General features: G+C 38.8%; 21 protein-coding genes, 1 long non-coding RNA gene, 1 other non-coding gene and 2 pseudogenes across 48 annotated transcripts; 12 read left to right on the plus strand and 13 right to left on the minus strand.

The window, feature by feature from the left end:
* The first annotated feature begins 1,954 nt into the window (after positions 1–1,954).
* On the plus strand, positions 1,955–9,219 carry LOC103710467 (uncharacterized). 2 transcript variants are annotated; one of them, XM_008796185.5, is made up of 5 exons: positions 1,955–2,448; positions 3,789–3,877; positions 4,296–6,320; positions 7,895–8,078; positions 8,179–9,219. In XM_008796185.5, the coding sequence occupies exons 1-5, from the start codon at positions 2,334–2,336 to the stop codon at positions 8,805–8,807; spliced, it is 3,042 nt and encodes a 1,013-aa protein (XP_008794407.4). In that variant the 5' UTR covers positions 1,955–2,333; the 3' UTR covers positions 8,808–9,219. The 2 variants fall into 2 exon arrangements, with proteins under 2 accessions (XP_008794407.4, XP_088558453.2); XM_088702327.2 differs by having other exon boundaries at positions 2,013–2,448; positions 3,789–4,095.
* Positions 9,220–13,502: 4,283 nt separating this feature from the next.
* Positions 13,503–15,158, plus strand: LOC103711236 (protein SODIUM POTASSIUM ROOT DEFECTIVE 2-like). The gene is made up of 3 exons (XM_008797308.4): positions 13,503–14,196; positions 14,296–14,371; positions 14,562–15,158. The coding sequence occupies exons 1-3, from the start codon at positions 13,753–13,755 to the stop codon at positions 14,705–14,707; spliced, it is 666 nt and encodes a 221-aa protein (XP_008795530.4). The 5' UTR covers positions 13,503–13,752; the 3' UTR covers positions 14,708–15,158.
* Positions 15,159–18,188: 3,030 nt separating this feature from the next.
* On the plus strand, positions 18,189–18,262 carry TRNAR-UCG (transfer RNA arginine (anticodon UCG)). The gene has a single exon. It is a non-coding gene; the product is annotated as a tRNA-Arg (tRNA).
* A 1,246-nt stretch (positions 18,263–19,508) lies between these two features.
* LOC103710460 (large ribosomal subunit protein uL29) lies at positions 19,509–22,223 on the minus strand. Of its 2 annotated transcripts, XM_088702328.2 has the most exons (4): positions 22,065–22,223; positions 21,690–21,982; positions 19,958–20,126; positions 19,509–19,807 (listed from the first exon to the last, which is right to left on the minus strand). In XM_088702328.2, exons 1-3 carry the CDS (start codon positions 22,066–22,068, stop codon positions 19,974–19,976), a joined length of 450 nt encoding a protein of 149 aa, XP_088558454.2. In that variant the 5' UTR covers positions 22,069–22,223; the 3' UTR covers positions 19,509–19,807; positions 19,958–19,973. The 2 variants fall into 2 exon arrangements, with proteins under 2 accessions (XP_088558454.2, XP_008794396.3); XM_008796174.6 differs by lacking the exon at positions 19,958–20,126 and having other exon boundaries at positions 22,065–22,222.
* A 2,329-nt stretch (positions 22,224–24,552) lies between these two features.
* Positions 24,553–29,153, minus strand: LOC103710452 (putative pectate lyase 4). Its single transcript, XM_039124226.2, has 5 exons — positions 28,576–29,153; positions 27,073–27,424; positions 26,008–26,218; positions 25,832–25,900; positions 24,553–24,982 (listed from the first exon to the last, which is right to left on the minus strand). Exons 1-5 carry the CDS (start codon positions 29,108–29,110, stop codon positions 24,758–24,760), a joined length of 1,392 nt encoding a protein of 463 aa, XP_038980154.2. The 5' UTR covers positions 29,111–29,153; the 3' UTR covers positions 24,553–24,757.
* A 2,043-nt stretch (positions 29,154–31,196) lies between these two features.
* On the plus strand, positions 31,197–36,311 carry LOC103710442 (ankyrin repeat-containing protein ITN1-like). The gene is made up of 4 exons (XM_039125143.2): positions 31,197–31,430; positions 31,519–32,139; positions 33,510–33,919; positions 35,294–36,311. The coding sequence occupies exons 1-4, from the start codon at positions 31,415–31,417 to the stop codon at positions 36,128–36,130; spliced, it is 1,884 nt and encodes a 627-aa protein (XP_038981071.2). The 5' UTR covers positions 31,197–31,414; the 3' UTR covers positions 36,131–36,311.
* A 2,856-nt stretch (positions 36,312–39,167) lies between these two features.
* LOC148702606 (ankyrin repeat-containing protein At5g02620-like) lies at positions 39,168–45,794 on the plus strand. 4 transcript variants are annotated; one of them, XM_088702331.1, is made up of 5 exons: positions 39,293–39,446; positions 39,829–40,407; positions 41,002–41,084; positions 41,161–41,570; positions 44,379–45,794. In XM_088702331.1, exons 3-5 carry the CDS (start codon positions 41,060–41,062, stop codon positions 45,243–45,245), a joined length of 1,302 nt encoding a protein of 433 aa, XP_088558457.1. In that variant the 5' UTR covers positions 39,293–39,446; positions 39,829–40,407; positions 41,002–41,059; the 3' UTR covers positions 45,246–45,794. The 4 variants fall into 4 exon arrangements, with proteins under 4 accessions (XP_088558456.1, XP_088558457.1, XP_088558458.1 ...); XM_088702332.1 differs by having other exon boundaries at positions 39,428–39,720; XM_088702330.2 differs by lacking the exon at positions 41,002–41,084 and having other exon boundaries at positions 39,168–39,446.
* A 1,386-nt stretch (positions 45,795–47,180) lies between these two features.
* Positions 47,181–55,274, plus strand: LOC103710424 (E3 UFM1-protein ligase 1 homolog; annotated as a pseudogene). Its single transcript, XR_604626.5, has 6 exons — positions 47,181–47,453; positions 47,993–48,302; positions 50,255–50,322; positions 50,494–50,561; positions 54,561–54,641; positions 54,728–55,274. The product of XR_604626.5 is annotated as an E3 UFM1-protein ligase 1 homolog (transcript).
* A 4,462-nt stretch (positions 55,275–59,736) lies between these two features.
* Positions 59,737–61,001, minus strand: LOC103711225 (putative membrane-associated kinase regulator 4 pseudogene; annotated as a pseudogene).
* A 1,332-nt stretch (positions 61,002–62,333) lies between these two features.
* On the minus strand, positions 62,334–86,688 carry LOC103710411 (structural maintenance of chromosomes protein). Of its 2 annotated transcripts, none has more exons than XM_008796109.6 (18): positions 86,236–86,688; positions 84,867–85,082; positions 80,757–80,852; positions 79,208–79,260; positions 76,582–76,678; positions 75,203–75,276; positions 74,146–74,266; positions 71,800–71,910; positions 70,509–70,585; positions 67,030–67,096; positions 66,883–66,948; positions 65,924–66,031; positions 65,646–65,776; positions 65,358–65,424; positions 65,150–65,217; positions 64,961–65,054; positions 63,082–63,152; positions 62,334–62,930 (listed from the first exon to the last, which is right to left on the minus strand). In XM_008796109.6, the coding sequence occupies exons 1-18, from the start codon at positions 86,383–86,385 to the stop codon at positions 62,519–62,521; spliced, it is 2,079 nt and encodes a 692-aa protein (XP_008794331.3). In that variant the 5' UTR covers positions 86,386–86,688; the 3' UTR covers positions 62,334–62,518. The 2 variants fall into 2 exon arrangements, with proteins under 2 accessions (XP_008794331.3, XP_026661982.3); XM_026806181.4 differs by having other exon boundaries at positions 79,208–79,285; positions 86,236–86,671.
* A 7,632-nt stretch (positions 86,689–94,320) lies between these two features.
* On the plus strand, positions 94,321–97,898 carry LOC103710403 (putative receptor-like protein kinase At5g59700). Its single transcript, XM_039124229.3, has 2 exons — positions 94,321–94,660; positions 95,136–97,898. The coding sequence occupies exon 2, from the start codon at positions 95,178–95,180 to the stop codon at positions 97,659–97,661; it is 2,484 nt and encodes an 827-aa protein (XP_038980157.3). The 5' UTR covers positions 94,321–94,660; positions 95,136–95,177; the 3' UTR covers positions 97,662–97,898.
* Positions 97,899–98,707: 809 nt separating this feature from the next.
* On the minus strand, positions 98,708–112,582 carry LOC103710395 (calcium-transporting ATPase 4, endoplasmic reticulum-type-like). Of its 2 annotated transcripts, XM_039124227.3 has the most exons (9): positions 112,458–112,582; positions 110,686–112,092; positions 110,133–110,202; positions 109,908–110,029; positions 106,790–107,068; positions 106,292–106,669; positions 104,423–104,532; positions 100,670–100,898; positions 98,708–99,597 (listed from the first exon to the last, which is right to left on the minus strand). In XM_039124227.3, exons 2-9 carry the CDS (start codon positions 112,090–112,092, stop codon positions 99,019–99,021), a joined length of 3,174 nt encoding a protein of 1,057 aa, XP_038980155.3. In that variant the 5' UTR covers positions 112,458–112,582; the 3' UTR covers positions 98,708–99,018. The 2 variants fall into 2 exon arrangements, with proteins under 2 accessions (XP_038980155.3, XP_008794312.4); XM_008796090.6 differs by lacking the exon at positions 112,458–112,582 and having other exon boundaries at positions 110,686–112,230.
* Positions 112,583–118,976: 6,394 nt separating this feature from the next.
* On the minus strand, positions 118,977–119,758 carry LOC120110327 (uncharacterized). The gene has a single exon (XM_039125144.2). It carries the CDS (start codon positions 119,756–119,758, stop codon positions 119,231–119,233), a length of 528 nt encoding a protein of 175 aa, XP_038981072.1. The 3' UTR covers positions 118,977–119,230.
* On the minus strand, positions 118,977–131,631 carry SIEL (ARM repeat superfamily protein). 4 transcript variants are annotated; one of them, XM_039124231.3, is made up of 10 exons: positions 130,744–131,631; positions 130,534–130,614; positions 128,571–128,801; positions 128,195–128,386; positions 126,789–126,929; positions 125,544–125,633; positions 123,995–124,482; positions 122,520–123,881; positions 121,760–122,430; positions 118,977–121,580 (listed from the first exon to the last, which is right to left on the minus strand). In XM_039124231.3, exons 1-8 carry the CDS (start codon positions 131,452–131,454, stop codon positions 122,969–122,971), a joined length of 2,847 nt encoding a protein of 948 aa, XP_038980159.3. In that variant the 5' UTR covers positions 131,455–131,631; the 3' UTR covers positions 118,977–121,580; positions 121,760–122,430; positions 122,520–122,968. The 4 variants fall into 4 exon arrangements, with proteins under 4 accessions (XP_038980159.3, XP_008793951.6, XP_089780797.1 ...); XM_039124230.3 differs by having other exon boundaries at positions 121,131–121,210; positions 121,379–121,580; positions 121,760–123,881; XM_008795729.6 differs by having other exon boundaries at positions 121,760–123,881.
* A 4,455-nt stretch (positions 131,632–136,086) lies between these two features.
* LOC103710093 (ABC transporter G family member 6-like) lies at positions 136,087–138,857 on the plus strand. The gene has a single exon (XM_039124233.2). The coding sequence runs from the start codon at positions 136,323–136,325 to the stop codon at positions 138,579–138,581; it is 2,259 nt and encodes a 752-aa protein (XP_038980161.2). The 5' UTR covers positions 136,087–136,322; the 3' UTR covers positions 138,582–138,857.
* A 3,225-nt stretch (positions 138,858–142,082) lies between these two features.
* On the plus strand, positions 142,083–145,112 carry LOC103710101 (uncharacterized). Its single transcript, XM_008795719.6, has one exon. The coding sequence runs from the start codon at positions 142,208–142,210 to the stop codon at positions 142,859–142,861; it is 654 nt and encodes a 217-aa protein (XP_008793941.3). The 5' UTR covers positions 142,083–142,207; the 3' UTR covers positions 142,862–145,112.
* A 356-nt stretch (positions 145,113–145,468) lies between these two features.
* Positions 145,469–154,118, minus strand: LOC103710077 (uncharacterized). Of its 7 annotated transcripts, none has more exons than XM_008795694.6 (4): positions 153,801–154,058; positions 150,597–150,787; positions 147,765–150,493; positions 145,469–147,672 (listed from the first exon to the last, which is right to left on the minus strand). In XM_008795694.6, exons 2-4 carry the CDS (start codon positions 150,618–150,620, stop codon positions 146,367–146,369), a joined length of 4,059 nt encoding a protein of 1,352 aa, XP_008793916.4. In that variant the 5' UTR covers positions 150,621–150,787; positions 153,801–154,058; the 3' UTR covers positions 145,469–146,366. The 7 variants fall into 7 exon arrangements, with proteins under 7 accessions (XP_008793916.4, XP_026661835.4, XP_026661841.4 ...); XM_026806034.4 differs by having other exon boundaries at positions 145,469–147,663; positions 153,801–154,039; XM_026806040.4 differs by having other exon boundaries at positions 147,765–150,447; positions 153,801–154,028.
* A 6,857-nt stretch (positions 154,119–160,975) lies between these two features.
* Positions 160,976–161,631, minus strand: LOC103710075 (histone H4-like). Its single transcript, XM_008795672.5, has one exon. The coding sequence runs from the start codon at positions 161,515–161,517 to the stop codon at positions 161,206–161,208; it is 312 nt and encodes a 103-aa protein (XP_008793894.1). The 5' UTR covers positions 161,518–161,631; the 3' UTR covers positions 160,976–161,205.
* A 1,381-nt stretch (positions 161,632–163,012) lies between these two features.
* Positions 163,013–180,206, plus strand: LOC103710048 (SET domain-containing protein). Of its 7 annotated transcripts, XR_015967731.1 has the most exons (16): positions 163,013–163,296; positions 164,548–164,654; positions 164,818–164,881; positions 164,976–165,086; positions 165,243–165,302; positions 167,496–167,603; positions 168,438–168,507; positions 168,767–168,807; positions 168,897–168,977; positions 170,618–170,653; positions 173,108–173,191; positions 175,689–175,822; positions 177,500–177,588; positions 177,688–177,836; positions 178,728–178,843; positions 179,929–180,165. XR_015967731.1 is itself a non-coding variant. In XM_008795645.5 (15 exons), exons 1-15 carry the CDS (start codon positions 163,162–163,164, stop codon positions 180,052–180,054), a joined length of 1,395 nt encoding a protein of 464 aa, XP_008793867.3. In that variant the 5' UTR covers positions 163,013–163,161; the 3' UTR covers positions 180,055–180,206. The 7 variants fall into 7 exon arrangements, 5 of the variants coding, with proteins under 5 accessions (XP_008793867.3, XP_088558463.1, XP_088558465.1 ...); XR_015967732.1 differs by lacking the exon at positions 178,728–178,843 and having other exon boundaries at positions 175,689–175,826; positions 179,929–180,206; XM_008795645.5 differs by lacking the exon at positions 178,728–178,843 and having other exon boundaries at positions 179,929–180,206.
* Positions 180,207–185,320: 5,114 nt separating this feature from the next.
* On the plus strand, positions 185,321–189,773 carry LOC103710035 (uncharacterized). Of its 2 annotated transcripts, none has more exons than XM_008795625.6 (3): positions 185,321–185,475; positions 188,556–188,812; positions 189,337–189,773. In XM_008795625.6, exons 1-3 carry the CDS (start codon positions 185,396–185,398, stop codon positions 189,576–189,578), a joined length of 579 nt encoding a protein of 192 aa, XP_008793847.3. In that variant the 5' UTR covers positions 185,321–185,395; the 3' UTR covers positions 189,579–189,773. The 2 variants fall into 2 exon arrangements, with proteins under 2 accessions (XP_008793847.3, XP_008793839.3); XM_008795617.6 differs by having other exon boundaries at positions 188,596–188,812.
* Positions 189,774–191,019: 1,246 nt separating this feature from the next.
* On the minus strand, positions 191,020–195,164 carry LOC103710021 (uncharacterized). The gene is made up of 4 exons (XM_008795595.6): positions 194,957–195,164; positions 193,572–193,747; positions 191,715–191,904; positions 191,020–191,402 (listed from the first exon to the last, which is right to left on the minus strand). Exons 1-4 carry the CDS (start codon positions 195,027–195,029, stop codon positions 191,176–191,178), a joined length of 666 nt encoding a protein of 221 aa, XP_008793817.3. The 5' UTR covers positions 195,030–195,164; the 3' UTR covers positions 191,020–191,175.
* A 1,041-nt stretch (positions 195,165–196,205) lies between these two features.
* Positions 196,206–200,629, minus strand: ALS3 (aluminum sensitive 3). The gene is made up of 3 exons (XM_008795558.6): positions 200,289–200,629; positions 197,663–197,908; positions 196,206–196,862 (listed from the first exon to the last, which is right to left on the minus strand). Exons 1-3 carry the CDS (start codon positions 200,550–200,552, stop codon positions 196,548–196,550), a joined length of 825 nt encoding a protein of 274 aa, XP_008793780.1. The 5' UTR covers positions 200,553–200,629; the 3' UTR covers positions 196,206–196,547.
* A 72-nt stretch (positions 200,630–200,701) lies between these two features.
* Positions 200,702–202,239, minus strand: LOC148702607 (uncharacterized). Of its 2 annotated transcripts, none has more exons than XM_089924674.1 (2): positions 202,080–202,239; positions 200,702–201,415 (listed from the first exon to the last, which is right to left on the minus strand). In XM_089924674.1, the coding sequence occupies exons 1-2, from the start codon at positions 202,237–202,239 to the stop codon at positions 201,378–201,380; spliced, it is 198 nt and encodes a 65-aa protein (XP_089780800.1). In that variant the 3' UTR covers positions 200,702–201,377. The 2 variants fall into 2 exon arrangements, with proteins under 2 accessions (XP_089780800.1, XP_088558467.2); XM_088702341.2 differs by lacking the exon at positions 200,702–201,415 and adding an exon at positions 201,417–201,609.
* A 3,085-nt stretch (positions 202,240–205,324) lies between these two features.
* On the plus strand, positions 205,325–206,814 carry LOC103710010 (uncharacterized). Its single transcript, XR_015967733.2, has 2 exons — positions 205,325–205,465; positions 206,123–206,814. It is a non-coding gene; the product is annotated as an uncharacterized LOC103710010 (long non-coding RNA).
* A 3,695-nt stretch (positions 206,815–210,509) lies between these two features.
* Positions 210,510–212,619, minus strand: LOC103711150 (WUSCHEL-related homeobox 3A-like). Its single transcript, XM_088702076.2, has 2 exons — positions 212,094–212,619; positions 210,510–211,073 (listed from the first exon to the last, which is right to left on the minus strand). The coding sequence occupies exons 1-2, from the start codon at positions 212,448–212,450 to the stop codon at positions 210,822–210,824; spliced, it is 609 nt and encodes a 202-aa protein (XP_088558202.1). The 5' UTR covers positions 212,451–212,619; the 3' UTR covers positions 210,510–210,821.
* Positions 212,620–219,210: the final 6,591 nt, after the last annotated feature.

The following is a 219,210-nucleotide window of genomic DNA, read 5'->3' on the forward strand; positions in this document are numbered from 1 at the left end:
TAAATAAATAATAAACAACAAATAAGAAAATCATGCCAAAAATAAATTTATTTATAATATTTGTCAGAGTAGAAAAATTACAAAATACAAAAAAAATAGAAAAATAGAAAAAATATATGCTATTATTTTCATAATATATATATATGTACTATGATTTAATGTGTTACATTATTTCTCCTCTATCATGCATTATATGCTTTGATGCCATTTCTCTTTTTTATTCCCTGAAAAAGGCTCATCTAGTGATTAAACCGGGATTTCACTGCTAAGCTTATGACCACCTATCAATTGATGGTTACAAATTCATGATCATCAGATGATTTTTGAGCCTCATAGCCACTGCAGCAAATTGATGGCTTTCAACAGTGAAAATTAAATGCAGTGGAACATGGAGGAGGTCTCCAAGCTAGTTTCCAGCACTATACACATATTTTTTTTGGCTAAGGCGGACGCCTCACAGTACACGAGTACGGACACACCTAACAAAGTCTGAAAACAAAAAAATTTTGCAGAGAGCCCTGAGCAGCTCTCCATCCTGCATTTATAGAGTGCCTTCTAAATGACTAACCGCATAAGAGGTCCTCCAATCTGCAGCTCTATTGACCTTTCTATAAATATGTTTCGTTAAGAAGGTCTCTCTTTTCTGCCTATGACCCAAATATCTCGGAGTAGAAAATGGTCCCATCCTGATATTTTTGGACCCTTCTGAGTCCATCTTATAATAATAGCCGAGTCCCCAGTTTCCAGCCATATTGTGTATGGGAACAGAACTCTCCCTCGCCTTATTGACTTTGTTTGGCTCTGCGAAGGCCGCCAACAAGAAGTTGATACAATTACCTCCGTATAAGGTGGTGGAGACAATATAATACGTGGCCCGTGATTCTTGTTGCTTTGAAAATTTTAGTTGCAGTTACGGAGGAATTCTCTGTTCTTGCCTCTGTCCTTTTCTGGAACTACGGGGTCAGGTTCGGTTCATGTCGGAATATATATGTAGATGGCTTGGTATTGTTTTTTATTTATCATATAATTAAGTCAATGTTTGGTGACACTATAATTAATTAGCAATATGTACATAAGTAATAGCAATAGAAGTGACAAATGAAGCACCCATTTAGAATGTTTCTGCCGTACCAAAACTAATAATGTTTTTTTCAAGTGATATTTTAACTAGCTCTTCTCTTTTCTCACCGAGCTATTTTATCTCGACATCTCTATCACCTTCCAAATCACAAAGAGGTAGAGCGAGTGCCTTTCAGTTAGGAGTATGCAAAAAATCAGCCAAATCACAAACCTAACTCAAACTGATCTCTTTGATCGATTTATATTCTTTTTTTCTAAATTTGATTTAATTTCAATTTGAAAAAGTTTTGAACCGAAAAAAATTAGGATCAATTTTGAGTGTAGTTTTCAAAAAACCGATTCAAGTCATTTCAATCTGATTATTTTAATTTTTTAATTTGTTATATATTTTATATATAAAAAATATCTACTAAGCTGGAGAAGCTAGCTTCCAAGTTATACCAAAAAAAAAAAATGGAAATCGGCTCAAGGTTATTACTGCTCACCGTTTTGGGAGGTGAGGAAAAGAAAGACGCACACAAAAAAAAGAGCACAGTTGACATCGCCTCGTCCGTGAGTTCCATCCTTTGTCTTCTTCTACTTCTCGATGCCTACTTTTTTTACCCCAAATTACCAGAACACCCTCGCCACCAACGCCGAATTCAACCCAGGCCCCAGCTCTTCCCTCCTCGCACGCGACTCGCGTGAACCCCGTACCATTCGTCCGTATCTCCATTCTCTGTGCAGACACCCCGTTGAGGCAAAACGGACGGCAGATCCGTCGTCCGCATAGGCATTTTCGTACACGTGCGTGCAGGATAGGATGGCACTCACGGATGGATCGAGATGCCGCGCTTCGCGCCCTGGCTTGTGTCGGAAGACTCGGGAGAGGGCCGGGCGTTTAAAATTTCAAATTATTAATTATTAAAACGGTAACAAAAGGAAGCGGAAGAGATCGCGTTTGCAGTTTTGCTCCCCGGCTCCTGCTACTGCTACGGATCACTGTTTCTTCCTTCCTCATTTAATGCTTTCTTGTTCTCTCGAAGCCCCAAAAATTTTTCCCTCCCTCCTTCGCCTCTCTCTCTCTCTCTCTCTCTCTCTCTCTCTACATATCGATTATCAAGATCGGATCGTTTCCGGTAGCCGGAGCTCGGAGCTCGGAGCTCGGTCTCCAGGGTTTCCAGGCGCCGATCTCGACGCTGTCTCTCGTTCCTCAGCTGAGGCGTTCGTTTTCTTGAGCGACTCCGGGAAGATCTTTTCCTTGGACGGGAGGAATGTATCGGAGCAGCAGATCGCGAGGCAGGGAGAAGCCCCAACGGGCCGGTGGCGCGGCAGGGGCCAGGGCGATCGCCGCCTCCGATCGCCATCCGGTCTCCGGTGACCGCGGAGGTCCATGCTTTCTTCCGCTTTTACGATTCTAGCTGTTGTTGTTGCCGGTTCTTTTTTTAAAAAAAAAAATTAATTTAAAGAAGCTGTCGGTGAGGGATTCGTGTGTAGAATTCTAGGGTTCCGTGATGAGATTTTTTTAAAATGTTCTTTATTTTGAGTAATTTCGTGAAATTTCTTGTATCGTCTTTTTCCTTAAACAAAAAAAAAAAGAAAAAAAGAAAAATTGGATAGTGTTAAATTTGCGATCTTGCAGTTGTATCGTGAGACTTGGTATTTCGCTGATTGAGTTAAATATCTTGACTCTCTTAAGTTGTGAGGTGGTTTCTGGCCAGATCTGTCCAAATGGTTCTTTTCTAATACATAGGCTGGGAGGATTGTATTACTTTTCTTCATCCGAGGCAAATTAAAGAAATAACAAGTTATAAATAATGAAGGTGCATGGCTAGCTTTAGGATGCTCCATGTGACTGTTATTGTAATTGCCATAATAGCTTGGCAATTTTGCTCTTACCGTCATTCTGTTATACAAAGCGAAATTATATTGATTGCGTCCTGTGGAGTTTGCCAGTGTGGCCTGTCCTTCTAATAGCTTTAATTATGATATTAACAGTGGGGATTGATGTCTGTCCAAATATATAGTATCAGCGCTGATGGTGTGCAGTTGTAGAACTCGAATTCATCCAAAATATTAGGTGGGAAAACGAATAATATGAAGCTGACAAGGCTGCTCTTGTTCATCATGTGAACAAGTATGATTTTTGAAGGAACTATAGGGATTCTTTTATGATCACAGATGCAGACAAATTATGACAGTCAAAGTTAAAAAGCAAAATGGGCTTGTTCTTTTGTCAAAGAATTTTATGCATAGTGGTTACTTATTCAACCATTTTTATGCACACTGTTGCTGGTTGTTTAGATTGCTTATTTGTTTTGCAGATCTTGACCTAATTAATAACACTTTAAATGTCTATGGTTTTCTGAACCTTAACTTCATCTCACTGACCTGTCTGGAATATGAAGAATAAAAGTTTCTAATTGTATATCAAGGGGCAAAATGCTTATATATTTTCTTCTACCAAAATCCAACTAGAGATAGCTTTGCATCGAGGAAGATTGCTCGCTCTTTCATATTTCTCCATCCATTTGAATTTTCAATTAGTGGTTCTTGACTTCTATATTTGCGTGGATAAAAATTTCATACATTGAATGTTCTTATTATGCTAGTTTTGCACAGTGCTGTTGTCTGTGAATGACAACACTGACATATGCTGGTACCTATATTTTCTTGTGAAGAAGTGCTGCTGTTTGATGAATCCTAATAGTGAGAAGGTCTTGTTTCAGGAAAATTTCAATTTAAAAAACAAACAAGTGCCTCAAAGTTAGCATTGGATTCCTCCTGTCGCAGTGGCTCTTCAATAGAAGAAAATTCTGTAAGTGCTTTCCCCACCTTAAGCTTTTCTGACATAGATACCTGACGCAAGGAAGCATCAAGCAAGTCAGTGGTAACAAAACTTTAAGGATTTTTGATAATTTATGATATGCAGAATGATAAAACTTTCAAGTGTCAGGAGAGTGAGTTGATTAGGTGTTTGCTTGATGACATGACAGAGCATGAGTGACATCCATGGAATCAATTATCATTACAAAAGTAATGTGCTGCTCCTATATAATCTGTAACCGGCATCATGATATGTAATTGATGTTTACTATCAAATGTATCTTTTTTCAATCACTTCCCTTTACTGATTGCAAGACAAAATGCTGTGATTTTTTTCTCCAGATTTTCAACGAATGCCCTTGTATGCAACTTAGTTACTAGCACTGATTTATTTACATGTTTTCATCTAGGTTGCCCTTGAATTCAGGCGAAGTTCTTGCAACAAAGACAACAGCACACCTATGAAAATGCTACTAGATGAAGAGATGTCAAAAGAGATAGAGACTAGACATCCATCACCAAGCGTGATTGCAAGATTGATGGGTCTTGATACGCTGCCTCCTCCTCAGATAGTCCACAAACAAAAGAAGAATATGGATGGTTGTTTCCGGACAGCATCATCTGTGGGGTTTCAAGAGAAGTGTGCATGCTCTGAGGACCATTCATGCAGGAATCGCACAGATGAGCACCAAGAATTCAAAGATGTTTTTGAAGTCATGGAGACATCAAAGGTTAAGAGGCACAAGAACCAGCCAGTTCCAAAGCGGATGGTAAGCTCTAATAGAAGTGATGCTGACTTGGACTTGATAAGGCAGAAATTCATGGATGCAAAGCGTCTCTCAACTGATGAAGTGCTTCAGAACTCCAAAGAATTTAACGATGCATTGGAAGTCCTAGACTCGAATAAGGATCTTTTCCTAGAATTTCTTCAAGGACCTGATTCTTTATTTACGAAGCATCTCCATGATCTGAATTGTGCACTGCCTTCTTCTCATGCAAGCCACATCACAATTTTAAGATCTTGTAAAGGTTCTAAATATGAAAGCGGTGAAGTATGCTCTAAATCAGAGAGAAATTCTGACCGGTTCACTTGTATGCAGAAGGAATCCAACAATTCTTTTAGGAAACCTGCGACTAGCCTTATTAGTTGCTCTTCCAAAGATCACAATGATTCACTTCCAAATAAGTTGTCAAAGTCATGTAATGCAGGCAAAACTGAAGCTGGTGATCATCCCACTCGGATTGTTGTTTTGAAACCAAGCCTTGAGAAGGTCCAAAGCATGGCAGAAGTTGTTCCACTAACCCATCAGAATTTTCGGCTGGGTTACAGAAGGCGCAGGGAATATCCATTATCTTGTATTCAGGAGTCATATATGGAAGGAAGATATCAGCAGAGGTTGTCTGATAATGTGGAAATTTTGGGGCATAAAGCAAAGGGCTCAAGAGAAATTGCTAGAGAGGTTACAAAAAATAAGAAGCACAATGTAAGTTGCATTGACAAAAAAGTGTGTGCACCGGGACTGAACATGTATACCGGGAGTGAAAGCTCACATATTTTGTCAGGCATGTCCAAGACCAGCAACTCTGAGTCATTTTACCGAACTTGCGACCACTTCGATGTCTGGAGTAACAATTTCAGCCCCTCATCATCATATTCAACTGAATCATCGGTGAGCAGGGAGGCTAGAAAGCGCCTGTCAGAAAGATGGAAAATGACCCACCAGTTTCAGGAGGTGGGACTTGTTGCTAGAGGTTCAAGCACATTGGGTGAAATGCTTGCTTTGTCTGACAGAGAAAGCACTCTGGATTCATTAGTTGTTCAGAAAGTTCCAGATGAAAGGTTGGCCAGAGATGAGATACTTGGGATGTTGGATTGTCCATTGGGTATTAGCAGTAAAGATGGCTGGAAGGATGGGAGTTCTAGAAACTTAACAAGGTCCAAGTCTCTTCCAGCTTCATCCACTGTTTATGGAAGTCCAAAATTAAGCAACAGAAAGCGAGTTTGTAGAAACAACAATTGTTATATGCTGAAGGATGTACTTAATATGGGCCCTGATGATTCTTCAGATGGTAACTTTTGCAGACCGAGGTCATTAAGCAGGAGCTCTAAGAATCGCAGTAACAAGCCTCAGTTTGATTCTCACGGAGAGGAAAATATGCTGCCTGAACAAGAGATTCATGTGAATTCAGAAGAAATAAGGAATAGTATTCATGTAAGACATCTTGATGAAGAGAAGCCCGTACGACCTGCACACCATGATGATGCTGTTTCTGACAGAAATTATCCGACTGAGAGTTCCATGCTTCTTGGGTGTAGAGATGTAATGCAGATTTCAACAGCTCAAGAAGAGCAGGTGCAGCAACGAATAGCATCTACTGTGCTAGAAAATAATGAAGAATTTTCTGCTCATAGTCAGGATGATATAGTCATAGAGGTATGCTTCTTGCATGAACTGGGACCCTTGAATAGCACTTTCCCTTAGGGTAACAGATGAAAAGAGACATAATCAATTAATATGATTTCGTCTCCTTTCATCTTTCTTTTTTCCTAATTGAATTGTATGCCTCATAGTTGGTTGAATTGCATGCATGTCTGGATTAAAATAAGTGATTTGTATTATCTCGCATAGTTTAATTATGTCTAGTTACCCAGCCATCACTTGATATACATAGATTAGTATAAGTTGACTTCTGTTGCCACATCCAGCATGATGTGTTTTGTCTATGTTTTCAGTCTGGTTGAAGTCACAGAACTCTTGCTTTAGTCCTTCTTAAAGTTTAATTTTCTAATATACAACCCTTTTCTTCCTAATGGTTTCTTGCAGCATCAATTATGATGCCTCTTGCGAGTTCTTCTTTTCTAATGGCTTTTCGATCACTTTTCATAATGAAAATCATGAGTTTCATATCCATTTTTTCTCATCTTACTAGAGATGCATGTTGAACTAATTATTGGTATCCTTCCATCCATCAAAGAATGTTGTTTGGTGTATTAAATTGTACATCTTTCAAGTTATAAAACCTGGTCTTTACCATATCTAGGTTCATACTAAAACTTATCAACAAAATGTACGAGTAATTATTTCCTTTGCGTATCATGTAGTTTCCTTGACTCAGCTGTGGTAGATCTGTACAATGCTTGCAACAAGCTTCTATACACAATAATGGGTTTCTTAATGTTTCAGATGCTTAAGTTTGGTACATCAGAATATTTGTGATTTAAAAGAAAGGGACGTCATTTATCTTCTTCCCTGCAATCTGCATCATTTTTGTTGCTTGCTTAAGTTTTGTCACATCTGAAGAGCACCTTTTGTGTTGTTAAATGTCAAATGTATGTCTTTATACTTCTTGGATTCTCTTGTCAACTTGCTCTAAAGGTATGTATCTCACATCGATATGGTGATTTTCCTTGATGTTGTGGATTCTTGATTACAACAGAAAGGAAAAACCCTTATAGCTAGACCTACATGACTTATACATGAATTTTTGTTAGTACAAGCTTGTCTTATCATGGAATGGAATATTAAATTTATATCACTTGTGTCACAAACAAGAACTGCATGCATGTATATGTCTGACTATAACCATGCTCGTGACCATGTGGACAATTTTGGGCCTAAATAACAGCAAACGTGTTAATCAGTTTTCCATCAACACCAATACCAATATCTGTTGATCTGTACTGCCATTCTGTCACAAAACTTTGTATCTGTATTTGATCTTTAGTCATACCTGTTTATTCTTTCTTTCTGTCTTCTTTTCCAACCCTTGTTCCCTTAGAATTGCTGAGTTATCACTTTTAGGTTCTGTAGTTACAATATTATTGTGATACTCCATTGCCTATTTTATTAATTCTATGTATCCATTTAGCTTTTTATGACAAAGTACTACCTAACTCTTAAAACTAGAATTTGAAAAAGTTATTGCAGTTTGTAATTGTGTTTTTATTTTATTTGATTTTATTACTTAGCCATTTTCTCTTCTTGAGGAACAAATTTTGTGCCTTCAGGGAACATCAACTGACCATCCTCAAGTGGATTCCCTACCCTCTAAGTATGGTGCAATGGAATCAGGGCCACCTGTTAGCTCTAAGGAGTGTGAACAGCCAAGTCCAATCTCTGTTCTAGAGCCTCCATCTGAAGAAGAGACTTCTAGTTCAGGATGCTTTGAGAGAGTCAGTGCAGATCTTAAAGGCAAGTGTAAAATGTAAAATTATTCATTTTCTTACCCTTCTTACAAATATCCCAATCTGCACATTTGTGACTCCATTAAAACATGACATAATTGTTTCAGAGCTTCGAATGCAACTTCGACTTCTTAAGCTGGAGTCAGCAAACACCTATGCAGAGGAACCAGAGGTTCTTATGAGCGATGAGGATACTGCTGCATGCTGTAACTCTCCACTACCAAAAGGATCAATACTTCAAGCATTTAGGGATGATGATGACAGAGACTTCTCGTACCTGCTTGACATGCTTATTGAATCTGTTGTTCATGGAGTTAATCAGGGCAGACTCTCTGATGCATTCTACTCGCCGGATTTTCCTGTAGGTCCAGGTGTTTTTGACAAACTTGAAAAGAAGTACAATGCACTGGCATTGTGGTCGAGATCAGAAAGGAAGCTGTTGTTTGATTTTATAAATTCCATTCTAGTGGATCTGGTTGCCCCATGCATGGATCTGCACCCATGGCTCGTCTCAAATAGGTGTAAGCCCATGTGGGACCGTGAGGTTCTTGTTGAAAGGGTGTGGCGTATGGTGGCCAGAAAACGAAAAGAGATAGCCAGCAATCAGGAGGAGCTTGTCGCGGAACCAAGGTGGTTGGATACAGAAGAAAATGTTGATACAATTGGAAGAGAGTTAGAGAAGATGTTAACTGAAGACCTCCTGGATGAACTGGTTTCTGACTTCATCTTGGGGTAGGACTGCTAAAGCTGTGTTGTTAGAAGTTTTAGATGGCAAGGGAATGGAATCAATGATTTGGTCACCACCCATATAAAATTGAGATGGCTTGACATTCCTTGAAGATTGGAACAAAGACTGGGTTCAGCATATACCTATGTCAGATGTCCTCCATTATACAAGATTTGCAAGGTTGTCACAAACTCTGTGGCATCTCTATCAGTCCATTTGATGAATTCAAACTCTATCCATCATTGGAGGCCGATCTATCTGTCTAGAAGGCTGGTGCAAATCATTACACTAATCATCAAGTGTTGTTTCGCTATTGTAATAGACAACTCATGGGTGAGGTATCATTCCTCCTCCAAATCAGGTTGCCTCTGAGCTTATGTCTATACTTGATTTCCATAATATTGAAAGCTAATTTCTGGTACAGAGTTTTTATCTCATAATAAACTCTTAAATTAAGCGATCCCAACTTATTAAACATACCACTTGTTTTCCAAGCTGCTTCTGTGGACGATGCAACCTCTCAATGATTTAAAACAAAGATTTATGTACGATTGGCTGCCTTATGGAGGGCCCAATCCGTTGATCAATTGTTTCAATTCTATTCTATTAACTGGTCGTATATAGGATATTAGGATGATTTCAGATCGGACTCGAAGGTTTCTGGTATCTTAAATGAACAGGGACATTAAGATTTCTATTTTGCACTTGTCTAATCTTGGACGATAATTCTCTATGCTGCATGGCTGGATGTGGAAGAGAAGGAAAGTGGCAGGCAGTTCTAAAAGCACTTGTGCAAAGGTTTATAATGAACCGATGGGTATCGTTGTCGGTCTATAATTTAGGTAAGGAAAAGGTCACCAGATTGCTAGATTCCATTGCTTGGTGAACTGGAATTTTGTTTTCAAGGTGAAGGCTGGAGAAAGGCCGTCCTTTCAGCATATTATTTGATATGAAAATTGAGTCCTCCTGTGAAATGAAAATTTGACAATGTTCCGTGGATTTGGAAGGCTATCAGTAAAAATCTCGCTCCATTTTAGAACTGCTTTAGATTTAAGCTGGGAAGTGGGAAGCTCTTTCATTTCTAGGAGGACTCTTGGGCTGGCCATGTCCCTCTGGCTCCTCCCGTACCACAATTACATTCTAGTCCCCCAAAACAACATTTTGTGGCATGACTCTGAAGATCAAGGAAATTGGCTTGGCAATTTCATATTCTTGGACCCCTGAAGCAACAGGAGGATGAGGAATACAGGGAGCTTCAGTCTTCGGTCTGCTCGCCATGCATCAAGAGCTCAACCAACCATAGCTCTCTATAATTCTTCATGTATTGCTCGTACAGAAAGAAATCTTTTTCTATTTAAAAGATATTTTTTTAATTATTTACATATTTTACACAATTATTCTGGTCACATCTTATCCTCTTTATTTTTTATATTTCTATATACAATGATGGAGATGGAGTTCTTAGAATCAACAGAATTCTGAACAACTCAACCAATTGCTTTCACAGATAAACTTTGCTGGAAGCTCCCTAAAAACCACGAATTCTCGGTTTAGTCTCTCTCTCTCTCTCTAATTTGGTCGTTTTCTCTAATAATAGAGAATACAAGGGAGGGGAACTGGATTTAAACTTTTACCATGGAACCCTTGTTGCGAACTATATCCTGTACACGTGTGATCATGAGACTTTGACGAGATAAATGAACAGAACCTATCCACCCAGTAGCGGAAGGTGTTTGGGAGTTATTTGCAGGTAAACGGGGATAAATTCCATTTGTCCCCTTCCAAACGATGCCGTAGAAGTGAGAACTCCTACTGTGCTAATTGTATTTGCAAGAGAAGCAACCAACAAGGGTGTCATGGAAGGGCCGGTCAAACTTGGTCATGAACCAAAAAATTTGGCTTGAAAAATCCGGGTTCAGCAATGCAGACCCTGGCGTTGGGGGATGAGGCCTAATTGCCAATATTTCGAAGATTGAACCAGAAAGTTGATGGTCCGGATTATTCCACAAACTGGAACTACAACCAGTGATTGAACCATCGAGTTCAACAAACTACAATAGTTATAGAGAGAGTATTTAAGAGTTCATACGGGCATGTATTTATGCAGATTTTAAATATTTGTATAGAACTAAGAAATTTAAATAATATCTTTCCACAAGATTTTTTTTAGATAAGAACATTTCTATAGTAAAACCCACTTATCTTGTAAGTGTACGTCATAGGCAATGGTCAGATCCTATCCAACAAGATATCAACAGATGGAAACAAAGAAATATAAAAAATATAAAGTTGCCATGATTCCCATCCCTAAAATAGCTTTCCAGGACCCGTCTGCATTCCAAATTGGGTGGTCAACATAATTTCCGGCCCACCTTTAAATAGGCCGTGGCCTAAGTTTTAGCCTAATGGAATTATTAATTTCTTATGGTGGGAGGAGTGCATTGAATTCTCTGATATTCTTTACACCGAAAGCATTTTGGGATTAGCTAATGTTAAACTATGAAATGGTAATAGCAATTAATCCTCATCCAAAACTCACTTTTTGATTAATGAAACTGCAAACCGCTGCTTAGCTACTCTCGAACGCAGTAATTTCAATGTCTGTTTGGTTTTGCAAAAATGAACAGGAAATGACTTCTAGGTACCTTCTGAAAGCGATATTTTCAAAAAGCCCCCTCTCCGAAGGTAAGCACTTCCACTATTTGGTTTGCTAGGAAAGTAATGGTTACCGGGGCGATTTTCATGACTTTAGTTATTCAGTTTACTCCGAGATATGGCAATTTACTCCGCCCTATCCGATATCTAACCCAATTTGATCCGAATGGGATGGATTTTATCCGACCTATGATAGATCCGAAGCGGATTCTTGCCTTGAGATAAGTATAGGATGCGTAAGGATAATAGCTTACCTGAACCATATCCGATTTGTCGCCTTCCCAACTTCCAGCTAGTATTTTGGGTGTTGGCTAGTCTGAAATATTCACCCATGTAGTGGATGATGAAATTGCCCTGAATCAGGGTATATCATCTCCCTTTTATTAATGATATAAATATAATATATAAGTTATAGAGTTTAAATATTGTTATTATATTATTAGCTACATTCATAATATTTTAATAATATTATGTATTTTTTATATTTTAATTATGGATATTAATCTCGATATGTACACCATCCCCATATGACCATATGTTCAATAAATTAATAATCATTATATATTATTTGTTTTGGAACATTTAAACATTTTTACTTAACTTATCTGAATTTATAAAGAATATGTGTATCATATACCGATGATTTTTAAATGAATTTGTGAAAAACATGTGCTGCATATACATCTAGATGATAAACCGGACATTAGTACAAATGTAGGATCATAATATGTGTATCTAGATATCTTCCTCGTCACCCCATCAGACTTTAGATCTTAGAGGGAGAATTATGGATTATCTGATAGGATATATTTAGTGGAGGTTGTAAGAAAATATAAAATATATAAATAAATCTACCTCATCCTATTAGCCTAAGTTTTTAGGACAAATGGTGAGTTTAACAGAGGTAACTTGCAAAGAGTCCGTAAAGAAATCTGATAAGCTTTATGCATAAAATCTTCATTATTATTAGTTATTACTATTATTATTGCTAAATAGATTTTTTTGATAAGTTTTTTTTTTTTTTATATCAGAGCAAGCTTGGAAATAGAAACCGGCGGAAACTTGGATCATAACTTTCGAGCTTTGCACCTGGAATCACGCGAAACCATGGAAGCATCATCCGAACAATTTAATCGCTAAAAGTTGATGGAAAAATATACAAGATTATCCAACTACTCATATCTTATTTTTATTTAGTCGTCACCAGCCGCTCGGCCGTTTCCACCCTCATATATTTTATATAACCATTGTTATAAAAGACTCGGATAACTAAAAATAATTTTAGATCTGCAGCATAAAGAGTTTAACACTGACGAATACAAATAGACCGCTTTGCAGAATACCAGCAGCTATAAGACATATTTCTTTGTTAAAATATGTCATCATGAACTTTATATGTCATCAGACTTTCATATTTTAGGTATTAAGTTTGCTATTAGTCATACAGCGGCTGCAACATAGTTTATAAATGAAATAACTGTAAGATTGAAACGCGGCCTTCTTAACATCGATCTGTTTTCATCACAAATAATAATAATAATAAGTTACATCAATATATAGCTAGATTATGGTTACAATTTTGTCATTTTATTTTCAAGGTAATGGCCGTCAACCTCGACCAATATAGAAAACTATATATGGAGAGCCAAATATGTAACATGGCGATGAATATAGAAAGATGATCTTCGAGAATGGCATAAGCCGTGTTGCATATATTGTGCATTCTTTTTTGCCTTTCTCAATTTGGGTTAAGGCTATCTACTTTGGAATGCAAGATATATATATAGAAGCCTTCTCTTCTTAAGCAAGGTTTGGGTTGCATCTTTTGATCTTTTTTTTTATACTATTGTAATCTTTTCATTCATCATCTGCATGAAATTCCAAGCACAATCCACTGTTTTACATTTTAAAGGCATTATTACTTTTTGGATCTATTCGCCTTCGCATTATAGTTGCTTTATTCTCACCGAGTAGTATGAATTTCCATTTTTCACTTTTTTTTTTTTTTTGTTCAAAAGCAAGTACAATTAGCCAAATCAAGTGAAAGTAAGCAGGACAATGGGTATGGAATACAAGCTAAGCTTGTCCAGATGATCTTCCCGGAATGCCAGACAATATAAGAGATGATCCAATTGGCTGCATTGTTCATCTTTCGATACACATACGCCATCTGAAAGAAAGAAAAGCAGCAGACCAAAGTTGGCTTCGGTCGCTCGCTTTAAAAGTCTATGATCACTCTCCGCTTTGAGACCTGCCGACCACCAAGACAGCAGATCCTAGTTATTCTTCTCCCCAAAAGATGGCTCCTTCGCTCTTCAGAGACATCAAAAGAGTGAGCTTCTCCTGCTCATCTCCTGCTTCAGCAGCAGTATGTACGAGCATACATCCACGATCCATCGATCTGCCTACGTCTGGAGAGGGTGCCGATCACCGAACTCCCCATCCGAGAGACTCCCAGAGAGCAGCAAAGTCCCAGTCCCCCTCCAAGACTAAATCCCACAGCCAAAAGAGTAGTAGGAAAAGCTCACAGAAGCTTGCTGATTTAATCAGCCCTGCAAACTCTTCTCGCTACCTACTCAACTCCTCTCCATATGCATCGAATGACTCTGCCTTCTTCGACATCTTCCCTGATTCTGAGCCTGTTCCTGCTCTGCTTCCGGCTGAGTCGTCGAAGTTTCGATCTAAAACAAGAGATGAACTTGCTGTTCCAAGACCATCTTCTTCTCCTAGAACACATGACCAGGTTTCCGAATCAAATCTCTCTCTCTCTCTCTCACTCACTCACTCACGCACGCACTCCTCCTTCCTTGGGATGGATGACTGAGTTGGGCTGTCTTCTTAGGTTGTGGTTTTGAGAGTGTCTCTGCACTGCAAGGGTTGTGAAGGGAAGGTGAGGAAGCATATCTCCAAGATGGAAGGTTGGTTTTGCAGTGCTGTTACTTGATTGCTTATGCCTTCGATTTGCAAACAATTTTTGCACCTGTTAACATGCATGGCTTAATTCTGTGGACCACCTGAACAAGGTGATATATTAATTTCATCTTATACTGCATGTCACTGCTACTGAGAGATTACTCTCTTGCGTTATACCTGTGTTTTATCGAGCAGGAGTGACATCCTTCAGCATAGACTTGGCAGCGAAGAAGGTGACGGTGGTTGGAGATGTCACGCCTTTGGGTGTGCTCAACAGCATCTCCAAAGTAAAGAACGCTCGGCTGTGGCCATCACCGCCGCGGTCCTCGGCATCCTTCTGATTAGGAATCACTCCACCGATCGAGGCACTTTAAATTATCAAGCCGATGACGAACTTATATTAACTTTAGCCCCTATCGCCTTCTCTCTATTCAGAATTAATTGGAGCTCATGTATGAAGTTGATCTTAAGCTGTGCAATGCAGTCTTTTGGTTAATTAGTGCACTTCTTTTGGGTGAAGACCGAGCGTTAACTACCTTTTTTTTTTTTTTGAGAATTCTTTTTGGTAGAACAAACCACTAATATGGAATTAGATCACCTTCTATTTCGCTCCCTACTTCCATCTGAACCAGAATAGTATATAGGACTTTCAACATTTGACAGCAGGGAGCTATACTGAACTGCACTATACCAAAGGGAGAGCAATTTCTTATCCATTTTATCATAGCCGGGATTAAGGGCCGCGTGGATGCTTTGATATGATATACCAGGACAGCATGCGAGAGCAACTAGCCTCCAAGAGGACAAGCAGGTAGCGGAATACTTGCTTTTCCTATGGCTCTGCTATTCTTGTGTTGCATGTCCTATAGAACCCCAAATTAAAAAGCCTATTTCTGGTTTTTGATTCTTAATTTATGAAAACATGAAAATGAGACTGGAAGTTCATCTGGTTACTGTTTTGATTTTCATTTCTTTTCTTTTTTTTTTCAAAATTTCTAAAGAAAAAAAAAGGGTAAAAGCTCTCGAGAATAACTTTTACTTTTTCACCATCGTAACCACCACTACCGTTTCTATTGTCGTTGTTGCCATCACCCCTGATGGTCCCTACCACCATCTCCCTGCCGGCTGCTGCCCGGCCACTCACCTCTACTACTTATCGACCAGCCACCATTACCATCATTATTGTCGCAACCAAGTGACTACCAAACAAGTTTCAGATTTTGATTTTCATAAAAAAAATAAGTTTGATATTCATAAAAATTGAATATCAGAAGTGACACCGGATGGACCCTTTGGATTTGATGCTCTAATTTGCTATCCTCTAATAGAATATGGGTTAATCAAGACGGTAGAAAGCCTTATATCCAATCTATATGGGATCCAAACACCACAAGTTAGGTATTAAATTAGAATTATGTAACAGTAAGATGGATGATAGCGCGGACGAGATTCATCCTATCGATTCTCATTTATCAAACAAAGGTGGCAGTAGTTGTATGATTATTCTTCCACACCACCAGCAACCACTTATTGGATTTGCATAGCTACATGGGCAAATCTGGATGAAAGACATACAAACAGCAGGTACCAAGAGATCCAAGCGTCCCTGGTAGCTGATCCGAGAACATCTCAGAATGCTTTTTGAGGAACCCTCTGCTGTTCGAAAGCAGGCATGCAACCACTGATCGAAACAGGTGTGGACCAGATTTTGGTTGCTTTTAATCAGGCACGAGGTGCCCTCTGCATGCGCTCTGGGCTTGTGCTTCCTCACAACCCAACATCACTTCCCACAGGTGAAGTTTTACCAATGAGTGCTTCATGATGAGAGGGACAAGCTTATATAGGAAGAACTTGGTCAAATGCCCCACTTTCATTAACAAAATGACAGATAAGGATTAGAAAATTATGACATTTGCTCATGATAATAGCTAGCTGATCAAAGAACAGAATATGATTCATTGGCTTCCTTACAATCCAAAGAAAATTCCCATTTATGCAGCAAATTGATAAGAGCTCAGTTCTCTTTCCCCACCATGTTTAGTGTCGAATGTTTTTTTTTTATTTTTTTTTGAGCTATGGTTAACCATGAATCTTTAACATTGGCTCCCTCCCTCTTGGAAAAAGAGAGCGTGCATGGTCCCCCTCGACCACCAGTCTAAGAAGCTGATCACTTGATCAGAGCAACTGTTTGAATGAGTTGAAATAGTTTGAACCCATATCCTTTTTCTTTTTTTTTCCTTCGTTTTGTTTGCTGAGTTCTGCAGACAAAAGAACTGCCTCTGTACATCCTTCAAGAGAAGTTGGACCAAAGTTTTTTGTTTTTTCGATAGAAAGTTGGACCAAAGTGACATGCAAATTTATGGAGATTCGAAATGATAGCAAGACCAACAGGGGTCAGAGAAAGGAGAGGTTAGGAAATCTTTTCCTAAGAGACAAAGCAACAAAAAAGACGTACAAGAGACACATCGCACGAGATACAGGGTCCCTACAGGTAAAATTTATCAGCAGAAGGAAACAATATTATTGGAGCAGCCCAAGAAATCTACGAGGAAACAGGTCTTGGCTAAAGAGTGCGAGGCAGAGACAGTGGCCCCTCAAAGTGAACTGCCTCCAAGGGACATGCACCTTCTCCCTTGTGTCCTGTGCTCCCTGGACAGAAATTCTCGGACCTGAACAAAAGTGCCGTTGATCTTCTCAATGGCGTGGGAGGTCGTATCTATTCTATATGTACCGATTTTAAATTCTCTCACCATATTTTGCCCTTCCCCATCAAAGTATCCAACTTTTTCCGAAGAGAAAAAACAGAAAAAGAGAAGAAAGTGACAAATGAACTAACCATTCTTTAAAACGGTGTGTGTGTGTCTAGTGACAAATGAACTAACCATTCTTTAAAACTATGAAGAACGACTCAAATTTCTCATGCAAGCTTCACTTAATGCCTCAAAAAAGTACTGATGATCATTTTTTTTCTCTTTTTTACCAAAGGAACATGAGCACAGGGCCTAGATCATGGGGGGGCCGGCTTGGGATTAAACAGAAACTAGGTAAGAACTGGTCTTTATGATTCTGTATGTATGTCAGATCCTCTGGATGCTATCATTGAACTTGCAAACCTGGAGTTCGATCCAAAGGCGACACAATTGGCCTCCCCACCTAATGAAGGAACTTTCTCTTAAGAAATGTACGATTTTGAGTAGCTGCATCTACCTACGTCCACCACCAAATTGAAGAGACCCAGGATCGGTAACCAAAGACCCAACTTTTACGTCGAACAGTTATGGTCATTGTTGCGACCTACGTACTTGTACGGGGTCATATCAGCAGCATATATATGATGTATTTGCATTCAGTGCAAATCCAGATGTAATCTGTATATCTGAAATGCTATGATTTGATCTAGAAGCAGATCATACAATGGTTGAAGTGAGGCATTCTACATGATCTACTTTATATGTAATGCGACCACGTTTCATGAGTAGTGTAATTCTATATGATCTACTTTAGTACTTGCTAGAGTTTGCTAGAATTCTATATGATCTACTTTAGAGATGACATGCATCGATGCATTATAGCTACTTGCTATTGTTGACGGCTATAAGAGTGTTTGTTTTTTGGTGGGAAAAACAGCTTAGAAATATTGGTTGAAAATAGCAACTTAGAAGTATTGGTTGTTCCGCGAGGAGATCATACGACGGATCCATGGATGGGGATCTCTCGGGGATTGCCGTGTTGTTTTGCATCGGTTGTTCACGCTCCGGAACGAGGAGAACAATGTAACAAAAGTATCTCATGTTCTCAAATCTTAGGAAACGTTTCACAAGTGACCGCATAGCGCAGTGGATTAGCGCGTCTGACTTCGGATCAGAAGGTCGTGGGTTCGACTCCCACTGTGGTCGGCGTTTTTACATATTTTTATTTTTACTGAATATTTTTTTTTTATCTTTATTAGTTTCTCAGGTTTCTGCTTTTCCACTTGCAAAATCGTGGAAGCTTTACTTTTTTATTTTCTTTTTATTTTTGCGTTTTTCTTTAATTTCATTTTTTCGAGTTTTTTAAATATGTATTAATTTTATTCCCTTTCTTCCCTGGTGTCAACTCCCAATATATACGTTTGCTGAAACAAAATATATTTTTGTCATATTTTTTTCTCTAATTTCAACTTTTCATTCTCGAAAGTTTATATTCTGTTTTAGTTTTTCATTGTCAAAGAATTGCAGTTTTTCTTTTCTTGAGTTTTCTATTTGAACAGAAATCATGAACTAGAAACTTTATTTTTTTATTCCTGTTTCTTTGAGTTTTCCGTTTCCAAAAAACGTACTTTTTTTTATCTTCCTTTTTTACGTGTTTTTACTTGCTAAAAAATAAAAAAAATATTTTTTATTCTGTTTTTGAGTTTTCCATTTTCCACAGAAATTGTATAATAAAGAATAGAAGCATTTATTCCGTCGGTATCTCGCATCCTCACCGGCAAGACAAGAAGGGAGTTGTGTTTACTTCTAAAATAGTAAAATCATAGCTCGCCAACGTCATTGGAACAATCACTTCACCCAAAGCTACACTCATCTTGCATCTTGCTGGAATCCGAAACTGACATGACCTTCAACAATCTAAACATCGATGGTTCCATCTGCCCAATTATTTTAAATTCGATCAATCTGCACTAAAAAAATCATTTTGATAGGTTTTTTTGCATCGAATCGACGCTGCAACATTCTAGCAGCCCTTCACCTCTGTTTTTTTTTCTTTTGATGAAGCAGGCCTTCATTGCTCGATTCTTTAAAGGATAGAAATCAGAGATGCTAGCAGGATCTTACAGTACAAACATAAACATCTAAGACCACCTTAATGGAAGTTCAAAGCCATCAAACCATTATGATACGTCAACAATATGTATCGAACTGGAAGCAATTTGTTGGTGCTTCGTGCTATAGAAATGCAAGACCACCAACGAGGAAACAGATAGGTCAAAAATATGCATCGAACTGGAAGCAATCTGGTCGTTAAGTGCTATAAGAAGTTGAAGGAAGAAAGGAGAGAAAAGTTCGCATCACCAGTTGAGCACTATCTTGAACATCAGGAAGCAAAGCTAATCCAGTCGAATTGGGGTCAGCTATACTGTCCAAGCTGTTTTGCTACTGTAACTGATGAGTAATATATGACCACGTAAATGGTGCAAGAATTAATATGATAATGTCTAAACTGCTAGTGTTGCAGAGCATTTAAGAGTCAAAAAAATAATCCATGTCATTGCATTGGATATTTGGATAAGACAGACACACCATTCAGCAAGCCGAACATCATCATTAAAAACATAGAAAGCACTCATAAGAACACTAAAAAAAAGCAGTCCTGTCCATATTCCTACTCTAAGCCTTGATTGCATACTTTCTCATTGGAAAATACATCTCCTTCTTCTTTTGTCGTTCCGTCTTCAATGATGCCTGTTCAGTAAAAATGATAATTTACAAACTTCTCAGCTAAAATAAAATTAATGGGTAAGTTTTAAAGATCATCACATGTGAATTACCCACAAAACTAAATTGAAATTATGTTAAAAACATTGCAGTTGATAGCAAATCCTAGAACCGTACCTCCAAAGAGCTTTCACTAGAGAACATCATGGTTCATGGGTTTCCATTCAATTACTAGACTTTGATAATCAGGATATAGGCAAGTTAATTTAGCTTTCAATCCCAGCAAACTAAAAGTCGCTGTATGCATATTTAGTGGAAAGCAGCTTTGCATAAATGCGCACGCACACTGTGAAATTCAGCTCAAAGTTAAAAGCTTTGCCAAAACCTCCCACAGCATTCAATATGAAAAACATGCTTCTGTTTTTCGGCAACATCCATCCATCTATTCACATATTCAAGGGGGGATTATTGGAAATGAAATGGTTATAATTATATATAGTGGGTACATATCATACTATGCATGTGATTACCTTAGTTATAAATATAATACTAGCTGCTAGAGCCAAGAAGCATGGAGTAGTTCCTTTCAAAATTTGCAACTTGCTGTCAAATGAGATATACACATCAGAAAATAATTCCAGAAATGTCACTTGTTCCAGTTTAAAGATTTGCAAAGTCTATGATCTTGCAAACTAAGTTAAATAAACTCACCAATATGCTTCTTAATTTTTTATGCTCATCCCTGGCCTAATAGTAGGTGACAAAGCTATAGCCTATGTCACATGAGACATTAATTAAAAAAAAACCTACTCATGGCAGAAGTTTGCTAGGACAGGATTTGAAATTAGCATGATGTTGACAGACCGAAAACATGCTGTCCGTCCATTTCTTCTTAGCAAGTCACATAACACTTGTCGAGTACTGCTTACAAGAACAAGTTCCTTACAGCAGTTGTTCGTGATACATTAATAAATCAGACAAGCATAACAAGACATGCTTCAAAGTTCATACTCACACAATACTGTACAGTACTTGAACCTGACATTACCATATGTAAACCTTGGAAAAGTTCAAACCATGAGGAAGATCCCCATGCCCAACATGGTAGAAGGCAGCAATATCCATGGAAAGCAATTATAGAGAAGAAATAATGAACCATTATTCCAGAATTTGCAGCCCAATACATTTCCACAATGTAATATGGCCAAACCCGCCACCTCATTTGCCAAAGCCAGATGGTTGTTCTTCCTTTTCCCCTACTATTGGTGTATGCTACAAATTGTACATGATGGCCCCACACCAAGAGGCCATCCTCCTTTTTCCCTGAGAATTTCCAACACTAAGACGCTACCTTCTTTCTTCTTTGACAGTTGATGCCTTGATGGCTACAATTATCGATTTTAGAGAAGCATTTTTAAGGAGCTTGAAATGGAAAGACTAAAATTAGATAGATGATAGATGATATCATGCCTCCTTTTCCTTCCAATTCTTCAAGATAAAACTATAACTAAGTCTTGGTGATGTTGCAAACAACTTGTAAATGATTGCTTGTAAGCACCCTCCATAGAGATGAGATAGACAGCCTCACATGAAGAGGCTCAAGATAAGAATTTTGACACGAAGAGACTTGATTATATATAAAGAGCAAATCTTTTGTCTTTCCTAATCTATGAAAGGGACTCGGATCAAGAAAGAGGAAAAGATGCAACATAAGATCATACTGCTATCTCACGTAACTTCTTTCACCTTAAATTATTTTAGGGGTTTCCTAATAGCCCACCCTCGAAAATTAGATGAATTCATCATTGATGGAGCGACGACGTTATGATTATAGCACTATATCGCAAGGAATTTCGGATACAAATATATGCGGATATTGGCCTAAAAGGAGGGGAAAGAAGAGGAGGACCTGGTGCTTGGTGAGGCGGCGGCGGATAGCGCGGGTCTTCTTGGGGCGGAGGTCGAGGGGGATGTATTTCTTGTTCTTGTAGGCCTCCCTGAGCGCGGTCTTCTGCTTCTGCGAGATGACGGTGAGCACCCGAGCGATGGACAGCCGGACCACCTTGATCTTCGACAGCTTGTTGGGGGCGCCGCCGGTGACCTTCGCCACCCGGAGCAGCGACAGCTCCGCCTTCAGATCCTTCAGCTGGCTCAGCAGCTCCACCTTCGACTTCCCCCGTAACTCGTGCACCTTGATCCGAGCTGCCACCAACAATACGATATAATTAATTAAAAAAGAGAAATGCCCAAAACGAGATCGAGATCGACATGGGCGGCTTCTTACCCATTCTCCTCGACCTCGCCCTCGCCGCCTCTGCGACTTCGTCTGAGAGAGAGAAAAAGAGATGACCAACGCACTTCTCTGCTTGTACTAAAAGTCTAAAAACCCTAGCGCCCCTTGGGAACCCTAATTGTTTGTTTTGGTGGGCTTGGGCCCTAGTGGGCTTTTCGACTGGAATTAGTGCGACGCATGCTGGACCTTTTCGAGATTCGTGCTGCAGGGATGATGTCTTATTACAGGTGTATCGAGAGAGATCGTGCATTCTCGCGAATCTCAATGAATATCGCACGACGAGTTCTCTCGCAAGCAACTCCCCCATTCCGGATCTCCACGGTGGGCCCAAGCCACACCCTCCTAAGATGTAAGCGAGTTCAGCCTACGAGGCGGCTGCAGGATCTAAGACTAGCCGTAACCGCCTCGAGTGGTTGTCGCCGAAGACCCTTGAAACGCTCCAGGCCTGTTTGAAATAACCTACATGCTTGCGCTGAATTTTCTATAAATTTATATAAACTTTTATTTTTTTTAATGCATGCCACCGTTAGCCGATTTTTATAGAAAATTCAGTCCAATACTACTAAATTTGCCGAACAGACCCTAAATTGTAAAACATGGGGGTTTACCGTGACTAACCCCAAAATAAATAAAAACTCAAGAGGCTGCTACAGCTGTTCTTGCACAAGTTTTTTTTTTTTTTTTTTGAAAGATTGTCTATTTGCATTCTCGCATCAACTTGGTGCCACTCAGGCTTCTTCCTACTGACGCTTAGGCGATGGGCTAGCGCCCCTCAAACTTGACAGGTGGCTGTTGGCGTGACGTATACTGCCTATCAGATCCGGCTGGTCAGAAATATCTGAACTTTTGGTAAGAGCAAACCTTCACCAAGATTTATGGTCGAGCGGACCTGAGTATAGACAGCAGAGATTATCCATGCAACTCCATCGGATGGCTCCTTGATAGCTTAGGGCACATGAGACTCTACTTTTGCTTATGGAGCGCCTAGGATGGCAATTTTTTACTTAGGAGCCCCTACTCCCGAGCTTCCTCAAGGTCAATTTTAATGAATGTGCGTTAGAGGATGGTAGGAGGGGAGGCGCTAGCTTCATTATGAGAGGCCTCGATTCTAGAATGATTGTTGCTGGTGGTAATCAAATCTTTGACATCTCAGTATCGGAGGCTGAGCTGAGGGCTACATGGGCCAGAGCAGTCATGCTTGAGGATGACTCGGCCACAGTTATTGGCTAGATCTAAGGAGGCATTGGCAGTAAGTGTGGCTGTCACCTCCTGCTCTGAGATATCCGAGCCATGGTTAGCAGTGGCGTGGCGTTCCAAGCCAAGCATGTATACAGAAAGGTCAACAGGACCACGGACTGAGTGGCTTCATATGTGGCCAATCACTCCGGAGATTCACTGTGGGTTAGAAAAAAAAAGGAGAAAAAAAAAGGAGCTGCCTCGAGCACTTAAAGAAAACAAAAGGAAAATAGACAATCTGGGATATCTAGCGTGTCACAGGCTGTCACAGCCGCGTGGTAAAGGGTGAGTCACTGCAGTGCTCAATAAGTAAATCTCTAGAATAGATTAAGATATAATAGGATTTGTTTGGATATTTGTATAAGATTGGACCGAAAATTCTTTAGAAACCAAACCTATTAGCCCATCCGACTGGCATTTTCTAAAATTCTATCCAAATCCACCTTTGAACTGCAGAAAGAAAAGAAAAAAAATCTATAAAAACTATACTTAAATGGACATTTCAATTAGAAGTGGCAAAATATGATCCGACCCACCAACCCGATCCGTGTTCGACCCGCCATAAATAGGTTTGGATTTGGCCTAAACAAGTTCGGATTGTAAACAGGTCGACCCATTTAACCTGTTTATTAATTGGGTCGGATACGGATTTTAGATGTCTGACCCGTTTAAACCATTTAACCCGTTTAACTGTTGGGCAGGTTAAACAGGTCTAAACAGGTTAAACGGATTAAACAGGTTAAATAGGTCTAAACGGGTTAAACAGGTCTAAATAGGTCGGGTTGGGCAGGTTAAACAGGTTGGGTTGAGCAGGTTAAACAGATCTAAACAGGTTAAACGGGTCAGGTTGGGCAAACAGGTTAAACAGGTCGGGTTGGGTAAACAGATTACCTGTTTATTAAACAGGTTAAACGGGTCGGGTCGGGTTACCTGTTTAATAAACAGATCAGGTTCAGATTGTAATTTCTGACCTGTTTAATAAACAGGTCGGATTCAGGTTTATGATTTTCTGACCCGACCTGCATGTGATCTGACCCGTTTATGACCCGACCTGACCCGATTGCTACCCCTAATTTCAATCCACGAATTTTATAAAATTTTCAGCTCAATCCTATAGAAATAGCAAAATAGACCTGGACAAGATGACATAAAAATACAGATGCTACAAGGTGAAATTCAAAAGTAAAAAAAAATTAAAAGGAACGGTAGTTTAAGGAGATGCATGAATTTAAAAGCTAACAGATTCAACAAAGTTAAAAGGATGGCTTACCAAAGATCACATTCGGCCACATAGGCACAATTTAATATTCGACAAACAAACAAATAAACACAAGCTGAACGAATAAATAAACTAAACTAAAGGGCTTCTACTCGTATACATGATAACACATGGAGCCGTATATCTATGATAGCTGTTTTAGACGCAGGTACCTCACACAGACACAGTACTAACACCCTGGTGACCTTGGTATGGCCTGCCATCCTGTACACAACTGGAGAACCTCTTTCAGAGCCGGTGATGCAGGTTCCATTGTCCAAGCTGGGTAATGCTCATGGGCCCTGAAAACACATTCCACACCAGCACCTTGTAATAAACAAGGCTGGGCGCCATTCAGAAATAGGTCACCTTCAGACCTTATCCATCCTGATGATATCTCTTCTCTATCTGCTGCCTGCACCAACAACAACCAGAATCCACATTCGAAAGCCTAATTTCATGATTTTTACTGTACTAGATTTCTTAGGAACTTTTCTTTTCTTGTGATTTATAAGTAGGCAGCTCCCGACCGGTTCATAAGTCTGTCACAGCTTAAAAATATAACTGGGACGATTCATGCATTAGCACAATATGCAAGCATCTCAAATTACGGTGATCCACACATCATGAAACGGTATACTTCTGGTGTTTTTCAAATGAGATGACAGACAAATGAATGCATGCCAAGCTCAATAAATGTCGTTTAAGAGATGCAATCCTGAAAGGTTCCGCCAAACAATTAAGAGAATATGTAGCATCTGTCAGGTAAATTTGAACAATAACTCCCCGAACAATAATCTTTTCCTCTTAACCCAGTCAATATAGGAAAAAGACCAAAGGACTTCCTTTATAAAGATTTATATACAGAATCAGATAAGCAACCCAAGATATCCCACCAACTCATTCCTACCTGTCTGAACATCAGGAACAGATATTGCATAGCTAGACTAGTCATTGATCTCAACCCTACAAGGTTTTACAGGAGCTCTAACCCATGGGAGTCCTAAGACTAGACAATGTGAGCATGCGACCTTGGAGCTAAAAGTTAGATCCTTGGTACCAAGGTTTTAATAAAAATAAGCATCCATACTTATTTTAGTGACCCACTTCTGGCTTCAATCTAACATCATCCCTCCTGGTCTCATCTAACTCACAAAATACAAATTTAAATAAAACATCTTGTGATATTGGTTGGTTTAGACCGTTTCAAATGAAGAAACATTGCAAAAAACATGTTCTAACTCTATTTAAACAGAAAATATACCTTCTCAGGCATGTATTTAAAAACCACCTTCTTCTGTCCTGCTTCATATATATTGCATTGAGAGACAATCTGGAACAGAAACGCAAGCAAAGACAATATATCAGATCTATAAAAGAAAATCAGAATTTCAGAAATTTGTATAAACAAGAAACTTCATATTTTAGACTCAGAAGGACCTGTGCTTCAACACCGGCGCAAACAGCATATATGCCCCAATTTCTTATATAGTTGTTGTAAAGGTGAACTTTGCCAAATCTAACTCGAGGATGCCGCTGTCTTGTCCCATCAAAAAAACAATGATGAATTGTCACCCGTATACATCTATCAGTGATGTGGCTACTATCTGCTCCAATAAGCATTGTCTTATCATGCATCGAGAAGTGGCATCTGCTTGAAGAATAATATACAGATCATGAATGCAGGAACCTTGACCCTACATTATGGTAGACTGAAGGAATACCTTATCACAAATACTAACAGTATCCAACATGATCTTTTGAATGCTGCTGCAAATAACATGAAAGAGCAGCTAGAAAAAAAAATAAAAGTAACGAGCAAAATAAGTTTCATTCAGAGTAGCATATTATGAACGGTAGGTAGCTATTTCTCTCTATGCCCTCTCAAGAGTATTCATGTGGAGTCCCTTTGTCACCAAATCTGCATTATTTTCCCTATAACTAACAAGCACAGTAATTCTTGTTTCTAAGCAGTTTTGTAATGTTATGCTTCCAATTGATGCACCTGTCCTTTTTGTTGCCCCTCCAACCTCATATTCCAAATAATTTAGAAGATCGAGCATGATAACAATCCAAAAATAAAGAATCTTTATCAAGGTAAAGAACAGCTCAGCATGATATTTCTTCTGCATGCCTTGCTTAGGCGAAACATACTTTGAGTAATAAATACAAGCAAGGCAGATGCCTGTCACCCATCTCATCAAGAACCATCATATTTTAGAAAAAGATGGGTACAAAGTGGCATCAAGTTTAGCCTATTCATTAAGTGTGAAGATCACTTTATCCAAGTAATGATAACTAAAGCTGATTTGTGATTCTCACTATACTATGGATACAAAAATGAAAAAAATTATACCAAAAGAATGCAAAGAGATGAGATCAAGGTAAAGTAATCATATAAGTTAATAGTGAACTAATCTATGCAAGTTGAACTACAGAGGTACATAACATAATATAAAGGCTGGTGCAGATTCCTGCAGTAAGATCTGAGTTGCATCTCCTTACCTTGACACTGTAATATCAGTACTTTCACGGGTGATATCAATTAGTCCATCATCATAATCACGCAGACTGCAACGGTCTATCCAGATATGTCTTGATTTGGGCTTTATCTGAATACCATCAACATCATGTCCTCGACCACCTTCAAACTCCAGATTGCATATTATCACATGTTCACACTCTTTCAGTTGTAAGCCTTTGCCTGCTAACTTAACCCTCTGTCCTCGACCATCAATTGTCTTATAGGATGATACCCTCAAGTACGATGAAAGTTGGATGATTCCTGAAACTTCGAAAACAATCCACAAGGGTTCTTTTCTACGGCATGCATCACGAAGCGAACCATATCCATCATCTATAGAAATAGAAATGGAGGGCATTTAGCATGGGATGATAAACTGAGGACAGCCAAAGCAGAAGAAAACAAATATGTATAAAAGATAAGCCATGGGTGATGTATCTATTCTAGAAAATAATATTATGATATAACTGATTTGTTATAACCGAGACGCATGTCCGCATGCAGTTTAGTGTAACTGAGCAACCCAGAGGTTAGAACAGCTATTATTTTTTAATGCAACGTCTATCTACCATGAGGTTTCTATACTAAGAAGGTAAACAGATAGGATAAATTCTTAGGCACACAAACATTCCAAGCACAAGATCAAAAGAATTTCAGCATTGGCCCGAGAATCAAAAGCATGAGAAAGGTCATAGACTCAGGAATTTATCAATTAAATGCTACAAGACTGAAAGCAGGATAAGATGGTTCTAGATGTGAGCGATACAGATGACCACATGTCATGATCTGGTAAATACTTGAGTAGATTAAGAGGTCAAGTCCCAGCTATTGATCATTAACAGAATTAAGGCAACTACCAAACTTAACACACCATGTTGTTACAAACAAACTCAAGCCACAAAGTACACTCAGCAAAATTACAAGCTTTAATGAAATTTGTATCTCAGAAGTCCCGAACCATGGGGATTTATAATCTTATTCTGCAAAGGACCCTAAGGTCTGGCCATCTGCCATGATTCGTAACAAAGACCCATACTAAATGAGACTACCTTGCGCCACATTCTGAGAAGGCTTGCAAACAAGAAGCCTTTTCTTGGAATCACACTCTGGAAGCTAATAAATGAAAAGAGCATTTCAAGAAGGTATCTTTGTGCCGAAGAAAAGAATCACGATGAAGTCTCAGGCCTCAACGCTTCTCCCACCGCTCAAGTTTATGCTCAATTCGATATTTGAAAACGTTGTGATTATGAATGATGGTGTCTAAATATTGATACAATATTTAGGCTCAATATTTTCTTTATCGCAAATCCACGATTTTCTTGTTAGAATGTTACCCAGCTAAGTAAACAAATCAAAACACAATAAAAACTTAATCTAGACTCAAATTGAAATCGAGAATAAAAGGAGAGATAGAAAATGCCTCATTGATAGCATTAGAGATCCGAGAGTCCTAACCCTACCCCTAATTATAGAAGAAGCCATACCAGCCAAGGATGTGACGTGAAAGACGGGTCCATTGAGGCCTCCGATGGCGTGGTGGCCGAAGCCCTCGGCCTGCCCGGCGAGCGCTCGCAGGCTCCCGTCGACGTGGGCGTACGGCAGAGCCGCCATCGTCTCCCTTTTCGCCGAGGTCCCGCTGCCGCTGCCGTCGTTGGAGGGGACCGCCGCCAGGTCGGGAGCTGGGGGGAGGGAAGAAGGAGGGGGACGAGGTGGAGGGAAATTTGGCAGCGGGAGACTCGTAACGGGTCCAACTGCCGGGGAAGAAGCGGGAGAGCCGTGACGACGATGTTCGCGACGTCTCAACGAGCACCGGCCTCCCATTCGACGAAAAAACCAAGCGTCGGCCAACTCCGACCCCGAGAGATCCGGCAACGGAAGTAGCGGCGGAAACTTCGATCTTAGCGGGGCTTGGGTAACCCGAAAGTGTGGTCCGACGAGAATTGACCGTGTCTCCAAGACCCAGGATTTTAGTTGGGTCGGCAACAACAAGCCGCTGCTGGGAATGAGAATTGCAGGCATATCAATGGGTTTCTAGGTAGTTGGTAGAGAAAGGAATCAGGTCAGATCATATGGATAAAATATAAGATATATAAAAAAATCTATCAATCAAAATTTTATTTATTTATTAAATAAAATCAAAAATTTAAATTTAATTATTTTATTTATTATTGTTCAAAATTTGACTTGATAGGTGAATGTGTTGATCTGCTCGGTTGCGCTGGAGGAGCATAGTATAGTGTTGGATATGTTCTGCAACCACAGAAGATGATCGGGAGCCGTTAAAACGTGTTCGACTAGAGATGTTCTGATGTTTAAGTCAGACAAATTTTGAAAGAAAACAAAAGAGATAAAAGTACACGAAAATGGTGTTCGAATTTTTTTCCATATCTAGAAATATTATACTTATAGAGAAGAGGATACGAATCTGCACAAATAGAATGGTACGATTTCTTTTTAGGTACGCTGTAATTAAATGTTTTTTTTATTTGCTCGTTCGTCACAATATTTCTTTTCGAACGTATAAAAGCCACGCCAAGGCGTAATCGATCACGATAGTTATTTGAAAATTTGATAGGTCGTTGATTTTGCTGGACACATTATTGTTTTGTTGGCACACTAAGCTACGGGGAATCGGAGCCATATTATTATTAAATATGTGGCTTAATATGACTTGAATCAAATTAATAGGCATTGCGGGCCCCACACGTCAGGTGGGTTGGTTTAAATTAAATTAAATTCCTCTCTTGCAACAAAGAGTGTGACTAACATCAAGAAAGCCTCAGGCTTGCTAATATAATGGAACCCATGAACAGCCTTCCCTAAATAGTACATTTATACTATGGCTAAATGGAATTATTCTGCAAGTGACTTTGATACCGTGATGCCAATATGGCATGCTTGAAGCCTTCTGAAAAAGAGAGACACAACACCAGTCCTTTTGTTTCTGGTTGATGTGCTAACCCCTATAAAAGTTTCTTAGAGGCAAAAATCAGGAGTGATTGCCACAATATGTGACATAGTAATGAAAAACTAGGAAGCGATCAGAAGTGATTTTAATCGAAACACACGGCCATCGTTTTTTTATTTAAGGTAGTCCAAGAACAAACAAGTGGGGTACTTCTATAACAATGAAGCATTTTTTAAGCAAAACTTCATTTGCTATTTTTTTTTTAGTACAACAATACCTCATGTCAGCCTGGCATGAGCACTATCTCCAGCAGCAAGAGAAATAAGATGACATAAAGGAAGGAGGCAGAACTAATATAACTAGAAGATTTTAAAGGTATCACAAACTTGATAGAAGAAATTGGGGGTCACTAAAGCCCGAGTGTTATCATGAATCACGAGCATGGCCAAGTTCCATCCATAGATGTATGTCATGTTGCGCAAGTACAAGAAACACAAAGTAATGGTCATTATTTAACATACTCACATTTTACATGACTTAAATCGTGTATTTATATTAACTGAGTTTTTATAAGTAAATAGAATAATAAATTTTTACTCGATAACACTAACTTGGGAAATAATTTCATTACTTATTCATTGCTCCTTGCTATTTATTCTCAAACAATCCACTATAGTTTGAGGTGGGCAATGACGCAGTAATCAAACTTTGTTCCAAAAGAAGAAGAAGAAAAAAGATTATGAATGGTATAACTGATGTGGTATAACTGTAGTTTGAGTCCACTTTGAGGCAGGCTGACATCATAAACACAAAGAAAAGGCAATTTCACCATTGATGGAGAACTAGAAGTGCAAGCATTGCCCCTTAGAATCATAAATTTATCACTTAATCAATTACAAAAAAAATTGAAGGCAGGGTAAAATAGATATGAATGCAAGCAATATAAATGAAAATATGTAACGTTCTTCTCAATACTTAAGGAGCTCGCAGTCCAAAAAAAACGCAGGCTACCACCGTCCCAAAGAAGACGGTCATCGACCCGGTAAAATTGTGTCCAAGAATCCGGAAATATGGACCCAAAACTAAGACCCGACGTATTCGAAACCAATGCCGAGCTAGGTTCCATCCGGGTTGAAAACGAAGTCCAGTGGAGTCGACTCCAAGTCAAACTGGACCCGGACCTGACACGATCCACTTGCAGCCACGCGAAAGCACATTGCAAGTAGTTTGTCGTCTCATGCGAATTTCCCACGGGAGAACCGGAGACGAAAGATTTTTTGTTGGTGTGGGTTTTCCCCTCGCTTCCTTCTCTCTTCTTCTCTTTGGCCATGTCCTACTTGCTCTCGAAGAACCGTGGCTTCGATGCCCTAGCGAGGGAGATTTGCGTCTAGGGTTTCATCCGGTCGGGAAGGAGGATGGCGATGGAGAACGGTAGCCCCTCTCCCCACTATTTATAGGGGTAAATTTCCGAATTTTCGATCCAATTTTGATGGTTTTTTTTGCTTTGATTTCGATGGAGGAGGAGAGAGGGATCCGGAGATCGGACCGGCGAACACCAGCCCTGGCCGGAGCCCCAGCTCGCCGCTCCCGCCGTCGTCGCCGCGGGCGGCGTGCTCCCCGGCTTTGGTCTTCTCCAACTCCGAGAAGGGGATGGACCAGGGGTCGCCGCCGTCGCCCTTGGCGTCGCCCGCTGCCCCGGTTCTCGTGCTTTCCAATTCCGGGAAGCGGATGGAGCCGGCGTCGCCGTCTCTGGTGCTCTCAAACTCGGGGAAAAAGATGGAACAGGCCGGGAAAAAGAAGTATGTGAAGCAGGTGACCGGGCGCCACAACGACACCGAGCTCCACTTGGCAGCACAGCGAGGGGACCTGGCGGCCGTGAGGCAGATCCTCAGCCAGATCGATGAGCTGATGATAGGGACGGCCGTCGGGGCGGAATTCGATGTGGGGGTGGCGGAGATGCGCTCGGCGGTGGTAAATGATATCAACGACGTGGACGAGACGGCTTTGTTTATAGCTGCGGTGAAGGGGTTTCTTGATGTGGTCATCGAGCTGCTTAAGTACACTGATCGGGAGAGTCTTGTGAGGAAGAACAGGTCAGGTTATGATGCTCTTCATATCGCTGTAAGAGAAGGGCACCTAGGTGAGTGGAGCTTAGAGTTTCTTTGATTCCATTTCTTATTTATTATGCTGGTCTGAAGCTATGGCTTATAAGTTTCACAAGTCACAATGAATCACATCTATAAGGAGACACTTGAGAGTTGCGATACCAAGTTGAGATTTTTGCCATACGACCTATGTTTCAACCTGGGTACCCGACCTTAGGAGGAAGAAACTGAAATTAAGTAGGATTTGAGACTGATTAGAAACACTAGAAAGATGTTAATCTATCTCTTAATCAGTATGTTAGAGTTATCTTAAAATTTCGAAATTGAGTGTCTACCTGCATCTCTTTGTACTTATTTATAACATTTTCGGATCTATCCCTCTTTCTCCACTGGATGTGGAGCTTGGACGTACTTGATCTATCATATTAATAAGAAATTTAACTTGCATGCTTTTTTACCTTTCCATCGCAAATGAATTTACTGTCACTTGCTTGGTCTTAAAATCTAAGAATAGGTTCATGTTGAAATTGAATTGTGAATTTTGGTTTAGAAGTTGAAAGATGGGAGGGTTTTGTACTTCTGTTAGTGAAAGCTGCAGGCAACCACTAATTACTTTTATCAATAAGTTTTTGTTAAGAATTTTTATAATCTACTTGATGTATGATTTTGTGACAATTTATACCTTTATGCAGTCATCTCGAGTTATGTGTCTGTTGATGATATTCATGAGAATAAAAGACATCTAGTGGTTTATATGTAAGTGGCAGGCGGTATGTATGATCTTATAAGACATCTAGTGGTTTTATAATCTACAAATTTTTGGTTTTGCCTTTAGCTGATCTTATAAATCAACTTTAAGTTAAACCTGGCTCAGACCAGGTAACCTTCTTCCATTTCTCTCCTCCATGAACGATTTCACTCTATTTATTATTGGTCCCAAGTGGTCTGAAATTCTGAATGGTTGCTGTCAGATTGTTAAAAGGTTAGGAAACTCCGTGTCAAGAACTCTTATGTTTCTCATGTTCTTTTGTTTAATCCTGTGCTTCCAGTACTGTGGACCAAATATTATGCTGAATGTGTTAGCTGACAAGTCTTCAACTCTAAACCTGGATGTTATCCACCTGAAGATTTTATTTATGTGTTAGTTGTTGCCATTGATGGTGTAGGCATAAATGCAGAAATTAAATGCATGTAGGAATTCATGCTTTTGGTGATTGACTAAGTTTAGAAAAAAAATTAAATGCTCTGCTTATTTGTAATTGTTAAATTATTGTTTAAGCAGCCTCCCTTCCCTCTTCTCTCCTCTATTTTTTGTTCTTTTTTAAGGTCCACCCTCCATCCCCATATCTATCCTCTATTTCTTTGTCTTTGCATAGCACATCTCTTGCTAACTAGTTATCTGCAGCTATTGTCCAGGTACTTTTGGACCATGACCCAACCCTTTGCAGAACATTTGGCCCTTCAAATGCAACTCCCCTTATATCTGCGGCAACAAGAGGTCATACTGAAATAGTGAATCTGTTGCTAGCACATGATGCTAGCTTAATTGAGCTGTCAAAAACCAATGGGAAAAATGCCCTGCACTTTGCTGCCCGGCAAGGGCATGTTGAAATTGTAAAAGCATTGCTAGAAAAGGATCCACAGCTTGCCAGAAGGACTGATAGGAAGGGGCAAACTGCTTTGCAGATGGCAGTGAAGGGAACAAGTACCGCAGTTGTCCAAGCCCTTGTAGATGCTGATCCAGCTATCGTGATGCTACCAGATAGAGCTGGGAACACAGCATTGCATGTTGCTACAAGAAAGAAGAGGGCAGAGGTGCTGCTTTATGATGCTTTTGTGGTCATGTTGCTCTAACTTTAAATGCATATTCCGAGATTAGCTGCATTCAAGTTTCCTACATGTTGATGCTTAGACATTAACAACGTCTCTATATTTTCTCCGTCTGCATTTTGTTTTAAGTGTTGACATCTTTAAAATAGGCTGAAACTGGAGACTTCGGAGTATGTTTTATACTTTTTGTGAGTTATTTTGCAGACTGGTGAACATTACTTAGTTTGAAACATAGGATAACGCTCTGTTGTCAAATTAGATGCAATGATTGATTAATTGGATGATGGAGCAGTTTCGTTTTGACAGCATTTCTCCCTTTTCTTTCCCCATTTTTTATAAATAAAGATCTTTTAATCAAATAAGTCCAGAGTTTTCCTGTTTTGATATTCATTAATTTCTATAAAGCATTTCAGTTTCTTCCTATATCTGCTAGTTGTATAACTAAGAATACACCAGACCAAGCAGATGGTAGTGAATTTCTCTTGGCCCACTCATGCCATTTGGTGAGTGTCTATGATCTGTCTTGTATAATCTACTTCCGGGCATCATGATTAGAGCTATCAATTATATCATCTCATTTTGAGGCTTCAGTCCTTTATAGATTAAGTTGTTTTAACATGGTGGAAGTAGATTCAGAATGGATCACCCATCTTATGATAATAATGAAAAAGAAATCAAGGGCCAAGAAATTTATTTATTTATTTATTTTAATCCCTTTCATTATCTTTAGGAAGGGCTGTGAATATGATCATTATGGGCAAGTTACTTTGGTTCTCATCTGCTTTATTCTCATCACTGTTTGCTTATATTTGTTGCTACTTGGAACAAATGCGCATATGTTTTTGCAAATTTACTTGGTCATGGAACGGACAACACTTACAATCTTGAAATTCTGCTATGCTGCTCATATGTTGAATTGGAATTTTGTGGTCGGTTACCTTGAAATTATGTGAAATTTAGCCCGTAATCCTGAATTGTTTCCACCCCTGGCAGCATAAGATTTGCTGGAAAATGCAATTCTTTAAGAAATTTTCTCTAAATATGTTCACTGGTGAAATTGACCCTCTTGGTTATGCAAATTTTTGGTTTATTAACATTTTGTAGTTTAATCTACTGTAAACCAATAACTTAATCATGCTGAAGATTATTATCTATTATGTTAGTGCAATTCCTGAGTCCATATATGTGTGAAACCAAGGGATATTGAATATTATCCGCTTTATATTTTTTCATTTTGCTATAACCTAAGAATATAGGTGCACTACTATCTTGCATGATGAGATCAATAGTATCAAGCAATAAGGAATTTGCGTTTCTTGTTCTGCTCCGAAATTTAGATTCATACGTCTATTCTTGCAGATAGTTGATGTTCTGTTACTTCTCCCTGACACCCATGTAAATGCCCTGACGAGAGACCACAAAACAGCTTTTGACATAGCGGAAGGCCTACCTCTCTCTGAAGAGTCTGCTGAAATCAAGGAGCGCTTATCTCGCTATGGTGCTGTCAGGGCCAACGATTTAAATCAGCCTCGAGATGAGCTGCGGAAGACTGTAACTGAGATCAAGAAAGATGTTCACACACAGCTAGAGCAGACCAGAAAAACCAGCAAGAACGTCCATGGGATTGCCAAGGAGCTCATGAAACTCCATAGGGCAGGCATTAACAATGCGACCAACTCCGTGACGGTGGTCGCCGTGCTCTTTGCCACGGTGGCATTTGCTGCCATCTTCACAGTGCCTGGTGGAACTGGAGACGAAGATGGAGTGGCAATAGTTGTCGACGATCCATCGTTCAAAGTATTTTTCATTTTCAATGCTATTGCCCTTTTCACATCCTTGGCTGTGGTGGTGGTGCAGATAACGCTTGTTAGGGGAGAAACAAAAGCAGAGAGACGGGTCGTGGGGGTGATTAACAAGTTGATGTGGCTGGCCTCTGTGTGCACTACTGTTGCATTCATCGCCTCCTCATACATTGTGCTGGGTCGGCATGTCCGGTGGGCGGCTATCCTGGTTACACTAATTGGTGGGGTGATAATGGCTGGAGTTCTGGGGACCATGACTTACTACGTAGTGAAGTCGAAGCGCACCCGATCTATCAGGAGAAGAGAGAAATCATCAAGGAGGAGTGGCTCAAACTCATGGCATCATAATTCTGATTTTTCTGGATCTGAGGTTGATCGAATTTATGCTATTTGAAGGGAAGGTTTGTGATCCTCATCTGTCCTAGGCCTTGCTATTTGGATGCCATATGTCTCTGCAGCTCCTCCATATGTGTATATTATACAACCAGTGGGTGGCCATCCTTTTATCAGAAAAATCATGATATTTATTGTATCTAATTACATTAAAATGATATCTATCACAATCTATTAAGACAGCTATTGTTATCGGGCTTTAGAATTAAGTTGATGGATGTTTATAGGTTCATCTTACTATGAGATGGGATCTATTGGTGGTTTCAGCTGAGGTTGCAGGTCTGTGCCGGATGGGAAGCAATTGTTTGCCATGCTTGTACTTGACAGGGAGATCCGGTCGACTCTCTTGTTGGGATTAACACCACCTGGGCGATTTACGATCTTGCTTGCCTATCTGTTTACGTTCTTGATGTACCTGACATGATATGATCCTATTCCGACGATTTCTATGCGGAACCAATCATTGTGAGACGTGAAAATCGTTAAGATAGAGCTTGATGGATGGTAGGTTCGGTTGTACAGTGGTTTTCAAAATGAAAGCAGATAGAAATTTCATTCTAATTGTTCCACACCACATTCCCTTATCATTTATCAATAGATCATTTCTTTGCAGCTTGCTGCATTCATCAGTAGGGACACAGATGATCTTTTTCTGTTCTTAAATTTGATTTTGCCAAATAATAATTCAATTCTTATTTTTTAAATTTACGTTGCTAGAAACACATCAAGCCCCCAGGGAATTGGGCTATTGTGGAAACATCACAAGAGGATTCTTGTATTACAAAGAAGCTGTAGTATGGGAGGCGTTCCCAATGCTTTTGTCTTCCCTGGAGGCCATTCAGAGGTAATGAACTGATGTCCAACCATTCAAGACAATGCCTACATTATACCCTTAAGATTGACTGCCGCAGACTAGGTCTTCATGCAGAGCCTTCTACGTAACTGTATGATCATCTTGGGGTGGATCGGAGTTGTATCTTTCGTGCAAAAAGAAGGATCCATCTTTCTTCATGCGACTCCATTGTTGAATCATTTACTAGTCACTTTGAGATCGGTGCATATGGATGAATGACAAAGTTCAGAGTGTTTTTGAGGATCTGTGAGGTGGGTGGTCCGATGGTGGGTTCACACGAAGGAAAGGAATCCTGTCATTTTCATATCAATACTTTAATCTCTGAACTTTAGGTAGGTTGAGTTGCAAAATCTTGCCCTGTACTTAATCTGGTGGTGCTTCGAATATCATATATTTATGCAAGAGTGTTTTGTAAATGCAACTCAAGCACGAGAAAACTCTGGAGTTAATCTTTGATAATATCATCACAAGTTTTCACCAACTACCATAAATTAATCTTTGGATCCAACGATCTTTCTTCACTCATCTAATTCGCATTTTCTACTTTTTTTTTATTGCTGTAAAGCCTTTTCCACTATTTTAGACTTCATTAGGTTACGTGCTCGACCATAATATTGTATCAATGGGGACCATTTTCTTGAATTCGAGTTGCACTCAATCTTAAAATGTGTTGTTACAGTTAAATTGAAACTGTAGCTGCATCAAAATCTCACTCCCAAAAGTGAAGATGATCAATCAATATCCCTTCTATATTCTTTACATCCTGATATTTTTGCTTTTAGGTTTCTTCAGTGTAAGCTTAAAGAAAACTTTAACAAAGCATATCTTATATTGCATCTGGCACTGTTTGAGTTTGACCTTCTTTTGGTCCTCTCCGGTAATGAATGGCTGAGTAATTGGATTCCTTTTGCCGTCTATATCTTCCTCTTTCTTTGGCATGATTTTCGTTCGAAGCGTTTGGTTTCTTTTGTCAACAACCCTACCAAAAAAGTCGTAGCCTCGAGCACGCTTCCACTAGCAATTCCGCTGCGTGTGAACGCAGCTGCTTGGGAGTTGGAATTGGCATCAAGAGCGGAAAAATATTCAAGTAAACTTCAAATCCATAGTTTTCTTTCTACATTGATGTGATCTGAGATGAAACGAAACCACTAACATCCAAATGGATAACGGTCAACGCTCCTGCATCTACACGGTTGACAAGTCAACACCATCTCTGGGCTTTCCAGAAGGTTGCAAACTTACAATGTACTCGTCAGCACGCCGCACGCAGATTTCTTAATGCATGAAAATATAACGGTAAGACTCTATTTTTGTGCTTCAGTAATCTAACACGGGATTCTCGCGGAAGCGTTTATTGCCGCTAACTCGTTAAGATCTAATCCATTTGAGCGCGTGAGGCGCACTATGTCGATCGTATTGTCGTATTGTTAACCTTTGGAGGTTTAATGACAATAATATAATATCCAGTATAATGTCATTATTAAAAACAATTGTGAGATCTTAACATCAAATTAGTTTTTGCCATAAACCTTTTTTTTCTCTTAAGAATATGGCTTGGATAAGTTATATATATATATATATATATATATATATATATATAATAGATGGTTCATACAATATGAATACATCTAAAAAAAATTAAAATACAACATATTCTAGCGTGCACAATATATATCTCTCTCCAACCCAAAAAATATCTTCGAAGCGGTTGGCTATATATGAGCCTGGAAGATCACCGCGTCAGAAACCATGGCTCAAATGTTATAGATTAGATGATGACTCTCGCCTATACCACCAATAATTTGCTGGATCTAGTTAATAATCATAGCTGAATTTCTCTCAAGCAGTGCTTTACTAATCTGCAACATGCGGTCGGAATAACCTAAACAGGCTTTGCTGTCGGCATCTCAGCCTCCGGACTGAGGTGTCGAACGGATAAGATATTCACCTTGCTCGATTTGAATGGATAAGCGCGACACGCGAAAAATAGAACTCGGCTCCCTTCAGGCCGTGTTCTCGCGGGGCCCACCGGCCTTCCCTCGTCAACGGTCAATGGCCTTCTCCGATTGGGTCGTTTTCGCTCTCGTCAAATCCGGTAATTCTCATGCAAAAAAAAAAAAAAAAAAAAACTAACCACTACCTCGCCATTCGATTATCTTAATCGGTATGTTTATTTAAAAAGACAATGATTTGCTGCTCCTTAATGCTTTTCCTTCTTCTAATCCGACGCCAAAATCACCTGCTTTATGGACTTAATCAAAGACGTTTATTATATCTGTTATTTAATTGATAAAATAAGCAGATGGCTGTGTCCCTGTTTTCTAAGGATTTAAATGGTTCCTCTGCTCCTCATTTGATCGAAGGCCTCCCCCCTTGGAGAGGATGGCTGGTTCCCTCGTCTCAGGGCTTCCTAAATGAAATGGAGGCAGGGGCTCATTTCCAAACGGCAGGGGAACCAGTGTAGGTATGTGCTTTCTCTTCTTCCCCATGTGAGCCTTAATGATCTTCTCTCTTTCTTCTTCTTTGTTCTCTTATTAATCTTTCCTCCATTTATTATCTTGCTTTAGATTCTCTCCAAAAGTTACGCACCCAAACCCACGTGTTGATCCAATCCAAAAATGTTTTTTTTTTTCTCCATGTCGTTTTGTTCTTTTTTTTTTTTGTTAAACAACAAAAGATCGGAGCTGGAGGGAGGTGTGGAGTTTGTGGGTAGATTATGGGGAAAGTGTTGAGGCCATGTGGGTGATCATCTTGTTATGTTATCAACTGAAGGCCACAACAGCCAATTGTTAATTCTGCCCAAAATGGGGCTCATTTGTTAATCTTCCTGCTGCTTTTGGATGCAGGGTTGGATGATGTGGAAATCCGATTTCCGGGAGGGATTTTTCGGTAGATTCATATGATTCATCTGGTCATTTTGAGTTTTGAGGTTTCCGATCATGGCGACCCGGATAGTGTCTTCCAGCGATCGTCTCTAGTTTTGGGTTTTTGCTCCAAAAAGGAGATTTTAGCTTAGGAGGTGGTTCCATACATAAAAAGCTGAAGGATGGAATCGCCCGGTAAGGCGGGATTGCCTGGAAAGATGGAAATCATGGAATCGCCGGTCCGGCAGCAGAGCTTCCGCCGGAAGAAGATGACGAAGCAGCTCACCGGGAAACGGGACGACACTCCACTGCATTCAGCTGCAAGGGCAGGGAATTTAGCTGTGGTGAAGGAGATCATTTCAGGAGCCGATGAGCAGGAGTTGGCGGAGTTGCTGACCAAGCAGAATCAGGCAGGGGAAACTGCTCTCTTTGTTGCTGCCGAGTATGGGTTTGTCGATGTGGTGAATGAAATGATCAAGTACCATGATGTTCTCACAGCTGGAATAAAGGCTAAGAATGGTTATGATGCTCTGCATGTAGCCGCCAAGCAAGGGGATGTAGGTATTAGCTCTGTCTCAAAAATGTTTCTTTCGAACTTAAATGCCATTGATCGGTATGGCAAAGTTCTACATATTCTGTTCAGTTGTTAATTTTTCAGAAATCTAAGTGCAATACCATTTTCCTAATTTTTCCTAAAAGTTTACTATGCAAAAACATCAATGACCTGGATGCAGGAGATTGCGGTTTATGTCAGATTCTTTCCCCTGATTATCTTGATCTGCATAAAATATTATCTGAATAGTTCATTTCTTTTCTTTTGGGTTTATAGAATGATCATCTCAAATCTGAACATTATTTCTCTGTGGTCTGCTCTTGGTTTACTCATTGGTTTCTGTTTCTAATTCTTTGCCTTCTATTATTGATCATTCATCTGCACTTTACAGTGACCATCTTACCAAAGTTGTGTGTACATGTCCTAGGATTAAACAAATAATGTATTTTTGAGAAAAAATAATAAAAAATTTTAAGATTAGTAAAGAATGGATGGTCAAAAAAGAGGTTAGCATGAGAAACCGGTTTCACCGGTAGATGTTTAATGTGTTGATATGTTGGTGTCGCTTTCTTAATTTTGAGCTGTTAAATTACATGTTGCAGATGTTATGAATTTACTGCATGGTCACATCCACGGGTACAGCCAGTGAAGTTGGAGAATATGGCATATGTGATATCAATTAAATGTTACCATCTATCTCTTCATTAAATAGAGCTTTTGTTTTATCACCATTCGGCTAACTAAGCAATTACATTGGCTAGATGTCATGAAGGAGCTTTTGATGGCTCTTCCAGAACTCTCCATGACTGTGGACTTATCAAACACCACGGCATTACACACTGCTGCAACACAAGGCCATATCGAGGTGGTGAATCTCCTATTGGAAGCTGATGGGAGTCTGGCACTAATTGCAAGGAGCAATGGTAAAACTGCTCTACATTCTGCTGCAAGGAATGGGCACTTGGAAGTTGTGAAAGCTCTTGTAAACAGAGAGTCCGGAATTGCAACCAGAATTGATAAGAAAGGACAGACTGCACTTCACATGGCAGTCAAGGGAACAAGCTTAGACCTAGTTGAGGAGCTTCTCAAGTGTGAACCCACTCTGGTCAACCTGGTGGACTCAAAGGGCAACACAGCCCTTCATATAGCAGCTAGGAAGGGTCGTATTCAGGTGAATTGCTCTTGACACATTTATCGTTTCTTGTGAAGTCATATTTTCTCTATCTTTTACTTTCTTTTGGTGATCTATGGGGTCAATTCTTCATCAATATGCACAATTGTCAATATATTCATCACCTGAATCTTGAAATACTTAAGAATGTTGATGGCTTCCGTATGAGTTTTATGAACACTTGCCAAGTCATCTGTTTCTTAATCCCAATGCCAAGCCATGAGCTGTTATTTCTGGAGGAAACTGCAGATAAATCTAAATCTACTAATTATCAACTTTGCTCCTCTGCCTATATCTATTATGTCCTTTGCCATATTTGCAAGTAATTGGAGATAGGCCATAGTATCCTTCATTTTGTTTTGCTCATCTCTCATATATATTGAAAGGAGATGTTGTCAACTGTAACTGAGTTACAGTAATATATTCGTTTAAAAGACAAGGCTCACTAGAGCATATCAAAATGCTCATCTCGAATCATGATGTACCAAGAATAGAATTAACACTACCAGAATAAATGGACTAATATTATTGGAGCAGCAGCAAATGTCTAAGGGATACTAAATAGGAACCTTTCCAGGAATATGGCATGATTTTGCAAAATTAAATGATTACAAGAGCTTGTCTCCATTCCCAAACAAAAGTTATAATTTGATCTGTAATTGAAAAGGAACAGGTCAAACAGCGTTGAAATCCTTTGAAGAAGAGAGCTCCCTAGGCTGGATGTTTACATTTATTCCTTGATTAGCATTAGTCAGTCTTCTTTAGGATGAGATTTTGGAGGTTATTGTGGGATTCCATACCAGGGTAGAAAGTGCAAACTTGTAAATAACATAAAAACTGCAATCATTGTGAAGTAGGTGAAGTATATTAAACCAGAGACTTGGGCGAATTAGCCTTCCTCTCATATTTGTAGAATTAATTCATGTGTTTGAGATTTTCTTGATTCAGGAAGTGGATAAATTCATCATATGTATGCAGCTCGGCTTGAGAAACATGTATGGTGATTTGTTTTTTGTTTGTGAGTGCATTGAGTAAGGAGAGTACTCAGTGTTGATTTTGAGTATGATTTTCGGACTTTTGATAAAGGTGGGTGGTATTTCCTGATCAAAACATCCTGACTATCCAACTTTGCCGTTAGTAACCTGACGGATTGAAAGCTTTATTGGGTCAATATTTTGATTCTTGTGAAGTTTCCTTGGGACTTTTTAGCTCAGAAGGAAGTGTTTCTTAAAGAAGACCATTCTTCATTTCTCTAATCTGGAGTACTGATATTTTGATCGAAATTGTTTATCTAACCTGCAGGATGGCAGTGTGATATGTCCTATAATTGAACTAGTAGGGCAGGCAAATTTGCCACCATTTTGCCAAACAAATAAAAAGAAAAAAGAAGAAAGGGTAGATCGGGAAACTTTAAAGTTGATTTCTAGATGCCAACTCTTGTGTTGTGCAACTAAAATGAAAAGCATACTGCTTAAAATGTGGTTTGCTTTGGCATGTTTTGAACTGATGTCTGGTCTAGGAATCATTTTTTTCATGGGAGAAGACAGTGATGAGGCGAGAGAGGTGCTGGACACAATGGGTTCTTTCAATTCTTTTGGTTAGGAAAATGAACCTAATTCTTGGCAGACCTCTCTGTGCACATAATTAAAGAACTGCAGTCAGCAACCCTACTTTCTAATGTCTTATAAGAGTCAAAGATATTCATGTCATGTTATAATCATATCTGAATGAGAACATAATCTGCCTGTGGGGAATATAAAGGAAGTAGCAGCAGAGCTGATAATTCTAAGTTTCTGCTTAGAGACAACATCCATCTCGGAATCACTCACAATTTTGGTATATTTATGGGGAATGCATTATGGAATTTCCCTTGCAGTCTTTGCATCATCAGTTTGCAGCACATGAAATTGTTAGCATTTTGGTTGCTGACATATAATCAGTTACATCAAAGGTGAGGATTGAATCTTGGGACGAAGGGTGTTCAGAGTATTTTGGGGTTTAAATAGAATTTTCTGATTCTGGGTTGTGATGGGAAATAACTACCACAGTAATGAAGGCCTGATTGGTACTGCAGTGAAAATGCTTTTCCAATACGAAAGTAGAGTTATGGACCTGATCAAAGACCATGTAACCTCTCTCTCTCTCTCTCTCTCAGAGGAAAAAAAGAAATGAGAAAAAAAGAATCATTTGGTCCAGGGTTCCCATGAATAATCATATTTATAGATTAAACCTTCAATTTTCTCATGCAAGCTTCTTGCGAAAGTAAGAACTGAGATTAGGAATGATGGGTAGTGGTTGCCTGTTGCTCATTACTTTCATTATAAAGTTAAGAAACCTACTTCCTGAATACAGCTACGATAGTGAGATAACACATTCGCTAGTATTAGAAACAAAATGACAAAGAACATTTATTCAGAATCAGAAGATTTTATACATTCTTGCCTCTACAACTATAGTTTATTAAATAAGTATTAGAGCCTTGAGGCTGATTAGATAAGTCATAATGGCTATCACTACATTACATAGGGCATGAGCATGTTGTTTCTGCCTTTCTGGCATGCTGCATCAGCCTATGATGAAAAAGGTGGTCAGGCTATCGTGTTTGTAAGCCTCCTTAATATCGAATCTGCTACTGTATTTTCTTTTTGATTCTTGTGTTATTTTATGTCCTCTTTGTATTTCATTTTTTATGTTCTGAATTGCCCTGACTTGCATGGTTTTGTTGTAAATATTTTTCATCCAGGAAAGTACTCGATTTCACCCACTTTATAGAATATATACTCACTTATTAGAAAATCTTTTGTGTAGATTGTAAAGAGGCTTCTTGAGCTCAAGGAAATCGATATCCAAGCTATCAATAAATCAGGAGAGTCAGCACTTGACACTGCTGAGAAGATGGGAAATTCAGATGTTGCCTGCATATTAGTCGCACATGGTGTCCAAAGTGCAAGGACCATCGGACCCCCAAATCCTGCCCGTGAACTAAAGCAACAAGTAAGTGACATAAAACATGAGGTCCACTCGCAGCTTGAACACACCCGCCAGACCAGGAGACGTGTGCAGGGGATTGCAAAGAGGCTGAACAAGCTACATGCAGAGGGCCTAAACAATGCAATCAATTCCAACACTATTGTCGCTGTCCTCATTGCCACTGTAGCATTTGCAGCCATCTTCACAGTTCCCGGCCAGTCTGTAGATCCTGAAAACCTTGCCCCTGGGCTCACTTTAGGGGAAGCCAACATCTCACACCAAACACCTTTCATAATCTTTTTCGTCTTCGACTCCGTGGCCCTCTTCATATCTTTAGCTGTCGTGGTGGTACAAACTTCTATAGTGGTTATAGAGAGCAAAGCAAAGAAACAAATGATGGCAATCATCAACAAGCTAATGTGGCTCGCCTGTGTGCTTATTAGTGCTGCATTCCTTGCACTTTCTTTCATTGTAGTGGGAAACCATGAGAAGTGGTTGGCTATTGGAGTGACAATTATAGGCTCTACCATATTAGCCACAACATTGGGCACCATGCTCTACTGGGTGATTGCCCATCGCATTGAATCTAAGAAGCTGAGAAACATCAGACGGTCATCACTTAGTAGGTCGCGGTCATTTTCTGTCTCTGGCATGTCAGATGGGGAATTGCTCAACAATGAGTACAAGAAAATGTATGCAATTTGAGAGCGAGAAGATCAGGGTTTTTTTTCAACCCTGCAATGGCTGTCTGGTGGATCTCTTATACCACAATGTATATCAACCATGTAATTGTTATAAGTTCCTCCCCTGGCAGCAGTGCTTGCTTGGTCTGGAAGTACAAGTCTGGGAAAGAATGTTAAACGAGTTGACATGTTGTTGGGAGTGCACAGGTGAGGAAGTAACCTATATATGCGGGGCTGAGTTGGTGGACATGATGAGAATTGAGAAGTCCTTTGTAGACCTACATAATATTACAACTACTTAGCTCTCTCTTTTGATGCTTGGATAAGGCCAAAATTTTCTGACATTGATTGCATGCCACCATACTGATTTTGTCTAACCATAAGTTGGTGGATTCTGTTTCAAATACTTGTCGAAGTATATCCTCTGGAAGAAGCGGAAATCATGATAAACCATGTAGATCATCAAATGGAGTTGCTTATAGAAGGGGGTGGGGCAACTTCAACTTTTTCTTCTTTCTTTTTTGTGTATCTGCAGGAAGATGTTAATAAAAAGTAAGTATAACTTTGCAAACTTAATCTTTTATTGCTATCTCCTAGTGTTACATAATTTCCTCACAACCAGTATGTGGTCTACTGAAGTAGTCTCTCTTAGATGATGCTTGTTTATATAAAATTGTACCAATAAGGTGCGATGCATGCAGAGAGCATATTGGATGGCTTGGACATCAAAATAACCATTTTCTGTAGAACTTATGTTAGATATAAATGCATTTTTCAGTTGCTCTCTCTTTCTCTCTCTCTCTCTGTGTGTGAGGGAAGTAAAAGGGCCAGGCCACAATAGGTACCTTCATTAAAGATACCTATTTACATTGATACCATTGTGAAGGAAGGGAAGATTGAATATTTAATAGGAGTTTTTCTTAATTTTATAAAATAATAAAGGATACAAGTATAGATGAAAGTCTCTTTACACATTGCATAGCTTACTGTGGGATTTGATAGCCATTTGCCAAACAGGCCCTTATAACATACAACGAACCTACCATACCTAGGAATATCTTGTGATTCACATCACTTGGCTCCTCCTCCGATACCTCCCTTACATGAGCATGCATACCCTTACAGTGTGAAACAAGCCTCTCACATGGCTCCTTGTGTAATGTTGCCCTTATATGAGCAAGTATGTAAGGCAAGCATTGCTGCCAAGATTCTATTGCTACCATGATGCATTGTCCCTCTGTAGTTTTTTTCAAGATAATATTTGGCATAATCCCGCGAAAGCAAAAAATCAAAGCTATCAAATTTGCGCCTGACCTTTTGCGACCCAACCTCATAGTTATACTTCTATGGATCACGTGGCAGATATGCAACAATATGAAAAAAGAAAAAAAGTTGTGTTTCATAGAAGAAAACTCTTTTTATGTAGGCTAGACTTGGCATGTGCAATATATATACCTAGAATTAAAGATAGGAGTTCTTATTCTTTCCATTTCAGGTTGAATTGAAAACAGATCGATTTGGCTCTACAACATATATAGATGGCGCATTCGATGATATAAGGGACTAGAGGTTCAGGATCTATCAATAGTCACATTCTACTTAGCAACATTTTTTTGCTTAATAATTAGAGATTTTATCTTTGAGTTTTGGATGGTACGTGTCCAAATATTATGGCTTGGATAATTATAGTATGGGTAGATATCTCCCTCCACGAAAAAATACAACAAAGGTAGATGGCCAAGATTTTTATTGATGTCGGCACCTTATATGCCGACTCTTCTTAAAAGCCTACGCGACTGTATGGGGATTAACTCTTCTAAGAGCGGTAGGTGTAAAGTAGCATACGTTAAATTTGGACTAACATCAGCAACTCAATCACCGACATTAGTTCAAACTTTCGGGCAAGGTTTTCCGTAATAATGGCAGAGGTCCCTCCACACGGCCCCCGGGTTGTCGTCTTCGTATCCAGAAGAACGTAAACCCTCGTGTTTTCCATCCTCTCTCTTTCTTCTCTCTCTTGTTGGCCTTTTTGTGGGATCCGGTCGACCCAGGATGGACACGGAGCTGCTGGAACTCGCAGCGGCAGTTCGAGTTCCGGCAGCAGGCCAAGTCCAGCGTCCGCCTCTCCAACCGGAATGTCGTTCGAACTGGTCCGCAAGTTCCAGGGGCTCCAGAGAATCGATTTCGACCTCCTCCACCCTATCTCTCCGGGAAGGAGCATATCATCCCTGTAAACCCTTCTCTTTCGCTGGAGTTTCCTTTTCTCAATTCCAAATCTCAGATTTTAAGGGTTTCTACGCCAACATTTTTGCCGGACAACTCGATTTCGATATATCACGCGAAAGAATTCTTGTTTTCTGAGAACCTTGTCCTATTTTTGGGTCCAATTAGGAAAAAAACGAATCTTGACAGTTTTGAAAGCGTAAACCCTCGTTCTGTTGTGCTGTCATATAACTCAACTTGAAGTCGTTATGCGAATGATTTCTTTCTTTCTTTCTTTTTTTTTTTTTTTTTTTTTTGCTTAATCTTGTTTACTTTTGGGAACGATTAGGAAAAGGAGCAAATCTTGATAGGTTTCAACTTTTATGGCTTCCCTCCCACTGTGATATTACCAGATATCCCATTCGATTCAAATCACGCGGAAGATATCTTTTTCCCGATAATGTTTTTCCCCCTTTTGGGGCCGATTAGAACAAAAAAAACGATTTCTTGATAGCTTTCAGGGCTTGATCCTGCCACTATGATTGATAAGTTGGCGTTTTGTAGCAGGATCAGTTGAGGCTGGAGATGGAGACGGAGATCAAGAAGTCTCGTCGTCTGTCTCTAATTGATCTCTCTGACATTATTGGAGTTGATATGTACCATGTGGAGGGGTAGGCCCCAGAGATAGTCTCAGATGATTTGGGGCTAATGTTGATTAATGAGGAGATAATTTCATAGTGTTATTGGGATTCTGTGGTGGAAAATAAATGAGAAGTTGCAGGAGTGTAGTCAGATCCCCTTGGTTGAGTTTGCAGCCCAGTTGCATATTGGCTCGGAGTTGGTGGTGTCTGTTCTGGAGTCCCATCTCGGAACACTTGTAAGTAAACTTTATAATTTTGCCTAATATTATTTTTCTCATTTTTTGCTCGATAGTATTTTATTATGCTAATGTTTTTTCTATGCACGATCATATTTAAGCATGAAAAACAATACTATGTTCCACCAGCAATCTCATATTAAATAGGAGAAGGTTTCATCAATCGCATGGTTTGAGTTAACAGATATATACCTTCTGTAGACATTGTCTGTTGTACCGCCCCATACCATTTGGTACGGGGCATACCGTACCATACCGAAAGAAAACTGGTACGAAACATATCTTCAAGTTGATACAAGCCTCCTATACCGAGGTGCGTACTAGTCCGTACCGAGGTATATCAAGATAAAAATTGAGAAAAATAGTTATAGAGCTATTTTGGTATAGGAGTGTACTGTACTGTACCATACCGAACCGATAAGGTACCGATACGGTATCCGATACTGATATTGCGGATCTTATTTCTGCACTTTTTTAAAAAAATAAAGATGAGAAAACCCCAAAAAAATGTTACAGTAAAGTTTGTTGGAGCTGCAATACAATTTTATTTATTGTTTGTTAGATGTTATGATAATATTAATGTATATATTTTGTAAGTGTAATACAAATTGAAATTGATTTATTGACAAGACAATTTTGAAAAATGTGATGATCTGGGACAAAATAGCGGAAGTTCGAAACTGAAATTTAGGCAAGAAGAGGGGTTGGGCGCCTTTTGCTAGTAATTCTGTAAGATGCTTATAAATATGATAAGTTGTCCTTTCTGGACTATTATTTTTTTGATAAAAGATTGAATTAAGATTGCAAAAGAAGAGAAAAAAGGGACATGAAAGCTAATCTGTTTATTGTTTAAAACTTACAAAAGAACAATTGGTTGGACGCCGTGTTGCTATCAAGATTAACATGAGCAAGCCATCAGCTCCGGCTTGGACAATGAGATTGGATTGTCCAATATGATACTCCATGAAATGAAGGAAAGAGGCCATGCACATTTGACCATTGCATAAATATCTATCTTCAAGATACCTTCAACTTTCTTCAGCTATGTAAAAAACTTGATCTGATTTTCATTTTTTCTGGTCAAATGATTTAAGCACAAAAAATTCATTTACATGATGATCTCAAGCTTATGCATAAGGAAAGAAACAAATGAACCAAAATGATGGAGTTCCTTGTAATGCTCTTTGTTCTCGAGCACACTAACTACCTTTGGATTCTCGAAATCACTCGTTCAATTGAATCATTAGAGGAATTCCCGGATGTTTAGAGAGATATACATTGAGAGAAGAGAAATTTCAGATAAAATGTGCAATGAAACATAATGTACACCACGGCGACAACCCAGGGGCTGAGTTTTATATAAGCTTTCTTGACAGGGGCTTGGGCCATTGGCCTGGCCCAGCTCCAATTCTTTGGAGCCTTGTGGTTTTGAAGTGGAGAGGAAGAGAGAAGAAGGAGAAGAAATGGTGGTGGTTTATGTGAAAGGCAGAGGAGCAGCAGCATGAGTGCCTTTATGTGCCTGTGCCAGTCGATCATTGATAGGATTGCTGAATCCATCTTCAACATCGCCGCTCTCCTCCTGCCTAGCGAGACACTGCGCCCTCATGGGGATGATACTTTCAGAGATGTACATCCTCCTCTTCCTTTTCTCTTCATTTCTTCTCCTTTCTTCAAATTACAGCTGAAGAAGAATTTTCAAGGCTGTGATATAGGTTCTTCCCCTCTCATCCAATCTAGAATTGGTGGTAACTACCTTAAATTTTGAAACTATTATCTCCCAATGTTTTGTTGGCCTAGACTGAATTAAGGTTCCTCACACCTCAATTGCCTCAACCAGTGTGGTAGTGTCTATGAGCAACTGGAAAAGAACGCTTGTATATGTTTTCTGGAGTAAAATTGCTCTAAAGTTTCATGCTTTTTGACATTCAGCAGATGACTTTTTTCTGTTTCAGAAAGTTATATAGAGATCGTGCTTGCTCTACAGAGATCCTTATCAAAAGTTGAGGCTTATGCTTCTAAGGTTAGATATTGTTCCACTTTAAAACAACTTTTTCTTTTTCTTCTTTCAAGCTTCAGTGAATATTTATTGTTTACGGGTAAACCAGTTTTTATGCAAGTGAAAAAAAATGGAAGGTTTGGGATAAACAAAATTTGCAAAGTACTCATTGAAAGCATTTGTAATTTGTTCCAGGACCAGGTTCAGTACAAACATTCTTGTCAACTCATGCCCTCAGAGTGCATATTACAAGCATCGAAAAGGTAGTGAAGTGTTCTCAATTGATAAGTTTGCCTGATTTAAATCTGACACAAATCTTTTCTGGCACTTCTTCTGTATATACTACTTACAATGCTGACCAAGTGCTGTGCATTATTTTGAGCTATTCATGGGGCATCTATAATAAAAGCATTATCCATTTTCTTATTTTTTGTGTTGGTTAAAATGAAATTTCATCAAGGGATTCTTGATTAAGTTCAATGGCGGTAACACCTAATTATAAATGGTCAGGTTTTACCAATTAGAAACTTTGTACTCCTTACTTTGATAGTACTCAGGCTGTACCTTCCAAGTTTTACTAATTTTGGTCATTAAAGTTATGATAATTTTTCAAATTTGTAAAAATTTGCACTAGATGGTAGCAAAAAGATCAAGGAAGACACCAAAGAGGAAAAGAAACACACCTTTTATCAGGTAGTTTTAGCATGAAAGGAATTGTATAAGGTCCTAGAGCATTTGTTACTGGTATAAAATACCACTCGTTATAGACTAGTCTGCAAAACACGAATATTTATTATTGAAAGATGGCAACTTGTCCTGCTGCTTGAGATCTCGTAAACCTGTTTCACTGTAAGCCTTCACTGTTATTCCTGTTTTCACCTTAGCCTTTGAAAGTTTTAACATAAATCACTTTCGGTAGTTAAACTTCCACTAATGCATATGTTGGCAAGCTCCCAGCCTACAGTAAGCTATCGGATACCTTGTACTTTGCAAATCCCAAAGGGCCATGAAGAAATTCAATCGTTTTGAAGTCACCTTCAGTAATAATTTCCAATTACTCATATCTTGGCAAGCTCTCAGCCTATGGTAAGCTGTCCAAATACCTCAAACATTTCATACCCCAATAATTCCTATAGAAGTCGGTCACTTTGGAAGTAACACAAGGGAATTGACTGCAGATCTTTGCCAGCCCTCAGTTACTGATGGAAGAATCAGTAAGATTTTTTAAAAAATAGATATTTTTGGAGAGTTGGAAAGTGAAGGGTGTATTGTAATGATGGTAGGTGCTTTCTTTTCTAGGCCTCAAATAAGGATAAAATAAGCTACTTGAGGGATGTTATAATTCATAGTTTAGTAAGATAATTTTCTTCCTTTTACACTATTTTTAATATTTTAAACTAGTAAATGCATAACTTCTACGATTGATAACATTATGAGAAGAGATCCTCTTAAATCCTGTGTCTGTGCGAGAACTGTGACCGGACGAACAAACTCTAGCACTCATGATGCATGTTTGCTGAACTTAATGGTCTCTAGAGGAGGGAAAGAGGGGTAGCATGACATCACAATGATTACTAAAAAAGGGAATATTGATTTTTTATGAAGTATTTTAGAAATTATTTTCTATATAACAATAAGAAGTTTGGCGAGCTCAGCACGTTTGATTTTATAACATGGTATTTATACAACCTACTAAACGACTCATTCATAGGGTTCAAAGCAGGAGCAGTTACGAGAACTTGGAGACCAAGAAATAATCTAGATATTGTGATGCTATAACCTATCCACCCTTTACCTAATCCATTCGCCGTGCTCCCCATTATTGTATTCTTTGTGAAGGATTGGTCCATAGTCTAACAAATTTTTATTTGAAAGAGCCTCATCTCACAGTTTAAAAGATGTCATGCCAACATTGCTACCAAAAAAACCTTCAACTTCACCACTATTCTTGCATTTATGCATTAAATAGTTTCAGATGCTATTCCTATGTAGTCACTTCAACTGGGCTAACTAAACCTAAGCATGCAGTAAGGATAGGCAATGAAGATATAAGCTAGCTAGATGTCTCAGATCAAAAGTGAATTATCCTTCTCAAGAAACATAATACAGATCTGCTTCTCAGGGGTCAATTTCTACTTAGGGCTTTTTATGAGTATATGTCACATTCCCATGTTTACCTTCCTTAATAAGGCCACTAGTCATGAGGTAGAACCATCAAAACCTCTAACAGGTAATTTTTACATATATGCACTACTAGTGCTACCACCGCCTTCTACCACACTTTTACAATTTTATCAAAGTTTACTTATTATTAAACACAAACTTCAAACCACCATAAGATGATTTACACTCTTTTGAGAAGCATCGCTAAAGACAAAGGTATCATATAAAAGTTAAAATTGGCATTCAACTATCACAAAATCTTAACATTAGAACCCATGAATTAATCCATGGCACTTTATATTTTAGATCATACATTCCACAGGATTCCCTAGGTGGAGCATAAGAAAGCTCAGAGATGAAGCAAATGGGACACATTCCTTACTTTACACACCCACTTGTTGGGATTAGTGGGGTTTACAACTGATTCATGATTGCTTAAGCAAATGGTGAATTTTAGGACTTCGCATTTTTCATTTTCAAACGACCAGAGCATCTGCCTAGATTGAGGAGAAAGACTTGGAGACAGCCCAAAATGAAGCTTTGACTGCGAGTTTGTCGTGACTTTATCCTTAAAAACAGTCTTGCTATTAGAAGGCTGGGCCCTTTGCCCTCAAATATCTTTGTTCTAATGAGCTTGCTAGCCCTGGCCACAATGGTGGACCTCAAGTTTTTTGGAGATTCAATGCCAGAGCAATTATTACAACCATCAATTTCAACATTGCTGGTTAATTAAATGTTTCCTTGCTTCACTGAGATCATATACCCTAGAAATCATCTAGGACTTCCTGCAAACATTTTGCTAGAAGTGACTTGGATCAGCTAAAATCTTCTATCATCTTAGTCTGGCTATAGGTGGTTTCTGCTGAGATACTGATCGCGGATTTAAGTAGAAGTCCTCATCACATTTTCCTATATTTCTGCCCTTGAGTAGAGGACCTAGAGGTTTTACATCTTATTCAATAAATCTGCACCGATTTCACATTCTTTTGGAGGTTACACACCTTAAATAACACCTAACTTATATGATAAACTTCCTTGATCATGCCATATTTCTCATTTTCTTATGCCATGAAAGAGACTTGTTAGCCAAGGACACTTTTGGTAATGTGATCATGGAGAAGAAAACGAGGTGTAAGTGGATTGGGAACAATTCTCAGCTTATCATTCATAGAGGACAGTTGCCCTGTATGATGAGGTACAAGTGGATTAAGCTATGCCTCATGGATAGAGACCCCAGTAGCTGAACCATAAATTTGACTTTTATTTTGACCAACTCTGGAACTTTGAGAATTTACTGGTAATCTCCCAATTTTTTTGAAAGATTTTGTACCTTAGTAGCAGGAATCTTCTATGTAAGGTGGTGCAACCATTTCTAAATCTTCTCGGAAACTCATCCTTGCACCCACTTTTTTTTTTTTTTTTTGCATTTTTTGTGGGACCTACTTCCACATACTTGCACCCAACAGGCTTCCAATTACTATGTTTTGAACATTAATAACTATTATCAGAGTCGATAAGATAGAATTGTATGAAATTTTAGTTGTAACTAAACAATGAATGGGCCAATTCAAAGGTCAGTAGAGTATGGGCCAGTTCAAAACCAAGTGTTCCAGACCTCAGCCAATTGTAACTGTAACCAAATTTAAATCCTCCTCCTCCTCCTCCTCTCTCTCTCTCTCTCTCTCTCTCTTCTCTCTCTCTCGCTCTCTTTGGGTGTGCATGCATATGGAGTGCGCGTGCACATGCATGTGTAGAGGACTTAAAGCATTTCAAAGTTTCTAGTTTCTTTGCCATCGCTTTGCCTTAGAATTTATAAGAAATTAAAAACTGACTTCTCGTTTGGACTAAGATTTCCTTTTCTGTGCATTGCTTCATAATTTTAAGGATGCATCTGTTTTCACAAATTTTATCTCCTTTACCTGTACTCATTTATCATTCTATATAACCTTAAGTTTCCTGTCTTATAGACTAACTACTAATTGTTTCTGTGATGTGCTTTTAATGTTATATTTTTGTTTGCACTACTGATGTATTGCCTGGTAATATTATACAGATATCCATTATTTTTTCTAATTCTCAGGCTATCGTCTATTTTCTAGATAGCAAGCTTCGTGATGGTATGCAACTGTGATGGGCTGGAAAAGAACTTGTTAGGGGAAAAAGGTTATCTGATTGCACAGGTGAAGACAACGATAGATGTACTTTGTAAAATCAAAATCATATATTGCCAGGAAATTCATTGCATGAGTCGGTCTTTTGATGGCAGATTATCATCAAATTGAAGTCAGCTTCCTCGGGGCTGTAAGCTCTCTCTCACATTACTGAAAGATATACAACTGGTGTTTCATCAGTTTTGTACATTTTTTGTTGCTTGTGGCTATTCCTGTAAGGTTTTGGGTTCTTCAAGTGTTTTTGGTACATCTCCATTATGCTGTCACAAGGCCTGCAGTCCCACACTTTCTGAATTATTCTTCTTTCAGAATTGCTGTTCACCTGACAGGTAAAAAGTTCAGAGGAATTTAGAAACCGGAACAGTAGCATTATTAGTGAACAAGGAAAAGGTATCCTATGAACAGTTATCTCAAAGAATCTTTGGCACGTGACTTTTCAGTTCAAGCACATGCATTGTAACCCTGATCTTATAATATTCTTTTTCTGATGTATTATGAGCTTTATGATTTAGCAAAGATATACTGGCAGATTCTAAAGCAAGTGAATTCTAGTTAGAGGATATTTTAGCCCCCACAAGTGCCTTCCAAGACATCATCTGTAATGATTATTGTTTAGATCAATGATATTTTTGTCTTATACTATTTCTTGCACAATTATCAATCTTCTAAAATTATTAGAAAATATATCAAACATCAGATTTCACATTGCCATCTTGATGTAGGTCATCACCATGTTCCTTGCAGCTTATAAAGAAATTTTCTTTTTTAAAACAAGTCGATGAATGGTCCAATTTTTGCTGAAGCCACTTCAATAGCTATAAAGACGAAGGCAAAGACATTAACTTCTGCTTCTCTGCACACACCTTAACAGAGAAGCTCGCGACAAGATGGTCCATTTGATCTCTTGTTATACTCATCAAAGTGATAGGTTATAGGCAACAGCTTTATGTACAGTTGCTGGCGCTGATAAATATAGTGCAGTTTAAATGCATGGAGCATATTGAAATTTCTTTCACATGTTGCTGAGTATGACCCCATCTTGGTTGCAGCTTTTATCTGCAAACTAATCGAGTAATACTTGAAAAGATTAGATTAGTGGTATACAGGAAAGGTTTCAAGGCTACGTGCTTTTCTTGTGTTCTTTTCCTGCCATGTGAATGCCACTTGTTCTAAGGAGCATAAATTGCAAAAAAGTTAAGACAAGTTGCTTAATTGAGAATATTTCCAACTGAAAAGTATCTGCAAGGAAAAAAGAAAAAGCCACCATGTATTTCTTGGTGTCATGTATGTGCTCTGTTTGCTGCTAACTCCAGCCATCATTATGAAAGAGGTCTTCAACACAGCTTTTTTTTTCCTTTACTGAAACAGGCATATCATACAACGCGGTCTTCAACATAGCTTCGTGAACTTATAATTATAACGGAAGCAGCAAAAAAACTGTTTAGGAGTAATTTGTTATTAGCTCTTGAGACAAGAAAATCTAATATGAATTTATTGCAGATAATCTTTAGAAATATATTACGTTCCCAACAATTTCACTATTCAGATGCATTTTAGAGTGAAGGATTAAAATATTGAAAAAAATCATGTACTTGTGCTCTTGGTGATATAAACTATTCAATTTAGTATTTGTGGACAAGTTCGATGACAGAGAACTTATTATTTTATTTTTCCAGAACAGGTTTCGAGATATGTGTGTATCTAAGTGATTAAGCTTGTTAATTTATCATCCATGACTTAATGTCATTCAGGTCAAGAGTGAAGAATATGAGTGCATCTATAATCAAGCATCCTGTAGAACTTGAGATGTTAAGAAGCACCACTTATGATTACCTTAAGTAAAAAGGTATTATTTTAAGTACATTACAGCAGAATGATTTTTGTTATGTCAAATTTAATTTCCTACTTGCAAAATAAAACTAAACCATTTTATTCAAATAGCAGTTGATAAAAGGTTTTTAGATACTTAAAGATCATGAAATGCCTTTAAATATAGAGTTTATGTATTCTAATAGCATAGGTGCAGAGCTCTTAATCACTTAATCATGGAGCAGTGTGTCATGTCAAGCATGGAATCTGGTACATAAAGAACTATCGTATGAAGATTTTCTTATGAAGGTTCTGCCGTTCAACATCAATAACATAATGACTTGATGCGTCAAATATCTTGGTGAAGAAATAAGATATTAAATCATAGCAAATTGTAATCATGTGTCCAAAGTTAGATGTACTTTCAGAAGTCCATGCATCTTCTTATTTTCTTTGAGAACTTAAACAATGCATGACAAATGACATCATGCAGCCAAGTGCACCAAATATATGACTGAAGAATCTCATCTCCTTGCCCTATAGAGCCCAGAGAAAGTTAGGTGGAGAAAGGTGTCCCTGTTTCATGCTTATCAGCGCTTAAAGCGCCGAACATAATTAGTGGGGTTAGTTATGCTGCTTCCTTTAGCTTGAATCTTGCTAGACCTTTTGCTGACATGCCTACTCAGTTCAAGATTTATTTATCTGCAGCTGAAGACTTCCAGTCCTTTGTTTTATAATCACGGAAACATTTTGTCATGGAATTGGTATATGCAGTTATGCTTATTTAATGCAGAGTGTCGAGCAGCTCAAAGTTTGTTTCTCTGATGAGATCATCATTAAGGTGCCCACTGTGAAAATTTACAGATAGCTTCAGACTATGGTGTTTGTGAGTTATCTTGTTACAGATAGCTTCAGACTATGGTGGTAATGAGTTATAATATTTAGAGATCTCCCCCAGCCCTCTTTTTTTAACCCTCTTTCTCTTGTTGATTACTGGTTTCCTTTTTCCTTCCATTTTCCCGTGAAAATTTACCAGTTTATGCAAACCGAAATTCCAGGCATCACAAAGAGGATTCTTCATAGCAGGGATGCAGTCCAAAGTTTTTTAGTTAAATCCGACAGCTGATAAGCATGACTAATATGTCGTGACAGACTCATCCTATAGCAGATTTAGCTGCAGTGTCTCTTTGTTTGACGACTCGACAAAATCTTCCTTCAGGACACGTTTGTTGGTGGAACAAGGGGGTGGTCTGTCGCATTCATTCGAATGTTGTCTAAGTTCATTGTTTAATGGTCTTTTTGGATGTAGCCAGACAATTGAAAAGATGCATCCGTGTAGGGTGGTTGTCCCAAGAAACTAATCCCATACTGAAGCTTGTAATCAGCTGATTTGATATTCTTGCCAGTACCACTTTCCAAAAATTTTGTTCTTAAGCATCCAAAGAATCTCTTGATTAAGGAAACCAAACCTGTGAAGGAAGCAAGTCAAAAAAAATTCGTCGGAGTACATGTAGCATGATTCACAGATTTGTAAGTTGGATATATCTTTAGGAAAAATATAGTTTTTTTCACTCAAATGTACTCACTATTAACGAAGTGTACAAACTCTGCCATGTTTTAATAAATTATCGCAATGCACAACAAAAGCATCTGGCACTGGGAAGTACATGCGATGCTTTGATTTAATGTGCAAACAACTGACACTAGAAGACATGCAAGATTGCATGATTCTTGTTGGTGATAATTTACCTAAAGAGAGTTTTGAGCATAATCGATTTTTATCATTTAAGCACCCAATATCACCCCATCTTTATGCAAGTAGGGAACTGAGAACTATCACTGCCGTTGTGAAGAGCAATGCTGCTGCCTTTTCACTATAAAGCAATGTTATGTGGAAAGGTAGCACTTCATCTAGGGTCACATCTGATTTGGGAGGCCATAATCTGGTGTCTATAAACTGTTCTCAGTAGCTACGCCTGAATGCTTTTCGCCATAAGCCCTTGTATTTTTAACTGTGATCACCAGGACCCCCAAGTGTTATTTTATTGTGCACTTGCGGCATTTGATCTAGGCGATTAGAAGACACACTGAATCTCCTCGACAGGGCTGAGGCTTCGGAACTTGAACCTGGGGAAGTAGCATCTGTCCTTAAGCGTACAAACCGAAGGATTAATAAAAAACTATGGCTCCTGCTGGTGCTCAGACCTGTACCAGTTGACGAGCAAATTTGTTTAAATTGCTTCGACTGCCGCTATTCTAATCTAGAATGCTATTGCACTGGCTAACTTGGAAATGAAAATAATGCATAACATGGGTGGTTGTGTGAGAACTGTATAGGCATGTATTTAGTCTCATATTAGTTATTCGCTGGATAGATCTTGGATATTTATACATAATTAAGGAGCCCAAATAATACCTTTCGATGAGCTATTTTGGATGAGGTTGAGTTGTGACAAATAGTATTAGAACGGATCCAGCCTATAACCTATGTGGACTAGGAGACACTGCAGTACAGGTTTATTGGGGCTGGGTACGGATTGATCGTAGTGTTTGTGATTAGATTTGAATGAATTTGAATCCTTAGTCTGACGAGGACGTCAGGACTTCAACGAAAAGAGTATGTGAGGACAGTATGTGCATGTATTTAGTTCCATATTGGTTATTTGTTGGGTAGATATTGGGTACTTATACAGAATTAAGAAGTTCAAATAATACCTTCCGGCTAGCCATTTTGGATGAGGTCCTGAGTTGTGATAAGCTGGAAGTTAGAATATTATCAAGTTTGCTTCGGCAATTTTGAGTTGTTACATGTATAATTCTTTTGCAGCTGGTTCCAGTGGAACGCTCTCTACATTGAGGCTCACAAAGCTATTTGAGTTGGTGGAAGCGCCATGGAAATTGTTGTCCGGTCCCAAGGGCAGGACATGGTCACTTTGTATAAAATCTATGAACGTTCGACAAAGTTACATTGAAAGTGCAAATATGATTCCAAGTACTGAACAGAAGTATTTCCTACCATAGCCAATGAGCGTCGGACAAATGAAAGAGAGAAAGATGTAGCATGATCTGAGAAACAGTTTGTTGTTTGCGCTGCTTATGATGGACTAGATTTCAGGTTAGAAACAAACGTAGTCGAAGGTACAACCTTAGAACAAACATGGAAGCTTTGATTGCTAAACAAACGGGGCCGAGCCTCAATTCCGCGAGTGAAGTTTGGATTTGAATGAAGCTTTTCATCTTGAGATGCACGATTAAGCCTAGAATCCGTGGCCATTTCCAGCGGAAGTGAAGCACAACCAAATCCTCAAAAGCTAGCAAAATCAGATTCTCAGAAAGTAGGAAAAGAAGAACTCCCAAAAATCACATACATTAAGTACTGATCTTATCCTCATCATCCCCGGAAAGGCCAAGTCTCTCTCGAGTCTCACAAGCTGCAGCAATCCTAGGAGCAGACATCACTTGCACTCTTTCTCGCGCATGCTAGCTGCTGGGACTTCCTGCAGTAGGCTATTGCTCCTTGGATCGAGCTCTCCACCTCCGAATTAACGCTGCTGCTCCTCTTCAGAATCTGTGGCTGCAGGTGGTATCCATTTGAACTTGCATTCGAAAAGGAGGAAGAGCATGATGAAGATGCAGATGAAGATTTGGCTGTCGAATTCCATTTAATGATACCAGAAAAAGACTTCCTATGACTCCACTCTTCTTCATTTTGCTTCCCGCCATCAATGCTCCTCATGAGAGTAGCAGCACCCTTGTCTCCCACTAGGTAGCATCTCTCCCTCTGAATTTGGCCGAATGGTTTCTTTTTCCCTGCCTTCGCGTAGCCATTTGAGCACTCCTTGGACTCATCCGAGCAGTCTGATTTGGCGAAGAAAGACTTGAGGTAAGCTCGCGATGCCTTCAGCTTGAGACCCAGAGATGACTGCCCGATCAACTTGAGCCTCTTGGACCAAGACTTCTTTGGATTCGATTGAACGAGCCCGATAGAGCATTCGGACAAGCTGCCCTCTGAATTGAGCTCTCCGCTAACATGGCAAGAAGTGGCAGGAGAGATGCTGCAGCATTTCTCAGACGGAGTGCTTGCGGCAGTGCATGGAGTTGTGGCCATCTTCTCTTCAAAGGCATCTGGAGGCTTTCCATGGGGTGGGGAGGTGGAGCTCTGGAGGAGCTTCCGAACCATTTGGAGGCGAGGCGGGAGATGTAGAGGGAGGAGCTTTCCTTTGTAGAAGAGCTCATCGGCAGGGAAGGTGGTGCTCTCTCTATCTCTTGGGTTGGCAGACATTTGGAATTCAAATTCTTTAGAATGTGGAGGAGAGGAAATGGTGTAGCACAAGAAGGTGGCGGAGCCGGTATCCATGTCTATGTAGTCTTCTTCTACTAAGTGGTCGCAGGGGGGAAGGCTCTTTGCCATTCCAGTGTTGTGATGGCCAAACTAACAATTGCAGCGTCTCGGTTCGGTGCTATCTCCTCCCTCTTCTCCCATCAATGTTATCAGCGCTTGCTTGATGGTGGGAAAGAAGTGGGAGGAGGAGGGCATCCTTTAGTAGGAATAGAGCCAAATAAGAAAGAATTATGGAAGGGCTGTCATCCAAGATAACAAATGCAGGGAATTTTAAAGGGGAGCCATCCATCTTATCGGTCCCCCCACCCTTTTTCATATGACCCATATTTCGTCCTTCTATAAACTTGTGTCCCTTAACCTTCCACTAAATGTTGTGTTCCGAGTTAAACATGTTCATTTAGTAATGGTACTTCAATTGGCATCGTTTTCTGATTGTTCCGTAGTTTGAGCCTCAGATTTTGAACTAGGGAACAACGAGAGTCAAGCACGTACTGTGAGCATGTCAAGTATGAGGAATTGAAAGAGTTTTATGCGATACAATGAAGTAAAGAAAAACTGATTGAGATGGTAATATTACCACGGCTAAGTAAAAAAAAAAAAGGCTAACTCGATGGTTGAAGACAAAATGGGAACGGAACTTGAAAAAGATCGCAGTAACATACCTCGTGTGGCCCCTGATAGAATGAATGGACCAGCAAAGCAAATGGTAAATAATTGGCAACAGGTTACTCAGGTTACTTTGGCTAGAGCTAATTTTTTTACCCCATTTTTTTTATTAAAAAAATTCTCCACCCTCCAGGTTTCTGAGGACATGTTTGGCAAAATCTTGTCGGATTCCAAGTGATACGGAGCACATGGTGCAAGAGGGTCGCGGCTTGATCCAGGTGAGATTAATAAAAAAAAAAAAAAGAAGAAGAAAACGACCTTGGGGACTCAAAAAAACTTCTCGAGATATTTCTTTACATATGCACCCCCCCTCTTCCACTCTCTCCCCTCCTTCGCATCCCTGTCTCCAAGCCATCCTGCTGGATCCGACAAGATCTATAAGAATTCTCCTAAGAAGGCATTTAAATTTGAAGAACAGAAACCCCTATACAGCCTAAGTCCATCATATTCACGACATCTTATCTTCAATGAACCTCATAGTTCCTGAATCCTTTTCCACTTGGAAAAATTTCTGCTAAAGTAAATTTTCTATTTAAAATCTCCTTCAAGGTCTACTAACAAAACATCCAAAGCCCTCCGCAAAGACTACCCACCCAACCCCTCCTCATCAATGGCTCATACACTGGGTTCCCCTCTCTCAACACGTTCCTAAATCTGGTGGACTATGATTGTATTCCACACGAGATACAGTTTGGATCAGTATTCCACACAACTAGAGACAACTGGATTTTGGCATCACCACCTGGGATCATCGCCTCTAGGCCAGAAATCCTTCAATGAAACTCAACAGTAATTTGACACCCATTATTTACATACGCACCTACTAAAGGTATGGTCAGCAGAATGCTTACAAAAAAAATGCGAGTATAGAGTGCAACTGCGAATGGTGAAAAAACACAGTTGCAGTATCTAGATTATCCAGATAGATACAGATTGTGTTGAAAAAAGAATATATACCCGAAAGGTAAATTTACAATTCATGTTTCCCAGAGCATACTACATAACAATTCACTGTCGTATATAGAGTGGCTCCTCCATGGCTGTTATTTCAGAGAATACAAATTCAAGTCTATTTTTTGGATTCTGAAATACCTGACCTGAGTTCCTGTTCAAGCTCATCAAACTCCCAGCCACCAATCTCATCAGTTGAATAGTCTTTGCTGACTTTTCCAAATTCTAGCTCCAGTTTTGCCAGTTCTGATTCTGGATCCATGCGTTCAGCTGCTGCTTGCGGTGACTTGGGAGATTCAACCCCTTTGGATTTAGAATTAGAGGTTGATTTGGGAGACTCAACCCCTTTGGATTTAGGTGAATTAGATTGTGTAGTATCATCAGATGGACCTTTTTGTGATCTCTCTTCAGATGGTGTCAACGTTTCTTTAGGAGTCTCAATCTCTAGTATTGGCCTCTCAATGGATTCAAATTCTGCTCTCATTTTCTCAACAAAATCAAATAATTCTTTGGCCTCAGGATCATCTTTCCTGCATACACAATGACCATGATTTCCACAATGTTCAGGAAAAAGAATGAACTTATGACAACAGGTATGAGCCACATGTAATGCTAAGATTCCTAAGAATAATGCCATGGTCGTAACAAAGGAGGGAAAGCTTAGATGTTGGAAAGCAATACCTCGATGTGTTCCCTTGTTCAGCATAAAGCAGCTCCTTCATGTGATCAACCACACTGAAGGCCGCTATAATCTGAGAAAATAAGCCATGAGAATGGCAATATTCAACATCAACAAAAACAAACTAGTTGTCAGCAACTTCATCAAGATCCTTAAAATAGCCAAAGAAATGGTACAAACACAACCATTTCTAAGTTTCTATACTTAACATACACTTTGATCAAAATTTTACATGGCAGACAATCTACATGTAAAGTCTAAATCTTGAAAGCTTATCAAAATCTTTGGGTACTGCACCTGCTTCAAAAATCTAGCCCTCGCAACTGCCTCCATGCTTAAAAACCAGTGTTATGAGAATAAAACCAGTCCAGCCAATTAGATTGGAAAACCCCTGAACTGGACTTCTGGTGGGTCTGATTCCCCTAGAAGAACCAACATGTAATTGGAGCGACTAAACCCAAGTGACTCAGCAGGTTTTTATCTAGTTCTTCAACTGCACAAGAAAGACATTTCTGCCCTTGATTGCAGACCTTGTTAAGCTCAAAACTTTTGGACAATTTAATAAATTGATGGAATAATATTAAAAAAAAAAAAAAAAAAACTAGAAGTTAATCCTATTACCTTGACCCCTCATCCTTCTCTCTAGCATTCTATAGTTCCATTCATCTGCTCTCAGGCTCTGACAACGACGACTACCAGTTCTGATGGCCACAAGATAGGGGCTCCAAGCACCCCCCGTCTTCACCAGCCAAATTTCTGCTCCCCATGCTCCAATAGTATCCCCATCCTCTCTCTCCCCTTCCCTCCCCCTTTGTGGCCTTACAGTCATAGCACGATTCCCGCATAAGCACCCTTTCACCCTCTCCCATGCCTAGCCATAGCAAATCCCCCAACCACCCCCCACCCCCCCCAAAACACACAAACAGACGGAGAGAGAGAGAAGCATCCCTTCGCATCCTTTCACCCTCTCTACATCTATTATCTATATGGTCTTTGATGATTTTCCTTTATTTAATATGAATATTTTTTTCCATTATTTCGTAAGATTGATGGATGACCAGTTACACAAATGACTACTCATTGTTTTGTAACTATTTCTGTCTTGTGTGTTGTGCTATGCATATATCAATCTCTTTCACACAATTTGTGTGACACCAATCATCCTTATTTACTAGTTTTTGTAATTTGCGATATTTAAAGATATGAATGGCAAATGTGTTATGCACAACTTTTAATATTTCAAATTTTAAAATGTTACCAACTAGTATTTTTTTCATACAATATCAACTCTGTCTGCAATCATTTTGGTAATACACACATAAACACACTCCAACTGGTTGTTGACTAGGTGATCAGACCAGCGACCCAGTCCCTTGGCCAGGTGGATGTCCGGTTCTATTAACTGTGAGTAAAACTGCCATCCTATTCCACACACGTCTTCAATCAAGCATCTCTAAACCATTCCATATTCCATTGAGAGAAACCATAGTTTGCAGCTATCACATTTTTTTCTGTCAATCTCTCTCTCATGATCATTTGGCTAGTAATTAATTTATTTTCAAAAGATAGAAGAGATGGACAGAAAGGAAGAAATGCTGATGGACATCTCACACCCATATCCAATTGACACAATTAACCAAGTTTGACTCAATAATCAGGTCTAGAAAACTGCAGAAGGCCTAATGTGAAGCTACACAGCCTGCTACATAATATTATATTAGTATGACTACATTTTGACAACAAAAATAAAGCTTTGGCACTACAATTGCCTGTAGTCAAGCACAAATTTCAGCATGAAATGTTTTAGGTACAAATTTCATACGCATTCAACAACCATTGTTTTATATTTTCTAACATATGAAAGCAGATATAGATGCATACCTTTGTCTCAACTTCCAAATATTCCTCTTCCAGAAATTTCCGTGGGTTAGATTCTTTAGATATGTCGCTATCTATGCTCTCAGTCATCTCCGGACTTGCAAAAATATATGAAAGAAGCACTTAAGCAATGGAGAAGTTAAAAAATTTACTTCAAAAAAATCCTAAATGACAAATAGATAAGCGTACTACCTTTCGTTGAATCTTTTCAGATTATCCACAAATGTCCTAATACGATTTATAGAAGGCCTCAGTTCTTCCTATGTCAGAAAAAAGAGTACAGCCAACAAAAATAATAATGACAAAAAGAGAATAGATCAGCAGTGACGTGAAGGGATGACCTTCCATGCATATATGTATATTTGAAAAATTCAAGGTAAACAAGTGGCAAGAGAAATACCTTGCATGCAGAAAGGTGATACTTGATCAACTTCAAAAAACAGTTTCCATATTTCTCCAACTCATCACTTTAGGAAAGATTCATGAAAAGATATATCAATTTTTGAAGATTCACCAGCAATCAAGCATGAAACTAAATAAAAATCTGGATCATGATAATCCTCTCTCTTTCCATGGTACAAAGCACTTTAATGAGTTTTGCCCAGAAAGAAAGAAAAAAAAAAAACAGAAAGCATTCAAAATGGTTGAACAGGTAAATAGTTATGGGCCTATAAACAGAACTACATACTTGGTCTGCTTCTCCTTCAGTTCAGCATAAAAGGACTGGAGCCGCCAGGTATCCTCCAAGAAATTGATCCATGTATGGACAATATCAGATTCCACTTTGCACGAAGCAACAGATCTTGAAAGCTCATCCTCCTGTAATTTATAGAACTATTAAGGGACCGGCAAATCTCAGATCTATTTGAAGATTCCTCAGATCTTTAAAATGATATGATTCAACATTATTCTTCCCAGATATTTCTATGCTGAGAAAAGAACTGAGATCAGAGAGGGGTCTGAAACCTTGGCTTTCAAATGTACAACAATCTGATTGCTTGCTTCATCAAACTGGTCTCTCTCCTCCCTGGTCTTGTTAAGGCGTGCGACAGCAGCCGACAAAGAAATATTAACCTGCATTGCATAATTCAGTTTAAACCACAAAACAATAGATGAAATTTCTGATATACATCAGTAGAATTATAAACTGCATTCAGATCTAGCTCCATAAAAATTAATTTGAGTAATTAGACTTGACTATTAAAGTTGCAAGACCATAAGTATATAAATATCAAAGTTGCTCCTTGTGTTCTTACTATACACATTCATAATTGCACACAGTCTCCCTCAAGATAAGAACGTTGGTGTTACATGTTGCTTTTCCGATCCTTCTTAAAAAATAAACGAGACCCACATGAGAATATTGAAGAACTAGAAGGTGATCATACAATAGGGAAAAAAATGATCCAATTTTTGACCCATATTAACCAATAAGCCACATATATAATTAAAATATAACCTGAAATTGTAGGAGAGATGATTCCATAATATACATCAAAGAATAAGAGGAAGCGTTGCATATTATCAGACAATAAGCAAATCTAAAATTGCAAAGGAGAAGGAAGTTTGTAGTGCTGTCACTTTGAATGCCTCATATTTAATCTCCTACTTGGTATAATTTGTATTAGTAAGATCAAAGCATGAACACTGCCCAGGATTTCTCACCTTTAACAATATATGGCGCAAAACAATTATGATTGATCTAGTAACCTACATATGCAGTATTGCGTCGGTTGCAAGCTTGCAACTAAAGCACATCCAAAAGGTAAAATAAAAATCTAAGAAGAACCTCAGGATTAAAATCTTTCAAAAAGTGAGAACATGATCTTTTTCCATCAGTTTTTTCTTTTTTTTTTTTTTGTGTGTGTGTTTGGGTTCGGGGGGGGGGGGGGGGGGGGGGGGGGTGCGGTGTTGGGGTTCAATACTTTCTTCAATGCAGCCTCTAGCTCATCTCTTTGCTTCTCCAGACCAGCAATCTCAGTGACCAATTCCTGATTTCAATGACAAAAGTTATTAATGATACTAGCAGATTCACATGTAACAAAGTCTTGACTATCCTGCCACCGATTTACCTTCTCCATCTCACTAACTTCATTGGCTTTGGCCACACGAAAGTTGAGAGCCTCCTCTTTCTGATGCCTGCTTTAAATATAGATGAAAGCATTAGTGAATTCGTAATTTGTTTACATAGGAAGGTATGGCAATTACAGAATTTTCAAAGAGCAACAATGATTGGTAAAATTCAAGAGTTTTTGGAAACAAATAGGTCAGAGAAGGTGAGCATAACATATTTGAAATGCCTATGATACACAAAGCATCTCCTTGATGAACAATTAGAAATTTTTACTGAAACAGCCATACAAATGCTAGATCATTGACATCTGTTTATCTCCCATGTCAATTACCCCTGCCCCCATATACATGGTGGTGACTGACATGGTGAAGTACAGGTAGAATATCATACAATGTCTGCATGTGACCATTTCAGGTATAATAAGAATAAGAAGGATGCTATGCTGACCAGAATGGATTGATAGCCTGTGATATGTAAGGTATCGTGGCATATATGCATGCTTAGTGTCAGCGCTGCTGCACATGGCAAGACAGAGTCAGCACAGACCAGCAGTCCCATCCTTGATAATCATCTTGATTTCTCAGCCCATACATTTTTGAAAGATATTTCTTTTAAGTACTTGGGCATTTGGTTACAATAAGTTATGGGGTAGCTTACCACCTAGAAGGGGGAAAAATTATTTCATTTGAAATATGCAACAGGAGGAAATAACAAACAAGCATTTTAATCTTATGGCTGGGTGCTAAGATTAATAACTAATTTAATTTTGCACCTGTTCTCCAGTATGCAATATACAATGCAATACATGGTAGTTTGATAAAGAATCATTCTGATCACGTGTGCATAGTATGGTGAATGAAAGATAAAATGCTCCCATCAATTTGCTTGGTCTAGCTGCAAGAAGTTCACCACAAGAGAGAAGAAAATAACTTCAACATTGTTAAATATTTAGGCCACTCCATATCTGCTTTGTTTGTCATTATCTCTGGAAAGTTGCGACCTTGGAATGCACTCAGCATGTCTCATTTATGACAGATAGGTTATAGGTGTCTTAGAGTGAAGATGACTGCCGGAGAACAGATGATACTTCACTGCCTAGAGTTCAAGCAGGCACTAGGTTCGCCTCTCAACCAAGAATGTAATTTTGGCTCAAGTGCAAGAAGGAGCTCTCTCTCACTGATAATGTGCTTGGTTTGCATGAATTAAGAATAGCAGATTACTTTCCCCTTCACTGGGATATGACATAGGATTTCAAGAGAGTCAGTTTTCAGCATTTGTTGGTTATCAGTCCCTTCCGACACATAATGAGCGACACAAAAAAAAAAAGATTGAATACCTACAAATTATGAGAAGAAAGAAACAGACTATCGTTTAGGAGGAAATGTACCTTTTTAAATTTTCGGAAAAAAAGTTGCAAAATAATGGTGATAAGGCATAAAAAATTCAAGGTATAAACACTTCAGAGAAAAAAAAAAGGCCAAGGGTGAATGAGCACCCAATAACTTGGTGCTGTTGCTAGTAACTACATATCTTTGTTGGATATGGATCCAATTTTGGATTTAAACTTCGATGACAAAATCATATTGGGTCATACGCGAATCCTATTAGATCTTAATACCTCGTAATCATTTAGTGTAATTCGTGTTGTATAACTTAATAACAGAAAACTTCTAGTTAGAGTGCTGAACCCACTTCAGAATCTCTATGAAAACTCAGTCCCTGCACCCACTTCCTAAGCATTTACTTACACCTTTTTTTGAGAGAGAGATCTGCTTCCACTTCAGGTAACTAAGATCTATACACATGATTTCGTTAATATTTCCTTTTGGGGGTTCCTTATTTCAAGTAAAACTCTAAAGAAAACATATTCTGAAAAATACATGATCAAAGGATAAAAATCAAACAGATATGAAAGGACATGCAAGAGGTACAAGAAATGCATACAACAAAAAAAAAACAATAAAAACAAAGCGAACAGGAAAACAAAGTCTGCTAGGCTATTCCAACAAAAAAATAACTGAGGAATAACATGAGTCATCCATGACAATATGATTCTTCTCATCAATTTAGCAATCCCGTTCTGTAAACCATCCATATGAAAAGTTTTTTTATAACTTCTTTGTTTCTCACCACAACTTCCAGCAGGCTGCAGCTAACAATAACCATCAATATTATCTATATCAGCTTGGTCTAGTTTACAGATCTCCCGAGAACAGCCCTTTAGTGGGAACTGCTGCCTTCTCTCTCATACACCAATTTCTCTTTTGTTGTTAGTACTTCCTGATGAAACTGTCAATTATAGGTGGGTTTTATCAAATTACAGCTTTCACTTGAGAACTAGCTTGCATCAAGATCGGTGGAACCCGTATCAGTTGCTAGTACCATGTCGTACCGATTTGTGGCCTACCAACAAAGGGGAGCCACAGAGGGAAGGGGAGAGAGAAGGAAAGAGAGGAAGAGAGAGAGAGAGAGAGAGAGGAAGGAAGAAAGGGAGAGGGAGAAGGGGTGAGGGGGAGAGAGAGGGAGAGAGAGAGGAGGGCTTTCGAACATCCTCTCCCTTTTTTTTTCCAGAACGAAACAGGGGCAGAGCCACTGTTATGCAGTGGCCAGAGGTGAGGGGACTCGAAAGCCCTCTCTCCCTCGCTCGGCTTCTCTCTCTTCCTCTCCCCCTATCGCTGATTTCTTGAACTGAGGGGTGGACTAAGTCCGCCTCCTGTATAGCTCTGTATACTACGAACCGAGAGGTTCGGGTCGGTACTGCCTTCCTTAGCTTGCATCAATGACAAATACTACCAAAGATGAGTCTCGCTGCTTATTTGTTATCACCACACAATGGAGACCAAAATCATAGGTTCCTGAACACAAATTTCCATCTTGCAGAGCAGCAGACCATTTCCTCTTCTGGATAGATTCCTGTGACAGAACTTACTGGATTTGGCATGTTAATAGCCTTAGAAGTGCAGGATAAATCTCGCATATCCGATCTCATGCCACTCAGCAAAGCAATGTTATTTGATGATTGCCCACACAACCCCCCATCATTCACCATATGTAGTTGCTGATTGGAACATCTCAGTACATCCTTCAGATAATGAAACCATGATACTTAAGAAAATCCATTTAGCAAGGCTTTTGTTCCCCAATTATAGTTGCATCCTTGACTACACAGAAATGTCATATGAAGTTCCAAGCCATGTACTTTCTCTCGGTACAACTATTTCTGAAATATTATCTGAGATTCATTAGTTAAGACTACATCATATGTGTAATATCAAAGTTCAAAATGGAATTTTGACCTTGACTGAATCCTCAACATACTCTCCCATGCATGAGAAAGTAAATTTATCATATTAATGTTATCCATGAAGTATCCATCAAGAAATAATGGTACAGATAACATCCAAGAGAATGCAAGCTTATAATTCAATTAATAGATCACAAAAGGATAATGAAAAGAATAAAAGAACTACTTACGACCTTTGATCTAGTATTCGTTTTTCTGCCTTGGAGCAAGAGTTGGCAAGTGATTCTTCTAGAACCTTCAACTTATCAACCTGTCATTTGTTTACACAGATAATATTGGAAAAGGAAATTAGAAAGTGTATCTCGCTAATTGGAATATGCGATTAAAGAATACAGATCTAATCTTTGCGATGATAATACGATCTAGTCTTTGTGATGATTGATTTAAGAACAAAATATTATGACTAATTCGCATGAAATAAACAAAAGAAGATTCATAAAATCAAAAAAAAATGTAGGAAGAGTTTTCAAGAAGAAAGTTTTTACATGTGAAAGTCAAAGATAAATTGCACCCAAAAAAAAAAGATAAATTGCAAGAGAAAGGAGAATGTGCATCCTCAAACATAAAGAAAGTTTCCAACACTTATCGTGCAGCTGAATATGTTACGCATCTATCACAAGAACAGTTACTACAAAATAAATGATCATTTATTATGATATGACAGTCATCTTCAGCATCAATGTACCTAATGACAGTTACAGCATTTTATAGCAACTGCCACTTGAACATTTAATATTTTAAATTTCAAAGTACCAGGGCTTTTAGGCTCCCGGACATGGTAGGGCACACATAAATGAATATCTTGCTTACGTCATGGAAAACTCATAAAAGTATATATTTGTTCATTTTATTGCAAGAAAATGTCCCTTTGTCATGTTTTTTTGGAGGTTGATGCTCTGAACACATGCACTCATTCCAAGTACCCCTGGAATGCCGCTTTCAGTCCAAGGCACAAATATGAAATATCTAGATGATCAAAGGTTAAATAAAGCCCAAACAGCATTGTAAGAATCGTTTGCATGGAACTAAAAGAGGCAGAATACAAAGGTGCCAAAATTTTAACTAAAATCCTAGTTTCCGAAGAAACCTATGTTGCCAATTTTTATTTTAAAAGGTGGTGAAAGAAATGGAGAATTAGCCTTCCCACCCTTAGAATATACAGGTGGAAGGACCCTGTAGAAAGGATCACAATACATAATTATGCAAGGTAAAGCTAGTGAAATCAGGAGAATTTTGGGACATAACTATCACTGTGATATAAGGTTCTTGAAAAGTGTTTTTTTCCCCTGTTTGACAGATTCCATACACCATTATTGCATACATCTAGGTTGCCAAACTGAAAGACAAAAGCACATTATACTACATGGCCTAAATATTGAAAAATAGCATCAACACAAAAAGTACATAGTTTTCCATAATTCAATTTTCAATGATCAAACATGAAAACAGAAACCATGAGCATGCCTTTTGAGAATGAATTTCTAGTGAGTCCCCACTGTTTATGGATTTCTTCTTTAGTAAGAGCGCTTCCAGTCTAAAGCATAGGCGAACTTCTGCCAGTGCTGCTTTTAGAGCCTACAAAATCAAATCAGAAACTTGAACATGAATGGTTCATAAAAAATCCAAGCAATTTATTGGCAACAGTCAAGATAAAGTAAGAAGGTAATGGATTAACACAGCAATAAATATAGGACACAAAAAGGCATGGTTAATTTGAATTAATTTGATGTTTTAAACAATCAAGAGTGGAATCACACCTCTAGTAGAAACATTATTTACAACTTAAACTCTCAATAGAATTAAGCAAATGTTTGCCACTGACTAAGCCCCAAGTCCAGCAAAGCTTGCTTCAAATATCTGAGACCAGCTTTGCTAATCCTAGTAAGTCATTTGTCCCAATAAAAGTAATATCCTGATCCTGATAATATTCCTAAACTAAATGACTGAAACAAGTTAAAAGGCAGCTATTATGCTCTTTCAAGCCCATTTCACCGATGTTTGGCCATGTCCTTGCGAACTTGCTATACAGGCGCCTCAACATCATCAACTAAGAATACTAATCTTATTGGCATCCACTTCCTTTGCAAGTTGAGTAACCCATACCATAAAACATTCTTATCACTTGGGTTGATTATTATTATCAAAGTGAATATTCCTTATTGTTGCAATAGCCCGCATTACAACTTACATAATTTCTTCAACAGCAAATCTTAACAGTGTTAATTTGTGCTTCATTGATAAACAATTTAATTTAGCAACCAATCCATAAAAGTATCGGGCAAAAAGAACCTGTAAACATCATGACAAAATATATATCTAGATAAAGAAATTGATACTGCAGAATCAGTCATCAAATAAGCGAACAAATAATTTATTGGCAGACAATACCACAGTGGGTATCATGAAAACATGGCATACGATTATTCATTTGCCACTATGAGAAACTTGAAACTTCCGTGGAAGCTTCTCATGGAAGTCTAAACTGCACATAATTACTATACTCTGGAACATTATGGCAGAGTTGCATAAGCAAACTCATTAAGACTGATAACAAAAGTAGCGATCAGAAGTTTGCAAATCGTGCATGATTGGAAAGGCCGATGGGTGTGACCAAACAGAAGTGGCAGGGTGTTAAGAAAAATGAAATTTGGACTCATGGGTGCTCATAAAGTGCAGAGGGAATGATGTAAGCATGTCACATGATTTTTCATCATTTACTAGTCCCTCAAGAAATGTACTATGTGGGATCATCTTAATATTTTATATTTAAAACCGATCCATATAGCATGACTTGAGAACTTTTAATAAAATTAAAAAATGAAAGCATGGTGGATGCAAAAGGGAGGTGTGGACATCTATCTAAATAAATCTGAGTTATTATACAATTGTATTTCAAATAAATTTATATAAATTCATGCATGAATAAAACATAGTAATGATGCTTTTAATTCTCCCATCCATTTCATAAATAGGAGGTAGACTAGATATCAGAAAAAAAAACATGCAAAAATATATGATGTTTAATTATGTTATAAGCATTATAACTGAAAAGCAAATAACCTACATCCTAAAAGGACATGACCATTACAAAAATGGTAGTTCAAGAAAAAATAAATTCATTTCCTGTTCCATAATTTTTCATGCTGATTTGCAAGCATTCCATCAACGTTCCAAACCACTAAAAACAAAGTTGGCGGAACCGGTACCAGGACCTATATCGGTTGCCTGGCGGTATGTGTGGTGCAATATTATGCCATGCCGACTCGTGGCGTACCAACAAAAGGGAGCCAGAGAGGGAAGGTGACAAAAGGGAGTTGAAGAGGGAAGGAGAGAGAGAGAAGGAAAGAGAGGGGGCGAGAGAGAGAGAGAGGATAGAGGGAGGGAGGAAGGGAGAGGGCTTTCGAACCCCCTCTCCTCTAGCCGCTGCATAACAGAGGCAGAGCCCTTGTTTTGTCTCCTTCAGCCACTGTGTAACAGGAGCAAAGGCCCCGTTTCGAAACGAAATAGGAGCTTTGGCCCCCCTTTTTTTGAAATTTTTTTAAGTGAAGTCAGCAATGATTGAAGGGCTCCGCCCCTGTTATGCAGCAGCCAGAGGAGAGGGGGTCGAAAGCCTTCTCTCCCTCTCTCAGCCTCTCTCCCCCCTCCTCACTGTTTTCTCGAACTAAGAGGCGAAACTATGTCGGTCCACCCCGGTAGGCTCGATACAACCCAAACCAAGTGATCCAGGACAATACCGCCTTCCTTGACTAGAAATTCCTCTTCAGCCAAAAAAATAAAATAGAAAGAGAGAACTTTTTACATTAGGCATACCTCCACAGTAGGAAGAGGAGTCTTTTCAGATGATGCGCTATCATGATCCTCAACTGACAGGGCCTGCAATGCTTCCGCTTTGTCTATCCTTTTCCGTAGCATTGAGACTTCAGCATCTAGTCTGCAATCAAAAATATGTGGCTCAGTCAATCTATCCTATCAAGACAACAAAGTTTCCAGACTTTCTAATCTAGAAAAAAATGATGAAAAGAAATGCACATAATATAGTGATAACAGCTAGAATCATGTAATTTGTGCAATGGATCATATATACTCTTACAATCATTTCTTTTCCCCGCCCCTAGTTCTTGATATATTCCCATATTATGAAAAGCAACTATTTTGCATCTAGTTTGATATACTGGCAAGGAAATTTGAAGAAAATATAACAGACAAAAACTAGTGAGAAAAATCATATAATCAATACAAAATCTTCAAAATAGTATGGATTATCAATACCTTTCCAGCTATACATTATCCATGATTAAATCATACTTTGCTTATGTCACAAGATCACCTCAAAAGGTATAACTATATCAAAATCTAAAAGATCAACACATTCTCCAATAATTTTCACCACTGAGTAGTCATGCTTAACAATGAACAATATCCAAATGTATAATAATGCGACATCACAAACTCAAAGAATAGCATGTAAATAACAACATATATATATATATATATATATATATATATATATATATATATATATATATATATATATATATATATATATCAACTCTATTAGTCGGATTTCCGAACATCAACCTCATAGTGATTTTCTTCAGCAAATGTACAGAAAACTGGAAAGAAAGATAAAAAGATGAAATACAGCCTCTACAAGTTAAGGTAACAACCAATGACTGCAATTCTGGACAAAAGTACAAACTAGGGCATTATCAGACTAAAGCACCAGGCGTCTAACCATAGATCCTGTTCTTACGGATCTTGGATTTTTGCTTCCTTCACACCACAGAAATGAAACAAGTGGATGGCCACCTTCTTTTGCTCAGAGAAAAAACATAAAGGAACCATAAAACAAAGTTTATTTGATGACCTTGATTGCTCAGCATTTACTTTAAGTCCTGAAATAGCACCTTGAGCAAACTGAAGCAACTCTTCTCGTTTTACCTGAAACAATAATCACATCACAAGAAACATACATTTATACCACTATGGAGATGCTTACAAAATTGTCCACTTTAAAGCAATGTATCATCTTGTACAATATCTCTAGAAGCAAACACAAAAGAAAATCGATATTTGTCAAATCATCCCTGTGAAGATGAAGACATCATAACTAAAGGTCACTAAAACCAATAGCATTAAATGAAGGACTAAACGTAAAACCATCACTGCGAAACAAGTCAAGTTCTCACGTGAGACTAAGCAGCTATTTGACAATCATACTTGCTTGTACAGACACTAAAAGACAAAGGATCATGGTTTAGCTGTAACTCATAATGGTACAGACGCTAAAAGACAAAGTAAGAGGATTTGGAATGATGCAAAACCTCTCGAACAAATATTAACTATATTTATTTCAAGATGTCAGCAGAAGGTACTTTTGTATTAGTACCACAAACTAGCAACTATGGTTTCATATGATAATTGATGCATGAAGAGGATTTTAAATGACGCAAAATCTATACATACATACATGCATGCATACATATGTACGTACCTAGGAATGTACATAAATGTACCTAGGTACCAAGTGTGTACATACATATGTACTACCTACATAGTTGCATACAAGGTACATACATACATAGGTATTAGGGATATAGTACCTACGTACATAGGTATTAGGTCTGTAGTATACACGTGTATAGGTGTGTGTGTGTGTGTGTGTGTGTGTATATATGCCTACATACATATGTACATAGGTACATACATACACAAATACATGCACAAGTACATCCATACATATATACCTACACATGTACGTACATACATGGTACCTATATACGTACGTAAAAAATACCCATATACGTACATTTGTACATACATACACGCATATATACATACATGAAAGATAAAAAGGAAATAATTGGGTAAGAGATAAACCAATACTTCATCTTGGTAACTTGAGAATGCTTTTATTAGGTATGTAGTATACACATACATAGGTATGTAGGTATTAGGTACGCAAGATGCATGTATATAGGTATATAGGTAAATATATATACACACACACACACACACACACACACACACCTACATACATATGTACGTAGGCACATATGTATACACATACATACACAGGTACATACATACATATATACCTACATGTGTACGCAAGGTACCTACATATGTACGAAAATACATACCCACATACGTACATAACTACATGTATACATACATTTGTACGTACATAAACACATATATACATACATGAAAGATAAAAAGGAAATAATTGGGTAAGAGATATACCAATACTTCATCTTGGTAACTTGAGAATGCTTTTGCTAGATCCTGTATACTACTCATAATTGCATTATGGACTTCCTTCCCTCCTGTAAAACAGAGTCTGCAAGTAATCAACCGAAAAAACTTAGATACAAAATCATCAAACCAACATAACAGACATAAAAGAAAATGCAGTGTCTGCAGTTTTGGACAACTTTTGGCTAACAGTTGGAGTATTTAGGGATCCTCCAAACCACAGAATGGTTAAGTCACCCGCCAAACCTCAGTGAAGTAATAAACTTCAGAAGGTAGCCTCTAAGTTTCACTTAACTTCTGTAATAAAATGATTAAAAAATGACTATGCTGGTACAACTACATTATTTTCAGAAATAGCAGAGGCTACATATTAGCATCAATCTTCATCTGAAGATGTGAGGAAAATTCGAAAATAAGATACAAACATTATGGAATAAACTAATTAAAACAACGTAGATAGAGCACATATCATAAAGAAAATTTTAGTCCTGTCATTTTCACATTCAGAAAATGAGAAAAGGATACAACACCGAATGGCAAAGACAAAAAATAAAACTAACAAATAGACACTACCTCCCAAGATCCATACATAATTAGGATTGGAAATGACTCAGCCTGACTCAATGTCTATCAAGCCTAGCAGGCTTCGGGTCCAGTTCTGGACCTGAGCCTAAGAGGTTCAGGTCGAGTTTGGGCTTGGGTACAAAGCCCAAATAAAAAATAGACCTGGTTCAAGCTAGGCCCGAAGTCCAACTTAGGGCCCAACCTGACCTAGCCCATCTCCTAACCCCTATCAATCTCCCCATCTCTCTCTTCCCTTGGCCTCTCTCTCGATCTCTCTCCCCTCTTCCTTGTGCTCTCTCTCTCTCTCTCTCTCCCTCTCGCCTCCCTCCTCCCCCCTCTCTCATTTGCACGAACCTAGTGGGAAAGAGGCTAGAGGACAGAAGACGCAGGAGGAGGCAATGGAGGCCACTTCATTTTTCTTTGATAAAGGGCGTTAGTGCTTGGGATTTGGGCTGGGCCAAGCCTTTCAACCGATAGATCTCAACCAGGTCGATCTCACCGGGTTGGGCTCATGTGCTTCAGGCGAGGTCAGCTTAAGGCTAGAGCCTAGAAAACTTTTTCGATCCCTGACATGGCCCAAAGCTCAATTTTTTTTCTGTGCAGGCCTAGGCAGCATGAGAACTAGACCTAGCTTGACCCAGTTCTAACCTATACATAATGCACAATAGAGTAATCTGAACCATATGAGACAACAAATATTATGAATTGTCATTTTGTTCATTACCAAAGGAAATAATGCATAGAAGGACAAGTGATGAAGTTCCTACTACATACATCATAAATCGGTAAAAATAATTATTATACTGTAAAACAGCCTCGTGAATGGATTCATAGGTTCAAAACATGGAAACGGTCTCTCTACATACAGCAGTAAGGCTGCGTACATCTAACACTCCCTAGACCCTGTATAAAACAGCTTGTTTTTCTTCTTTCCATATTTTCAAGGGAAGGGGGAAGGGATAGATAACTTGTACATATATTAGAAAGAAATAAGTTACCATAGTTTAAGAGAGGAGAAAGAAAACCTTATTTATAGCCATTGGTCTCAAACAAGACTAACAGGGATGCGAAATATTTTAGTAGATGTGAATATAAAATGCTTCTAAAGTTTTAAGAGTAGAAGAAAACAACTATAAAACAAGGTCATTCAAACAAAGAAGACAGGAAAAGAAAGGGTCAAGTTCCATGAATACTTTATATTACGAATCCAGATCTCAAGAGTGTTTGTGGTGCAGCCAAAGTGACATCAATTGTAAGCATGACTCCACCTAATTCTTGCTATTCAAAGTCATAAATTTAGCTTTGCACATTGGAGCTTCAGAGATAGGCTTCTCGAATTACACTATAAGTGATGGCTATAGCGCATGATAGCTTGAAGAGGACCAGAGGTTATTTAAATTCACAATTCCAAGTGTTCACTTCTCAGTATGCAATCAAAACCCTGAACTCCAATTGCCACATATATATTATATATAGGAATCAATTGTTATATTAAGTTCTTTTTATCTGCATTTTCTATATCATGTTCAAAATATAAATAATAAACAGATTTCTCATTCTAACAGCATCATTTTAACAATGTGTAGTCAGCGAATCTACTTGTGCATAAATCGACACACCATTATCATGACATTGTTAACCAACACAACATTCGGACCATATCGGTTGCCAAAAAATATTAATCTAACTTATATAGAATAGAAATAATAAGTAAGGTCTGCAATCTCAATACTGGGTATGGTACCGGCACATTACTGATTCGGTATAGTATGTATCAGTACAATATGGAATGCCCTCCAACCAAGATAGCTCTCGAGCCATTTTTCTCACTTTTTACAACAGTTGGGCGGTACAGATTGGTGCGCACCTCAATTCGCCTCGGTATAGGCCGGCATAAGGCTCGCCCGAATAGTGTTTTAGTACTGATTCTAATCTGGTACGGTATGGTACACCTCAAATCAGGCAATTTAAGGCGGTACGACAAACACTGAGTATAAGCATAATGTTAATCATAGCATATTAAGAAAACTAATACAGTAGGTAGACTCACCCAAAAATTTCCAAGAGCAAAGAAACTTCTTCCTCATTCGGAGCTTCCAGAATCTGAGTCATAGAAAAGAGAGTTAACCTGCGGTTAACTTCCATGATCAGAAAGAACAATCCCCAACATAAAATGCAATCAGAAAAAATGTGAAACTTAGATCAGAGCAACTAAAGGTCGTCGCTTCAGAATATACTGAAAAACATTATTTCCACTAAGCAGACAATTGATTATGATAAGCCACTAGCATGACTTAGTCCATATGATCAAGGTAAATGGAGCATTTGAAGTTTGAAAATGCCATGGCCAAAAAGACAGCTTTAGGTTATAAAGTAAATGATGCAAGTAGCTCAATTATGTGATAAATAGATGATTGAAGAAAAAATGAGTGCAAGAAATGGATCTGACAAAGATAAAGCAAGACTTATCAGGACTTGTCCATTTTACCATGCTCAACTCGAAAAACCATCTACTATTTTAATTACTGAATCTCCAAATAACCCTAAACCTCCAGGTGCAATTGCTACTGCAGGTGTCCTGTCCACATTGACCAGACTAGAATTTAATAAGGAGAATTCCCAAATTATCATCTTAAAGTTTCCTAGTGTTTTTTTTTTAAAAAAAAAATCTTAATACTCGGTCTCAGGCTACTTCATCAGAGACAGAAGAATTATATGTCCAAATTTAATCAGTTTAGAAGATTAAATTGGATCGATTCTGTTTTTTTAGTTGGGGACTATGAAAATCTAGAAAATCCTACACTCACAACAAATGTACCCAATCTTGGCACTTGTGCCCAACTGCCTTTCCTCCTCTCATCTTTAATCCTGATCTCTAGAGAACCCTTTCTTTTATGTAGGATTACAACATTGAAATAGTTGATGGGAACTAAAGCATGCACCCGACCATCCTGAGCACAGCAGAACACCTTAAGCTATGGCAATACCTCTCTCATCACACACAAAAATGATAAGGACTTTACGGTAGATTTCAACTCTCTTGACGGAGAAAAATCCAGCTATGACAGATTGGTTGACAGGAACCACTTTCTTCTAACCAACCGACTTGGTGATGTTCTGCCACTCATTTTAACAGAAGGTCCGCATGTAATTTTGAATGCCCATGCGTTGCCCAGATTGAGCTCCAGTTTTCATGCATCCATTTGTCAGCTAGATTGATAGGAAAGAACAACTACAAAAAAAAATCAAGTAAACTCCAATTCCACCATATCAATACAAATGTTGAATTCTAAAGATCATATCTTTTGTCCCACTCATGAAGAAAGTAATTTAAAAGATCGCATATGTTGTCTAACTTGAAAGATAACGTACAGTGGTCATAAGATAAGAAGTAAAATGATGCACCCAAAAGTCCATACTACAAACAACTAACAGATATACAGTCAATCTATGAGTTTTCTCATAAGCGTACATAGCTATCTGAAACATCCCTTTTAATTGATTTTGGAGACAGAAAAAATATGCATCCCATAAACCTATTTTTTACATTCGACTAAGAATTAAACTCAACATAAAAAAGAAAATGTGGAAAAACTCACCATGGACAATGTGATGCCTTCAAGAGCTTGACTATGAAGAAACACGTCACGGAAATTCATGGGCTCGCCCCACATATCAGAATCAAAAAACAAAATCTGTTCATAACAAAACAAAGCAACAGGCAAGCAACTTTGAAACATCAAAATAGTTATCCTAAACCAACAAATGCTAAGAGCAACAACTTTCATTCAACATTCAGTAAACTTTTCATATTAGATCAAATCTAATAAAAAATGTTAATTTAATCTATCAATATTAGGAGAGGAGACAGAAAAGAAGACACATAGTTTATGAAGGTTGTATTCATGCTTCACTATATTATTTCTACATATAAACTTACAGTACGTTATTGATATAATGCATAACTCTAGACATTTTTTTCAACAGATATAAATTATCCACATTAAGAAACAAGAGAATTAGGGAAGTGAATGCATCATTGACAAAAGGATCTTACAGATCACATCAAGTTTGTGTGTCAAGCTGGACAATAACACATTACATGCACAAGGCACGAATTGCAAAATACATGAAGAAAGGGAACAGGAGGATATTGTAAACTCCAAAAAAATAAGGGAGGAGGAAAATGAAAATAACAAATTATATACATTAATAATGAAAAGATGAAAATTGCATTCCAGATAAATATGTTCCAATTAGTGTCTAAAGTATTGAAATAGCCAAGGTCAAATCAATGTCGAAAACTTCTGGTGAAAGTATTGAAACTTAAGAGAAGAAAATGAGCTTTGCTGAATTCACAGCTCCAACCAGCAAAGTGTCAAATACTACATTTTAAGAACCACTGTTTTCTTCAGATCCAAGATGAAACACCAGAAATGTATGCACATGTAGGAAAAAAATTTTTAGAAAGTTTAACAAAAAATAAAAATGATGCAGTTTGAAATAAAGTTCAAAGGAGAGGTTTCTAGTTATTCACTTATGCATTGTGTAATTGTTGAACAAGAATAAGATGCAGTACATAATAATTATTGCTACTAATTTTATCCAATATCAACTGTGCATGCATAGTTACCAGTTAAGGACGCAGGCACAGAAGTTAACCTTTCTGCATGAGGTCAAACACATACCATGATGCAGAAGGAAAAAAGATGTTCTTGCATACAAATAATCCAACTTCATTACATTTTTCAGCCAAGTATTTGTCATATGTTAGCATCATGTCAGTTAAATCATCCAGCCTAAATGCAATATCTAAATATAATTACAAGGGGCCCATATGGTATTGCTCCTGTTTTATCTTTTTGTTCTTAAAAACCAAGAAGAAAAGTGAATTAGACTAAACAACATGTATGATGAAGCCTTTTTTGTTTGTTCAAATTGTTTGTAAAATCTCGAGTGCTTTTGGAGGAAAAGGCTAATGGCTCCCCCTCCCACCCACCCACCCCCCCCCCCCAAAAAAAGTGAAAACAAAAAAGAGGGAAGTTTTGCCAAATGCTGCCTTCAAAATCAATCTCCATGTGATATTTCAGTAATTTCCAAAGAAACAAAAATGAAAAAAACCAAAATGATATGCCAAACAAGCCCTAAGGTGGCGTTTGGTGACCCAAATGAGATCTCCAAGGTGATCTTAGATCACTGGTGATCTTTGTCCTAGGGCAATCTCATCCCAATAATCTAAGATCACCACGTTTGGTATGCTATGTTCCAGTAAATAAAAATTTTAAGTAACATATATGGCATTCCATGGGAATATAAGATTACTAACCATATAATACCAATACTATCCCTGATATATTCCACAAAAATATATTTATTAATCATATCAAATATATTATAATAAAATATTAATATATTCCATAAAAATATATTTATTAGTCCTATAAATTATTAATCCTATAAAGATATATTAATAATTATTATAGAATTAATATTTTTATTTGTACTTATAATATATTATTTTTTAATACTAATATTTATTGTGGTTAGAAAAGAAGGCAAATAGAAGTAATATATTAAATAATTTTATTATATAAATGTAAATTACAATAATATATTTATACTATAATTTAAAATTAACATTGAATAATAATATGACAATAATAAATATATATATCATGAATATAATATATAATATTAATATAATATCATATCATATATAATATTGATATAATATATTAATAGTATATTTATATACCAATTTTTTTATTAGATCAAGGAGTATTTTTGTCCTCAAATTTCAGCCCAAGATCACTGCTCTGGGGTAATCTTGGATTTCCGACCTCAAGGATGGGTATCCCATCACTAGTTGAGCGGTGATTTAAGGAGTGGGGGTGATTTGAGATCACTGCCATGTAGGATCTTTATGGTGCAATGAAACATGTTGATCTCATCACCTTCACCCACATCATCCTTAATCTTGGGATGATCACCCCATACCAAATGCCCCTAAGAGGAGGAACCTCCAATATGCATTACTTCCCAACACCCAAATGGATGATGTTCTTGAAATAACCCTCAGCAATGAGGTTAAGATGCAGTATTGAATCATGACTAAAAAGCAATGCCCCTCATTTGAGACACGGGCCTTTGTTTCATATAGCTTTCCTCCTTACAGCTAGAAAATACTAGCCAAACATCCTAACTGGCATTTGCAAGCACCATTCCATGATTGCAAGGGCCCCACAAAGTCAACATCAAAATTAAGATTTGCCCCATCATTTAAGATTGAATCCAACTGCACCAAAAGATATTCTTCCATCAAAATTTTCAAAAAATGGTGATTTCAACTATCCACAGCATGCAAAGAAAATTTACCATATTAGTCAGCAATCACATTCTTCACCAAGCACGTTAAGAGAGTGAATCCAACTACATCATCTCACCTCATCTTATCACATTGAATACATGTTCAAACTTGCCCATCCTACACCTAGCATTCTAATGGCCAAGCTAACAACAATTATAAATAACGATATGCTTAGTTGAATCTAACCTAAATCCTGCTCCCATATTGATAACATTGGCTTATGGATCAACCTATGGCCAATCAAAACTTGAAACTTTTTATATCTCTCACATCTTGACATTGTCATGATATGGGATAGTTTTGATTTCCCACCAAGACAACTTCTGGAAAGAGAGGGTTGTGCCCTTGTTATTAGAAGGCTAAAAAAAGGTAGAGAAATATTAAATTGAATTCAACTACTTCCCTTATTTTCTTTTAATTTTCTTATTAATTAATTCTTCAGTCTTTCAACAAATTATAACTTACCACTATTTATCAGCTAAATTGCATGGCATGACATTGCTGTGCATCACAAACAAGATACATTGAATGTCAGGCTCAGTAGATTCACTTGCCACTACCAAGATTTAGGCAGTCATGTTTTCCCTTCAAGAAAGGTCAGTTTGTCTTGAATTCTAGATTGTCAATAGCATCATTGCAATTTGAAGAAATATGAATACAATATCGTGGAAAATGATCACATCAAAACTGAAAATAACAAATGAAAAATATGAGTGATACATATGAAAACACAAAGGAAATCCTTTTTAGTTTGCCTTTTTCCTTTTTTTCCAATATATTTACCATATTTCATTGGTTTTATTTTTGTGGGTGATCCACACAAGTTACCTGGTCTAAGGAAATTTAGACCAATGTTTTCATGAATACATCCTAGGGAAATCATATGGTGAGCATGTTTGGATATGTTCTTTGAACTTTCTTTAACATTATAAGCACTCTCAACATATTGCATCTATTACACCATATAGTGACATTTTACAGATATATAAAAGACTACTTGTTTTACCACAAACATTATTAGTCATTCTAACAACTGAGACAAATGGAATATCTAGTTTGACATTCATCTAGTGCAAATTAGATAATTTAACTATACAGCTAACTACAGTCATAAATTTTCATCATCAGGTTCGGTCTTACCAGAAATAGTGATGCATTCACAGAAAATTTCTTGCTTTTTTGACAGCGAGCAAGTAAGTTAAAAATCAACAGATATAAAGTCTAGCAAGCAAACCTTCTTTAAGAACAGTCAAACCAATAAAACAAGAGGTTACCTTATTTATTTGACATGATAGAAAATCAGAACATGAAATGCCAACCAAAAAGCAATTGATATACTCACCGAAGAAGCATTTCTAGGAGACAAATTGGGCTCGTCGGATGATGTAGGCTGCTCAGGAGTCTTATCATCCACTGAACCTCCAGATAATCTCTCAATTTCTTTGAGTGCGACCAACCATCTCCTTAATAGCTGGACTCTCTCTTCTCCTCTGCAAGTTACCGCAACTTCTTCCAATCTTTTCACAGTATGCTTGAAGCTTTTGTAATTCCGCATTCCCTTAAAAAAATATGAAAGTTACATGAGCCAATACACATGGGTTCTGAAAATCTAAAACATGATAAGAGTGTAATATGAAATTGACATTTTGATATCTTCCCTATATTTGCCTATTCTTGTGAATGGCTTGGGAGAAATGATTGTCTTTCATATAATTCCAGTACAGAACTCTGGTACAGAAGACACGGCACTGAACACTTTATTAACACTTTTTAAGGCAAATGGACATGAAACTTAGGATGTCAAAGCAGCATGCTTGCCATTGCATACGTGCCTTTTTTATATGTTTGTTTAAAGATGGAGTTAAGTGACAGATTCTGGCATTTGAAAGCTTGACATAGACTTCTGCTAATAAAAGCATAAACAATACACTTGGAGCCTAGCTTAAACTAATGAAAAGGCTGACCGATTTTCACAGGTTATTTGGTATGTTTACATAGATTCTGAAATCTAAAACTCCTGCCAAGTGAGGGGGAAAAAACTTACAAGAAGTGGAAGAAAACTATGGCTCTAAGCAGCAACAAGAAAGTGCATCCAAGAACTCTCTAGTAGGACCAAACTTCCAAAGATTATTGGTATATTTCCAAAGCTTATTTTCTGGTAAAGCATGTGATCTAATCTATGCATGCAGGCTACCCGTCAAAGCCCACTCAGCAATCATAAAACAAGGTTTTTTGAAGCAAAACTTAAGCCTTAAAGAACAGAATAATTCATCTAGGCCCCACAACTGCTCTGAAGTCTCGAATCTAACTCCGGCTCCTGGCACCATCTTCTTGTCACTCTTAGCCTCTTAAGTCCTAACATTCCTTTATATCAAGAATATTCCTTCTATCTTGATTACTTACAAGACCCAAATTTTCTAAACCAAAGTGGAGATTTGTTGCAAAAGGACAGGAAAAGTCCATCCAAGAACAAAGATTAAACCACAAGCCAGAACCGTGGCTAAGACAGAAAGAATAAAGAAGATTTAACAGGATCGTTTGTTTTTTCCCCTTTGTGCACCCTGATTGCCAGTTCTTCGGCGCTCACGCAATTCATCGTTTCAAGAACCATCAAATTCCCCTTTTTTTTCCATCGTCAGAATCAAGAATCATTGAATTCTTGGTCCACTCGGGAATAAAATAGGAGAAGAAGGAGTTGGAAAGGAGATTACCATGCGGTCTTGGATAATCTTGGCGCCGCCGACGACAGCCTGGCCGGCGTGGTGGACGACGGTGTCGGCATAGTTCTTGACGGTGCGGGTGAGGTTGTTCTTTCCGCCGACCTCGACGGCTTTGTTGACAGCCGATCTCAGCCACGACATTGACGAGCAGAATCCGTAACCTAGGGTTCAGATAAAGACGAAGAAGAGGAGGAGAGCAGGGAAAGGTGAGGAAAAGAGACCGAGAGAGGGGAATAGAAGAGAAGGGATTGCGTGGGGGTGGGGGGATTGGGGGAGACGAGGGAGAAGGAGTCAGCGGGCCCGCATGGCGGTGAGGGAGGGAGACCCGCCGTGGAATCCGGGAGTCTAGATATAACCAGTGGGTGCCGCTGGAGAGATGGACATTGCACCGGCAGTCCAGGCCAGGCTCTTGCGGCCCGCTTACGCTGCTCCGCGGGTTAACATAATCGCCTATTCAATCCTGGATCGATTATCATGTGATGATGATGCTCCCCTCCCGCGCACCGGCCCACCACCCTGATAGGAAGCCACAATGGATAATGGGCCTTGTGGGCCCAGGCCTAAGCTCTTTCTTATCTGACAAATTAGAAGGTCCAAAAAATTTTATACATGAGCCCGATCCAAATGAAATGACCCGTTGGATCAAAAATTATAGCGGTATACCTGATCCGACCCGATCCGATCTTCTATTAGGTTGTGTCTAGGTTTAAAATTAGAATCTGAACAAGACGGAATCACTCATGACTCAATCCGACCCATTTGCGCTTCTAAATAAAAGCATTGATGTCATATCCTGCATCCTCCTACTTGCTCAGATGTAACAACATGTCAATATGTACCCCAGGTTCCTAGATAGGTTGAGGGACACAATGCCACCAAATTTTTCCTTTCTAAATAATCTATTTTTAGTTGCATCTCATAACTGCGTAGCTCTATGTATCAACACTTCATTCACCTGAGGGATCCGCTAGAAAACTAATGAGCACCAAATTTGCAATTATCAGCTAGTCATGAGGCCGTCATAGACAAAGGCCAAAAGTCCTTATTATGTCATTATAAAAAGAATAACCATGGAAAAAAGTAATACTATCTAAAACTATATTATATATACGACAGAGAAGTTTGTTGCTAATTTATACACATCAATGCAATGCCGAGGCATATGAATGCAGTGTTGCTTCCTAGTAGAATCGTCACCACATTTCTAGCACTTTTATGCTTGCAAAAGTGTAGTATAATAATCTTTTCAGACTTCCAAGCTTGCAGCACCACATCGATCTCTTTTTTAGTGTAATCATGGGGCTTAAAAATCAAACACCAGCAACTGCTAACCCTGATAAATGAATCACTCTATGGACGCTGACCAAAACCCTGCCAAAGAATCAACTTGCCTCCTACATTAATGGCAGTTTTAGATTGCAATCTTCTAAGCACTTGCATAGAGTTGATCTGCCGGATTACAGAGCAAACCAGTGCACCGAATGCTGGCTTGCGTTCGCCCAAGAGCAGGATCCATGGCACGCGGGAGAAACTTATATTCCACTATCCGGGGCTGCAATCCAGCATGCACCATGCCTCCATTCCTCTACCAATCCTCGTTGTTTCTGCAGCCAAAGCTTCTTGTAGTTTAAAATGCAAGCAGTTTTTATATAATTTTCAGGACATTGAGATGTCCACCAACCTTCTTCCGCTGCTGCTACAGCCGCAATACAACTAATACCAAGCATCAATAGTCTTTCTTAAAAGCAAAAACCCTAATATTCTGCAAGCATCAGGTAGGGTCGGTGATCATCACCCACTGTTGAGAGACATCCGGCCATGTTGTGTGATGGGATGGTTATCCAGGCGAAACATATGTTCAAGGAGGCGAATGGGGCTGCGGACTGGGTGGCTTCCTTTGTCGCCAACCAAGAGATCACCTATGGGTGGGAGAGGCGGAGGTGCTCAGTGCTCTCCGTGATATACTACTTTTTGACTTTCTTGGCTGTATCCGTACACGTTGTGTATGATACTTTCATTTCAGCATTAAAAAAAAAAAGCTAATACAGAATATTTGAGTTGGCACATGATCCTTGTCCACCATGTTGTTTTTAGTTTGCTGCGCAACTTTTGTCGAAACCTTCTAATAGCCATTCGAGTGATTGAAATTCTGAAGATGGTAACCCCACTCCATCTCAAACTGAAGCTAGAAGATTACATCATATCAGAACTAATATAAATGCCATACTAGTGAAAGACTAAACTCAAAGAAAATATATGTAGCCCAGCCTTACTGGGCCGGCCTGTTGGCGCGGCCCTGTGCAACCCAAAGGCTTATTTTAAATCAAAAATAGAACAGAGCTCTGGTAGAACTCGGTGAAGGAAGAAGAGTCCTCCTCCACCACGAATTCCATTGAAGGCTAGGATAAGCCTAGCCTCCACTTCTATATAAGCCCCTCCCCACATTAATTTATAATGCTTTTAGCCACAGATAGCTGGGTGAACATTGAGTGTGTGGCAGAGAACAGCGACAAAGATAGCAAGGGGATAGATTGGAAAACTGATGAAGCTTACATCAAATCAGGTCAAAACAAACCAGTCACCCATAATGGGCTTGCAGTATCTGAGCAGAGATGGGCACTCTTCGTTCTTTCAGAAACCAGAAAGAATTGCTACTTGCTTTCCTCACCTAGACAGGTGAAGTATTTCATCAGGGCTGGGATTTATTATGGCAACTAGGGTGGTGCAGGAAAGCCCATGGGCTTAACTCGAATGATGCCTCTTGAAGCTCTATAATAGAATGACCCAGGCGGCGAGGCCCATGCTCAGGCCCAGTATCGAACTCATGGAATCGGAGGTTAACTTCCTTCCCACAAAGTTCCCCATGCAGTAATATTACGTTGTAACTCACAATCTCACGACTATTAAAGCACATGCATGCACACAGCAATTATTATCATGTTCTCGAGCTGAGCTTCCGATATTCTACTTGCATAAACAAAGGGTTGTGATCAAGATTAAAGCTATTGGAGTTCAAAAACATAACAAAGTTCTCAGACGAATACAGGAAAGCAAGCAGGCAGGTGACTCACATAGTTACAGGCCTCTCATTTTAATTTTTCTTCCCGTAAACCACCCTAATTGTCTAATAATCCAAGATATAATTTAAATTTTCTCATTTTTAATTTTCTCGAGTTGCTAATGTTCCTAACTTTTTTAAATCCAATTAACAAAGTTCCTAAGATAGGTACAACATTTATTGTATTATTTGATCCACCATGCTTCCACCTCAGGATGTGCAGGCTGTGCGATAGAACCAAATGTGAGATTTGTTATAGAGGGCTCACACTCTTTTTGATGACCAATAAATCCAATTCCAATGATGGTCTAACTAACCTGAGCTCAAGTGGATATAATCTACTCATCACCATTTCAACATAAAATCAAGGGAAGATAGATGCAGCCGAAACTGATTAACAATAGGTCAGTGGTCACCATGTGCTCTTAAGATACTTCGCATTTAAAACTTGAGAGGTGTATCCTAGTGTTTGCTATGAAGATCTTTTTCATCGTTTACATAAATTAATTAGTCGAGCACTGACTATGATGATTGAAGAAAACAAAAAAATTATAAATCACTATCGATGCGTAGAAAAGTATGGAAATGAGAAAAGGTCAATATAACGTGCCTATGTAGCCGGCTTGAAACAGCTCGTCGCTACTATGGATAAAATCAAATTAATTTTGTGGGAAGGTGATGACCCACAAATGGCCATGGAGTAGGCTACAGAAGTGCGAACTTGTCGTCTCACTCTAGAACAACTTGAAAGTGGAGGACGTTGAGCCTCCTTTTATCCCTAGTGTTTGCTATGAAGATCATTTTCATCATTTACATGAATTAATTAGTCAAGCACCGACTATGATAATTGAAGAAAACAAAAAATTATAAGTCAATATCGACGCGTATAAACGCATGGAAATGAGAAAAGGTCAATGCAACACACCCATGTAGCCAGCTTGAAGCAGCTCGTCGCTACCATTAATAAAATCAAATTAATTTTGTGGGAAGACGATGACCCACAAATGGCCATGGAGTAGGTTGCAAGAGTGCAAACCTGTTGTCTTGCTCTAGAACAACTTGAGGACATTGAGCCCCCTTTTATCCTTAGTATTTGCTATGAAGATCATTTTCATCATTTACATGAATTAATTAGTCAAGCACCGACTATGATGATCGAAGAAAACAAAAAAAATTATAAATCACTATCGGCGCGTAGAAGAGCATGAAAATGAGAAAAGGTCAATGCAACGTGCCTATGTAGCCAGCTTGAAGCAGCTTGTTGCTACCATGAATAAAATCAAATCAATTTTGTGGGAAGACGATGACCCACAAATGGCTATGGAGGTAAGGAATGGGTCAAGACGCTGGCCAAACTAACTGGAGAAAAGATAGTGGGTAGCAAAAATCCATCAACTCAAGTTTAATCTATTTATTAAATAGGTCAAAAATTCAGACCTAAACCCGTCCATTTTATTAAATATATAACCTAATCCAATTTATAATGAGTTAAATCAAATTAAATAAGCTAAACAGTTAAGCATCGCCATCAGGTACATGGTTGGAACTGAAAACGCATGTAGGTTCGCGGTTCACGTTTTAGTTTTTCATGTATTATTGTTGACAACCATTATTAATACGAAAAGAAAGGCGCATGACAATTAATTTGCAGGTGAAGTAGTAGCAAGGATCTGGATCAATGCTGGGCTGCAAGAAATAGGGGTCTTCTAACCCAAAAGTTTTTGCTATATATCAACGCAGTTCGGTTTCACCCTTTGAACTTTAGAATCAGTCCCAGCCAGGCCTGAGCTGCTTACCTATTGAGTGGGACCAAGCAAAATAACAACCCAAGCCCAAGACCTGATGCAATCCCATTTATTGAACCCTTAGCTGTGACAAAACATCTTTATTGGAATCGAGCAAGAAGTTCATCCATATCACAACCCATGGGACAAGTAACTTCTTGTGCTGGTTAAAGAATGCGAAGGTAGGATTCGAACTCAGAACCTCTGCTCTAATACTAAGTTAAAATCATTACTTATTCCAAAAGTTTAAATTGATAGAATGAAATAGATTTATTTATTTATATATATATCTAAATTTTTTTAGCCAAACCGGTCATGTTCTTCTGGGATTCCCCACCCTCTGATCCTTGACTTTCTAGAGCAGCAGTCACATTGGTGCCCTGCCCACCACCACCCCATGCAGCGCTTCTTTGGATTCTTTTCTCTATACGCCGAGAGCCACCAGCAATTTCCCCACCATTTAAGCCGGCTACTGTGTAGTCTTATACGAGTCTCTCTCTCTCTCTCTCTCTCTTGGCTCTCATAGATAAGTTTTCTTTTCTTTTCTTTTCTTTTTTTTGGCTTTTTTCCTCTATATCTTCAAAGAATCTCTGGTCAAGTTTCATTTAAGCAAGAGTTGGGTGAGAAGTAGACATCAAGGATACGCAACCGCGTTAGGTTCGGTGTTGCTTTCTTCCATGCCATTATCATGTTTAGCCAACTGTAGAACACAACACAACTGTTAGGTCTAGCTGGCCTTTGTCTCATGCCATACTTCATAACCAAACCTTTCACATTCTCTTCTCTATGTTGCAGGCAACGTAGTGCCAGTTTATGCTACTTGCATGATATTATGCTAAAATATATGGGATACAGGAATAGAAGGAGAGAGTGTGGTCAAAGAGAAAATAAAGAAAGCGCTTTTGTTTAGTTGGAGTTTTTAACCGAAGAAGACAAGAAAGTGGTATTTTCGTAGGTATAAGATTTCCATATATTATGAAAAAAACTATAAGAAACATAGAAAAGCTGTTTTTCACCGATGGAAAATTGATTTTTTTTCCGAAAACTACTCTTTATTAAGAATATAATAGATATTTTATATATATATATTTTAAAAAAAATAAATGTTCAACCAAATATAAGCTGTTTTAAAATATACCACCTTTTCATAGTCAACTAAATATATTAAAACTATTTTTTTATATCATATTTATATTTTCAGAAATCAGATTCTTAAAAAAAAATATTTTGTTGAGATTTTTTTTTTCCAACATACCTAACAAGTCCACTGGGTTTGGGGTTCAGTGCACATATGAGGTAATCATGTTTTAAACAATGGGCACTTGGTATAAGTAATCAGGTTTATAGGTACTGTCATAATCCAATCATGCATGATCTTAAGTTAAAATATATGGTGTTGGTGTCCGGTTCACACCTTTTTATGGTTCTAGGACTGAAGTAATTACGTTTCTAACAATGGGCACTTGCGACCAGTAATCAGGGTGCCCATTCGACCAATTATTTATTTGCAGGGGGAAGAGGGTCGTGTTCCACGTTCCTTCACTTTTTCTCGGCTTATTGATTTGTTTTTTTCTTGAAATAGGTAGCTCCTTTCAACCTTTTCCACATAATTTACTCTTCTAATGATGTGAGAGCGTTGAGCAGCATTACGGCTAAATTTATATCCCAAAACTTGATTGAAAAATCAAAAACATATCCATGGTTTTTTTTTTTTTTTTGGTACAACAGCGACTTACATCCGATGAATGTGAATGCAGCCAACAAAATCAGAAAAAAGAAGATCATATAGTAGAATAGGAACCGACACGTGATCCACCCAAATGAAGCCCCTAGAGTGATAGGCCGCGTAGGAGGCTACTTAATCAGCAGCACTGTTCGCCTCTTTGTAAATATGTGATGTCCTCAAAAGAGCATCCTCGTCTAAAAGCCTGAGAATATTGTAAAGAAGCGGACTAGAGCTAGCTCCCCGTTTCTGACTCCGGATCCAATCGATGACTGTAGCCGAGTCTTCCTCAAGAAGAACGCGATTCGCCCCCACCATATGTCTCACACAGATGATCCCTTCCCAAGCAGCTCAAAGCTCAGCACATACCACAGATATATCAAAGATTTGCCGACCCCCAATCGTTACTAGTCTGGCAATATGGTCTCGGATGACAAATTCGGCGCCTCCGATGCTTCCTCCTTCGCCAATATTCTCAAGGGACGATAACGTGATAGAGCGGATGACCTCTGCCGCATAAAAAAAATATATCCATGGAAGGTAAATCGCAAAATTGTGTATTTAATATTAGAATATTCTTTCTTAACACAAGTTTTGCAAACCCTTTCTAAAACAAAGTCTAATGCAAGACACACTAATTGCAAAAAAAAAAAAACCCTTTTTTGATGATTTTTTTTTTGAAGAAAAAGGAGGAGGAAAAGAAAAAATCATACCTTCGGTAGCTGCACGTATATCGTGGGAAGTTACAGAACCTCTACGCTACGGAGTTCATGCATCTACTTATATAATTAATAAAAGGCTAAGCACCACCTGGATCCACAAGAAAATAGTTGATTTTTAATATATTGATCAACCTACTATCAATGAGTCTGGGTCCTCTTCAGTTTCCTTTTTTTTTTATTTTATTTGTAGACACTTCATTTAATGATTAAAGTGAAGAGATCTAATCTCAAATCTTCAATCAAAGTATTGTGGAGTGATTGGTAATTGGACAAGTTAAGATAAATATTATTTACAATCCTACTAGATCATCAACCAATCAACAAAACATGAATAATATGGGATGCAAATCCGACTTCTTCGGTTCGGAGCACAAATTAAGATGATCCAAACTTAATATTAATAGTATATCAATGTTAAATTTTATTCATTGTTAATATCCATGAAATGTTTTAACTATTAAAAATAAAAAAAATATATTATTTTATCTAATAATTCGACCAATGTTCTGCTAAATTATCAGTTAAAATATTAGATAAAATAAATTTTAAAAAATAATATATATTTTTCAGACTATTATGTACGAGTATAAATTATCTATATTTTTTTATAAAAAATTATAATTTACTCAAAGGTACATGTATCTGACGGACGGCCAAGATGAAGCGATGGAAAGCAACGGACTGATGTGATGTCTCTCCTGAATGCCAAACCACCTACGATATTTAGCCCAAGAGACGAATCTTAGTTAATATTTTCGTTCTTATATTCTATTCCTAAATCTTGGCGCCGGTGGTGTTCTTTTTAAGACATGGGCTGGCGCTGCCCATCCTTAATTTAGCTGTCCTTTTCCCCAGTTTCTTCTTTAGTTTTTTTCCTTTAACTTCACCATTTGTAGCGGTTTCAGTTCATTGACTCTGCTCTCTCTCTCTCTTCTCCATTATTTTGCTCTTTCTCCCTCCTAATCTCTGGAAGCCATAGTTGAGGACCCGTCGAGTCGATCAAAGCGCGCTGGCTTCTGTCGGAGCTTGGGGAGGACTGGATTGGATGTGGAGGAGGGGAATCGATCCTTCGCTGGCCTTTGATCCCTTGCTGCCGACGTTGTAAAACGCTTGGGACGGAGGCGCAAAGGTGCCATCTTCTCCCCTCTTTCTCTCCGTTTGAATCCTTCCCGTGATGCTGCTGGGTTTCAATAGTTGCAGTTGATTGTCTGTTTTGAGTTGGTAAAGGAAAGTTGGTTGCTTGGTATATCCACTTGCTTTTTTGGCTGCGAAAGCTAGAAATTTCCTGTTTAGGTTCTTTGGTTGGTCTTTTTCTTTTCTTATTCTCGTAGAGAGCATTCCAAGATCGGATTTTTTTTTCAGAGCAGGGTTCATCTCATGGTGATTTTGGTCTTCTTTGGGGTGTGGGGGAGATGTGTGGGGGGGGCTTTTTCTGACTCGGAATTTATGAGGGAGAATTAGGGTTTCCTGGTTCCAAGTTCGGAAATCGCACTCTATTTATCTTGTTTTGGGTTATCACGATTTTGTTATCAGAGGGCTTTCCTTGCTCTCGATCCTTCAAAATCGTAGCTTGATTCCTCTTGCATCTCTGTCTCTTGGTTTAGTGTAGTGCTTCAAAAATTCTTCAAGAATCTGTGGCTCGTGACATGATGGGCATTGGGAAACTTGGATTGGGTTTCTGTATCCTTGCGACCATAGCTCTTCAGTGTGTCTGTGGTTCGTTCACCCCTGCAGACAACTACCTGATTGACTGTGGGTCTTCAAATAGCACGACCATCGACAACAGAACTTTTGTCGCCGATGCGTCCGCTTCTTCTACCCTCACAGCCCCAAATAGCATCTTAGCCAGCACCTCATCGAGCTCGGTATCGGCTCTCTACCGAACTGCACGGATCTTTACCCAGCCCTCCTCATACTCATTCTCGATCCAGAAGCATGGCTGGCACTTCATCCGCCTCCATTTCTTCCCATTTGTGTACAAAAGCTACAACCTTGTGACTTCAAAGTTCACAGTCTCAACCCAGGATGTTGTTCTCCTCCAGAATTTCCAGCCACAGGGGAATTCTTCTCCTGAGTTGAAGGAATATTTGGTCAACATGAATGAGGACACCCTCTACCTGTCCTTCATACCAGTGGGAAACTTATCCTTTGCCTTCATAAATGCTATAGAAGTTGTTTCGGCTCCTTCTGACCTACTTAATGGTTCAGCCAGCACCATTAATCCTTCCGGGGAATACCAAGGTTTGCTAGGGCAGGCATTGGAGACAGTTTACAGGATCAACATGGGTGGCCCAAGGGTTACTCCGGATGGCGATACTCTGTGGAGAACCTGGGTTAACGATAGCAGCTTTATAGTTAACAAGAGTGTCGCTGAATCTGTTTCCTTCTCTGGATCACTTAATTATCAGCCAGGACTAGCCACTCAAGAGACTGCCCCCAATATCGTCTATAGCACAGCGACCAGATTGGTGGCATCAAATACTTCTACTGCACTTGTTAACGTAACTTGGCAGTTCAACGTAGACGCAGATTCTAGCTACTTTATCCGGCTTCATTTCTGCGATATAGTTAGCAAGGCACTTGTAGATCTCTACTTTAATGTTTATATCGGTAACTGGCTTGTGCTTGGTAATTTTGATCTCACTAGTAAGACAACAAGTCTGGCTGCACCTTATTATGTCGATTTTGTATTGGCGGCTAGTGATGCATCCAGTAAGCTGCATGTTAGTATTGGCCCTTCAACACTATCCGATGCTTTGGCTGATGGCATTCTAAATGGGCTTGAGATTATGAAGATGAGGAACTCCAATGGTTCTGCCATTGTTGTTGCACCACCTGGCTCGAAGAAAAACCTTGGTGTAATATTGGGTTCGGTCGTTGGAGCAATTGCTGTGGTGATTGTTGCTTGTGTATTTTTTATGGTGTGTCGGAGAAGGAAAATCGCAAGGAAGCACCACTCAAAGACTTGGATGCCTTTCTCAGTCAACGGACTGACTTCACAGAGTACAGGGAGTAGAACTTCCAATGGCACTGCTGCTACATCTGGGCAAAATGTGAGCCTTGGTTACCGGTTTTCCTTTATTGTTCTGCAAGAGGCAACAAACAACTTTGATGAGAATTGGGTAATTGGAGTAGGAGGTTTCGGGAAGGTCTACAAGGGAGTGCTAAAAGATGAGACCAAGGTCGCCGTCAAGAGGGGCAATCCGAAATCCCAACAAGGCCTCAATGAGTTCCGCACTGAAATTGAGTTGCTATCACGGCTGCGCCACCGTCATCTGGTTTCTCTTATTGGGTACTGTGATGAGCGGAATGAGATGATTCTTGTTTATGAGTACATGGAGAAAGGGACTCTTAAGAGCCATCTCTATGGTTCCGACCTTCCTAGTCTTAGTTGGAAACAGAGGCTGGAAATATGTATCGGATCAGCCAGAGGGCTTCACTACCTTCACACTGCTTTTGCCAAGGCTATAATCCACCGTGACGTTAAATCTGCAAATATTCTACTTGACGAGAATCTCATGGCTAAGGTTGCAGATTTTGGGCTCTCAAAGACTGGACCAGACCTGGACCAGACCCATGTTAGTACTGCAGTGAAAGGGAGTTTTGGTTATCTTGATCCGGAGTATTTCCGAAGGCAACAGCTGACAGAGAAATCAGATGTGTATTCATTTGGAGTGGTTCTGCTTGAAGTGCTTTGTGCAAGACCAGTCATTGATCCCACCCTTCCAAGGGAGATGGTGAACTTAGCAGAATGGGCAATGAAGTGGCAGATGGGAGGAGAGTTGGAGCAGATTGTTGATCCTCGGATTGCAGCAACAATTAGACCTGATTCTCTGAGGAAGTTCGGCGAGACAGTCGAGAAATGCCTGGCAGATTATGGCGTGGAGAGGCCCACAATGGGAGATGTGCTGTGGAATTTGGAGTATGTGCTGCAACTCCAAGAGGCAGAGTCAGGGACCTCTGAGGTTAATAGCATCAACCGGATTGCTGGACTTTCTTCACAGGTTCAAAACATCAGGAACCTCGAGAGTGCAACTGTTGGGGGAGTTGGTACCTCAAGTTCCAATGATCTTTCTGATGTCTCTGGGAGTAAAGTTTTCTCTCAGTTGATCCATGCTGAAGGGAGGTAAGTTGGTTATTATTTTCTGAAATACAGCTTGTAGTGGAGACTTCTAAAAAGTTATTAGTCTGTTTCAAATGTGACCACTTAGTCCTTTATACAGAGTTTTATGTTGGACGCTTGAGTTTTTTTAGGGGATTTCCAGTTTATTCTTTTTATGTGTGTTTGCTCGCATACTCGCGTACAAACAGTCTGACCATGTAATTACAGTGTAGGTTTGTAATAATACCTTCCATTTGATTGTTCATCATCATCATCATCAGTGGAAATCCTGTTTATATGTGTGCGCCTGCCTGCCTGCCTGCGCGTGCGCGCGTGTGCTTGTTTATTTTGGAGGACCAATACAGAGTCTGAACCTTCTACAATGAGGAAGTAATGGCATGAATCTCTTAGCATAGCCATCTATTAGAGGACCTACAATGGTTGTTTGCTTACAATTTGTGTATGTGGTGGTGCTTTCGTGAACATGATGTTGATAGAAATGAACCCTGAAACTTCTTATAGACCTGCAAGCTGAAGCCTGACAGCATGCTGCATAAACTCCAAGTTCAAATGTCTAAGATAAGGTAAGAGTGCTCTGCCAACCACATGATTCTGACTTCCCACTACGTTGATTGTGTGGAAGCCACAACAGACCTGATTTGTTTGTATCGGCACTGCATCAATCCGAACTTTTCGTTGCATTTGCCAACCGTGTTTCCTTTGCATGGTTCAACTTGTTCAGCGAAGTAGGGGGTAGAAGTAGAACAGATACAAATCATGGCAAAAGATGATAGGCTGATGGTGGATTTGTCGTGACCAACCTATGTAGATGAGCAAAAAAGAAGTGCATCATATATTTTGCATATGACTTGTGGGAACTCGGCAGTAATAGGGTCGAGAAATAACGCATGACTTGTGGGAACTCGGCAGTAATAGGGTCGAGATAAACAGCACGAAATACACACAAGTCAAACCAAGCACCGCGAATTGGCCTTACTTGTGTCGCCATGCTGCAGAGTCAATAAGGTCTGCAGTACATTTGGCTGCAGATAGCATCATTGACTATTCAACCTATAACTTGAAGTAGAATGTACATTCCATTGCAGCGAATGTGATCTACAAAATAAGCTGCTGATAAAATTCAGCATCCTTTTAAAAATATGAAAGGTGTTCAAAAATTAAGCTAGTCTCTCCAGATTCCATGCTTATCCAATACCCCCTTGATTTTCCAGTATTCTCCTAGTCAACCCTTCTCAAACAATCCCCCTCAAGGAAGAAAAGAATTGAGGGTTCAGAACTTTAGTGTTGCCATGCTAATAATAATGCACCATTGCGGAACAGTATCTCCCATGGGAAACTTCCAGTTCCCAACTCTGCTTTAGCAACTACTCATCTTTGTGCTTCTTGGATCGTCTTTTGGCACCAGAAGAGCTTGTGCACCGGCCAACAAACTTGAGAACCTCATCAATAAGGATTACCGGGAAAGCAACCGCTAGCACCAAAAGCCATTCATTAAAACTGAGAGGCACAATTCCAAACACTTGAGCAAGGAAGGGTACATATAGAATCAAGAAGTGCAGCCCGAACGAGACGGACATGGCCAAAAGGAGCCACGGATTGACCCAAGGAGGCATGCTCAGAAGGCTCCCATCTTCAGAGAGAGCATTCAGTGAATTGAACATCTCGATAGCCACCAGGACAGAAAGAGAGAGGGTCATTGCCTTCACTTTACCAGACCCGAAATAGTCACAGGAGTCAGTGTCAAAGGTAAAACGCTGTGCTCCGGCAGTAAATGGGGCGACCTTGAAACCCACCCACGAGGAGCACTGGCCCCAGTTGGAGAGCTGAGAATACGTGACAAGAGTATGCCCATCACCACTCAAGTCAATTCCCATGAATGAACCATGTGTATACCATATGATAAAAATGCCAACAGTTGCAATCCCCACATAAAGCCCAATGACCTGCAATGTGGAGTGAAAAAGAGTCATTTCACAAGTTCATAAATATTTCTCTCAAGGCAAAAGAATTTCCAGTGAAAGGTCCACTAGCAAAAAATGCATGAAATATTGTCCCTTCAGAAGACCTAAAGCATTCAGATGATCATTTATGGGTGGGAGAGGCGGAGTTGTCTAATGCTCTCCGTGATGTACTGTTTTTTGACTTTTTTTAGCTGTATCCATACACGCTATGTGTGATAGTTCCGTTTTAGCAGCAGCAACAAAAAAAAAAAAAAGAGACCTAAAGCTCGGTAATTAATTGGCAAATTAGCATGCATATTAGAAAAGACAAAATAAAACCATATAGCTATACAGAATACTCTATCGACACGTGCATGGAGGTGGCACATACACATGCCATGCACCCAACTTGTCACTGAATTGTATGTATCCCGCCAAAGGATTGATCTGGAACCCACACAGTTAGCACAGGATATAATGTGCATGGCACATGTAGGTGCTCTTCATCCACAAACACATGTATATCCAGCATGCCCCTGGATATATTTTTGCACCAACTATGATAATGACTAGTTCTGATGGCTGGGTTTTCTTATGAGTTTGCAAAACAAGCATCATACGTATCGTTTCCATGGAGTATATACATGTCTTGAACCACACACACAAAAAAAAACATCAATCAAGATAGTGCAGGCCATCATAAATCTACCAAAGTCAGTTACCTAAATATTTAACCCTGCACTTACAAGAAAGCTAATTCGCTTACTAGAATAAGATAAAAACTACAGAAAGTTTCAGAGATGGATGTACGCATATACAAGGCAAATATGGCAGCTAGTATGCACATTGCTCAAGATGAATATATAATTGTCAGTTAAATGCATGAGTCTGTAGAGCAGACAGATTAATCAGCTTGTGCAGAGAAGCAGAAAGAGAATAATTTACCTTTTCAATATTTTAATTATAAGTATTACATGGAGTGCATCAAACGCCATATGAGATAGGTGCATGTAAATTTGGAGGAACGTACAGAACAGTCACTGGTCCCAAAGGAAACAGAGAGAAGATGGTTTACCATATATCGGAATAGAATCCATGCAGTGATCAATGAGTCATCACTCCTTCGAGGGGGTTTCTTCATAATATCTTTATCTGGTGGATTAAATCCCAAAGCTGTTGCAGGCGGGCCATCTGTGACAAGATTGACCCATAAAAGCTGAACTGGAATAAGCCCTTCAGGAATACCTAAAGCTGCTGTTAGAAAAATAGAAGCAACTTCACCGATGTTTGAGGAGATCATGTATCTGCACAAGAGGCAAAAAAAGAAAATTAGGCACTAAAACCATCAAAAAAATCTCCAATTCATAGATTAACTGAAAAAAAAGCATATCTTTCAAAAACTATGCATAAAATCAGATACTGTGGGAAGTCCAACAACAGAAACAAAATAGTAAATAGATAGGCAATGCTGTAAACTGGACTACAGCCTGATGGTTGCAAAATCCATTTCTGACCCACCAGTGGCCCTGCCAAGGCTGACCAAAATCCCCAGATACTCAAGCCACATTCTCTAAACCAGCTTGCAAATGGAAGGAAAAGGAGAATGGTGAAACAAGAGAAGGGATAGGTGGCAGGATGGCAGTGGTAGACCTCGAGCAGTGAAATGATGGTTCCAGCAGTTGCCGGGACATTAAAGATGAGAGAGGAAAGGGAAAGGAGGTTTTTAGATTGTAACAGCGATGGATCAGCCCAATGGCAACAGTATGGCACTGGTGGGCCTGAACTCAAAGAATGGGTTCCAATGGTGGCCGAGACAGTGGAGATAAGGAGAGGAGAAGAAGATGGGTAGGGTTCGTGAAAAGGCTGAAAAGAGGAGATGGGAGGGAACAGAAAGAGGAGATGCAGGAGGGAGAGAGAGGGAGGGAGGGAAAAATGGCAGACACACAAAGGAGAGGGGAGAAAACATTCAAGGGGGGGAAGATGGGGGAGGAGGTGAGGCAGGTCATGATGGATTGGAGGATTAGGGTAAGGTCTAGGTTCTTTCTTTCTTTCCTTATTTTCATGATGGAATGTTGTCATTTCAAGTAATTACTCTAAAAAAATGTAACTGATAACAATACTTTTTCCCCATATTTTCATGATGGAATGTTGACATTTCAAGTAATTGCACTAAAAAATTGTGACTGATAGCAGCACTTTCTTTCCTTATTTTCATGATGGAATGTTGTCATTTCAAGTAATTGCTCTTAAAAAAATGAAACTGATAATAACACATTTTAGTAAAACCAAACTTAAAAAATGGTATTTGTGATGAAGAGTGCCAATATCATGACACAATGGTCAGATAATGTCAATATGAACCTGACACAACCTGCTAGTGGTCAAGCCTGACCGTTTTGTACCTGAATGGTGGACCCAATGAGTCAAGTTAGATGAGGCAAGTCCTGTCGAGTCAGGTCAAGTAGATAGCTTTGGGTTAGAGGGAAAAAACATACTAGCAGAAGGGCCTAACATATAATCTAGGAGGCCTATAGTCAAGTAGAGCAACTTGCCTTGGTCATACAGTTTAAGTTTATGCAACTAGACAGCAAGCATCCAAGGCACCCCTCAACATGCAAAGAGTTTATACAATGATCCAATTGTAGAAGACAGAATACCAGTGATGATACATGGAACAATGATTATTAAAATCCAATCAATCTATTAAAAAAAAGATGAAGAAAAATACAATCAACAATATAAGCAACTTGTAATAGATCATTTCAATATTTCCTAGACATTCTAAACTGCGTTTTGCCCACATGTAACCTCTCTCCACATGATCATGAATCAACTTAATATTCATTTACTAGAACATAAAAAATTGAAAATCCCATTTTGTTTCAAATAATACACTTTTTCCTATAATGACTGCCTGTCATATAGATCTCAATCAGTACTCTTAAAGAATAAGGGAAATAGCAAATCCAATAACCTCATAAAAAAAATTCTATGTAAAAAATAAAGAATTTATATCCTCCAAATTATTTCTTAAAAAACATAATGAGTTCTTAAGACTTTTATCAAATTATGCTATAATGGATTTACTGCTGGTAACTGAAAAATCATTCCTTAATAGTTTTATCGTCTGTTTTCTAGATATAGCTCATAAAGTAAGGCACATATTACAAACTGCTAAGCTTCTCATGTTCTCAAAATTTGAACGTCCTGGTAGCTTTTATTATTCAAATCAAGATATTTTCTTGACTTTCTCACTTCCAACCGCTTCTGTTGGAGTCTACTAGTTTCCAGAAAGTGCTAACTAGAATTGTGCCAATTATGTCTATCACTCAGACCCCTAGATCCTGATTCCACCCGGACATGACCCCAATCTAGGGCAGTAGATCTTGAGTTGGACATGGGTCCAAAGTTAGACCCATAGAAAGTTTGAGGTCTGGGTCTGTGTCTAGTAAAAACATAATCAATCCAACCCAAGCCTGAAGATTTACTTAGATATTGATTCTTAAACCTTTAGGCTTTTCATAAAATGTATTAATAAAATTAGTTTTTCCTTCCAGGCTTCCATCACCATCACTTGGCCTCTCGTGTTGCCTTCCACCAAAGGTTTCATTATCATCTCTTCTTTTTTGATCATTGTCTCTAGCTTCCAACATATGGATCCATTGGGTACCTGCCCGCAGACAAGACAGGTCTTATAGTTCCATAACACACCCGAGCCCAAACCAGACTTTATTGAGTAATGGGTGGAGTATGAATGAAAATTTAGACCTGATCCCTCTAAGGCCCAGGTCCAGGTTGGATGGTTCCTGGACCTAATCCTTAAGTCCATGCCACTAGTAAAAAGAAAAAAAGACCTATAGTATAATACCTTCACTAAAATTGAAACTTGGGGCATAGTTTCTAATTTCAATGATGTGTATCAGCTAACTTTGCTGATTCATGATTATCAGAAATTTGGGAGAAATAAAGTTCAGTAAGCTATTGAATGACTCTGTTTATTCAATAATATTTCTACCCAAAAATCATGAGAATCAAAATATATCCAATAACAAATAAGGTACCAACCTCACATATAAGCCATGTGACAGTAACTGCAAAGGTCATCATCGGATCAATATTGAACACAAAATTTGAGAAGGCTCCACAAAAGAATTAAGCAATTCGAAACCAGCTGATATCAACCCTCATGCATATGGTAACATTATGGCCAAGAAAAGTTTGGGCAAGACAAGAGGCCTACTGTACAACTCAGAAGGACAAGTCATTGGTAGGAAAGCCAACCTTGCAGGTGACACACAGTTTAAGCTCACAGTAAGGAGCCCACCCAAATTGACCTAGCCTTGAAAGGGGCTACAGTTAAAGCAACCTCCTTTGCTAATGGCAACATGAGACATTTTTATGGGTATCTATGTGTTCAACCAAATAAGGATCTCCAACCTACAATAAAACTACACCGAGGTACATGTCTTCTTCTTATTATTACATGCGTTTGTTTACATCAAATCTACATATTCCTCACTATTGATTGTGTAATTTATTAATATAGAAACATTTAATATGGTGTACAGTTGACTCTCACTGTTTGCACTCCCAAGATCCATATTAAGATACCAATTTATGGCCATATATCCGTTGGAAGATATGCCAACATCTGATTTATTTACATCATTAGCATTATATAGTCCACACATAAAATGGCATCATTGAATTTCTGTCCAAAGCCATTTGAGACATTTTGGTTAAGAATGATCTTTCTAAAGATCAGATTGATAATTAATAAAATATGGGACTAGCCTAGGTATAACAAAATTGATGAGAACAAGAAAACCTTATAAAAGCCTTCATGTTGTTGTAAATCGATCTTCCTTCACCAACTGCAGCAACTATTGTATTGAAATTATCATCTGCTAACACCATGTCTGAAGCTTCCTTAGCAACCTGGAATAAATAGATGACCAATAAAGGATAATTAAAAAAAAAACTGAAGCAGAAAGTGAATAAGACAACTGGAAGAAAAATAGATGACCATTAACGGATACTAAAAATAACTGTAGCAAAGAAACAATAAGGCAGCTGGAAGAAAACCTTTTTCTTGATTGAGAAAAGGCTCCTTTTATTATTATCAGTAAAAACATGGACCTGGAAAAGGTCTCCAAATGGCACGCACAAAAAAGAAATGTAAACCAAAACTATCGTCCAACAAGCAATCCAACTGTCATGTCAAGCTTATATTCCAACAAAAGCAGTATATCTGATAGCGCAGCAGACTTCAAAAATGAGTCATTGTGCTACTTTCCAGCCAGTTATCTGCCATCTTATGGTCACAGGCACAGAGCAAACATTGCTGTCATAAGCACATCCCTAATCTCATAAAGACAGGCAGTCCCTGTCAACCGTGCCCCGGCCTCCCCCCCCCCCCAAAGAGAAAAAGAAAAAAAAACAAACTTCTACACAACAATCTACTAGTGCCAACTTCCATGATAATCTATTTAATATCATTAAAAAAAACAGTTTCAGAGTACTGGAAGTTTCCTTCTTGACTTTGTCCATCAACTTTTATACCGAAATACGCTACTTCAATATTAAGATGCATTTCATATGTAAAATCGAAGGAAAGAAAGAAAAAAACTTTAAAAAAAATCACTTATCCTCTATCTCTACTCTTATATTTTGGGGAAAAAATAGACTGGATTCTCTGACTGTAATTAGGTGGTCTACTCTTGTTCCTTTTATTAATAGAAACCGGATATTTATCATTGCATTTCATTTTTTAATTTACTTTTCTTTTTATATTAATTTTATGTATTCAATTTGTGCATTCATTTTTTTAATTTTCATAAATATAACATATTGATCTTTATTTATTTTTTATTGTTTTCCTTAAGCATGCATTGCACATTTCTGGTTGCTAGTCTCGTATAAAAGATCTGGATTCTTGAGAGTCTAATGCACAACTTCAAAAGAATCTAAACAAAGTAACCGCACAACCTGACCTCTATCAGTGACAACGGGTTCCCTATCAAGCTGATATGAGAATTAGCAAAATAGTTAAGATGCCCCACAATAGGTGACTAGAGTCTAAAATTTTAGGAGTAAAAACTTTAATTATGGTGCTACAGATGACCCTCTCACAAATAACAAGCAGAATCTTTGGAGAAAATTGTCTCCATCAAGAACTAAACGACAATTTCTTTCCTTTATGTTCTTCATTTTCTACTTTCACATGACAATGTTCCAAAATAAACTCATGTACCTTTCCTCCCAAATGGCCAGCACCAATGCAAGGGATAACTGAAGCAGTTTCCCATGATGCCATCTGGACCCTATGCCAGCTCCAACAATTTTACACAATTGCAAACCCAGAAACCGAGAGACAAGAAGGTGTTTACATGAAAAAAAATTACTTTAAAAAACTCAAAAATAATAGCATTCTCACTCAAGAAAATGCTTAAAGAATTGAAAATTTATTGCACCAAAAAGATGATAGTGTATGATAAGAGTTATGGGATGTAGTTCTTGCATTAAAGTATCCTTTAAGTCTAGACATCAGTTTTTAAGAAATTTCCTTTTCTAGAATCTCATGGAAATTATATTTAACATTCTGCTGCATATAGCCAAGAGGACTATAAGGTGTTCCACGAAAAAAGAAAGGATGGTTAAAGAGAAAAAGAAAAAGAAGATAGCAAATGCTATGTACCTCAGTTCCAGCAATGCCCATTGCAATACCAATGTCAGCCAATTTCAATGCAGGGGCATCATTCACCCCATCACCCGTCATCGCGACCACCTCACCGTCTTCTTTCAGCAATCTGACAATCTCTTGTTTATGCTTTGGTTCAGCCCTAGAGAAGAGAAGACTACAACTTTGCCTTAGAAGAACTTTTTTGTCAGCAAGGGACATAAATTCTTTCCCTGTGAGACTTTTCAAACTTATGTCTTCGGCAGGTCCAAAGACGCCTATTTCACGGCAAATTGTTTCTGCTGTTTCTTTGTTATCTCCTGTTATCACCATGACTCGAATGCCAGCTTCTCTACAGTCCTCAATTGCTTTGTGAACCTCTTGTCGTGGAGGATCCTACAATAATGCAAATAAGACAGGAGACATGTCCGTCAATGACAAACAGATTTCAGAAGAGGATATAAGCAAAAAAGGTGCAGTGTTATCAAGTTATAAAATGAGCATGGATTGCCCTACCCTCAGCCCAACCAGGCCAACAAAAATGAGATCACTTTCAATTGAAGAGTAGTTAGATGGATCAAGTAGAAGCTTGTGAGCTGGATGGTCTTCACCATCGTAGCTTGAGAATTCTGATAGATCATCCTTGTATGCAAAACCCAAACAGCGCAAAGCATCGGTTGACATTTCATGAAGAGCTTTCAAAATGAGACCTTTTGAACTTTCATCCAACAGCACAACTGAACCATCAAGCAACTGAATGTAAGAGCTCCTCTCCAGCAGATTTTCCACAGCTCCCTGCAAAATGCAGCTTTAATTCCAGAAGCTCGTTTTCTAGTTACAACAAAATGACTTCAGAAAACATTGAAAACATGACAAAACATAATGAAGATGTCAAAACATTTAATAGTTGTGAAATGCAAAGGTAAACAAGCACAAAAATGAATAAAACTGATTAGCTAAACCCACCATAGTTGATAAAAACTACTGCTGAGGAGACTAAAGGAACTAGCAAAAAGGCCCCACTAAGGATGCTAGATCACTTTGTCTTAAAAGGAGAGGGGGGGATCATTAACACATTACATTGTCAGCAAAGGGCACTTTGAGATAAACATCATCGAATCATTCGTTAGAGAAACATGTTTCTCAAATTGCATCTGCATCTAAATTCTACAAGCTGATGCAAAATATCCAAAGTAATAACCTATTCATCATTTACACATTATAAGATTGTCAGTTCTACATAGACAAGTGTGTATAGTACTTAAAATACTTGATAAATTTTCAAACCATACAGTCACGGTCTACGGTGCCGGTACCGGCACCATACCGATTGCCCAACAGCACGAGTCGGTACGGGCTCGCGTCGTGCCATGCTGGGCCTGTACTGACACAGCAGAGAAGGCAGGGGAGAGCGAATGGGAGAGAGCGAATGGGAGAGAGGAAAAGAGAGAGAGAAGGGGGAGAAAGAAAGGGAAAGAGAAGGAGGCCGTGGAGGGTGGCGGAGGTCGGCGCCCAGAGGCCGACGCCCGGGCAGGAGGCGGAGGCCACGGCTGGATCTCTGTTTCGAACAAGTCAGCAAATCGTTTGCGAACTTCACTTAAATATCGCAAAATTTATATATATATATATATATATATAAATTAAGTGAAGTCGGCAATGGGTTTGCCGACTTCAACTTAAAACCTGCAAAAATAAAGGGGCCCCTCCCGGACCTCTATTTCAAACGAAACAGGAGACCGGAGGTGGAGCCCCGCCTCTGCTCTTCCCAGCTTTCGCCTCCTCCGCGCGGAGGCTCCCCGGCCTCTGCCGGCCTGCCCCGGGTCGACCTCTCTTCCTTCCTCTCCATCTCCCTCCCTCCTGCTCTCTCTCTCTCTCTCTCTCTCTCTCTTTTCCTCTTTTTTCTTCTCCTTCTCCCTCTCCGGCAACGGCGTCTCGGTTTAGTTGCCGGAACCGTCCCGGTGAGCCGCCGGTATAGCTCGGGACGCCCCGAACCGGACGATTCAGGACGGTTCCACCGACCATGCATACAACCCTAAGGTATACTTGACACAACCATAGAATTTAAAAGGCCCTCACTCTCTCTCACACACACACATGACGAGGGTGTCTTTGATGATTATCCAGGTTCTTAACTTAGGCAAGCACCGCTCAAATTGAAAAGATAATCACATCTTTCTCTACCAAGGCAATAGGAGAGAGACAAATTAATCCTAAATTTTAAAAATAAAAATTCAAAGTTAGGATTTAAGTATTTTCAGACAACAATCCTTCCCTACTTCAATGTCCACATCTTTCTATCATGTCTCAACCCACATCTGAAAACCATCTCCCTCCCTCCCTCCCTCCTTTTCCCTCCCTTCCTCCCTCTCCCCTTAGAGTATTTTTTTGCTCCCCTCATGTGCATTGCACATGCCTTTTCCTTGTCCACTAACAAGTAATTTGTAGCCATTAGATACCTCATAGCTCACTTAGTTACTTAGGCAAGGTGAGAAAACACCTGAATGCCTCAAACTAGTCTCCAGATGAGGAGGATTTACTAAGGCAATGCCTAAGCAAGCACCTGGGACAAAGCAAGAGTCATTCAAGTGAGCACCTCTCGAATGTTCAGCACTATTTTTCCTATCCCTTTTCTGGTTGGTTTTTTCAGAGGTTTGCAAGCTCTATTTTGAGGGTTATTTGGTCCATGAAGCCCTCATAGACAAAGGGCTACTCTAGGACGCTGAAAGATCTACTTTCTGTGTTGTATTTTTCAGAAACATCAAATATGTTTTGCTTAGCATTATTTTGCTCTCATGTTGGAACTTTGAAGCTAATTCAAATTGTCCGATGCTTTTTTCTTGACTTTTGTCTGAAACATGACACAGAATGTTGTCTTCATTTGATGTTTTGGAAGATGCAGAACATTATATCTAATGTTAAAGATAATTATGATTGAGGAATTTGAAACTTGAATAATTAATCATAAGATGTTTGAATTATTTTGGATACAAATAGTATTTACTTCTAACATCATAAATTAGTGCCTTGCTTTTCTTTAGGCAATAACCCTTTTGGTGTCTACCACCTCTGCGATATAGGGAGGGATCTTGTCACCTTAAGGGCACCCTTTTCTTTTGATAACCTTGCAAAAGGATGATGATTTTATAATATATTAGGCATCGCATTTCAGCTGTTATTTGAGAATCAATTTCTCTGTTTATGCAGTAATGAATTTGATCAAAAATTCAGGTCCTGTATTGAACTGATATCAGATCTGACTTGAACGCTCCTTTAAGTATAAACTCTAAACTCTGTTTCGACTAACCTTAAATTAAGCAAACCTTGTCATCTAAAACCCGAACCTTGGACCGCTTATATCGCTATAAAATCCATTCTTTTCCCTTTTCTAGTTATACGAGCAAACCAGAAAATCTAGTCTTCCAACCCCTTCCCCGCAATAAGAAAAAGGTGAAAAAGTAAAGCCCCTCTCTCAAGATCATTATATGAGAACTCCATACGGCCATTTTACACAACCTAACTAGAAATAACAAGAATCCATAGTAATAAAAGCTTTAAAAGATTTTCTCCATGCAAAGAAAGAGAAAATTTATTATGAAACCATTTTGATAAGTAAATGAAGGAGAAGATAGTGTACCTTAACGAGTAAGGAATTGCTTCCTGATTTAGATTTCACAATGACACTCATTGATTTTCGACTGCGATCAAACTCGAGAGTTGCAATCCTTTGTGCAACTCCATTCCACCATCGACAGCATCCTAAAATTTTAAGCAATAAGCAAAGCATTTCATATAATTTTTCATGCAACTGTACAATACTTGACGAAAAATATCAGGTATGACTATATGGAATTTAACGTACTTAATATCTCAGTGGACTCTAGAGATGAAGAGTCACACCCTCCAGGAAGTCCCATTTTCTCAACCAGAACCTGATGGGATATGTAGATGAAGAACACTTATTAGTCTACAAGATCAACTGCATTTGGTAATGTCAAATCTGCATAGAAACTGTGAAATTATAGTTCCAACAGACAGTTTAGAATATACGAGTGTCAACCATTGGAATTCAGAGAATGAAAATGGGGCACAATTTTTTTGAAAAAAAAAATCATAAAGCTTGCTATGTCACATGAGTTCATTTACAGAAGCATGGAAAATCTTATAAGATTGTTTAGTATCCATTCCACAACCGTTCTCAGATCTAATTTTCTTTTATGATGAACTCACAAAAGAAGCATCAGCCATATTTATATCTAATTAAGAGTCAACCAACATAATCTCATGCTACAGGATCATTCTGCTATAGAGTGTAGATAATGAACTGTCTTAAAAGAATCTCTTTGAATGCTCTTAAAAGGAAATTAATAAGGAAAAAAATATACAGTGAAGAAAATAATTTTGTGGATTCTTACCTTCAAAGCTGCCTCCGTTGGCATTCCACTGGCAACAAACTGATGCCCCAAGTGTGCAATACTCGCATCATTGCAAACAGCAGCAGCTTTTGCAATCATTTGAAGATTTGCATCCATTTTACCTGTTGGCCAGTCATGGATCTTCCCATCATGAGGATCATATGTAGTACCATCCACTTTAAAGCTCCGAATAGTATGTGTCAACCGCCCCATGGCCACAAGCCTTACCGCTGACATCTGATTGGTCGTCAGTGTACCAGTCTTATCAGAACAGATGACAGTGGTGCATCCCAAAGTCTCGACACTCGGCAGCTTCCGGACCAGTGCATTCTTCTGCGCCATCTTCCGAGTGCCTAGTGCCAGGCATGTAGTAATCACTGCTGGCAAGCCCTCAGGAATTGCAGCAACAGCCAAAGCCACAGCAATCTCAAAGTAATATGTGCACTTCTCAAACGAGAACTTGAAATTCCTTGGCCAGCCATCAACATACTCCCAAGTAAAGAAGTACTTGACATTGATGAGCCAAACTAAAACACAAATTACACCAATTATCGCTGTGAGGACCTCACCAAATTCATTCAATTTCTTCTTCAATGGTGTATCGTCGTCACTCTGGGAAGCTTCGTGGATCTGTGAATGTATCTTACCTATTTCTGTGTTCATGCCAGTCTGGGTTACCAAGCACACACAGCTCCCATTCACAACAGTGGTGCCTGCAAAGACCATGCACTCTTTCCCTTGGATATCTGTGTCCTCAGAATCAACACAGTGATTGGTTTTATTCACGGCAGCACTCTCTCCTGTCAGAGATCCTTGCTCTACCCTAAGAGTGGAGCTTATAAGATACAGAATCCTCATATCGGCCGGGACCTTATCCCCGACCCTGAGCTCCACGATATCTCCCGGAACAAGCTCTTTTGCAGGCAAATTGGTGTTCAACTCCCCGTTCCTCCAAACCATAGCATGTTCTGACTGGATTTCTTTCAGTGCCTCGAGGGCCTTCTCGGCATTATTCTCTTGCCAAACCCCAACGATGGCATTCACAATAAGTATAAGAAAGATGACCAGCGGTTCCACGAAGGCAGTGATTTCCAACTCACCCCCCTCCTCCCCATCATACCAAGCGAGGACGAACGAGACCACGGCGGCCACGAGGAGGATCCGGACAAGGGTGTCATTGAATTGTTCAAGAACCAGCTGCCAGATCGAGGGCCCGGAGTGCTTCTCGAGTTCGTTCCAGCCATGGATCTCGCGGCGCTTCAAGACCTCATCGGATCGGAGGCCCTCGCCGGCCGAGACCCCGAATTCGGCCTCGCACTCCTCAATGCTTCTGGCCCAGGCCGGGAAGGCCGAGGTCGGGCGCTCCATTCCGCCCTTCCTCCCAATATCCTGCCCTCCTTTTCCCATCTAGACGGCAACCGACCAGACACCGACAAAAACTAGACGCTTAAAAAACAAAAAAAAAAAACAATCTTTCCTACAAAAACTCGAATCTACAAACTTCAGCATCAAGATCTCATGCCCGATTGTTATAAAACAAGCCCTAGCAATGTAAGAAAATATAAAATATATAAATAAATCTATCTCATCCTATTTGCTTAAGCTTTTAGGACAGGTGGTGATTTTACCAAGCAACCGCTTCGCCCACCGTAAAAGATCGAAACTCCCATCTATCCGACCCCAATAACGAAGCAAATATTCAAAAAAAAAAAAAAAAAGCCTGAAAGATCTACGAAGAAGGAAAGAGAAAGAACGTGTTAGGGTTTGGTTACCCGATTGGATTGGAAGATGAATTCTTTTCTTCGTTGTTCTTCTCCTCCTTGTCGTCTGATCGCCACTTCCTGGGAAAAAACGAAAACAGAGAAAGAAACGAAGAGGCCAAACGCGCTCGGTTTTATTGGGCGGTGCGCGTGTTTGCGAGTGTCCCTCGAAACCACGTTTCCCGTATATCGGTTTCCACGCAAATAATATAATCCCCAAGCTTGGATGCGCCGCCCGGCCAGATTCCATGGAGTCAACGACCAGAACCATAAGCATTTATGGCGGCGCCTCCTGTCTCCTTTACAATAATACCTATTTTAACTCTTCTAAATTAATCATTTCTTATTATAAGCTAAATAAAATCTGAAATTAATTTGTAATACAAATAAATATAAATAAATAATTCTATATTCCATATAAGTATAGAACTTACCTCCATGGAGCATATTTATTACTTATTCTTTAATATATTTTAGTTGATGCTTCAAATATCTATTAAAATGAAATATGTGAAATAAAAATAGATAAAAACGTATAAAATTCATCTTTATATATACGATGTTATATAATTTTAAATTGCATGCGCAATGCTACTATCTTGATGCAATTTTATCCCATGCTCGACTTAAAACTTGAAACTTTTAGATTCATATCTTAATTTTTACAATTCAAGGTGACATATTAAAGAACCAATAATGATGATTCTCAAATAAATCTCTAATACGAAACCTCACCTTATTTAGAAACTGGAACGACCCAAATTAACATGTAACTGATCCAAAATGAAAGCACCCTGGACCTGAACTCAGCCAAATAGGGTCAGCTCTCGCCTGTGCCACCCTTGTCCCCTTCTCACCTCAGACCGCATCCGGTTCGTAAGTTCCTGGGGATCTAGACTTGGGTGACCAAACAGCCCTCAGACCTGATACGGCCGAGTGAAGAAGATTCTGGTGGTTCCTCCTTGCTGTAACCGGAAGCTTTACGAAATTTCTGGGGTCCGTCGTCCTCGACTTGATTAAATGAACTCGGGTTTGGTGTGATGGCGTCCGTGACCAAACCCAATGGCGGCGTTATAAAATTTCAGGTCCATCACGCGGTCCAAGCGTACTTGTTAGTGTGACCCGGGTCTCGGATAAAAGTACATGATTTCGAGATCCCAGAGTTAATATTGTTACTAGATAGGACCATTTCGTTCTAAACCTATGGTAAATTTGACCTAACTAATAATTTATGTATCAAGTAGATATTAATACGGATAATGAATGTGGCTGATATAAAGTTTTTTTTTCTGGATTTTCACCAATATCATCATAATAAAAAAAAAAATTCCAGATGGTGGGGGAGCTTGCCAAGTTTCATACCGGTTGCAGGTGTCCTTGTAAGAAAATATAAAATATATAAATAAATCTATCTTATTCTATTAGCTTAAGATTTTGGAACAAGTGGTGATTTAATTCGAACTTTGTCTCTGCACTCGTTAACTCCATTATTAAAAAATTTCCTACGTTGGGCTCACCTATTTAAAAAAAAAAAAAAAAAAGTCTAGCCTACATATGAAAAGAAGTATAAAAAAATATAAAATATATAAATAATTTATTTTATTTTATTAGCTTTGGGTATCTTCTTGTTGAACTCTAGTGGCATGCATCCGTGATACTGGTGCGAGATGTTCACATCCAACATGGCCATCGTTTTCTCCTTGTTTTTTAAGATAATATAAAGAACCAGGCTTGTGGGTTTCTGAGAGAGGACAGGTATTTATAATGGGCCGTCCCTGCTATCCCACCAGCAACTGGGCCCAACGGGGACGAGACGTACCGTATAGAAGATACAGCGTACACGCAACTACGTACTCGTTCCAACGTTAACTATTATAGAATAAAACTGAGAGAGAGAAGACACTCGTCACAGGCTGAATATTTTAACGAATTATTAGGGCTGTTATGCTGCAGTTGGCAGCGAAGATGGTGGTATAATTTAATGGCTGCTGTGGAGGATCGTGACAAATAAGTCATTGGGTATTTTATGGGTTGATTTTGTTCCAATCACAGAGCTGCTATTGAGAGAAGAACCGTCTTTGGAGCTTCCAATGACGAGATTTGAAAAGGAAAGATTGAGATCGAACTTTTTGATGTTTGCTTGCACGTATGGACCATGTACTTAGACTCTGGCTTATTAAGTCTATGTGCTACATCTCATGATAATTTTTGCAGGCAATTCCTCGCAAGGCTACCTTCATTTGAATTTTTTTTTTTTTTTGGATATATCGACAACGCATACACAATGGATGTGTAACCCTTTGGGCTCGTTTGGTTCGTGGAAAGCATTTTCCCTCCTAGAAATATGATTACTGGGAAACAAATTCCTAGGAAGAGAATACCTAGAAAAGTACTTTTGGCATGTTTGATTGACCATGGGGAGGTGACAAATTTCCAAAGTGTTTATGTTTGGTTGGCCATCCACTTTCTTGAAAAAATTATATATAATTTCTATTATGCCCTTAATAAAAAATTAGGTCTTTAATGCTTCTTTAATGCTGAAAGGTCTTTTTGGGAACAAAATAAAAATAAAGTGATTCCCGCCTCATGGAAAAGTAACTTTTCCATGTTTCTCATGGGAAAGACTTTCCCATGAAATGTGGAAATCATATTTCCATGTAAATACAACTTTTCCATCTCTTTTTTTTGAAAACTCCAACCAAACAAGAGGCATCTCATTACTTTCCCGTTGACCGCACTTTCTCCCTTCTTTTTCCGCGAACCAAACGAGCCCAAAAAGTCAAAAAGAAGTAGAAATTGCAAAGTGGACGAAATCGAGTCGCGTCCATCCCAGATGACATCTTCGAAATGATGGACCGCATAGGAGGTCACCCAATTCGCAGCACAATTGACCTCTCTATACACATGAGTAGTTCGGAATGTAATACATTTGTCCAGAAAACGGCAAACATTATGAATCAACCGCATCTTCCCGTCAGACCGCCCAAAGCTCAAGATCCTCTCAATTACCGTGGCACCTACGCTCGAAGTTTCAATGCTCAAGAGTGGCTTCTATGGAAAGAGTGACATGAAACAATGGGTTTTATATGGTGGGGATATCTTCAAGGTGTGCACGTTGGAAATTTTATTTTTAACGCAAGGATCTTGGAGAGCAGTTGCTTTGGCACAATTTCCATGGGATCCTCATGGAGGCTTGTCAGGGTGGAGGATGGAGAAGGGCAACTCAAGTTGTTTTGATGCAGTCGTCAAAATATTTTTTTTTTTAGATTGGACTATGATTGGGCTCCAAAATATAGGTAATATGTATATCTAGACCAGAATTGAGTTAATTGTTGCGAGTCCAGCAGCCAGTCTCGATTAACTCAAATCTAGGGTCCCAATAGGTCGAGTCAACTACATATTATCGATTTGGTTAGAGCAATGTGTATAACCTTGACTCATGCGTGACCCAAGTTGACCTAACCCAGTACTAGGTCAGGATTTTTAACTCAAATACAAATCAACCCTCCAAATTGACCTACTTCGGCTTCACCCAATCCTGAGCCTACCCAATTTGAGTCGATAGGAACTACTTTGAATGCCCGACATAGTGACATATCATAATTATATTTTTTTTAAGTAGCCAATCTTAACTAAGTTAACTTGATCATTGTGCTCGATATGATGTAAATTCGTTTTGCATCATATGCTATAATTGGTTGGCAAAGCAACTAAACAGCTATGATTGTTGTTACAAAATGATGATTAACTACCATCAAAATTCATAACCTTCACGAGCAAATCCCACTCAATAAGAACTAATTTCTAGAATCAGGCAAATAATTAACCTTTTGATCTCCGATTTACTCTCTCTTCTTGACTAATTGAGAACACTTGTGCTTTAGTCACTTCTAGTCATTGTTACAAATATAACCACTTCACAAGCTTCTTGAAAATTCCAACTCAGCTTTGGTACATTTGCCCTGCACCAAACTCTCATTGTTTGGTGCGTATTGAGTTCCCAAACAGCCAGATGAAAATAAGTTTTAGATTTTCAGAGAAGATCTACATGAATAAAGACAAGTTTATGGTAAGTATGGTCACATCCATCAAGATATTATCTACTAGTTAGATTCACGAAAACTCCTCTATATCTACAGGATCATTTCATTTATGCTCCTATGGACAAAAATAGGAAAAATGAGGTAAAAATTATCTGAAGATGATGCTGAAATTTAACATAACCAGTGGAATGTGTGTTCCAAAGTGGTAATTTGAATGGCAACAGGTGCGACATTATCATACGCATCCATCATATTCTTCTGGTGTTGAGTATTGGCTCAATTAGGGCACTCCCTTTCTTTTTGATGATGATGATGATGATAGATTGGGGCACTCCCTTTATGGTTGGATTTGTCTACCACTGAGCTGGTGGACCTGATCAAACCAATAACTTCTCCTGCAAAATAGCATTGTGCCCGGCTGTTAAAGCCGCTTGCTTGGGCTCAGGCTTAACTTGACATGGTATCGATATTTTTAGCGCAAAAAACCAAATAAGGTACGTATTGACCCAACCCAACCCAAATTAGTGCAACCTGTGTTTGCCCAAGTTGTACTCTTCTGAATACATAGCTTGTCACCAAGATTTCGGATCCATGAGAGGAGGTCTCATGAGCACAAAATGAAGGGATGTTTGGATGTCGGCATGAACTATCCATGGAACTTTTCCATCAAGGGTAGCTACAAGGAATAACTTAACAGTAGGAGCCAAGAATCCCTCTTCCGAGAGATGATTAGATGACAGAAAAATATGGATATGGGAAATTACCTTGAGAATGGAATCACATATCACAATTTTCTTGGATTACGTGTTACGTAGAAGCCCAGACAAGATGCCTATATCCTCTGAGTTCTTTTTTTTTTACTGCTATTTTTTCTGCTGTTATTGACCCAAAAATCTAACTTAGCTAAGAATAAGTTATGCCTATATCCAAACAGGGCCTAAATGCCTTCATCTTCAACAGCAAGTAAAAAACATAGTTAGCTCCTTCTCATGCTATCTAACCTGTATCCATCAAAGTTTAGATTTTTTTTTTCCTTCTTTTTCTCAGATTAGGAGAGTAATCCCGCCTATATAAGAAGAGGAAGTGCTTGGGTTAGCTTAAAACACAAACCCAGGATATACACCTAGAAAAACTCCAGATTAAATTGCTCAAGGTTAAAATTTTGAAAGATAACACTATCCAATATTCAAACTCCTCAGCCTTGATCGGAAGCAGCAGTATAATCACTGAGTTAATGCGCAGATCAGACTGGTTTGTGAAGATTTGATAATTTTCATATGAGATCACCAATATGTTCTAAGAAGCTCCAAAAAGGGCCTTTCAGTTTGCCCCTCTTGAGAATTGCTTTAGTAACTAATATAGCTTCCTTAATAAGAATGCAGAAGAAAATACATGGCATGGCCTAGTGGCAGCACCCCTCTTCATATGAAAGAGGTCCTGCAATGAATTTTGGAAATGTTTAATCATTCAAGGGAAAAAGATAAAGTCTGGCCAATAAGTATTAACCTAGATCTGATTTAGTCGCCAGTTTTTGCGAAAACGAGAAAATGATCAAAACATTGTAACTAAAAAATCAAAATAAATTTAGACCAAAAATAAATTCATCAGCTCTCTCCATGTATGTGTGTGTGCGTGTGTATGAGAGAGAGAGAGAGATGTGCTTTGAAATCGTTTACTAAACAGCACAAATGTCAGAAAACAACAAATTTAAATTAGAGTTCTATCCTAGCCAATCTTACTCTAACAAATTACAGAAAGCACCAATTAGTATGCCTAGGCAGCAAATTAATTGTTGGAAAGCAAAACAAATTTCTATTAGATTTCTATCCAAGCCAATCTCGCTCTTGTCAAATTACAGAATGCGCTTATTAGCATGTCTAGGCAGCAAACTAACATGCTCATTTGAAATAGGAAGAGAACATACAACATTAATTTTAAAGGAGATTTATTTTAATGAAGAATTGGTTGTCTTAATTGTCACTGAAGCTGTCTCAAAATCCAGCAATCTCCAGTTTTATTCTATGCCTTTCTTTGAGAGCAATCACTCTAACAGCAGCGTGTGCGACACCAAAGTGAGAGCTTCCTAACTAATATCCTCTGCTAAATTACAGAAGCGCACGGCCCACGAGGTCCGTGCTTGCGCCGCGCCGCCGCTCCGAAAAGCTAAGGGCCGTTGGAACTTAGAATAAGAACACCAAATCCACCAAAACCAACCCCCCGACCGCATCGCCCCCACCAGATCCAAACATCGTGATTCTTTTAATTAATACGTCTCCATGCTAAAATCTATAATGACGATTATAACAAAACCGGTGCTCCAAATCCCCATTTTTTTTTTTCTGCTTTGAGGTAAATTGCTAACCAATTTAAAAGAACATGGAACCAAATAGATCGAGTTAAGCTAGCACGCGACTTCTCTTCACCCTCGACCAGGTTACTAAGCTAACAAGAAGCTGGAAAGAAGACAGGAGAATGAGAACGGCAGCGGTAGAAAACAAGACCAGTCCACTGAATTAACAACGCCTTAACATATGCAAAACAAGACAAGACAGCACCTTCGGCAATGCAATTAGACACACATATAAATATACTCGAATCTCCGGTGAAGAATGGAAGAAGGGAGAGCGAAAACACGATAAAACCGCTAGTTTTAGAGGAGGGAAGAAACATCACTACAAATTGAAGGGAGAAAACTGAGGAGGAGGAGGATGTGATAAACGGTATAGATATAGATAGATATCCTCACGAAGGCGAGGAGCGATCCACGACGTCGACGCTGGAGGTGCAGGAGAGCAGGCGCCGGAAGATGAAATCGAGAAGCTGCTTCGCCGCCACGCAGCCCTTCTTCTTCTTATTATTTTTCTTATTCTTCTTCCTCTTCATGTCATCCTTGTGGCTGATATTTGAGTAGATGCTACCAAAGCTATCGGACCTCTGGTGGAGGAAAGGGCAGACGACAGCCCTCTCCTTAACTTTGCCCAGGCACCGCTGTGTTTTCTCCGGGAAGCTCTCCTTCTTCGAGAAGGTGTAGCTCCTCAGATACATCTGCCGGCATGAGTAGCTATCCACCACCCTCGGGCTCGGCCCCCACTTCCTTCTCCCATCGGCGCTGCCGGTGTGGCTGTGCTCGCTTCCTTCTCTTCTTCTTCCGGCCACCCACTTCACAAACTCGGCGTCGGATTCCGGCCACTTGTAGAGGTTGACATAGGTTGCCCTCACCGGCACACGTGCGTCAACGCACCCAACAGAAGACTTGCACACAGAGCTCATCCCTTCCCCCTCTCTGGATTCGGAGTTCCTTTTTTCCTTTTATACCTATCTTATAGAGAGCGTATAAAAAGGGATAGGGACGAGATTAATTAGATGAGGAAAAAAACTTTGGCTGCGAAGGAAGACGGAAAGGTTAGTGGAAGAATCGGTCATGAAGGAGAACGAACACCGGAGGGAAGTGGACTCGGTTGACACATATGGTGGGTTTTATGGCTTACCATTCCTTTGTGTGAAGTGTCTGTGCGGGTGTGTGAAGGTATGATGTGACATCATTAGCAATAAGTGACACTGACCGTTAGCTATCTCCAAATTCTGCCCTACAGCCTATAACTGCTTATTAAATGATGGTGTTTGGCCCTTTGTTAAGGTCATGATATGTTTTTTAATCACACGCCTATAATCATCCCCCCGCACCCCCCCTAAGGGCCCTAATAATAGATTAACTTACAGTTTGGAGTCTCCCCACCCGTCTGTAAATCCGGAGTTGGGTGACCTCCCACCGGACTGCCGTTCCACAAGGTGACAGGATGGCCACGAGAAATTAGAGGCTACCGCTACGTCGGAAGGGTCGTTGGGAATTAATGATGGTAATATGTTACGTGTCTGAGATGATGACCTATAAAATCAAGCGCAAACCATGATACGAGCCAGGGGCTGGGTCTACAAGTACGCTTGGCAACGACCAATCAATACTTATACAACTTAACAATAGTGACTTGCAATAAGATAAACAGTACGTTTATGTACACCAATAAGAACGTCAATACGGATAGCCCAAAGGAGCCATCGAATCATGGCTAAGCGAGCCATCAGTATACAAAATCCGACACTAGAGGAAAGTTAGACAGTGGCATGAACGAGCACAGGATAGGCTGATGAAGCACCAGACGGTGGTTTCACCAAACGTAAACGAACCTGGCCGGGCTGGAGATAGCGAATCGAGCTCGTGCAGGGGAGCATGCAGTCATCCAGGACTGGTTCAACTACAGACAGAGAGAGAGAGACAGACAGAGAGAGAGAGAGAGAGAGAGAGAGAGAGAGAGAGCAGTTAAGACACAGGTCAAGACTCGCTGGACACGGCTCAAGTGTCCATAACCAAAGTAAATCCACGTGGATTATCATTATGGTCACCACCGAGAGCAGTGGCAATCGCCATCAACGCATGCTACCCCCGCTTTTGGTCCAGAATGTCTACTCGATGAGCCTCCTTTTAAATGGAGGCCACACATTTCACGTATGCTAGTTACCAACGAATATCTTCCTTTCTCTATTAACAGGTAATGAAAGACCAGTGTTGAAGGGAGAAAGGAAGAAGAGTTTGTCCACCTAGTTCCATCACTCACGTAAGTTTAAATATCAAGGACGTGGTCTGCAAGGAATCGGACACCCCGGGCCGTCATAATCATGGGACCGCACCAATGGGAAGGTTCCCTATTACAACCGTAGTCCACACTACAAGCATAGAAGTTTACAGACGACATACATTATGGATCACAATATAAAAAAAACTAGAGGATTTCATATTATAAAAGGAATGCAATATTTTGCTGACAGTACCATCATCATATAACATCATGATAAAATCCTGAATGCCAGAATAAATGACTATGATAAACATACCTGCAACCAAATACCATGAATAGCAGAAGGGACACTCTGGTATACCACTATCTAGTAGGCAGGGCGGTTATATTCTGACTCCGAACATTTACCAACAATTTCTGATGACGCTTGAAGAGTCAGGATGGTTCAGGACATTTTAACAACAAACGGATCACCAGCCAGCCAGAGCATACAGTGCCAAACAAAAGAAACCAGCCACCTGGACATCATGAAGTATACTGAGGTTCAATTGACAAGGTCGAATTCTTAACAATATTTTACATATCATGGCACATAGCAAAAATCTTGGGTGTCCGGTCACATTAGTAACAGTGATTGTCTATGGTCCTACCTAAGAACTTGATTGCAATAAGAACCTAAAGGATGCAAGGAACTTACCTCTTTCAAAATATTCTAACTTCCCAGTTGACTGGAAGTTCTTCACAATTACTTCAAAATTTGGATGTTTCCCCACAAAAAAAGAAAGACCATGGGTGACACCGAAAGTAGACAACAGCACATCAGAATTTAGAAAATCCAAAACGTCCAGATGGAGTCAAGTTATTTCAAGGCAACCCAAATCAAGGTGCAGAAGTGCCCATTTTTAGTCCGACTATGAAATCCTAATTGGATGAAGCTTGGTCGGAGGTACCTGCACCCAACTGATTTCAACTGTGAAGTCCTGATTGAATGAGATAGGCGTTAAAGTAATTGCCGCCAGAGCCAACTGATTCTGAGTATTTTAATCAACTTAATCAGATAGGGATAAATGCTTCATGGGCTTCCAGTCTGGTGTTTAGCTTGCAAGTGGGAGCGGTAATGTACAAGACAAATATCAGCTCATCCTCCTTGTACAGGTCCTAAATTTCTTTGGTGCTTACTGTCTGCTAGAAAAAAATGCTTCAACAAAAACATTCCACAGCCCCCTTAGAGGTGTGGTTTGTCAAATTTCAGTTCATTACCTCTACAATGTGCTGCTTGTTTTGGACATTTGAATCAAGAGAACATCGTGCTGGCAATACTGATTGCGGATCAATGTCTTCCAATAAACAAATCCACAATGACAAAGCCTAGATATAAAAAGCCGTGAAAATTAGCAAAGAAAGAGCTGCAACAACATGAGATATTGCCCAGGAAAAAAAAATTATAGATCAACCACCTGATTTGGCCACCCAAACTGCAAATTATTGGCCAAGCTGGATATTCGAACAAGCACAAGACGAGAGTCAGCAGAAACCTTCTAAGAGTCCTTTTTTCTTAATCTAGTTTCATTGCTGACTCCCGGTGCAACTAGCAAAAAGGTTATAAGGTAATTCTTGACTGGCAGGCCAATCAACAACTTCAGATGCAAGATTCCTCTTGATCACCAATTAATCCCAGCAAAATGTCGAGAAGAGCCAGCTATGATTGTGACAACAATATACAATGCAGATGTTCATTTATTGTTCAATATTCATTCAGGTCTCATCCCATATAAGCTTATTTATAGATGCCCCAATTTGTGCGGAGAATTTGCTGCAGCCAATAGAAGTCAACTGACGGGCATTTGTTGCTAATTTATCCCATCAGTGAATTCAGAGAAGTCGCAAAAACTGCCAGTCTTCATATTCATCTGTAATCAATTTTGACCAAATAAACATCAATTTCCTCACAAAGTAGAAAAATATCATCCTTTGGCCCTCTTTGATCTTTCTTCTGATCGGTGACATTTTCAGATGGACATTCCATAAGTATGCAAGCCCTCAATAAAAATGAAGGAACTTTGGGCGTAGCATAAAATGGAGTATTAACAGCAAAGCTTCTCATTTCATCCCTGCCAGTAAATTGACATAAGTCCAGAAAGACATACTGGACGGATACACCAACAGCCATTCGGAGCCACAACCGGCCACTGTTAGAAATGTTGTGCACAGTTATCTGGAATGTGATACCAACAGGCAATCCTGAAACAACGGGCAGAGGATTCTCAGAATCATTACCTAAAACTTGCAGTTCTGCTTTTATGCATCTAAATCTTCCAGCGAATGGCACCTGTTCAAGGTTGAAGAGCTCAAGTAACTTATAAACAGGAAAAGGCTGAGAAGTTTCACCTGTTCCCCCTTTAGCACATGACCTTAGTAGCTCTTTGGCAAACTCAGAAAGTTTAGAAGATCCTTCTACACAAAGAAATTCTGCACGAGAAATTATAGCTTGCAGCTTCTTCAGCATAAAGTTGGAACAGGCTCCAACCTTGCACAGTCTAAATACAAAACCAAGCAAGGTTAACTCTATAATATGGCATTCCACTTCTCTAGACAGCCCTGGGAAGCCGTATCTCATTCTTCGGAGTGCCATATTTAATTTTTCAAGTAAGACCTCTAGAGTTATCATACCAACAATATGTGACATTTTCGGTTGCAGTTTCTCCCACATTTCAGCAATCAGCTGGATTATCTGAACATACTGCAATGCAAATTCCAATAAAGCACTAAGAGATCCAGTAACATTCCAAGCAATCATTTCCAGTTCCTCCTTGCAAGTTCTACATGCAACAAAATTAAAGGACACATAAGTCTCCTAGAAATAAGTTTAAGAGATTATTTTTTATAAAAAAGACTGAACTTTTAGATATATGGTAAATAAATATTGTGAGACCTTAATGTCCTTCGCGCTTCATGTGAACAATGTGACTTTATCAAAGGCCAGGTTTCCACAACTTTTTCCAAAATAGACTGTATGGATTGCATTAATTCTTCATCTGTTTGCTCTACATCTGTTTGAGAATGTTCGAGATGTGTTGCCATCTCATTCATGCTCAACATATTTTCCTTAACTTTTACTTGTGATATTACATTGCGCAATGGCCGAGAGTGGCACATTTCCTCAGCCATTTCAAACTTCAGTGCCGCATCTGAAAAAGGTATTTCACTGTGATGGCACAAATAGGCCATGAGTGAATCTCTGTTTGTAGCATTTCCCAGAGGACAACTGATCCTTCCAGCTAAAGAAACTGCATAAGAAAATATTGCCACTGGTATATTACAAGTAAGATGCTCATTCGAGATGCATGATGAGATAAACAACACTACTATTGCTGCCACACGAGGACTGTCCAAGCTCAGCTCTCCACAGGATGGTACTATCTGCAAAAGGCCAAAGGCAAAAGGGTTACAAAGTTCATAAATGACCTTGCCAAATTGGGAAGTTCATTGGACAACAATTATTTGAAGAAAGTGTAAGATTTTAATTACAAGGCCTTATATAAAGATCCCACAAAAGCTTTTAACAGGTTCGTTACTTACAAATAACATATATATATATAACTTAGCCCACACCATATGGCAATGATAACTATGATCAATAGCACAGGACCCACCACAGAAGATGTGGTTCTTTGAATCCTCTGGCTTATTATGTGTAACTTTATAAGCTCAATAGTTGATATCTGTTGCTCAGTGGTTCACAAGTCTACAGTCACTGCGCTACTTGATAAGTAAATAGTAGTTCATGACTAGAGATTCCTCATACATCATATGTTCGATCATCATCATCAAATAACAAATTGCACTATAAAATAGTGACTGATACTTTATTAACGCATAATATTTTGCCCTTAAAAAATAATCATTTTGTTATTGAGTAAGTCTGCCGAAACCACCTTACTGAAAGGGATTGATATGCAACAACATAGTTTAATTTATAAATTAACTGCCTAAATCATGGTCTCATAATAGAAGATAGTTGCAATTACCTTGGAAAATTATGGACAAATTTGGCAAAACTGATGAATTTTCCTCTTTTGACTCATAACTGATGATCTTTCCTCTAATTGAAGAAAATACTATTTCATGGTGTTTGAACCCTACTACTAACAAAGTCAATGAACTTGCCACGTAAAAGGATGAGAAGAGTTAAAATTCATGTAGAATGTGTTCCACCATTTGGAATTTGTATTCCACCTTCCTTCCACCACTAATGGAATGCCTTGCAACTCTCCCATTCTAATAAAATTTTTACCTTTATCAACCAGAACAAAAGCGCCTAAATACATTCCAAGGACCCAATGAGAAGGTTTCATGATCAGCTACAAAAAGAAAATACATACAACACTTATGTATTCTAAAATTATACATATTTTTCCAATATATATTCTAAGATTGTATATATTGTTTCTAATTATAAAAAAAAAGACATGACGTTGTACCTCTTGCGTGAATTCTTTTGCTAACTTGGCGAAGAAATTTCCATGGTTCTTACCAATAAAGCACAAGACAAAGAATATATCTTCTTCTTCCTGAAATAAAAGGGAAGGAACGCATATAAGAAATAAAAAAAGAAAGATTTGGGGTAATTTTAGTAGTCAAAAGTTCTATGTTTTATTTAAAAAAAAATATGTAAACCTTTGTAGAATGTGGATGGGGAGAGAGAAAGAGAGAGAGAAAATTGTAATAGATAGTTAAGAAATTATTCCTGGGATAACCAAGGGAGCCTTCTTTGATAAATTTCCTCTAGAATCCTTTTCTTTAGGAATAAGAACAATCTATAACTATCATAAATGTAAGCAACGTTTCAAAACTATTTGCTAGTGGAGACTAAAGGGAAGTCACAAACAGAATGTTAATTTGTAATCAAAGATATGTATCCGATTATAATTCTCATAAGTTAGCCTCATTATAGAATGTCAGAAATTTATAAACAGATCGAAAATAAACAAAGTCATAAATTCTGACATGTATTCCTAACTGTAACAAGAACATAGATGTTGCACTTTCCTAACAAAAAAAGGGAAGATGTTGCACAAATGGTAGCACAAATGACAAAGATAGTATAAGTTCATAGATGTTATATCATATCAAAGAAGAAGAAGACACTGATGGTTCTCTTCCACGGTACTCCATCAAGTAAATATATTATAAAGAAAGCGCTTCCAGAAAGTGTCTACTATCAAAAATATTCCTAATAGTGCTTCACTTTTTCAATAATACATCATTACAAAAACACAGGCTTTTTCTGACATGTTATGAGTCATACAACGAGCTTGAGAAGAACTTCATAAAACATGAACTGAAGATTGCATGCCCAGAATAACTTAGAGTCTATCAAAGAAAAAAGCAGAATAGAATTCTGGACATCATGACTCCTTGTTTAACTCTCTTTTGTTTTCTTCCTTTGTTCTTTTGAAGAGGTGGAGGGGAGATAGAGGAAAATACAAAATTACAGCAGCAGTTCCTCTCCAGACAAGGAAACAAAAATTAAGTCTCTCTTGCAACGATTACAGAAAAAAGTCATGAAATATTCATGTAGTTTAATGTCAAATACAAATATCAACAACAAGCACTATGGAAAGAATGATAAGTAACCAAAAGTAGAAGATGCCAAAAATCAAACTATACTACTGTTTAAAGAATAGCATTAAAACGGGCTACAAAATAAAGCCAGATAATCGAACCTCTGGATACGTCTCCAAGTTTGTGATAAGACAATCAATTGTGAACTTAAAAGTCTTAATATCAGGTAGAATCATTAGCTGGAGCACCTTCCTTGCTGCACGTCTTATTAAGGCACTAATATCAGCTAACAAACCAAGAAACTGCAAATACAACAGAGTTTTGCAATGTGAACATTAACCTAAATCATATGAGAATGATAAGGCAGCAAAAATATTTGAATGCATACATGCAATCAGGATTCATCATATTATATTGTTATGATTGCAAGTCTGGTGGGGTCCAAACAGTGAAACTAGTTTAAGAGAGTCTCAATGTCCAACAAAATAGCAAAGGACATACAAAGAAGGTTTAATAATGTAAGAAAACTCAGCTTACACCTTAAAGCAGTCATCACGGTAAGCTATAGTGGTGAAGCACAGACCTAAAGTAAAAGAGATGCTACCTACCAAGACACACTTCTAAAAGTCAAGCTCCCCTGCAGTAAAATCTCCAGCTCAGACCTCTACAAGCAGGGCATCAAACCACTAAGCTAAGCCTCATTTGGTCAAGTTCATCCCCCTCTTCTCCGACGGTCAAACCCTTATTGAAAAGGAGAGGAGTGGAACTGATGTATAACCTGGCTATTATCCTACCATTTCATATTAATTTAACGTGGCGACTAACAAGGATAAATTGGCCAAGCTTCTTTTCATTAATGGCTGGATCAACAATGATTGCACTAGTTAGCAAAATAAGACACCCTATATAGTTTAGCAATTTATCAGAAGCCTGATCCCCTAGCACTGTTTTTTTCCAAAAACAGCTAATATGTAGGAAATACTCTTATCACATTATATAAAGTATCATTAAAGCATATAAGAGATGCCAGATACACTTCATTTTCTAAAACACACTTTGAGGTTCCCAATTAGAGGAAGAAACAGCTTCCTCCAATAGCCTGATTCTCCTAGATTGTATTCTTATATCTCAAATAACCATAAGAAAAGAGTTACAAGAACAATAACTTTAGTTAATCAATATAATAAGGTTTTCCTCAGTATCTTTCTTTCATAGCATAATGCTAAATATGATGTCCTGAAATCATCAACAGATAACAACTTGCAACAAAAACAAACATCATGAAACAATGCAGGGAAGGCTATCAGAAACGTACCACTGCTAAACATTAAAGAACTGATTCAAGGTCTACAACTTTAGAGTAATTTTTCAAGATATTGCATGAGTTTTTATAGTTCCCAATTAGAAGTGAAAGACTAAAGAACAATGAATAATAGTAACAAAATTTAACAATAAAAGTGAATTAATAGAAAGAAAAGGCAGGTCAAACTTAACATCCTTAATGCTTAAAGTTGAGCCGATAAAGATATTGGCTCTAATATTCACACGACTTATGGCAAGTGCATACCATGTCCATGTGTTTTTCCTGCACCATCAGACGATCGTGTGTTGCCATATGAAACAGTGTCTGCAAAGTCTGCAACCTAACAGCCTCTGCATCATCATTCAACATGTCCATTAATAAGTTCAAAGCATTGTCAGCAAACTGGATAGAAAAAGTTGCGAGCATCCCCAAGGATTTACAGGCAATTGTTCGTACCTAGAGTACAAAAGAATAGTTAGCAAGATGCAGCTTTTCATACAAAACCCCCCAAAAGAATACACAATCAGACATATAAAAATGTCTCTTGTCATGGTTGTCAGGAAAACAAAAAGGTTTTTTTTTTTTCATTTTTGGAACATCAAACCAAAAGAATTTAGGGACATATAGACTTCAACGTTACCTCATAGAATTCATCTTCAATCCCATGCACGAATGCACCAGCTGCTGATAATGAAAATTTAGACTCATTTACAGAGCATTTAGTAATAGTTTTGCTTCCACTTCTAATCCCCAAAACTTTCTTTGAAAGAGACTGTAACAAAACATTCTCAGCTACCAATTGTACTTTTCCAAGGGCAAGAAAAGCTTCGATCCTAACTTTCATACTCATATCTCTTGCCATTGAACAAAGCTGAATGAAGAAAAGTTATAAACAAACACAAAAAATAACATCTATAAGATAACAACCTTTGAATCTATGAAATTAAAAATATGATATTTAATGTAGAGCGTAAACTACAAATCAATTTGGAAGCATATATGCGCATAAGGTTGTGTGGGAGGAAATCAGCAGTAGAGTCAACTTTTTTCACTCTGATATGAACTCATGAGACAAGATATAATACATCTTAGTAATGAATGAGAAAAACAGATACAAAGGATAGACAAGTTAGGCACCTTTTTTACATGTTAGGAAAAACAAAAATGTCATGTCCAAGAAGCCCAATTATTCAGCACATCATGGTCCGTTAAAATGATCATCATACGTCAGACAAGCACAGGAAGCAAAATAAAATGAGAAATGCCTCATTTAAAAGAATCCTTGGAAATTAGTGCCTGCAAAACCTTAAGGGCTAATTCACTGAGTCAAATGAATTATAATGTTCCAACTTGGAAGTAAACATGCTTAGATCATCTTGACTTAAGGAGCTCTACTTGCTTAGTCACATGACTAATGAATTCCTATCTTCCTATATGTTTGTGTGTGTGACAACTATCATATTCTCTCATACAGATAGCAAGTGCAACTGTCTATATCGTATGATATATTTTTGTTGAAACCATATCCGCCCACAATCTGCTTCCCTAGGCATCATGGCTGCTCTAGCTCATTCTCAAATATGATTTAGACGGGATGTAGCAGACCAGACCCTTTTTTTTACAGTACATTGCAGATTGGTTAGGAATAAATGGCTTCTCTAAGTTGTTCAGATATTTTTTTCAACTTCATAACCAAGAACAAGAAAAACCATCTCTCATCTCAATATTGTAAACGAGAAAAATTTTGAAGGGTCGCATTCTTGTCAAATCACTATATCGGCATGCACCATACAAGATTACAACGCAACTAATATGATATTATCATGGGATTGGACTGACACTGGCACATTCATTTTAGCAATTTAAAAATGCAATGTCAACAGTCAATCAATCATATTTTGCAGGCATTAAGATGCACAGCTAACAAGATGTTACAAAGCTTAAGTAACGTCAACCACTGAAGTATTAGTCACATAGCTAGTAAGCATGCAATTCTCATTACAAAAGTTCAAGAAAAAGGCATCTGACAAATGTGATAATATACTGCAAAGAATCCTCGTATTTCATTGAAATAACATAGAAAGTATACATGAAAAAACCAATCAAGTTTAGAAGTGCTTCTAATTGCTCATGATATTTAATAAATGAATGCCAGAGACTACCACTTGATATTAATTTGATTTGTCAATTCAAATTAAGCTTATGTTGAATCTGAGGAAATATCATTGGCTGCAGCAACTAATTTGGTACATGATTTAAATTTTTTCCGTACTAAGATAGTTTTAAGTTGCATCTAATTAGAAGACGTAACCAGTGTCTAAAGCATTCTTTGCATAGAAACAGATATTAAAAGCAAGACTTAAATTCACAAACATTTGGCACGCAATGAACCAAGCAAATAAAAAAAAATCAAAAAGAAAAGTAAAATAGTTATAAGTTATGCATCAGACACCGTGATGACAGACAACTATCTGAGATGAATTTTATCACAGCATATCAACTTTTTTTAATGGTCAATTTAGCATCTTGTAAGTGTGCAGTTCATACGAGTATTTTAATGACAGCATGCTACAGGCAACAATTTTCACATCAAACACAAATACCTGAACAAAGATCACATCCATTCTCTCAATGTTTGCTGTTCTCTCTTTGCTCGCTGCAAACATCTGGCCGCACTTACTGACCTAACCACCAAAAGTCATGCAAATTATGCCAACTTTTAGCAATATAGAACGATTATTAAAGCCCGATAAATTTTGAAAAGAGATGATAATCCATGGCATGCAAAGAAAATTGTCTAACTAACTACTCACCAACCGAACAGCAGCGGACCTCACCAGCTCATCTTCATCCCTGAAAAGCTCGACCGCACAATCATAGCAGCAGTCGATGATCGAACTGTCGATATCAGATCCAGCAACCTCGCAGAACGCCATGATACCATCGAGGGCCGCTCTCCTCACCAACGGGTAGAGGTCCACCGCAAGGCCAAGAAGTATCTTAAGCATGAGATGAGGCCGTAGGAGAGAAACAGAACTCTGAGCTCTTCCAATACTCGAGACCAACAGATCAAGAATCCGCGATCGAACCAACGAGATAGGGCTCGACGCAAGCGAGAGTAGCAGATGCTCGTCCAGTACTGAGGCAAGCAGAGAGACGCCTCCCTCTCCGCCTCCTTCCGGGTTGCTCTCCGCTATGGACGCGAGGACGGCGACGGCGTCCGCAGCGAGGCACTTGCCTCCTTTCAAGAAAGGTCGGACGGCGGCGATGACGGATGGGGCCACGGGGCGGTGGAGGACGGCCGCCTCGCCGAGGAGCTTGAGGGCGGGGCGGAGGAAGGCGGGGTCTCCGGGGTGGGCGTCGAGGGAGCGGATGAGGGTATCGACAGCGGAGCTGCAGGTGGAGTCGGAGGAGTCGGGGTTGGCGATCAGAGCTCTGGCGGAGGCCAGAGCTCGGAGGCAGCGCCGCTCGTCGGAGAGGGGGTCGAGGTGGAGCTCGAGCCTCTCGAGAAGAAGCCGTTCCATTGTTTCTTGGAAGAGAGAGAGGAGACGATGGGCTCTAGGGTTTTGTGGAGGAAAGAAATTAGGGAGCGAGGGATGGAGATCGCGAGGGTTTTGGGGATTAAAGAGGGAAGGGAGGCCGCGAGCTTGGATTTCAATTGGGGCGTCGAAAGGGCGTTGGACCAAAAGAATCCTCCGACAAAGGACGAACAAAAATCATACGGGGCGGCACCAGAGAAATAATTGTGGGGCCGCTTTCTATTTTATCATTTTTTAATATTATTAACAAAATAAAAATTATAGGCTTTTTTATATCAATTTTATAATTAAAAATTAAAAAATAATAAACTAGTCATCTAAGAAATCCATATAAACATTTAGATAAATCAATATATACTTTGAAGAATATTGTGTTTGTCAGTATATGATACACGGTTAGATGATACGCACTTAGCAGATTAGTCATTTAGCGACACAATACGTACTTCAAAATAAATTAATACACAATTTTTAGAACATCATATGTATCAATACACTCTACACGGCTGATGATACATACTTTCTGATACATACTGCAAGTTTATTTGATACACACCTAGCAGTAATCTAATATACATATCTAGATAAATCGATATACAGTTTCTACAACATACTTTTTATTAGTAGATGCTACGTGATCAGGAAATATAGACCAAGCAAATTAATCATCTCGTAAGCTAATACACGCCTCTAGATAAATTGATATATAATTTTCATAATATATATTGTTCATCAGTACCAATACATGATTTCTTAGTTTTGTCTAACGTAAGAAATTATATACTTATCATTCCTTAGATTCCATAAATTCTTCGGTGCAAAGATCCTAAAAAAGAAAAAGGGATTTGAAGGAAAAGAAAGAAACCAGAAAGGAGAAAAAAGACCTCGCGAATGGGATAAACGGCTTAATAGAAAAGATGATAGATTGAGAGGCTGGACAAGAAAGAAAAAAAATACAAACGGTCTCTCTTCGTGGACGATCTCTTTTAGCACATGTAGTTTTTTTTTATTCTTTTTTAAAGTTACGGGATTGACAGACTCCATTAATAGAAGGAGTTCTATAAGGCAGAAAAGAACCACGGCACATATCTGGGGCTGATGCGTGGGGGTGCAGGCGCTCAAAGATGGGGACATCGCTTGGCCACAAAATTTTTAAAAGTAGAAGATTTGAGGCTTCAGGCTTCTAAGAAAGATGACAAGACACAATAACCTACCTCCGATACCAAGTTGAAGAAGAAGAATAAGAGAAGAGAATTATATTTTTGTCTGTGTGTTACAATGTACATGAGCAACCTTTATGTAGTATTAGGAGGCTGGTGAAGTTTGGTAAGGCCGGTACAATCAATCACAAATCAATCAAGATGAAGTTTGGTAAGGTAATAAATTGGAGATGTCATTCATATGGCCAACCATTTCTTCCATGTCTTAAATGATGGATCAAGATTTCCATCAATTTCTTCATCCATGAAAAGGTTGTTCTGAGGTTGTTTTCTATAAAAATTAAACATATTCATAGAAAATCTAATAATATAGCTGATTGAATGGTATCCTACATGACAAATTATAGATCCATGCTATAAGATTTTTTTGACAAATATACCGATTTAATTGCTAAATATCTTATTTCCTGATTCTTATGAATGTATCTATGCTTGAATGGTTTAATTCCTTCAATTTACCAAAAAAAAATGTTTCTTATATAAAAAAAATAAAGGTTGAATTCTGAAATCCATGCTTTTTTACTTTGATTTTTTTCCTCCTATAGGCATCATAATATAATCAAAGTAATACACTGATTATCGTAATTAGCAATTAAGATAATTCAGGTGCACTAATAATACATCCAAGTGGAAGTTATCAAAATCCATCAATTCTATTGGGCGGGCATGGATTGGATCGTTTGGTTCCCCTCTCCCTCTCCTTATCTCTTCCTATTTCTTCTTCTTTTTCTTTTTCAATCCTCTCCCTTCTCGACTCCAATCTCTGCTTTATTCCGTTTACCAATAAAATATCATGGTGAATTTTCATCGTTTTATTATAAAACTTAATGCTTTAATATATGCACATGATAAGAAGGTCTCTCTCTCTCTCTCAAAAAAAAAAGGTGCATTATTCTCCTAAGTTTTAAACTCAAAAAGCTTATTAATATACAAACAACATAGCCAAGCAAAGGTATGTTACTCACAAAAGCAAAAATGAAACAAAACTTAAACTTAAGATGCTTACTACTTGTGAAATGTTACATGTTTACTATGTCCAATTACGCTATTAAATTACATTCATTTTTTCAATTAGATACTGGGTGATGGCTCAATGCACAATTTGATAGGGAACTTCATTTTCAAGCACCACAGCCACCAGTATGTATTTATGGTTGCACCTATAAAGGGACCCTCTAGCTTTACATCAAGGTGGTCCAATAAATTACTTTCATGTTCATAACTAATGAGTATAGAACTACTAATCAAATAGAAGATGCAAATAGAATGTTAAAAGATATTGCAAACAAGCACCGGCAGCAAAGTTACGTATAATATGAAATATGCTGATGGACGCAGACATATTGTGAGTGATTATGCTTGTATAGCAAGATGTAACTTTTGGGTTACAATAAAATCATGTTATGTAATTCCACTGTTTGATGGAGAGAATATTAGTTATTCCGACCTCAGGTTATTCCGACTTTCTTGACCTTAGCCTTAACCGAAGTGAATAACCTCGATAATGGCCAACGTTCCAATTTAGTCCGTCGAGATGCATTAAATGGATCACGATCAAGAGCAGTAACAACAATAAAAGACACAATCAATGTGGCTATCGCTACATGACAATCATGGATAGCCATTACTATGCGATTAATCATGATTAGCCATTACCGCGCAGTTATAGTACTACCCAATAAATCAAGTAATGGATACTGCTCTCATCATGTGTGGACTCATGCGAGCATGTGTTAAATTTCACATTGGTTATTCGTTGAAAAAATCCTAACTATTTATATAGGACTAAGAAATTCAAAAAAATCTTTTGACTAGTTATTTTGGATAAGGTCTTGAGTTGTTACAAATAGTATACTAAGGAGGAAGTTACAAATGGTATACTGACGACGATGTCAGGACAGAGGGAGTTTCTTTTATCGTTGCTCTAGATTCTACCGACTTAAACATTAAAGGGTCCTCGCCAAGTAAATTGATGGTACATTTAAGAGCTCGAACATACACTCTCTTGAATAATTCAAGATTGCGTACTAACTGCACGTTACTTATTTTACTACTTTTGTTTAAAACCTTGAAATGGCTTATACACTGTCTCGCAGCGGGATCGCAAATCCTAGTTCCCTCCGGCCGCCCACATCTCCACCGCCCGCCCATAAATGTAAGAACCAACGGACAACGGTCTTTGACTGCGGAAATTGGCACGATAAGCGTTTTGCGAGCTAAATACAAGTCCATGGAATCGTCAGCGGTTTCAAGAATATAAAATGTACGCTCATGAGCGAAGAAGAATAACGCGTGAGAAGGAGTAAAGAAACATGAGGCGTATGGGATGGCTTGCGGACTAGTAAACTACAAATTGGCGTGGCTCTGGATTGGATGTGCAATCTTGTCTAGTATTATATATATATATATATATATATATATATATATATATATATATATATAAAAGGGTTAAGAAACTCTTCATCTTCTCAGACAAAAAAAAAAAAAAAGAGGAAACTTTTCTTCCAAGAAAGCCCGCTTTAAAGGTATATTATGGTGAAAAAGGGGAAAAACACACAGAATTATAAAAAATAAAAATAAAAAAAAGATGGTAGAGGAAAAGGACATGTACATTATGGGGAATAAGACCCAAAAAAAAAAAAAGTATGCTGAAGTTTGTATTAAATACCCTTCTAAAATTTATATTTATATGTATACCCTCGTAAAATACTTATTTTGCCAATCTATTTTTTTTTTATCCTTATTTTTGCATATGCACTCATGCCATCTAATGTTATTAAAAAATTAACTGTTTCAAATTAAAAAAACTAAAATATCCTTAAAGAATAGATATGCAAAAACAAACATTTGTAAAGCTACCGCGGTGGAGGAAATTTATGGATATTTATGTAAAAATAACATCGCTATATTATGGACATTTATGTAAAAATAGTACTTTATAAGAGTACATAAATAAATACAAATTTTAAAAAATATTTACTTAAATTTGAATTTTGAGAAGGATATTTATGTAATTTAAAAAAAAAAAGAAAAAAGAGAGAGCTATGCACTTACCAGTACCCGCGGCATGCGCATTGCATAACCATCTCCATCATCTTAATTTTGACCAACACCCGCAGTCTTCCGCTAATAAATCCCACCTCTCGAGTTAGCTCTTGGTTTGGTACGTTCTGGCTCAGCTGCGCATAACCAACGGCGCTCATCGCCTGCATCTTCCCACGTCCAAATTTCCACCCGCTAGATAAAACCCGTCGCCTGTGGCCGACTACAACACCCAACTCCCCATTCTTCTAAGATCAATCAATTCCAACCTCCAACTTCCACCCACAAAGCACGCGTAAAGACTTCAAAATCAGTAGAATGTAGCTTAACACCCCCACCTAATCCCCCCACCCGCCACACAGCCTTTTTTTTCTGCCACGTACCCAGAGGCGTGCGAGGAAAGAGAATCGTGCGAAGAAACCCGTACGTACGTATCGTGTCCTCTATAAATAAGATTTATAGGCGGAGAAGGAAACGCAACCCCTTCTCCTCCCGGGAGAAGAAAGAAGGAAAGAGCTCTACCTTCCATCCCATCGAACTCCGTCGAATCCCAACCGGCGCCGACGATCCTTTGGTTGGTATAGGTGGCCGATGTCACGGTTCGTAGACAAGCTCCCCTTCTTCGACCGTCGGTCGACCTCGCCGATGGAGGAAGCCGAGGACATCGGCCGCAGCGGCCTCCTCGTCCGCCACTCCCACCCCTCCGCCACCCTCGGCCAGCTCCTCAAGCACGTCGGCGACGTCCGTGGCGGCGACAGCGCGGACAGCACCCCTTCCCACCACGTGCTCGAGCTCGGCGAAGTGGGCAGCCCTCCTGGTCGCGGTAGCTTCAGCCCCAGTCCCCTTATCCCCTTCGTCCTCTCCTTCACCGACCTCACTTATAGCGTCAGGAACCCCAAGAAGCTTTCGCTCTTCCCCTCCTTCTTCCGTAAGAACCCGCTTTCCGCGGATCAGGTCTCCGCCGGTGAGGGAGCCGAGGCCGTCTCCCGGACGAAGACTCTCCTGGACTCGATCTCCGGCGAGGCCAGGGAGGGGGAGATCTTGGCCGTCCTGGGGGCGAGCGGGTCCGGCAAGTCTACCCTCATCGACGCTCTGGCGAATCGGATCGCCAGGGAGAGCTTAAAAGGTTCCGTAACTCTCAACGGAGAAAACCTGGAAGGCCGGCTTTTGAAGGTGATCTCGGCCTACGTGATGCAGGACGATCTCTTGTTCCCCATGCTGACGGTGGAGGAGACGCTGATGTTCTCGGCCGAGTTCCGGCTGCCGCGCACGCTCTCCGCCGCCAAGAAGCGGGCCCGGGTGTTGGCGCTCATCGACCAGCTCGGGCTCCGGCAGGCGGCCAACACCATCATCGGCGACGAGGGCCACCGCGGGGTCTCCGGTGGGGAGCGGCGCCGCGTGTCCATCGGCATGGACATCATCCACGACCCCATCGTCCTGTTCCTCGACGAACCAACCTCCGGCCTCGACTCCACCAGCGCCTTCATGGTCGTCAAAGTCCTCCAACGCATCGCCCACAGCGGTAGCATCGTCATCATGTCCGTCCACCAGCCCAGCTACCGCATCCTCGGCCTTCTCGACCGTCTGATCTTTCTCTCCCGCGGCCAGACCGTCTACAGCGGACCACCCGACGGGCTACCTCCCTTCTTCTCCGACTTGGGCCACCCGATGCCGGAGAACGAAAACCCGACCGAGTTCGCCCTCGACCTTATCCGCGAGCTCGAGAGCACCCCCGCCGGATGCAGGTCTCTGATCGAGCACAATAAATCCCGGCAAGCTGCGAAGCCCTCCATCGCCGAGAAGCCGTCGACGCTCTCCCTGAAGGATGCCATCAGCGCCAGCATCTCACGTGGCAAGCTCGTCTCCGGCGCCACAGAAGGCACCGGCCCGGCCTCGTCCGTCCCGACGTTCGCCAACCCGTTCTGGATCGAGACGGCAGTACTGACCAAGCGCTCGGCCACCAACACCCGTCGCATGCCGGAATTATTCGGCATCCGGCTCGGCGCCGTGATGCTGACCGGATTCATCTTGGCCACCATCTTCTGGCGGCTCGACAATTCCCCCAAGGGAGCGCAGGAACGCCTCGGCTTCTTCGCCATCGCCATGTCGACCATGTTCTACACTTGCGCCGACGCGCTCCCCGTCTTCCTCCAAGAGCGCTACATCTTCATGCGAGAAACCGCATACAATGCTTACCGCCGCTCCTCCTACGTCCTCTGTAACGCCATCGTCGGCTTCCCGCCGCTGATCATCCTCTCCATCGGCTTCGCCCTCACCACATTCTTTGCGGTCGGGCTCGCTGGCGGTGCCTCAGGGTTCTTCTTCTTCTTCTTGATAGTCCTAGCTTCCTTCTGGGCCGGGAGCGGCTTCGTGACGTTCCTCTCCGGCGTCATACCGCATGTTATGGTGGGCTACACCGTGGTGGTGGCCATACTGGCCTACTTCCTTCTCTTCAGCGGCTTCTTCATAAACCGGGACCGGATTCCAGACTACTGGATTTGGTTCCACTATCTATCCCTGGTGAAGTATCCCTATGAAGCGGTGCTGCAGAATGAGTTCGACGACACGACGAAGTGCTTCGTCAGAGGGGTTCAGATGTTCGACAACACGCCGCTGGGGAGCCTGCCGACGGCGGTGAAATTGAACGTTCTGAAGGCCATGAGCAACACTCTGGGACAGAGCTTAACCGGCAACACCTGCATCACGACCGGCTCCGATATACTGAAGCAGCAGGGGATTACCGACCTCAGCAAGTGGAATTGTCTGTGGGTAACCGTGGCCTGGGGGTTCTTCTTTAGAGTGCTCTTCTACTTCACACTGCTCGTGGGGAGCAAAAACAAGAGGAGGTAGACACAAACTCAAGCCAAAAAAGTTACAAGGAATTAATAAGCTAAGCTAACTTGGGAGTTGGATTGTGAAGTTTTGTTCTTTCCTGTACTTCTTTTTTTATTTTAAAGTTGGGAGATGAAGAAGGTGAAGACTCAACATGTAATCTAAGGTCACAATTTCCTTTTCTTTCTTTTTTTTCACTTTTACTACTTTACAAATGCGAATATAAACCGGTTTGTTCACGTAAAGTGATATTTTAGAAACATCGAAACATTAATAAAGTGCCCATTGGCAAAACCTTGAGCTTTTACTGTTTAGAACAGCGAGACATTAGTATTAGTAGTACCATTGGCTAGACCTTGCGTGGACTCATGATCTTTCTATTAGAGAACGAGAAGGACGTGTTGATAACGGTGCAAATAAATAGTCGTGCCATTAATTGATCGACCAGACCTTGCGAGTTTGCATATAGTCACAATCTCTGTGCCTATAGGAAACGGGAAAGGCGTGCCGAGAGTCCAAGAGTTCAAAAGAATCGTGGGGGGATGCAAGTGGAAACGATGGGAGTTAAAGAAGGCGGTTGGATCAACCTAATTGGCCAGTGGAACCGTATATATCGTTCTTGAAACCAGTGGATTGGGTCGATCAATTGGTGCCACATGATTCGATATCAAATTGATGGAGGGATAATATTAGGTTTTCGAATTAAAGAGCTAAATATATTGAGATAAGACATCAAAGATCATATTCAAAATAATGATGTATTGCTGGGTTTTGTTGGCACTGATAAACAACTAGTTGACATTTTTACCAAATTGCTTAGTTAAGATAGATTTAGTATGCACCAATTTTTGAGCAATCTCGCTAAAACTTGCAGGCTATCCTTAATTGTCGATTGCGAGAAACCACCTAACCTAAATAAATAGATAGGGTGGAGTTGCCAATGGTATTAGATTTGAACAGTTTTAGCCAAGCTTCTCTTAACCGCCTCGATTAAACCTAGAACTCCAGCAGTAATGGGACTGTGGGCTTTTGGGATAAAGGTGGCTGTGAGACTGACTCAATGCATGCAGTCGCAAGTCAGAAAGTTGATAAGATTAATTAGTTGCAACAATGTAGGTCTTGTGAGTTGGATATATATAATTTGTTGGTGGTGGTTCAGCGATCAATGGCTACATTTGAAAGAACAGTTCGCCAATCTGGACCGGTCGAAGAGACTTGTATTGAGCATCATCTCTTCCCATTGTCTTCTACCTCTCAAGTGTCTTAGAAAAATTAACAAAGACAAAACTATGAGAGGTGCTTCAACGTGCATAGCAAATAAATTTCACACAATTTCTCTACGTTACCGAGTTTTTTTTTTATTTGCTAAAAATGAATGACATATATTTTTAGTACAGATATATTCAATAAAGTTAAAAAATAACAAATTTCGGAGCGCTCTACGCAACTTCTCTTATCTTACCCACAGAGTGCCTCCTAAGTGACACTGGCGGCATACGAAGCCACTTCGGCTGTGGCTCCGGCTCCATCTGCCTCTCTAACAACATGTTTGGTCTGAAAGGCGACATCATTACTCATCATCGTCTAAATATTTCGAAGTAAGAGGTGACTCTTCAGTCATCAATTCTATTCTTGCAGCAGTGATTGCTAGCGATAACGATTTTAGATATGCATTTGCAATAATAGGTGACGGACCCAACAATTTAATTAAGAATTGGTAGATAGGAATGCACGGAGACTGCAGTCGACGATGAATCCAATTTATGGAGCTGGTGGCGAGCATAAGATTTTTCACAGCAAGAAGTTTGAATTTATTGCGTGGCTTTTAAATTAAACGACCATATGGGAAGATGCCAAATTAGCCAGCCGCCAAATGGGCTTGTTGTTAAAAGTTCCATCGTTGCCGCTAGTCCATGTAAGGCGCTCTCTCTCTCTCTCTCTCCCTCATTTAATGCAGAAGAAAAAGGATGGGCAAGGCGTTAGGTTGGATAGGAAATTAAAGACTTTTGGAGAACTGACTTCATATTTATGTTGACCATGCACAGGGCCTGTTTTACAACAGGCCATAAGTCAATCTCCACAGTCCAAACCACAGATCAATATCAAATTACACAAACTAAAGCATGCAGCATGAGCATGCGGTCGACCTAAATTGTTGTTCCCTCCTATCAATATTTTGTTCATGGGAAAAGAAGGAGAGAAAATATGATTAAATGCTCAATATTTGGTTAGAATTTTTAAAGAAGTAAGATATAAAGATAGTTTTTTCATGAAAATAAGATTCTGGCATTTTATAGAAAAAAAATCTATATGAGATATGAAAAAGTTTAATTTTCACCAACTGAAAATTTGATTTTTTTTCAAAAATATTCTTAAACTTTTAAATATAACGAGATAAAATCTTTTTTCTTTTATTAAAGATATAATATATATTTTATAATTTTTTTCAGAAAAATAAATGTTCAACAAAATATAAGCCGTTCCACAATGTGTCACTTTTATGGTCAACTCAACATGCAAAAATTACTTTTTCGGGCATCATATATTCAGGCAATGACAGCTAAATTTTTTCTGCAAACCAAATGAGTATAAAAAAAGAGATGTTTTGCAATAGAAAATTAATACTTTAGGCATACTCCACTATATGTATTGCAACAATGTAGAAATCGCTAGCTATTGAATAGGCTATTGGAAGGATCGTTCTTAAGGTGTTCCTTCTGAATAACATACGTAGTCTTGCTTCACTTTTAGTTAGCTTCACAGGTACGACATCCTCCTCAGGTTCATGGGTATTGATTCTGAGGGAATCAAGTTGCAGATTTTTCAGTCCCACCCACGAGGTTGCTGATTGGGCCGCAAATCCGCAGACGAAGATACTATATGGGCTGGGTTGTATACCATCACTGAACAATGAATGGGCCATGACAGTTCCTGTATAAGGGTGCCGCCGGGTGAACAATGAATGGGCCGTGGCAGTTGCTGTATAAGAGGCAATCGTAACTTTGCGATCCTGGTTAATCAAAAAAAAAAAAAGAAATTTACAAATATTTAATGAGAAGTGCATTGAATAAAATCTGATTGCGCAGAAAAAAATAACACAAGGCATTATTTGTATCAATTTCATGTTTTAGATCCAAAACATACTATTACTTATTTTTGTAAGAAAGAAAAATTTATCTTCTTTTGAGTCTCACAATAGCTGCTTTAAGATTTATAGATATAAATAAATTAAAAAATTTAAAATACATTAAAATTGGTATAGAATGCGATCCAACGATTGGTAAAATAAAAGAAGATCAATCTTTTTTTTTTTTTTGCATGAAAGATTGAAGCTTAAGCTTTTTTTTTTTCTTTTTTTGGAACTTGAGAAATATTGGAAAAAAAGGTAACATTTAAATTACATCAAAACCCTCTTTTCCGTATATTTGTAGGCTATTTACAATCTAAACAAGAAATAAAAACGATACTATTATGACTAACTGAAAAAGGAATGAAATAATTAAAAGAGACGGAAACCAATCATTCCGCCCCCAGAAATTGTATCGCTCTATTAGCACCGGAGAAGCTGACATCCTTATCCAAATCCGCCGCATAAATTAATTTCACCAGCGGAAGAAGAACTGAAGGAAAAAGAGCAGGAGAGGATGGCCGGCGTCGTCCCCAAATCCCTCCAAATCCCCAGCCCATCGCTCCCTTCCACCCTCAATTCCTCCCCACTTTCCACAAGAAGAAGGAAAGCCCTCCCCCTCGCCCCTCATGCGCTCGCCGACGATCCCAAACCCGACCAGGACTCGTCCTCCTCCTCCTCCTCCGCCGCCGCCGCCCCGGCCGAGCCTCCGGCACCCGCTGCCGCCGACCCCACCTTCGAGAACCGGCTGGCCCGGGTCCGGCTCAAGTACCGGAGCGGGACGGGGAAGAAGGCGGAGCAGCGGCGGGCCAGGAAGTCCGGCGGAGAAGGAGGAGGCAGCGGCAAGAAGAAGGTGATGCTGCCGCCGGTGCCGCTCAAGGAGGCGGTGGCGGCGGGGGGGCTGGCGGTGGAGTTGGGGTTCAGCCCCTACAGCGAGCGACTCAACGGGAGGCTGGCTGGGCTCGGCCTGGCGGCGCTCCTGCTGGTCGAGCTGGGTTCCGGCCAGTCCCTCCTCCGCTACCACTCTCTACCCATCCTCTTCATCCAGCTCTACTCCATCGCCGCCGCCGCCGCCATCTTCATCAAGTTCGAGAAGGAGCGCATCAGCATCTGGCCCCCGAAGCCGCCGCCGCCGCCGCCACCGTCGTCCTCCGCAACCGCCGCCGACTGATCCACCGACGGCATCCTCTTTTCTAGATTAATCCGGTATTAATTACAATACCTGTTTTAAATTGCCACGAGACATGTTGTTGTTGTAGTCATTATAAAGTCCACCACTTCGAGGTTTATAATATAGTTTTCAAACAGACCTCTAATTTTTGTAGATTAATAATGGGAATAGGAGGTCTCATAATAAGAAAATTATGGATAAAGTATGAAACAAACGCAATACGGAGGGATTGGCTCTCAGATTGGTCTCAAAATTTGCAGGTTTCAAGTGAACTGGGCTTCAGCAAAGGCTAAAGCTTTTTTATTAGACTTTGTTATCAATTCAATGTATTTAGATGTTTGAATTTGTCCATCATATCTATTTTGTAACAATCAATATAGGTATGGAAGCTGAGCAGAGATCTGCAAATTAATAACAGGGAATTAGTAATCATAAATGACCAAGGAAAATTTTTCAGAAGATAAATGGAGGCTTTCGCTAATACTTTCTCTATGGAGCAAAACATCTTCATACAAACTTTGATGTTTGGCATCCGACTAGAGAATCAGCAGCAGAAGGAAGTAGGAACGAAGTTGGAGTTGTTTTATAGGTAAAGAGTAGGAAAGAGAAGGCCACTGAGGCCATTGCTCTACTCTACATCCCTGAACACTTTAGCATGGGAGAGATATCACATGGATAAGCTAATTAGCTGTGAATGTGAATGTTAGCATCCTAGTTTTTTGTTGTAGAGAAATAGGAGTTTGGCATATGGATAGGACCTGAAAAATCCTGGACCTTGGCAACTGAAGGTAAGGAAAATGAGATAATATAGCACTAGGCCCACACCTTTCTAAACCAATGCTTGCCCCTAGATATGCTCTATAAGAAAACTGAACATTCAGATGATGTCTTCACAATTTTGTGCAAGTTTTAACAAATCAATGCAACGAATATAAAAATTTCTGCTCAAATCGGTATCTCGTTTGTAGTTGTATCAACAACATGACATGCTGAGCAGTACTTCATCTCTTACCTTTGATGGAAGTCTGCCTGGCTCGAGCTCATGACAAACTTTAAAGATGGTATCTGGGTTCATCTTGTAGACTAACAAATTTGTGCCCAAATCCAGACAACCCACCTACAGACATTCCATGTCCCACAGGTAGGTTAAAAAGGAGAAGAATTACAAAAAAAATGTACATTCTAAACCTTTTTCAATTATATTATGTGATTAAAGATGTTCACTCCATGCTTCCTCATTACTATATGCATTTCCTACCATATTTTCCATATCTAACTTCTCTCTCAAAAGTAACTTCGTCTTCTCTCCTTTTCTTTTTTTTCCTTGACTACCATACGTTTTTGGGGCTGCCAAGAGGGACGCGTGTGACTCTCTCTCTCTCTCTCACACACACACACACAGAATGAGGAACAGTTATCTCAGTGCAGTATATACATCCTCCTCAAATATCTCAGTGCAGTAGTAGTTTCATTTTTAGTTTTGCACAGTAGCTTGTAAAGTGAACTGTATGAGAAAATCACCGTAGTCATCAGTCATGATGATGTTCAAGTGATTTTGTGCATCAGGAGCATAGCATTTGCATCCATCAGAATAAAATTAAATTCGCAGGAGATGATAAAACTTGAGCCTATGATCTCAATTTCTCACTATAGATGGTTCGCATTATCATCCTCCTGATGCATCAAAACTTAATTTTTGAAAATCTACTGTCCCCTCTCAAATTTTTATCATAAATGGAAATGATATGGTTGTGCCAATTGTTATGGTTCCAAAGGCAGTCAGAAAAAGCTTGAAGATGCGTTGTTCATACTCAAACCGTCAAGCAAATTCCATCCATCAAACTGTATATGCTGCAACTGGTCGATGGAAAAAATACCTTTTAAAGATACAGAAATGAACAAATTATTCATCCGAAAAATGCTTCTCTGTCTCTCCCACAAGGCACTTTACTGCCTGCTAGTGGCTCCGTCAGCAAACTGAAAGACGTTTCATCGAACATAAAACAGTCCGACGTGAGTGGAAGTTTTACTTTGTTCTAATGTATCAAGTCAGATGTTTACATGTGATTTGTGGAAGCACCTTTTTCCAATTTTATGGTGATAAAATCAATAAAAGTGACGTCTCAAAGAATCTTAAACTAAAAGCCATCCGGAAATTTCCATATTCTCATCATATGTTCTTCTCTTTGGTGTGGTGGCCCTCAAGAAAATGTGCAGTGGAAGAATAGTAATTCCTAGGTCAATGCTAACATCATTCCGGGTAGTGGAGACCCCACACATCCCCGCTATTCACTCACGGGTATGGTATTTTCCATGCAGTTTTAAGAATTCAGACCATTCAAGTCAACAACGCTTTTGATATCTAGGCTGCATATGATTTGCCATAGTTTGTAGACCCACCCGAATTCAAAACCATGATATAAGAAACCACTCGAAGCAGCCATTGTCTTCGCAAGCCACCTGGTCATACATGTAAAAATGGACAAGGGAAAATAAAAACAAAAAGACAACACTGACAAGAAGCAAAGTTCTAACAGCCAGGCCAATTCATGAAGCCATACACAAGATTCTGACAAGTTGGCCAATGGAATCAGCAATGACTAACAATGATATCAATTGCCACGATCTTTACGCATAAATCTGACAAGGTTGTATATTATAAAAGGAAGGGTGCACCACATAAAACAAACTTTTCTGAGATTTAAACATGGATTCATAAGACTTTAGTTTCCAAGCAGAATTGCCAAATTCAGACATGATTAGTCAATCTGACGCAAACTTCTGACGCTAGCTGTGGAGCTGCAGAGCGTATACAAGAATACTGCTGCCGGACTCCTCTCCAGAAACAAGGGAAGAGAAGCGTCCCAAGCCAGCATCGCAGAGGACAGCACACGAACATCCATTAGAAGCATAGCCAACATTATCGTACCCAAGTCAAAGCCAACAGAACTTCATAAGCTCAGTCCACCATAGCAAATCAGCCTTCCCTACTAATTAAACAAGCTTAGCAGGCACAGGCACTCCCACCTCATAAATTCCAGAGCATGTATGTATAAACTGGCTGTAGCTATGGATGTCATGTTTACTACGATAACATGAACATGCTGAGCTCTTATAAAATTTCATGTATGACCATAAATAACCAAGATGAATACAAACCTGCAAACCATCCAATCCAAAAGTAATAACCAGGAGATGAAGATGAATCTTTAAAAAGTTGTAGGTAAAATTCGGCCATTTACAAGATTTGCCAGCTTCATACCCTCCACATCATTTTATTGGGATTTTGCTTGTTTTAGGCTTTTGATTACTAAGTAACACCTGGTCAGTAAAGCTCCCAGCTGCACATACCCATGGCAAGAGACAAGCCACAAGTCTCACTCTCCAAAAGGCATCAAATATAGGTCAGCAACAACGACCGAACTTGACGAGTAAATATCTAAACCCAACAGGTATTGCTTACATAAGCCCTATGTGATTCATCGCTAAAAGTACTAATATAGAATTAGAGCCTTCTCCTCTTTAACCTGGCATCATTTAAACCACCATCACGCCATCCCGGTGCACCATGGTACCTGTAGTCATCACCTCGCTCTTCCATGCCTCTCAGTCTGTTGGGCATGTTCCCAAGCCGGTTTCCAATGCGTCCATCAAAGTCTCGAGGACCACCTCTATCAGGAAACATTTCTTCAGCTTCAGGGCAAAATCTAATAGGCCTTGGAACATCCCCAACAGGATACGGAAGGCAATTCTCTCCATCATCAGAAACAACAGGTCGCTGTAAAAAAGGATGGAGAAAATCGCGTCTCTCATCAAATTTGTTTCTCCCATCAAATTCATCATTCCCCTCAAGTTCATGAAGTTGATTTCCCGGGAAAGGTCCAAAATACTCCTCATCAGCAGACTCATGAGGGCCAATCAAATCAAACCTCCTGATGTTCCTCTGTAAAACCCTGCCAGGCCTTGGCAAATCATGCTCCTCCAAAGGATGAATATCTCTCATATCATCGAGTAATCTAGGGAAAGGAGGAGGAGAACCACGTCTTCTAACCATCACATCTTCAGGAAAACAGGGATGTTGACGAGGTGATCTCAGCCTGTCCATTCTGAAAACAGGTGGCGATCTACATCTTAATAGTTCTGGATGTCCATCTAGGGCATCAGAGGACCTTCTAGACGGAGACCACTGATGAGGAGAGTGAGCTCGATGTAAACGTGCAGGAATCCTTCTGTTAATAGGTGAGTGGCTCCGTCTTTGTCTCCAGATGAGATCATTGTCAACACGCTCATATAACAGGCGCGGGTGTGGGAATGGTAAGGGATCCATCATGTCATCTGGCAAAGCCCTCATGACCTTCTCTTCACGAGACAGTAGAAAAGGATCAGGGACATCCCTCCCAATATACCTACTGGGGCTAACATCCCTTACAGAAGGGCCGGCAATTTGGGCATCCAATGGTACCGGCCCTTCTCTGGGTCCAGGAGACCGCCGTCTAGGTGGAAAACGAGAAAGGCGTGGTGGTTCATCCTCTGGGGGCCTTCTCCAGATCCTACCTGTATTACCCACAGAACCATTTGATTCGACAGCAAAGGCACCTTCACCTCTACTACAAGGCCTTGAAAATCGGAAACTTTTCTGATCATGAAGTTCAGGATCACGTGGAGGGCCAGAATTTCGATTGCAATACAAAGCACCTAACCGGTCGTCGGATTTCCTGTTGTTAATATAGTCAGATCCATGTTTATCAACTGGCTGATCTTCATTCTTCCCGCTTTCATATTTCAATGTCCTGTCACTGCACCTGTCATTTCTAATATAATAAGAGGATAAAACTGAAAGTGAGATGCCAACATAATTTTAATACGAAAATAAGGAACAAGATAAAGAGGAAAAGAATATCACCTAGTCCCCCTAGAATGCGACCTCTCCCGCCTATGTGATTTATCAGTTGATCTTTCCCTCTCAGTATGAGAAGAAATTGACCTGGCATAAAGAGATTTAGTCTTTCCAAATGATGATCTATCTGGAGCTGAAGTTACCTTCTTAATTTGGCTGTTCCTATCCCAACCATCAAAATGTTTGATTGCAACACCATTTAAAGGTGAATACTTTTTTGATGAAATCAAATGCTTAGCAGATGGAACAGAACCTCTACGATTCTCCTGTCGGGGATCTTTATCACCCTCACTACTTTTTGCAGATTTTTTTGCACTAGGTGATCCAGTTGATTTTGCCACCATTTCTGAGCCTCTCTCCTTCAGAGGATGATTCTCTGTGATCTTACCAAAGGTCTTAATAAGCTTTGTTTTACTAGAAGCAGCTTTGGGGACTTCCATAACTGATGACTCATGCACATCTTTTGTTGAACTCAAGTTTACATCATTGTTACTATTGCATAAGACACTAATTATTTTTTCAGTACTGCGACCAGTCTTCATCTCGTCAGGGTCTGTTTCTTTTTTCTCTGCATCCATATCTGATGGCATCACTGTTGGCATATCTGTAGGTCCAATGGTGTCAGTGGTTTCCTTATCAAGTACCGCTTTACTTCCTTTCCTGGACAAACACTTTCTCTCCCTACCATCTTCATACTCATCATCACCATCTCTCTGTTGAAGAGTTTTCGCTCTAGCATCATGAGCAGTATGAAAATTAATTGATCCATGTTCATTGTAACTGCTTTGTTTTGCTTGATTATCAGCAGATAAATTAATCCTCTCCTGAGCACTTCCACCTACCTTGCTGTTTCCATATGAATCCACTTGATGCTCATCCATTGCAACTAAATTTGACGAAACAATATTATCATCGTCCGAAAAGTCCATTTCTGCACTACCTTCAGACATACCATCAAATACTGCACGCCCTTTCACCCCATCAGAAACTACAGGTTCAGTAAGTGAGTTAGAAGCCTGACCAGCAACTTCACATGTTTCACTGACTGAATTCAATCCTTTGCCCTCAGAAATCTGGGATTTTGATGCCAAATCTGAAATCTTAATATCATTTCCTTCATCTTGGAAAAGGCAAGTGCTATTATGCAATTCTCCATGGTCATTTTTGGTACAATCAGGAATGACAGCTTCAGGAACCAAACCTGCAGTAGCACCTACACTTTCACTTGCAGGTATCTCTGCACTTGCAGGCATTTTTGAGCCATCATGAAGTTCATCATTAACGGAAACAGCTTCAGAATTCAAATCCATTGCCTTGGTTTCGCTTGTATGTGGACGCCCCTCCGCAAAATGCAGCATTAATCTATGATTATCACTCTCCATATCAGGTGACTGACCTGTAAGTCTCTTAAGGGATTCTTGAGAAGGCTCTTCTGGTGGCTCTGACTTCACCATTCCCGCACGTGCTGATTTGTTCTCTCCAGAACCTGCTAATTCGGCATCTTTGCCTCTCTCTCCAGAACCCGCTAATTCGGCATCTTTGTCTTGAGAACTTCCATCACATGGCTCAGATTTTACATGCCTAAAATCTACTGACTTCAGACTAACCATTTCAACTTTCCGAGTGCCATTTTGACTTACCTCCTCGTAAGGTTCAGGCTTTACAGCTTTACTTGATATATCTGTCGTAGTGCCTGCCAATGATAAGCTCAGATCAGGAGGAGCCATAGCTCCCCAGTTGATGCATAATTCAGGTCTACTGGGTGGTTTTAGCTGCAAATCTAGGCCAACTTCTGCCCCATTATGATCATCAGAACTCATAGAAAAGTTGCCCAGCCTGAGGTTGTTGCTTTTCTGAAGCATGTTACTGGATTCTCCAGGAGTCATTTGTACAGAGCGTGCCACGAGCATTTGCTTGGGGATACCTCCGGAAGTCGAACAGTCATGCCCATCTTGCACCATGACTGAAACACTTGCTGAGGAATCCCAAGTGTCCATTGGAACGTTCAAGTCCCAATTTGACCTGTTTACATAGTGATGAACAGGATCAACTCTTGAACTAAAATTGCTATAGTTGTTATAAATGGTAGTGTGCCTCCCATCCAGAGGCAGATCATATGATAAGTGATCCACTTTGTCCTGCTTCACTGAACTATCTCCATCATCTTTCCAATCTCTTGAAGATGCTAACTGCCATCCAGACATTGATGCAACTCTTTGAAATGCAGATTTATCACTTGAAGCAAATTTCCCTTCACCACTCCTCTCACCTACAGGCAGCACAGATGGCCTCTTGGCTGTTGATAAAAGTTGATTGTTTTGCATACCAGACCATAAAGCAGATTTGTCATCCATATTTGAATCTTTCACAACACTGGTTCCCTTGATCGCAGATGTAGCAGTCTTAAGCCCCAATTCCTGAACATTAGGCTCCGTATGATTTTCAAGTCTACAAGCTGTATTTACATCTCTGTTATCCAGAGACTCTCCTTTCGCCTCCAATGAACCATCAGTGATGAAATCAGTCCCTAAAGCAGGCTGGGCACTACTGTCTGAAGCAGAAGACTCGGCCTCTGAGATATATGACTTTTTCCATGGTCTTTCAGAATCTTCTGGTGGCAAAGATGGCGTTTGAGTTGGAGGAGATGAAAACTGAGATAAAATAAATCGTCTTTTCTTGATGGGAACACCTGCAATAGAGTCACCAGACTGTTGAGCTAGAAGATTAACTCCCAGCTGCCAATAGAAAATTCACAAGGTTAATCATAGAAACATGGAAACCGAACATTATTTATTGAATGGATGATATTATTTAATATTGTCAGCAAGAAAGGGGCACCTCATCATGATCAGATACCGGCATTGTTTTAAGTTATGATAGAGGGAAATGGAACTCTAACTCCTATAATCACTTTAATTCAGTGCAACAAAGCAAGAGCTGCATGTGCACAAAGCATCTTATTGATTTCCTTCTCAAATTAGAGCTCAACTAATCCTCGTGTAGCGATTGAATGGGCATGAAAATCAGATCTGTCAAAGCACACATGGAAGTCACAAACCAAAAAGCAATTGAGTGCACAGCTTGTATACTGAACAAAGAAAAAAAAAAGAGTTTTAAAAAAATATAGTTCACTTTTTAGTCAGCTTCATAAATTGCTTTCATCAAGGATCATGCAGACAATTTAAGGACAGAAAAGTGATGTTGACAATTCATCCCATTTAAGCTTATAATGCTATAAATTCAACATAAACATATTAAAATAACTAATGTTTTAAAAAATAAAACAATAATTATAAGACCAGTTCCTTAAGCAGATAATGATATTAAGCAGAAAAATACACTTTTGAACACAACATGAATGTAAGAAGCTGTATATCTTGACCTGGCCATGGGGTAAACCAGGAAGCAACGAGTCAAAATGAGCATTAACAAAAAGTATTCAAATAAACCATTTGATTTTTTTAAATTATTATTGGGCAGGTTTGATTGTCCAAACATAGCAGCATTGCTATTATCTGGAAAGTGGCCCACGCAGCAGCATATGCATATGCAGGCCCCTGACTGCATCCATAGGGTATAGGCCATCTCTGTATGTACACATGCCGCACAATGTTGTCCATGTAACCTGCATAAGCCCAATAGCCTACACCTCCTCTATACTATTTCTTGCCTTTCTGAATTTATTAAACTATTTCCAAATCTCCAATTCTCTTATCTGTTATAATAAATTCATTTGTTTTAATATTTTTAGCACAAACTTCCAACCATATTCATTATTTAGACTATTTAAGACTAAGATGTCAGATGTCATTTCAATTAAACCATAACCTAGAAGAAATAGATATCAACCCTTTTGTGTACCTGGCATAATTCACATCATCAAACGAACTGAACCAGGAAACAACAAAATCATACATCAAGCTGTTATAACAGACGAAACAGAAGCAGCATCCAGGGAATGCTTATAGCTAGTCTGAATATAACTTCTGAAGGCAAGGTTATTATAAGGTTACATTTTAATGTAGCTGCTTATCTATATAAGATAGTCAAGAGTACATAACATAAACACATTCTAGGAGCTAATAAGACTGCCGACCATCAAAAGTGCAGTTAAAATTTCTATCTGCAAAAAGGATCATCATGATATTGCGACCCTCTGAAGCAGCTAAATCTTACCTGATGCACGCCACATGTGCAGGAGACCTCACAACTATGCCAACTTACCTCAAAATCTCCCAAAGAATCTAAACTAGGCCAGCTAATCAGTCTGTTTATATTTCCAAAACCAGTCCAGTTGACTGATCTTTTTTGTGTTTCCATGATATGCAATAAGAAACTCTAATCATTAATAAAATACCAAAATGACCAACAAAGTTCCCCGGAATCCCAGAACATTCAAGCCACACTTTCCATCAAGCTCAGTTGCATGGTTCTTATGATCTTTCCCCTTTGCGCAGGAAGAACACCTGCTACTCTTTATCATCCTTATGCACAAGCTGGATATAAGACAGCAAGATGTATTTGCCGAAACTTCTTCCATGCCGGTATTTTTCTATTGTCTCACGAAGCCCAAGAGAAAACAAAATTAGTCTAGAAGAATTGTTCAGGTACCCGTAATAACCTCATAAGTAGACCAAGAGATTCTCCGTGCCTCAAAAGATCCTACCAAGGAACCATTCTTTTTCCTACCCCGACATCAGAATTTATTCCCCACTCAAGACACCCTGCTACCATTCAGTATTCTTATGCAAAATAAGAATATCCAAATGAGGCTGGGAGCATGAAATTCCAATTGTAAAATCAGTCTCACTTCTAAGGCCCTTGTGCACAACTGAGGCATACAATAAGATCTTCGACAGCACAATCTTAATCTGATACCTTCCCACCTGATCCTCGTTAAATCGTGAAGTTGCGTGCACACACAGACTCAAAGCTCATTTTTTCAGCTTTCTCAATTTACTTTGTACTGTCTACAACAGCTGGACGAAAGAAATGATTCCAACCCCACAGACGAAACAGTAAACCAAATGAGATGCCAGTGCCCAGGTTCAACAAAGGTTCTACTAAATCCACAACCTGTTACCAAGAACGACCCCGAAAGAGGGCCGGCCCCACCAATAACCATTAGCCCTGCATAGCATGATATCTCAACCAGAAGGATCTAAATCAACAGCAGGGTAAATGAATGACCATGACGGAGGCTCAAAAAAGATCTGAACAAGAAAATATTCTACAGAGTAGAATCGAACCAGAAAGCCCTAAAAATATTTATGAATATGCCGGATCTACGCAAGAACTTCCAATCTTTCCTAAATTGAAGTTCTTTTTTTTATGGACTAAATTTAAGTCCAAAAAAAGGAGTTAAAAAGGAGGCCAACCTTACATCAACTAGAAGCCTCACCGATCCAGGAAAGCATAAGGCCAGAGATGACCGGATACCCACAGAAATCCCTAATGGACCCGCCCATTCCTTACCACCAAAAGTTAAAAAGCATGCCTTTTTTCGTAAGCCATACTCACCTCAATTATCATATATCCGATTCCAAGAGAACCAGGCAGCCATGTAGCTGAGCCGCATGAGAAACAGTTTTTGTCACCTCTCATGGAACGATCTGAGATCTGAAAATCATCTCAAAACTACAACTCTCTTCTCCATCAGCACTTAAAAGCCCAAGTTTTCCCCGAATAACACAGGAAAAACCTCGTTTCTCCAAGAGAAATCTCGATTGCCGGCCCTATTCTCCAACCTCATAACAGACAACACTTTCGCACGAGTTGAATCAACAGAACGCCACGGGTGGGAGTCATCAAATCCCAAAACAGTCTTCCAGTTCCCATATTCCAAAAAAAAACCGACTTTTCCTCCTACATCTCTTAAAATAGAAACAGATCTAGCTCTCCCGCTCTCGTCCGATCCCTCATAAAAATCCCAAACCGCGATCTTCTAAGATGCGAACATAATCGAAGAACGAAGAACAAAGAAAAGCAAAAACCAAAGAAAGATTTGGGCCGAAAGAAAGCCGTGCGGGAGACGGCCATTACCTGATCCCACCCTCTCCGGTGAGAAATCGAAGAGAAGAAACCGAACGCAAGAGAGAGGAGGTGGAAGAGATAGAGGAAGAGAGAGGATGAGAAGACGAAGGAAGCTTGAAGGCGGTTTCCTGGATGTGAAAGCCCTAGCCTCTGACGATAAGAAAATAGAAAAAAAAAGGCACTTGCCCACCACCGCAAGGACTTTCCGCCATACCGGCTCTTTCCAGGATGGTTCCCAATCTCCGCCCACCTCTCCTTCTTTTTATTAAAAAAAGATAAAAGGATCGGATGGAGATCCTTCTGAACCGCCATGCCGTTCGCTACCGTCCGATCAGGTAACCGCAAACAAAGTGGTCCCCATAATTTAGACTCGTAATAATTACGGTACGTGGCGCTGGAGATTCCAGTTCCGATGCTCCATCGGATCACGTTAAGAAGAACCACTACGGTACGTTGTTGCTTCGGCCGGCGTCTTCCGGTAACCTTCGGATGGTGGACTGCCCCAAATCCTCGTGATTGGGTAAGAGATCGTGGGTTGGTGCGCCGACGGCATCGCCTTTCGTCCAACTTGCGCTGCAAGTTGGCTCCGACAGGCGTGGTGAGGTCCTTTTTATTATTGGATTTCGAAGAGGGGTCCGCCAACCATTAGGTTCGTACAAAAAAATAATTAATAAAAAATATATAAAAAATTATTTAGTTGAAATTTAAAAAAAATAAAAAATAGTATTTTTTGGAAATAAAATTTTTAGATTTTGTAAAACAAGGCCAACGAGAAACACTAGAAAATTATTTACTCTACCGATTGAAAATTAATTTTTTTTTTATCAAAACTATCCTTCAAGCATCAAAATTTATGAATAAATTTTTTTATTAAAAATATAATAGATATTTTACATAATTTTTTTTTAAAAAATAAATATTCAACTAAATATAAGTTATTTTGAAATAAATTATTTTTTTATGATCAATTAAAAATGTTAAAATTATTTTCTCAAATTCAAATAAATTCTAAGAACAATAATGGACCAGACAGTACGAGGAAGCTAAAGGGGATGCTTAGCTGCTGCTGCTTTTGAGAGGACGGCACTTTTTGACCCTCCAAAGTAGTTTGAATGGGACCTGTTTTAGCTTCACTGTATAGCTTTGAAGATCCACTTTTTGGCCAAAATATGTTTATGCTAAAAGCATAAAATCAGATTATTACGTTCTTTTCATAGATTATGTTTTAAAAGCATAAAATCAAATTAGGTTCTCCCGTTGGAGCTTAACATTAAAAATTATGGTTATTTATGTCGCGGTCCCCCCATTGACAGCGGCGTAATGAAAAATTTCTACGGCTCGAAAGATATATTTCTGATCCATAGAATATTTTATTTGTAACTTGCGGTCCCTAAGACCTCATCTAGGTGATTCATTTTTCTCCAAGGAGCATCCCATCCAAGTAATTCATTTTTTTCACTCAGTGTAGAAAAGCAAAACAAAAATATTACTTGGTACCTGGTGGTAGACGATTCCACATTACCATCATGGGCATCATGGTTGATTCTTTTAGATGATTGTGTAGCGAGTAGAGAATAGGAGCCAAACTAAGAGGACACATCAAATGTTGATGAAAAGTAATACATGGATCCAAACGGTTCATTTTTTCCTGTCAAGTGTCTCATCCAAGTAATTCATTTTCTTGACTCAATGCAGAAAAGCAAAAAAAAAAAATGTTGATAAACAGTAAAACACGGAATAGCAAAGTTAGCAGGTATATATTGTTATAATGAACTCTGTTTTTCTTTTTAAACAAACACATAAATATACACATACATGATCCTAGCGGTTGCGGGAGGAGGAGGGGCCTTGAATTTAGTCCCACATCGGCTAGTAGCGGGAAGGTTCTATGCCTTAAATGGGGGTTGGAAAACCTTTCCTCTCGAGGCGCCTTTTGAAGGGCAAAATCGTGAGGGCAATGGTCTCCCCCCGTCTGCGCTGGACGCGCGGGCCGGAGCGCCCAAAGCGGACAATACCTCGGGAGGAACGCAGTTCTCTTTCTCTGCTAGCTTAATGTGGGCTATGCTGTTGTGTGAGGCTTCGGCCAAAGGCTTGAATTTAGTCCCACATCAGCTAGTAACGGGAAGGTTTTGTGCCTTAAATGGGGGTTGGAAAACCTTTCCTCTCGAAACGCCTTTTGAAGGGCAAAACCGTAAGGGCAGTGGTCTCCCCCCGTCTGCGCTGGACGCGCGGGCCGGAGCGCCCAAAGCGGACAATACCTCGGGAGCAACGCAGTTCTTTTTCTCTGCTAGCTTAATGTGGGTATGTTGTTGTGTGAGGCTCCGGCCAAAGGCCGTCCCCGCAACACTAGCCAAAACATGCTTGCTGCAAACAATGAGCCAAAGAGCTGACCAAGTGTAGTGCTATCACCAACGAAGCAACACAATCAAGAGCCGACTAAACACTGATTGAAATTAAAGATTATAAATGTAATTGCAAATACTTGATCGCACTTTATTTGCATAAATACCTCACTCTCCATGACATCAATTACTCATGCCCAACTCGATGAAATTGTAACTAGATTAAACAAAGTAAACTTCACAAATAAAAAAAAAAAAATCCATTCGAAATATTTTCTTTATCTATTAACAAGATAAGAACGTTATTTGGCTTTATCTGTCAATTACCCATCCCACAGAAAGAAATAAGCTTAATTTGTTCCATTTTTAGATATGATATTAATAGGCTTAGTTTGAAGCTTTTTCTTCATAATACTTGATCAGAGATATTAACAATCTGACCCCTTCTCTCAAGCATCACACTTCATCACATTCTTTACCACTATGATACGGGTACACACTTAATATTGCACATCACACTTAAGATAATGTTTATGTACTCACCTAATATAGAATAGTATACACTTAATATAGCATGGTATATTCTTAATATAAAAGGGTACAAACTTAATATATGAAAGTACACACTTAATACAACACAAATATATAGTTAATATAGTACAACACACGATTAATATAATTGTACACGGTTAATATGATATAGTACACAATTAAAATCTTAATGATACCCCTATATCAATTCCCATCCTCAGTTCAAAATTATTATTAGGGGTCATCGGTTCCCGTCCTTCACCACTGCGGCGCAATCCCACTCCACTAGGGGCTCGTTTGGTTCGCGGGAAGCATTTTCCTTCCTAGGAATATGATTCCTGGGAAACAAATTCCTAGGAAGAGGATGTCTAGGAAAGTATTTTTGGCATGTTTGGTTGACCATAGAAAAGTGACAAATTTCCAAGGTGCTTATGTTTGGTTGGCCATCCACTTTCCTAGGAAAGTTATATATAATTCCTATTATGCCCTTAATAAAAATTAGGTTTTTAATGCCTCTTTAATGCTTCTTTAATACTGAAGGGACTTTTTGGGAAAAAGTAAAAATGAAGTGATTCCCGCCTCATGGAAAAGTAACTTTCCCATGTTTCTCATGGGAAAGACTTTCCCATGAAATGTGGGAATCACATTCCCATGGGAATACAACTTTTCCTTCTCTCTCCTTTGAAAACTCCAACTAAACAAGAGGCATCTCATTACTTTTCCGTTGACCACACTTTTCTCCCTTCTTTTTCCGCGAACCAAACGAGCCCTAGATCACCCACGTGAATCCCAACCTCCGTCATCCCTCTCCCGCCTCCTTCCATCCCCTCCTTCACGGGCATGACCACCAATCCTATGCCCGCATGATCAAGATCAGCCTCTCCGCTCTTCGGCCGCTGCTACTTGGCCACTAGTACCACCGTACACAATTAATATCCTCTAGTACACAGCTACTAGATTGGTGTGCACACTTAATACACCGTAGTATATTTAATATAACATAGTACATAGTTAATATCCTCCAATATATAATTAATATCTTCCAATACACACTTACTAGATACGTGTACACACTTAATCTATCACAGTACATGGCTAATATAACATAGTACACAGTTATTAGATACATGTACTCACTTAATGTACCATATTATATAGTTAATATACCATAGTACACACTTAACATATGACTGTAAATACTTAATATACCATAGTACGTAGTTAATATACTAGATACATGTACACAATTAATATACCACAATACATAGTTAATATACCACAGTACACAATTAACATACCACAATACATACTTTAATATATAACGGCAGACACTTAATATACCACAGTCTACAATTAATATACCATAGCACATAGCTAATATATTCTTGATATCGATGACGGTGGGGTCCCCCTGCCCGACGATGATCATGGGGCTAGGCGTTCTTCCAGCTTCTAAACTGGTATGCTACCTCCCATTTTTTATAGGGGGTACTGGCTTGAACAAAGCCAAGGGTGGTAAAGATGATGAAGAGAAACAGGTGCTACAGAGTAGCTACTAACGCAACACATCTGGATGACACCTCCATCTTAGGCCACAAAAAAAAATTGCCTCCGGCTCCAGAGCATCTATCAAAGGGGCTTTAAAACTGTCGTAATCTAAGAACTGACTTGGCTTTTTGTTGTTAAGGATGGACTTCTTGTTAATTTCTGCTAAAAATTATTTACTACAAGTACCAGACGTCCGCGGCACGTTATGTTGGGTGAGATCCTTCGGAAGGCAGAAAAAAAATTGGTGGGATTCCTTGTTTGAGCTGGAAACATCATCAGATTTATTATTTTGAATCATTTTCTGCAAGGTAGTGAGAGAGGAGGCATATTTTGTCTACCTTGTGCCAACCAACTTGGCAGACTCTCGGTCACCTGTTTCATGATGCAAGGAATTTGCTTTATGAATTGGGTAATGGTGTGGATATTTTGTTCGCTAGAATGGGAGGCAGCTCAACTAAAATGTTACAGTAGAAGGGGAACTGCGGCTGCAGGAATTTAACTTCGTTGCTGAAAACAGAGTTAATCAGAATTCTGTTTATCAATAAAATGTACATCCAATTAATCACCATATCTTTCGAAAACGTGAGCATGAGTTGTTATTCACTGGTCGAATGCAGATATTAGACTTGACACTATACATGATATTGTAAGGCAAATATACAATTAGGATGATGCAGGGTAGGTTCAATTTATCGCATACCATCTCGCATTGGTTAAAGAAGAATGGTTACAAAGAAAGAAATATTTTCAGATGGCTTTACATCTTCGTATTTTAACACAAGTTCTGAATGCATGCTTGAAATGTTTCGATGATTTGTCGACCAAGTGGACAATTATTCTCTACCACCTTTTATCTCTTGAATATCATGATGGTAAGGTCTTTAAGATTGTGGAGATCGCAAGAGATGCACATAGCATCATGAAGCATCGCGGGCTTGCACCTAGACAACTGCTCCAAATTAAGAGTGGGACTCAGAATTTCAAATCTTCCAAATAAATTACTATAACATTTATAATCTTTCACAGTGCAGGTAGATAAGCAACCAAAGAAAACACAGGAAGAGGCACCTGCACGCATGCACATACACATGAATAGATTTGCATATAGACAATGATCTGATTGGAGAGAAGAAATATTTTCTTCAACCTTCTCAACTCGAATCTCTCTCTCAAAAAAAAAAAACTAAAAGAAGAGGAAGGAATATCGAAAGTAGGGTTTTAAGTTTCCTTTTCTTTCATCGACAATTCCACCTCTTAAATTGAGGTACATAGCCTCTATTTATAATACTAATAAGATCTCCCAATTTGGATTGAATTCCTCTCCGAGTTTGAATAGGCTAGATATACTAAAATAAATATGATTAATAAAAATATTTTACAAAAAGCTAAAATTTTTGAGAAGGTAGATCTCGACTTCTACATCAACTCTGTCTTCTGTTACATCACAAAACTATCCCAACTTAACCCTAACTACCCTAAAATTGTTCACTTCCAGAAAAGATGAAGATCAGAACATCTATAAGAGGCTAGTTACCATTTGCATTCTCTATCTCTTTGCATGTGGCAAGAAGAAAAGGAGGACCTAGTCCTTGACCAAAAACAACCCTTCCACATATCAAGGAGGTCAGTGTGTGCAGTGAAGATCTGCAGCAGTGGACAGATCACCTGGACCATAGGATACCAATAAGATTTCAAACAAGACTAAGTGAGAATATAATTCTGAATTCAAGGAACAGAGAATATTCCAGCTCTTGACCATATAAATTTCACTAGATTAATTTATATAACAGATACAAACATTAGTTTTATTTTTTCAAAGAAAGTTTGGCAAAACCAATCAGTCTGTATCTTACAATTCACTTCCTAAAATGTGTCAGGGATGATATGAAGTCATCACTATTCGAGAAATATTTATATAAGAAGAAGAAAGTCAGGGATGAATAAGACCATCACCATAGATAGAACAGATTTTACCTGAAACTCTGAAACTCACGCAGCTCCACCAACCAGACACAAAATAGCTGGCTTCAGTAGCCTTGAAATTTTGCTTTCCATGATTTATCTGCTCAAGTTAAGCGCAAGAAATCAAAGAAGAAATAACCTTGTGCAATGGCTTTGCTGTGTCCTGTCCTACTATGTTCACAGCAAAGCAATCCATGAATACCTTGAATGACTTGCCAGCCAAACAGCTTCCAGATAAAGAGTACACAGCATAAGATTTTTTGTATTTCAATTCCCCTAGAAGCACCTCAATTAGTTAGAAAGCATGCACTGTGATGAACATATTAAATTTTCCAATGAACAGAAATCCAAATCACCTGCTTTCCAACAAAAGAGTAGCATATCCATGCAACAAGCTACATAATGACTGATGAGAAAAAGAAAAAGGTGCCAGAACTAGAAAGCAAGCAAAACCATAACGCTTAGCTTGTGGGTCAACAAGAAGCACTGAGTGAAAGAATGTAGGAAAGCTACCAGCATAAATGGTTTAGAACCACAATCTCAACCAGCAACGCCTACATAGGACAGCAAAACACTATGCCTGAAAAATTACAAGAAAAATTATCTTGGAGACAGCATTTCAGCAGATCATAATTTACTACTTTCCCTTGATAACTTACAATATCTGAAAAAGATCAGAACTTTACTTCAGGTAAAAAAAGTCCTATGCCTCGCCATCCTCTACCTTAATTAGAATATAACTCAAACATCACATTAAAATGATCATCAGAAAATACGAGAAAACAATAAGGATTTAGATAATTCAGAGAACAATGAGGCACTGCATTCATGGATAAAAAAGTACATTAACATTTACAAAAGGAGTTCCTTCCAGTAAACATGAAAAGAACAACACGGAATAAAAAAGAGGACAACATCGACAGATGACACCTACAACAGACACCCTAGCAAAGTTCCCAACTTTTCTTTTCATCAATTTCTCTATTTTTGGTCATTTTCTTGACAGCAAGACTTTTCATAGAGTAGAAGTCCTAACCACCGAATCCATAGAGAGTCCGGCCCTGCCTCTTGAGGGCGTAGACAACGTCCATGGCGGTGACGGTCTTCCGACGGGCGTGCTCGGTGTAGGTGACGGCGTCCCGGATCACATTCTCCAAGAAGACCTTGAGAACCCCCCTTGTCTCCTCGTAGATCAAGCCACTGATCCGCTTCACCCCACCTCTCCTCGCCAAACGCCGGATCGCCGGCTTCGTGATCCCCTGGATGTTATCCCGGAGGACCTTCCGGTGCCGCTTCGCGCCGCCCTTCCCCAACCCCTTCCCTCCCTTCCCACGGCCCGACATCGTATCTCGCGTAAATTTTCCTGTTTGAATTCAAGCAATCGTAAGCAATATACAAAAGAAAAACAGATAGATTTCGAGGATTTGAACCCTAATTTTGAGGGAAGGGGAACTCGATGATCTCACTTGAGCTATGGACAATTTGTGGGTATTTATGGTGAAATTGGGGCCGGGGGCGCGGGGAAAGGTCGGATCCGTGACGGGGTTTTGGGGATGATATCTGCCGTTGATGTTATTTGGACGGACGGCTGAAGTGGCTGCTAACTGGTCGGTGAGGATCGATGACGTGGCAAAAGGTTTAGCTGCGCGGCAGATTTCGGTTGGGTTGACCAGTTGACCCTGAAAACCGGGAGGCATCTTGGAACCGGACCTGAAGCAGAAAGGGATCCATCCGATCGGTTCCGGGCTCGCACCCGTCTAATCTCTTTAATTGGATCAGAAATGGTATGTAACGCAATTAACTTAAACATAAAAAGCTCTATAAAATTTTCTCAAATCTTTTATGTTGGGAGAGAAAAGAAATGTCCTGCCTTCGATTTTCGGAACGACCTTGCATACGAAGACATAGAATTGTTAATTATATAACTTAATACATCTATTCACGTCATAATTATTAATTTGCATTGCCTAGGGTTGAGTCTATTCTTCCTTGATTCTTTTTTAAACTTGGGTTTGCTCCTTGCAACTCTATGATTTTGTTGTGAACCAAATAATTTGTAAGGTTAGAGAGGGCGAGGGAGAGAGAGAGAGAGAGAGAGAGAGAGATCGATTAACATGTTCATCATTTGAGAAGAGAGCAGTAAAAGGAGCTCATTGGAGGTGAAAATTAATAGAAAAGGGAGAGATCTAAGTGGATGCCACTGGTTGCTTCCTCTTGGCCCTGTGCTTTACTTTCACTATGAATTTGTTTATGTACTTGACATTTATATCAATATATATATATATATATATATATTGATATAAATATGCGTGCGCGTTTAAAATGTTTGGTAGAGGCCAATAACTCCTGATAGTTGCTTTTGGCACGTCCCTTTAAGAATTTATCCATAGAGAAGGCTTAAGATTCTAGTCCTAAGCATCGAGAGTACCAACAGGAAAATATGACTTCTCCATAATATTCGTCATCTTCTAAGTGAATGCATTTCTCATTAAGCCTTTACAGAGAGGCCAACAATACATCAAATTAGGTGGCCATATATGCGGCTCATCATTCAGGCAATTTTATCTAAGTGGACTAGGTAAAAATAATTGCACACCAAAAAAAAGAACAAATTAGTAGAAAATATTTTATCAAGAAAAAAAAAAGGTAACATGCATTATTGATGTGTAACATTCAAACTAGTCACACGCAATTATTTATACGTTCTGAATATCAAAAATTCAAAACCATACCAAGTTGCTCAATAGCGTTATAACCGTTAATCGGCGGAGGAAAATTAACGGCCATTTACGCTGTTATTGAAACACCGTTAACCCTCGTTGCGAGAGTACTAGACCCGCCCGCCGCGTGCCGAGTACGCGAGCTGACTCACCCGACCCGGACCCCTGCAAGCAAATTGCTTGCTCCTCAGCCTAATACCACCGCTCGTCATCTCTCTTTGTTCGCGGCGACTCCGTTCTCACAGCCGCAGTAGCACCGGAAAGCGAATGCGGTTCGGGTCTCGAATCGCTCATCTCCGCTCCCACCTTCCCCTCCCTTTCCCACTCTCTCCGCCTTCTTACACTCGCTGCAAGCTTTCCCATTCCGCCGCCGCCGCCTCCGCCTCCGCCGCCGCGTCGAAGGTTCGTTTCATCAGCCCTTCTTTTTTTCTTCTTCTTCTCGTTCTTGCTTTTGCGACACCTAGATTTCTTTATTTCTTTATTTCTTTATTTCTTTTGGGAGCTGAATCTTTTTATTAAGAGATTGCAATAACCGAATTTTCTTGGTATTTAGTCGGTCTCTTTTTTCCTTCTCTCGATCATTAATTGGGTAGAAAACCGGGAATTTGATCTCACAGCTATCCTGCAACACGAGTTTTCTAACTACAAGAAGACAGAATGGACGGTTTCTTGATCTTGGGGCAATTTACATTATTCGACCTAAAATTCCAGACGAGGTTGACAAAATCACTGGATTGTGTTTTCTTGCGATCCTTCAGTTACAGTTCTGTCAGTCATATATCCTGCGATGTTTGGCATGCCGTTATTTCGATTAGATAATGTAAACCCCCAAACATGAGGGTCCACATCCAAGAAATCAATATGGTTAACGTTGCTCAGAAACAAAAAGTATAAGAGTAGCAAACTATGATGTTGTGGCTCAATTTATTGTTTTTCTGCGTAGTCTTTGGGTTTAAGGATCTTGCCACTTAATCATTTTTAAATGAATGAAAATATCTTTGACAGTGCCGTCGATATCTGATATCAACATCCATACACACTAAACTTACAAATTCATAATAAATTCAGGGAACAGATGCCAGTTATGTATACAAACCATAAATTTGCTGAATAGATTTCTTGACTGAAAGATTTATTTTCATTTTTTGTGAAGAATTTGTCTCCTTATGTGGTTGTAACTCCCAAAAAGGTGGCAAGTATCTTGCATACAAAATTATGTATTACTGAAAATACCTTTTAAAAACTATCTTGCAAACCTGAATTCCTCTTTTAAATTTTTTAAAAAATAACTTTTAAAATTTTCGAGGTTATATTCTTTCCACTTCTTAATTGTGCCCTTTCTAGCTCCTTACGTCTCAACCACCATTTTTTCCCCTTTTAGGTGTGCTGCAAATGCTCATCTATCATCTATATTTAATCTCTTTTTCTGCAGTATTTTTTCCTTTTTTTGAATTTGTGTGGTTTGAACAAATTACTGATTAAAACTTGTGACTCAATATTTGATTCTCATGCCTGTGTCCTGAAGATATGTTTGAATCACAATGTTTTAAAAAGAGTATGATTCTTTGTGGTAAACTATTCAAAATCTAAAGATCTCTGTTCGCATTATGTGGAAAGTGTTTTCTGATTTTCTTTTTCTCCAACCCTTTTTAGGACTGCCAGTTAAAAGAAGAAAGCAATGAGTTCTTGTCATGGTTGCAGAAAAAGGCGGGTGTTGAGATATCCTCCATGCTATCAATTGGAAATTCTGTCTATGGCAGGTTTTTTTTCTAAAGAAAATATTTACTCAGCTTGTCTGTTTCTTTAGCTTCCTTACAAGCATCTTACTTAGAGTACTATTTTCTTTCTATTTTGAAATCCATTCTGTGTCCAAGTTTTATCACTGAATGCCAGCATCACAAAATGGCTGTTTTCCAATTGCAGATCACTGTTTGCATCAAAATACATAAGAGCTGGGGACTGTATTTTGAAGGTTCCTTACAATGTTGTAAGTTCCTGATTGACTTTTACAAATATTTCAGCGTGTATCTTTCATTGTTTGGAAACATCAGGAAGGACATCCTTGCTTGTAAATTATGCAGCAAATGACTTCAGATAGATTCCCTTCAGAAATTGAGCCATTTCTTGTTCATGATGTTGGAAATATATCACGACTTGCTGTAGTTCTTCTAGCGGAGCAGAAACTGGGTCAGGTATCAATCCCTGAAATATATCCTGAGCTTATCAAATCTCACAAAGTTTGATCTATTGTTAGGGAATTTGTGCTCCATGCAGTCATGGAATTAAATTTGCTATACCTGTGAATCACGAACAACCGCAAATTTTATTGTCCTTTTCTTTCTGTGCAGAATTCTGGATGGGCAACATATATTAGCAATCTTCCTCGTAAGGATGAGATGCATAACACGGTACATATATATATTTTGAGTTGAAAGACAATACGAAGTGCTAAGATACTCAGAAGGGAATTGCAAATTTGTTTGCTTCCACAATGCTTGTTGCTTTAGAGTTTAGAATGTTGACTACATTTTCTGCTCCATTTGATTTTATTTTCCCTTTCTACATAGTTCTGCAAGATGCCTTTTTCAATAGCAATAGAATTCCACCTAAGAAAAGGCGACACTATAAGCTATTAATGAGGAGAATGCCTGATTTTTTTGCTTCATGCAAAATGAAGAGGATGAAGTTATGTCAATACAAGTTGAAATTAACCATATTGATTGCTAGCAGAGAAAGTTTTGTTTTGGAAGGATTATGTCCTGGTAAAGATGAACTTCAGGAACAAGTTTAATCTCATAATCTTGCTCACATTTGTGGACTGTTGTGTTGTGGGTTTTTTTTGCAAGGCCATAAACCACAATACATTAAGATTTATCTTTTTCTGTAAGATTTGAAGAAGTTATCTTTAGCTACGTCTCTACCTGACATCAGTTTTCCATTGCTTAGCAAACACTCAATTTGATGATGATAATTAGGATTATGCTAATGATATCTGCAAGTGCTTACGTTCATCTTAGTTTGGTTTGCTTTATAGTCAAAAGTTAGATATGGATTTTGTGGAGCTGTAGTTTGTAAGTGATATAGGTTGAGACTTCATATTTACTACGAGTCACACCATGGCATATTTAAGTTGATCAAAGGAATGAAACATAAAATCATAAATCTCTCTCTCTCTCTCTCTCTCTCTCTATATATATATATATATATATTGTTATCAAATATATAAAGGGCGAGCCTTGGCACAATAATAAAGTTGCTTCACTATGACTTGGGTGTCGCGGATTTGAAATACAGAAACAACCTCTTCGAATGTAGGGGTAAGGTTGTGTGCATCTGACCCTCTCCAGATTTTGCAATGGTGGGAGCCTCATACTCTATGATGCCCTTCTTATTCTTATCATATATATATATATATATGCATATAGAATGCAAGTTTAATGAGAATAGAAATGAAGACATAATATCATTTAAGATTAATGAACAAGAGATATCACAATGTGATCGATTTCATTATTTAGGATATATTATACATAATAAGCAGGAGATAGATGAAGATATATGTAATAGAATTAGGGTTGATTGGATGAAGTGGTGAGGTGGATCTAGAAAATCATATGATAGATGTATAACTTGGAGACTTAAGCGAAAGTTTTATATAACAACAGTAAGGCCTGCAATGTTGTATGGCTTAGAGTTCTACGCAATAGGGACAATATATGAAAACAAATTGAGTTTGGCATAAATGAGAATGTTAAGATGGATGTGTGGCAAAACTAGGAAGAATATATTAATAAATGAATATATAAGAGGAGCTATAAGAGTTGCCCAAACTAAGGACAAAGTGATGGAAAATCAATTAAAATGGTATGGATATGTACAATGATGATATGAAGAGACTCTTATAAGGAGAGGTGCTTTAGTTTATGTTGAAAGTTACAGGAAGGATGAGGAAGATCTAATTTAACATGGATGGAGGTTGTGAGGAAGGATATGAAGAAATATGGAATAATATCAAAGTTGGCCTTAAATAGGAATACCCGGCGAATGATGATCCATAAAGCTGACGCCGTATAGTTGGAAAAATGATTGATGATTATGATTATGATTATATAGGTTATGTATGTGTGTGCATGTATTTGTGTTACTTAACAAGGAATGATGTAATTGAAGATTTTATTCTATAACTTTGATATTTACTTTGGCTACCTCTGTATTCTAGGCATATGTGGTATTACAATGAGATCTGAAAGAAGTATTAGATGTATGTTTTGCAAATCTATTAGGCCTTCATGCGGAAGCCAGCCTTCTCTCTAGATATGGTATTCCCTAAAAGGAGAAAGCTTTCCCATTTAGACCACTAGATTCCTAGTACTAAAAAGATACAATACATGTACATCATCATTACTATAATGGTTTTCTTCTTTATATTTCGCACTTGTGTTATAGGGTGACATATAAATGTTTTGAAAGTTGCCACTTATTGATTTGCAATGTACTTGTTTTTCTATAACATCTTTTTTGCCACTGCTTCTGTTTAAGTTTTTAAAATTAAATGACATTTTTGTGAGTACTTACGGTAAATTGTATTCAAATCATTTCAGATATTCTGGAGTAAAGATGAACTGGAGATGATTCGTTCCAGCCCAGTATATCAAGAAACTTTCGACAAAAAGGCTTACATTGTGAAGGAATTTTCGGCGCTTAGACCAGTTTGTATCATCTTAAGAACCTGTTAATTTAGATTGTTAGCTAATTTGTGATCATTTATTTATTCAATTATAAAGTATAGATGCTGGAATAAGATTCTTCCTTCATAAATAAATGGTGTTAAAAGAATATTCAGAGCTCAAGTCTACTGTTGCCTACAAACTCTTTTCCCTTCTCATGATAACTTTACAGGATATCATATTCTAGTTATATATCCTTTTAATTTGTGGTCCAAATCTTCTGCAGAACACATTTCTGACACAAATTATGTGCCTCTTCTGTTCTGTAAGAATATGGTAGTTAACTATCAGTTTGTTGCTTGAAGCATTTCTTTGTAAAGTTGCTTCTAGATGCTATCTGTCTATTTTTTTGGGTAAAATTGTATTATTTAAGAACTTTGTGTTTCTTTATCTTCCCAAACCCTCATTGTTTTGTTTCACACTGTATTTTAAAAGGAAAGCTAATATTACTCATTTTCTAAGGGTATTTAGTTGTTAACTGTACATATCGTGCAGGCTCACCTATAACTTCATAACTTGTGAAAGTTGTCTGATTGTTTTAACTTTTACAGGTTTCATACAATCTAGTAAACTCTTAAGATAATCTGAATATAGTTTTCTAGTTTTAATACCTTCATATACTTGGAAGATTGATTCATCTGTCTGTAGTAGGCTATCTTGGTTTACTGCCATTTCATTTTTCCACTATGCCTCTTTTGTTAGTAATTAACAAGATAGTTGACAAGCATGTGTTATTTATGATCTTTTTCATCCTAGTTCATATCCTTTCTTTGTTTGGTTAGTCATATTCTTTATGTTTGACTTTTTTTTTGCTAGGCTCTGGAACATTTTCCCCAGACCTTTGGTGATGTTCGATTGGAGGACTTCATGCATGCATATGCTTTGGGTATGTTTCAGCTGGACCTTGCAAGGCTTTCTATTATCACCTATAACTAGCAAGCATTCTATATGAGTCTATTTAGTCTTTAAAATCTATCTTTTCTATCTCTGTATGGTTATTTTCAAGCTCTTTGTGAATATTCTTTTGAATTTAAAATACTACTTAACAATTTTATCTTTTTTAATTGGTATTTGTGTGATTTTTTTATTTATCTTATGCCAATAAGTTCGAATTGTAAACTAGTAAGTTTGATGGTACCTCACAGTTACATCTCGAGCATGGGCGACCTCGAAGGGCATATATTTGGTATGCTTTTTGTGGTAAAACTTATTACTAAAAAGTTACACCTATTGTATGCTTTCTTTCACATTCTCAATCTGATTAGTTGCTTTTAGATTCCATTTGCAGATTTTCTCAATCATGATGGCACTTCTGATGCAATTTTACTAAGTGATGAAGATAACAAAATTTCTGAGGTACATCTCTCTTACTTTGTATTTGGCAGAACATATTTCTACATGAGGTTCCCTTTTGCTGTACTATGCATGCTTTCCTTCTGTTATACTTGTATAGATGTGCTTTTGGAGAATATCTTATGATAAGTATGCTTTGTCATGGCGTCAGAAAAAAAAAAAACATGCTTTGAACATAAAAAGGAGATACTTCAAATTATCTTCATTGCAAAAATTATCTTACCTATTAGATATTTTTTTTTCTTTTTGTTTCTTAGTTCCAAATTAGGTAGATCTAGGCTTGATTTTTCTTGTCCATTCTACATCCACTCAAGAACTCATGTAAGTCATTTTTCTTTTTTACTTCTTGGAGCATTTAGTTATTGTGCACTTTGAACTTTATAGACTATAAGCACATTTATGACCTTTCTCTTAATACATATGTATGTACATACATTATATATATATATATATATATATATATATATATATATATATATATATATATATATATATATATATATATATATATACATATTATACTTCTTTTATCAATGAAATACATGTTGAAACTTAAAAAGAGCATACTGCATTTATTTAGTGGAGTTTGTGAATGGGAGGAGGTGCTCAAGAACATAAGAGCCATTAATTGATCATGTATTCTAATTTTCCTCAATGAGTATGCGAAAGATGCTAAGATGATCACAATAAGGGAAGTTTTATGAATGAAAGGACTTATCTCTGTTGAGCATCATCCCCAAATTTTCTATGATTCAACCACTTGAAATGAATTGTTGTGTTGGAAGAATCTGGAATTATCTAGGCTTTATTAGGGTTTACGTTGCTCTCACCGCTATTCTAGTATTCTTTTGTACATCTAGTTACGATGTTGTCTGTTGTATACTTCTAGTTTGTGTGAGGAAGGAATTAACAATCTAATATTTGCTTAACATTGCATAAACATTAGTGGACATTCCTTAAAGGAAACTTTTTATGAAGAAATTCTCCATTACTCCATGTAATAGTTAATGTTAATTTACTCCATGCTTTTACTGGCAATATCAAATATTAATAAATTAGAGTATGCAAAGCAAGGATTTAAGGAACCAATTAAAGTGGCAACACATGAAGTGGAACATTGATGTCAGTACAATTACTTTCTCTGGAAACTTTTACGAGGTTCAAATTAATGGGTGGGCCATTTAGTGATTCAATGGTATCTTAAGCATATGTCAAAGAATGTCATGTCACTTAGAAAAGTCACACAAGTCCTCTAAAACTTGAGTTCAAACAGTTTGAAAAATTAATATAGAAAAATGACATATGTCATTTCCGAGGATCCTTACTGCATCCTTAATCAAGTAATGGATTCACTAAATGATCATCCCCTGAAAGTAGATTGACTAGATTATTCTGTTTCTTGTTTTGGGTGCCTCAGTCTAGAAAGAGCTAATTCATGATCTGGCATCGTGTTTACTCTAAAACCTGTTGCACTGTTTCACGGTTCACCTCTATGGGCCAACCTCAATTTAATTATGGATTTTTTGGATGATTGATCGCTCTATTTGATGCTTAATTATTTTTTATAACTGTCAGTATATTTAAAAATATGAAATTGGATGTTTCATTTCTGAATGGCAAATTTGCGATGCTGTTCTATGCAGGTTATTGTTGACCGAGATTATGATATTGGTGAACAGGTCATAGCATATCTAAATGAATCTATTTGAAATTTCTTTGTTTATATGTGCTCTGCTGTTGAGAAATATCATAGAAGGCTATATAATATTATGGCTTGAGCGAATGTGAAAAATTACATCTAGTCATTATTTTTAGCTCCTGCCATTTAGCCTTTTAGTCCAGTGCCTATTGTTTGAATTGCTTTCTTTTTTGAATTTCATTATTGAAAATACTCTTGTCTAATCCAAAAATTGCCGAACCGGTACCGGGTGCCGTACCGGTTGGCGTCTGGTCCGATTCGGTACCGGTTCGGACCGGACCGAGTCAGTCCGAATCGGTCGCAAAAAATGCCACAGCGCGGCCACAACGCGGCGCGCGCCCGGACTTGATGCGAACTGACCGGTTCGCACCGAGTCCTAGCCGAACCGAATGGAACTGGTCTAGTTTGATTTGGTTCGCTCTTGTACTGGTGAGGCCGGAACCGTTTTATATGCTCGAACCGACCTGGTCAGAACCGGGCGGTTTGTTTTTGCCTGAACCGGGCGGTACGGCCCGATTCGATATTTCTTGGTCTGATCCTAGTGTATTTTAAGGCATCATCAACAAACAAGGTGTTGCTTGGTCTTCAGTACATCAGATTTACCATTTATGTACAATACCTCATTTGCTTTATATGTATCCTGTGTTGTCTCTAATATTCATGCAAGATGTCGTCCTTTGAAGTGAAAGTTTTCATGCAATATGTTATAACTGTTAGCCCTTGAAAAATAAACAAAACATTTATTGGTTGTTTGAAGTTTTTTTTCTTCAATTTTGATGTGTGCACATGGGCAGGCACATACAAAGTTCCTGTTGCTCATGGGGCCAGAGTACCAAGCAAAAAAGATTACTTCACCATGGAAATGACCAGAATGCCCTAACATGTATTTACATAGAAAATACAAAACATGGTGGCACTTCTACCGTTCAACAATTACAAGAATTTACTCTGACTGTTGTATCCCCAAACAAACACAGATTTATATTGTATGCATGTATGAATGTCTTTGTTCATATGGCTGCAATCAGTGGGACTTAGAAATCTCATTTCTCCACCACCACCACCAAAAAAGGAAGAAAAAGAAGAAAACCCAGCCCTCAAAAAAGAGCAAAAAAAAAAAAAGAGAACACCTTGCAACTCAATTATCCGTTCCTTTCACAACTCACCCCTTCCTTTGTTGGCATCCTTCAAATTCACCCCATCTCGCAATCCCATTTAGGTAGTGGCAGTGGCTGCAGGGTGGGGGCAAATTAAAAAGAGGAAGAAGGGGACAAGGGGGTGTAGACTAGTGTTTGACGCCAGTGGGAAGTTGAGACTTGCCCAGGATGAGGGTAGAGAGGGGAAGAGTGTAAGGTGGGGAGTAGAGTTAGATCAAGAGGGGGGAAGATCTGAAGAAGCCAGCTGGGGTTCTTTTTCTTTTTGGCCCTGACCAAAAGTCTCAAATCGATAAGAAGGTTTACAGTGGAGTTACAAGTTATTTTTTTTTATTGTAAGAGGATCTGACCAAAAGTCTCAAATCGATAAGAAGGTTTACAGTGGAGTTACAAGTTTGTTATTTTTTTTATTGTAAGAGGATTGGATCAGATGAATAGTAAAATGAGGTTACAAATCATTTTTTCTAAACAATGGAATGGTCAATATCTCCTAATTTTTGTGAATAGAACAACCTAAAGTCAGAAATTATTTTGGCCTTGCATCCAATATTCTAGTGGAGGTGTAAACAATTATTTACATTTTCATGTGTTAATAAATCATAAACTCTTATTGATACTGAGAAAACAAAGGGAAGATTTTTAGCAGTTCTGCACAACTTTATTTTACTTTGCTTTGTTTCACATTTAAACTAATTTCCTTGCATTGGCATTTGATTAACTATAGTGTGCTTTGTGTTTTAATTAAATGATACTTGTGGATTATTATTTGATACTACTTGTTAGTTATTTTTATGCTTTTAATCAATGTTGAAAAGTAACTAGATTTCATAGAATAGAACATGATTATAGGATTTCAGTTTGTCATGTCATCTAATCTTATGTTTATAACTATTTTTGAGATCTCAAGTTGCTGCCGTGGAAATTTCGTTGTATTTGAGGGTATCCAGTTCCACGATAGGGCATGCTGCAGCTGATCATGCTTTTATGAATTCGTCCTTGTTGCCACTTCTATAAGCATCAATATTGGTATCCTGCAATCGGTCATCATGTTCATGTTGTGTATCACCATATTCCCAAATATGTCTTATTCAAGTTCTGTTATGTTGCCTATATATGCTTTAGAAAAATGTGTAGGAATAATCACATGGGTTTAAGGTAGTACTAGAATTGGCTGTGTTTTTGTTCTTATTGGTACTGGTGAGTCTTTGCAGCTTTGAATGAATATATATCTGTGTACTCATTATAATTGAGATTGGACAAAATCCTGATTGCATTTTCAGGTAATGATTAGATATGGGAAGTTCTCTAATGCTACACTTTTGCTGGACTTCGGTTTTACTCTTCCATATAACACTTATGATCAGGTTGTATTCCAGCTTTACTTGTTGAAACATCTGTTATGCTAAGCAATCTGATTAGATGAGTTTCAGATTTACTTCGAACCTATAGCATGTTCCTTCTTATATGTCATGCCTGATTTAATCTGCATTAGGTTTTATTAAGCTTTTGATTGCACTAATGACGATATATATCGTGCTGTTCATTCTGCAATTACATGTATGTAATGCCTTTTTAGAAGTAATTCAACTTTTGAAGTTCATTTTATAGCTTTCCATCAACATTTTCTTTAGACCCTTTTGCTGATATAGAGCCATAAGTATCAAAATATGAGATGAGATAAACCTAGAAGTGAGTACCATTGGAAACTTACCTAACAAACGTACAAGAAGCTTTATTAAGGCATTAAGTAAGATGCTCTGGGTTCAAATGAAGCACATAGATATTTGCAGAAAATTTGTGGGAGAACCTATGGTTCTTGTTGAAGAAAAACAGCTTCGATCAGTTATATAAATTGAAAATATATCAGCTATCATCAAGTCAAATTCATGCCATTAAGCAGTCAGAAATGATCGCGGATATGATCATGGATAACTTCTCTTCATTTTTTGGGAAGTGTATTTTTGGGGTTGTTTAATTGCTTGGTCAATTGTCCTAAACTTTGCATTGAAGGTGAAGAATATGCTTGGCTTTTGTTTTGACTTGGAATGGTTTTTTGAGATAAGGGTATAAGTGCATTCTAAATATAGGTACAGGCTGAACAATATTTTAGTAATCAAGAAGAGTGGCATTAGCTCTAGTCTCTGTGATGGATATTCTTCAGTTATTTGGGTTCACATCTGAGGTCACATAAGTTCTTCTCATACTCACATTATTCTGTAGATTATTGAAAAGTTTTCAAACCAATCGTGATGTCCTTTCTGGAAGCATTGTTCTTTGAAATGTTTCTGAATGGTAGTGATAAAATGTTTTCCAAGTATTAAATAATTGATGCTATTTATTATTTGTGGTATTGACATCTTTTATTGTTGATTTTATCTCTTGCATGTTGTTTTAGCATGAATTTCATAAGGTATTGCTACTTTTTTACATCTTTATTGATTTACTAATTTTTTGTTAAATGCTTTTTTCCCTGAACTTTAATAAAATTGTCCTGACTGAATATGAAACTTCTAGAAAGATGTGATTCCATTTCTTTTCAACATATCACACAAAAGCGATCCCTTTCCATGGCACACAAGTGTACCCATTGGAGTCTCATTCTACAGTAGTGCTTTCTTCTTGGTCTTCAAAGTTGTCCTGCCACCTCCCGCTTGAGGGTTTGAAGGTTGGTTTTCCTGAAGGTAATAAACTCCTATTTATGACAGGAAGAAACCATTAAGTGCAATGCACTTATATTAAATAGGGAATAGAGATATCTGAGAAGGAGATTCCATGCCAAAGTTGGTGCTATATCAGTAAAAGATTCCCCAAATAATTCTTTAATTTTCCCGTCTTGACTTTTTCTGGATGACCCAATTATTTTGGTTGATTACTATACAAGAAAGCACAGTGGACTTGTGGATTTAATTTAATTTTTGATGCTTTTCATTGTATGATATCTCACAAAAAATTGTCGCGGTCATATCCAAAAAAGAAATTAGAAGTATACAGGTTTGGTTGAAAATTTGTTTGCAGCTTGTCTAGTTGCTTCATGTGCGTAACATTAGCAGAGAGGATATTGTTGGGACAATTATTTAAAAAAGCCAGAAGAACATGATAGTGTTACAAAGGAGACCTGGGAGTAGCAAAGCAAAAGCAAGAAATGAAAGAAATGAACTGTGGATATCAAAAGTTGAAGATGACATCAGTCAAGAAGGGATATGGTTTTTGGTCAAAAGGTTCGACATTTGCTAGCATAACTAGAGCTGGATGGATTCACTGAAAAGAAAAGGATGCAAAGTCTGCAAAACAATAACAAAACATTTGTGAATAAAGCCGATGATCTATTAAATGACATGATGGATATATTTTTAGTGTGCCTTTCTAGGTAAATTCGACATGTCTACATGAAGTTGTCTCCATTAGACTTTTGAGTTGTTGCACTTCTCGTACCATATAATTGGAGATCTATTAAACATTTGTATATTAAGAAGTTTCACTAGAAGTCATAGCTACTGATGGTGAAAACAAGTGTACCTTCAAGGAAAACTGCTTGGCTTTTAATTCAACATATGAAAAAAACTCCATGCTGGTCCATATCTATTCTAACTTATGAGTTACCTTGAGATTGGTTGAAATTTTATATCAACTGCATCCTCCTTGATATCTAAGATCTAACTCCTTCAGTGTCTATATTTCTTATGATTTCAGTGTCTATATTTCTTATGATTTTGCATTTCTGGACTATCATTATCAGCTTTATGTAACCATGATCATCAAAATTGTGAATTTTTCCATTTAGATTATTTGAACCTTTCAATTTGCGTACCTATGCTCTCAGATTTCACTGCATTTAATAGAAGTTATGTCAGTCGATTTCAGGTACAGATTTGGATGGATGCACCATTCCATGACCCTTTGTATCAAATTAAATTGGAACTTCTGCAAAACCATTGCTTACCAAGGATCGTGGATGCTAGTGGTTTCAATAGTTCAAAGAGTTCCTTTGTTATCAAGTTGGTATTAGTTTATGCTTTTCAAATTTTTATTTGTTACACCACTTTAAGATAAAAAATAAAAAATAAAAAATACAATTATTACTGTTTGTATGCAAAGGAAAACTCACCTTTACACGGTATCATATTTAGATATGCTTAAAATGGAATGATGGAGACTTCAAGCGAAATAGATGGTGCTGAAATGCGATTAAGAGTGTTCCATGATTGCTGCAGGCTGAGAGATTACAATCAAGGAGTTTGTTTTACGCTGTCGATAAGGCCTTTCATCTAAAATTTATTAAATAGCTGGACACAGTTTTTGCAGGTTAATTGGTGTCAGTACATTCAAAGGATATTGAGGTGGTTGGATGACAAGAGCTAAATAGGCAGGGTTAAAAGTAGGTACACGGTGAAACCTGCAAGCTGTAAGAGGATCGATATTGTTTATGCATGTGCAATGAACGCCACTGAGTGCCATGGTCAGGTGAAAGCATTTGTCTCATGCCAATAGTTTTATGGGGAATGAAGACCTATAAAAACCTGACGATGTTGTCATATAGAACTCGGAGATAAATGATGAGCATAAATTAGTAATTCACACCAGATGGGTCAAGTACAAATCCTACTATGACATTTATTTCTATCCCAAAGTCAAATTTCCATAAATGATGAATTTTGTTGTATCATAAGAATAATGGTTAAAGCATTCTGTCTAAAGATGATACCAAAGGGATTTGCTAAGGCTTGCTCATCATCTTATTACAATAAAGCCAACAAAGCAGTTAACATATCGAAATATTATATAGCTCAGTGAGGGATAGCTGCCTATCAGAATCATACTGTATGGTCGAAATTGATTTTACAGAAACTCAAGGAATGTATAGAGTGATTCAGATATGAATGGTCTCATTTGAGTTCACTATGAACCAACTTTTAGATGAATGCAGTTGCTCATGTTTTGGAGAAGAACCAGCTATCCGCTACTTAAACCAAGACTCTGTATGTCATGCTAGTTTACCAGAAAATTGCCTATTGGAAGTTCATATCCAAACATCGGCCTACTTAGATGGCTGGTAGTTGACAGCAGTAAGTTGAGCAAGTCATACCAAAATGCTTGCTACCATGATTAATCAGTTGATAGTTACAGAGAAACTAGACTAACATTCACTTAAAATGCGTCAATGGTTTTACTCTTTGAAATGTGTATTACTCCAGGAGGGAATCCTTACTGAAAGTGGCAGCTGGTGAGGTTAAAGATGTTTATGTTAATTGCATGCTAGAAGAAGATTTTGGGAGTTTAAGCTGTGGTTATTTCCATAATAGCTTCATAAATGGTGGGCAGGAATGCAAACATTATAGTCTTCTTTGACAGGTCTTCACTTGATTTCATCAGAATGTACATAGATCCAGGTCTCCCTAAAATTAGAATATTTCATGCAGATACAGTAACAGCTCCATTTTCCTTGGGTAAGCATGCTTATGGTGCTGATTCTTAGGGAAATTCATAAAATTTTGTATTCTTACTTCACTGCAAGCACCTTATTACCGTCAATACTTGGTCATTTTGGAGGTTGTACTTTACACACACACACACACGAATCAAGATGAACATATAGTTGATAATTTTCTATTAATATGCTTAAAATTAGTTAACCACATTCAATTTTTAATACAAATAATGGTATTTGTAATTAGGGAAGTTAAATCTACAAGTGGAAAGGGACAAGGCATCCCCCAGGCTCTCCGTGCATATTGTCGGGTTTTATCTGCTACTTCACTTGAAGGTTGAAAACCTCTCTTTATCACCACAAAGTGTTTCACAAGGAATCATGTAACGGCATTTAATATTATTCTTGTCTGGTTGATGGGATTTTCACATGCAGAACTGAAAGCTTTGACTGTTGAGGCTGCTGAAAATGATGGCAGATTGGCACGACGCACTTTAACCGACAGGGATAGAGAGATTCAGGCTCATCGCATGCTGCTTTCACAATTTATCCCCATGATTGAGGATCACGATGCTGCTCTTAAGGTAAACTCCATTGAAGTTTATATTATGAGATTGAAATTTTATGACTGGCTCTCATGTGTGCCTATCTAGGACTATTGCACTTCTCATTAAATATCTTATAATTGAGTTTAATGACTTATTGGCCATTGATGGACATTAAGATTTGTGCGTAGAAGTTGCTGCGCTTACGAAGTCATTGCATACATACACTTTTCACTCTATCTAGGACTATGGCCAAGAAGTTCACAGCCAAATTTTTAACAAGAACTTTGGAGTCTGCCCCTAGCGTAGGCTGAGGATGAAAATTATGAGTCCACATCATAACCATGTTAAAGTTAACTAAGTATTGAACAGCTAACCATTTATCTTGTTATTACAATTAGCTCAGTGGGTTTGGAATGCAAAGTTGGATGGTGTCCATGCATCTGATGACCACGATCATCTTATCATGGATGGTCTACAATGATTCTGCATAGAAATGTACTAACTATACTCCATCCAATTGTAAATTTGACTCCAGAATGTAACAACCTAGGACCTCACCCAAAATGGCTAGCCAGAAGATATTATTTGGGTTCCTTGATCCTGTATAAGTACTAAAGATCTATCCAGCGAATAACCAATGTGGGACTAAATACACGCCTGCACGGGTCCTGACATACTTCTCTCGTTAAGCCCTGACGTCCTTGTCAGGCTAAGGGTTCAAATTCATTCAAATCTAATCATAAACACTACGATCGGCCCGTGGTCAGCCTCAATGGATCCGTGCTTCAGTGTTCCCTAGTCCACATAAGTTATGAGTCGGGTCTGCTTTAATACCATTTGTAACAACCTAGGATCTCACCCACATGGCTAACTGGAAGGTATTATTTGGGTTTCTTGATTCTGTATAAGTATCTAAGATCTATCCAGCGAATAATCGATGCAGGACTAAACACACGTCCGCACGGGTCCTAACATAGCAAGATCAACTTTAAAATTTGAAGATGCTAACGCCATTTTCTGCACGAAGACCCTTTCATTCTCAGGTGAAAAATAACATTTTACTCTTGATATTGAATTTCTTCATGCAATTTTTCAGCAATTGCACTAAGAAAATCGACATGTGGCTTCTAAGCATGGGGTTACCACTATTCATTGCTAAAAGTATCAACATGGTTTGTGCATGTGTGAATGGCCTTTAAATGATGGAATTTTTTGGATGATGTATTTCAAATAACACGTATTCCAAATCAAGAAAAAAAATTAAAATTTCTATACACTGACATGCATAAATCTTATCACAGTGTTAGCTTTTGTTCCTTCTTCGCCATTCATCCATGGCAGCGGACCCTGAAACAGATGTTTCTCGTAGAATACTTTTGTCTCTTATGAGAGATTACCTTCCATATATTTTGATTAAAATCCCTGCTGTATATAACCAAAATGCCTAGCTTGACTGGATGTGAGGCCATGGGTCTCACATGTAGTGGATGAGGCCATGGGTCTCAATTCCCTTTTAAAGATGCTTTTATTTTAGTATACAGATATCTCTATATAGTTGACAGAGAAAAAAGGACCGATATATGAATTAAAACTGGTTTATATTCAATTATCTTCTTTAAGTCTCCAAGATTAGTAGATTCATGTCCATCTGTCAAATGATTTCTATCTGAATGAATAAAAAACCATGTTCAAAGTTGAAAACCTTGGTTTCTTTTTCTCCCCTGTTGATAACATACTCAGCATCCCTTAGATTACTTTTTTTAATTTTCTTTCTTAAAGATTAATCATGGTGGACTGTCTTCTTGTATGGAATTCATGGGTGGCCTGGTTTGACCCAGAAAATAGGTTAGCTTTCCAATTGGGGGACAAAGAGCATACCCCAGTCAGCACTTGCAAACCTTGTTAGGGTACATTATACACTAGAATGAAGTGCTTAGCGGCACTTAAGGTTTTTTTTTGGAAAAAAAAATAAATTTTATTTTATTTTTTATTTTTAAAATATATATTATTTTTTTTAATTTTTCTCTCTGCAACCATTCAATTATATTGGACAGCATTTTTTATGGTTTGGTCACAGCCTTTTTTTTTCTTTTTTCTTTTTTCTTTTTTTTTCCTCTCTGCGCCATAGGTGCTCGAGTCTTCTAACCAATTTTCTGTTAGAAGACAAATGGCAAAAGATCTCCTCAAGGGCGAGCTTCGAGTTCTGCAGTCTGCATGTGCCTGGCTGACAAATTACTGTGAAAACATATGCTAGAACAGGAACTATTCGATGATTCACTGCTTTAGGATCCACAATCTGTAGCTGTATTCTGTGAAGTATCTCCTATATAATCAGCAGCCATCAAAAGTTGTTATTTGTAACCTACTAGCTTATCCATTTTATTATGTGCATTTGTTCTTTGATTACTGATGTGGTAAAATGATACTGGAGCCCTGACAAAGAGAGCGAAAACTTGACCAATGGTTCATAATAACTGGAACCTCTTCATGGGGTTCACAAGAATCTGAACTAGCACAAGTAATTTCTCTCTGATGGAGGTGACATATCTTCAGGTGAAATATGGGCAACTTAATCTTTGTATTAGAACTGCGACCATCGATCTCTGTTCTCGCTGATAAACAATGCATGGCTGGTGGTACTCACCATGCAGGTGTGATGAGAAATGCAAGGTTTCCTGCTCAAGAAACTTTACCTCTTCTTTTAAACCAAAACTTGACCTCTTCTCTTAAACCAAATAAGTTAGGGCTTTGCAGATGCTTCCATCTAGATCAAATCTTTCCATTTTCCAATTTTGAGAGGTAGTACCTGTGCTCTATCATAAATAAGCGTCCAGTTCAGCAGCAGCATTCCAGGTGGCTGTGGCATCCAAATTTTTACATGAATTTGACTGAAAAAAAAAGGACTTAGAGAGAAGTTGCTCGGTAAATTGCACTAAAGCAAACACTAATTCCAGAGAAAAAAAATCATGCAATAATTTTATAAGTTTTTGTTTGTTTTTTGGCAAGCGAAAATAGACTTTATTTATAGAGGAATGTGGTTGGTACCCAACGACCCATGCCTTAAGGGCACCAGTAAAAAGCTGTAAGGGTCAGTTACACCAGGAACAGAAAGTTACAGAAAAGGCCAGGTTTGTACATCCAAGCAAGATTGCGAAAATCCAAAGGGAAAATAGTAAACAACAGGTCCATATCCTGCAGCTGCGGACGTGCGATAAAGCCATGCATCGGAGAGTTCCCACTGGATGGGGTTAGGCAGGCGAGAGGGGAATATATATAAAAAAAAGAAGTCCCCAAAGGGCGCGCCCACCTTGAAGAGAAATTAATAGGTGGACCAAATTTACTGTGGATCTAGAATAAAATTATCGTGTCGCTATTACACAAAATATAAAGAGAGGGACCTTGGGGCACTAACGAACCCTTCAATGCATGCATCGGAGGAATGCACGGCTTCATCCGAGGGAGCCTATGACGTTGAAACCTGACCATCAGCTCAGCCCCAGTGGGTTGGGGGAAGATCGATCCATGACTTAAAACTGGAAGATGAGAAAGAATCATCACAAGTGGATGCTAACACTCGAGAACAAACACTACTTGGAGAGCAGGAAGGTACTCAAGACTTGCAGCAATTATCTTTAAATGGACTAGAAGATAGAGAAAAAATGTTATTAGCTGAGTATACTTCAGTCCTGCGAAACTATGAAGAAAAACGAGGAGAAGGCATTCGGAAGTATAGAAGAAGAACCATGATTATGTTTGTGAGGTGATGACAATCATAAGGGAATTGAAAAATGCCAATGCTATGAAGGATGAAGAGATTCGATCACTCTGACAACGCTTGGGCTCTCTAAAAGATGAGTTACAATGGGCATTCAGATTCTAATTCTGCTGAAAAAGCTGAGACTTATGTGGTGGTCACCTCAGGCTCGAAAGCGTGGTACACCTTCCAACATCGATCACAGAGAATTGAAACCTGCCAAATTCTCAAATCCACGAGTATAGGTGTGCAATCCATTACTGAAGTGGACACACTAACCGAGGTTGGAGATAGAGGAAATCCTCATATAGAAGTCATGAACCTACACGCTGAAATAGAGAAGCTGAAAGAGGGCAAGATGCAAGAGGGAATTAACAGTGCTGTGGCTGACCAGGTTTAAGAGTTGAGTCTGCACCAATTGGCAGGCGGCTGAGAGCACTCAAAACTGTACTTCAAGGATGGTTAGAACAAAATCCACTGCTGAGGGGGAAGCTGCAGTGTACATTCTCATCTCTTTGTGATATAGAATAGGAGATATCAGGAGTTGATATAAGGAGTTCCAGTTTACTCCTTATCAGGTTGCAAAGTTTCAAGGGGAGGTGGTCAACATGCAACAGGAGAATAATAAGGTTGCAAATGAACTGCAGGCGGGACTTGGTTATGTCGGGGGGCTTCAAGCTGAAATAGAGAAGGCTTTGTCGGAAGCTGCATAAGGATTTTGAACTCTCTGGATTTAAAAGTAGTCAACATCCCCACTTTAGGCATCTTTCAACCAAGACTGTAATGCAATTGAGGTCCTTTCTTTTTGGTAACAAGCCTCAAAAGACATTATTTTTATGCATGAATCCAGCATTTCAGAAACAATACGGGGATCTTGGAGCTGGCTTTCCCAGGTAGACTGAACAGAGGCTGTTCCTTCTTTCCCTAATAGTTTGATGATTTTAAAAGAAGTTTTTATTCTCTTTTTTTTTTTGGTACAATGGCTACTCACACACAACGGGTGTGAATATAGCCCATTAAGTCAAAAAAAAAAGCAGAAAATGCAAAGAAGACTGTACAGGGTCGTGTCCCTCTGAAATGACATCTCTAGAGTGTTTTGCCGCATAAGAAGTCACCCAATTCGTAGCATTGTTGGCCTCTCTATGTAGGCCCGAAAGGCAGTGCATCCACCTAAAAGACGGTGAATGTCGTAGATTAGCCACTTCCCCCTGGCAGATCGCTTGGGATTCTGAATGCTCTTTTGTTTATTGTGAGATAATTTCAGACTTACTTTGAACAGGTTTCTTAGGGTCCTATCAGTCTGTTGTGCAGCTCTCTCTTAGTTGGGAGGTGGTAGCTTCATCCCGCAAAGTGCTAGTGGAGGGCCTTTAGTTCACGAAGTATGGTGCGAAAACGAAGGACGCATGGATGTTCTCAGCATGCTTCCATTTTACCCGGTTCCATCAGTAGACCTTGTCTCTGTTATCACGAGGTTAATGATAGTTTGGAATATTTCTTTGTTTATATTTACATCCATGAGGTTAGTGATTTATTCTTTTGTTTTATCAGGCAAATGGTTAATCAATCATCACTCTTGTTTGTATTATATAAAGCCTTGGAAAGTGATGGTTTTATGAGCTATGGGATGAAGGTAATGAAAATATATTAACGCTTTTGGGCAAAACACTATCAACATTTTTTTTTTTTGAAGCAAAAAACAAAGGGCAAAACGTGAGAACAATAAATTGATGTCATTTTTGTACAAAAATATGTTAATCAAGCTTTTGAACGGCATTTGGATGGTAATACGTTTTCTGAAAAAACTCCTTTGCATAATAGTTGCACTTCAGCCTTTTATTTAATAACATGCAGCTAGATTCTTTTGTTACAACAAGATACCGACCAGAATGTAATGAACTACTAGATGCAATCTTACCTTAAAATCTTTGTCCCTGATTGTTATTAAGGTATAACTCAAGGTGCCCAGCTTAAGCGAAGGCAAACCGGTGCAATTTGTGATAGCCAACGAAGTATATACAAGTGATCATGTTATATTTTAGTTGTGCATGTTGAGATTATATGCCAAAAAATGTATACTCCAATAAGTATTGGTGTTGAAAAGGTGATCATCAGGGATCACAGAATATTAGATTTACCAGCATGTAAAAAGACAGAAAAACATGATTTGATTTCTTAAAATTAAAATGATACTTGGACGTTCTAATTGGGATTTTAGTAATGAACTCTATGTAGCATCTGTTGGCTTCTGATTTACACCCAGTTTTCATACCTAGTGGCGATGAGCATAATATAACGAGTTCCACAGTGCAAAACTGATTGAATTCAGTTTAGTGTTAATGTCATGTCTAGCTCAAAGAAGTAAACCAAAAAAAAAAAAATAAAGAAGAATGATGCAAGTGCATCAAGTAAATGGACTCCTAATTTTAGCTTAAAATTAATTATTGTTGTGCCTATATTCCAATGAACCTAGACACAATCCAACTTGCCATCCCCTTATGTTGCCCACTTGAAGGAGAATATATCCAAAAAGTCAAAAAAGGGACCGCATCTCCCTTTTAGCATGTGGCTGCGAAAGCACAAGAACCAGATGCAAAATGCTTGATTCCCTCCAATAACATCGGATTTTTTTTTAAAAAAAAAAGGTGATAAATGCATTTCCCTTTCCCTTGGACGAATTGATGCACTGGGTTAGTTACAAGCCTATGTTAATATAAACTTATTATACATTTAAAGTATGTAGGATCCACGTAAGCACATGCAAACATGTAATTGAGCATATATTAGTGGTACTCACATCATAATTCCAAATGCTAGCCTTCAAATTTGATAGTCAAAAAAATAAATTATTAGTTATCCACCATAGAATCATCCTCCATCGAAGGAGAAATTATTGGATGGACCCAATCTTGTAGATTGGCCGATGGTCATTTGCCACATGCAAGATGAATTCTCCGCCCAATTTTGATTTTGAAGAGCTTAAATGTAAGGAGAGATAATGTGGCGAGTGACAGTTGGCTCGGTCTCCAAGTTCAGATCCATCTAATAATTAACAAGCCCCAACAAAGAGACAGAGAGAGAAAAAATTATACGCTACATCATGTACACCACATCAGCGCTGCACCATGCTCATCAAGTTTTTTATGCCTGTAGTCTTCATTCATGGTTCCATGGGCTCCACAAATTTTATGGATTCTCGCCTCTCTTATCTTATCTCAGATTATTCCTGCACTACTGTGTGTGTGGTGTAGGATATAATTGAGATAGAAAGAGAGGTTTGATTCCCTTGACAAATGCTACGGAATTCTCAATATATCACAAATTATTGCACCTATCATTTTCTTTGGAAATTTGGAATTGTAGTGCTTTGAATGATATCCATGAAGTCGGCGGTCTGGAGAATCTTGCTCCTCTTTTTTTTTTTTTAATGGTAAAACCGAGTTTATCAAACCAATATAGTAAAAATACATTCTTGGAAATCACAAAATAAAATATATAAAAAGTCTAGAGGAATATGATACGTAACGCGAGAAATTATATTCTAGAGGTTGTGGACCACAAAATTATGTACGAGTTCATTCTTTAGCGGTGCATTTAGATCAGCGCTCGATAAATAAAATCTGTAAGAACGAGCGGCAGTGATTGGCCGCGTGCACCGCCACGGGGTGTACGCGGCGTGGTGTATAAGATGTCGTTCGGCAAGAGGGCGAAGTTGGCAGGTGCGAGGGTCAATGATAAGCGTGCGAAGGGAACACAGGAGTCCGCCACGTAATTTTAAACGGCTAGGGGATGCCGCGCGTCCAATTACACGTGGGGCCCGCGGACTATCCGGAAATGGAAGCATATGATACCCTACGCGACGTGCACTGCTTCCGAAGCCATTCTCGCCGATCGACGAGTCGTTCGGATCTCTCCTCGTTCTTGGCAAGCCTTCTCTTCTTCGTCTGTTCTTGTTTTTGTTTTATAAATTCTTTCTCTGATAATTGTTTCTCCAATCTGTTGTTTGACTAGATTATAGATCAAATCTTGATCGGTTTATTGCTGCATTTTTTCCCCTTTTTTTGGGAAGATTGCTTCAATTTTCGTTCAAAAAAAGTAAGTTCTTGTAGTTGATGGATTTCTCGTTGGAAAGTTGAGACTTTTACAGTAGATCATGCTCGAGTCTGTTTCAGAAATTGGAACCGATTCATCGGTATGATGCCATAAACATGAAATCTTAAAAAGCAAATATGTTCACCGAGTTGCCCTAATTTTCTGATTGGCTTGGGTAACGCAAAATTTTTTAATTAAATTAACCTGTAGAAATTTGTGATCGTTTATCATGATATGTCGAATTATTAGATATAAGGAGTATTGTGTCGCTTCTTTTATGTATGCCTAGGGTGTGTAATTTTCTTTTCTTCCCCTTGCTGGATGTTCTAGAATTATTAGATTTTGGGGGATGAGATCATTCTTTTTAAGTACGTTTGGGTGTGATGGAGGTAAAGATATTGATCACTTTTTTCCCTGCTAGTTGAGGAGGCAATGAAAATAGAATACAAGTTGCATCAATCTCTATAATATTAATCCGTGAACTAGTGGTTGTTTGAATGATCTCTCTAGGTTTGGCAGAAATTTTGGTCGGACGGATGCTAACTACTTGGAATAACAGAAAGTACATGACTGATTATTATATTAGATAGAGCATATCGAACGCATGTTTCCCTGGAAGTAGATTTGATTATACGGTTTACGTTGCCTTAAATCATGGAGATCCAAAGTCTTTGTTTTATTATGCAAGGTTGTCATTTTATTACAGAGCGGTGTTCGTTTGATGGGATATATTAAGTACATGAACCGAATCATAAAGCGTATTTTCTATGTGTCAGAAGAACTGGGCAAAGAATTGTTTAGCTGGATGATTGACTTTCTCAGGTTTCAAAGTTTCTAAAAACCTTTTTTTTTAAAAAAAAAAGAGAATAAATGACATGAAGGTATTTGGAATTATGAATATGAATGTTCTTAAAAATCCTGGGAAATTAGTGTTTGTGGATTTCCTGATTGAATCTGGTGGGTTTATGTATGTTAAATTGTATTTGCAGGGTGCTTGCTAATAAATTTTACTAACTGCTAGAGTCTATGTACCTTGAAACCGGTGATCCAATGTAGATAATGTGTAAAACAATCAGATGCTTTAGGCTTAAATTATAAAGGGTTTAAAACTTGTTTGCTTTCTTGAAATATTAGCATGTTGGTTGGCTTCATAGGATTAAGTTGCAAATTGCTGAATCTGGATATTTATCACACTAAAACTGAATTTTTTTTGTGAAGTAATTAAAGGATTAAGGTTTCAAGAAGGATTTGGGAGCTGTTTCATGTGATAGAAGCAATAAGTCATATGTAGAGGGACAAGACTTGAGGATATTAGATTCAATTTAACGGTACAAGGGGAAATAAGCTAGAAAGTAAAATTTAGGGTGTAGCCGGCCTATTTGTATGGTTTTGAAATAAGTTTTAACAGGTAAACAGTGAAGAAAATGATTCATACAGGTCAGACTTAAGAAAGATTTGTGGAGAGAAAATGAGGAGGAAGAAAGTTAAAAGTGGTGAGAGGAGAGGGACTGGGGCCGTTCTGTATTATATTTTCTTGGATCACATAATCAACTTGCCTTCCCTTTTATGAGATTAGAATGGCCGGTCAAACCAATATCCAGCTGGAAATTCTTACAAGAAAAGTGAAAGATAATCCATACAGAAACTACAACATAATTTCTAAACAAGACAAAACTGAAACTGACCAAACTAAAGGGGAAAAAAAATTTTGGACAGCTGGCACATCCTGATTTTATCGACCAAAAATGTGGCAATTGACAGCTCTGCCATAGTAGGCTGTTTATTCTGAACTGCAAAAAACAGGCTTGTATCTTTGAATTAAAAACCTTTTTAGGGCCCAGATCAGGCTCAACTCAAGTTTTTGTCATTTCTCCCCACAGCCAATTGCATTGATTGGCAACAAACGCATAGGCTACCATACTAATAGTTATGCTTGATATCTACAGCTAAAAGTGTGCTGAAATCTTATGCAATTTGAAGCTGCCACTGTTAATCTTACTCAACCTGAATTACCCCCTTAAAATGTCATATTAAAATTTGTGAATACTTAGATTTGTTATAGTTCTTTTTAATGAATTATAATGAACGGCTGTGGTTGCCTTTGTCATAGATATTGAAAGGTTAGCTGTGCAAAGGGTAGGATGTCTCCTGTTAGGAAGGATTAGAGTACCAGTACACATTGGCTGTATTATATTCTGCTAATAAGGTATCAGTATCAATGTGCTCCTTGGTACATACTATACACATGGTATGCATTTTACTTTTGCATACCATGTTCTTTTTATTTAACTTTAACTGAACTTCAAGAAATTCTGGATGAAGTTGCAATAAAGTGGTCAAGCGGGAGTTAAAACTTATTTCTTGTTTGTGATTGCAACTTTAGTAAATAATGACAATTAAAGGCAAGTACATATTGATTAGAGTATGGGCTTTCGTTTTTTCACTTTTATTAGTATTGATTTTATATTTGGTTGGTTTGGTAGCTGTATTGTTTGCATAGTGCGTATTATATGTTATTATTAGGAAGAGTTCATTTTGCAAGGTAATTTACATGATTACAAGGTGAAAAAACTTTCCAGAGGGGCCATTTTTATGAAACCGTTCAGCATAGGACCTTCTAAGATATCAATGTTACTGAAAATAGCTACCATTGCCTGACAAGCTTCATGCGCACTCCATTGGGCTTAACTTATGGGAAGAATGCTTATTTTTCCTCATAACTGACACGATATTTTTCAGAGCCTTTGTCAACAAATATAAGTGATAAAGAAGTCAACCATGCCTTTTCTCCCCTCAGTAGTTGCATATTAACTAGTTGTTGGACAATGTGGCACTATTTTGGTTAATATTTGTCCAGTGAAAGCCTCAACTTGAAATTTCTTTCATGGTTATATTTTGAACTAACACAACAGGTTTTATCGACTGATTTGTGCATCATCTGCTTTACTGAAGAAAATGGGAGGTGGGAAGGACAAGCATGATGAGAAAGGATTCTTTTCGGACTTGGCACATGGACATTATCCACCAGGACACCACTCTGGATACCCTCCACCACCTGGGGCGTACCCACCTCAAGGTTACCCCCCAGCACCTGGGGGATATCCTCAAGGGTACCCTCCACAGGGATACCCACCAGCAGGTTATTCCGGTCCATCTGCTCCACATCAAGGTATGTATCATTAGCAAATATTGTATTGTAGACCTTGCATATGGTTCATCCTCCGTGTTGGTAGATTGTCTTTGCGTTTCGAGTCACAGAAATCCATGGAACTATCAGTTCTGCTCTATTAGTATTATAGATCATCTAATCCTTAGTGATCTGAAAAAGAATTTGATTAAGGCTAATTCCTCCCAGGTTGTTCATGTCATTTTCAAAATCATTGTTGCTTTTAGTTATTAACAGTATCACGACCATTTATCCATTCATTATCAGTATTAACAAGCACAGCTGTATGATTAGAAGCTGTAATTTCATTTTAGAAGGTCCTTATTCTTTGTTTAATTGTATGAATTGTTACCGAAAACATGTAGGATCCATCTCCATTCATCTAAGAATGCAGGCTCCTTCATCTTGCATTCCTTGTTATGTTGTAGTCCATAATATGAGCCTCGCAGACCTGGTTACTTGGAAAAGGTTTGATCCTTGGTGTCTTTAATTTCTTTGACAAACACTGGTTCAAAAACCTTCTACAGGACATGGATCTCACATGGGAGCGATGCTAGCTGGGGGTGCAGCTGCTGCAGCGGCCGCCTATGGGGCGCACCATATGTCTCATGGTTCTCATCATGCTCCCCAGGGGGCCTACTATGGGCACACGCCAGGCCACCACGGCAAGTTCAAGCATGGGAAGTTTGGCAAGCACAAGCATGGGAAGCATGGTATGTTAGGAGGGAAGAAGGGTATGTTTGGAGGGAAGTTCAAGAAGTGGAAGTAATTGCTAGTAGTGTTTGATGGAACGTTTTCATCATAGTACCAATAAAATTTCTGCTGACTGTATCACAAAGCTTTGTGCTTTGTTTTCTTGTGGTTGCCTTGAATATGTTTGCTACCTATTAGCGCTTTATATTATGTATAGCTGAATAAAGAAAACTTTATATAAATATGATCTGCCCTTTTTTTCTACTGTTCATATATCTTTTGTTCTATTGCTGCCCCACTTTCTTAGTAGTTGGAGCAGTGATTGCTTAAAATTGAGTCCAATTTAAGTCAGGTGCCTGGTGGAAGCTCAGGTCCACGGGTGATGCACCTGCATCACACATAATGGTACATTTGGACGTATAACTGAACTCTGGTCATCCATCTATCCACCAGGACTAAAAAGTCCTTTTTTTCTTTTAAATTGGATTGTTTTTGACTTCCAAGTTTGATGCCCGGTTTCTCTCGATTCACAATATTAGCTGGTGAGGCCTGGCTCGGATGGAGCGGAGCCAATGGAGATGGCAAATTTTGGGATGTCACAAGTTGCTAGTGTCCCAGTAGATGCTAGTAGTTTCAAAAATATCGTGTTGACTTTACATGGTTAGGTGTTTTCTTTTACTTCGTTTAAGATGTTAGTGGTTGCAAAACAATTAAATTCTGGGCCTTTTGATGGAGTGCTCAAGATTTCTTTTTCCATCAGTCTTGGGACATATCTTAGGGCATGTCACTCTGCGATGAAGAGAGACTACGTAAGAGAATAATTTATTTATACTCCTGAGCGAAGGGAGAAGAAAAAGGATGCAGCTTGTGCAGATATGTGGCATGATTCTTGGTAAATCTGAAATTGGCTAAGTTAGTGCTACCAGCGAACTAAGAAAAGCAAGGTTTTCTTATGGTTTGAATAAGATCATGACTGCCTAGCCCTTGGCAACTCGTATATCTAGAAATTGGTGGGACTTGGCAAGGCTGTGTAGTTAGAAAGGTGCTGAGATATTTGAGAGTCATTTCATTGTTCCTTTGATTCGTTATTATAAACTTTACAGCACAAATATGATCTGACCCCTCATTTCTACTCTCCAGTAAACGGCTAACTAGTTGGGGCGCCTGAAAACATTTGCCTTAATTAACTAGAGGATGACAGCTGCCTACCAGCCTGCATGTCTGATAGCTATTCACCAAGAGGCATAGTGCTTAAGTGAATAATTCACGATTCTTTACTGGTTGGTTGCTACCCAATCTGTCTCACTAGTCATTTAGCAAATGAAAAAAAAAAAAATCTTAGCTCTTAATGTTGGCCACATGATTTAATGCCGTCGAGAAAATTCTGTAACTTGGCTGACAACCACAATCATAATCATCAAGACTCGTGGTTTGTTCATGATTAGATAGTGGGGATGAAAAAGAGTAGTTATTAATTGATCTTGCTTGACAAGGCCGACATGTTAACAGATCAAATGTAAGCAGATTTAAGGTTCTCATGATTTACTGCAAGTGAAGAAGCTCAGACACAATCCTATATTACAGGACATAAGGCGGCAAAAATTTCGAACATATTTACACATGGTTTACATTTGAAGTAAATAAAGGTTGGTCTATCCCAACAAAGGTTACTTTTATATTACATGTCCTATGCCCAATTCATCTTCAATATCATCACCCTCTTCAAAGAGTTTGAGAAATCGTGCCTGATCTTGCTCCCTCTTTCTTTTCTGCCAGAGTTTATATGCAGTCACCATTCCGATGACAGTTACAACAGAAGCCAATATGCATATGATTGCCACTAGAGCCACTTTCGGTTTCTTGACTGCAGCCTTGCTATCTGAGCTGGCAGTTTTAGAGTCTGCAATCACAACAATTAGCACAGAATCAGAGTCATGCCATCAACTGACTAATTTACGTAATATAAGCAATGAGTGTTATATATTAGTTTACATTCAAAGGAATCATATTATGTAATAATTAAATTAGTATCATCATCCATGGATCCAAAAGTACTGGACTAATTTTACGACAAATAAAAAAAGGAAATAAATAAAAGAACGTTCTGCTGAAAACTATGCAATAAATGGTATTATTGTTTCAGCATTGGCAAGTAGTTAATAAGAAGACAAAAAATTTAGACAGAAAAATTAAACTTAGATATTGCACTCACCAGCAGAAGCAGTGCACTCAAGGCATATAAATGTGGCATTGAATTCCTTGTCCTTGACATGAGAATATCTTCCATCAACAAAGTCATCAGGACATAGCTCCCACTCATCAAAAACGTCATCAGATTTTATAGCGTCCGCCTCATATAAACCACATCGCTTACATTTCTTAACTGGAAGCTCTGTCAAAGGCTGCAAGCAAGATAATGCATGGCCATAAATTGCCTTGAAATAATGGTTTCAAGTGCTGGTCATGTGCCGGTCAGCACATACCTTTTTGGGCCACCACTGGCACCCAGCATCAGGCTGCTGGCTTTTATCAGCCCATACCGTATCAGGCATCAGGCCTGCCGGCTCTCATCAACCCAATGCCGAATGTGCTAGTGACAGCATCGCTTTTATCCTCATTTGAGACACATTCCAACGTACGCTAAGACAATGCAATGAAAAATCAAGTTTTGATGCATGATAGTTGGAGTAGACAATTTAAAAAAGGTGGGAAACTCTACATCAGCAAGATGGTGATCTGAAGCTGAAGCATAAAAATCTACCCAGATGATACTAAAAGAACTTGTCACAGGCAGTGGCTTCATTTAGACAAAGTGGCTTGCCATTCAAATGAAATGTTTTAAGAAATTTTTTTTAGAGGGTAAACATTTATATTTTCTTAAAATCATGCCCTCAAGTTCACTCCTCATAAAACTCAGACTATACCATGCATATCTACATGTTTGCCAAACAGAATTATCCAGATATACTAAAACCCAAAGCATAAGAGTTGATGAATGTGATATTCTCTAGACTATGACAATTTAGGGAAATGCTAGTTCCTCCAAGCTCCAACTCAATGCGCTAAAAAAAATGCTTCTAGCTTACCCTGATCAACTACTTTCTAGGGAAAATAGGTTTAGAAAGTTCACAAGAGTTCCAGTCTCGGCCACTGAAAAGTGTAAGCCTGGATCATTTTGGTTGTCAAGGAAGATGGTTGGATTTTTACATACTTGTGATGGAAACATGTTCTGAACACTTGATGATGGCATTAAGGTAAGGTCCTCGCTGGGGACATCTGAGCATCATAAAGGACCTTTGTAATAACTAAGGATGGAAGAAGAAATTAAAGTTTGGAAGTAAGCATTCTAAATACTTACAGACAGTAAGTTGCATGGGTTTCAACTTTCAACATTGTTAGGTGCTATATTACTTTACAAAACCATGACATTCATTCAGCCCTCTGTTGAAACAGATCTTTTATAGCATTGGAGTTTCACCGGGAAAAAAATAAAATGGGCAATCTTCTAAATGGTGACCTCGAGAAAATTTCAAGCCATCTATAAAAGCTATGAGAAAGCTAGCTTAAAAGTGCTCATAATCACTAGAAACTCAAAATAAAATAAAATAGAATAAAACTGAAAGACTGGATGTAGCTTAACAGTGTGGATAAAAGAAGGATTTCAAGGAGTAGGCCATCACTGAACCATTCAGTGAATACAAATGAGGCATAGCTGAACTTTAATTAAAGTGAGATTAATTCCATGTGAACAACAGTCCTTTTATATAATTCTAGAGAATAGTTGAAGATTCCTGCTTTAAAATATGATTGCAGATTAACCAGAGGCAGGTTAGGGTATATTTTAGTTTTGTACACAATATTCATAGCATAGTAGGATTCAGAAAGTTGAATTGAAATGGATAGAGCTTGCTATTTATCTTTGTCCGTCCTTTTTGGTATTATCTGATATAATTTTAATCATTCTTTTCTTAAAACTAGTATATTACTTAAATATTTATTTTATGACCCAAATGAAAATAAAGAGAATCAGTAAATTTTGAGACATCCATTATATGCAATTGCCACAAACCTGCCACGATTCTTCACCATTGAAAGTGTACAAAATATTTGTTTGCTTCACATCTGGCAAAATTGTCCTGTTGTCTCCTTGACAAGAAAAATAAATAGTTGGTTTGGAAGGAAACCACTCATGAGTTTGATATAGTTCAATTGAACCAAGGGTAACGAGCCTTGTTGACATAATTCCTACAAAAGCAAAACCTTCAATCACTAATTTGGAAATTGAAATGGATCGAAGAATTAACAAAAGGCCCCAGAAACTTTAGATATTTCGATGAAAAGAAATCAAACATATTAATTCATACCAGGAAGCATATTGCAACAAAAGAACTATAGTAAAAGAGCAAAGTATGACAATGGATGACTGTCTCCTTTAACATTCTTCTTTCAAACAATTGCTTAAGTCGATTCAAAGCAAATAAATTTACATTCTTCTTTCAAGTCGGTGCATAGCAAATATATTTACATCCATTTCCTGTAGACTACACTGTCTCCTGTTTGTGCAATAAAATTAATAACAACAAAGCAAATCAAGCAAGTCCTACTATTCATATATCAACTACATCCCCCAAGGTCCCAAAAAATAATAATTGGCGGTACTTTGATAACATCCTCTTTCTTTAAAAACTATTGCTTTTCTTGTCCCTTCTGACATGTCTAATGCTCATGCAAACTGCAATTAACAATGAAGAGGTATAGTCAGAGACCAATCAGTAATTATTCTACGTTGCGAATGGAGGCAAAAGCACCTCGGAATGGAAAGTTTCTTCCAGCAAGTTTCCACTACATCAATTCAAGATTCCTCTTTTCAGATCCTTCAATAGGCTATGAAAATCCTCACCTATCAATTCGGTGAACATGATATGCCCTCACCTCATCCTGGTTGGTATGCCTCCCAATCTTTCCCCAGTGTCTTACTATACTAGCTTACCTCCTACTACTTCTACCACTTCCACCTGAAAGCCGCCATCTAAGACCATCATCCATCTTTTATTTAAGGACACCCCATGCGAATAGACTCTTCTCCCATATAGACTGGTCTACTTGTTCTTCTTTGAGCAAATCCAGCACTTTAGGTCGCTTTGATGGTCTGCAACCTACCTATCTGCCGACCTGACTCTCCCACCTCTACTCCAAAGAAAACACAAATAAAGCTTCGTTCTCTAATCCTTCCATTCCTATCATCACCACAATTTTGGATCGTAGGAAACGAGAGCGCTACAATTAACAATAGCAATCAATCGAATTCGCTTAAACTTGTATAAAACGATAGGATTCGTGATCTTTCTTACCGTATGTATACCAATAAAGGAGCATCGAATAGAATAATAAAAAATGAAGGGGGCGGGGAAACAGCAGAAGAAAGATAAAAAGAAGAGGACTCGATTCTTTTACCAGGAATACTGCAGCAGAAAAAGTAAAAGATGAGGAGGCGGCGAGAAATCAGTAGATATCGAGGCCTCTTCATGGCGATGAGGGCGAACCAAAGATGGCGAGAGGCGAAGAAAGATTTGGCGAGGGAGGGTCGGAGACGGGGAGAGACGAGAATTCAGAAATCAGAACAGGAAGGATGGGACGGAATATATATATATATATATAGAGAGAGAGAGAGAGAGAGAGAGAGAGAGAGAGAGAGAGAGAGGAAAAGAAGGTCGATGGTCAGATCCCACAAAGTCTTCTCCGGTACGTTGGCCGCCGGGCCAATTGTTTTCCGGTCCGTCTTTCTCACTCTGTTGGCCGTCTGATCTAGATCGGGATTATGATAAGCGGCAAATGGTTAGAACAAGGTAAAGTTTGTACGAAATCAGAGTCGTGGTATTTCGACTCAGATCAGATCAGATCAGGGGCGTCTTTTGATGCGGGCTCCGTCACCGCCTGAACTCTCGCGAGTCCCTTTTTTTTTTTTTTTTAAACGCTAAAATAGAGTCAAAAGATTTATTGGCCTCTCCATACTTATACTTAGCCTGCAAGACTCCGGTGGGGTGCTTCCTATTTTTACCATAGCACAAAAATTAGAGTATGGGCCATCTAACACCAAAGGACAAGCAGCATTTCTCTGTAAAACTGCCTCAAATTACATTTTTTCCTAATTACAACTTATAAAAAAATTAAATAATGCCAGAAAATTTGGAAAGGATTGCTGATGGTTTCATTAGAGTTTGAAGAACTTCTAAGTTTCTCAAGAAATTGGAGAGAGACTGACAAGTTTCTCAAGAAATATAAAGAAACTCCAGATGATGCATGGCAAAAATTGGAGAGCCTGACAAGTTTCTCAAGAAAGCACTGTGAAAAAAATCATTCTCTTGGATGAGGAATGGGTTCGTTACCTGCACAGCAGGGGGAAAAAAAAATCCATTTTCTATTGGAGAATTTGCAAAAAAAATAATAAAAACACTTTATTTTTATTTCCAGGGAAACAGGTTACCAGTTTTTTTTTTTTTTTTTGAACTTTACTGGACTACATGATGCCCCTACCTTTAAACGAATGCATGAAATTGGCTAGGAAACATATTAATAATGCACGCATAATCCAGGCCTATGCACATGTAAAAATATTGTTGTGGTAGCTGCGAGAACTGGGATAAAACGGCCCAGCAAAATCCAAATATTTCTTTTTAGAAAGTGATCTCCTTTCACCCAAAAATGAAAATAAGGAAGATATTTCATGGCAAATTCCCTTTTCCTACAAACTTGTGTCTGTAGACATGAGCTTCACAACAAATGCTCTAAAAGCATTGCGTTCTGCAGCAACAACTGGAACCTTCATTTGAAGCTTTAGTTTTCCTCCAAAACTACAGATGAAGAAAATGTTCCTATGACAGAAATAAATTACAGCCAGACACAGCTCAACTTTACCATACCAAGCTCAATTGCTTGCATCACAGATCATAAAACAGTTGATGGTCGATAGTGGGGAGGCAAGGGGGGGTGCATGTGGACTTAATGGACAGTACTTTTATGCTGTTTTTTAATTTTAAAGGAGCGATTAATCTGCAGTAAAAGCTTTGGGTTCCAATTGGTGGGCTTTGGTGAAGAACACAGGCCAGCACAAGTAGGTTGACAGGATGCTGCTAACTGTTGATGCCCCCATAAGCATGTTCATGACAACTATCTGCAGCTGGATAGCTTCCAAGGGTGATGCGCCTCCCATTATAAGACCGGTCATGGCACCTGGAAGTGATATAAGACCCACTGTCTTCGCATTGTCCACCACTGGTGACAATGCAATGGTTAGAGACCTCTTCACCTGCTGAAGTGTTGCTTGTCGTGGTGTTGCACCAAGAGCCAGTGCTGTCTCCACCTATTAAGAAAGAACAGAGAACTGTTAGCAAAAACATGTAAGAAAGCGAAATTAACAATGCATCATGACGGGATGGATTAAATGTTACAAGAGGGGAGCTAATAGGAATACCAAGATATTATAAAATTATCAAGTAGACATTTTAGATGCAACACGAGATACCATACCATCAGAATGCCTAATGCTCTTTGATAGGACTCCTCAAAATTGCTTCCCAGGATATTATTAGAAGTCCAGAACCAGGCGAAAGACTAACACACCTCATAAATAGCAGCTTCTTTATAGGTCATGCAATATGGTTTGACCAACCATGGATCTTTAAATTTTATTTAGATGCTAAATATAGCACACTGAAAATTAAACCCCGACTGATTCTACCATAGAGGCCAACGATAGACAATAACTCCCCCCCGAACACAGCTTACAACTTTCATCTTCTTTCCGTTACTCTCCATTACAAAAGGCGAACAGCTATTACTTTAGAGGCTCATCCGTTTAATTACCCCTCTGGGGGCACGGGGAAGGGAATAGGACATTCATATGGGTATAGTGTAAGAGCAATGTGGCAAAATAAGTAATGCCATCTAACTCGACTGTATAGAAGAGCAACTGACAGCCTAGTTCTATTTCTGAGAGATAGCTGGTATCGAAGGTCGACGTTTTTAGCAGCAAGAGATTGGTGCTAGAGTCCTTTGTAAGCAAGCTTTGAGGTATTTCAAAAATGAAAAATGTTGATTATAACATTTATTGGACTAACATAGGGGACTTCCAATATCCGAAATCAGTAAGTTGGGGCTAACCAGGTTCTTTTGGATTTTGAGATCTTCTCTGAGCTTTTTCATGGTAACTCCAGTCACAGTCATTGCATTACCTACCATCATGCCAGCAACAGGAATAATGTACCGTGGAGTGAAGGGAAACACATTCAGTGCAACGAGCAAGAACATGGTCACTGCTGTTCCTGTCAAAATGGACACCCCAGCTATGTACTTTCCACGAGGAACATGCTTTGCACGCTGACCTGCTGTATAGCCAGCAACAGATACCTGCATGGAGATGCATGGCAATGTATCAGCACATTCATACTAATCAAAATGGTAATTTTGACATAGTAAAATGCTATGATCATTTCTCTGCTCATGTTATGATCTCTGTTTAATAAAAGAAAGAAAGCAGATGCAAAAGCAGTAACCGGCATGGCTACTGAATTTTAATTCTAATATAGAACATGCAGAGGATCTTCAGGATTCAGAGAATTTGCATCAATCTTCTTAAACACTTACAAGCTTGAAGATGCCAGAGTTGCCATCTTCCAGAATTATTGTTACATTGGACTTCGTTTATGGGGCCTAATAAATTTAATCTCTTTCTGCTATAAGCTTGGGTTTTATAGTTATGGCTGAAGGCAAGTCTTGCTACTAGGTTGGCAATGATGATGAATGTGCTGTAAACTAGTTTTTAATAAGCAGTTTGCTTTTATTTGATATTGCTGCAATCATAATCAACTATTGTTTTTCCTACAAAAGGATAGCAATGTCCAAGGAGTTTAACATGACTGATCTTGTTTATTTGGAAATATAATTAAAGCTGGAAGATCTCCTACGGTCATCTTAGGCTTAGATTGAAGATGATGCCCCTTGTTCTAAAGATTTTTTTTGGTTCAAATTTCTCCACAGGAATATGGTATTAACTAAGTTCTGCACTGGCTGCAAGAGTGCATCTACTCTTGACAAAGGTATACTGCACATATGCATGACCAATGTATGGTATTCCTTGGGAAAACCATAAAATGCTCTGCCTTCATTGAATCAAAATTCTATACTTTATGATCTATAAATGCTCTAGCATCTATGCTAACTTCACCACCATTGATGTGTCTCAGATTATCTGTGCATGTTATACATATCCATAATGTAGTCGATGTTCAACCAAAGGAGCGAGCATACAATCAATCTGACATGGTCAGAATTTGTAAGGTGCAAGCGAAAGACTGCCAGAAAAGACAGCTCCATATGTTGCATATAAGTCTGTCTCGTGCAGCATGGATCTAGAACAACTAGGGCTAAGCAAAAACAACTCTTCTCAGATACAGCGAAGCCGAGTATAATAAGAATTCTGATAAGTGTATCAACATAAACTAATATAAAAAGATCATTCTTTTTTCGTAGTTACTCTCCATCTACCAAGTTGGGCTAAACAAAAAATACTGACAATTCATTGGTGGGTTCACATGATGTTGAAGGCAGGTTGTGACCCTGCTCAATCCTTTTATGGATCCACCTTATTTAAAATGATCTTTCATAGCCTAACTTATCTTGATGAAGGCTTTGTGGGGTTATGGTGGTGGGTGAGGGTATTGTTTCATTAGTAAATTACTTTCTCTATTCAGCAGGTTGTATACTTGGCCTTCAATGGGACAACAATGCAATTTGGAAACTAATTACTGTACAGGGGACAATACTTGAAAGTTACTTACTAAGATAGCGAAAAAAGTGGCATTTACTCGGTTTGAAGAGAGAAGTGAATGAAATTTGTGGTGGCCATTGCTTCCCTGATCCCATGTTCTTCGGAATACCAGAATTTACTTATAATGATGTTTTCAGGCATCTGAAAACCCTCATAGATACTCCCTTGCCTTTCATGATGCACCCACAAGTACTTCATACTTTCTTTTTGACAAATGGTTACTTTAGTTTTCTTTCCTAAAACCTTACAGGCATATCAGGAGCTAGAACATGCCTATCTCAACTTACAATAACATGACCTGTGGATGGTCGGGTCATTGTGGTCAAGCATCATTCTAGTTGTCTATATCTCCTAGGGTCTTTCTTATTTTATAGGATCCATTTTAGACCCTGGATTTTAGAGGACCAAGGTATATATTCCTTAAATTTAGTGGATATATGCCATTTGTTGATGTTTGGTCCGGAATGTTAGTGTCTTATCGGCCGACATGACCTGTTTCTTTGGAAATAGATGTTTCTCCAGTGCATCAGGAATCCCCAATTTAGGTTTATGCCTCCTCTGAGTAGTGCAACCATTTATTTGTCAACATTCTACAATCCTCTTCGTCTTTGGTGCCCATCACACCTCAGAAAATTTGGATCTCCATTTAATTGTAGGCAAGGTAGACCTAATATTTTTCTTCTTTTGTCACACAACCATTGAAATATGATATGCCATTCAAGCAAACAACTACCGTACTTCATGGATTAAACCATTTCTACAAGCAAATGATACATATAATTAAAGCAAATGATTGTAGCCTCAAAATTGAATCTTTTTCATGCCTGGCGTTATAATATCTTCTACTAATTAGCCCTGCAGCTCTATATTTCAAGAACTCCAGTGTCCCAACTAACGGAAGCCCCAGATTCATCTATTGCACCCAAAAAAAATTCATGAATTAAAAGGAAACAAACATACCATGAACAAGTAGGCGAGGATGATCCACCCGACATTCTTCTGCGTAAAGATGAACTGGAGCACGAACCCGATAACAGAGAGCTGGAGAAAGGCCCTGGCGATGGCATACACCATCTCCCCCTCCAGCCCCAGCTTCTGGATGAAGGACAGCACCACCGCCATCAGAACCACCGCCGTGGCCGCCGCCGGCTTCAGCATCCCCGTGAAGAACTCCTCCCAGAAGGAAGGATCGGAAGGATCCATCGAGAGAACGGACGACGACATGGACGACGAAGTCGAATGGTAGCAGGCCAGGCTCCTCCTCCTCCTCCTCCTCCTCCTCCTCTTCTCGAGCTGCTGTTGGTTGGATTCTTATTTGTGCTCTCAGGGCCCTCGTAGCGGCGCTTGCTGGGACAGTGGAGACTGGACAAGAGAGCTCATCTGAGGAAGGGGATATCCAGGGGAAGTGGAAATGCCGATCAGCGTTGAAATCATTTCAAGTTCGATTATAAAAAGGAGTGGCGACAAAAGGAAGGGTCCGTTATCCGGGGATACGGCATCCCGGCACTGGAGTAAGGACGAGGTCATCCGGCCGTTTCCGGACTGGATGGAATCCTCCCGGACAGAATATTATTTATTTTAGCCAATAACAATTTGTAGAATCTGAATATCTGATTAATCTCGTTAGTCCATTGAATTGAGCATTATTCATGCCTTCTTTCCATCCATTCGTAACTTTACATATAATAATTTGATATATGGACATATTTCATGCTGCCATTCGGGATCATTTGGTTGGAATAGTTTCAGAGGAAAATAAAAAATGCTTCAATTCTCCAAAATGTAACTTTTAAATTTTTCTAGTATTAAAATTATGTTGCGATTTCGATTTTGATCACGAACTCAATAGGTAAGAGGAATAAGATCATTTCGATTTCATTCTAATCCATTCCAATTCACATGAACCAAATACACCCTAAATTTAAAACTTTCTCCATTCCACGGGAGTACAGTTAGATCGGATCAAATTTTTCTTGCGGATTACTAGATTTGCTGCTTCAGGAGCGTTCTTCAGCGCGATTGAACCCAGTAAAAGGACTTCAACATGGATTATACGTTCCCTGTGATGTTCCTGAGCAAAAATGTGCCTTTTTGGGAAGGTAAAAACGGATTCATTATATTAATTTAGTAAAAGTACATCCATATGAATTACAAGATAAAATGCACAAAAAATTAGAAGAAATATCAATCTGATGCAACAATATATAGAGTAGTTCCCTTGTGATAGCTAGGATGTGCTTCACCACACTTTCATCTCTCTTTCCATCTTTCAGCCAAATGTCTGAAAGTGTAGCCAATCAAAGGAGAGGCATTTCAATGGGGCATCTCTAGTAGAATCATCATTTCCTATTTCCAGTTTCAGCAAGCAAATTTCTTATATGCTCATGAATTAGCCACGTAATATGGAACAGGCGAGATTGTACCAAAAAAAAAGAGGAACAGACAAAATATTGTTCAACAATAACATAGCACAGTAGTTACCAAGCGAAGGATATGTTAGAAAGTGCAGCATCCACCATAAGTGTATCCATAAATGTGAAATGTGCATCTACTCAAAACAAAAGATTAAGACAACTACAAGAAAATCACTTGCAGTTATAAACTTGACCCCACTTTATGTGATTGCCACAGCGAGCATTTCAGTTTTGCACTACATTATTCATCTGATATTTCCTTGGTTACCTGTCTCTTCTCTAATATTCGTGATGCCATGAGCATAAAAAGATTATACATCAAAGTACTAGTCTTCACCTTTCTTCTTAGGCTTCCTGTAAGTCTCTTCAACTTGCTTTGCCCTATCAACCCATATATATGCAAGTTTCTTTATTTTAGGGATATCATAATTCTGAGCAATGTATATACCACAACCAGTTCCCAGTAAAAATGAGAAACTGTTCTTGATTATTCCCATCTCAAACTACCCTGCAGTCCATAAGAAAAGAGACGAGTGTCATGATTTGTTTCGTTTAGGATGATTCCCAACAGAAAGAATCTACCGCTGCAAGTGAAGCATGAGATATTCAAAACTGACATGGTCATTATCTGGTGTATTGAGCAGAATGTACCAAACACAATAACAGAATATAAAGAGTAAATGGCATCGATGCAGGATTATAGCGTTTTAGTACTCAGTGCTGCTCCGTTTTGTTGTCTGATAATCATATATTAGCAGATGATGCAGTACTTCATAAATCTTTAATATTTTATAATGGAAAAGCTTATGAAGCAAAGGAACGGAAAAAACCTCATAATTTTTTGGTTCCATGGCTGATATTATAAATTTACATTAGCGGTTTAGCTCCATTTGAAACTAAAACCCCTCGTAGAGGTCCCACTTTATAACTAGTGAAGTTCTTGAGAAAACGAAGATTGAGGGAGTGGTAACATATTATCACAGGAGTACATATTTTTGAACCTATATTTCGCATTCCAAAAGTTCTAGAGTTTGACTAGCCTGTCCTGGCAAACTTATTTTGGAACATATGTTTTGCATTCCAAAAGTTCTAGAGTTTGACTAGCCTGTCCTGGCAAACATTACTAGGTTTTTCCCTGTTCAACCAATCATCATAGATCATCTCTCAAATGAGTTTACTTCTAATGGAAAAATATAATAGCTAACAAATTGTCTCCAACTTTTCCATCTTATTAAATAAAGTCTTATTGGTTCACGTGTTCTTGAGGGGTTGCAGGCAAATAAACCAAGGAAGAATAATTATAAAAAGTACATAACGAAAATCCGATGGTTGCATGATAAAGGTAGAAATACAAAAGAAGTGGGAGATATCATCTCTCCGACGGTAATGCTATGAAGCCTACTAAAAGACAACATGGTTATCAGAAGGAAAATAAAATCCATAACAACAGATGAAATTGCTAAAAATCAAGGAGAAGAGCAGATTGTTGACTTTCAAACTTCAACTAACAAAGAGAACTAATTTTGAAGGTGCAAGGAATCCCCCTCATCACAGGAAGAATGAAATCAAAATAAGTAACTTTGTTATCATTACCATCCAAACATGAATTATTGAAGATACAGTTGACAAATTCAGATTCACGAAACCATGACTTGCAAAAATTCACCAGCTATCATAATTTCCAGAATGTCAAATGCCTAATTTGAGGTTATTCGCCAACCACTCCTGAGGCTACAACTCTTTCCAATAATATGTGGAAAAACCTCTGAGAAACGCACATATACTTTTTTATGGCTGCTTTTTACATATATTGATGCACCATTGTACATGCTACCTATGTTCTCCATATCAATCTGTGCCATCGGCACAGCTTAAGGAAGTAGGAGCAATCGACAAGGAAGATTCTGATATGCAAACTACCGAGTAAGAACACTAGATGGTGAAAGAAAGTACGACACCAGGTTCATCTACAAGACTACCAGTAAATTCTTTCATGCTGACAAACCTTTTATGGTTATATCTAGAAGTAGTTTCCAGAACACCAAACAGGTGATTCATGATCACAGTTCTTCTCTCAAGAAAATTATATTGAAAGAAGATGATTTTTTCACAAAATTGCTGCCAAGTTCATGCAATTTTTGACAAGAATAAGGAATACTGCTTTTTATGTGGCAAGTGGTGTGAGATAAAAAGTTATCCTGACTTGGAATGGGATGGTCATTTCCTGATAATTTTACTTGGATGCTCTGGTTTTTGCACACAATAGTGACTCTGAACATTAAGAAACAATAGAACCATTGATCATACAAACAAATTCTCAAGCCTGAAATATAACTGAAAGCCATGGAATCCACCAATGATGCATTAAAATAGAAAAATATGTGTAAAAATCCAGAACCTTATTCTCTTCTTCAAATTGTGGGAAAATACAGCACGAGGGCTTTTATAAATCCTCATTGGCGGTGAAACCATCTCAATCCTTTGTTTTATGATATATCACCTACATTCAACCAGTTTACTAAAAAGAAAACGTGCTCAGAATTCAGCCTGAATGAAAAAAATATACCTTGCAGCGAAAATATGCAAAACCTGGAAGGACTAGGAAGCGAAGATACGCACCTATAGAAAGCAAAATAAGACAGATGACAAAAAGAAAACAATATGTTTGGGGGAAAACACTTAAAGTGAACTTAATCATGAAATCCACCACTAATAGAAACTAAACTAGGATAACAAACAACTGATCTCGCCCAAAATTTTCATCCTTTTTATGTGTATAATAAAAGAGCATAAAAAGGACCTCAGATGATGAACAAATGACACTAACAACTGCATCCAATCAGATAACGGACCTACAAATCCTATGGAAAACTTATTAAACTTCCTAGGTTCTTAATAGAAGTCAAACACCTGATTAATACATCACTCAAAGACAGTGGATTTTCAGCTAGATTTCATGATCAGAAAAACCGCTCTCATATTTCTTAACTTAATTATTTATACGTTTCTACAAACTCGTTTACTGAGAACATTTCACTGCAACATCGGTGATAATCATAAGCAACGCCACCAACACTAACTTAAAAGCAATTGTTCTATAGACATCAGATGAGGGATTCCGCCTCTTTGTTCCACTCCTTAATAAGAATAAATGCCCATCAAAAAGAGATCCCAAAACCCGAAGCACGGGTTATCCTAAATTTAGATTTAATAATAAAAAATAATAATACAATGAATTAAAATAACCAAAAGAATGGGTAAACAAGACACCAGATTGAGATAAAGGATCAGCCTTCCAGCAAGTAAGTAATTTGATCAGCGTAAAAATTACATTTTTCTAAAGAAAAGGCAAACATCCAAGAAGAAAAGCAAGAACTGAGTGGATAAAAATCTACCAGATCGAATCGAATCACCTCTTTTTGATGCCGTGAAGGAAGGGACCACAGAGAGAGAGAGAGAGCGAGAGAGAGAGAAAGAGAGAACGGGGCGAGGGCGTAATATAAGAAGAGGAGGGCGAGCGAGAGAGGAGTAGGGGAAGAGATGGAGAGGAGGAAGGGGGTGGCACGATTAGGGTTCGACTGTGGCGCTGGCCGTGGCGGCAGCGGAGACGGCGGCGGACTCCCCTTGCTCCTCCTCGTTCTCTTCTTGAGTGCCGCTGCCGCTGCTTCGGAGGCGGATTTGGAGAAGCGGAGTGGGGGGTCGATGCCGATCGACTCCACAAAGGTGCGTATGCTTCTAGTGTTTCTTCCCACTAAAGTCAGCAAAAACAGAATCCGGTGGTTTTACCAAAGAATTCTGCACGCATCGCCGGCTTTATTTATTTCTAAACGTCGGTCTTATGTGCCGACTTCATATCAATGCCAAAGTCGGCAAACGCATATAAGCCCTATAATTGAAAATAATAAACATGACCTTATTCCCAGGAAAAAACCCAAAAGAGGATGGTGGATAATCATATTGGTAATTTTGTGGTACATAATGGCTCACAACAGTAAAATGAAAGCAATGTGAAATGCCCTAAAAATATATCTCTTATTTGTGTGATATGATTCTGAATATGATTAACTAGAACTAATTTATACATAATACCGATGCTTAATTTTTAAGAGATGATTGTCTAAATAGCTGGCATTCTGACCATAATATGATTTTTGTTGTAATATTATTATTCCTGGCATTATGATTTGAATAATATCATTAAATCTAAATGACATTATTAAATTATTCTTAGAATATCATACTAAATTTCAGGAACTGTGGCAAATCAAAAAACAGTTGTTACTTACTATCGCTATGTTTGTGCAAGAACTTTTCATATAATTTGCACAATAATAATATAGAAAAAATCGTTCCAACCATGGTCATCGATAGTTGTTACAGTCTTTTCAGGATAGTTGCAATTACATGATCTTAATCGAAACAACATGCACCAAAGGGGCAGGCACAGTAGACCAAGTAAGCTTAAGATTCGGCGACTCGAACTTGACAGACATATTGGTACGCCGTCTCAGAACCAAGCACACAAAATGGGTCGATGAGTTAGGCCCAACCGTGCTCGATGATGTGCCAAGAATTCCATTTCGAGAATGCTCAACTGATGTGTTCAAGATCACTGGCAAGTGCATCCATTCCCAGGTTTGCTATCTCTATATGAAGAACAGAGGTGATGATGACTGGAGACCTGGTCGAGCTCAGGTGCTAGCAACAGGTGCACCCAATCTGTCCTCTAATTCGTTCTACTTTCGAAGGTTCCTTCCTCGACGAGTCTGGCATGGGATCGACACTTGCGAGGCCGAGGTTACTCCATTTGGGATTAGGCATCCAAGGAGAGTGTTTGGCAGTGAACATGAATCCAAGTTACCTTAAGCTTAGTAGCCTATTTTCTAATGCAGGCCTTATGCATTATTAAATAGAACAAGTTGCATGAATTGTTGCAGTAAAGTGGTATATATGCGAGGCTTAATGAGTTATCAATAGCAAGCATGAGATTATCCTATGTTAATTTTGCTATATGTGCACAATAAAGATTTAGAGTATGAATCCAAAATAAAGGAGATAACCAAATACAGTGAGATTAGTTTGTGCTCTTCCTCCTAATGGTCCAGAAGCATGACAGTGAGATTTCTTTTTTGCTTTTGAACTAGGATAATATAAGGATGGCATCAGTTCAGGACCAAGAATGTCCTTGCCTGGCAACAAGCAGGTTATCTATTGAGATAAAGCTAGAAAGAGCAGAAATTAAAGAAAAAAACATATGGATAGAATTTAGTATCCTTTATTCCAAGCTGAAACGATTCCATCGAAATCCAGATGGCTCTAATAATTAATGGTGTATGATTCAGGAAATCATTTTGAGTTATTACCCTCTGCACCGGATCTATGTTGGGATGGAGGGTTTAATGTAAAGCAGTAATATTTACTGAGTTCAATCCGCAGGGTTTAATTTCTTGTTTCATGCCACCTTTAACAACAAAAAAAGGACTAAGCCTTGTTCGACGGGCGAGAGACATACCTCGGTAGGTTCTTAGTTGTTATTAGATTTTAGGAGAATTTAAGTACTTTGAATCTTTCACCACTCCAGCAGGTACGAGCTATGCTAATTATGATAAAGGATTTTAATATTTTCCTTCATAAATTTTCTCTCTCATCAATGTAGAGTAATTCTCCTCGCACCAAAATAAAGCCCCGCAAATGGACTAACGTTTATTGAATTGAATTATGCTAATTAAGGGGTCAGATTATCATAAATTCATAGTAAAGGAAATTAATATTTCCTGATATGAAGATTTCTTCTCATCAATTTAGAGATGCTCCTCAGACCCGAATAAAGACCCATATATGGCCCATGGTTTTACTTGCTACATCACTAGGCTCTTATTGTACTTGACTTTTCTTCCTTGTTTTACCATCGGAGGTAATCTAATTGCTAAGCATGTAGCAACTAATTAGGTTCCTGTTACAATCCAGACCTTATCCAAAAAGACTAATCGAAAGATATTTTTTTGGTTCTTTAGCTCTATATAAATACCGAAGATCTTTTCGGTGAATAATTGATATGAGACGAAGTACACGCCCGTACAGGTCCTCGTATACTTCTCCTATTTAAGCTTTAACGTCCTTGTCTAGCTAAAGATCCAAATCCCTTCAAATCTAATCACAAACACCATGATCGGCCATGGTTAGCCTCAATAAATACGTGCTGCAATATTGTCCTCTAGTCCACATGGGTCATGTGTCGCGTCTCCTCTGATACCATTTATCATGATTCAGAATTTTACCTAAAAAAGTTAGTTAAAAGGTACTTTTGAGGTTTCTTAATTTTATATAAATATCCAAGATCTCTCTAATGAATAATTAATGTGAAACTAAATACACATCTACATAGGCCTTCGTAGTTGCACTTATGCCTAAGTTTGGCGAGCCGTACGTGATAAAAAGGCTAAAATAGATGAGAGGAGATGATTGGTTTATGGAGTTGGCTTATAGAGATTTAACAATAGATGTATACTTTCGTACCATACTGCTACTTCTACCGAATCAGCAACATGATAGTTTTGATTGTTTAATTGAAGCAACCCTTTTTTTCATAGGAAAATATAGGTGTCCTGCTAGCTTATAAAATAGACATGTTGCACTGATAAGTTCACATTTTTCCCACTTGGCAAGGGGAACACATGAATCTACCTAATTAGGAAGGGACAATTGTGCATGGTTTATCCAACTCATTAGTTATTACACCCATGATGACTTGGTAAAAAGATGGGACTTGAATGTATATGAAAATTATTTTAAAGAAAAGGAAATAAAAATTACATAAAAAGATAAAATTATATAAAAATATAATGAAGATGTCCCTCCTGGATTCCTCATATGAGTGGCATTTTTTTATAGTGCATTTTCGCTCTCATCCTTTGTACAATCGGGTGAATATTTTTTTACCCCTTTATCTACTCCGATGGTACAACATAAATACTTTTTATATGATATGCATGCAATAAGCTCGCAGTGAAAAAATAAAAAATAACTGTCAGCAATTTATGAGGGTGACAGGGAGACAAAGGATGCCATCGCCGCCGCTGAGGATGAGGATAACTACAGTAAAAGGGGGGCATGGGTGGTGACGAAGCTTGTGGTAGTTTTTGCCGAAGGAGACTGCGAAGAGGACGATATCCGGGGGAACATCTTATGACACTACCCCCATGACAACGATACTTCAGGATCCGACGTTCCTAAAAAAACGACTCACTCCGTCCTTTTTTTATTTTTTATAATCATATATATATATATATATATATATATATATATATATATATATATATATATATATATATATATATATATATATACAGTATCACAACTTAGAATTATGCATAATTTTTTTATTATAATATATACAATATTAAATTTTTCTCTGAATCACTATATATTTTAAATAAATGAATTCCAATGCACGATTCCTCGTGAACAGACAAAATATCATTGACTTTATGGTGCAAAGGGCATGGATGGAAATGCAGCCAAAAAGATGCCATTCTCATTAGAGGGACATCTATGTTGAATTTTTACTTTTTTTTTTTTTTTTTTTAACAACTTATAATTTTATCCAAAAAAATCTAGTCAGAAGGTGTTATTAGAATTTTTCGGTATATATATGCATCCAAGATCTACTCAACGAATAGCTGATATAGAACTAAACTCACGATTATATCGATCGTTAATTGCATATTTTTCTAAGCTCTAGCATCTTTATTGCGCTCCAAGGATTTAAATTCATTCACAAGTACTACAAATCTAATCATAAATTAATATCACGATCAATCTATAGTCGATCTAAATGTGTCGATCTAAATGTGTCGATCTAAATGTGTCGATCTGTAGTGTTCCTTCGTCTACATGGACCGTAGATCGAATTTGCTCTAATACTATTTGTAATGATCCAAAATTATATCAGAAAAAAACTAGCCATAATATGTTATTTAGATTACTTTGTGTTGGATAAATATCCAACATCTACCAAGTACATAGTTATGGTGTGGGGCTAAAAATATAAACATATAGATTCATATATTTTTTAAAAAAATATATATACATGTAAAAATCATTACTACTTGTCAATTTTTAAATATATGTGATTCTCAATTTAATCTCATTTTAAAAGAAAGAGAAAAAAAAAAGAGAGAAAAAGAGGAACATGATTTCAAATAAACCTACGGTTTATGAAAGATTTAGAAGCGAGTAAGCAGCCAATGATGGATCAAGAGGAAAAAGATAAAACCCTTTTTTTTTCATTTGAGGCTTTTTGTTTTTATAAGTTCGGTGAGAAATGCGCGAAATTTTCTAACCCTATTATCATCGGATCTCAGCCTGTTGAGCACCTTTTTTTCCCCCAACTCTTTCCGTTTACCTTTTGTTCGGTAGTAGAAAAATTAAGGCTGCCATTACGAAATCCCGAAGAGAAAAATGGCAGCCAATGACACCAACTCCCAAGAACCCGTCTTGTCTACTACACAACTTAGCCTCAGATCCTACCTCTCTCTCTCTCTCTCTCTCTCTCTCTCCTCTCTTTGCATTGTTTCTCTTCCTTACGTCTAGAGAGAGAGGTAGGAGAGTGTTTCTCTTCCTTACGTCTAGAGAGAGAGGTAGGAGAGAGAGAGAGAGAGAGAGAGAGGTAGGAGAGAGAGAGAGAGACAGGGTCGAGGTCTGATTGACTGGTCTTAAAACCATTAAAGGCTGATATTAACAAGTCTTCCAAGTACTGATGTAGGGCTTGGCAGCTTTTGGAAACAACAGACAGAGATGAGAACAGAAAATCCAAATCAAAAGAAAAGGAGTGGAAAGAAACAGACACCCCAACGAATAGTGCCATGGACTCCAATTTGGAAACAAAACAAAAGGGTAACAGTGCATGCAGATTAACGTACTGAGTTACACAAGTAGCTTCTCTACTAGACCATACAACACTCTTAGCATCACCAGCAGAAGAGAAGAAGCTACAGGAAAAGATCTAGAGAGATACATAATAGATAGGCCCATGTATATTTAGGTGGATAGACACCTAGCCCGTTAGAGAGGCCATCAGCTATGGAGACAAGTTGGTGGACGTAGAGCATGAGGAAGACTTGCTGGTACTGCGCTCATCCTTGAGCCCAGTGCTCTTGGTGGGGAAGAGATCCAGAGTCTTGAGAGGCCGAGGGCAGCACTGTGGAATCGCCGAGCCCCCATCCATCTTCACCATCCGCTCATACCCATACCCCATGTTACTTGCCCTCGCTGGGGTTTCTACTCCTCCGCCGGTCTCCAGTTTGCAGAGCAAATTTAGTCCTTCGTTTGCCTCCCGGGATCCTCCTCCCTATACCACAACACCAACAAGAACAGTGACTAGCTGATCTAAGTTAGAAGAGATATGATCGATTCTATCTAGATTTGCTTCTCTGAAGCGACTGGGGCCGCTCCCACCATTAATATAGTATTGATGTTCAAAAGTGCCTACATTAACATGCATAAAATAGTTAAGTTATGCCGATACTCTTGACATCTATTTCAGTTATCAACTAATATTAGTTGGATATATATAAATGTTGGATAGAAGAACTATTTGATTCTGAGCTCCATATTAACTGCTGAAGCTCTATCCATGGGATAGGAAATGTTAGACATGAATCATAATTAGCACATATATTCTTTACTCCATTTTGTCGAAAAGAACTGTGTAAACCAAGTTCTCCACTTCTTGTCGATATGAGAAAGTTTGCTGAGGAATGCTGGGCATGAAGTAGCGCCCAACATGGTAGTATCAGAAACCTTAAAATCGAATAACAAATAGATGGAATATGCACATGATAGTGAGCGAAACCCACAAGAGATATGAAGCCTTGCACCCAAGCAAAGGTGGCAGAAAGTCCATGAGCTAGATAAGGAAACGATAGACAGCTTTCTCGGAAAGAAAAGGGTAATGCTAAGACACGAATCACAATTAGCACAACCATCACCCTGTCTTGTCAAACGGAAGTCCACAAACTAGCTTTGCTTCTACTTCTTAGATCTTGCTAAAAGTAGCCAGCCATGTAGTAAGAGTACTATATTCCAGTATCTAAATAAAGAAAACCCAAGAGTCCAACAGAAAAAACCACAATTAATGAAATGAAATGAAACAATGAGCCAGACTGACTAAAGATATAAACTAACCATAACCATATCCAAGAAGTCATATATAAACTAACAATAAATATAGAAAGATATGAACAAGCCTAATTATTGGAGTCAGTGGTAGTGATAGCATTAGCATCATGGAGGTTAAGAGTAGGAAAAATGTACCTACCGAGAAACAATGGCAGAGAGGGGAAGAGGTGACGGGGACCTGGTGGAGGAGGTTAGGTAGGGTCTGGTGGCGGAATGGAAGAGGAGGAGGAAGTGGTGGAGGATGGAAGGTTTCCTCTAAGCGGTGGAGAGAGTGTGGGTGGGAGCAGGAGTAGAGAAGGTGCTGGTGCCTGCTAAGTCTCCTTCGGAGCTTCTGCCGGTCCCTGGCCTTGTGGTTCTGGAACCAGTAGAACACATTCTTTCCCTCAATCCTCCCGTAGAAGGAGAGGTGGGCTGTTATCTGCTGTATCTGAGAAGCACTGGGAGTCCGAACTCCACTCCTATACATCTCTTCCAGTATCATCAGTTGCTCTGGTGTTGGGCACCACCTTGTTGAAGGAGCCTGAGGCATCTTTCGCTCTCTCTATCTCTTGCTTTTTCTCCTAGCTTTGTCTCTTTCTGGATGTCTCACTAGCTTTTGGATGCATGAGGGAGGAAGGCAGATGGAAGGGGGGGAGAGAGAGAAAGAGGAGAAGACAAGGGACAAAAGGGATGTGTGGAGAAAGGGGGAGGAGCAAAGTGGGTGGTGTATAAAAAGTTGGGGATGAGAAGGGGAGGAAGTACTGTCATGCTGATGTTGTTCTGAGAAGGGCATTGAATTGGGGTGTTACTGTATTTGCGACTTTGTTTTTACTCTTTTTAACTTTTCCTTCTTTTTTATCCATAAAAAACTTTTCCTTCTTCTTGCGTTTATAACTGGTTAGATAGAGAGAGAGAGAAGAGAGGAGAAGAGGAGGAGGAATTCGGGAGATATCACACCTGTTCTGTGGAGTGCTTGGTTGGTGGGAAAGTCATTGAAGAGGGGGAATGACACGCAGCCTCTCACACGCCTTCCTGTCTACCGTTTCAGTTGGGAAGTAAATTATAAGGTGATGATGGCCTGCATCATTCCACCAAAGTCCAACCCAGCCAGCGCATCCTTAGATTCTCTCTCTCATTAAAAATGCTGCTTGAAATTTACATTGAGATTGCAATGAGGGATCCGTGCACAAAAAAAAAAAAAGTTGATTTTCTTTGGCAACTTTGTCATGGTGCTCACTTAGATCCAAATAATTTAAAGAGTTTTCAATCCATATGCGCATATCTTTAATAACTATTGCATGATACAACAGTAGATGCGCGTAAAAGAAGATAAATCATTTTTTTACATAAAAGATACGATCTTTGCTTTTTCAATAAAGCCTCTTGTTGGGTAATAAATTTTTTTTTTAATCATGATTGACATTGCAATATTAAGCTTAACTATAAGTTGTCGGATAAACTAATCTAATATATATGATATGAACTTTTATTTATTATTAATCGGACTTAAAAATTATTTGATCCCACCAAATATCATAATTTTATTTTTTTAGTTTTATTATAATTTTATTTGCTTGCAATGATAGGAGTTAGGACAAACAAAGCATATATATTTAGTACGAATACATCTATTTTGAAATGGAAGCAGAATAAATGGCTCATTAGTCTGCTCTTGCCCTGAAACGCTCTTGATACGGTCTTGTTATTATAAAAATAGTTTGTTAATGCATTGGTACATTCTTGTCCCGGTAATAAATTAACTTGTTTCTAAGATGCACAGGGTATTCCTTGGAGCCAAACTAATTGGGCCAGCCATTTGCACTCCAGTGAGTGAAATAAAAAAAATAATGTTTTAGTGATTTTGTTGAAAGCAAATATTCTATTCCAGTGACGATATATTGGTATTTTTGTCGATGTAGTTGAACTCGAACTAGTTAAATAACGATAATTTGTGATAAATTTCATGTCTGTAGGTGAATTTTTATATTTTGCGTTAAGAAAAAACAACTCTCCAAATTTGAGGACGTAGATGTAATTTGACCTACATCCTGCTCACCGAGGTGCCCCGTCCATTGGGACCCAGGAATGAATGGACTCTCTTCCCGAGAGAAAAAGCAATCATAAAAGCATAATAATTTTGACATTCACCATGGCATGCTCAAGATCTCTAGCAAAATAAAATAAAAAAATATTTGAGTTGAAGGTTCAAAATAATACACAGCCTATCTGTTTGCCCATTTATATTCCAAAGGGGACACCAAGTAAATTGCACTACAGTCTACAGTGATCTCTAATAACTAATTACAGCCCACAATGACTGTTCTTTTGAAGGCAACACTGCATTTTGAGCGCCTGACTAATGGAGGAGAAATGCAGCAACTATGTCAAGAAACATCTTACAACATTACAATAATGCAACTATATACCTTTACGAGGCTAGTAAAAGTTGAATATTTATCATAAAATGTTCTATTAATTCCACACCACCTTGGCCATCAAGATGGAGCAATTCGTGTGGTTAAAATGGATGAGCTATCTATCCATAATCTCATATTCGAAACATCTCCTAACTAAAAGCCAACCCCGTTTAGGTCCAGATAACTAGATCACTTGGCAACTTTCCCAGCCTCTAATGCCTCCTTGCATAGTCTCATTCATCATTTCCTTGGTCTTTCATTGGAAGCACATGTCATCACTATTGGCCTTTCTCTAGTCCATGCATGCCTATCTATATGTCACTAGTTCCTACAATATGGACACGTACATGTCAAAGCGCCCAGGACCATTGACCTCCCTCTGGGCTAAGCTACGGTTGTATCCTTGAATGGTTGAAGTAAATATAATGAAGGCACCTTTGTCATTTAGATATATAGTGCCTTAAGCATAGATATCCGAGAGTTACACCATGCACCAAATCTCCAACATAGACATCCGAGCTTGATGCCTATAGAGCTTCTGTCATGCATCAAATTCGCAAGCAAGAAGAAGATAAATATAGTTAGGATCATAGGGTGCAAACTCCCAAAATCAACAGAAGAAGAGTGGAGACCCTAGTGGAATCTTACATGAACCAGGTAAGGCTTAGGGTTTGAAGCCTAAAACTCGAAGGTGGCTGGCTAGCAGTATGTGCATCTAAACGTCTAGTCACGTATGATGCCAGAATAGGGCTAGGTAGAGAAAGGACAAGTTTCTCCTCTCATGGGATGTCACGTTAACTTGGTCTCTTGGATATCTTCTTCCTTTTGAGCAAGGGATTGGTGCATCTTTTTCAGCTGGTCTTTGATAAAAAGGGCAGTTCACAACTTGGTTCCTCTTCCCAATGGACCTTGCGTTCCTTAGCACCTAGCTATTGCCTTGTCTTCATTGCTCGATGCACCGAAAGAACAACCCAGATTGGAGACTTCTAAGTGGAGATTTTGATTCAGAAGGTACTTGTCTTGGGCTATAAACAAAGATAAAATGACGTATGCATGTGTGATTTGATAGAGCATTGGAGAAAAGTTGACCAGATTTGAAGAGAATCGAAGCACAAGAGTATTTACTATTATTATTATTAAATAGTTGGTGGACTAGCGAGGGTATCTAGGGAAGGCAAGAAGCCTGATGTAAGGTACGGATTTAGAGGCTGGCGCTGAGAATGTTGTGCATTTTTTCAGTATTATGTTGTTTCTTGTTGACAATTGTGAAAAATGTCATTTGAACAATCAAACTAATCTCATGCTCTTTCTCCCCTTTTTTTTTTTTTTTTTTTTTTTTTTTTTTTTTTTATTGATAAATAATAGGAGGGGAGGAGGAGAGACCAGCCCACCCGCGTAGCAGTCTCCACTGAGTCTCCCTTTTAACAGGGAATGTTCGATACAGGTCGTAGATTTTTGCGTGCCTTTTTCGACCCGTGGGCTCACTGCCTCACGTGTAGGTACGTCACCTCAGCGCCATCTTGGTACAAGTAGAAGAAAAGCATAATCGCCAGCAAGCCATCCGGACGTGGAGCATCTGGTCCCCAAATTTAATCGACGCCCGCGCATTTTGAACAAAGACAACTTAGACAGAATTATTGTCCCCTTACCACTGAGCTACCATCTCATACTTCTTCTGCTGTCATCTCAGCTTACTAGAAGTCTCTTAAGCTCACAAACCCAATCTCCCAGTTTTGGATGTTTTGGCTGGTAGTGTGTATAAACACTCCAATAAACATTACCTGCGAACTTTTCATGCACAAACATGGCCGAATACGAGAGGCAAGCGAGCTCTCTTTAATGGCAGATGCTTATAGATCTAATTTTGTAAGAACTTCGAACATGAGTTTTTCTTTTGAATGTACCAAAAAAAAAAAAAAAAAAAGGGAGAGACGTATCTACAAATTATTATTTTGGAATCCAACGGAGCTACATTCTCTCCAAGTAACAAGTTTGTACCATCCATTAGCTATAGGAGTCAACAGACTTGGAGGACCCCACTTTAACTACCTTTCAAATTTTTTTCCCCGGTTTTTACGGATATAATATGTTTTAATTGACCAAAAGAGATGCATAGAAGCGCGTGAAGTTAATTTGCAATATTGCATCTCCTTACCTCTCTTTCAATTTGCCTGTTTATGACTTAATTATGTCATTTATGATGAATTTCTTTTTCTGGCTTGGGACTCTTCATTGCAACCCCTACTATCCTTCTCTGTTCGTGCATATGGTACAAGAGTTATTAGTAATTGGCAGGTATTTATTGTGTGCGAAGCTTTACTTTTTCTTTCTTTCTTTCTCACTTTCTTTTTGGCAGTGGGGAAAGCTTTTGCTTTGAAAAAGCTTTTTGGATGATTTCTTTGTAGTAAATTTTTGAAACATAAATCTTTCAACCTCATGACAATTAATATTGATTTTTGCTTAGTTCTCCAATGGTTAGATCGGTGTCAGTCCATCCGCACGAGTTACATTTGTCCTATTGCACAAGTATAAGTTAGGTTGATAGGAGAAAAATAGAATTAAGATAGCCTGCTGGGAACACTATTTGTTTGCTATGTTAAGTTAATGTTGTGGTTGAAATTTGGCCTGAGGGTGACCATGCTGGAAGAAGCTGAGAAGACGCCAGTCGGGACGGAGAAAGAGGGCCATTTTCTGTACTCCGAGGTACATGCACAAAGCCTTGGCCGGAAATTCCGACGAAGACCCTCCGATGGCTAAGTTAGCCAGATTTTTGAAGAGGTTTCTGAATGTCTTAGATGGTCTCTTATGACTTAAGAGTACTTGTAATAGCTTATAATGGCTTACTGAAAGGCCTTTTCGTTATCTGAAATTTCGGATCGATTCGTGATCAGTTGGTCTTCAATTGGAGGCGGCATACAGCATGGAGATCAATCTCGCGGGCGGAGAATTCGGAAGATATCTTTCTGAATTTGTTTTGAGGGTCCATCACGTCATTCTAAGCGGAAGTGGTCGAGGAACCTCTTTAATGCATTATGTCGCACTCACTCCGAGGCTAGTCATTAATGCCCTACCCTCCGAGACGGCTGTCATAATGACCGGCCTTTAACACCACGATCTAGGAATATCTATTGAAGGAGCTTCTAAGTCTGCCATGCGGTATGATCTGGCCGCTTGGCCGCCTGGGCATGGGATCCGCGGGACCTTCGACGGGATCAACCAGGGATTCCGGCAAAGGCCCTCCGATGGCTAAGTTAGCCAGATTTTTGGAGAGGTTTATGAATGCCTTAGATGGTCTCTTATAACTTAAGAGTACTTGTAATAGCTTATAATGGCTTACCGAATGCCTTTTCGTTACCTAAAATTTCGGATCGATTCGTGATCAGTTGGTCATCAATTGGAGGCGGCATACAGTACGGAGATTAATCCCACAAGCGGAGAATTCGGAAGATATTTTTCTGGATTTGTTTTGAGAGTCCACCACATCATTCTAAGTGGAAGTGGTCGAGGAATCTCTTTAATGCATTGTGTGCGCACTCACTCCGAGGCCAGTCATCAATGCCCTACCCTCCGAAACGGCTGTCATAATGACCGGCCTTTAACACCACGATCTAGGAATATCTGTTGAAGGAGCTTCTAAGTCTGCCATGCAGTATGATCTGGCCGCTCGGCCGCCTGGGCATGGGATCCGCGGGACCTTCGACGGGATCAACGTTGACAGGGCCGAGGTCAGCTCGGCCTTCAGCGGGGTTCGAGGTCGGCCTGGCCTCTGGTGGAGGTCGGCTCGGCCATCGACAGGGTCCGAGGTCAGCCTGACTCTTGGTAGGATTGAGGTCTGGCCTGCTCGGCTCTCTAAGGTATGCTCGGTCCGAATTGGGTGACTCCACGCTGGAGGACAATCCATTTTGCCTCCCATCAGCTAATAATGTTGTGAAAATGAGAGATAATTGATTGGACTACGTCCATCAACTCAACGGTGGACGAGTCCAGCAACAAACCAACACGCACAAATATGGACAAAAAAGAGATAGGAGGAAAATCGGAATAATATTCATGCGTTTAGTTTGTGAGTGTTGATTCATTGTTGGACTGGTCCACTAGCTTGGCTGTGGATCTCGCCCAACTAAAAATTTCACTATAGAAAGGTGCTATGTTTGACCTAGGCATTGGTCCTAATATCTAGGTCATATATTGGGAATGCAAATTATAGCAGCATTTCTATTGAGCTAGAACCTTGCGTTATGTCCTCAGTGTCATCTCTTCAACACCGAGATGCATGCAGATTACTTTAAATTAATAATGTGGCACTTCCATCGGCCAAATTAGCTATTGCCAATGAGTTGAATGCGAAGCTGAAATCTTGAAGTCGGGTGGGCTAGTGGAGTCAACAACTCACATCCATTAAACACTTGGATTAGTGTAGTGGATTGAGACTGATACAAGACATGTCATCCATCTATTTAGTTTGCAGAACTAATGCTGTTACTTAATTCCAAGCACCTCACATTTTTGTATTCAGAGGTATGGAACATTATGTGGAAAAGGGTTGATCAGTGCAGAATGACTTGCAACCAGTTGAGTATATTGATATACGTTAGTCAACAATAGTAGCTAGAATGCTGGCATTATGCTGCTATGCCTAGGTGAATCAACATTGTCAACATATGTGGTGCGTGGAAATACAAGTTGGCTACTAATTCTCATCTTTCTTCTTAAATTAATTACATTCAACACATGTCGCATGCTTTTCAGTCAAAAAGTGAGCCTTTAATCTATACCTAGCTCACCATGTACAAAAGCAGGTGCATGTTTTGTGCTACTGCTGTTCGTTGGCTTAATTAAAAGTGCAGCAGATGTCAAAGTTCATATATATCCCAGCAACAAAACTCATACATT

The sequence above is a fragment of the Phoenix dactylifera genome, chromosome 8 (genome assembly GCF_051530095.1).
Source record: "Phoenix dactylifera cultivar Ajwa chromosome 8, Ajwa_hap1_PhDact_Kaust_v1.1, whole genome shotgun sequence".
Classification (NCBI taxonomy): Eukaryota; Viridiplantae; Streptophyta; class Magnoliopsida; order Arecales; family Arecaceae; genus Phoenix; species Phoenix dactylifera.

What these genes read in the sequence shown, in the direction of transcription:
- LOC103710467 (XM_008796185.5), top strand. Translation starts at nt 2,334, where the DNA reads ATGTATCGGAGCAGCAGATCGCGAGGCAGGGAGAAGCCCCAACGGGCC. An exon ending in AGGATGATATAGTCATAGAG is followed by an intron (nt 6,321 to 7,894) that starts GTATGCTTCTTG and finishes TTGTGCCTTCAG; the next exon opens with GGAACATCAACTGACCATCC. An exon ending in AGTCAGTGCAGATCTTAAAG is followed by an intron (nt 8,079 to 8,178) that starts GCAAGTGTAAAA and finishes TAATTGTTTCAG; the next exon opens with AGCTTCGAATGCAACTTCGA.
- LOC103711236 (XM_008797308.4), top strand. Translation starts at nt 13,753, where the DNA reads ATGGCTCCTTCGCTCTTCAGAGACATCAAAAGAGTGAGCTTCTCCTGC. An exon ending in CTCCTAGAACACATGACCAG is followed by an intron (nt 14,197 to 14,295) that starts GTTTCCGAATCA and finishes CTGTCTTCTTAG; the next exon opens with GTTGTGGTTTTGAGAGTGTC. An exon ending in GCATATCTCCAAGATGGAAG is followed by an intron (nt 14,372 to 14,561) that starts GTTGGTTTTGCA and finishes TTTATCGAGCAG; the next exon opens with GAGTGACATCCTTCAGCATA.
- LOC103710460 (XM_088702328.2), bottom strand. An exon ending in GCCGCCTCACCAAGCACCAG is followed by an intron (nt 20,127 to 21,689) that starts GTCCTCCTCTTC and finishes TGAATTTCACAG; the next exon opens with TGTGCGTGCGCATTTATGCA.
- LOC103710452 (XM_039124226.2), bottom strand. Translation starts at nt 29,110, where the DNA reads ATGCCTGCAATTCTCATTCCCAGCAGCGGCTTGTTGTTGCCGACCCAA. An exon ending in GCGCCGGTGTTGAAGCACAG is followed by an intron (nt 25,901 to 26,007) that starts GTCCTTCTGAGT and finishes TTTCTGTTCCAG; the next exon opens with ATTGTCTCTCAATGCAATAT. An exon ending in TTAAATACATGCCTGAGAAG is followed by an intron (nt 24,983 to 25,831) that starts GTATATTTTCTG and finishes TTGTTGGTGCAG; the next exon opens with GCAGCAGATAGAGAAGAGAT.
- LOC103710442 (XM_039125143.2), top strand. An exon ending in TGTAAGAGAAGGGCACCTAG is followed by an intron (nt 32,140 to 33,509) that starts GTGAGTGGAGCT and finishes AGTTATCTGCAG; the next exon opens with CTATTGTCCAGGTACTTTTG. An exon ending in CAAGAAAGAAGAGGGCAGAG is followed by an intron (nt 33,920 to 35,293) that starts GTGCTGCTTTAT and finishes CTATTCTTGCAG; the next exon opens with ATAGTTGATGTTCTGTTACT.
- LOC148702606 (XM_088702330.2), top strand. Translation starts at nt 40,029, where the DNA reads ATGGAATCGCCCGGTAAGGCGGGATTGCCTGGAAAGATGGAAATCATG. An exon ending in CGCCAAGCAAGGGGATGTAG is followed by an intron (nt 40,408 to 41,160) that starts GTATTAGCTCTG and finishes TACATTGGCTAG; the next exon opens with ATGTCATGAAGGAGCTTTTG. An exon ending in CTAGGAAGGGTCGTATTCAG is followed by an intron (nt 41,571 to 44,378) that starts GTGAATTGCTCT and finishes TCTTTTGTGTAG; the next exon opens with ATTGTAAAGAGGCTTCTTGA.
- LOC103710411 (XM_008796109.6), bottom strand. Translation starts at nt 86,385, where the DNA reads ATGTCGTGGCTGAGATCGGCTGTCAACAAAGCCGTCGAGGTCGGCGGA. An exon ending in TTGTACATTTGAAAGCCAAG is followed by an intron (nt 65,777 to 65,923) that starts GTTTCAGACCCC and finishes TATAAATTACAG; the next exon opens with GAGGATGAGCTTTCAAGATC. An exon ending in ATTTGGAAGTTGAGACAAAG is followed by an intron (nt 63,153 to 64,960) that starts GTATGCATCTAT and finishes TTATTTTCTCAG; the next exon opens with ATTATAGCGGCCTTCAGTGT.
- LOC103710403 (XM_039124229.3), top strand. Translation starts at nt 95,178, where the DNA reads ATGATGGGCATTGGGAAACTTGGATTGGGTTTCTGTATCCTTGCGACC.
- LOC103710395 (XM_039124227.3), bottom strand. Translation starts at nt 112,092, where the DNA reads ATGGGAAAAGGAGGGCAGGATATTGGGAGGAAGGGCGGAATGGAGCGC. An exon ending in AGAGTCCACTGAGATATTAA is followed by an intron (nt 110,030 to 110,132) that starts GTACGTTAAATT and finishes TTAAAATTTTAG; the next exon opens with GATGCTGTCGATGGTGGAAT. An exon ending in TTGGCCTGGTTGGGCTGAGG is followed by an intron (nt 106,670 to 106,789) that starts GTAGGGCAATCC and finishes GCATTATTGTAG; the next exon opens with GATCCTCCACGACAAGAGGT.
- LOC120110327 (XM_039125144.2), bottom strand. Translation starts at nt 119,758, where the DNA reads ATGAGCTCTGTGTGCAAGTCTTCTGTTGGGTGCGTTGACGCACGTGTG.
- SIEL (XM_039124231.3), bottom strand. Translation starts at nt 131,454, where the DNA reads ATGGAACGGCTTCTTCTCGAGAGGCTCGAGCTCCACCTCGACCCCCTC. An exon ending in GGTCCGCTGCTGTTCGGTTG is followed by an intron (nt 130,615 to 130,743) that starts GTGAGTAGTTAG and finishes TTTGGTGGTTAG; the next exon opens with GTCAGTAAGTGCGGCCAGAT. An exon ending in AGGAAAAACACATGGACATG is followed by an intron (nt 126,930 to 128,194) that starts GTATGCACTTGC and finishes TTGTATTTGCAG; the next exon opens with TTTCTTGGTTTGTTAGCTGA.
- LOC103710093 (XM_039124233.2), top strand. Translation starts at nt 136,323, where the DNA reads ATGTCACGGTTCGTAGACAAGCTCCCCTTCTTCGACCGTCGGTCGACC.
- LOC103710101 (XM_008795719.6), top strand. Translation starts at nt 142,208, where the DNA reads ATGGCCGGCGTCGTCCCCAAATCCCTCCAAATCCCCAGCCCATCGCTC.
- LOC103710077 (XM_089924672.1), bottom strand. Translation starts at nt 154,103, where the DNA reads ATGGCGGTTCAGAAGGATCTCCATCCGATCCTTTTATCTTTTTTTAAT. An exon ending in ACCGGAGAGGGTGGGATCAG is followed by an intron (nt 150,494 to 153,800) that starts GTAATGGCCGTC and finishes TTCTATTGGCAG; the next exon opens with CTGGGAGTTAATCTTCTAGC. An exon ending in TCGCATTCTAGGGGGACTAG is followed by an intron (nt 147,673 to 147,764) that starts GTGATATTCTTT and finishes TTATTATATTAG; the next exon opens with AAATGACAGGTGCAGTGACA.
- LOC103710075 (XM_008795672.5), bottom strand. Translation starts at nt 161,517, where the DNA reads ATGTCGGGCCGTGGGAAGGGAGGGAAGGGGTTGGGGAAGGGCGGCGCG.
- LOC103710048 (XM_008795645.5), top strand. Translation starts at nt 163,162, where the DNA reads ATGCGGTTCGGGTCTCGAATCGCTCATCTCCGCTCCCACCTTCCCCTC. An exon ending in GGAAATTCTGTCTATGGCAG is followed by an intron (nt 164,655 to 164,817) that starts GTTTTTTTTCTA and finishes TTCCAATTGCAG; the next exon opens with ATCACTGTTTGCATCAAAAT. An exon ending in AGGATGAGATGCATAACACG is followed by an intron (nt 165,303 to 167,495) that starts GTACATATATAT and finishes AAATCATTTCAG; the next exon opens with ATATTCTGGAGTAAAGATGA.
- LOC103710035 (XM_008795617.6), top strand. Translation starts at nt 185,341, where the DNA reads ATGCCGCGCGTCCAATTACACGTGGGGCCCGCGGACTATCCGGAAATG. An exon ending in CGGATCTCTCCTCGTTCTTG is followed by an intron (nt 185,476 to 188,595) that starts GCAAGCCTTCTC and finishes GCTTTACTGAAG; the next exon opens with AAAATGGGAGGTGGGAAGGA. An exon ending in TCCATCTGCTCCACATCAAG is followed by an intron (nt 188,813 to 189,336) that starts GTATGTATCATT and finishes AACCTTCTACAG; the next exon opens with GACATGGATCTCACATGGGA.
- LOC103710021 (XM_008795595.6), bottom strand. Translation starts at nt 195,029, where the DNA reads ATGAAGAGGCCTCGATATCTACTGATTTCTCGCCGCCTCCTCATCTTT. An exon ending in TTTCTGCTGCAGTATTCCTG is followed by an intron (nt 193,748 to 194,956) that starts GTAAAAGAATCG and finishes TTGCTTTTGTAG; the next exon opens with GAATTATGTCAACAAGGCTC. An exon ending in ATGGTGAAGAATCGTGGCAG is followed by an intron (nt 191,905 to 193,571) that starts GTTTGTGGCAAT and finishes TCTTGCTTGCAG; the next exon opens with CCTTTGACAGAGCTTCCAGT.
- ALS3 (XM_008795558.6), bottom strand. Translation starts at nt 200,552, where the DNA reads ATGTCGTCGTCCGTTCTCTCGATGGATCCTTCCGATCCTTCCTTCTGG. An exon ending in TCCTCGCCTACTTGTTCATG is followed by an intron (nt 197,909 to 200,288) that starts GTATGTTTGTTT and finishes ATCTCCATGCAG; the next exon opens with GTATCTGTTGCTGGCTATAC. An exon ending in TCAAAATCCAAAAGAACCTG is followed by an intron (nt 196,863 to 197,662) that starts GTTAGCCCCAAC and finishes CTTTCTTAATAG; the next exon opens with GTGGAGACAGCACTGGCTCT.
- LOC148702607 (XM_088702341.2), bottom strand. Translation starts at nt 202,239, where the DNA reads ATGGGAATAATCAAGAACAGTTTCTCATTTTTACTGGGAACTGGTTGT. An exon ending in CAGGAAGCCTAAGAAGAAAG is followed by an intron (nt 201,610 to 202,079) that starts GTGAAGACTAGT and finishes CTACACTTTCAG; the next exon opens with ACATTTGGCTGAAAGATGGA.
- LOC103711150 (XM_088702076.2), bottom strand. Translation starts at nt 212,450, where the DNA reads ATGCCTCAGGCTCCTTCAACAAGGTGGTGCCCAACACCAGAGCAACTG. An exon ending in ACCTCCTCCACCAGGTCCCC is followed by an intron (nt 211,074 to 212,093) that starts GTCACCTCTTCC and finishes GGATCCCGGGAG; the next exon opens with GCAAACGAAGGACTAAATTT.